The 288358-nt window shown below is 40.2% G+C and overlaps 8 protein-coding genes across 16 annotated transcripts in view; 3 read left to right on the forward strand and 5 right to left on the reverse strand.

Moving 5' to 3' along the window:
* Positions 1-638, reverse strand: part of pvalb3 (parvalbumin 3) — a 2357-nt gene extending 1719 nt beyond the window's left edge. The window contains exons 1-2 of the mRNA XM_022197615.2: positions 498-638; positions 1-7 (exon numbers count right to left, since the gene is read on the reverse strand). The exon at positions 1-7 is cut by the window's left edge and continues 61 nt beyond it. The gene's annotated coding sequence lies outside the window, so the exon portion shown is untranslated. The remainder of the gene's footprint in view (positions 8-497) is intronic.
* Positions 639-6200: 5562 nt separating this feature from the next.
* LOC110953554 (parvalbumin, thymic-like) lies at positions 6201-7933 on the reverse strand. The gene is made up of 4 exons (XM_022197630.2): positions 7768-7933; positions 7508-7640; positions 7300-7409; positions 6201-6292 (listed from the first exon to the last, which is right to left on the reverse strand). Exons 1-4 carry the CDS (start codon positions 7826-7828, stop codon positions 6264-6266), a joined length of 333 nt encoding a protein of 110 aa, XP_022053322.1. The 5' UTR covers positions 7829-7933; the 3' UTR covers positions 6201-6263.
* A 19846-nt stretch (positions 7934-27779) lies between these two features.
* On the forward strand, positions 27780-50028 carry bhlha15 (basic helix-loop-helix family, member a15). Of its 7 annotated transcripts, none has more exons than XM_051939159.1 (7): positions 27780-28121; positions 28263-28362; positions 31402-31751; positions 31932-32104; positions 32499-32589; positions 33609-33780; positions 33928-37318. In XM_051939159.1, exons 1-6 carry the CDS (start codon positions 28097-28099, stop codon positions 33770-33772), a joined length of 903 nt encoding a protein of 300 aa, XP_051795119.1. In that variant the 5' UTR covers positions 27780-28096; the 3' UTR covers positions 33773-33780; positions 33928-37318. The 7 variants fall into 7 exon arrangements, with proteins under 7 accessions (XP_051795119.1, XP_022053317.2, XP_051795118.1 ...); XM_051939161.1 differs by adding an exon at positions 38362-39469 and having other exon boundaries at positions 27805-28121; positions 31402-32104; positions 33928-37716; XM_022197625.2 differs by having other exon boundaries at positions 27784-28121; positions 31402-32104.
* Positions 39670-60248, reverse strand: tecpr1a (tectonin beta-propeller repeat containing 1a). The gene is made up of 24 exons (XM_022197623.2): positions 60074-60248; positions 57488-57727; positions 56680-56862; positions 56451-56573; positions 56230-56349; positions 55126-55300; positions 54933-55033; positions 52813-52914; positions 52521-52669; positions 51752-52353; positions 51343-51488; positions 51089-51244; positions 50254-50403; positions 49381-49538; positions 49047-49277; positions 48490-48586; positions 48214-48293; positions 48028-48084; positions 47363-47537; positions 45867-46002; positions 45601-45693; positions 45340-45446; positions 42017-42136; positions 39670-41461 (listed from the first exon to the last, which is right to left on the reverse strand). The coding sequence occupies exons 2-24, from the start codon at positions 57710-57712 to the stop codon at positions 41327-41329; spliced, it is 3621 nt and encodes a 1206-aa protein (XP_022053315.1). The 5' UTR covers positions 57713-57727; positions 60074-60248; the 3' UTR covers positions 39670-41326.
* Positions 60249-61960: 1712 nt separating this feature from the next.
* baiap2l1a (BAR/IMD domain containing adaptor protein 2 like 1a) lies at positions 61961-101728 on the reverse strand. The gene is made up of 14 exons (XM_022197621.2): positions 101472-101728; positions 99237-99312; positions 98960-99046; positions 85607-85668; positions 83804-83875; positions 83460-83594; positions 77748-77900; positions 77514-77657; positions 76861-76984; positions 75397-75610; positions 70309-70368; positions 70064-70211; positions 65220-65260; positions 61961-63918 (listed from the first exon to the last, which is right to left on the reverse strand). Exons 1-14 carry the CDS (start codon positions 101520-101522, stop codon positions 63846-63848), a joined length of 1440 nt encoding a protein of 479 aa, XP_022053313.1. The 5' UTR covers positions 101523-101728; the 3' UTR covers positions 61961-63845.
* An 8779-nt stretch (positions 101729-110507) lies between these two features.
* On the forward strand, positions 110508-117825 carry tmem130 (transmembrane protein 130). Its single transcript, XM_022204910.2, is given in 9 exon segments — positions 110508-110515; positions 110591-110673; positions 110755-110802; positions 110805-110922; positions 111026-111168; positions 111532-111616; positions 114303-114505; positions 116631-116737; positions 117207-117825. Coding segments are annotated over 9 exon segments (936 nt in total). The 3' UTR covers positions 117348-117825.
* A 10738-nt stretch (positions 117826-128563) lies between these two features.
* On the reverse strand, positions 128564-135664 carry nptx2b (neuronal pentraxin IIb). Its single transcript, XM_022204909.2, has 5 exons — positions 134884-135664; positions 133511-133730; positions 132818-133062; positions 132561-132740; positions 128564-129966 (listed from the first exon to the last, which is right to left on the reverse strand). The coding sequence occupies exons 1-5, from the start codon at positions 135322-135324 to the stop codon at positions 129736-129738; spliced, it is 1317 nt and encodes a 438-aa protein (XP_022060601.1). The 5' UTR covers positions 135325-135664; the 3' UTR covers positions 128564-129735.
* Positions 135665-148782: 13118 nt separating this feature from the next.
* On the forward strand, positions 148783-239499 carry trrap (transformation/transcription domain-associated protein). 3 transcript variants are annotated; one of them, XM_051939411.1, is made up of 73 exons: positions 148783-148822; positions 151100-151251; positions 152023-152072; positions 152345-152455; positions 152768-152872; positions 153175-153258; positions 155731-155787; positions 156114-156239; positions 156891-156968; positions 157327-157415; positions 157982-158078; positions 158755-158893; positions 159687-159765; positions 160364-160598; positions 160705-161041; positions 161602-161699; positions 161895-162089; positions 162219-162410; positions 162503-162668; positions 162781-163037; positions 163512-163712; positions 164914-165065; positions 167191-167390; positions 167640-167857; positions 168175-168372; positions 168618-168878; positions 169343-169504; positions 169770-169866; positions 170092-170213; positions 171801-171971; positions 172618-172686; positions 173831-173851; positions 174386-174505; positions 175149-175268; positions 175572-175736; positions 175925-176106; positions 176740-176938; positions 181860-181988; positions 183468-183734; positions 184824-185030; positions 188107-188265; positions 188588-188725; positions 190041-190151; positions 190977-191123; positions 193029-193242; positions 193473-193601; positions 194435-194584; positions 196755-196954; positions 197358-197479; positions 199024-199237; positions 199428-199607; positions 199875-200021; positions 200398-200517; positions 201974-202261; positions 202648-202785; positions 203091-203203; positions 203939-204074; positions 206829-207020; positions 210108-210303; positions 211028-211146; positions 211299-211445; positions 212069-212169; positions 215097-215298; positions 216601-216762; positions 221112-221202; positions 221597-221802; positions 222766-223027; positions 229357-229582; positions 229892-230109; positions 230775-230959; positions 232228-232431; positions 235330-235524; positions 238347-239499. In XM_051939411.1, the coding sequence occupies exons 2-73, from the start codon at positions 151152-151154 to the stop codon at positions 238629-238631; spliced, it is 11553 nt and encodes a 3850-aa protein (XP_051795371.1). In that variant the 5' UTR covers positions 148783-148822; positions 151100-151151; the 3' UTR covers positions 238632-239499. The 3 variants fall into 3 exon arrangements, with proteins under 3 accessions (XP_051795371.1, XP_022060599.1, XP_022060600.1); XM_022204907.2 differs by lacking the exon at positions 148783-148822 and adding an exon at positions 150082-150486; XM_022204908.2 differs by lacking the exons at positions 148783-148822; positions 173831-173851 and adding an exon at positions 150083-150486.
* Positions 239500-288358: the final 48859 nt, after the last annotated feature.

Genomic DNA, 288358 nt, shown 5'->3' on the forward strand with positions numbered 1-288358 from the left:
TTTTTAACTGAGGGAGGAGAGCAGAGGACAAGACATCAGTTCAGCTGTGGCACAATCAAACAGAATGAAGCAGTTTTAGTCAGACTGTCTTAGCTTATATCTCTTAGCTTCCCTCACTTCACTTTAAAATACATGGTTGAAAGCTACGGAGCTACATGCAATCTTCATTAAGCTCTGCAGTATCAACCAAAGTCCCTCTCTGTGAGTATTCCAAGGCACCAATAATCACAACAGGTAGTCCAATTTTTTTCCCCCAAAACCAAGCCCTCCAGGGCAAAAGATCAAATCTCCTTTTGCAGCTGTGGTTGACAGATATTTTTTTTCTCCCATTTGGTTCCTTTGTAAGTCCAAAGTCAAAATCTGGGCCTCTGATGTTCAGAATCTGGACCTGTGTGGCCCTTTGCTCGAATTATATCCCAGTGCATGAAGTTGGAGCCCTGGAACACTCTGTGAGTCGGGACTTGCCTACAGGTCTGCAGCTCCTCAGTCAAACTCACCTTAGGGTTATCTCTAAGGCGAGAGTGGATTCGCTCAGATGAATCTGCTGACTGCAGTGAAGCCCTCGGTGGCTCTCACAAGCTTATATACCTCCACCAACCCGAAATATGATGCATAGGCTATGTAATAGACACTGTGTGCAGAGCAGTCAAAGCAGTCGGGTCGAAAAATGTGTCCAGTAGACAGAGCTGTTCTATTTATATGTACATAAATGAAGATGCTTAAATGGTAGGCTAAGTGTAGGCCTATGCAAAAGTGCTTGATATTGCATAAGGCTAATAATATACGCTGCTGATTTGGGTGAAACATACTCTGCAGCCTGTTAAACTGTGCAGAGCAGCGGGAGTGAAGAGTGAGGTAAACTTATGTTGTATGTTGCAGGTATTAGAAATTATCAGACGGATCAAACAGGATTGTGCTTAAGGTTGTGCCTTAGAACTGCACCTTATTCTGCTTTGTAGTCTTAGTTTTGCCTTGCTGCTTTGTGATTTCACGTGGACACTGTGTCAAAATGAAGAGAGTTTAAGCAGTTTTCTGAGGTAAAGTTCTGTAGTTCAGTGCCTCTTTTAGACTGTGGAGAGTCTGTGTATTCCAAACGAAGGAATGTAAGCTTTTCTATTAAATTATGTTAATCTAAATAAAGAAATTGTGAATAAAATACAGCGTAAGTTTTTTTGCTGATTATACATGTCTGTGTATTTTCACACTCTGGTCACTGTGCGCAGTTTTGGTGAAAACGTGCCTGTGCGTATTTGGCGTGCGTAAAATGTCTGCAATGACTTGGCTGGCATTCCACTGTCAGAAAAGCCTAGTTGTTGTGATTGATTATCGCAGGCAGCGGCCATTATGGTCGACAGAGAGACACCAAGTAAAGCAAACACAATGAATTTCTCATTATTAACGTATTTACTTGTGCTAAGATTTTGCTATTTTTACGCAATTTATAAGAGGAATTGAATCAAGACGGAACATTTTTGTGATCCAGCTGATCTTAAAAACCTAAAAAACTGCAGCATTGTGGACATGAGACTCTACAGAAGTTATTTGACTAACTAGAATACTGCAAAGAGAAAATAAATTTGGCTAAAGCTGCAAAAAAATGGCGACTTTGGCCAGATTAGGCAAAGTTAAAGGCAAATGAAGATCAGTCACCGATTATCATAGCACTTACAAGGCAAATAAAACATATAGAAGGCCTTTAACTATTTTCTCCTCCTCTGTTCTCATTATTTAAAAAGATTAATAGAAATTTTATCTCTATTGTGAACACTTCTGCAGATTTTGGCTTAATCGTGCGTCATTTTGCATGTAAAATTTCAAGGATTTTTAACATCTCAATGCATTTTCTGCCAGAAAGAGTGAAATATGAAGGTTTAAAAGGGGAAAAAGTGCCAACAGTTTATGGACACAATATGATAATTAGACCACGCTGTGAGCTACATAGCTGCAGATAAAGGAGGCGCTGTTTGGGGAGCCACAGGGATTCACTGCCATGCTTTGATTTAATCAACATCATCATCATCATCATCATCATTTACTTACATCAAGACACTCTGCCCGCTCTTATTTCTGGATCTATTCTGATCATTTCTCCTTATGGCGCTAAAACTATTTGTGGTGCTATTTTGGGAAACACTGACAGCTGATATCATCAGTGTCATCAGCATCATCATCGTGTCCATTATAATAATGATCACCATCATGTTAACAGTGCAGCAGGGCAGCCTGTGGTTGCATGATGAGCTCTCCCTCACCATCCAAACAATGGAGTTAAATGAGGATCTGGTCCAGGGGTCTTTCCTTTGCCATATTTGCTCTAATGCAGCAGGCTGCTATGTGCTTATTAAACATCAGGTGGCAGCATTGACATGATCCCGAAGCCACTGTGATAAGAATTGAATATCGAAACATCAGCAAACTCTCATTAATCACCATTAAACCCACATTAAAACATCCAGTTTTTAACCTGCAGACATATAAATTAATATAAACCAGTTAAAGTGAGATTTCACTTCTGCACAAAATGATTTCTGTTTTGTTAGGTCAGTGGTTTCACTTCACATGGTGTCTCAGCAGCCAGAAATGGTGCTTTTGATATATATTCACATATGAATGTTAGTTAAAATTTGGTTTCTTCTTGACCTTAAATCTCCTTAAGGACTCCATATAGCTAAATCTCTGGCCTTTAACATTTACTGTGGTCAAACGAGGTCTCTCACCTCAAACGACTCGGCCATAGATACTGTAACTATTCCTGCCCTTCTTCAATATCAGGCTTAAATTACAAATATCTCACAGCAGGAATGAAAGCCATCAAGCAAGGCTATGAACATGTGTAATTCGAGAAAGCAAAGGAACATCCCTCATCAAATTCTGAAATTTATATTTGAAATATGGATTTACAATTAATTTGCAAGACATTCAGAAAACCAAACCTCAATTCATAATATTCAATAAGCCGCTGAACTACTAAACCCACAGAAGCTGCATTGAAATTACATTACAAGAGGTCAGCAACCACATCAGAAGTCTTCAGTGGCTGTTTTGCCTTCTGTGTGAGCTAATTTTTAATTTTAAATTCCTGAGAGCAGAAGTTTGTTCCCGGCTGCAGCACAAATAGAAGTGACCCATATTCCCTATCACTGTCCTCCGCCAAGCGGAGGAGTGAAAGTTGCAAATAAATGTGCCTCATTGACAGAAGTCCTGTAAATGTGCTGGCCCAGAAACCCAATCCTGTCCCAGAGCCTCTCTGCCGGGTCACTCGGCCTCCTCGGACCGGAGCTGCTGAATTTCTGCCAGACTTCCAGTCGTCCCACCGCAGGGCTAGAGATCAGCTGCCTGTGATCCAACTGTGTCCTCGTCTGCAATTCATGCTAATAAACATTTCTAGTCTGTAGTGGTTGAGACCAGACTGCCAAAAAGCCGAACGATGGCTGGTATCGATCCAGTGAATCCTGTCCTGATGTCATTTATTTACCACAGGAATAAAGTACAGTAAACAAGAAATGCAATACTGAACATCCTCAAGAAGAACAAATCCATCTGTGCTTACTGTAAGTGCAATTTTGAGATACTTTATTGGATTGCTTCCATTTTATGGTACTTTATACTTCTGCTTAACTACATTTCAGAAAGGGCTGAGATTGCTGCATATATTTAACGGCGCTAGTAAATTACAGCAGTTAAAATCCACTTTAACCGGTGACAGCAAACCACGGATGTATTAATGCATTAATAATAATGATCCAATAATAGAGCAGAGTAACACTGACCATAGGTCTTACACCATTGCACTGTTTTGTAGAATAAACAGCTTTTATTAAATCCTGAAAGTACATTTTTTTGCTAAGAATAAAACAAGATGGGGGGAAAGTAACTAAATTCATTTGCTCATTTTTGATTATTTATATTTGTATATTTATTTCTGTTCAATGCTACCTTACTTTGCTGCTTTACTACATTTTAGAGTGAAATGTTGTTCTTTAAACTCCATTACATTTATCTGGCAGCTTTAGTTAATTTTAAGATGGAAGCAAATTGTTTAAGATTAAACCAGTGGTTTCCAAACTTTATGGCTTCAAATGTCTTACAAAAAGTAATGTGAATTAGGGGTCACATTTTAAATGTCTATGGGTTGTAAAGAGTTCCACCAAACAGTGATATCTTATTGCATCTAAACTTCTGACATGGTTTCATTTCAATAAATGTTAAAATGATCCAACATCTCACCAAAAATCAAAGATTTGAGAAAAAGAGCCAAAAAATTTAAACCAGATTTGATTATCTTAACTTTGTTTTTTCTTCTTTCCTCAGATTTCCCTTCTGTCGATGCATCCAAAAGTGGATGTAAAGTAGTTCAAACTGGCTCCACCTGCAGCAGCTACAACAGGAACCTGCTGCTGACACACTCCAGCTTCACTACTAATAATCTAATCATGACCGATGTGATAATTTCACTTTAATTTGCTGTAATACTTTAACAACATTTTGCTTAAAAAAAAAGTCACATGTACTTTAATTTAACTTACTGGTAATGGAGTGTTGTAACAGTGTTGTAATGGTATGTTTACTGAAATAAACTTCCACCACTGCTTTACCTTAACATGTGAGGCAGTATTTTACACTGATCTATTGGTACTCTTAATGATCTGATCTAAAATCTTCCATCTGCAGTTTCCATCTTTATCAAATGACATGAGTTCTATTCTTTAACAGATGTAACCTACTTATAAAAACATGACACTCATATTTGTGTAACTGGAGCCATTTAATTGGAGGTTGTGACTTTTAAGTTAAGCATATAAGCTAAAAGAATTCACACATATCGTACGTAAAGCACACTGTCCTCACCAGTGAAATAAAAAGTAGCTGTTAATGTTGTTCCCACACACTGAAGGTCATATTGAGCATCAGCTTTGTGTTATATCAGCAGTGTCCAAGCTGTAATTTGAATGTCTGCTGACTTAGAGTCTGAAAAATCTGAATCTGTAATTACTCCACCAAGGAACGCGATGGAGCTATGTGACGACTGGCGTATGTTTGTCCGTCTGTGTACAACATTACTCAACAATGGATTAATGCATTTGGATGAAATTTTCAGGGAAGGTCAGAAATGACACAAGAACCATCTGATTAGATTTTGGCAGTGATGCGGCTTATAGTCTGGATCCATGGATTTGTTAAAGATTTCTGTGTCATTGCGAGATAGCAGCACAGCGTCACTGTAACTATGACAACAAGTGAACGCTACGTCAGCTGCCTGCTGACGATCATGTGATCGTCTTCCCACTACACATCTTCACACTTACTGGGACTTCTCTTTCAGAAACACGACTGAACAGCCTTGGTGGAGTATTGCTCTCTCTCAGTGCTTTTCTTGATGATTATGTTTTATGGCCTTCTATCACACAATGACCAGCTGCAGAATATATTAGGTTTTTCCCTCATGTCTAATAAAATACTGTTTAAATCAACATGTCTTCAGCACCAAGCAATGTGTGTGTACGTGCATGCATGTGTGTCAGCAATGAGTGTTGGTGAGTCATGAGTGTAAGCAGCTTCATTTCCTTCTACCTGATTTGGGTCAATCTACGTTTTTTTTTCATCCTTCAGGCCCTGGGATAGAAGCTTCACTCACTTTTTTCATTCACAGATCAGTACAACTCTTATTTCGCACATAAAAGCAATGTGTAAATCAGTATTAAGCCAGCAGTATGTTTAATAAAAATAAGAGAAACAACAGAACCTAACAATCTGTAAAACTATTTCAGAGAAAATGGGTTAAATGCTTGTACATGTTGTCCCAGCATCAACATATCATTCACACCCCTCAAGTGTCAAACTGATGTTACCAGAATGACAAACACTTCATTTGCACAGTGGAAAATTGCTGCTGCTGTTAATTGGAGAAACCAAAGCCTTCAGCCTCCCGGACAAGCTGGACGCCTCCCAGAGCTCAATATAACATCAAAACAGCAGAGAGGTTCTGCTGGTCTTTACAGGACGGACACGGCAGTAAAAATCACACGTTAATGTTGCAGAGCAAAGGAGATTTATTTATAAACTCTCCTGGCAGGGAAAGACACAGAGCAGAGAGGCAAGTTTAAATCTGTGGTTTACTTTATTATTTTTTTTCCGTTAAAAGTAAAACACATTTAGATTCTAAAGAAATTACATTCCTGGACGAGTCCAAGTTATTTACTGTAGTACAACAATGTAAAGTGGTCCACCCTGACATCATCCCCAGGCCACAGACCAGGCAGCTCCTATGCAGACTTGACCAGCGCAGAAAACTCTGGAAGAATAAAGAAATAGCACCAATTTAGACAAATTACAACAGACAGTCACACAGATTTGATCCTAATTCTTAAGATTTTAACATTTTTTCCACAGTTTACACTGTACCGGTGTTTGTCAAACTACCTAAAAAACTAAAATGCATTTAATTCGGCTTCAAGTGTCTCTTAAGTCAGTTTAGAGTTTATATACTGTAGCTGTAGTGCAAAAACTAAGGTGAGTGCACACTTTCTGAGACATGAGGCATGACTGTTTATTTCACATGCAGTCATGCTGGATAATACGTTAGCGAAAGCCTCCGAAATAAGGTAGTTTTAGTCTGTTGCATCACCTTTCTCGTGCGTAAAAATGTTTCAAACTGACAAGATAAAATTCGAAGTGATCGGAATACTTTTCCATATGTCCTTATTGCCTGCACTCGTCAGTGTTATTCTTCATTCTCCTACTGTATATCTTAAAATTCCACCCTTATTTGTGTTATTATATATTCTAATTACATTTCATTGCTACTAATTTCACAATGATTACAAACTGCTATAACAGATATTAAAGAAAAGAAAACAGAAGCTAAAAATGGCTGCAGCTCTGGTCCTATACGTGATGTTTTGTGTACCATGTCCATTCAAGGTGCCTCGAGTGTCTGATTTTGGCTCTGTCCCATAACATTTAAAGATAAACTGAACCGTTTAAATCTAAGTAGGCTGTATCTTGAAACTAACACAGATACCATGACACTGTCAAAGCCTCAAACTTTCCTGTTTGAGTGGGTATGTCATGCATCATTGATGTCAAACAATTAAGGTTCTTTACGTTTCATATTAAGGATTTTGTTGATGAATTTAACACTTTCAGAAACATGAATCACATATGATGAAATAACCGGCCCTCGCTGCTTCTGGACAATGTTACGCTTGTTTTAATGACAAATGCCTCAGCCAGAATCAAACATACAATCACGATAAAGCGTAAAATAAATTAAGTCTGAATCTACTCGGACCTTCCTACCTTCCCAGCCGATCTTCCCGTCACCATCTGAGTCTCCCTCCAGGAGGAACGCTCTGGTCTCTGCTGCAGTCAGGGTCCTCGCTCCTTTGGAGAAGTTCTGCAGGAACAGTCTGATGGAAGGAGGCAGCAGCGAGACAACATCAAACATCATAAAATCAATGGATGACAGATGATGTGTTCATATGTGAGATATTTGCTGTGACTCAACTGCAACTCGTCCTGCTCTATGAAGCCGCTTTTGTCCTGGTCCAAAATCTTAAAGACCCTCTCGATCTCTGTTGGAGTTTTCTTGGATAAACCCACAGTTTTGAAAAACATCTTTGGCTTAAAGGAATCCTTTGCTGTGAGAAAAACAACCAAGAATAATGAGCGGATGACAGCTTCCAAGTATCACACAGTTCTGGTGCAATCAAAGGCCTTGCTAGACCACTTTTAATGCAAAAGCCTTTCACACGACCATTAACTCACCTTTACAAGCATTAATGGCAGAAGTGATGTCTGAAGCTGCCAGGAAGTCGGTGATCGCCATGGTGGTGCAGGTTGACGTTGCAAGCCTGGGGCAAAACGTGAGCACTGACGGGCAGAAAGAAACAACTGGTGAGTGCGAGGCGACTTCACCCACCAGTGTCAGAAACCACCAGTGTCCTTCTGTCCGCTGTCACCTGCAGCTGACCACTTGAGCCATCGGTGTGCGTTTGTGTGTGAAAGGGAAGAACTTTGCCGTTACACAACTGTGTTTTTGGGAGTGCTTTCTGCAGGGGTCAGAGGTCACCGTGGATTCAAACGCACCCAAACAGAGCCAAAAGGCAGGTAGTGTAAATAAAAACAGCAGTCAGTGAGGTTATATTTGGTGCATCTGGATGGAACCTGGCTGGCCTGCACTTCCTCTTCGCTCGTGTTTCCAGCCGCAGTTGCTGCCTGCTCGTGGCCGTCCCTGGCAGTGTTTCCGCAGGCTGTAAACATCCTGTTATTATGGCCTCTGTCACTTTCAGGCTGCGCTCCACAGAGCTGTCCCCACTCACAGTCACCTTGTTCCCACATGCTACATTTAGCTCTGTTCTCAACCAGACGGAGCTCATTAAAGACACGATAAACATGTTACAGATGACAGTCACTTCAGTCTATTCATGTTAATGTTAGCAAATGCAGATATGACTTTTATTTCACACAGGACTATAGAAATGTGTCTCTCAAAGTTTTCATCCAGGAGTGAAGAATATGTGAAAACCTCTGCTAACCTAACTTTGTAATGGATGCATGGTAATGGTTATTTTATATGTAGAACTGGTGCAGGAGCTTCAGCTAAATGTGATTTTATTGAATTTATTCACTCTCATTATTTTTGTTTTGAAGCTTTGCAGAACAGGAGCTGAAATCAACAACACAAACAAATAAAATGAACAAAATGGAAATATTGCCTGATAGTTTTATGTGTTGTACATACAGTAGCATGCAAACATTTGATCAAAATTGTGTGAGGAGATCGAGCTGATCTCCCAAAGCCGCAAAGTAAAAGATGACACCTACTTTTCTACATTTTAAGCACAATTTGTGCCTTTTTTTTCTACAAATCTAGAGTGAATGCAAGTAGAGAAGCATATTAAAAATGCAAGACTTGAACTCTCAGATCTTAATTAGCTTGTTAGCATGATGTATTGTTCACAGTTAGCTTTACAAGTATTCTAACTCCTCAAACCTTGCCCCAACCATCAGCTTACATGGAATCCACTCAGCAGCAGTCAAGCACTCTGAATAATAAAATGATTGAATCTGGAAATGTCAGTTAACATGATTGGTGGAGGTCAAGTTAAGGTTTGGAAGACCACGAGAACTTTCTGAGAACTGGATTACTACGAAGGAAAATCAAAACACCTGTTTGGCTGCAACAGACCTCAGGAAGATTTATCAGAGTGTTGGTGCACAGTTCTGCTGTACAGAGATACTGTACCTGCACAAATTTGACCTTCGTGGAAGAGTCGTGCCATAAAATACAGCACCAGAAGTTTGCGAAAGAAAATCTAAACAATTTATTACATTTAGAATCAAGTTAAGAGCCAAAAATCAGCTGCAATGAGCAAAAGTATGTGAAAAAGGGTGCAGAATTTCATGAAAAGATTATGTTTCGAACAACACTATGTGGAATATTTCACTTTGGATTAAATAGCAACAAATTCTGGAAGCAAACATCATAGCATCTATTAAGAAGCAGAAGATGAAATGAGGACGTCTTCCACAAAAGGATTAAGATCTTTACACACAACTGAAAATCCAAAATAATCTATATCAGGAGCTGCCAGCTGAGGAGTTTTGCCTTAGTCCTTCGATGTAACGTCACTGAAAGTCTGTGGATGGACTTCACAGGACAGTGCAGGCAAAACAGGACAAGAATCTAGAATCTCCCTTCTGCAGGAAAAGTTTGGGAAAGTCCCTTGAAAAAGAACTGAAAGACTCTGAGCTGCTACAATAAGTGATTACGCACTGTAATACCACGAAACAATCATGCAGGATTTTCAGACTTTTGCTTTGGGACCAATTTTGAAATGGTAAAAAGATAGAAATAACAAAAGTAATGTTTTCTCATCTTGAACTTCTTCTACTCATTTATTCATAATAACAGAAATGTTGACAACGTTTCCATGCCGCTGTATGCACATTTTTTGTTTAACTATAAATCAGCCAGTGAAAGTCTGTGGAAACCCACATGCTGATAAATTCTCACACTTGCAGGTGGCTCTGCAGTTTGCTGTGATTACATACAGGAAATGAAGCGTGGCTGATTGGCAAAATGATAGACTTTTGTTCTGGCGAAGAGCAGACTCTCCTCACTGTGCAGCATCTCTCTGCACCTCATTTGACCTAATATTTTCCTGCTTGTTAGAGCTTTTATGATTTGAAGAGCAGTGTTTGGTTTTCCATGCATGAGGGTCTGCTGCAGCGTTAGAGTTACTGCGTCACAGCGGCCCTACGAGGCAGCACGTGTGGCCCAGAGGCCTGGTCAAAGTGACGTGAGGCCGGCTTCCTCAGGATGGACCACAGTGAGGCCTGCAGCAACCAGAGGGGCAGAGGAATGACAAAAACATCCTCTGCTCCCCCTCACGTACCTGCCCCCCTCGGCCTTGTCCCTTTCCATGCTCGGTGGTTTGTTTTCAGGAAGGCCAGGCTTCCTGTGTGATGGAGCGGTGGATGAGAGGAGGAAGAGGGGGATGGGACAGAGAGGAAAAGACTGACACAGGGAGAGATGGATGGGATGAGGTATCAGTCCAGGGCACGTAGTGGTTTGGGGGAGTTTTTTGCACTGGCTGTTTTCTTCATTGGCACCTGTGAGGGAGCAACGTGAACAAAGTCAGATACAACTTCTGCACAGATAGAAAACTTCCATTTTTTGTTTCTTGCACCTGCAAAAAGTTTTGTCTCCTGTCAGCAGTTTGCCAGGGAGTGGCCTGATGTACAACTGGGATACGTTCAAGACAAACAGTTCTGACAAGTGAGTACATACAAGTCGTTTTTGGACTTGACCTAGACCTGGATCAGTCTACTTTTACATATTTGCAATATTTGCAATTTTCTTCTTCAAGCTGGGCTGGAAAACTCTGAGTAATTGAACAATCATTACATAGCTGGAAGCCAGACTGGGTGAGTATCTCATGAGGAGATGTTAGATTAGATTTTACATGAATAAAAGAGCCAAAACCTGTATTTCCCCCTGTAGCATTAGTCATCATTTATTAATATTTATTATGAATAATAAAATAATTGGGTTTTAGGGGTTAAATACAACTTGTTGCTTCTGAACGGGCATCAGCATGACAGTTGTGTTGTTTTTTAACTGACAAACTTTAATATTCAGTACAGAATATTCAGTTACTTTCTTCGTGATTTACAGACCTGGGGGTCATTAATTGTCACATAATGTGAGTCATTACAGCACATATATTCACCAATTACTAATTAATTAATTGTGGAGTTTGTGGTTTAGATGTGGGCTCCTGTTAATAAACGTAATTCATCCTCGATTCACTTTGTAAGTCATCTCAGGCTTCTTCATTTAATAAGGTGACGCCCTTACAATATTATATTATAAAGAAATTCAACAAATCAAATGATTCCCTTTGAAAAGCATTTTTTAAAGGGACCAAAGCCAAACACTCAGGTGGAAAACTGCCATTCAAGGCCAATTCATTTATCATGGAATTACTTTCCTGAGTAAATCTACCAGGAAAAGTTTAGATCATTTATACTTTTCTGGCAGACCAATTTATATTTACATTTTTTATGTTTCTATATTTACATATACACACAACTAGTCCATCTGTCACACATTTGAATGTGGTAAAATAAATACAAAGAGCAAAAAGTTAATTTATAAACCATCCCATGTCAATGTCATTACTTTAAATTAAAATATTGTGAATACGTAACTTCATTTACAGGTACCAATAAAACGTTTTGGAACTAAAACTATCTGTTACTGCCACATTACTCAACTGCAAAAACAGTAAACTATGCTTTTTTTTGTAAATGCTGAGTACCAACGGAGTACAGTACAAGGAAACAAAGCTGAAGTATTTAATTTCCATGTAATTAAAGGGTAAACAGGAGAGGAAATCCACAAATTATCTTAGAACTAATGCAAAATGTTAAATATACATTCTAGTTTCTCTTAGATATAACAAAATCTGCACTCTGTTAAAATTTTTAACATTTACCGTCATCTGACAGATACGCTATAATTAAAAGTAATTAAAAAGTGATACACTGTTAACACTACTTCTTGTATTGTATTCAGGCTGAAAATAAACAGTAACTGTAACACGCCACAGTTTGTGCAACCCATAAATGATGACAAGGTATTTTCGCAAGTGCTGCTCCTTAAATTGAACTCTGATGTAAGAGCTTAATTCTAACTTCACCCCTTGTTTTCAATTTATCTCTAGTTTATCCAGATGCTGCTTTGCATCCTTCAGATGTTGGTTTTAGTGATGAGTTTGCAGGTAGAGTTTTTTTTCTGATGAATCAATGCAGCCCCATGGAATGATGCACCAACACTCTGTAAATCTTCTTGCGACTCCTTTGCAGTCATATTAGACCTTTTGCTTTGCTTTCCTGTCATTTTAACACAGGCTTTCTTGATCTTCTAGATCTTATCTTGACCTCTACAATTTCCTTTAACCATATTACATTTCTTACTGGCAGTTTGTACAGTGGAAATAACAAACGAGTATGACTTTATAGCTTTCGCTGCTTTGTGGGCATCAATGTAGCTTCATATTCACATTGTAGAGAATTATGACAAGGTTTAAAGAGCCATAGTCTAGTAATAATAAAAGTCTGAAGAAGTCAGTTATAGCATAACATAAACCAGTAAAGCACCCAGAGAGTTCAGGACTCTGCCAGGGCTGAACAGTGGTGTAGTGGTTAGCACTTTCACCTTGCAGCAAGAAGATCCCCGGTTCAAATCCTGGGGTGGGCCTGGGATCTTTCTGCATGGAGTTTGCATGTTCTCCCTGTGCATGCGTGGGTTTTCTTCCTCCCACAGTCCGAAAACATGCTGAGGTTGGTTGATGATTCTGGGATTGCCCGTGGGTGTGGTTGTTTGTCTGTATATGTAGCCCTGCGACGGACTGGCGACCTGTCCAGGGTGTCCCCTGTCTTCACCCGAGTCAGCTGGGATAGGCTCCAGCACCCCCCGCGACCTTAGTGAGGATAAAGAGGTGTATAGAGGATGGATGGGTACTCTGCCAAGGCTGCTCATTCCCTGTATCATGTCCAACGGCTGAAATCTTTAAAAAATCTGTGGATCCAGACTATAAGCCGCATCACAGCCAAAATCTAATCAGCTGGTCCTTGTGTCATTTCTGACCTTCTCTGCAAATTTAATCTAAATTCGTTAACCCATTATTGAGTAATATTGCTAACAGACAGACAAACAGACAACCAGACAAACCAATGGCGATCTTCACATAACTCCACCGAGGCTCTGCCTCTTTTGTGGAGTAATGAGGCTTTGAGACGCTACAGGTAGCAAGTTTACATTATTTTTTTCAAATTTTTGAATTTCATAAAACATAAAGTAATACTTTATCAACATTTGACGAACGGCGCCTTTGAAATGCATGTTTGCTTCAGTGTTTTTTCTTTTCTTATACCTTGACAAAATGTGTAATTTACTCAAATTTAAGTAGCAGTATTGGCCTGATATAGTTACCCATATTTTATATGCAATATGAAACAGAAGAGTCTGCCTCATCTCTTATGATCCTCTATTCATCTTTAATGTTCTAAATTAACATGTATTAAACATGTTTGGAACAACGTGTGTCAGATTTCAGACAGTCACTTTGTGTCTAATGCCTCAGCAATAATTTATCTTGGAGGCTGTTTTATTTCAGATAAATAATAATGTCATCAGGTTAGATTTTATGTCCCTCTGCATGCTCATCTAAATCTTTAAGTCCCTCCTAATGTCTGAGATGTTTGGAGAGAGAGATGGGCAGACAGACAGACAAGAAGAGAAGCAGCCTGTTCATCTCTCTATCCCTCAGGAAAGTGGTGGCTCCTCCTTTATCCTGGGCTCAGTTACTTCCTTGACTATTTCTATCTGACCAGCTGTGCGGTGGGCATGTCAGTGATGCTCTCAAATTCAGCCAAGACGTCCTGTCCAACACACACTCCGAGCTCCGCCCATCACCGCCTGTCCTCTCTAACAGTTTTGTCTCGCTGCTCTGTTTTGGCTCTAGTCTTTCAGGTTCAGATGTGTGGCTGTCTGTGTCATTCAGAGTGTGTGTGTGTGTGTGTGTGTGTGTGTGTGAGTGTGTGTGTGCATGTGTGTGTTTCTGTCTCCTCTCTGCTCTGTTTTCTGTTTCAGCAACCCTTCAAGACGGTGTGAGTTGGTGACTGTACATGCATACAAATTACAAGTAATTCTGAGCAATGCATGCATCTATTTGGTAGATCTACTGCATGTAAAGACATCTTGCTGCCTTTCAGTTAGTTAGAATGATAAAAAAAAAATAAGTGAAAATGCTCACTTTTAATGTAGTATTCACTTTTGCCAGACCACATTCAAACATACAGCAAATGGTCTGCATTTGTACAGTGCTTTCCTACCTTTGTGGTATTTTTTTTTTTTTTTTTTACAATGTCTCTCACCCGGTGTTGGTGGAGCTGCAAAGTGAGGTGTTCATTTACCATCAGGAGCATTTTTGCCTTGCATTTGGACATTTTGCCACGTGGAGGGACCAGGGATTGACCCACTGATCGTGCAATTTCTTTACAACCTGCTTTAATACCTTGAGTCAGAATCAAAAGGTTTCACTCTCATAGAAACATCACTCCCCTCTGTGATAATATTGAACTTTTTGGGTTGAGTGCCTCTCACAAAGTTTTACGCGGCTTCTATATGCCCTTATTTCTCATTGTCAAGGTACAGAACTGAGGTTGGAAGCTTTATTTTTTTTGGGTTGTCCATCTCTACATCCTATTCTCTTCTATTTCTTGAATGCCTTGAGAAAATTCCTTTAAATTTCACTTGGACTTGAGGATGAAGTAATTAGATTCTCATGGTCAAAGGTCACCATAACATCATGTTTGTCCCAAAAGGAATTCCCTTACATCTGGCAACAAGGAGAATCTAGTAGTCACAATATGTTCTCAGACATAACTCTACAAAGGTCAAGTCTGGACAGTCAGGGATGTAAACTTAACTGGTTGGTGGAAGATCCAATTATGAGGTGGTTATTCTAGTTGTAGACTGAAGTTATCCTCCTGTTTTCACATAAATCCTGATTTGTAGTAGGATCACAATCATGTGATCATGTGACGTAGTGTTCAGTTGTTGTCATAGTTACGTCGCTGTCTCGCAATGATACAGAAATCTTTCACAAATCCATAGATCCAGACTATAAACTGTATCTCTGCCAAAATCTAATCACTTGCTCCTTGTATCATTTCTGACCTTCCCTGAAAATTTCATCCAAATCTGGCATTCTGTTTTTGAACAATGTTGTGCACAGACAGACAGACAGACAAACGTATGCCGATCGTCACATAACTCCATCGCCACATAACCTATGTTAGCTCCACAATAACTGATTTCACTGACTGTTGCATGTGGTCAACATGAATCGACCAATGAACGTTCTCATCTACTGTAAATAGCTATGTCCAGCTGGCATCCAGCCAACCCCAGTACGGAGATAATTCAAGAGTGTTTTTACTCAGACTTGAGACGAATGAGGTAAAATGCAATCTGAACTTAAAAGACCTCCTGAGTGGGAAAAAAATGTAGAAATGCCTTGTTTACATTATGTTTACGACTTCTGAGCAAAAGTTCACATATTCGCACAACTGGCCAGTCTGCTTTCTGGTCATTACCTGACCTGTATTAATCAGCAAACACGAACAAAAAAACACAAATGTTAGCTGCATTTCTTTACAAAAAGACTATTGTACTGTGTAGGAGGCAAAATGTTTTCCAGAAAGACTGAAGGCTACTCTGCAGCAGTGAACAAATAATACTGAATGCTAGTTTACTGCAGAGATAAACGTGAAAAAATACTGTTTATTCGCAAATAGCACTAAACGAAACAATTTTTTGAACATTTAATTACCTTTGGCAACAAATTCGCTTACAAAAACAAAAAATGCTTGCAGCCCATTTGTAGCAAACTTGTAGAAGATTGATACGAAGGCTCAAATTAGTCAAAAAATAGTCACACAAATTTGCAAACATTGGCCACTAGTGGGATTCTGTGTGTATAAGAAACACATAAAATATGAATTTGCTGCAAATAGTAAACATAATCTGTAGCAAAAAATAGAAATAAAAATCAACTACTTGAAATTAGTTTTCTATTAAGATAACAAGAGGTTTACTTTAAACTCATTTTCATATGAAAACATGACCTTGCTGCAGATTTACGGCAACATTGCGAAAGGTTAGCCGCAACAGTTTGTCAGACATTTTTGTAGTAGATATGCGACCTGTCAGAAACAAATCATATTTTCCAGTCATAATTATAACGGCAACGTGTGAATTCTGCAAGTAAAAATCGACTATTACAGTAAAAAAAAATAAAAAAAAATAAAACAAACAAGGAATTACTGGTGGCAGCCAGCAAACCCAGCTAGGCATGAAGACTAGCATCGGGGGAAACACCTTGGCTCTGTTCAAATGTAATCGAATCTGCCTTCTAGCACCTCTAAAGCTCACTAATTAAACATTGCATCTTGTTTATTCAGTCCATATTAAAAAGATCAGTTGCCAGACAACAGGGAGAGACTCCTGCAAACTACTGTAGGTGAAGTCTGGTGCATAACCTCTGAATAGCAGTTTACTCAGGTTGGTTTATTAAGATATTCCCCAGCTGCTGGCAGTAGCTTCTAATATAATGGACAAATAGGAGACTGGCATGTATCTGCAAGTAAAAATACACAAAGTTTCAAGCAAAAACGGCGTCTAAGTGGACAGGAGTGTGTGTTTGTGTGTGTGGTGCAGCCTTGGCTCGGTGCGGTGATCTGTCAGGTGTAAAGCGATCCTCCTCAGCTTACTGCAAAGATGAAATACATGTTAAATGCATTAAGATGCAGCCATTTCCATGTCCTTGGTCCTCGCCCCTCTATTTCTCATCTGTTTGAGCCGTAACTAAGGGGAAATCCTGACTCATTAGATTTTGGACTTAAATGTGGTTGCTGCTGTGCAACTGGATCAGGGCCTGATGAATACCAGGCAGCTTAGGATGCAAGTGATAGGATCAGTGCTGAGACAGGAGCAGGGTGAGGAGGGTGATGGGTTTGGGAGGGAGGGGTCAGGGACTCCCTCGGGCGTCAGAGGAGAGGAGGGTGGACAGAACCATAGACACTGAGAGACTAACAAGACCAATCCCAAAATACACATCCTCTGAACAAACTTTTCTTTTTGTTGCTGAGTCCAGAGGACATTTACTGGGATGTACAGGCCAAAACAAGTCTCCATATAAAACATGAAAGCATATTCTATAATGTGAGGTAGTGTGATATACCCTGGGGCATGCAGTGCCTGATCTCCAAATAAAGATGTTTATGTATATTCCAATGCCACAGGCCTCTGTAAACCTCATCACATTTAATGTTAGATGTGTAACAGATCTGATCTTATCTGATCGAGCCTGTACATGTGTATGTGTGTGTGTGTAAATAAGAGCTCTGTCAATGTGCGCTTAAACTCAGTTCCTCCATAAACACAATAATACCCCCATACAAATTCCTCCCTACATACATGTGCGTGACTGTGTGTTAACTTAATGTTGCTGCTGAAATACGATTTCGCCCTGCTTAGCTGCTCCCTGAGCTGTGGCTTGATTACAGAACAGGATGAGGTAAGTGTTTACATCCACAAGTGCAGGAACAGAAATGGGTCCACATAAAGTGACAGACAGGAGCAGGCCTTTCACTAGCGGCTTTAGCTGCTTGCTGATGTGTTGGCTTAGTGTTAAAAGCTGCTGTCCTTCTCGCTCTGCATGCTGCTGCATGTTCAGGAAATGTAATGTTGCATGTGTGCAAAAAAATGATTTTTAACATTTTTAATGTCTTACTCAGAGCTACAACTACAAGAACACCTTCATTTTTTGCTGATATAGTGTGTGAAATCCCATCCTCAGCGTTATTACCCAGACTTTAACAAACCTCTGGACTCTGCTTCCATCCAGTGGCAGGAGGCTGCAATGACACATGTTGCAGAAAAAGTTTTAACTAACAGAATAACACTGGCTCGTCGATACCTTCACGCACTGCAAAAATAACAAACTTGCATTTTAATTCCAGCCATAATTAGGAGCACCAAACTGTTTCCTAAATGCAAGTGCAGCTTTCCAATATGGCACAAGCAATAAATTTGAAAGTGTGCAGATTTTTCTTTTACTGCTGCACAGACATAGAAACTACTTACAGTTAGATCATGCATTCTCTGCTGCAGCTCCCATCCATGTACTGCACATTCATGTTTATTAACGACTGCAATAGTTTCTTCTTTGCATTTTTTTTTTTGCAGATCTTAAAAATTTGTTTCAAATAAATTAATAAACAGGGTCAAGAGGTGGAGAGGAAGTTACATGGAGTGGGTTGTTCTCTAATGCCTGGGTTGGTGGTTCAACCTCCAGATGTTGCACATGTGGAAATGTCCTTTGGTAAGAGAATGAACAAGAATGGTGAAGCTGCCGTTGCTGTGTGTGGTTTGAAAAGTCCTAAAATGGATCATTTACTCAAGGAAAAAAAAAGATTGCAAAAACACAGCAGTAAAAGTCCTACATTCAAAATCTTCCTTGATAGCAAAACTTACTTTAAAGTATCAAAAAATATAATACATCATTGTATTTTGTTGTTACATATTATACTGTTAGTTATCACTAGCGCATTGTGTATTTGACTGCTATAAGGCCAAGGCAAAGCTACTTTTGAGTATTATTGTAAACATTTTGACAGTTTGGTTCAGTGGTTTGCAGCTATCTGTGGGGTTACAAGATAATGACATAGAAAAAAAGAAACGGTCTGCAACTGCCCTTAAATGTAATGGAGAAATGCTTGTGTGCATCAAAACTGCACTCAAATTAAGTACAAATGAAGTGCAGTATTTGAGTGTAATTAGTTACTTTCCACCCCTGGTACAGTTATAACAAAGTCACTCCCACTTCGATGATTCTGCCCCACCCCTCTCTGAGTGGTACGTTCCATCTGCCCACAGTAGTGCATGCATATACAGTCAGTGATGAAGAAGCAGGTCGCAAGGGCAAACGAGAGTTGTGTGTCTATTTTCTGTCTTTGATCATTTCAAATTTGATTCAGAATCCTGTGCATGTCATTCTCATTCACAGAGTTAGCACCATTATTTCTAAATCTGCATCAAAGTCCCCTAACAGAGCTGAGTGCACCTTGGCATTTAAACATTTTCGAACATTTTTAAGCAAGGTCAGACATGTCAAACGTTTTTTTCTTCCTCTGTCAGGGAATGGATTGTATGTGGTAAATGATGGAGTAATAAATAATGTTTGTATAATACCAGGAAATGAGTAAGGATAGATCCTCCCGCTGACATGAACTCGCCCTCCTCACACAGCTCTCTCTGATCCTATATCTGTACTTTTGATTCAAACACACTCTCACACTTCTCCCAATACGGCAGTGCCCTTGGCAGCAGCGGTGCTAGTTCAGACAGGCAGTGTTCCCAGGTCTGGACTGGGGACGAGCAGGTGTGCTGCTGTCAACAGAGGCTCAGAAATACTCAGCCAGTGATCTGAGATGGATTACACATATATGTCATCATATTAAAGGCACTCTGTCAGCAAACACATTAAAGACACTATAATCTTCTGCCTAAAAGAAAAGTCTTTTCTCTCTCTCGAAGGGAGCTCAAGGAATTTCTCCTTGCTGTGGGACAAATTCATCTGCAACAAATTTCAGTTCAAAAACAGATTCAGAGCTGCACATTGACTTCTGCTGGAGAAAAAAAGACAAGTTTTACATGCTAACAACAAGAGGACATAACAGTTTTATTGCTGTTGAAGCTGCACACCTTAAACCAACAAGGTGACATGTTTACCACTCTTTATTTTAGTGTCATGTTTCAGCCCCTCTCCTCTGCAGGCGTGAGACCCTGCTGTGTCCAAATAAAGGCTGCAAGCTGCACTCAAGACCCACAATGCTCTGCTGTGTCCTGTTCCACGGGTGAACATAGAGACCGGGGCTCCATATGTTCCTCTTCAGGCCTTGAGCACGGTGCATTTGGCATGCTCAGAATAAGCCCAATGATCTCCAATTACCCTCCTCTCATGGATTGTTTGGTGTCACTTGCCGTCTGGATGTGATGATTCTGCGCCTACAGTGTAAAAGGATAGTTGCACGGTTCTTTTGGCATGTACTGTGCACGTTACAACTCTATCGAGGCAGTAAGCTATAGCGGGGCCTCGGGCAGTCAATTATGAATTTCGAGCTGTTTCAAGTTACACGTGTTACCTTGATGCTTGTACTTGTTCTCACCCTCTTAATCATGGCAGACACATTCTTTATTCCAGTTCACCTGTTGAGGTGAACTTCATGAGGCGAAGCTACCACGTGGGATGGAGCTATGGAAACCAAATTCCCACACACCTGGCAATGGGAGCAAAGTAGTTTAGCACAGAAATGACTTTTGGTGCTTTACCCTGCTTAAATCAACTACAGGAGAAATGAGGCTTCTTCGTGGTCAGTCAGAAGGCCTGAAACCAAAGCTGTATCACTCATTCATCAGACATTTGGATGCCGAAGTATCAGATTATGAGAAACTCAGGCAGGACACATCCATCATTGCACCAATGTGAAAATAGAATGTGAAGCGGACCGGAACAAGCTCACATTTTGTGCCAGTGAGAAGGCTTTCAGCTCCGCGACTGTATCACATCCTCATATGTACTGCTAAGTCCGGTGAAAAAAATCGTTGACTATACTGAAACACTGTACTGTAAGCATTCAGGTTGCCCCGGCTGACCTGATATGGGCCCATGGGTGCAGGTTGCTGTGTGACATGATGCCAGGGAGGACGGCTGTATAGGGATGGAGTCAGCGGAAGGAGCGAGGTAGTAACAAGGCAGGAAATGGAAACACCATCTGTCCATCTCTTTGTCTCTTTTGCGTTATTCTTTCCTCTTTTACTTGCACCTCTTGAGAAACAGAGATGGACTGAATGGTGACACTGCTGCCTCCTGGGAACAACATCCTGATGCTGTCTGGGTGTGTGATGCAGAACTCCAGCATCAGTGATTTTGTTGCCAAGGGGACGACTAAATCTGCAGGAAAATCCCTAATAAATGTCAGAGCTTGGAAGACGCATGATGATGATGATAAAAAGTGAAATCAGCACCAGCAGTAAGGAAGCATGTACAGTAGCAGTGTTAGCTACAGCAGCAGAATTATTTATAGCTGTAGTAATAACCCAGCAGCAAAAACATCTGAAATATTAGAATTTCTACATGTATTAGTAAAGATTGTTGCAGTTTACGGCAGCAGTAGTAGATATATATGCACATAGCAGGACATGTATTTTATTATCATTGTCACGGGTTCGATTCTGCAGTAAGTAGTGATAGCTCAGACGACCATGCTTCAGTGTCTTTTAGTTTATTCAGCACCCACTGTTCCAAAACAGGAGTGAAAAAGCCGATGAGGGAAAAAAAACAACAACAAATACATCACTGCAGCAAAATGTACACAAATAAAGTATTTACATTTGGAAAGGTGAAAGGGGAAAAAGAAAAAAAAAATCCAAAAATTTTTCCAGCTAATCACCCACAATGTGACTAGCTTATCCAAGCCCCTCCACACAATGAACCACAGCTCCTTTTATACCCCTTGCCCCTCCCCTGGGCAACCACCAATATGCCAACAGAGGGTTCCATGCAAAAACAATACCTCACATAAAGAATTTCACATCATTTCTATACAATCCATTTCAGATATACACATAAGTAAACAAATAAATGATTATTGGCTTCCCCAAACAGCATTTCCAACCAGCTAGACAAACATTCAAAAATCTACTCCCCAATAATGGAAGGTTCCATGTCACCTGATTCAAAAATGCGCGCCATCAATGAAGGTAAATTTGTTTCTTTATTCTTTAATCGAAAAAAAAGTTGCTCCAATCGCAAAACATGTTTTCAATCAGAAAAAACTTCACTTCAATCAAAAAAAACGTTTTCAATCAAAGAAAACTCTTGTTCAAACGCAAAAAAATATTTGAGACCCAAAAAATTGCATATAAACACGTTTTTTCTTTGATAGAATTTTTTTTTGTTGTTGAAAAGACATTTTTTGATTGAAGTCATATTTTTGGATTTGAGCCATATTATGGGTAGGACATTTGTTTCTTTATTACTCGATGAAAACAAAAGCATCCTCAATCTCAAAAATGTTTTCAATAAAAAAAAGGTCACTTCAATAACAATAAAAAAAATCAGTCAAAGAAAAAAACGTTTTCCCAATAGAAAAAATATTTGAGACTAAAAAACAAATGCATTCGAACACGTTTTTTCTTTGATTGAAATGTTTTCATTATTGAATTCAGTTTTTATTTGACTGAAAATATATTTTCTGATTGAAGTCATATTTTTGGTTTTGAGCCATAAAATGAGTAGGACGTTTGTTTCTTTATTACTCAATCACAAAAGATATAGCTTCAATCAAGAAAATTATTTTCAATCAAAGCAAATAAAAAAGTTTTCGGAGTGTTTCGACTTTGTTTTGGCATTCAAACACCTTTTTTTCCGATCGAAGTGAAAAAAGTTTTGAAGCCTGTTTTTTGCGATTGAATCATTTTGACACAAACATCCCACAGTGGGCGGATGCTTCTCCATTGGTCGGGCATGTTTGAGTGACAGGTGTCCACACCAATGACGAATCTCTCTCCAGAAGAAGCTACTTGTGTGCGGGGAAGTCAGTCTTTTCTATAGTCGTATGTTTGTGCAGCTGACACTGCATCTGTGGTTGCAGGCGCAGGCCACTACTTATTCCACCACCAGCTGCAGCTGCATTGTAGTATCCACGATACTGAATTTACTGTGAGTACAATGCCGTCAGCACACTTCATATTATAGGCTATATAAACACTGTTAAGCACGTTATATGGTTTATACCGGCGGATTCATGAGAATCTGAGCTTTCCATTGGCGTATAGTGTTTGTATATTCATATTTGCAGTTTCAGACATTTAGCAAATTGCTTATGCAGATCTCAAAGTGAACCGCGGGCGGGACACTGAAGCGCAACTGAAGTGCAACGGGTTAATATAACGTGTTTAACAGTGTTTATATAGCCTATAATATGAAGTGTGCTGAGGGCATTGTACTCACAGTAAATTCAGTATTGTGGATACTACAATGCAGCTGCAGCTGGTGGTGGAATAAGTAGTGGCCTGCGCCTGCAATAACAGATGCAGTGTCAGCTGCACAAACATACGACTATGGGAGACGCCAGCGTGTCGTCATTTGCTATGGTCACGTGGTACAAGACTGCTACTGGTTGGCAAGAACCGGCAGTAACATAACGGCTTGCTACGAGAACGGTATCGGGTTTGAAACAAATACGTAAAGTTATCGCTTTTCATGAATGAAATTGCTCATGTATTTACCACAGTGGTAATAGCGTGTGTAGTTGTTGGTTGTACGAAGCGTTTTGAGAAGGGATCAGGCTTGAAATTTCACTGAATACCGATGTCAGGAGAGAGAAGATGGCGGTGGCTTCAGCCATCAACAGGAAAAATTGTACCCCAGTAAGCAGCAGAGATCGTGTTTGTGGCTCCCACTTTTCTTCAGGTAAACTATTCAACAGTTTAGCATGTTTAGTATGTCTAACTTTGAGCGTATTTACCAAAAGATATTGATTTAGTGTCGCATCCTTCGCGTGAAGCGATCTCTACACTTTCAGTTTGGTTCAGTGTTGTCATGTGTTACCGATCGCTTTTTAGGCGATGAAAGTATACTAAAGTCGAATGAAGCATGTTCAATAACATCTCCTTAAGCCAGCAGCCTCCTATTTGTAACCATATTTGTTTCTGTATGCGTCCAGCGATCGTTTTTTAGAATTGTCCTATTTTCGATCACCAATGCTGTGCGTCTGTTACTGTTACATAGAAGCCATACTGGAGACAAAAAATACAGCAACTTCCTGACGTTTCTTTGACATCTTGTTGAAGATTAACAGAAGATATATTATTTTTAATTCATAATTATATATTTTTGGGTGGGTGAACTGCCCAGCGGTGTCAATCAATTAAAAATAAATGTCGGTGAAGGAAATGTCCGGCCAGAATGAAGGATCGTCAACCCGCCCAGTCTTCAAATTGTAGGGATCTGGCAAGGTTTTACTGTTTCCCTGATGTCTCAGCTTACTCACGTATATTTGTCGGGCCTCAGGTGATAAGGATTGAGCATAATCGGACAATTTCACGAAAGGATAGTTCGCATTGCTATCATCAGCCATTGTTCCTCTGGTTCCTCTTGCCAACCAGCGCCGTAATCACGTGACTTCGTGACGTCACTATTTGTAAACACTGGGGTCTCCCATAGAAAAGACTGACTTCCCCACACACAAGTAGCTTCTTCTGGAGAGAGATTCGTCATTGGTGTGGACACCTGTCACTCAAACATGCCCGACCAATGGAGAAGCATCCGCCCACTGTGGGATGTTTGTGTCAAAATGATTCAATCGCAAAAAACAGGCTTCAAAACTTTTTTCACTTCGATCGGAAAAAAAGGTGTTTGAATGCCAAAACAAAGTCGAAACACTCCGAAAACTTTTTTATTTGCTTTGATTGAAAATAATTTTCTTGATTGAAGCTATATCTTTTGTGATTGAGTAATAAAGAAACAAACGTCCTACTCATTTTATGGCTCAAAACCAAAAATATGACTTCAATCAGAAAATATATTTTCAGTCAAATAAAAACTGAATTCAATAATGAAAACATTTCAATCAAAGAAAAAACGTGTTCGAATGCATTTGTTTTTTAGTCTCAAATATTTTTTCTATTGGGAAAACGTTTTTTTCTTTGATTGAATTTTTTTTATTATTATTGAAGTGACCTTTTTTTTATTGAAAACATTTTTGAGATTGAGGATGCTTTTGTTTTCATCGAGTAATAAAGAAACAAATGTCCTACCCATAATATGGCTCAAATCCAAAAATATGACTTCAATCAAAAAATGTATTTTCAACAACAACAAAAAAAAATTTCTATCAAAGAAAAAACGTGTTTATATGCAATTTTTTTGGGTCTCAAATATTTTTTTGCGTTTGAACAAGAGTTTTCTTTGATTGAAAACGTTTTTTTTTGATTGAAGTGAAGTTTTTTCTGATTGAAAACATGTTTTGCGATTGGAGCAACTTTTTTCGATTAAAGAATAAAGAAACAAATTTACCTTCATATTCGACTTAGTCTCTGGAGGAGTGAACAGGATGGAGCAACAGCAGGTGAGCGTGCGTGTGTGCGTGTGTGCGTGTGCGCGTGTGCGTGTGTGCGTGTGTGCGTGTGTGTGTGTCGCATCGGCGCCGAGTGTGCACCCTCGGACGCCGACCGCAGCCAGCACAAAAGTCCGGTAGAGGCGAATAGTGCATTAAAATGATAATGTATGTTTTGCACGGTGAAATGGCGGCACACTCTCTGCCCTGGCGCTCACCGGCACGGAGCGAGAGAGAGACACGCGTTGCCAGGAAATGACGGGCGTTCACCGGCGCTCCGTCACAATCATGTTACAATTAAAGTACATTTATTTGTGAAGCCAGTGCATTAGCTCTGCTGCATTTCTGGCAAAAGCTACCTGTTATTCTGCTGTCAAGCTCTAGAGGGAGCTAATGTTCACTGCCTCTGCCACACTCAAAGCACACTGCCAGGGTCTTCCCATGCATTTACTTCAAATAAATACATAGGACACCAACTTTGCTCTCACATTTAGTAGCAGCTGTTTGAAACTGTATGTTAGATTGACTTTAATACCACCAAAGTGAACACGTTCATGTCCACACATGAATGGCTGAACAGCCTCACTACAGTGAAAGAAAGACTCACACATTTGATCTGGTGAAGTTGGACAGATTACATTTATACATGCAGTTATTTTTTACACTTTCATTTCAAAATACTTATCACTTCTACAGTCTACTCCAGTAGCTTTCAGTTCAACTGGCTGTACCAATATTCAGAGAAGGTAAAGAAGGTTTCATTAAGTCAGGCTTTTATTTGGTACTGCCTCTGTATATTATGCATTTTGTTTCATTTAAGTGTAGGAATTGTCAGTTTTTGTTAGAGATGCAACACAGACTCAATGCCACTACAAGTACATGGCATCTGCCCCTGAGTGGCACTACAGCTGCTCATCACACTATCATCATCAAATCCTAAAATGTAATCAATGGTGACCATGCTAGGTAAAATAAATCTGAAGGGCATAATTATGATCCAAAGAATTCACTAGAAACACTGCCGTTAAAAGCTTCCTGCACTTCTCCCTGTGGAGGTCCACTGATCTCTGCCATGGCAATGAAAGATGAAAGTGTTGAACTATTCCTCTGCTCTATGAGACTATGAAACATTATTAAAACAATTAGAAATGTAAAATATAGAGATAATACTTTTCAGATGAGCCTAGACATTGCTTGTGACTCAGTGATGCACCGACACAGCAATCATTAAAGACAGTTGTTACTGAAGAGCGGTTTAAAGCAAGTTTCCAGATGCTGAAGAAAGACTTGGACATTCTAAGAGCTTCTGTAAAAGGCAGCTGGACATTTCTATTTGGTTCTTGAAGACTTTTCAACTCCCAGCTTCGAGGCTTCCTTAGTTTCAACTGATACATATATTATCACTCCCAAATCACATAGCTAATGATTCATTTATGACACAAGACTGACATGCTTCAAGGTATGGATGGTTGTGAAACTGCCAAGTCAGGGATGTTTGTGGTGAAACTGTGAGGTGGGATCTCAAGACTGCATTATAAGTACCTGACAAGTGGCATCATACAACCTGTCTTCTGTTTAGAGATGGCTGTTGCAGTTGAACATAGATGGCTTCCTTCACTGATTTCTTCAGCCACTTAGACCTCATGAGGCCTCTTGGACAAGAGTTGAAACTTCAAATCTTCAAGAACCAAAAAAAAGAAGTCCAGTTAGCTCCTTCTGAGTTCATTAAAATGTCAAGGTCTTTACTACTGCAGGATCTGAAAACTAGCAATAAATCACCCTTTTAGGATTAGGAGCTCGAAAGACTTTCACCACCTGGGTCATTGAGGATCAACACAGAGGTAGATCTGGACAAACTGCATCTTGGACATGTAGACTTTCATATTGTGCTGTGATGTTGTGTTTAAATGGTTAAAGGGAGTCCACCAGTTAAGTATCGCACTTCCATAATCTTCAAGAGACGGGCTCAAAAAAAAGGTCAAAGTCAAAAGAATAGAAGCTGAGGTATCCTTGTCACAATTTGGTTTGGCTTTAAAAAAAACCCACTTGATCCTCATTACCCACAATGCACCTCTGATCACTGCTCACTTTTACAATGATATTTTTCAACATCAGCCTCAGAAACAACAGAGCTTGACTAAAGGGAAGTACGCTGGCACAGGAACTGAGGACAACTTCACTAAATGTTCTTGACATTACAAAACAAAAATTAGTTTTCCATGTATTTCAAGGTGAATGATTATTCTTGATGTATGAGTTAATGGTCACTGGTACATACATACACAAAATTATAAATATGAATGTGCTGTTGTAAAATGGGATCAATTTTGTCACATTTGAAGCATTTAGGGAACATAAACTCTGCTTGTGTTGTCATGTAGTCAACCCAGGATGTGTCTGTGGTAATACTTGAGTTAAAGATTTTGTAGTATGTGTAAATTTATTGCTGCTGCTGTACTGCTATAGCCACACTACTTTTTATACTGCCAGTATGTTATTCAGAGTAATGTCACAGTGACACCCGCACTGTTGTTGTTCTGTATCATCGAGGCAGCTGAGTTACATTAGACCAGACAAATTATTGATCCCCTTCATGGTGCAGGAAGGCCGGAAGCCTCTGGGGAATGCACTGTATACGTGAGCTCTTCGTCCTTTCTCTGTCCTCACATCCTTCCTCATCTCATCTTCTTCATCACCTTCTTCACCCTCCACTCTTCTCTCACCTCCTCTCCCACCCCACCCCCTTTTTTCTGTGCATCTCCCCCTTGTCTCCTCTCTCTCCATATATTTCAGCTTGTCTCTATAAGCTTGCGGTCGCCCGGTAAAAGCAAAGGGAATGACTGGGGCTCACGGGATGCAAGGTAGGACTGAAACACGCCTGTGCTGTGTGTAGCCGATGCTGAGAAATTATGTTGCAACATATTTTGCAGTGTCATGATGCAGCAAGATTTTGAGGCAATGCATATAAGCTGATAAGCATGTTCTTCTCTTTATTTTTGCAGAGTTAAAATACTCCAGGGGTGGAGCTACACTTGTGATTTCAATGGATTGTTTGAATTGGCTTTCTGAAAGAAAATGCAGTGATAAAGGATTAAAGAAAAGGTATCATTTGCATTTTTAATTACAATGACTGAAGGTCTGACAGTGAAGGTGGGATGTGTTGTGTCTTTCCTCCCGTTAGTGGTGGGAGTCCACTGTGTGTGTTTGTGGACGGGCTGCTTGGAAATCTTCTCCTGAGCCCCTCCACCTGTTACACAGTGAGGTGTTAATTTACCCGAAACAGGGCAGATTACAAGCTTTACGGCCTGCTGCATATGTGCGTGTGTGTGTGTGTGCGTGCGTGTGTGAGACGATACAGTAGTGTGTGTGTGTGTGTGTGAGTGTGTGTGTGTGTGTGTGTGTGTGTGTGTGTGTGTGTGTGTGTGTGTGTGTGTGTGTGTGTGTGTCTTTTTACATCCTTTACGTCACAGCTGCTGTGAGTCAGCTCCTCTCTTCCTTTCCTGAGTCACTCATCCAGGGGTTGCTTGGTTACTGCAGAGCGGTGAAAGTTTCCTATTGCGTCTTTGTCTCCGCGGATGGATAGGCTCTCATATTTATTCAGGCTCAGGAGTGAGTGGCCAAATAATGTATGTGTTTGTGTGCATGCGGGCATTTGTGTGCACCATTTCATTAAAACGAACAACGGCTGACAAATCAGTTTTAGTGCATCCTGTTATTAACAGAGACTGAAGTGCTGCAGTTGACCACTGAACATAAATGGAAATCAGACATGGACGAGGAATTATTTTTAGAGGAGACATAAGAGGAGGCAAAGCTTGCATATTGTTTTTGGTCAAAATACTCCATCATGATGTTTATTAGCTTCATGTTGTGACAACATATAACTCACAAGTGACAACCTCCATTATCACCATCATCAAACAACTCCAGGCACTAAACAGTCACTGTAAACATGTAAGAGGTAGTCAATGTTGAGCATTATACCTTGAAAACATTTAGTGGCAAAAGACTTCAGAGTCATATTTTCGTGATGTATCATGATAAATAACTACATGGTTTCAGACCCACACGGCCTGTTTGACGACCATTTTTGACGCATGTACTGTATTTCAAACACAAGATAAAATGATAAAAGTCAAATTCTTCTTTAACTTTGTTCAGTTACACTCAAATGTGTAATTTAGCTGTGAGGAGGTGTAGATACTCTGTATCCATAATTCTGTTTTATGTAGTTCCTATTTTGAGTTGTCATCCAGATAATAAAGGGTTGGTGCAGGATTTTTTTAATGATAATATCATATGTGTTTTGATAATGTTTCCTGTATAAAATATCCTGAATAATGTCAGTGCTGGTATAACTTCTAATTTCTTACAGCCATCCTAGTGTTGACTGTCAATTACCAAATCTATTGATGCCATTTCAAACTATCTCTTGTGAAAACGTTGCTGTTATACCACTGCTACAGATGAACAATTCCTTTAGAGGTCACTGTCTCTTATAATAACAAGAAAAGCACTCAGAGAGTGCAATAATCTGCCAAGGTTGTTCATCCCCCCATTTGGCATTGTCAGAAATGTTTTTTTTTTAGACATGCAGCGTTTGTTTATTAGTTATTGATCAGAAATCACGGCAAGATAAAATGTGGCCATTAAATATAGATGTACCCACAAACAAAATGACCTTGCGTTGAGCAGAGATGTGTGTTGTGCGTGTGTACGTTATGTACGGATACTGAATCGTGTTACCTAAATATTTAGCGAGCAGCAGGAATTGATGGGACTCAGAAACATCACCACAATTTAATCGATTGTTCCTTGTGTCATTTCCAACGGATAAGTCCTGATAAGTCCGCACCAGTGGATTTGTAGTTGGATCTCAATCATGTGATCATCAGCAGGCAGCTGACGTAGTGTTCACTTGTTGTCATAGTTACAGTGATGCCGTGGCGCTATCTTGCAGTGATACAGAAATTCTTTAACAAATCCGTGGATCCAGACTATAAGCTGCATCACTGCCAAAATCTAATCAGGTAGTCGGTGTGTCATTTCTGATCTTCCCTGAAAATTTCATCCAAATCCATTAGTCTGTTTTTTAATAATGTTGCCCACAGACAGAATATCACACAGACAGACAAACATATGCTGATTGTTACATAACTTGGCATTCTTTGGTGGAGTAAAAACTACTATGGGTAACCAAACTAGCCAAACTAGTCGGGCTAAATCACCTTTGCCAGCTAGAGTCAGATTGGATGACCAAATTTAAATGTATACTTTGTGTATAGGATTGCTTCTTGAACTTATTTAATAGCGAATGCTGTGTGACTGATTTGAGCCTTAAGTGGAAATACTAATTGCATCAACAGTTTGCATGCTAGTTGGAAGTTGTGGCTCATTTATTAATTGAACAGTTCTAGGAGATTAGCTACAACATCCTGTAAACAGTATAAACATAAGAGAAGGTTGAAAGTTTAGTTGTAGTTTAATATAATTTGCAACTTAATATGAAAGTTTTGGACCATCATTCTTATCAAGAATGCTAATATTGTAGTCACCAAAGGAAATGCTGATATGTAAAGTGAATCAAGAACTGCAACAATGAATCAATTAGCTATCCATTATTAAATTTATGAAAATAATAACTGTTTGAGTAATTTCTTGAGAAAAAAAGTAAAAAAAAAAAATCTCTGATTCCAGTTTTTCATTCAGAATGTTTTCTGGTTGCATTTCTCCCTTGTGACAATAAATTAAATATCTTTGGGTTGACAATTGACAATGTACACAATCATTAGTTACAGTTGTAGTGTAAAACAGCCAACAATCAAGTCCAATTTTGAATCACTTATAATATAGTCATCACTCATGGAGAATTAAAAACTATGCCAGTGCATATTTAAGGCAAGTATAGGATGTCCAAGTAAAACCAATTTGGCTAATAACTTTCCAGTTCAAATCTTATGTTTTGCTTCCAAAAGAAAGTATCCCACCTGATTATCAAATTGAATTGGATTGGATTGGATTTTCTTTTCGGATCTCACCACTGCTGCTCAAATCAATGATATGAAATGGATCTAAAATAGAAAGAACACCCCAGAGAGTCACCACACATTGTAAGTAAATCATTGTGAATCATTCCAACAGGGATGAAGAGCTCCATTTGTGGATATCCTCAGCTCAGATGACACAGGCTGATGAGGAGCGACATCCGGTTACCTGCTTCTGTATCCTGGAACAAAAAGAAAGTTCAACCCTTAAGTCATGGAGGAACACTGATTGCAAATCATCTTCCCTCTGCCTGTCTCCTCAACACTGTTGCCTCCTGAAGAAGCGTATCCACCAGTCGACATTTACTTCCATGCATCCTTTTGTTACAGATTTTCCGAAGGAGGTCGCTTGGACAAAACTTATTTTAAATATGCGGGACATTGTCGGTTTGATCACAAAGTATTTAAACATGGCAACCCAGCAAGATACTGTCACAGTACACCCCAGTAAGAACTGTGTTATGTTCTATGATGACTTTATACCAGCGCAACTTTTTAGTGATCTATACTTCACTCAGAATTGTAGGATTTTCTTAGGTCACACTGGTTCTCATACCAATGATAACAACAATGTGTCAGCTGATTCAAAATACTCCCCAACTTACCGCCACTTTGGTCCCAACACAGACTCGGAGGATCACAGTGAAACGGACATCAGAGACAATGTAATCCTCAGAAGTCTTTTGAAATCCTGTCAATGCTACAATAATTTAGGAGAATCATCAGGAAGACGTAGAAAAATGAAGCTGAGGAAGAGTGTGTCCTTTGATGATGATGTCATGGTCTACTTGTTTGATAAGGTATTGCTCTCCTGTACTTTTGAAAGACAAGCAGTTTTTTCAATGAAGATAACATAAAATAAATCAGAAATACAGTCTAGACATGGTTAATGTGGTAAATGACTATTCTAGCTGGAATATCTACATAGGGATACAGAGGAACATTTCCAGCAACCATCACTCCTGTGTTCTAATGCTACATTGTGTAAGTTAGTGGTGTTGAAATGCTAACTGATGATTGGAAAATCCTTGTGAAGTTATGCTAGCACATGAATAAAAGTGTGAGTTTTCATGGAAAACATGAATTTGCCTGGGTGACCCCAAACTTCTGAATGGTAGTGTATATATATATAAATGATATAAATGCATAATTTTGTAAATTGTCACATATCATGCATCTGCTAACTATCCTTAGGAAAGTCCCACTCTGAAGCTGCACTCTGAGCCCTGCACATCTTTGCCAAGCAGCAATTCCTGCAACCTGCCAGCTGTCACATTGGACAATGGTAATAGTTTTTTTAAGAATCATGTTACTGATTTTGCATGTTTTGTTCTTATAGCTACAAATTACATTAATTGCCTCATTATTACTGATCATTTTTGCACTAGTTGGATCACAATCATGTGATCGTCAGCAGGCAATTGACATAGTGTTCACTTGTTGCCATAGTTACAGTGACGCTGTGCCACTTTCTTGCAATGACACAGAAATCTTTGACAAATCCATGGATCCAGACTATAAGCACTCAAAATGTAATCACTTGGTCCTTGTGTCATTTCTGATCTTCCCTGAAAATTTCATCCAAATCCATCAGTCTGTTTTTGAGTAATTCTGCTAGCAGACACACACAAATGGAAGGACAAACGTACGCCGATCGTCACATAATTCCACTGCGTTCCTTGGTGGAGTAATGAAAATGGAAAAAGTGGTACAAGTCAAACTCAAAACAGTTTTAACCAGATGATGACTTGAACTAGATTATTTATCATATTATCATACATGTATTGATATGAATATTCATGTTTTTAATACCATAGTTGTCATCAGTATAGGTATATTGTGGCATCCCTAATTTATATTGTTGCATTCCACTTACAAGAAGCCTGTTATTCACTATCAATTACCACTCGGCAAACTCTTTTTGCCATTTAACAGTCACTTATTGCCTTATTTTAATAAGTACTACTTTATTTGTTTACTTCACTGCAAATGAGACAAAAATGATTCACCTTTGCCGGTTTTACTTTACCGGGAAAAAAATCCCATGAAAATATACAATAAACTCATAACTATTTAATGTTAATTGATAGCCAATGAAACCAGTTGACCATGCAACCAGCAATCTTCACGTCACTTTGACGTTATCTACTTAAGACAAAAGCCTATGACAATGTAACAAGGTCAAGGCGGAGCTCTACAAGGATGAGCAAACATCAGTGTTTGCAAGTTCTGCTAAAGCCAGACGCTGCAGGCTATTACCAGATCATTATCAGTAATTGTGTGTGTGGTTGGATTTGCCTGCAGGCTTGGAGTGGGAAGATGACTTCTCGGCTTTGGAGAAGAACTGCCATTTTCAGCAATCCATGCCAAAACAGAGCTGGACCCCTCTGGCCAGGACAGAGCGCTGCAGTCTGTCCCAAAAATGCCTGTTCCTCACATATGTCACTGAGTCAGACCTTGAGCTGTGAGATAAAGGGTGAGTGGCACACACAAACACACATATGAGTTGTACGTGGTAATTTTTATGGCACACAGCCTTTCTATCACAACATCTGCCTTCAGCCTAAGGCCGTCTCACTGTCACCATGGCCTAATGTGACATCCACACTTGTTTTTCTTTCAGCCAGCCTTGGTCTAATGGAAAAAATGACTAACCGTCCAGATCTTCACCTCTAACTCATCTCCCCTACCTCCCTCCTCCCTTTTATGATGAGTCAGGGATTTTAATGGCTTTTTTTCTCCATCCCAGCTCCAAATGGATTCAAAGCACTCGTCGTTCATGACATCACAGCCAAGCAGGAGTGTGTGACAGTGCGTGCAGCTTCCGCAGTCGATGACACGGTCTCTGGCTGTGATGTGGTAAAACAGCCTGTTGCATAACAGTGCTAGTACCTTTTCAGCTGCAAGCCACTTTGGAACCTACTTTTTACGCCAGGCTGTGTCCTTGGAGCAGAGCTGGGGAAATAGAAACATAAGTGTTGTCAACTCAAATTTAGAAGAGTGTAATGAACCAACGTCTGTTTTCTGTTAAGTTGCTGTACCAGAAATTACAGGTTATTCTTGGTAATTAGAAACAAAGAGTATAGGTTGTTTATCCAGTTTGTTGTTGCTCAAATATAGCATGCTTGTGGAGGCCCTGTTTGCCTGCTTCATTACTAAAGTGTGTTCAGCTTAGAATTTATCAGCAGCTGTGACAAAATAAACAGTGTAAGCCTTAGGGCCAATGGAGGCAGTAACTGAGCAAACTAAAAGTAAAAGATAATGTTTCCACAGAGCCAGCACCAGCGAGGTTTGGTTGATTAGATACAATGTACCTGAAGAGGAAAGGAAAGCTGGCAGGACCTGTCTTAGTGTTCACAAGGCCACACACACACACACACACACACACACACACACACACACACACACACACACACACACACACACACACACACACACACACACACACACTAACCTAACCTTAAACCATGCCTTCACCCCAAAATGTAATTATTTGTTTTATGGGAACGATTTTTGTCCCAAAAAAGTGGCGAGTCCCCAAGATGTGACTGTTTAAACAGACTTATGTTCCCACAATGCACTTAATACAAGTATACAAATATACGAGTACACTTACACACACACACACTTACACACACACACACACACACACAGACAAGCTGTTCAAGGACATCAAAACTAAAAGCCACAAGTGTTTGCTTTCTAAGACCTGGGAGCGCCACATCTGTACATTATTGTGTTTGTGATTTCCTAACTCCGTGCTAATGCTGCGCATAGCCAAATTACACTCATGTTGTTTGACTCCAGTCTTAAAATACCTCATGGTAATGTCCTGTTTGCAATTTATACTACCATTAAGGTTATTTTTGTGAGTGTCTGTCTTTTTCTGAGTTTTTTTTTTAAAGTTTACAGATTTGTTCTGTTTCCTTACAGCTAACGTGTCCCTGTGCTTTAAACTTTGCAACAGTGTTTATAGTAGAATATCAATTTTTATTTTTTTGTGATACTGTCTGTTTTGGCAGCAATAGAGCAAGGCAAAAATACTGATTCTCAAACACTGTTTTGCCAATTTAAGAACGCACGTAAATGCTTTTATGGTGTTTTATGTATATTTTTGTAAAGCTGTGCTCCTTTCTGCTAGCTTACTTGTTGCGCCTCCCACGACTGTCAGCATGGCTCCTGAACTTAAAGATTTTAGTATGAAAAAGTTTCAAATGAACTTTAGAGAACAGTTTTGGAACATTTATTGTTAATTACAAAAGTCACAGATTTAGAAATACGTGTAAAAATAATGTAGGCGTTTATGAAATAACCACTGCTTACGCTTTAAACAGACATAACCGTGCATTGTTACTGAGGACCAACAGGGGGCGCTCTTCGGGTTGCAAAAAGAAGTCGCATTGTATGGATATCAATGAGAAAATTTCTTACTGGATTTGTTACCTCAGTTAACATTTTCCTATTTAGTTTAGTCAAAATGATAGCTAAAGGAAGACGAATTATTGGCCAGTAGTCTGATCAACTATAAGACATGCTGTGGCACATAATGTAACTAATGAATGCAAGTATATGTTACTGTCAGCTGACACCCTTCTGTTTACTGTCTAACACAGTAGAAAAGCGTAATAATCCCAACTGCCAACAATTGTATTGGGCCACCAGGTCAAATGGGATTACTGCAGATAACACACCCATGTGGAGAAGAGGCGATTACTCAGAAAGGGTAATTGTTCTATTATATCACTTTTTGTTTGGCATATTTGATTAGTTATAGCTGTGTGGGGATGTTCATCAGATTTATCAATCTCTCATTACACAAGTTATACAGAACAAATATTTAATAATGCTCGGTGGTCTGGTAAAAAGTAAATATCGTGGCATAGTTTAAATGAGACCTGCTTCTGCTTCTGTGCTTTCAGGTGTAGCCTGGAGGACTGTATTCAAATGAAGCAGTGGAAAGTGATAAGCCACAATGGAAATTATGTTAACTGTTCAGAACAACTTCACTGCTTACAGTTGGACAAAAAATTCAGATCACATCCTCTGCTTCACAGTGAAGTAAGATGTTCACCTACATTCAACATTAGCTGACGCTGACACTTCAGAGAGTCATAGGTGTCTTGGTGGCCACCCTGAGTAGTCTCCTTACTGAATAGTTGATCAGTTTTCGAAGGTGGCCTGCTCTAGGTAGATTTATGCATGTCACATTCCTTTCATTTCTTAATTGCACTCTATGGGATATAAAGTGACTTGGAAATGTTCTTGTATCCATCCCCTGACTTAATGCTGGCACAGTCACCACACACTGTCGCTAGAAGGTCCCCGGTCCGTGTCCCGGCCTGGGCCTGGGTACTTTCTGTGTGGAGTTTGCGTGTTCTCCTTGTGCATCATGGATTTTTTTCTGGGTTCTCAGACTTCCTCCCACAGTCCAAAAACATGCTCAGGTTAATTGATCATTCAAAATTGCCTGCAGGTGTGAATGCGACTGCGCTTGTTTGTCTGCATATGTAGCCCTGTGATAAACTGGTGACCTGTCCAGGGTGTCCCCTGCCTTCACCCTGTCAGCCACCGTTACCCTACAGAGGATTAAGTGCTGTATAGATAATGCATGGATGGATGAAGCGTTGTGTTGTCTTCATGTTGTAGTTATTTCCAGGAGTACTTCATCTGTAACTGGATCTTCCAGACACAGGTGTCTCTTTACTACCATAATTAGACACATTTATTGCACTCAGGTGATCTTCATTTTGGTAATTGTGTGACTTCTAACACCAACTGGCTGAACCTGTTTGGAATTCAGTGACTCACTTTATAGGAGGTGAATGCTTACGCAATCAGTCATTTTGTTTTTTTAAAATAATGAATGAATGCTATTATTAATGAATTTACTTTGAATAAGCCTGTTTTCACTTTAACATGAAAGAGTCTTTTTTTTCCCTGTAAATTGCTGTCAAAAGCAAATTAAATTCCCTGTTCCAAAGTTGAAAAGCAATTAAAGGGGAAAACGTCCCCAATAGGATGAATACTTTTTATTGACAAAGGCACTAAACAATTTTTTCTTGGACATAGCGACTTTTTGCACAAAAATAAACAAACAAAGCTGCTGTCATCATGCTGCAGCAGGTATTAGGTCGGTGTGGTTGTTGCAGTGCAGGGTGAAGCAGCAGCAGTCTGAGTGCAGAGCTGCAGGCAGAGGTCTGGCTCTCTGATTGGCTGAGCAGCGCTACGTGGACATCAGTCAGCCGCAGGTAGTTCACATGTGACGCTTATCTGCGTGTGTCCGCTGCACGGCGACGCTGCTGCTCTGTCCGCTGATGTTTAATGGACTTTATGGCGCTTTTAATGAGCGGCTGCACGGTGTGGCTTTTTCCGTAAGCACCCAGAAGGAGCAAATTTAAGTTTAACTTCCAAGGTAAGGCTTTTTATTAAATCCACTCCGCTCTGTTTATTTCACTTTCAAATCATGTGTATCGTCTACTGCTGTGAATGAGTTTGACTTTTGCCTGTTCATCTCGATGGAGTGATTAAACTGAGGCTGGAAACTAAAGAGGGTGTGTGATGGAGAGGTTTTACTGTGCGAACTAATCTATGTAAACCAGCTTTATCTTGCAGTTTTTACTACTAGAATATTAGATAATAGGGTTTATAAACATGCCTACTGTTTGTTAATGCACAACTAAAACTAAAAAGCATATAGTAACCACTTAAGTAAGTTAATGTTCTAATAAATTAGTCTTAATGTACTTTTTGAAAACAGCTTATTTACTGTTTAAAGTGGGAACTCTGGGAGCATATTAGCCACTTGTGGCTGCTGAGAGCTGGCTCTGTTTTTGTGAGTGTAACCTTGAAATGGGCATTATCTCAGACCTGTAGGGATAAGAGAGGCGTAGATTACCAGACCAACATCATGGAGTTTTCACACTGCAAGAGGCCGATTAGATACAACAGGATGCGAAGCTGTTTGAATTGGAGAGAGGCTGAGAGGAAAACAGTTTACAATTTAAAAAGCCACTTCAGTTCAGCTTCTTTTCTTTAACATTTCTTTCTTTTCTTCCAGGATTATTGAAGTTGTAAGCTCTAAACTGTCAGAAGGAGTGAAAGAGTTGAGGGGAAGCAGCAGGATGAAGTCCAAAGGGAAGGCTGTGAAAGCATCCAGGAGGACCTGGTCAGACCCGGATCCAGAACTAGAACCGGACACAGAAGCAGAACCGGGCTCCAGTGAGCAGGAGGGCTCGGAGGCCTCGGTCCGCATCGGTGGCTCCTGGAGGGGCTCGCTGAGGAGCGGCGGTGGGAAACGACAAGGAGGAGGAGGAGGCCGTAGGCGCAGACAGTATGGCTCCAGCACCAAAGAACGCAGCATCCGGAGGCTGGAGAGCAACGAGCGGGAACGCCAGCGCATGCACAAACTCAACAACGCCTTCCAAGCGTTGCGCGAGGCCATCCCACACGTGAAGACTGACAAGAAGCTGTCCAAGATCGAGACACTGACGCTGGCTAAGAATTACATCAAAGCTTTGACCACCATCATCCTGGACGTGTCGGGGGCCTGCCTGCCTGCCGATGGGGTCCCTTCAGAGGCCAGCGCCGCCAAGCTGCTCCAGTGCTACCAGCAGCACCTGGAGGAGGAGGGGGAGGAAGGCCTCACCCAGTACCTCACCCACATGCAGAGCTTAGGTCAGCACAGCTAGCAGTAGGATTCTGAGGTGGTTTGGAGACCAGGAGAGCCACCAGTAGGACAGTCTCCAAGGCAGACAGGTGTGAGGATGGACCTAATCACAAACTATATCTGTTTCCCACACTCGCACTGCTCTGGGATCTGTTCAGCGGAGTAGGAACTGGATGCTGTTCCAGATCAGACATGATAAACTTATGCTTGAATAGAGCAAGAGATGCACTGTCTAGAACTTGCTCTTCAGGACCATTCACAAAGACTGCAGACCAGACAGTGAAACGGTTACAAAAAGTGAAAAGACTCTGTTATTGTACTCAGAAAAAGAAGGGCTCATCTTTTGCCGCTTTCTTTTTATTTCTCATGGTTGAAGCCGGGGAAGGAACTTGTTCTCTTTTGTGTTATCTTGTGATCTTCTCGTGTGTTTTCTGTTGAGAAACCTGCTGAGCGTAGCCTCTAGTCATAACTGTCACAGGAAAAAAAAAAAAAAAGACAAGCAACAGGCCTGAATATTGAAGTGACATTGCAAGAGAGTGCGTTTACTCATGATGATCATCTACAACCAATGTGAGAACACAGTTTACTCTCTTCCCAAAGCTCCAAAGCACAGGCGCTGTTTAAAGTTTATGTCATTTGCTTTTTTTGGTGTGTGTCTCGAGGCAGAAAATTTTTAATGAAAAACATCAGGAGAAGCTGTTATCAATAAAAACATTTATTTATTGACACGGAGTGTTTTTTTTGACCATGCACAAATGGAGCCCACACCACTACAGTACATTTTGTGATTCTCATTATTCACAGATAATACACAGATTTCTGTACATGTCCAACATTTACAAATGCCTCAGCAAATTTCGAAAGTATATAAGCAGCCAGTGAAATAAATTAATGCCTGAAATGATCCCAATTCATTAGTATGATGGAAAACTCTACTTCTTTCAATCAATTGCTCTTAGTCAATACATTTTTCTTTCTTTATATAGTACCATCACCATGACCACAGAACTACCTGTATAATACTAATATCTTACAGCTTCATAACAAAAATAGGGTGTTTTTTTATTTAAATTATTTCTTACTGCTCAGTCATTCTACCACCATCAGGAAGTAGGCAGCATGCAAATGCAAACACACTCCTGAGAAAGAGGAAGGTTCAGTTTTAGCATTTCAACCACAAGACTTTTACAAGTAATCCACACTTTTCCCTTATTTACAACGCACCATTGCACATACTCCATAACAACATAATATATATAGATATATATACATGTATTTTTTTAGAAAATAACAATCTTTATAAAACACAAGTTCAGTGTAAGAGAAAAGAAAGAGAACCACCAAAAGTGAATTTAGTTGGTGCAGGTCTTGTTACAGGTACTACATAGTGGCTCCTTGAAGTGAATGGATAAACCTCTATGCTTATTTAAGAAACACAATCAGTTTTTCCCTACAAAAATGTTTGAGTCTCATAAATTTGGTTCATTAGAACAGATTAAAGCTTTCAGCAAGGTGTGTTTTAGGGTGTATGCCAGGTTTGTACAGTACTAATATCTCAGCCTATCACACTCAGACATGGTGGTTTCCTCTTCCCCGTCCAAACTCAGATTCACATAAGTTTCCACCATACAGGCTGGCAAGATAACTGCATGTAGTAAACCTAAAAGCCCTATTTTGTGAAGTAGTCTTAAGTTATACAGCGGTGAGTCAGATAAGCAGCTAAGGAAACATGGATGAAACGTTGTTCTGACCAGTTTTATCCAGCTTTCATTCTGTTGTGCACTGACCTCTTGTCCTGCAGGCTAAGATAGAACATAATTTTATTTCTGTACAATATCATCCCTGGAGCTCGTAGTTCAGCAGCTATTTAACTATGGTTCAAATACACTTATCTTTCTATTATTTAAAAAAAAAAGTTTTATAAAACATCACACCTTGACCTGATGTAGCGTTCTATACACAGAAAACACAAAAATCAGAAACGTCACATTTTAGTAATAAATAAGAAAAAAGTGCATTAAGACCATCAAGTTCAGTGTCAAAGACAAACAACATGAGTGAAGAATTACACAGAAATGCCCGTACCGAAGAGATGAATGCTCAGCAAACTGAAACTAATTCAGGTCAAGAGACTAAAGTTAGAACTCAGACACCAAGGGACAAAATCTGCTCAGCATCTAAGTTATCGGCTCTGATTGTCAAGAAGTGACTATGGTGTTACACTGGCTCGGGTGATGTGAAGGCTAGAATCTGTCCGCTACTTCAGTGTTAAAATTGGTTTTAAATTAAAAAAAAAAAACTACTACAAAGGTAATCTGGGTTCGGATGGCTACGTATAGTACATGTGCACAAATGTCTAGCTTCCTACACCGTTGACCTCCGTGTTCCTGACAGGGACAGGGCTCCGAGTGGACGGGTCTGTTAGAGAGGGGAGACGGAGGCGAGGCGGCTCAACAGAGTTTCCTCTTACTGTGACGTGGTCCCATCCACCCTAAAAGACAATGGGGAAGAAATGAGTTCCAGGCGCTTCTGTTTAGTTAAGTATAGACGTATTTACTGTTCTGCTTGAAGCACTAAACAAACTCATTTAAGCTCCTCTCCTCATTAGACTGAGACACACCTTTTAGTTGTTTTTACCTGCTCTAATTTGCACATGGAGGTTTACGTTTGAATTAGGACTTACAAAGACTGAGTATAGTTTGTCCTGTTAGCTGGGAACATTCAATTTTACTCCATTTATTTCACTATGGGTTGAATAAATATTTCACCTGCAACTAGAAACTAATTAGAAAACAATACTGCATTAAATTTACTGAAATGTACTGTTAGTATGCTGAAAACATGCACAAGCATTTCTGTGGGATACTGTCGTACTCTAAATATCAGCAATGTCAAGTTCCGTAAAGAAAAAGTGCCTTTATTACGTTGTCAAGTAAAAGTCAAAAGGATGGGTGCTACTTAATAATAAATATGCAGATTATTACTGACACCAAATGAAAGCTAAATTTCATAAAACCAACTTCAATTTAGTTTTTCGGAGCCTTACCCCAATGCCATAATCCCACGACTGTCCTTTGGGCTCCATGGGTTGGACTCCGAGTCGATGGCACACTGTCCCACAGCTCAGACTGTGGCTGCCCTGCACCTTGTCTGCTATGATCCACACCTATAACCCCACATCATCATCATCAGCAACACAAATTTAGAAAAAAATATGTTAAATTATTCCTCAAAGCCTGAATATGAGAGGCAAAATCTTTTAACTACCCACAGCGTACCCATGTATGAATGAAAAAGTGTTTGGATTTATTGGTTTTAGCTGGTAGAGCTTAGGGATGTCCCAAGTTAACCCAAGAATCAGCATGAGGGCGAAACAAGACATTTTTTAGGTGTTCAGTATCAGCACAAACTGTTTGCTCTCACATCGGTGTCGTAAAGGGAGAGCACGTTAGCTGTCAAGGCATAATTAATTAGGGACACAAAATAAGCACAGTGAACATTTATCCTGTGCATGCATCGTTATAGTTGTCACTCAACTCTGTAACATCTGGAAATAGTCTCCCTGTCGAACTCAATCCCAGCTTGTTGCAAACATACACACGTGGACAAAATTGTTGGTACCCCTCAGTTAAAGAAGGAAAAACCCACAATTCTCACTGAAATCACTTGAAACTCACAAAAGTAACAATAAATAAAAAATTATTGAAAATTAAATAATCAAAAACAGCCATCACTTTTGAATTGTTGATTAACATAATTATTTAAAAAAACAAACTAATGAAACAGGGCTGGACAAAAATGATGGTACCTCTATAAAAGATTGAAAACTATTTGACCAGAGTGACATGATTAACTCAGGTGTGTCATTTAATTGACATCACAGGTGTTTCCAAACTCATAATCAGTCAGTCTGCCTATTTAAAGGGAGACAAGTAGTCACCCTGCTGTTTGGTGAAAAGGTGTGTACCACACTGAACATGGACAACAGAAAGCGAAGGAGAGAATTGTCCCAGGACATCTGAAAAAAAATTATAGACAAACATCTTAAAGGTAAAGGCTATAAGACCATCTCTAAACAGCTTGAAGTTCCTGTGACAACAGTGGCTCATATTATTCAGAAGTTCAAGACCCACGGGACAGTAGCCAACCTCCCTGGACGTGGCCGCAAGAGGAAAATTGATGACAAATTGAAGAGACGGATCGTTGGAATTGTATCCAAAGAGCCCAGAGCAACCTCCAAAGAAATTAAAGGTGAACTCCAAGGCCAAGGTACATCAGTGTCAGATCGCACCATTCGTCGTTGTTTGAGCCAAAGCGGACTTCATGGGAGACGACCAAGGAGGACACCACTGCTGAAAAAAACTCATAAAAAAGCGAGACTGGAATTTGCAAAAATGCATGTTGACAAGCCACAAAGCTTCTGGGAGAATGTCCTTTGGACAGATGAGACCAAACTGGAGCTTTTTGGTAAGGCACATCAACTCTATGTTCATAGACTCAAAAAGCAAGCATACGAAGAAAAGAACACTGTCCCTACGGTGAAACATGGAGGAGGCTCAGTAATGTTTTGGGGCTGCTTTGCTGCATCTGGCACAGGGTGTCTTGAAAGTGTGCAAGGTAAGATGAAATCTGAAGACTATCAAGGCATTCTGGAGAGAAATGTGCTGCCTAGTGTCAGAAAGCTTGGTCTCAGTCGCAGGTCATGGGTCTTCCAACAGGACAACGATCCAAAACACACAGCCAAAAACACCCAAGAATGGCTGAGAGAAAAGCGTTGGACTATTCTAAAGTGGCCTTCTATGAGCCCAGATCTGAATCCCATTGAACATATGTGGAAGGAGCTGAAACATGCCATTTGGAGAAGACACCCATCAAACCTGAGACAACTGGAGCTGTTTGCTCATGAGGAGTGGGCCAAAATACCTGTTGACAGCTGCAGAACGCTCATTGACAAATACAGAAATCGTTTAATTGCAGTGATTGCCTCAAAAGGTTGTGCAACAAAATATTAAGTTATGGGTACCATCATTTTTGTCCAGCCCTATTTCATTAGTTTGTTTTTTTTAAAATAATTATGTTAATCAACAATTCAAAAGTGATGGCTGATTTTGATTATTTAATTTTCAATAAATTTTTATTTATTGTTACTTTTGTGAGTTTCAAGTGATTTCAGTGAGAATTGTGGTTTTTTCCTTCTTTAACTGAGGGGTACCAACAATTTTGTCCACGTGTGTACAAGCTTTGGCTAGACGTCCTTAAGTGCCACAGAGAACTTTCTCATTGCTGCCCATTGCTAGGTAATCCCCATAGACTGTATATATAGTGGACGTAGCATCTGGCTCCAGAATTAAAGCCAACCCAGAAGTGCCAAAAACTTGCAATATCACGCCGTCCGCTAGTGTTGGCTCCAAAAAGCTTTTTCTCCATAGACCCCAATTCATTTTTGGAGAAAATAAAATTTGATAGACTGATTTTCTACAGCTCGGGATTTTTTTCCCGTTAGTTTTCATGGTCAAAATGAGAGATCAGGTGGCCGATCTTAAAATAAATCAATACTGAATTTTAAATAAATCGTTAAAGTTGGCGGAGCCAGGGGGCGTGGCTATACTTGATAGACAGCAACAGAAGCCTCTGCGGTAAAATGTGAGCGGGATAAGAGAGTTCTCAGCCAATCCTGCCCCTAGTTGCTGTCTGGTCTAGCCTGTTTGATGACGCTTTTTACGTCACTGGCTCCAAAAAATCCAAAACGGCGACCAGGAAGTAGCAAAATCCGGGCTTCATTTTCTCAGAGTTGAAACCAACGGGTGACATCACGGTTAGTTTACGCCTGGTAATCCCCCACAACACTCTCTGCTTGCTAAAACAACAGCACGGCAATCCGCCTGGTGGTGAGACTAGGTACTACAGCTAATATAAAAATTGCTCTGGGAAGATGGTGTTAGTCATTTCTTAGCATTGATATTCAGTCCATCTATAGTCAGTCAGGCTCAGCCACTGTTATTATTCAGTCTTTATTTTATAACATGTACATGAGGGACTGGGATTGGAAATAGGTCCAGGGCTATTGTCTTCATAGTTTTTTTGTTGGTTTTGTTTCCTCTACAAAACACTTTGTGTTATATTCTATTTGCATAATAGGCTTTACATAAACAGTGTCTGATTAATTGATGACTAACATAGTTCTGATAGTTCATTTTTTGTAGCCCCTTTAACTTCTTGTTTGACATTCTTTTGCAGACACAAACTCATCAAAAAAAGTTTTTTTTTAAATTTAACACTTTAAGGTGTCTGTTTGCCCAAAAAAATAGCACCACTAAAAAGACTTAAATGGTAACCAATATGGTACAATACTGTTTTTCTGGTACCCACCTGGTCCAGAGGCCCTACAGAGACTCTGCGCACATTGTTAGAGATGTGTTCCCATGAGGAGCCCTGAGGGTAGCTGGGGGTCACACCCTGTCGGTACCAAAGGTTACCTAGACAGGAAATAGTCACATGAGACTATTGATAGGAGATATTCTCACAAAATATAAAGTCACTCCAGAGCACTCATGTTTACTTCACAAGTATATATTTAATTACAGTTTTTTTAATAAACTTAAGCTGAGATCACAAATGGAGTCGCTTTACCATTTTCATCAACAGTGTAGACTGACGTCCTCCCAACAGACACCTGCTTCAGCTTCTGCTTGGCTGGAGAGGGGATGTGATACCAACAGTCTCCTGCAGAGGGAGACACAACACACACGTATAACACTGCCGAGGTAAAAATCAAGTCTTATCTGCAGCACCACAGGCTGACAAGTTCTGTTTTCTTAGTCCAAGTAAGTTTCAGTGTTCCTGATTCAGAGTAGACACGGCTGATGATATTGTCCAGAACAGCTTTTCCCACTGACCTGCAGGGCTCTGTGCTGAAACAGATCCCCTGTAGAAGGCTGAGCCATCCCTGGCGATGGCCCAAACTTGGCTGGCAGCCCCGATGGAGATGGACTTGAAAGGTTGGTCAGTTCCCACGTGGAGCCATGAGGATCCCTGAGAGAACAGGAGGATGGCAAAACAGTCAGCTCTCGAGCACTCTCAGCATTTTTGTTCCTTAGAAAGTGAACTGGAAATACTTTTCCATAGTCCATATTTACATATTTAAACTGAACAAAACATAAACCCAGCATGTACCATCTATTACATTGTATTCAGTCTTTCTAACATAGGGGAGGAAGGATCATGCTGTTGGACATGCCCATAAAAAATTACCTAAAATGGTTTCTTTAGATGACAAATGTCAGAGTTGTGGACGTTCAAGTTTACTGCCCTAACTGACCTGGCAGCATTCATCACCAACAGTCTTTCCCTTGTCACCTGTGGCATCGTGTCAGTTAAACAAAGCTGCATTTTAAGGTGGCCTTTTATAGTCACTGGTCTGTGTGCAGGTCACACTATCTGATCGTTGTCCTGTAAAGCCACACCTGACTAGTTTGTAGAGTAACTCAGTGGTCAAGAATCTGTCATCAGCGGAACAGTTCAAACTCTCTGAACGCACAGCTAAACATTTTCTAATCAAAACAAAAGAAATAGGAGTTTTCATTTTTTCTATTAAGTCAGAAAATGAGACAATCGTTTTCCTACTGCTTGTCAAGTCACTTTAAATCACTCAAATTCACCGTGCCTTGAAATGTGTAAATACTGTATATTGGATTTTAATTACATTTAGTATTCTATAGATTTTAAAATTAGAAGAATTTTTTTCATAGTGTAGCATTGTACTGCAAGATTTTCAGAGGATATACTAACCTTTAATGCTAATGTTGCTAACCTGCCTTTTTGTTATTTTACGTTGTTGTATGTAAGCTGCTGAACACTGGAATTTCCTGTGGGATCAAAAAATATCTATCTATCTATCTATCTATCATTTTTTTAAGCTGTGTTTTTATTTTCATTTAGCGTAGCTACGTATCAACAACAGTTAGGAATAAAAAAATGTCCTTCTGTACTTCGGAATCAGAATGAATGTGAACACCTTGCAAAATATAAAAAAAACACACTTTCATAGGCAGCAAGAGACTCAAGAAAGAATATGGATGAAACTGATAATCTCTCTTTTTGACATGAAGATGCCAAAAATTATATCAGCACTGTTACAGATTGAGTTGGGCTGTTCAGATACTGCATCATTAAGTCTTCATGATATGCTCATTGGAATAGCCTACATCAGGACTAAATGTAAAATATCCCACACATCGTTCAAACAAGAAACAGCGGGGTCATGTGCATTGCTGTACTCTATGCACATTTATTCAGCGAGTAGGATACTGTCAGTGAAGTGCTTATGGGTGGCTCACTGAAAGGAGCTAAACCAGTTCATGGGGTGTCTGGCTGCTCATAATTCATGACTCACAGCAGGTGTCACTGCAGTGACTCCCAGTCGGCAAAGCACGTCTCCCTTGTTGCTTATCGCCCACACAGGAACCACGTCCACGCTGCTCTGAGCCGTGCACGGCAGGATGGTCACGTCACTCAGTGGGATGGGTGGGATTTCTTGCCAAGGTCCTGTGGTGGTCAATTTACACTTCCTGGAGGGAAGAACAAATCACAACGCTCACAGGTGTCCTCAATAACAATATCTGAGGTGAAATGACCCAGATACCAATCCAGATCTGCTCATTAAATGATCCAGGTATTACAAAACAACATTATCCACAATGTTAGTTTGTTAATATATTGTGTGAATTATTGCTTTCTGATTAATCCAAAAATACCCAGAGGACAAAAAAGCCCATTTATACACAGGAAATCTGATGTCCTTGAGCTGGGAAGCATCTGATTCAGCTCCATTTTGCTGTAAGATGCACAGAAAACCTTCTTCTACGAATAAAAAAACAGATTTTCCCTCAGTAATTTCAACCACCGTCAGACTATACTTCCCTGTTGACTGAATAATAAACCTGTCCATACACAAATAAATATTACAAATGTCAAGTGCACCATCCTCTTTCAGACCACTGTGTACCTGCTGAACAAATATTGCAGAGGCTAATAAGCCACTGATGCTTTTTATAGTACCTGGCCCATCGCCTACGACGCACAAAGTCCTTCATCGTTTTATAGCCGTGATACGACCTGCATGGAGACACAGAGAAGCAAAAGAATGAATAACAGGAAAAGAAATAAATGAAGGTCATAACTTTGAGAATAGCTTGAATCAAGTGACACGGCAGGTGGGTTTGAGAAACAGCAAATGAAACATACGCAGGAAAATCAGCTGCAAACTGCCATCCTTCTCTGTCCGTCCCTCCGGAGACGCTGTAGTCGATAGTCCAGTCCGACACCTGGAATCAGCAAAGACGGGAAGTGAAAGCAGCTGCATTTTTGGCCACACATTTTGTCTGTGATAAATCAGGAGAACAATATTTGTAGCTTGCAAACTAATGATCAGAATAGAAGGATAGCGGTTAACCAGTGAACCACAGAACTAATTTCAGATCTCCACAAGGCATCTCCCACTGTGTGTGTAGTTCTGCTCACCCATGTCCACTGAGGTGAGGGAGGTTTTGTATTTGTCTTTGTGCACTCATGTAGTCCCGATGCATCGCTCCACATGTAGCGGTCTGTTGGTAGACCTCTAAAACAAAGAAAAAAACAAGTTTAATTAAGTTAAGAATGACTTAACACTTCAAATAAAACACATAAAACAGTTAAACAACATGGGCTCCAGCTAATGTTGCCGGTAATGTGTGTTTACAACGCTGCATTGTGGTGTAATGGTAGAGGTTTAAATGTTTAGAGGAAAAAAATTAAATATATTAATACCGCTTTGCTTATGACAAACAAAGTGGCATTTTCACTGTGTCTGTGATGATTTATTTTATGTGAAATGTGAAAATGTCACACTATAGATTCCACATCATCCACACAGACAACAGACAGAGTCGTGTCATTAGCCTGGATATTTTTGGACACTCACAATTAGGTCACAAAACAAATTATCGCAAACATCTAAGCAATTATTTCTACTGACAAAAACGCGTTTCATAAATGCCAAGTGGGACAAAACAAACGGCGGTGTGAGTCGTGTACAGTACCTGTTGGTATAACCGGTGACGGGGTTCCACCTCTGGTTCTCATAGATGTAGACACTCTTGACATCCGTCTGAGTGTAAATGTTATCTGTGCTGCTGGCCAGTCCCTGAAAGAAGCCCCCTCCGTACCCCCCAGTATAGACCCAGGCTGTGTGGTCATAGCCAATGCCCCACACTATCCCAACGCTGTTACACTCCACTATACGCAGGTGGCCTCCGACCTGCCGCCAGAACCTGCAAAAAAGAAGGAAAACTCATATGTTCACCACCTCATCTATCAGAAGTTTGCCGTCATTTTCTTGCTCTGACAGTCTAGTGATGGGTCTGTTGTTCGTACATTTGGTCACAGGGTGTCGGGTAAGGCATGGCCTCTAGGCCTGGAGACGGCTCACTGATAAATATGTCTCCTTTACAGGTGATGGACCAGATGGCCTGTTTGGAGGGAGGACCGTGGATCCCCCTGGAGTCACAGCACGACACACTCAACAGTGCCAGCTGGAGAGCGGGAGGGAGGCGAAGGCAGACAGAAGAAGCCAGAGAGAGAAAGACAAATGAGAAGCCATTAGAAGCAGCAGAAAGAAGGGAATAAAAGACAAATGGCAGAAACAGTAAAATGTGTATACAAATCCTGTGGGCATTTCACCAGACAGAACAAACAAAAAAATGATACTAAACCATGTTGTTTCTCTCACCATCTAAAATTGATCTTTTTTTATGCTGTTTGATGAATGAGGGAGGTAAACTTCAGCTAGAAGACATATTTATGAAAATAGAGCTATTACAGTTTCAATTCAACATTGGTGATTTCTTCAGATGGTGCTAAAATATTTTTTTATGATGCAGAATCTGTGCAATCCAGGATAAGCAAATAAAAATTGTCTGCTTCTGCAAATCAAATTGTTATAAAGTATTAATCCATCTGATGTTTTATGGTGAAGGTCTGTTAATACAAAGTGTCCTCATAATAAATTCTATTTTGGTGCAAGTGTAGAAAGGCCAGAACACGTTCTGTCTCAGCTGAAACATGTGACATATGAGTGTCAAGAGTTTCTATTGCAAGTCCAGATTGTGAAATCCCAGAAACTACTCATTTTTGCACAATTCACAAAAGTTTCTCACACCACATGAGTCTAGATGCGCTTTGAGAATATGCTGATAATCAACACAAATATACCTCCTGGTGCGATACTATTTTTCTTCCCATACGTACCCAGTCATGCATTTCCAGCTCTGTGGCAGCTGCCAGTCTGATTGGCCACCTCTGTTTGGTCCGCTCAGGAGTGTAGATGGCAAAAGTGTGTTTGGAGTCACTCAGCACAGGAACCAGGATGGTCACCTCATTGATGAAGGCGTGCAGGTACTTAAACAATCAGCACGAGAAGGGAAGAAGAGAAAAAGAAGACAGAAAGCAAAAACAGGTTCAAATATATGTAGATATTCTGATTTGGGACAATCTGGCAGCCAGTAACACAGGAAACACTGCACAGGCAGACAGATTAATTGAATCTACTGAATATCAGCAAACCCTGGAGAATTAAACAAACGCAAGATGAAGTTTTAGAATGGCATGACTGTCCCATGACAAAGACTTGAAATGGTCTTCAAAGATACATTGATGTGAAATTATGTATCAAGAATTGAAATCTGCCTGCAGTCAAAAGAAGATGATCAAGCAGTGTGTTTAAGTTCATAGTATAAAAAGTGACAGTGAATTCACACTTCAACAAAGGCACATTTTTAATGTAAGGTTTGCATTCCTTCCTCATTTCTCCCTCTTCACTCTTCCCAAACTACAACACTGACCATATAAGAACATTTTTAGCACTTTATGCCTTCATCTATATCTTATTTATAATCAGACTACCTGCCAGTATCCCCATTTATCCACTGGCAACTCTTTTCACCACTCATCTCTCTTGACTTTAATATATTATTGTGTTTGGTTGCTAAGATGATCTAATATCCCCCTAGAGACAAATGAAGTTAAACATTTATCTATCTATCTATACTACATGAACATGAAAGCCTGTACAGATCTGTCTCACCTTCTTCTCCTCATAGTAGTTGTAATAGATGAACAAGATGCCGTCCTTGTTGCCATCTGGCCCTGAGAACTGCTCCAAGGCAAAATGAACATCTATCCACTTGTGTGGTTTCCAGTCTCTCCACCACTGCATGGTTCCCTTCTTCACCCACACAGACTGCGATGGAAGCACACGTTCAAGTAAAGACGGGAATGAACATATTACTAGATAGAACAAATGAAAAGGCATGCTGTGTGCTGCTGTGCTGCTTGTACCTGTTCTATGGCTTGTTCATAATGTCTGAAATTATCCATCTCTCTCTTGGTCCTTTCACTGAGCTGCTCAAAGATTTGTCTGCGCCAAGCTGCCGTCTGGGCTGGGCTGACTGACAGACTCATGGACTGGACTGATGAAACCAAAGCTGGATGGAAAGAGGAGGAAAGATCAGTAACAAACATCAATGCAGGGTTTCGTCAGGTGTAAGAGAGAGATTAAATAGAACTAACCCCGACTAAGATGCCACACTGACCATTACTCTAAATTCAGGTGCTGCTGAATAATTTCTCGGGAGTCAGAGCTTTCTTTCACCTCCACAACAGCCAATATTCTTTCAAGTCCTGATTCAGTCAAAAGCTGAAACATATGCAGTCAATCAATAACCGTGAGCTACTTTACTGAACTTACTTGAATTGTTCATAGAGAAGTTAAACCAGTTGAGTTGGGAGTGACTGTCCACAGAGCAGCCTCCCCCACTGACCCACGCCCACAGAGGGTGCTCATCTGCCCCATACGGGTCCTCCATGGCCAGGGTGTAGGTGGCTACTGATGACAGGCTGCATGTGTCGGCTGCGTCCTGCGCTGCGACAGTCTGAGCCTGCTGAGCCTCCTCCAGATCCACATTACTCCACTGCGGATCAAGAGGACCTCCAGACTGACTAGGAGAAAGAGCTGAACCAGCACAGGGAGCTTTGTCCTCTCCTTCTCCAGGGATGCTCTCCTCTTCTGGGACAGCAGGAGGGGCTGATCCGATATCTCTGGAGCTCTTTCCCGGCTCTCGATCAGAGACGAGTTCGGAGATGAAGCTGTCGCTAGTGACCTTGGGGATGCGGGGCTTGGGAGGGTCAGCGGGTGGGTTAGATGAGTCTGTGGGGACGTCAACAAATGACTCCGGGGAAGCGGAGGCAGCATGGCAGCCTGCTCCATCTGCAGATCCTTTCTCCGTATCTGATTCTACGTCGCTGACAACCGACTGAGCACGCACCTCACCACAGAAATAGCATCCAGCGCTGTCAAGAGTGGACAGAAAGAAGAGCTGAATTTATCAGTATTGTGTCAGAAAACATTTTAATAGTGCACAAATGCTGATGAGTAGATGCCTGTATTTTTAGTGGAAGCTAATGTGTGTAATCAACTAATGAGGTGTGTGAGTGTGTGTCCACTGAGGCCTATCCACCTCTGCAGGCTGTTTGCACTGGCGCTGGAGTGGGATCGGTCTCCGTCGCGAGGAACAGTGATAGCCTTCCAAGTTTTCCCACTCAGTTCACTGGAGGTCACACCCTGTCTGAAGTATACAGCTCGATCCTCACAGTTAAGAGCCCACACCTACACACAACAGCAAGACTTTGAGAAAACCCTTACATGACGTCGCAACATGTACTAATGAAACTATGGAATGTTTGGAAGGTTTTGTTGTGTTTATTTCTAACAGCTGTGCCAGTATGTTGTGTTGGGCAGCCAGAAATCACCTGGTCGTTCAGTCCTACGTTGATGGTGATCATTTCTCCAACCATGCTGATCCAGCCGGAGCCGCAGGGGTTGTGAGAGTTCACGCCACGCCTGAACCAAACCTGGTTAAATAGGAGAGTAGGGTGGGAAGAGGTCATGGGTTTTATCCCTGCAATGGCAACACCATTCATCAACAAAATGCTATGGCTAATATCAATATTCTTCTGCTCTTATCAACCACTGGCAGAAGGAGCAGGCTCGCAGTGAACAACCTTGGAGACTGCTAGGTCTAACTTATTTAATGTTTACTAAGCTTTTACTGGGAGTTAACTCCAAAGACCAGGACAAAGAGGTAATCAGTGTGGCTATATTTTGCTAAAACAAAGGCCCAAAAAGTGGAGTGTAATATTTGCAAACAGCAGTTGGTACATCAAGGTAAAAAAAAAACAAAAAAACAAGACATCGAATTTAAAAATGGCATGCTAACTTGGCTGCGTTTAGGGCTGGGTATCAATCTAAAAGTTTCGATACCGGTACCAATACCAATACCTTCACTTCGATACCGGTTCCTAAACGATACTTTTTTTGATACCAGTTTTACAATATATACTCTAACAGAATGAAAATTGCATTACACATTACTTTTCACATCTTGAGTTTAATTTTCCAGTGATTTCCAGTGCAAAAGAACATTTGCAAGCAATGTACAGTGCAGTACATACTGAGCCACCTTCACCCCCGGACCCTTCCTGGCCGACCCGGAGCCGGTCGCGGCGCACCGCCGAGGAGGAAATGCGCCCGGCGGGGGACGGCCCGTACCCGGTGAGAGGTCCCGCGAGGGGATCTTCCCGCACCGAGCGGCCGCCCCTGGCCCGCCGAGTTGAATCCCCCGGGCGGACTGCGCAGACTCCACCTGTTTACCTCTTAACGGTTTCACGCCCTCTTGAACTCTCTCTTCAAAGTTCTTTTCAACTTTCCCTTAAGGTACTTGCCGACTATCGGTCTCGTGCCGGTATTTAGCCTTAGATGGAGTTTACCACCCGCTTTGGCATATACTGCACCGCGCACTATTGGCGTACATTTTACAAAAGTAGAGTCACGTTTTAGACCTCAGAGGCATCTTTTCCCACTTCGACGGAGAGGGACCTCCTGCTGCAGCCAGGTACTCTTGCTTCGACGACACGCTACACAACTGCAGTAAATTCAATGTACCTAATGTGAAACCTGTCTGTGAATGGGCAGCATGTTTTTTTCCGGCTTGCCGCAATCACGTGTAATGTTACAGCCAATCACAGGTTTGCTTTATCATAATCACGTGATAAGTACCGGAACATGGAACCGAAAGACAAGGCTTATTTCGATACTCATTAGTACCGAAACATTTCGATCGGTGCCATTAAAGAATCGAAGTTCGGTACTCAGCCCTAGCTGCGTTATATTCTTGATTAGGTCTTGGGTTGGGCTCAAATGTTGATGTTATTCCATTCGGAAATCATGTGATAACGGGCAGGTACACACTGGTCAGATCAGACTTTTAATACTATTTAAGTATAAAATTACGAATTCAAGACAAGCTAACATGCAGCAAATACTATTTTTTTATGTTCTCAAATAAGCTAAAAAGGTTTGCAGGTACAGTGCATCAGTGCACTATGGCCAGTTCTGTTTTCCTAGAGAAAACATGCAGACTTTTTTTCTTAAGAGCTACAAATTGGTTCAAGAGAAGGTCTAATTTAATTCAACCAATATCTTCTGCCTTAATACCAATTTAGCCATAGCGTACCACAGAAGTCCGTTTTTCTTTGCTAAGGCAGTTTTCTATATTTAGTAAATGGTGTCAGTGAATTGAGTCAATCCCATGAGACCAATCCAATTCTCTGCGAAGAGTATAACACGTAAAACTATACCATTCATTATTTTCTTAGCCACAGGGCTATAGCACTTGTGTATCTTTTAAGATTTCCTTTTTTGTCCATAATCTGTATGAAAGCTGTGTGTGTATGTGTATGTACAGCTCTGTTGGACTCATGTGTTCCGCTTAAATTTTGGTTTATCTGTTGAATTTTCAATAGAGGAAAAGATACATTTAATTTGCAGCTGTGTAGTCATTATTAGTTCCAAGCATTTGGCATTTTCTTACTTTGTTGTCCTTGGTCACAGCCCAGACAACGTTGATTCCCACGGCTACATGTATCGCTCCCACATCAGGGCTCGGAGACTCCACCACAGCCCAGGAGCTACCTGCAGTGTAAGAAACATTGTTCTCAACAGAGAAAATAAACACCATCGCACACACCACATCCTTCTAATGCCAACAGCGAGCCTTTGTGTACCTTTGGGGCAATCTCTGCTGATTCCCTCCCTGACAATGAGCTGTCCCTCCCACAGCACGGCCCACACCAGGTCACCTGGGCCACAACTGATCTGAACCACCTCCCCTGGGAGAAGCACCTCCTCCCATGAGGAGCCCTCAGGATTGTGGTGATAGATTCCCTCCCTGAACCACACCTGAATGAGAGAAAAGAGAGTAGAGAATCAAATGATAGCAAAACACAGGGTTTCTGCAGAAATCAGCCAGTCAGATTCAATGCTTTTTGGTGTCATTTTAATGCTGGACTGTAAAAATTTTCATGCCACGACCGTGAACACAACAAATTGCACAGGTTTGTTTTTTTGTAAAAGATGCTTTTTATATGAAAACTGTCTCTACATTTCACTATTTCTGAATCTGGAAACCACCCCTGACCACCCACAGGCTGTAGTCATTCTCTGAATTCCACGCTTTCTAACCATTTTTGCTGGAATATGCATTTCCCCATTTCACTGATATCCTCCACTTGGTCCAGCCTGCCGGCCACTTTGAAAACATGCAGTTTTTGGCAACTGTACCCGACTGGCCGGAACAATTATGCAATGCTTCGGCGTGTTGACACAGATGCACATATCTGACCAACCGCAGTCTATAATTACTTATTATGATATTATTATGATCAAATTTAATGATTTTTAATGCCATTTAAGGCCTTAATTTTCAAGAAATCAATTTAATGACTATTAATGCTCTTTAATGCCCTGCAGAAACCCTGAAAACAGCAAGTGGAGTAAAAGAATTTGCATCAAGCTATAATAATATAGTTGTTTATCTGCTGTAGAAAGATTGTGTGCGATCTTACTGCAGACAAGATCACACACTTTGAAAGGTCAAAAACTCATGTATGCTTGGATCATCACATAATGAGGTAAAAATAAGAAGAAGTGTAACAGTGTAACGCTGTGCAAATAACAGTAAAGTACAGCTCTTTTCACACAGCCACTGACTTAATTTATGCAAATTATGAGCTAACAAAGATGTCAACTACATTGGCATGGCTACCTGGATAAAAGTGGGTGTTGCATTTGTGTGTGTGTGTGTGTGTGTGTGTGTGTGAAAGCTGCACCTTGCCCTGCAGAGACACTGCCCACAGCGACAACCGGCCTCTGGGCTCCTCACTGATCTCCCATCCTCCACAGCTGATGTCGCTGAAAGGGTCTGGTAGAGTCGTCTGCTGAGAGGGAATCTGTCAGACCACAAAGGAGGAGAGACACAGGTGAGCAAAGTAAAAACCTGCATTGAGACATGAACACACCACACATGGATACAGTAGAGTATATTACCAACCTTAGCCCAGGTGTCCATGGCTTTGTATCTCCTGTAGCGGAGCCATCGCCTGCGACGGACACAGGAGTTCCATTTCTTGTCTTTGGTGTAGGTGGCGGGGAAATCAATGGCGTAGCTCCATCCCTGCAAACACAAGCATCTGAATAATCAACACAAAGAAGAAAATAAAAGGACAGAAACTGAAGTTGGAGTAGGGGGATGCAAGGAGCAACAACCATCAAAGTCTCACCCCTTTCTCTGTGGGCTCTCCCTCAAAGTTTTCATCCACGTACCAGTCGCCCTCCCACTCCCAGCTGCTGGAGGGGAGCTGGAAGCTGTCCAGAGGTTGGTGTTGCAGCCCTGTGACGTCACTCCACTGCCAGCGGTCGCTCGGCAGCAAACGCTCTGAGAAACCATCAACGGGATTCCACCTCTGACAGAAAGACAGACAGACCAGGAGTGTTTTAACACAGACAGGGTCATCGTTTTGTTTCATCTTGCCGAAGGGACACCAGTCTAATTTCTCCCAAATTTACTTAAATAATTTACAGCACTTTAGGTGGAATGTTCACTTGGGAAGAAGTCACAAGATCGGCCTCTGCAGAGCACTAAGCTAATGCACAAAACCTGACACGACTGTGTGACAAAGTCCTTGAAGGTCCTAACAGCTGCACTCATGCAGGAGGAGAGTAATGAAGCGTGTGTTTTTCTGCCATTTCAGTTCCACATGCAGTTACTTTCACTGTATTTGGGTTGGGTTTTTTTGCCTGAAACTACATTCACATGATTCTACTCTCCGAATGTCACGTCACACAGCTGACCAGGAGCTTAAGTTAGCATCAGAGGAAGTGGACACTGTTGTATGAGGATGTTACTAGTCGCTCAGTGGGGAACTTGAACTTTCAATTCTACTACTGTAGGGAAAAAAAGAAAACCAAATCTACTGTTTCTTCCTTTGGTATCCTTCATCCACAAAAATGACTATACAAGGAATATTTTTCTATCAAAGCAGTAAAGAAGTGTGAACAGTGACTCGCTGATAGGAGAAAGAGGCCCACTTGATTCTCGTAGGTCTCCTCCTGGTAGCGGACAGGAAGGTCAGACGCGTGGACGTTCAGGTAGATGTTGTTGTCGCAGGCGATGCCCCAGCAGCACTGCTGAGCCGCTGTCACCCGCTTGAACTCCATCTGGGCATCGCGGCACTGTTCCCACTGCTGCCCCGCCGTAGACAGGCTGTAGACCCGCCCATAAACATCCACCGCCCACAGCAGGGAGACAGGCATGGCTGCACCTGGACCCTGAGGAAGAGGAGGAAGGCAGTGGGCGAATGCTGGTCACGTCGCTTTGAGATCTCAGCGTCTTTTTCACAATGCAGGAGAACAACAAGTACCACCCACATCACCTCATTCTAGTACATGACTGACGCAGAACCGACCTTGTAGTCAAGGTTACAAACACACAAACATTTATTACACAAACCAGCGTTTTCTGCTAAAATGAACAAATCACTGTCACTCGAAAAAGCATGAACACAACGCTCCAATGTGAATTATGTAATTTAATGTGAACTGTGACTTTGTTCGCAGCAGCTTTGGGAACATAACTGACCTCATCCATCACAAATGACCTCGGAGCTGGTTTGTTAAAAGCAAACGGCAAAAGAAAGTGCAGTGGGCTCCGACAAAAGGCCAAACATAGCTTGTTTGCATGCTTTTTGTCTGATCAGCAAAAAATCTCATTCTTTCATCCCACACGGTTTGTCACAAGGATAAAAAAGGAGGAGTTGTGATAAGAATAGAAGGTGCAGAAAGACAGCGACAAACAGCTCGGTAGATACAGCCGAGTTGACAAATTATTATAAACAGAATCAATGTATTTGGATACGGAGGAGAATGATATAAAACCATGTATCTGTTCAAATAATATGGCAGCAAGGATTAAAGCTGCAAAACAACATGTATAGAAATATTTTGGAGATTTGTGTTATTCAAGTCCAAATTCAACCTACATGGATCAGATGGTAGAAAATCTGTGTAGCGAAAGCCAGAGGGAAAAAAATAGAGATGGGTGATTTCTTTTTAAATGATCAGGAGCCTTCTGCTTGACTGTCTCTGATGTTTTTGAAATTTTCTTATCATAAACTAAGGATTAGTCGAAAATGGCATTCATGAAATTCTCGTCTCGACTCGTACTTTTAGTGTGTGTGTCTACAAAGGTCTAGGTCTAAGAATGAAACCATGAAAATTTATTTGAAAACAATCATCTTAGTTATATTTTGAGAATCTATCTGAGTGCCTCTGACTCCATTGTTTTCAATACTATCAGCACTGTTGGCAGCACATGTAGCAGAGCAGATGATGGTGCGGAGTCAAGCCCTAACCCTAACCCTAAGCATAAATTCTTACCTTCAGGCCCACCACACAATGTATCTCTTTCAATGTTCAAACAGAAACTATACTTATGAACAGTATAAATCCATGCAACCTCCAGTTCAGCAGTAAGCAGCTACTTATATCTGTATATCTACATGCAGCCAAAAAACTAGAGCTGAACGATTTGAACAAAATACTACTTTTTAGTGACAGATAATGAAATTTCATTCAATATTTACTGTGTAAATAAAGATTAATACGAAATACCACAAAAACATTCACTGATTTAGGTTTTAATGCAAGGATGAGAAGTGTAGAGTAGAACATAGAACAATCTAACATAAGTGCTGTAACTGTGTTAGATTAAATCAATAAATTATAAGAAAAAATAAAATTATCATAATAAGGAAATAAGAAGGCCTTTCTGTAGGAAAACTGAAATCGGAAGGTGATTTAGTTATGGTTTAGGAGGAGCAATCAAATTTAATAAAGTAATAATAATAACTAAAACACACCCAGAGTTCAGTACTACATAATGTATATCCTAAATAGTAGCCTGTTGATAACTGCATTGTCTTAATTTGTGATTTTGATTTATAATTGACTAATCGTTCAGCCCTAGAAAATAAGAAAATAAGGGGTAAAAATTCACCTTACAGCAGAGCAGAGCTGTAAATTTTACTCAGAATCACATGTTGAAATGACAGTTTGTTTACACCACTTTTTGTTCCATTTCTCTGTTCAGCATCAACTTACTGACCCACATTCTACTTCCTGTACCTTTAGTCTTCTTGATGTTAAAGCCTGCTGTGTGTGAACATGTGAAAGGACTGTAAACACATCTGACTCACTGCTTGTTGCAAGTGGTCTCCATTTCACAGCACCTATGTAGTAACCAGCAGGGACTGTGATGCTGCTAAAAGGCGTTTCCTGTCACTCACATGCACTATACTGTACATTTTAATAACAAAGAAAATAGGCATCATAAAGCCCAACATATAGCTTCAAAGACGACGCTACTATTAAATACACAACAATATTGGTTTATACGTGATGTTTGTGTAATAAGACACGTAGCTGCATATTAGCATTGTCAAATTAGCATTAATGGACAGTATACAGTAGGAGGAATGACAGGGGAGAGAAATATTCAGTAACATGGGTTGTCCAGTAAAACCAGCTTTAGCTTTAACGACAACACTCGGCTTGGTTTTGGTGCAGCTTACAGGCTTAGCTCTCTACAAATAGCAAATTAACAGAGTTCAAACAAACCTCGAGCTTCCTCTCATAAAGCTTCAGCCGGCGCTGGAGGGACGACAACAGTGTTCATTGAGCAGCTGGAGATGAATGGAAGCAACCTAAACCATAATGTGGACCGTGGCTGCTGACATTCACATCATAATCTGAGAGCTGTAGCAACCAGGAAGTGATGCGGCTCATGCTGCGCTCCTATTGGCTGATCCAGAGACACCAGGTGTTAGTACCGTCAACGTCCAGCAGAGGGAGCGGCTGTACCAGGAACTGATCAACAGGAGGCAGACAAACAAACAAACAAACACAGTCATGCTCAGTGGGGACAGGAAGAACTGATTCAAGTACAGTTTATGCTGCATTTAAATAAGGCGACCAGTACGCTTATTAGTGATTAAGGTGTAAGTTATCTTGCAACAAATAAGGACAGAATATTTCTTTAGCCATGTTGCTATTTCATAATAATAGAAAAACAACAATAATAAATATTTATTTTATAATTCTAAATTAATTATATGCTGCGATATATAATATTAACGTACAACAACAACAACAATAATGATAATAATAACAATATTTTTTAAAAATCTATCACAAAAATAAGCTTTTAGAAGTAAGGAGGACTAATTCATAGAAATGTTTACATTTATTTTAAATAATTATTCAATTTAATTATTTTTTAACTGCATATTACCCCCATTTTAACATTTTTCAAAGTGGATTTTTTTAGGTTGGTTACTTGCATTTTTGTTAATACACTTGCTCAGGGTGAAGCTGTGTTGGAATTTTTATGAGGTCACCAATAAGAATGACACTTTTTGTGACAACTGAATTTATGTTCATTGCAAAATAGCAACTTGTGCACATAAGATTTGGGGAAAAAAAGACAAAAAAAAATGTTTGGAGGAGTAATTCAGGATTACTGCAACATTTTGAAAGAATGTAGAATTTCAATTCCTGTGATATTTTTTCATTGTGACTATTAATAGTAAATATTAGAAAATTCGAAAGGACAAATAGAAAAGTAAAACTCAGTTGTCTTGTAAAAATACATTGAAATATATCATCTAAAGCTGAGTCTGTCGTACTGTTGTGCAGGTTCAGTGGAATAAAGCTGCAGAGGTTGTTTTCCAAAGAGCAACAGCAGACAGGAGCAGATGAGCAATTACATTCAACTCCATCAACTTCCTCTCTAACTCTTTGTGCTTCATGGTTAGAAACATATTTTGTTGTCGGGTGTCCATCAGAGGGTTGTGTTGCACAGTTGGAGGCATCTTGTCGTACAAATGTATCTGTCTTTTTTGTAGTTCTGTCTCACTATGATTTTCTCCGTTGCTTAAATCTTTTATTGTCTCATTTTTATTCAAAATTTATTCTTACAGAAGTATAAGTTGCTCTTGGATCTTTCATGTGTGTGATCGGAGAAGCCAAAAAACTAAGACTAATGTTAAATCAAGATCAAAGCTACCTTCCCCACCTCAGCTGAGTGAAACATCCATCCGTCCATCCATTCTCTATACACCGCTTTATCCTCACAAGGGTCGCGGGGGGTGCTGGAGTCTATCCCAGCTGACTCGGGCGAAGGCAGGGGACACCCTGGACAGGTCGCCAGTCTGTCTCAGGGCTACATACACAGACAAACAATCACACTCACATTCACACCTACGGGCAATTTAGAGTAACCAATTAACCTCAGCATATTTTTGGACTGTGGGAGGAAGCCGGAGTGCCCGGAGAAAACCCACGCATGCACAGGGAGAACATGCAAACTCCATGCAGAAAGATCCCAGGAAAGCCAGGACACGAACCAGGGATCTTCTTGCAAAATTGCTAACCACTACGTCACTGTGCAGCCCTGAGCGAAACATAAAAAAGTCAAATAAAGAAGTCAGTGACAGACAAGGAAAATGAGTTATCTTTTCAGACTTTATCATGTTTTATTGAGAAAAAAAGACTACATGGTTCAACACAGTGGCAAGGTACTCTGAAGAAAGCATGTAATAACTATGTCAGTGTGACGGCTTCACTTACATCAGTGGGTCTATGCGGATCAATACACCGTGTCATTAGTCTCATCATACAGGTGCATTTGGTAAAGCAAAAAAAAAACAAAAAACAACATGTCAAAAAAGTCCTTTTCCTCACAAAATAGTTAATACTTTTTACAATGAGTCACTTTATTCGCATACAATTCAAATGTCCACTAGTGAGCACGTTTTCATTTTGCATAAACTGTGTATTGGGCACAGAATCTACATGAAACAACAGTGAAACCATTAGGAGTGAAAAAAAAGTCCCTTCATCAAAAGGTCATTTTTACCCATTTAAAATACATACCAGCAGGAAAATCTGAACCACAGTGGGATCCGTGGCTCAGATCGAGCACAGCGGCTGTCGTGTTCAAAGGGGAACCTACATAGCATAGACTTCGGCATACATATTTATTTAAATACATCTCATACAAACTTACTGCATATAAATAGCCTCCTCATTAAAAACGGGGACATGCTGCTCTGCCTTCACTCTAAAGACAAACCCTTCTCCCAGCTCATCACTCTCCCTTCATTCTCACAATTCTCTGTATGTCACAAAACCTCTTCAAAAGACAAAAATAATTAGAATAATAAAAATAGAACTAATTTTTTTTTTTTGGCAAGTCAGGAAGACAACCTGGGTGCCGGTCTGCTTCACCGCTAGCAGGTCACGATCGTTTACATCTGCAGCTCTTTCTATCAAAATACAAACCAGACCTCATGACACTGTGTGAGCATCTCTTCAAGGGACAGTCCACCCAAAATGAAGGTGCAGGCTTTATCTCCTCATCATTACATCAGTGGAGTCGTTTATGCCTGATTAGACCACTGAAGGGAACTTAGCTCTTCAAATATAGTCGATGCAAACATACAAGTGACTCAAATTTATCCCAAAACATCAAACAATATCATGCATGTGATTTGTAGCGGCATTGTTGTCTTTTTGTTGCAACTGTTTTGCAATTGCTAGCATGGAAAATGCTTGAGTATGGTGGAAAAGTGAAACTGGAGAATCCAAACTGCTTTTTTTCTTGTGCTTTCATTTTCAGTTTGCATGCAAAACAGCCCTGTAACTTTTGGTTGCTTTTTAAAATAGCTCAGCTCTTTCAGGTTTTATATATCTCAGTACAGTTTTAAGTCATAATTCTTACGATTTTATGAAATCAAACCCCATCTTTGATGCTTCGGTCATGAAACACATCTACATTTAGTATGTTTATACGCTTGCATAGTAGTTTTTACTGGTCGTGACACTGTGATATTCAGAGGAGATTTTATCTTTATGACAGCTCACTGGTTACAGCTTTCCGTCATTACTCTGCCGTGTTATTTTCCAGGTAAGCTAAATACTTCCGCATGCCACTGCTTCACAACAAAAGCAATTTGCAAACCACATGGCAGCTAAACTTGAGAAGCAGCAACTGCAAATGCACCAAACTACTTCCAGTAACATGTTGGAGGTTAGACAAAGCCTTAAGTTTCATTTTGGAGTGACTTATTAACAAACTCAAACCAGATGCAAACATCCTCTTTGTGCACGAATCTTTTCTCCCTTTTTTGGCTGATGTCAAACACACACTGGCAGTAACACACACTTGTGCCATGAAACGATGGATCTGTTTAATAGAGCAGACTCAGACAGACTAGCATGCAGGCTGGTGAGATGTCGGGTTGGGGTGATGTTGAGTGTCGCAGGGGTCCCATTGTTGTATGATTCCCCTGAAGGCATAACAGCGGTGAGAAATTTGTCGTGTTTCGTGTTAGATGATTGGAGCTGATCTGTCATTCGTGACAGTTGGCCTCAGCTTCACCGTCGCAAATGGATTCCCTCCTCTACAGGAAGAAAAAGGAATTTGGTTTAACATCAAATTCAAAGTCATCATTTTCATTAATTCGTTGTCGTTTTCATCATCTTCCATGAATCGACCATGACTGACCCTCTCCGGTGTAAATAAAGTGCTTAACCATGTTGACATGTACTTACAATATTTTTTTTCTATTCGAACGTGAGCAAAATAATCAAGGCTGAGCATCTCCATCCTGAAACTGCAGGGCATCAATTACATCTTGACAACATGGACTGCGACTGGGACTTTACACTTCATTTTTTCCTTCTTCTGAATCAGTTTCTAGTTCTGACATGTTCACTGTAAATCTTTTAAAGTTCTTTCAGCTTGTAAATGTAAGTCTTCTTATGAGTTATGAAAACATAAAACTGGCTGAGTTACATTAACTGAACTTGAAAAAAGAAGTTTAAGAAACTCGAGAGGTTATGTAGAATCTACTAGTCACATCAAGAACAGTTATTGACAGATCTGCTTTGTGTTTAAGTTCAGGGAATTTATTTGTTATTTAATATTGAAGCCATTTTGGATCAGACGAACTGTGAGGCTGCTTTCAGTTACAGTGAGATAAATTAAAAGTCTGTAGGTGTCAGGTCTAAATTCAGAACTACTCTTTGTCTTGGGAAGAACTGCTTCAACCATTATGATAAGAAACAACTTAATTTAACATGCAGTAAAGATGCATAGCAAGTTTTCACCATGTCTATGTACTTAAACTCCAAAAAACAAGGGTCCCCGGAGAGTATTTACTCTCTAACAATGCAGCCTGGGAAGCCTGCTAATATGCTGGTTTTGTTTCTCATTAACACTTTATAAGAAATGGCTCAAGTTATTTATTTTGAAAATGATCTAAACTATCTAAATTAGACATTCTAATTTCAACTAACTAGAAATGAGCAAATACTATATATTTACATAAGCTAAATTAGAAAATGTGAGTTGATTTGACTAAATTTCTTGATGATGTGTGTTTGATGAAATCACTCCAATATCACAACTTAGTGCCATAGTGTAGCACAAAATAATTCAACAGTGTTGTAGATGAGCTGGTGTGCTTGAACTGCAGCGAGCAGTAGGAGTCTATGGGTCATAACCCTCCACATTCTAAACAAAGCATCTGTTTCATGTAATATTTAAGGGATTGCTTTACTGGGAAAACAAACCTCTGACTATGTGACTTTGATACACAGAGATGAGTTTGTAATGGTTTAAACATTAACCGGAGAGGGACTTAAATACACACACATCTGTTGACATCTGTGAGTCTGTTAGTTGTGTTAGGTCACTCACCCTAGAAAAGGAGCCTTTGCAGTCCCATTGACTAAAGAAACCTGTTGTCAAAAACACAGAAGAACAGACCCTTGAAGACCCAGTGGACAAAGAGAAATAACATTCAACACACACCACGACAGGCACCACAAAAACTCAGCCTCCCTCCAGCTGTGTAGAGAGTCGGAGCCGCCAGACTGGTTTGATAGGATTTCTCTTCAACAGTTGCACCCCCCACCTTCCCTTCTTCCTTGATGTGTCATTATGCAACAACCTCAGACCTCAGCTAGTCTGGAATCCAGACAATCTAGAAAGGCAGGTGAGAGACACATGCTCCTTTTTATTTCTCTCACCTGAAGACAATGATAATCTTATCGGCAGCATAGAGCCAAGTGAGCGTGGGGACGATAAACAAATACCTGAGCTGTGCCCTGAAGGCTACTGACACCAAATATATGCTAATAAAATACTGTGAAGTTGTAAAGAAAATGTATGGGTGCAACAGTATTTAATAAATATGTCAGAGAAACTCTTGTTAACAAGTGAGTTTTCTTAGTTTGCGAGTGTGTTGGTTTCTTCAGAGATCAGATGAGATCATGGACTTAAACGAAGATTTTATCATTTATCTGTTCAATGTGTATCACTGACAAACAGTAACTGATTTGATTGTGTTGTGAGGTTCATATATTTATACTGTATCTTTTGTACAAAACTTTAAAGGACTATTGATTTTAATAGTTGCAGGAAACAAGCATTAACTTGCTCCTCCACTAGAGAGCAGTCAACATTCAGATGTTGCCCACAGTTGGGCTGCACATTTAAGAGCAGACACTGTTCTCAACAATCGTACATTTTTCAATAAATGGTCCTCAAATCCTAAACAGTATTTCACACAAAATCAGATTTCACTATATGGTAATTACGGCAAGAAAGTAGTGAAAGTCTGTAACTATAACCCTGATAAATTAATTTATATATGATATTTGGTCCCCATATTACAGGATCAACCATACAGTTACTGCTGCTAGATTAGTTATTATATTATTATATGTGTTCTATTAACATCATCAGCATAATAATAACATTTCATACTTAAACTATCACAGTTGTCATCAATACTGATGTATCGTTGCACTCAAAATTTCAAGTTAAGCTAGTGTTGATTTACTGACCAATGATCACTTCAGGTCGAATTGCCAGGAAGATATCAGTGTAAAACTAGTATTAGCTATGGTTTCATTGCATGCAGACGTACAATATGGAATTATAAATGTATATATTACAGCTGAGTGTTAGCAGAAAGCCATATACAGCAACAGCAGCCCAAAACTCAGTAACTAACTTGGTTTATTGACAGATGTTGCAATAGAAATGTGGAATTTGAAAACATTCTAACAAAAATACATTGATCTTGTTAAAAGCTATCTAGCCTTTGATAAAAGCCATGTTTTTGCCTAAAATGACATACAATTTCAAATTTAATGTCAGTAATTGTTTGGATCCATTGGGATTCTCTCTGTCATTTAATATTGTAAGGTTTTCCATACTATGTAAAGTGTCCTGAGATGTTTTATGTTGTAAATTGGGACTGAATTGAATGATTGTTACACTTTGGCTAAGAAGGGTTCAAATTTCAACCCTTAAAATCATCCAACTTAAACACAGACTATGAAATTATTGATCTTCCAGGGACTCCAGAATGATCATATTTCACTTTAACTGTAACGTACATGGACCAAAGGTCAGTGCTGCTGTTCACATAACATCCATAGGTTGAGAGGTTTATTTATCAATTATTTTTTGTACAAACAGGTTAAATAATTGCACACGTACGTTAATTATAAACCTGAAAAAACCTGTGCTATAGCTGCTGTCTGTCTGTGTTGTCCACTGAGACTGCTTCAGGGCCTCCAGCCTCTCAATGTCTGCCTCACAAAACAGAAAACCCTCTTAGTGCAGCGGAGGAAGGATTTGAAAACTGCCTGAGAGTCTAAACTCAGCAAACTGAAGTCCCCAGAGGGATGATGACAAGGCCCACCTTTACCCCGTCGTCACCATAACAAACCTGCAGGCTCAGTCAGACACCTGCCTTCACCTGAACAAATGGTTAAAGGGGATTAAAGGACTTTTCATATGTGGCATTATTAAAGCTTTTCCTCGCTGCTGGGCTGCTTTCGTTTTACAAAAGGGCTGTAAAATTGTGTGAATCTTAAAGTGAGAGGTATGTTGGGAAGGTATATTCCTCGCTGTAGTTTATTATGTGGTGAAACCCTGAGGCAGCAGATACAGAGGACAGTACAGAGAGTACAGCTCAGGCAGAGCAGCAGTGATGAGGGGGAAAGAAGCGTGCCTGGGCTTGTCTGCCGGCTGGACAGATACTAGTTCATTTTCAATCAACCGACGCAAAATGAAATTGTGTCTGTCCCCTCTTGTCCTCTGTAGCTCCCTCTGTAACGCTCTCCTTTTCCTCTGGCATTGTCATTTTTGAACAAAACCTGGTAGAACCTGGCTGGGGACATTTTTCACATGTCTTTTTGTTTCAGCTTTTGTGTTTTCTTCTTGGTCTTGACACAGCATTTGAGTCCATATCAGTCAAATTGGACCCGTAGAATGCAAACATTCCACATTTAAGCCCCACATATTGCTTGAGGAAATAATCATGCATCTAAATATTTTTTTAAACTGGTTACAGGAATTGAGGTGTGTTTCTGGCACTGCTCTGCTTTTAAGGTGTGGAGGCAATGACTGTGCATCAAGGAGACGTTGATAAGACATGATGAGTCAGACTAAAAGTTCAGCCTTTAATGGCATTTTGCAGTTTGGGTGTGGAACGTGTGACGACTGAGCCAGGAAGGAAACACGAGACCTTTTCTAGAACGTGTAATGCATGGAAATTTTCACAGACATCAAAAGAGCTACAGTTTGCAGACATTAAGGACTTGGTCAAGAAGCGCAGCAAAAAGGCAAACTCCAAAATCTTAGCTTTTAATAATTTGGCTCTACATTGTTTGGTCCTGACTTGAATATTTAAACATCTGTTGGATGGACCGCCATGAAATTATGGTTCAGACATTCGCTGCTCTCCAGATGATGAATCCAAACGACTTCGCTGTTCCTCTAAATTAAATCTGTGGTTCAAAGTGAAACGGAGAGCCGAAGTTGAGTAGGAACTTTTGTTATGGAAATAAGAAAATCTCATTGTCAGTCCCACTGACATTTCCAACAATGCTGAAAATACACACCTGGGATAGAGCCTTTCTGAGCTGTTTGTCATGAGGTTGTTTATGTGATTTGTATGTATTTTGAAAGCCGTGGATGTTCACAGGCTAAATGTCAACAAAACAGTCGAGGTCATGATTGGGTTGAGTGGTTTTGATTCATCGACATCAATGGGACAAAGAGGGCCGGATAAGTTTCAAGACAGTAAATGATCAAATAACTTGAGGGTTACTGACTGCCATGCTTGTTATTCTTTAATAGGGGCTGTAGTTTTTATGTACTCATAATATAAAGCTTGACATCAGAGAGAGAGAGAGTTCTGCCTTGGTGTCTGGGATTAGTGCAGTATGTGCTACAGAGAGAATGATTTTGGTGATTTTTTGAAATCTAAAATCATTACCTGATCAACTTTCTGATACATTTCCTATGTTGGCTTATAATGAAATTCTGCAAAACTAATAAGCTGTACTTTGTGAGTGTTGAGTAGCATTATCGGCTAACAGGCTAAGCTAACAACCTGGTTAATATTACTTGCATGGACAATATGTAAGCATTGTTACTGTGAGCATGTTAGCACACTGATTTAGCATTTACTTCCAAGCACCACTGTGCAAAAGACAAGCAGGATGTGAAAATATAATTTGCAAAATCTTAGGATGTCTCTAAAATACTGATATTGGATCATTTGCTAAATTATTTATGAGTGTTTGATCCATGTATGAGGGTGATTTATGACAAATTCACTTCAGATATCACCATGCATGCTGCTCTTGAGAACACCACTGAAGCATGGCGGTGCAATTTCATAAACGTCACGAACTTGAACTCACTGATCAGATTAAAGCAAATTTTCTTGATAAACAAAAGAATAAATCTAACTGTCTATGATCTGGAAAGCAGGCAGCAATAGTTTTCTTGGTCTTACTACTTATATTCTTATAATAAATGCTAGAAAAAGCTAAATCAAGCTTTATAAATGTACATGACAACCAAAAGTTCTAGTGGAAGATGGCTGTTTTTGTAGAAAACAACGCACTCCTAATACATAAATCATATTGGATAATGTAAATATTTCATGACCAGCATGTTTCTTTGATAGGATGATAAAGTATTAGTGTTTGAAAGAGTGACAAATCAGATTAATAAAAAAAAACATTGCGGTAACCACATTCACAGAACAGCCTCTTTAAGTCACAACCAGCAACCATCTTGAAGAACAACAAAGAAGTTTAAAACAGTCATTTGTACAAAACAATTTGTTAGTATGTTGCTGGTAAACACCCCCAACCTAAAGCCTGTGTTTTAGTTGGTTTTCTTCATTTTGTGATTTCCGTAAAGCGCACGATTCGTACAATTCCTGCAAAATGGCATCACTGAGCTGCACACAGGTCACTAAAAGCAGTTCTACCAGTCATAGATGTTTGACATAAAAGCAAACCATCAAATTAAGACGAGGTGAAGGCACAGAGATGGCAGGCTGTGCTATTAGAGGGAGACTGAATCTTTCTGCCATCAGAGAGCTATTTTATAAATCTATAGACAGTCAATGATGGGATGACACATTCTAAAACAATTAATTTAGTGCTGATTTAACCACTGCAGCAAACAACATGTTGTTCAATGAGGACTTAGGTCCTGCTACTGACCGTGTTTTGTGGTGAAGGCGTTGAGAGAATCATGGGCCTGGAGTCGATGTCGTCGCTGTAGTCTGGTGGAGGCAGCAGCACCGGCTCCTCCTCCTCCTGCTCAGGCAGACTGACCACACTCAGACTGCGCACCGGCGTGCCCAGATTGCTGCATAGATACATGATATGAATCTTCAGCTACCAAACATCAACTGCAAAACAACTCATCGATTCACTTCCTGGTGTTCTGTTTGTTGTTCTCTTACCTATTTGATATCACTGGCTCAGTATAAGGTCTGCAGTAGGAAGAGGGAAACCAGCCCCGCCTGATAACAGAGAACACAAACACCACAACATCAAAAACATCATAAAAGATCTGTACACAGGGAGCCACACGGTTTCTTTATTTTTCAATGATTACTATTAACCAGCACCCCAACATGTGCTGGTTTGAAGGGCATATCTTTGCAGAAAATCACCAAGTTTGTACAATCAATCCGAGCCAAAAAACTGTACAGACAGAGAGAATTCAATTTCAATTTCAATTTCAATTTCAATTTCAATTTTATTTATATAGCGTCAATTACAGTCAAATTGTCTCAAGACGCTTTACAGAACCCATATGCCTGACCCCCAGAGCAAGCCCAAAGGCGACAGTGGCAAGGAAAACACCCTTTTAACAGGGAAGAAACCTCGAGCAGAACTCGGCTCTATATAGGGGGGACCCATCTGCTTGCTGGCCAGGCGGGTTGAGAGGGACAGAGGAGGGCAAGGGGGAGGGATGGGAGAAGAGGGAGTGGTGGGAAAGCAAGGAAAATAATAGGGTCAGAATAGGGTCAATATATAATTGAGGGACTTTTGAAGTTTACAGGACATATCTTGCATACATTTTTATTAAAAGTAACAAAAATTAATGTTTTCTGATCACGTTTTTACAAATTCCATAATTATTTATTATGGAAACAATCACTTATTAATAAAAATGACTGGGTGTCACTAAATAGACTAAATAACCGTCCGAATTTAATAACAACCACCTTCTAATTAGCTAAACAATAATAAAATGAGCTCATTCAAATGTTGTTTTGATTGTGTTCTTCTTATTAAGTTGAGATAATCATGACAAATATTTCTTTTATGGCTAAATACCACATTTTATATGGAAAATAACTAACTGTATCTGTGTCCAAGAAATCACTTTCAAGTAAGTTACTATTACAAAAACACCTCTCAAGGAAGTGTGTTTATTCCAGATCACATGACCTGCTCCACATGATGTCATTTCCTCCAGAAAAAAAGACTGGCGAGAATCCAAGGTATGCTCTTTCTCCTCTTTCTTAGTTATTTACTATAAAGTAGCGTATGAGTCAAGTGTGGATTTACCACGTCAACAGTGTTAATACAATTTGTAAATTATTTTAAATTTCATTTTTACTCAATTGTATATATATTATTTAGAAGAATCTGTCTCTAAAAATGCTATGTGGTGTTTGGGCACAAGCGGTCATGTTGATTTTAGGCCTGAAAACAGCAAAAATGTCAACTATGATACAAAAAATCCCACAATTAAAATATTGACCCAATTGTTGGATTTTTCAATTTTCTGAGAGCTAAGCGACCAAGCATGTGTGACATGCAGTTCCACCAGGAAACTTAGCCAAATGCCTCATTTCAAAATGTGCCAAAAATACATTGTGTATTCTAACAAGATTCTGTGAAAAAGTAAAAATTCTGCACTACTCTGCACTACTGTGAAGCCATTAGTAACTAACAGTCATGTGACAAAAATTCTGTAACTTTTCAGGTGCGCTGGGCTGAACTGTGTTTACTGTACACAGAGCAGACAGGAGAAAAGTATAGGAACTAAACTATTTTTCCATTGTTAGTAACATCTGTTGGCAGTTGGAAAAATGTTTTGATGTTTTCTCCAATTTTGTACAAAAAAAGTTACACCAAGAGGGTTTTGCCTCTCTGCTTCTAGGCATGTTTGTACTGTTTCCATCAAGGTGCTGGATTTATAGTCCTGTGAAAAATGAGCTTACAGTGAGTCAAATACGACAGGAGCAAAAAAACAAGCAAAAACTACTTCAGGAGGTTAATTGTTACTGCAGCAATCACTACTCTTCCTTAGTTCCATGTCAAACACAATGCTTTAGGACTAAATAAGAAGTAATTAAATATGAAAAAAGAAGAAGTTGAACCAACAAAACACTGCAAAAATACATTACAGATAATACTTTTGCCAGTTGTTCAATTACCTAAAGAAATAAATCTCTCCATCCGTATTAGATGATGTACATCAGTGAGTCTCAGCCTGCCTGAGTTGCATGACAAAATATTACAAATATTCACAGATGATTCTGTATGCATATCAGACACTGCATGTGATCTGTTTTTCAGGGTTTGGGAGTAAATATAATTGTGAATCAGTGCTGCAGACAAAACACTTGAATCAGATGCACGAATCGGAGATGAAATATATGAAAGAAAGAGAGATTTTGTGCGCTAAGACTCAGAAGTTGTCTCCAAGTCACGTCTACAGAAAAAGATGGCTTATCAGCCCAGTGCACTGGATTTGTTGCTAAGAAACAGAATGTACGGTGAGGCATCCCAACATGTCCAACCAACCAACCACTGACTGCTGTAAAACCACTTCAATTTGAAATGCCACTTAATGACACACACACAGCGAGCACAGAGGGCTCCTGTTCGTTTCTTTCAGACGGAGAGTGAAGAAACAAGTGACACAGACCGTAAGCGCTCCATAATCCTGCATTATGGGCTTTAATCGATCTGCATGACTGTAATTACACAAGTCAGAGGCAACTTAGCTACATATACAAACACAACTTGGTGTGTGTAAACATTTTCAAACCAAGTAATCTGAGCAACGAGACACACAAAGCTAACAACTGCAGTGCTTGTGTGGAGGAATATTAAGGGGGAAGGGATTTTAACAAGCACCTGAGAACATTTTTCTCTTTCTCTGGAGTCGCAGCTGCTACAAAGATGGGATTCCATCTTACCTGCTCTTTTAAAAACACTGGCTACCATATTTATTTCTCTCACTTTTCTTCGGGTATCTGCAGCTGGATTATTTGCATGTGTGTTCAGTGTTGTTAGGCAGGGCAGCAGCAGCAGAAACAGGGAGAGATCAAGCTTTACAACTGTCATGTCGAACATACCTGACATACTCAGTGTTTCGAGGCCACCTGAGCTATGTAAAAAACGCCTGTGTGTCACTGCTGCTGCTTATTTGCTGGAATGAAAGTACACTTCCTCTCGTGGGTGTGCCAGCAGTTGTATTTAGATTGCATTTAAATAAAAAATATGAGGGACGGAATCCACAATAAGGCTGTATTCTGGCAGGTTGAGATATGGTTATTTGAGCCTTAATAAACTCTGAATATCCTACCCAGCTGTAAGGGTAACGGATAACACAGGCGTACTTTCACATTTTTTCATTTGTTTGTTATATTTCTGCCAACAAATCCCATAAAAAAAACAAAACTAACAATGTATTTGCTGGTCTCTCAATACTTTGTCTACTCTGTGCAAATTAGTTCTTTCTGACGAGGATTTAAAAACTAAAATTCAACCCTCTGAAGCCCAAAACCTGTCAGTGGGTTCGAAAAGCATGTCAACTTTTAGAAAGAATCGTTGTATTTTTAGTTTTCTGACATTTCATTAACTACTCATCTGTTACTTGATATTTTATTATGAAACTTAACCAAATCTAATCTTAAAATTCTAATATTTCATCAAAATTCCTTCATTCTACATGTCTGCATTAACAATATGCTAAAAACTAGGGCTGGGATTTTAACAAGTTAATTTAGTTTTTTAATTAGTTAATTACAGAAAAAATAACACGTTTAAAAAAATAACGCATTCAATCGCACCTTTCTCAGTTTCCCAATTTCTGGTACGCTGGTAACACTGGTGCACCCTCCAGCCCAGTAGGTGGCAGTAATGAAGCTAAAGTCTGTTTGCCAACCGCGAAGAAGATTCAGCAAAAAGTATCTTCGCAAGCATTCGAGGAAAGAAATAAGCTGCTGAATCTGTTCTCGTTTTAGTTCAATGATGGCTAGTTTAGACGTTTAACACATATTTCGCGATACGTCGGACCTCCGCTGCCCGCACCGAATTTGCATTTAAAGTAGAAGTCAGGTCTACTTTATGCAAATGAGCTCTGGGGGGACGCAGCTTGAAATATGCTGCAACACAACAAGCGTGCAATGCGGTGCGTTTCACATAGACAATGAATGGGCGATCCTGTGGACACATTAGCTACGACAGTTCTGGTACCAGTAAAAGGTGTAGCCAGCCCATAATAGACCACTTTTCAAGACAATGAAAGTGCCTGAGTTTACAAAAAGTCTTAAAATGTTGAATATAATCACTATAATTGCACTTTGAGTTTGCAGTAATAGCTGAATGTAGTAGACAGATGAAAAATGAAGATAAATATAAATGAAACATACATTTTTTTTAAGGTTCATGTATATGTCTAGTCATTGATTCAGCCATCAACCAAAATTTATTTGATTTGAAAAACTTTGCTTATTGTGTCAGATATTGCTATTTGGCAAATCGCAATTAATTACAAAGCCTCTAATTATTTTTTAAACTGCGTCCCACCACTACTAAAGACACATGGTATTTACGCTAACTAAACTGTAAAATAAATAAATAAATAAATAAATCCTGCTCTACTCAGCACAAGAAGCCATTACTCACTCACGTGGACTTTTTGAGTGTATGTCGTATGGTGAGTGTGTTCATGGAAATAAAGGAACACATCACTGAATCCACAACAACGCAGCTCATTCATGTGTATGAGTAGTTTTGAGACAACAGTGGAGGTTTATGGCACAGAAGGAGAAGATTCACCCAGCTGTTGCTACAGAGACAGTACTTATGTAAGATTAGATTTGTTTTTGAGAAGATTTGTTGTGAAGATTATCTTACTGTGGAACTAGTTTGACGTGAATTCATTCATGGTTATTGATTTCATAATTACAGATATATTCTGCAGATTACACCCTGCACTGTTGGATCTAGTTGAGATTGGGCGGAGTGATACACGGTAAAATGAACTGATCTTTAAACTTGGGTTTCGCTGTTTGGGAGCCATGGTTTGGTATGGACTTTGAAAAGTACACACGATTCCAGACAAAGCTGTCCCCGTGCTGTTGTTTACACACAACTCAAAATAGACTGAGTAAATTATTAGGTAATGTTAACATGTGCCAGCGCTACACCTATAAGGAAGATCAGTTCATGGTGGGTTTGGGATGTGTGGACAGTAAGAAAAGGTCATCAACATGAATACTGAGTATACAAGGACTCACTGCCGTGTCTTCTCCAGCTCTCCATACAGCCAGCCGTCCTTCTCCTCCTGGATGAGCAGCGCGATGATGTCGCCGTCATCGAAGCTGAGCAGTGTGTCGTTGTTGCCCGCTGTGTGAGGAAAAATGGTCCTGACCCTGGACTTCCTGGCTATGTTGAGACCAGACGACTGGGATGTGGACCGGGACAGACTGCCTTCACCGAGACTGCCCTGGTCTGGAGGCAGAAAAGATTCAAAACAACAGAGATTAGAATCATCACAATCATGTCAGTTAGCTGTCAAAATCTGTGAAAGAAGAGCAGTTTGCTATTTATGAAACTTTACTGGTTTACTTTGTAGACTAGAGGTAAATAAGACGATCCTGCTCTCCTTTTTTTCAGTTCTCTTTTGCAGAAATGTCGCAAATATGATCACACAAGAATGTCATTTATTACATCTTTTCTCCCGTAAAATTCTAACACAAAGGGCATCCCTGTAGCTCAACAGGTTGAGCAGGCGACCCATAAACAGGTGCTATAGTCCCCGAAGCAGCGGTCATGGACTCCAGATCGACCTACCATTTGCTGCATGTCTTTCCCTCTATCTTCTCCATTGTCCTCTATATTTAAGGCTCAAAGGCCCAAAAATAACTTTAAAAAAAATCCAACACGATAAGTGAGACAACAATGCTCCCAAATTATTGAAATCTGAGTGTACACCAACAAGGCTTGAAAAAAATATTCTATAACTCTATTTTATGGGAATGTACTGCCTGGAGATCTCTAATAATTTGTAAAGATTGTGGAGGTCATCTGCGATTAAAATTTTGTATGTATCCATCATGTCTATAATGTGTGAAGCAAAAATTCTGACACATTTCAGCAACACAGAGGTCTTATGATAAGATCAGCCCCAAATCAGTATCTCTGTGATTTGAGATGTTAATTTAAATGTATTTATTAATTTTTAAAAAAAACTTTTTTGCAGATTTTTTTTGTTTTCTTTGCAATTTTGTTTTACTTTGTTCTAATTCTGAGAATTATGGAGGCTGTGTTTGTGAATACAAATAAAAGTTTGGGCAACATTTTGTCACTACCCAGCATGAACACCCGTTTGCAGAGAGAGTGAACTCGAATCCATCAGAAGAGAGAAATCTTCAAGGATGTTGTGATGGAAAATGTGCATATTAGGATGCAGTAGGAACATTTAATTGCCATTTTGTGGCAGTCTATCATATCATATCCAGGTAAAATGTCAGTAAATTCAAGTAAAACACAGACTTTGCTTATCTTGTCTGAAAAACAGATGTGAGAGTTTATTTTTAAATGCCATGACGCCCCTAGGTAATTGTGTGTGGGATTGCTAAAATTTAATTCTGAAAAGAGATATCTGCTGAGTTTTGATGAATCATGGCAAACACAGAGTTCTCAGTCAGTTGTGGGAGACAAGTATGTTTATTTAGGTATTTAAAAGCAGCCATTATTACCTGAGTTGTGGTCTGAAGAGGAGGTTAGTGGAGATCTGGGCTCTGGGTTGAACATATTGGCGAGTGGACTGATGTGAGCCTTTTGTGGCGGTGCTGGAGGAGGCACCATAGGCGCTCCATTATTCTGAAGAGATGGCAAAGGAAATGATTAGAAGATTCACTAATATGACAGTATAATCTGGCCATATTTGCATCCAAACAGGAATGATTTTGAATCAATGCAATTGTATTTAACAGCCTTAACTGTAACTTATTGTTTTCCTCCTACGCAGCAATAAACAGCTGTGGCCAAAAACACTCGGTGGACTTTAACACAGAGAAGCAACAACAGCACATGCAGGACTTCCTGTGGCTGACAGCCAGCGTACAAACCCTTGGCACTTCACACAAAGGCATCCATCTGATACAAGACCACAAGCGAGATAAAGTACAAGCAGCAACAAGACAAGATAAGCCGCCACAGGGCCACTTTTTCCACATTTCCAGTTTGGGTTGTGTAGTGTTTTGGAAAGCTTTATTCACAGCTTTTATCTGAAGCACCTCGCAGTAAGATAACAAAGTAAGAATAGCCAGTGAGCGAATAAAACATTCGAGATTTATGCCTTGAGAGCACACAATGTTTGGTTAGTTCACATCAGATAACACTAACTCACCCTGCTGTAGTGCTCCACCTGCGGTGACTGTTCTGGGGTGGAGGACAACCCTTCTATCATGCTCACCACCGTGTCCGGCACCTTGGTGATGTCGCTGCACTTTTCCTGCCAGCTGGGGATCTTCACAGCCAGCATCTCTTTGGCCTGGAAACGCCGAATTAGACAGAGCTGGTGTTAAATAGCCCCTAATGGGAAAGTGGGATCCGACAGTGCGGGATGTCGGTCTTTGCTTACTTTCTCATGGAAGTTGCTCATCTGATAGGAGAACATGCAGTGTTTGTCCGCCAAGAAACAGAAGCGCCTCTTTTCTTCCAGTAAGGCCTCTTTGCAGCCGTCGGCAATGAACTTCTGCATGTCCATCTGACGCGACGAGATGGTCTCCATGTACTGCAGATGGAATCACACGGAGGCCACAGAAGGGGATTAATAACAATGAGAAAAACATGAGTCATACATTGCATTTTATGCATTTAGAAGATCTCCCATATGGAAACAAGAAGTGCACCAAATGTACACCACATGGCTTTGTAGTCTGAAAAGAGCAAGGTGATTTGCTTCATCACGTTTATTACAAGGTGTAGCAGGCCTAAATAAATGTAATGAATAAAAAAATAAAAATATCATTGCTGTCTTTTATTGTTACTATTACTACTACTACTATTAGTAATAATAATAGTGACAACAACAACAACAATAATAATATAGTTAAATACTATTTTGCAACTACAAGATTGTAGAAAGAAAAAGGAATTTTTGGAAAAGAATAAATAAAATATTTAAAATGATTGCTTTTCTTTGCTCATATATTTGTTTTTCTTCTTTTGTTTTGATCATTTATTATATTAATTTTTCATTTTTAATTTAATTTTACCACTATCTGTATCTGTTTAATTTTCATTAACATTTTAAAATGTATTTTTTATTATTTTATTAATAGTTTTTTGGGGTTTTTTTTTCACTTCATGTGTTCGTTGTTTTCAGTTCATTTGAGTTGATAACTGATCATCTGAAGTCCAGCCTGCTGCAGACACTGTCTCTCATAAATACATTAACTGGTGATGTTTACGTGTGTGTCGATGACAACAGGAAACTTGGAGTTTGGAGCTTGGAAGACCAAAAATGAGGTCATTTCAAGTTCTGACTTCCGCCTTTTATCGAATGCAGCACGAGACTCTGACCTGTGGAAACGTGCTGATCTTATCAGTGACAATCACAAAAACATGAACAACCTCAATCATGTTTTTGAGGGCAAAGATTGAGGTCCATAAACACTTCTGGCATATTTTCTTAGACCACATGTTCATCTTGTAGTTTAAGGCACCTCAGATTGTTCTGCTTCGACGCTGACCTGACTCTGACCCTCTGACTAAACGCTACCTTTTTGGCCGCAGCCTACTGTTTGTGTATTCGGAAGAGATTCACAAATGAAGTCCGTAAAGAGCTTTGTAATCAAAGTCTCTGTACTCAGCGACAAGTTTATTTGGGTCTCTTGTATCAATCTGGCTTGGCAGGAGACCAAATCAGTGTATAAGGTGAATGAGTGGACCTGACAAAAGGAAAAAAAAAAAACTCTTTAAAATGACTTAGCAACCTTCCATCCATGCCTTTATTCTACACCCACTACTGCCGTTTTCCCCAGGTTGTCATGGTGACAGTAAAACAGCCTGTCTCTAAGGGCTCTGTCAAAGACCCTCCACGATTGTCTGGTCTCATTCTCTCTGTCTGTCTCTCTCTATCTCTTCATTTTCCATTTTCACCACAAACAACTGCCCAGACTCTCAGCAAGAGGTGAAAGAGGAGACAGACAGGACCGAACTCATCGCTGGCAGCTTATTCAAGCCCTGAACATGATTATTAGAAAGCTGCCCGGCTGGCCTCGTAGTGCACTGGTGTCATTTTAATCAGATAATGAGAACTCAGCGGATGAAGAGGCCCCTTCTTTCTGCTCAGCTTGAGAAATAGGATCAACCTCCAACCAGATAAGACAACTTATTGTACGCATCTTTAAAAATGTGATCCTGAGCGTAGCAGCAGAGGAAAAAACACACAGGATTCCTAGAGAGAAGTCTAAACATCTCTTCCACAAGCTGCAATCACTTCTTGACTGTTCAATTAGAGGCTCTGTGTAATTCTCTCAAAACAAGCCAGGCTGACACGCAATCCATCATCAAACTGAGGCAATGAAAACAGTCAATAAAGCAAAAAAAAAGAAAAGAAAAAAGAGACAGACAGGAGTTATTACTCAGGCTCTGCAGTCTCATCAAATTGATTTACAAAGCAAATCCCTATTTGAGATGTTAAGACTGCTTATTGATAGCAGACAGCAGGATTTAAACAGCCAATAATGTGCAACATTTGGGAGCGAACACGTCAACCAATAAACCGAGGGCCACTGAACAGCGTAAAACAAAACTGCTCAAGCAAGGCGATGTCAACACGGACCAGTAAAACTTCAGAGTCACGTTTGTTCCCTCTGCAGTGACACAGCTGTGTTTTCAGTGAGTTTTATGAGACCGCATTGCTGTTTATCCACATCTGCTTGTAAAAAAGCTGCTATGCATGTCCTTTGGCTCTTTGTGAAAATGTGCATTACTACAACAGTGAATACTCAAATATCAAACAAAGTGGACTGAAGTGGAAGCTTTTACCATTAAATTAGAGAAAATGCATTTTGAAGTTAAGTCAGCTAAAAAATTCTAGCTTTGAGTAATTATAAAACCTGATTACAATCAGCATAGAAGTCTGTTTCCCAGGGAGTGAAGGTTAAAAAAAACTCTTAGTTTGAAGAAAACATAATTACATAACTGCCTTGCTTTAGGGTCTTTTCAGTGCACATAGTTAAACAGTAAATGAAAGTAATCACTCATAGGCTTCCTGACTGCAATGAAAAGAATGCTAATAGTGCACAGTGAAGGTTAATATACGCTTCACATCTGACTCCCACAGACTTCAATGCATTCAGAGTCCATCAAAAGTAAAACAGCACACAATTCACAGATTAAAAAAAAATCACAGATTAACCCGCCGAGCTCCAAAACACACCAGCGGCCTTGTAAGGCGTGTTATCCTTTACAAAGTTGCCAAAACTACTTCATTTATCACAGGCAGAAACCATAAAACAGAAAGAATTGTTGGATTTTGAACTTCCTGATGGTCAGTGAATTACTCATCTGTGCCATAATGTCAGGAAACGAAACCAAATCTAAGCCTACTATAGCAATATTTCATTCTACATATCTTACCGAAAGAGTCAGAAAAAAAATCTAAAAAGCATGTTGCACTAATAGAAAAAAACTAAAACACAATCAGAAGGCATTAGTGACTCTGGTGTAACCAACACTAATGTGACAAAAAAAAAATCAGAAACTTCTTGGCTGAACTGGGTTTTAACTGCAGGGAGCAGAAGCATAGACACAATAAAAAAAAATGCCATCAGTAAAATATGTATTTTAAATTACATGCTCTGTGTTTGTTGGTGCTATGGCTTGTTTGTTTTTACTTTTTATGTGTATTTTTTTTTTTTAATACGAGAGTATCAAACTGAATTTTATTGTAAAATGTGCAAGGACAATAACAGTGATTTGATTTTAATCATATGTAGAGTGAGTATCCAGTGTTGATAACACCTGTGGGCACTTGGAAAAGTGTTGTAAATGTTCATACAAGAACTCTCTTTTATTGCCTTTTATGATTTATGGCATTATAACTGTGTCAAGCTGCACAGAAGACATTTCGGAGTTCTCTCTACGTTTAGTTGTGCTGTTTCCATAAAAGTTCAAGGTTTCCTATTGCAGTGAAAAATGAGCCGACAGTGAGTTAAAATGTGATGCTCAGAAACAGCATTTTTCACCGGATTAATCATCAAACGTTTAGGGTTGTAAATAAGAGTTCAATTAGGGACTATACTGAAAGAAATTATGTTACTCTCAAAAAACTTTTCCATTTTTTTGAAACATGGGGAATTAGTCAAGGTATGGATGCCAAGATATTTATTCATCTATTTTTAAATATGGTAGAGATTTGGTTGTGGTGTGTTTTGAAATAAACAATTGTTTGAACAAGGATGTTTTTTTTATTGAAAAATGACAAACCAAACTTTTTACTTACTGATGAGTTAAGATCAGGCGTGAACTAACCGTGACGTCACCCGTTGGTTTCAACGCCGAGAAAATGAAGCCCGGATTTTGCTACTTCCTGGTCGCCGTTTTGGATTTTTTGGAGCCAGTGACGTAAAAAGCGTCATCAAACAGGCTGGACCGGAGAGCAACTAGGGGCAGGATTGGCTGAAGACTCTCTTATCCTGCCCACATTTTACCGCAGAGGCTTCTGTTGCTGTCTATCAAGTATAGCCACGCCCCCTGGCTCCGCCAACTTTAACGATTTATTTAAAATTCAGTATTGATTTATTTTAAGATCGGCCACCTGATCTCTCATTTTGACCATGAAAACTAACGGGAAAAAAATCCTGAGCTGAAGAACATCAGTCTATCAAATTTTATTTTTTCCAAAAATGAATTGGGGTCTATGGAGCAAAAGCTTTTTGGAGCCAACCCATGATATTGCAAGTTTTTGACACTTCCGGGTGGGCTTCAATTTTGGAGCCAGATGCTATCTCCACTTTATATACAGTCTATGGTTAAGATAGGAGTTGACTTGTCTTTCTTCATCCACTACAAATAGATGTAGCATTTTGTAAAATTGTTGTTTTGGATATTGGTATTGCTACAAGTCACGAGTCATGAACTGTGAATAAGAAAAGCACTATGAACATCTCACACAAACTTAATGAAGGAATTATTTTAACATTTGGTGAATATAAACATGTTGTATTCTGGAGATTACTTATGCAACATGTCAACTTTAAACTGTGTGTCTCTAAATGGAGAACTTACTTGCTACGCTTAAATGGTATCATTATTCTAACTTTCGCCTCCTCTCTTCTCCTGTGACCCGGAAACCATTTACCCTCATGGAGGACTTTCCATTTATGTAAATGCACCTCGAGGAGATGAGGAGGAAGGAGACAGGAAGCTTTGGGAAAAGCTACGCGTAAAGAAACACAGGTATATCTTAGGTGGAAGCTTTCAATCAACTGGTACGATGTATAAATGCTGCACATTCCTGACAGGTCTTACAGCTGTGCAGCACGTCATAAGTAATCACTACTGTTCAAGAATGGAATGAAAGATTTCTTATTGGACAGCTTCAACACCTGCATCCTTGCATCTCTTTCTTTTGTCCTCACCGGAGAAGCTAACAGCTAAGGTAGAGGAAAGAGAGAGTGGCAGAACAAAAACCACCCAGTGTTGTGCACAAGGACAAGTCAGCATGTTAAGTCAACAACCAGCTGCTTTCTACCAGCTTTGGACATATCATCAATCAGCTGAGACATTTTTGATTTCCAGTAATGAAACCTGTTTAGTAAAAGCTAATCTGACTGTCTGCAGCCAAAACAACCTTATGAGTGTGTGACAGTGTGTGTGTCTGCTTGCGTGCCTATGTTTATTCAAATCTGGGTGTGTTTGACTTCAATGAAAACAAGGTCTGCTGCTGAACACACTGAGCTGTCGTATAAAGGTCATATTGTACTGCAAAGACACACAATCTGCAAACAGCTTTAGACATGATAGCACCTTTTGATCATTTTATTCCAAAATTTAAAATCAGAAGTGTCTCCTATCACAAATGTCTGCTATCGCTAATTATTAACACATGACTGGAAAGCAAAACCCGGAGTTTCAGTGCCATAAGGCGTCTTCTTTACACTGGTATCCTGAGAACCATCTCTCCGCCATGTCACAAATTGCAAACCTGTCATACTCTCTTCAGAGGCATCAGAGCGTACACATTCGAAAGCGTCTTGCTTGAAAAGTCACGGAAAACATCAGTGCATGCTCTGTTTTGAAAGCACAGAAAAGGTGGAGTGGGTTTGGTTTCAGCTCTCACCTCGTTCTCTTTGATCTCATACTTCGATGAATGCTTTCCTTGGCTTTTCCTTCTGAGCTTCTTCAGGTCTGTCTGAGAGCGCTCCAGGGAGTCCTGCTTCAGCTTGTGCTCTGACTGGTAGCGCTTGAAAGTGGCCTTCAGACAGACATTTGGAAAGACAGGAAAGGTGAGCAGATTGCCGCTTTTATCACACAAACACTCCACAGATTAAAAATGCTGAAGTTGTGTAGGCATTATGTTTTCTCCCTTTACTTCCTTTTAATATGTATACAAAAATCCTTCTACGTATAGGGAGGAGGTAGGTGTATGGCAGATTGAAGCATGCCGTACATGACGACACTTACATTCATGTATTTAACATCCATCTCTGTCTTCTTCTCCAGCTCCACAATAATCTCTCGGTGGAATCTCTTGAACTGCAGGGAGAAAACACACACCTCAAATTCATTGCAACATACATCATCGTGGATGCAATTTGTTCTAAACGCAATGTACAATTCAGTCACATAACAGTGGAGTGACCTGTTGGAATGTATGATAATGGGTTTCAGAGAGGATGAGATCCCATCAGCGGCGGCTTATCAGCTCATTATGGTTAAAGATTTACAACTTTTGCCGCTCGCTGATAAAGCGCAGCCCAGCCAGGAGAGTTGGCATGGATATTCTACATTTCTTCCCAACTTTTCTTACATGAACCTAAGTGCTAGCGGCTGCCATATTTAAACTGGTCACACTTGACTTCAGTTTACTTGTTGTCACCAGGCATCTGAAGCATTTCACCCCGAGGCAGCAGAGGCAAGAGTGATTCTGTGGCTTCTCCACTCTTGTCAAACTTTCCTTCACCTTTTGTTACAGTGAATTCAAACTCTCTCAAATGAAAGGAATGAGCTGAAAAGGTTGCAGAGGTTACATTTCCAGAGAGGACAGCGTGATAAATGGCCAATCTCTGTCTATTAACTGGAGATGAGCTGACAGTTTGTGGCCACAGAGTAGTACTAGGAATGACAATTGTTCGCTCCAAGAGGCTCAGAGGGCGAACTGTCAATGTGCAATTTTTTAATGGCATAATTGCAGCACAGGAAAGACTTTTTCTTACAGCACATCCAATTTATTGCTTTCATTCCTTTGATTCAGGAGCAGAAAGAAAGAAGCACAGACAAAGTGAACAACCTATAATGATGTGGATGTAGCTGCTAGGAGTCAGGATGTCCAATCAAAAGCCAGGTAAAGAAGAACGCTGATGATATTTCGTGTTTTTTTTTTGTGCCAACAAATTCTATGATCAAAAGCAACAATGTCTCATGATTTCATGATCCTGTCACACATGACCCTCAAATCAGATCACCTGGATATTTTAACGCTTTAAAGATGCTTGGTTGCATACACCGATCTGCCACAAAATTAAAACCGCTGACGGGTAAAGTCAGTGTTCCCTCTAAGGCACAGCAGGGTAGGTTGCTACACAAAAAAATGCTCAGGAACAGCTTGAGAAACACAACAAAGAAGCCAAGGTGTTGACTCAGCTGTCAAACTCCACCTATCCTAATCCGATTGAGCATCCACGTAATGCACCAGAACCTGGCCAATCCATAGAAGCTCCGACCCAAAACGCAAAAAGATCTGCTGCCTACATCCCAGTGCCAAACACCACAGGAAACCCTTAACATACCCCAATGGCCAGAGCTGTGGCACATTAGGGACCTACACAATACTAGGTAGGTGGTCTTATTGTGCCCCTTTTCAGCAAATGAATCAAGTCTCACATGTCCCCACATTGTGTCTCTTAGTTTTTGAGCTCAAAGATGATTCTCTTCACCATGACTGTAATACTCCTTGAGCTGTTCTAAAAGAAGTTTTGTTCTGAAAATCAGTGAGTTGCAGCTCATCCCACTTCCCTTTAGGACAAGTACATCGTCTGCATCTGTGATTGACACCCAAAGCTGTCATTGCTACTGGCCGAGACTCTTACTAGTTGTGTGGGCCTTGAAGAACGGCAGAAGTAAAGATCTTCATATGCTACAAGCTTTTATTTTACAACTTCAAGTTTATAACAACCACACAATGCGCAAAAAATAAATGAATCAATGTATATATCATGAGCTACTGAGCAGTTTCCAGCAGTAGAACCAGATTTTAAAGCGACTCACGTTCTCTTCCAGTTCAATTTGGACCTTCCTGTTGGTTTCTGCAATCTCCATCAGAACCACACCTAGAAAAGACATAGGGAACAACTTTTAGCATTTGAGAAATTGTTGACATGACATAGTACTTTTACTGTTTTTTTGAGTTGCTGGTAGACAGTTATCTTTGGTCCTACATAATTGTCCAACGGCATTTCTAAGATGGTCGGTGAGTGGCAAGATGTAAGGACTTTCACACTAGAGATACATGAGTGGTGTCAACATTCCCATCAAACTCTGAGCAAGAAACCCAATAACTGTATTTACCACAATATTCAACTGTTCCTTTCTGAGATGTTGGGGACAGAAAGCATTTCAAAATTGCCAAGCACAGACCCAAAAGCGACAAAAGCTCTGCATAACGAGATGCAGATTCAGAAGGAGATGTGATATATTTTGTGTAAGAGAACTGCTAGCCTTCTTGTATAACCAGTTTTTCATCAACCCTCGCATTCGTCTTTACAGTCCATATTTTACCGATGACTTATCTCCTTTCAATATTTGAGCAGCTGTCAATAAGTAATCTCTACGAAACGTTCTGGTATTGTGCGGTCAGATACAGAACAGTCTCCATTCACAGACAGGCTACAGTATACGCAGAGCAGCATATGACATGAAACAATGGAAGTGAGTCAATACTGTAAACACAAGTGGACAGTCAGAGCTAAGCAGTTTATAGTGCTACCTCTGTCACAATGGGGTGAAATCTAGACTCAAGGTTTACTATAGGACATGGAGTTCTGGTGAAACCTGCAAAAGCACATACAGGCTGTTGCTTTTTTTTATTTTTTTTTATTTTTACTAGAAAGCATATCTGGACATGTGACAGTGTCCGTGTGAAAGAAAAGAGCAAAAATGAAAGACCCACATGGATTTCAACACCTTCAGGGGAGAGCAAAGAAAGCACAGCTGTACATTACTTTGTTTTCTTTGACTGAAAAATACTCAAAAATTGCCCGCGTCAGCACACTGCACCTAAACACCTCACACACATAGGACCCAACACCTGACATTCCTCCAGTCAGAGCAAACAAACGTAATGACCCGCTGATACAGAGCTGCACTCCTGTGATCCAGCAGGCGCCGTCCAGCTACAACAACATTGCCCTCTGAAGGTCACCAGAACGTACTGGTAAATGCTGCCTTTGTGTTTTGACGTGGGAGGGTGGAGGGGGAGGACCGGGTGGGGGGTGGCAGTGGATGTTGAGCTGTTTGTACAGCCTCAACAACAGACTGCAACGGGGGCGGAAGAGGGGGAGGCTGAGAAAGGCCGGGAGAGAGGAGAGGAGAGGAGAGGAGGGGGGGAGGTGGGGTTCAAAGAGGCCTTTTGTACACCTGCGGGTTTCACCTTTGGGGTGAGCAAGGTGTGAAAGGTACCTGAGGGAAGGTAAAGGCCACTGAAAGTCATAGTGGAGGTGCATGAACCTGTCACATGCACAACTCAAGCACGGACTGGAGTTGTGAAAGACCTACAAAGTAGTAAAAAAATGTCAAGAACTGGCACTTTTCTTCACGAAGGAGTTCAGGTGTATAAAATACAACCCTACTCTGCATTTTCTTTAACATCTACTGGACTACTACTCAAGTTCATCACCTTTAAAGATCAACAACAGCACAAGGCAGCTTTTTCTTACTTTATCTTATCTCCTATCTCTGTCTCTTGCTAGTGATTTGCTCTCTTTTGAAGATTTGAAGTACCAAGATAATCTAATCTCCTCTAAACTATTTCAAATAACAGTGTTTTTCTTACACAGGCTGATACAAGGTTGATTAAAGATCCTTGTGGAAAACTACAGTATCCATGATTCATGCAATAGACCTATGATTCACAATTAGGAACACATTGTCTATTCTCTCCTTCACTTGATTCAACACCCACCTAGCTCACCTAAAATGTATCCCAGAGTGTATATTACAGACACTGCATCCTACAACTAGTTAAAATTAACTTTGACATTTTCATCAAACACACTCTGCTTGCTGGTGTGAGCACACAGCTTGGTGGATGTGAAGATAAACTGGATAAAAATCATACCAACAATTTAATGTGGAAATTAAAAAGTAAAAATTAATTGTCTTGGTGTAATGTTGTAATATCCAAGTAGGAAATTTAAAAACTGGCTCTGTTGAGATCATTAATTCTTATGTGTGCTTTGTTACGAATGCCTCTTTTACAAGGTGGCGTCCACATTCTCAGCAGGTGAAGTTTTTATGAGATGGAAATGTCCTGTGTGCCAACAAAAACCCTGCCTATTTGGTGATAGATAAGAAAGCAATATGCGGTGACGCTGGTAGGGTAAACACAGGAGACTGACCTGTTGGCATGGTTCCTCTTTATTTCACTGCTTTGCCTAACTGACAATGTGCCCTCTATTCTGCAAGCGCACACATGATCTCTTGTATGAACTAGCCCTGGACTCGTTACTAGTTATCGTCTTGTAACACAGTTTCATCACTGAGACACATCACTGGGCTTGTCTACGCAGGCTGATAGGGTCTGTGATAAAACACATCCACCTCCTGTGTGAGTCAGAATTGAATTATCTCTTAATTTGTACACATCCCAGATGGAAAGACACTGTGTTTGGAGGTTGCCATAGATAAGCTACACCCTTAATGTTATCATCATGATGTCAGCGTTGTTAATGCTAAATCCATTGTGCTGTTAACACATCGAGTGGTAACTGTGATTAATCCACTGTACCTGTGGACTTCCTGATGACAGACTGTGCTTAATAAGGACTCAGATGTTAGTAAGTCCTCTGTCATCCAGAATGGGGAAAGAATATCCTGTCATCTGGTCTGAAGATTTTTAATGTTGCTGATGAACCAAACAACTCCATGACAACTCTTAAGACATTTTTGACAACCGCTCCATAAATCATAATATTAATGAAAGTTCTAAAATAACCCTAAGGTGAGCACTGTTTGTATTCTCCTAAAAATAAAAATATACTTGATAATTGAGAAATTGTTTTCGTTAGTAATTTACCAGCAATAACATTGGCCAAATTTGGCCTATCACAGATATATCAATATACATGCCAGTATATGTTGTCCGATTTGTGCCTATATGAAAACTTTGTGGAACATAATTCAGAAACACATGCTTAGGTTAATTTTAGAAAGTTGCGTCATCACATAGTTTATCAGGGAGTGCCTCAGATTGTTTTCAATACTACCAGCACTGTTGGCAGCACATGCAGCAGAGCAGATGGCAGTGCGGAGTCAAGCAGTGTTGTTAAGCTGCCACCTACTTTGTGAAATACATTGCTGAAAAGTTAACAACTACCCCATAATTTTCCCATTTCAATATAATACTAGCAAACTGTTCCAGTATGTATATATAATCAGTATACTCGATATTAGCTTGGGCCGCAAAACTCCAGCATCAGTCGGGCTATAATCAAAAGCTCCAGAAGAAATAATAAATGAACCTCGAGTTGGGATTTTTTTTTTGTCAACAACCATTGCCTGAACTGCAGTCATGCAGTCTAAATTTGATATGTGAGATACTGGAACCATCACATGTATACTGAAAACATTCAGTTCACACACAAACACTACTAGCAGTGTATGTGCTTGGAGTGCTTTGGGTGGCACACTGCGGTCATTATTACCAATTAAATATGCCACTATTGAGTACCAATCATTAATCTATTTCACTAATGATGAGCAAAAGTGAACCTTATTGGCTTTGTATTAATGTAATGTAGCTTAATGGTTTAAGCGTCCCCGGTCATCCAGAATGTCTGCAGCGGATCAATAGCTGTGAAAGCAGCCATAACACAGAGCAATGACCTGCCATCAAACACAGCACATGACATCATTTAACACTACAGCACATAAAACTAAATGCAGGCCTAAACATTACCAATAAATCTCAATACACGCAACACAACAAACTGAAGTGAGCTTTAAAAAGCTGATATATGAGGCACCGGCTGTCACCTCAGATGAGGAAACTGTGAACAACTCAGTTAAAAAGTTCGTATAGATGGCATTTCCAGTGAAAACTGGCTGAATTCTATAATATCTGATAAATGACTTGTGGTGCTGTGAGAGCACAACAGAGGACTAAAAGAATCAGCTGGTATTTTTGTGCCACAGTGTTCAAAACGCTTGAGTGTCATGGTTTAGTGAGTGATCAGTGAGCCTCTGGTCTCTATAGAGGTCCCTCTGAGGAAACTGATGGTCTGCTGGAGGGCCTTTAGTTTAATGGTGGATGCAGAAAGAGGGTCTCAAGTTGAGGATCATTATAGAGAGCAGCCATAACTCACTGAACAATAAGTCGATATGAAAACAGCCTCTTGTGTTTTACTTGTTTTCAACAATCACTGCTTGGTTTTGGAAAACAATTTGTGTCTGTGTAACTGAACCTCATATTTTAGTGGCTAAAATCTTTTAAAAGATATGTTTAGGCATCATGTTTCAGTTAATTATCCTCAACAACTTCTATCATGAACAGTAAAGCTGAAAATTCTTACTTGCTCACATTCCTAGCGAGAGTTAGAAAGATATCCGATTTTCATGTATTTCTGTATGCCAAATATGAAGCCAATGTTATGCTAGCTTAGCCTAGCATACTGGAAGAAAGAACACAGCTAGCATGGCTCTGAGAGTGAAAAGAAAAAGTTTCTGAAATTAGAAATACAACGTAACGTGTTTTATCAAGTAATTAATATACTTTCTTCTTCTTTTTTCGTTTTTACCTTAAATGCTAGGCTAGCTCTCCTGTAAAAAAAAAAAAGCAAACTGTCTTCTGAATGTCACAGCTTTGATCATGAAAAGATAGAAGAGGAGTAACACTTCTCATTAAACTCTTCAACAACAACAAAACAAAACAAATGTATTAAATGTCAAACCTTGGCTTTAATGAAATGGGAGATGCTGCCTCCCTTGCAAAGATAAAATTTAGCTAGCTTGTGGCTGATCTGGAGCAAAGAAATTAGTTTTCCAGTAAATGCTGTCACGAGTTTACCAATGTTAGCCACAACTGGTTACCAGGTTAATTGTTGTAAAGGTTAATGCTTGGAGGGAGTTCATCGCTCTGATTTTCCTAAGCACTGCTAACATCATGCACTGTCATACAGCCATGTCAAATAATCATTTTAGATGACTATAATGAGACTTTGAAGACATACAACAATAATGCATGCTTGAGTTTTAAGAAAATAACTTTACACAACTTTAAATACAATTGGCACAAGGAGACCATAAAGAAAAGGGAAATGTAACAGGCTTTTTCTACCGCAAACAGTGTGGCTGCTGGCTCACCAGCAGGATGCTTTAGGACCCTTAATAGAACTGAGTCATCATTAATGAAATTACCATCACATCTGCTGCTTCTGCAATGGAAAAATCAGAATGTGCATCATGATAAACATCACCTGGCTCAAACACAAACTGCATTATTTGTGATGGAGATATTCTCATTATTGTGAACTGACTTTCGCATCCATCATTCTCGCTGAGGCATTAAAGAAAGTGAACTACCAACAGCAAAATGGACCACCAGAGTGTTTCTGAGACAGAGTTTGCATTACAAAGTGGTTGTTCTTTTGCCAATTTAAAGCAGGGAGAAAAACGAGAGAAGCTGCATTTTGACTTTTGGAAGGCAGTAATGGCTTTGTGGCCCTTCTGCTGATGCTGTCTTGTCTGCTAAAAAAGATAAATCCCTCATCATGTACTGTGTGTGGTGTCTCGAGAGTAAAGCAATGCAGTCAAATAGCTGTAAACCAGAAGCCTGAAATGTCACCAAGTCTTATTAACCATGACGTCAGCTGGTCTTTGGAGGAAATGGCTGTCTTCAATAGCCAAAAGCTCTTACAAAAGCTATCGGCGGGAAACACTCAGCAGTCTCTCCGTTCTGAATCCTCATTCTCAGGAGGGGGAAAAAATCTGTCTGGCAGACATTACCATTTTTCTCATGCTGACAGTGTACTTCAATATTTCAAAAAGCAATTTCGACAGAGGCTTGACAAACAGTGCAGAGAAAAGGTGGAAGGGGTGGGGTTCATGCTATTCATTCTTCAGTAACATTTTCAGTCCTTCAATACCTGCTGCTTTTCAGAGTGGAACACCAACTCCCTGTGGAGTTTAGTCATTTCTGCTTTATGCATAGGAAATTTATAAATGTCTGCCCAGTGAAAACCACATGGCATTTAAACATATATACTTAAACATGGCATATAGCAATTTTATTATATTGTATCGCTTCTATGAAAAGATGAAACCTAACTGTGACTGTTGTGTAAAGGCAGCTTTCTTACGTGAGCTGTCCACAGCAGCTGCAAGATTGTAACTGCAAGTGAGTTCTTAATATGACTTAAAGTGCATTTTGCAAATTAATAAACTTTGTGTAAACTAAAATTTCCATTTTTTAACATTTCAAATATTAAATCAATATCTTTGAAATCAGCAGCAGCAGTCATGTATTAAATGGTTACAGATGGAAGGAGATATCTAATAAAATAGTTATATGGCATAAAATCTCATGAATCATACAGAGGCCAGCAATTATTATAATTTACTGATGTAACTAGTTGATAAAGTTAATTACCTATGAACTACAGAGGTGTTTTTTTTTTTAAAGAAATCTGTTTATTTATTCTATTTAACAGAAAAACTGCGGTCAAAGAAAAAACGATTACAAAACACCAACATTTAAAAAACACTGTGAACCAAGTCAGTTCCACAGGGGGAGCAGAAGACAGTCCTTATGTATTATAATAGTTGGAATCGCAGGGCACAAAGGAAAACAATTCTAAAGCAAACATGCCTCACTCAAATCTGACAGTTGGATTAAACGCATATTTAGAAACAGAAGAATTTGTTTGTTGTTGACACTGTTTCCATTGTTCTGAAATCTTTTTAAACTCTCCAGGTTTTTCCCTCATGTTATAGGATGAGTATTGTTAAAATGCAACCCTTTCTGACCATTTAAGGCATCATACCAGTGCCTCAGCTCCCAACATGATACAAATCTATAAACACTAACCACCCTTACTACAATAGGCAGAAGAAAAAGTAAGTAATTACAAGAATTCATGCTTTTTTCAGTGTATATGTTGTCTAATATGTGCCAAAAAGATATATATATATTTTTACATCTTATTTTTAACAGAGCAAAATGCAGAAAAGGATGTTTGGGTGAAGTTTAAACATGGTGTCAGAGAATGCCTCTGACTCCATTGTTTTCAATACTATCAGCACTGTCGGCAGCACATGTAGCTGAGTAGATGGTGGGGCGGAGTCAAGCGGTGTTTTTGTGTTAAGTTAGCAACTAGTTTATGAAATATATTGCTGGAAAGCTAACAAACTTTTCAATGAAAGCTGTTTTTTGTGGTATATATACACCTTAAATTTTTTGTATTAGTATGGTTTTAATCAAAAGCGATAAATTAATAATCAAAAGAATCAATATTTTGAAATCTGAAATACTTATGTGAACCACATATTTAGCATTTCTTTTTGCCTGTCTTTTTAAAAAAAAAATCAAACAGAGCATTCAAATCTTCATTGATTACAGCCACCACAGAGGCCGACTTATTGATTTACCTAAAATATTTTTACGTTTAATATCTGTTTGAATTGTTATATACATATCAGGAGAAGGGCTGCACAGTGGAGTAGTGGTTAGCACTTTCGCCTTGCAGCAAGAAGATCCCCAGTTTAAATCCCGGCCTGGCCTGGGATCTTTTCTCCCGTTTTCTCCGGGTACTCCGGCTTCCTCCCACAGTCCAAAAATATGCTGAGGTTAATTGATTACTCTAAATTGCCCGTAGGTGTGAATGTGAGTGTGATTGTTCGTCTGTATATGTAGTCCTGCGACAGACTGGCGACCTGTCCAGGGTGTCCCCTGCCTTCGCCCGAGTCAGCTGGGATAGGCTCCAGCGCCCCCCGCGACCCTAGTGAGGATAAAGCGGTGTATAGAGAATGGATGGATGGATGGATGGATATCAGGAGAAGATGCAAAATACCTACGCTCCATTATATTTACAGCTGATGGGACTGATTGTAATTCATTTGCTTATCTAACAAGCATAGCTGGTTTATTTTTACCTGCATAGCAATACATATTTTCATTGTGACAAGATCAATTCTAAGAAATTTGAATTTGTTATTATAAGATTTATGGTAGAAGTCTCTCCCAGCAGAGTTACTCTGATTCTGTGAGGGTGATTATTCCTTTAATGTTTTTAAACACTTCTAATATAGAAATCCAGTGTGACATGGACAGATCTGGAACATGCATATTAGTGTTTCTATTCCAATTCAACATCTTTTGCAGCCTGACTAAAGTACAGCATGTTCTTTGTGTAATTTTACGTCTGGTATTAAAAGAAAGAAGTACTCCCTAGCAATGCATAGTTGTACTAAATCCTAGTCCTCTTTTTTCACTGGTAACACTTCTTCTGATGACCAGAGACATTTCTAAGTAGAAGACTTAAACCCTCTTTCTCCCTGTTTGCTGTGTCAAGTTTATCAATCTTAAGTTTCTATAGAGGCAACTCTCCTTGCGATTGTATATGGCAATCTTGTTCTGAGATGATAAAGTGGCAACTCTGGAGGTATTTTAATAAGTGAGTGAAGGGTTCAAGGTACCAGAAATCTAGAGGCTTCCCTCTTTGAACAGTTTCCCAAAAGTTTTGATACTTTTCGGGAAAATCTGTTCTGAGATTCTACCTAGAAGTGCTTTAGTGCTGCTTTTTCCATAAAAATAAATTAAAGAGCAGAGGAACACTGATGGAGGTTAAAGGCTTTCACTCTTGTGCAGGCAGGTTTCCTTCTGGCAGCTGACTAAAAAAAGTCTATCCTTGATAATAATACACTTTCACGTCCAACAGTCTCAAAGAGAAATGTAGACAAACTGTAGTTGTGGAAAAATAGCAGCGCCAAAGTAAAAGCCTCAGGTAGCTTTCTGCAAATACCTGCCAGCCTCTGTGACGCAAGTGTTTTTACACCACACCATTCACAGCGAGAGGGAAAGAAAAGAATCTATTACTTCAGAGAAAACAATCTTTAGGTGTCTGCAGCAGAGCAGTGATATATCTGATCTGTCACTCTTGACAGTTCCGCAGTTTAAAGTAAATTATACTGAATTGTGCAACTTCTCCGCCTAAATCAAGTGTCAGAGATGGAGTGAATGATTAAAGATTCTCTGGAGGACATGATAAACAGCCATAAATCCTGCAAGAGTCTCCCGCTTTCATACAGATGGAGGAACCGGTGGATGAGGAGGATCAGCAGTGGGAAGATGGTCTCCTCTGTCTGTCTGTCTGTTTGTTCAGTCTGTTTGCTGCTCTGCTCGCTGCAGCGGGTGAGAGAATTCACACTGTCCTGTCGTCTATTCCAGGCAGTCAAGGAATGACTACAGAGCCTGGAATCTAAGACTTCGGATGCATTTCTATGTGAAGCCATTCTGGTGACGTGATATGGGAAAGGTTTTTGGGTAAAAAAAAAAAAAAAGACTTCTCTACTAATTCAATTGCATCTGAAAGTATTGGCTTCAGGCACGATGTTCACTTTTCCATTAAAGTCATGACAACAATCTTGTTGGATGGTTGGATGTGGAACAGTTGGGTATCACTTTCAACACTACACAAGTCTGAATGTGAGCATTAATAGCACAAGATTACAACATACTGGTGTAGAATGTTGCTATATATAGTGGGTCCAATGCTAAATGTGATGTGTGTACTGTGGTTCTGTGGTGTGTACGTCTGAATGAAGTCATGAGGAACTTTAACCCTATGAGCCCTCTGCTATTTTCAAGATAATTTTACTACCTTTACTTTAAAGCTCTTATCTTTAACATTAACCATACTTTGGCATTTTTAGTACAGTCTATTCTATCCAGACCTCCCATCATTTCATATGATAAAAACGCCAAATTTGCATTCTGGGCTTAATCGCTAGGGGAAAAAAATGCATTTTTTGGAAATTTTCACCTGCATCTCACCATAATATACTATCAGCAGGGATGTCTTTTCAGAATGGTGTAGAGAAGATTGTTTGGAATCTGGTAATGTCAGAACCACAATGTTGGGACACTGTGTGATTTAGAAATTGAGAAAGATACATGCTCAGTGCCTAAAGGAAATAAAAGTCATTATTTTATTTACTGAAGTGTTTGTCGCAGAGGATACAAACGTTCTTTTCCTTTTTGTGATGGCATCATTGCATATAACTGCATACATAATAACATGTCTGTGCATTGACTGCATTGTACAGTTAATATCTAAATAGTATCCAGATATGTGCAGGCTGTAACTATGACCACATTTCATGTAGTCAGAATTTCATTGTATTGCTTTCATGAGCTTCAACAATAAAGCTCCTGATTGACTGGCTGACTGATGTAAATTCTAAGTTATTTTTCTTCCTGACACTTTGTTGCAGAGACAAGCAACTGGCATTGTTTGAAAGGTCAATTCATGTGGTTTCATTTGTTTTGCGCTACACCTTCCGTAACAAATATTTAGAAAGCAGCTCAGCTTTGAAGAAGGGATGTGAATTTGGATGCAAAGTGCGTCTGTCAGGCTCTGAGGGTTTATGTAAAATTGATCTATGTCTAAATGACAGAATGCAGTCACTTTAACAGACTGAAGAAGCCAGGAAAGTCGCATATCTCATGTCTGAAAAGGGATATAACATCTGCATTCACTTATTTATAGCCTCTTTTTTCTCCTGATAATTAGAAAAGAGTCCATATTGGATGAACATTGAATGGTTGCAGTTAAAACGGCCATCTGTGACTTCCCACATGTTCAAAACAGCAACAGCAGCATCTCTTGAGATGCTAGTAGAGTTGTTTCTCCTCCGTGGTTACGTCATGTAGCGACAATGTCACCGGGCAACCATGTAACATGAACATATCATTTAATGGAGCGATGAAGTGCTGCCATTGTTCCCTGACAGGTGTGGCCAAACAAACTTGATCAGCATTTCGTAACAGTATGGAATGTTTCAGAGCCAGACAGAAACGCTCAAGTCAAAACACAGATTTACTTTCAGTTTGGTGCTCTCTTGTGTACTGGATTTCACACATTTTACCAATAATCCGGGGTGTCATATTGGGTAAGAAGAGAGGTTTTTAATATCACTGAGGTCGAACCTGTTTCGACATCAAAAGCTGCTCAGTTTCACATTTTATCCAAGTGAATTTCAGAGGAATGAAGAAGAAAAGGCAGAAAATCTTGTTTGGGAGTCTGGATTTTTTGGCAAGCTTAGTGAAATGTATTCTTCGTGGTTTCATTTTCAGACACTGCACTAACGGCGTAGTGTTCTTCAACTTCCTCCTCACGTTGCTTCCATTTTCACCAAATCAAACAGTCAAACGGAACTATTTTGAGACGGCTTTAAAAAGAATCCACTCATCAAGTCTGACATTTCACCAAAATTTGTTTACAGCTTGAAGCAATGCAAATGCCATGTAAAAGAAGAGAGCGTGTTCTGAAATAGCAGTAGAAATAACATGAAATGCTTACAGTCTTCCTTTAAAAGTCCAGGTGCAGAGACAGACCATTATCTTTCCATTTTACCACCTCTTCCCTGATTTCCTGCATGTCACATCAACCTGAGCTTGCATCAGACCAATTTGCAAATCCCAGCACTAAGGAGTGATGCAGCATCTTGATGAGTTGTAATAGCGCCAAATTACGGTCCTCGGACAAAGTAGGTCAGCTCTGAATTTTAGCACTAATAGAATAATTGGAGATGACTCACAGCATGGATGAAAAACAACCTGTGCTGGCTTGATGGAAGAGACAAAGAAGAGGAAGCACTTCAATCAGATGGCACATAATAATGAATTTCTGCTGTCTTGAGGGTTCGATCATTGTTATTTCCAGATGTTTGCATAATTGACTGGTGTTTGGGCTGATGGTGACATGCAGGCAAAACGTGTCACCATGACGAAGTTGGACAGGAAGACTATAATGATTCATTATCTGACAGGATGTTTGGGTAAAGCATGGGTGCTGATTTCAACATTCAGGAGTTGGTTTGCCATTTTCGAAGATTAACTACTTCAGTTTCCTGCCAAAAGTTTAAATAGAAGCTTGATGACACTCATGACTGTGTGAGTCATTTAGTCTATAGCTGACCAAAGAAAAACAAAAGTAGTCTGAAAAAGTTTCTCTAAACCTCAATAATTAACTAACTATACTGCCTCTGTTTAATTCACAAATAGCAGCAGGTTGTGGTTCTAAAGGGTTTCCTATTTTGGCCACAGGAGCTGACTTCTGGGAGTCTTGTTGTCACTGGTAGGTTGCATTTATAACTTCTGGATATCTTGAGCTCTCAGACAAGAAAGAGTTGGGCACACAACCCGACTGTAAAACCACAAAAGAACTTTTTTCTGCTTTAATTTTTGCACAGAATAGATGTCAGCGCTCTCAACCCCAAGTTTTATGGATTTGAAAAGTAAGCCAATTCTTTTAAAATATTGACCAAATCACATTATTTATCATAGAAATACAGAAATAGAAATAATCATCACATTGCTAACAGTTCTTAATGACAGTTCTTAATGTTATCATGTATGACTTTTGGTTTTGTAGAGAAAATGAACCAAATCTAAGCGTAAAATTGTGATTTTAAAAAAAATCACTGATTACATTTTGGTGGCTTATAGTCTGGATCCATGGATTTGTTCAAGATTTCTGTATCATTGCGAGATAGCGGCACAGCGTCACTGTAACTATGACAAGTAAACACTACGTCAGCTGTCTGCTGATGATCACATGATTGCAGTCCTAGAACAAATCGACTGCTTTGAACTTATCGGGACTTATCCATGGGAAATTACACAACGACTTGGTGGAATACTGCGCTCTCTGAGTGGTTTTCTTATTTCTATTTTGTGAAACAAAAATCAAAGAAATATAACTTTCTTTGAGGTTTTTTTGTCATGATTTATGATACTATAAATGTGTCATACTTCATTAAAGTCATTGTTGGGTTCTGTTTACTTCTAGCATGGTTGTACTGCTTACAATGAGGTGTAAGACTTAATCTTAGAGGTGATTTTATTATCTTCGGGGAGAAACAGATTTGTCAATTCTCAGTTTCCAAGAGCTTCGTTAAGCTAAGCTAAGCTAAGCAAAGCTAGCAGTATCCTTATATTTATACACAGACGGAAGCATGGATAAGCTGAATAAGTTAATTTCTCTTAACAGTCCCTTTAAGTACATGTAAATATATGTGGAAGATAGAAGTCATTATCTTGTTTAGGCTCCAGACAGCAGAAACATTCAACCATGGATATCAGACCCCAGTGAGCCTTTGCTCACTGCAGGTAGATTAGGAACTCACCGAGCTCTCTGGAGACTGGAGACACGATAGCATTCTCTCCCACCTTTGCTACAGCATCAAAATAGGCTTTTCCAGCGAGAGCCATGGCTGAGTGGGGAGACAGACAAGCAATATCGAGTTACAGGCTATTACAAGACTTACAGGGTCACAGAGTTCTGGTAAAAAGTAATGTTTTGACCATTCAAAGCAGGGTCACTTTAAAAACAGAGGTAAAGGGAGCAACTATGAAGCACTAGGGAGTCCACTGAGGGGCTTATGGATCATTAGGTACATTTACCTGTGACGGATTTCTCATAGCTCTTCCCCAGGTTGACCAGGTTCCTCAGGCCTGGGTTGAACTGCTCCATCACATTCTGGGGGGCAAAGAGCAGAAGAAACACATGGTTGTTGTGAATTAAAGCAGCCTCACTTTTTTTTTATTTGCAACTTTCACAGACTAATTTCTCGGGCCTTGCCATGAACAATAAAACTCTGGAGGCTATTTTTGCAGGAGTGGGTGGAGGAGAGAAAAAAACACATGAAAACAAGTGCAAGTGTTGGGTGCTCTATAAATATCACCATGTGAGAACAATAAAAACTTTCAATCTTTAACTTGACCCCTCACGTATGCCACGCAACTCCCTCAAAAGAGCGAAGTCCCACACAAAGTGGCAGCTATTTGCGGCACCAACCTCATCACCCTCCCTCCCCTCCATCCCCTCCCTCCCCCGGCTCCCGTCTCTCTCTATTGAAATGTCTCAACAATCAAGCTGCCGCTCACCTCCCTGTCTCTATTCCCCAGGCACGCCCTCAATAGAACAATGAAAGGGGGCAGGTATGACTTTACATGGAGAAGAAGAAGAGGAGAGAGAGAAAAAACAGGGAGGTTCCTTGATTTCTCGCCCTCCCAGGTGAAACTGTGGCACTTTGAAAACTACAGCTACGACCCTCCTCTCTGTAACAGCTTTCTGCATTTACAAGACTGAGGACACACACACCCACATTCACGGCTTATCTCCAGATGTTTATCACATGTGGGAGGCAGATGAGTGAACCGAGTGACTAAGCAAGATGAAACTCATGATCCAATCACTGATCAAATCACAGCTGATCAGCAGGTTGATTAGTTCCTGATCACACAGACAGAAGGGCTTCGACTGTATTCAAGCATATTTTAAATATTTTAACATCGGGGTGTGTGCCTCCTGTGATTTTGTTTGACTTTCTGTCATTGTTCACAAGAGAAACAATGAAAAAGCAAAATACTGGGTCCTCTAAGTAGAATACACTTACAAAATAAAAGCATCAGGAAGTGAAAATCACAGGTACACTGTAACTCTCATCATTTCATAGTATTTATCTGAATGATATGTTCTTCACACATTGATGCATTTTGTAATCATTCAATATCGGGTTCTGATGCTGGTTTTGTTGGACTTTTTGTCACTTTTAACAACAGAAACTTTCTCTATCACACATTTTTCTTACAGTGTGAAAGCAAACTGTATGTCACTTATAGAAAACACAATCACAATATAAAAGTTTCCAGAAAACACAATCACATGCACATTTAGACTCTCTCTGATGATTTTATAGTGATTTTTACCATCATGATTTCCTAAAATGCAACAAACCAGACTCATTTGACTCTGAAATGCAGAACAGAAACCTTTTATATCACACTTTTATACATATTTGAATCATTCTCTGTCTGCGTGTGGTGTTGGCTTTTATGGACTTTCTGTTGCTCGTAAACAACAGAAACTCTCTCAATCACATATTTTACTTTACAATATAAAAGCAAAAGGATGGGCCATTCATACAACATTGAATTACAAAATAAAAAAGTCTCTATTTTATAGTATATGTACCGCTATGATTTTCAAAAATGCAATAAACCAGACTCATCCGATTATTAAATGCAGAACACAAACTTTCTATAACACATATTTTTCTTTACAATGCAGTCCTTTACACGAAATACGATTACAAAATAAAAGAAACGTTCTCCATCACATATTTGTCCATATTTTAATCATACAGCATGGGTGTGGTGCCAGTTGTGTTGGACCTTCTATCACTTCTTAACGACACCAACCCTCTCCATTGTGTATTTTTCTTTACATTATAGAAGCAAAGGAATGGGTCCTTTAAACAAAATACAATTACAAAGTAAAAGTCTTAATAAATGAAAATCTCATTTTAATTCTCTCCAATCATTAAATATTATTTTCGCCACTGCAAGTTGTAAAAATGCAACAAACGAGACTCACTTGACTATTAAATGCAGAACAGAAACTTTCTCCATCACATTATTTTTAAAGAATGGGTCCTTTAAACGTAATACAATTACAAAATAAAAGTCCCAATAAAGGAATATTAGTCACGTTTGATTCTGCCTAATCATTTAAAAACAATATTTTTTCCTTTGGATTTCCTAAAATGACAACAAATTAGCCTCACCTGACTGTAAAGGGCTGATTTCTGCGCTCAGTGTTAATCATAAAAACAAACCAGCTGCGGGCTCACTCACCTTGTAGGTACTTTCTGTCAGCTTGCTCACACCATCCGGACCCCGAGACATGACTGCAGGTTGTTTCTTCAGCCCAGAAATAATAAAAAAAAGCTTCAACAATTCAAAAAAGAATAATAAAAAACAAAACAAAAAGAGAAATAAAAAAATCTGGTGTGTGGTGTTAATCCAGATGCTCCCTCAGTAAATCCCAGAGCCGCTGCTGCTCCCACACTCCGCTCATGTGGCCACAGAGACGCTCAGGAGCACGGAGGACGGACGCACCGATCACCGGGACACCGAGAGACTCCCCCCTCCGGTTAGGGGAGGAGGGAGGAGGAGGGGCCGTGACGTCACGAGAGGCGTTAAACGAATTAAAGTTTCAACCAGTGAAACCAAATAAAAGCAAAGATCAGTGGCGACTCTCCGGCTTGTTAGGAAAGAAACTCAGAGAGCCGTGACGCATGATTGGTGATGGCTCAAGCTGCCTGTGATTAGATGGAAATACCGTGACTGACCCACAGAGGGCGGTGTAGTACTACAGTTAGTACAGAGAGTGGTGGGAGTCCTACAGTGTACAATTATATATATATATATATGTATGGCATGCCATATATATATATATATATATATATTATGGCATGCCGTTTAGGAAATTATATATATAATGAAACTTGATATATATATAATGAAACTTGATATATATATAATGAAAGTCGATATATATATAACGAAACTTGATATATATATAATGAAACTTGATATATATATAATGAAAGTCGATATATATATAATGAAACTTGATATATATATAATGAAACTTGATATATATATATAATGAAAGTCAATATATATATAATGAAACTTGATATATATATAATGAAACTTGATATATATATATATATATATATATATATATATATATATATATATATATATATATATATATATCGACTTTCATTATATCAACTTTCATTATATATATATCAACTTTCATTATATATATATCAAGTTTCATTATATATATATATCGACTTTCATTATATATATATATATATATCAACTTTCATTATATATATATCAAATCTTTTTTCCTACCGAGCCCCGGAAGGGACATGTCCGTATGGCGAAGCGACAATGAAGGACACTCACCCGGACGAGAATTTTATTGAGTTTTATTTTGAAATCGGCCTGAAATACACAGACATTCAAGCAGTGCGATGCGCTAAGAGTCTGCCATGCAGACCAGCGATCCTGATAATGGTAAGTTTTATTTCTCCAACATCCTGCTGTTATCCTACTATGAATACGCTAGCTACAACAGTCCCACATCAGTATTATGAACGTTCCGCCAGCTAACGCGGTCCGGACACCGGATCACTGATTAGAGGTTGGCGTTGAACTATTGTTTGCCAGCCAGTTAGCCGCTGGTAAGCTAACAAGCTATGAAACAACTCCTTATAAAACCGGAGGAAAGCAGCAGCAATATTTCAGTCCAAGACCTGTATTCAGAACCTCCCACGCTGTTACACAATGACCCATTAATCATATTACTGAACTATATGGTTATCATTGAAATTTTCCTTGAAGAACCAGTGAACTCTTTGCGAACACATTTTAATTTATGTGTTGATTATGTTTTGTATCAGTAATACAAGTCTAAAAAACTGATTCAAATGATCAAGTTAACACAATGAAGTAAAGAGTACTGGTAATCTGCAGCTATTTTCATAATTTCAAGGTAAAATTCTGATGTGTGATTTTCTAGCTTTGCAGATGTGGAAATCCAATGCACTGATTTCTTATACACAGATGCTTTTGGTGTTTTTTGTTGTAAAATAAAACAAGGCATTTATCACTGTTGGAAATTATTACAGGTATTATTTGTAACACTTTCTAACATTGTATGGACAAAGCAATAAATCAGTTAATGAATAAAATCATTTGTATTACAGATGCTATCAACAGCATGTCTTGTTCATTTTATTTAGTTGTCGGCCTTGGATGATGAGGTCCAGTTACCAGGAGCACTAGTCTGCAGCTTACTGGTTCCGTCCTGCAGCTCCTCCACGCCGTCCTCCTCTCTACAGACCAAATCAAGTAAGATCTGTTTAGACTATGCAGACATCAACATGATCAGTATGTTATCTTTTGACCCATCCTAAAATCACAAAATAGAACATTTACTTTAAGTTAACTGTGTTTATGAAAATAGAAAATAATTACTGACAACTAGTACTTTTTGGTGCTTTTATGCAGGAAAAGGGAACCAGGAAGCTGCTTTGGATCCTCTGCAGTATCTGGAGAGGTCAGAGGAACGGTTCTTGGAACAGATCGGAAGACACCAAGACGTGACCTCTGCCATTCTCCAGAACATCCAGAAGATGAATGAAAACCTTGGTTGCACTGATGGGACGCATGGCGTCGGTGCTGGAGCAACTGTCCCAGAATTAAACTGCATTGTTGACTATTGGCTTTTCTAGAAAATAAATCTTTTTTAGTACTTCACCTGTTTTGTATTTTACTCATGCACTTTGGGTGAATAAACAGAAATTTGTGATGAGAGATGCAAATTTTGTCTATAATCTACAGAGACTTTATTCAGTGTTCAGTGCACACTTTTGTTACACACATTTTGACAGGTAAGCAGTTGTGCTTTTCAAGCAGATTTTAGTCAGAAACATCAGTAGCATATGTTTTTTTTACTGTTACACCAATCTAGGTAGATAAACTGCACTACTGCAGCAGACATATTATTGAAATGTGCTTCTATTATGTGTCTACATACACTGCTCACAAATAGTTATTCAACTTTTGGGTGAAATTGATGGAAAATATAAAAAGTGCATGCTTTAGTGATATATCATAAAAATAGGGTATTTAACTAGAAACATGCAATAGTGATTTCCTCATCTCAAAAAAATTTATTGAATCAAAAGCTAACAACAGTGGAGGGTATGTCACAATAAAAATGTCTCAGTTTGGACAGAACAGCAGCCTTCAGCTGAAATCCAGTACAATTGTGTCCCACCAGTGGCGTGATCATGGATGTGTCCAGGCAGCAGCTGACCTCTGCCTCGTAATTAGCCTTAAGACCAGCTATAAAGATAAACATAGATATTATCATTATCATCAACATATGGTGCATGTGTTTAACCTTTAAGCTATGTAGGGATGCAAATGTAGTCGAAGCTAAGTAGCTAAGCTAATGCTAACACGTTCAGTGTTCAGAATCAAAACATCTCTAAAAATTACCTGTTTTCTCAAACGTAGTCGCCGTTCCCTGTGACAACCATGAAGACAGATAATCACAGAAGAGCTCATCTGAAGAGCAAATGTCCAATAAGGTTCCTGTTTTTGTTTGCCATGTCCTTCCAGGGCTCAGTAGGAAAAAGTCTGAATATATGGAATGAAACTTTGAATAGATGGAATGAAAATCTGAACATTCTATATTCCGACTTTCATTATATATATATCTCAACTTTCATTATATATATATCAACTTTCATTATATATATATCAAGTTTCATTATATATATATATATCAAGTTTCATTATATATATATCGACTTTCATTATATATATATCAAGTTTCATTATATATATATATATCAAGTTTCATTATATATATATCAAGTTTCATTATATATATATCAAGTTTCATTATATATATATCGACTTTCATTATATATATATCAAGTTTCATTATATATATATATCAAGTTTCATTATATATATATCGACTTTCATTATATATATATCAACTTTCATTATATATATATCAAGTTTCATTATATATATATCGACTTTCATTATATATATATCAAGTTTCATTATATATATATCGACTTTCATTATATATATATCAAGTTTCATTATATATATATCGACTTTCATTATATATATATCAACTTTCATTATATATATATCAAGTTTCATTATATATATATCGACTTTCATTATATATATAATTTCCTAAACGGCATGCCATAATATATATATATATATATATATATATATATATATATGAAGAGTTCATTTGCAAAAACAAATGAAAATAGATAACTCCGTTTTGATACATTTTCAGAAAACTTTTTTTATTGTTTATGTGAGACAATATCAAACTGAAGTTGAGTGGATTTGAGTCAGTAGAAATATACATGACAAAATAGAGAAAAAATAATTTATTAGTGTTATTTTTTTATCTCAAGTAAACAATAAAAAAATAAGTCTTCTGAAAACGGAGTTACCTATTTTTGCAAATGAACTCTTCATATATATATATATATATATATATACATACACACACACACACACACTCAACAAAAATATAAACGCAACACTTTTGTTTTTGCTCCCATTTTTTATGAGATGAACTCAAAGATCTAAAACTTTTTCCACATACACAATATCACCATTTCTCTCAAATATTGTTCACAAATCTGTCTAAATCTGTGATAGTGAGCACTTCTCCTTTGCTGAGATAATCCATCCCACCTCACAGGTGTGCCATATCAAGATGCTGATTAGACACCATGATTAGTGCACAGGTGTGCCTTAGACTGCCCACAATAAAAGGCTACTCTGAAAGGTGCAGTTTTGTTTTATTGGGGGAGGGGGGGGGGGGTCCCACTCCTCTTCAGTGGGTGAGCAAAGTTGCTGGATATTGGCGGGAACTGGTACACGCTGTTGTATACGCCGATCCAGAGCATCTCAAACATGCTCAATGGGTGACATATCCAGTGAGTATGCTGGCCATGCAAGAACTGGGACGTTTTCAGCTTCCAAGAAATGTGTACAGATCCTTGCAACATGGGGCCGTGCATTATCCTGCAGCAACATGAGGTGATGTTCTTGGATGTATGGCACAACAATGGGCCTCAGGATCTTGTCACGGTATCTCTGTGCATTCAAAATCCCATCAATAAAACGCACCTGTGTTTTTTGTCCATAACAGACACCTGCCCATATCATAACCCCACCGCCACCATGGGGCACTCCATCCACAACACTGACATCAGAAAACATCTCACCCACATGACGCCACACACGCTGTCTGCCATCTGCCATGAACAAGAACACCTCTCCAACGTGCCAGACCCATCCAATGTGAGCATTTGCCCACTCAAGTCGGTTACGACCACGAACTGGAGTCAGGCCGAGACCCCGATGAGGATGACGAGCATGCAGATGAGCTTCCCTGAGACAGTCTCTGACAGTTTGTGCAGAAATTCTTTGGTTATGCAAACCCATTGTTTCAGCAGCTGTCCCAGTGGCTGGTCTCAGACCATCTTGGAGGTGAACATGCTGGATGTGGAGGTCCTGGGCTGGTGTGGTTACACGTGGTCTGCGGTTGTGAGGCTGGTTGGATGTACTGCCAAATTCTCTGAAACACCTTTGGAGACGGCTTATGGTAGAGAAATGAACATTCAATACACCAGCAACAGCTCTGGTTGACATTCCTGCTGTCAGCATGCCAATTGCACGCTCCCTCAAATCTTGCCACATCTGTGGCATTGTGCTGTGTGATAAAACTGCACCTTTCAGAGTGGCCTTTTATTGTGGGCAGTCTAAGGCACACCTGTGCACTAATCATGGTGTCTAATCAGCATCTTGATATGGCACACCTGTGAGGTGGGAGGGATTATCTCAGCAAAGGAGAAGTGCTCACTATCACCGATTTTAGATCTTTGAGTTCATCTGATAAAAAATGGGAGCAAAAACAAAAGTGTTGTGTTTATATTTTTGTTGAGTGTGTGTGTATATATATACACTGAAAAAAACAACAACTTGCACACAAGTAACACAACAAAACAAACACAGACAAAAAAACTGTTCCAGCATATTTCATAGAATTGAAGCAATTTTTCCACATTTAAAATACATTTTGTTTTAGCATTACTATTACTTTCGAGCATGTGTTTTGAGTTTTTTTTTTTTTTTTTTGGTTTTGTTTCCAGGCTTGGGAATGTTAAATGAGTTTCATTCACAATAAAATGACCTACAATGTTTTATGATAAATGAAAAAATAAAAGATTGCTTCGAAGCTAGTTCGAATAAAAGATATATATAAAATAATTGGCACTGTCTCCTCCAAAACTCAGCTTGCAAACACTAGATAGAAATTCTCATCTTGGCTCCCCACAGTGGAGAACTCTTGGTGTTTTAGATGACAGCAACCTGCCTTTCAACAGCCGAACCAAATCTATCATGCCTCTTCTGTCAATCTATTTGATTTGGCTAAAATGAGAGTGATTTCTTTCTACCAAAGTACGTGAAACAGTCATCAATGCTTTTATTTCATCACAGCTAGATTACTGAAACTCCATTTTCTCTGTCTGCAGCAAAAAGTCTTTCTTCTCTCACCATTTTTTTAACTATCACACATTACGCCTGTCCTTTCTTCGCTGGCTTCGTGCTAGTTTTAGAACTGATTTAAAAATTTTTACTTTTAAAGCTCTGAATACTTTTCCCTCAAAAAATCCAAAGTGCTAAGCAGTTCAGACAGGTGTCATGAAGGTGTTCTCTGTTAGGGGACTGAACAGTTCAAAAAGAAAAAAGATCCAAGGTGCTGTTGTGGCATGAAAAAGTAAAAATGCTCTTATTCACATTGCTATTTCATGATGTAATTCTGAAAACTTAGACAGTACTTGTACACGGTAAAACAGAGCTGAGTTACCACCCATGGGTGCCGCCACAAACCACCTTCTTTAGGGCGTAATCCACAGTATCCAACTTAAGTAGATGCAGAGTGATTGGAAACACCAAGGCAGGTAATAAATACATGAGATAAAGGCTAGATAAGTAAACTAGGATGTAAAAAACACCTAAAAACTTTGCAATTTATAACTACTTACAACAACAGTGCCAGGAAACATGCATCAGAATATCTAGAAAGAAGGATTTGATGTATTTGAAGCTTTGTTTCAGCATAAATACATTTCAGATGATCACAGCCTCAGATATTCTTTTGAGAGTTTCTAAACTTTCAGACATAAAGCTGTCTGGGCTGTTGTTTTGCATTTTATAAAAGTGTTTTTCATATGTAAATGTCCTTTTCTGATTGCACCCTCATGCGCAGAGACTGTTTCTTTTAGTTGACACCTTGTCTGTCTGGTTCAGAGGTGTCAAACTCATTTTAATTCAGGGGCCACATGTAGCTCAATCAAATCTCAAGTGGGCCAGACCAGTAAAATCATAGCATAGCAACCTATAAATAACAACTCCCCTTTGTTTAAGTCCAAAAAAGTACATTCTGAAAATGTTCACATTCAATGAACTATCTTTTTGCAAATTTCTATGAACAAACTAATTAAATGCAATGCCAACAATATCATGCCTCGTTTTATCATTTACATTATGTGCATTACAACTTACAGCTCATAGTGTGTCTACAAAGGCACAAAACGTTTAGTCACGGTTGTCTGGGAATGAATGATACAGTATTTTATTTAATAATCAAAACAACTTGTCATAATCTAGAGATCATTTTAAATTTACATTCATGTTCACATCTGTGTAGTAACACCATACAAACTAAAGTGTGAATTATTAAGGAAGAAGTTGAAGTTTTCCCCCTGCCTTGTAAATGCATAAAAATATTTTTAAATTGTGTCAGAACAGTGAGCAAATTCAAAATAGGAGGTACTTTTATTGAAAAATTTGCAATGTCATCCTGCGGGCCGGATTGGACTCTCTGGTGGGCCAGTTTTGGCCTGCGGGCCATATGTTTGACACCCCTGATCTAACATAAAAACAAGTAAAGGAGAAAGTTTTTTTTTTTTTTAAAAATCCCACATATTAAGCCATGTGGTTGTGTTGGACTATAAGTCTGTAAGTAGCAGACCAAACTGGTGTCCAGAGTTCCTCCTGCACTGTACGTAGCCGAGTTTTAGATCATGGCTTAAGGTCCTACAAGGCTGTCAAGAAAATGATCTGAGTTACATATCACCACTACATATGTAATTACTCAAATACAAGTGAAAGACTTGCATTCAAAGTTACATATAATTGAGTTTCCCTATTCATAAAATGTATTCAAGTATACAAATGAACAGAATAGTGTCCATCAGAGTCTTGGCAAAAGGTTTAAGATGATATACCAGCATCTATCTATCTATCTATCTATCTATCTATCTATCTATCTATCTATCTATCTATCTATCTATCTATCTATCTATCTATCTATCTATCTATCTATCTATCTATCTATCTATCTATCTATCTATCTATCTATCTATCTATCTATCTATCTGTCTATAGGTCAGTAAAGGGACAGTAAAGCATAATGTAAATATATTTCTATCAGACAAGACAAAGTCAAGAGCATGGATGTGTAATGTAAATAAGTCTTAATTGCTTACATTTTTAAGAATATACTTATTTTAAGTAAGAGATGGAGAAACCTGAGAGCGTAAACTGATTTTCATGATTAAAAAAACTGCATGTTATGCTGCCACAATCTGCAATGTGCAATTTCAAATGTCTTGTATGTGTGTTACATTTATTTTCTTTTTGGAACCTTTTCTTCTGTTTTTAAGGTAATCTATTTAGAGTTAGCTTAGAAGAATTTTTCTTTTATTTATTATTTTTTTCATTTATTTTTATTTTCTTCTTTTATCTTCCTTGCACATTAGTATTTGACTTGATGATGTCTTTGCCCTAGGAACCTGATCTTAACCGCTATCTGAAATAGTTAAGTCAAATCAAATGACATGCTTGTTGTGGAACTCTTAGATTGTTGCTGTCAAATGAGCATTTTGAGAAAAGGAAATAAAAGCTGTCACATCCGAGGTGGACGTCCCACACCACTGACAGCAGTGTGACCCAGACCAGAGCCGTCTACTCAAAAAGCTAATTGTTCTTCCTCAGCCACATGATTGAAACGCATGGTGACGATTTCAAGGTGTTACGGCTCACATTTGCATGCTCTGAAAAGCAGAGGGCAGAAGGAACCACATGTCCCCCGTCCTTCCCCCGATGTCCATCCACTCTGCTCTCAGGATTGACTGTATTTCTACTTGAGGTCCTCCAGTCATCTACAGAGGACCAGCAGATATGGGCAGGTAAATCCAACATCTACATTTAAGACGTTTGACATTTAACGATGGATTTTGAAATGTTCGCGTGTGTCCTTACAGAAAACATGTTGCGTGTATCTTGGTGTTTCTCCTCCTGATTCTGCCGGGTGTGGCAGTGACTACAGACCCTCTGACAGACTTAGGTAAGTCAAACAGCATCTCTTTTATGCTTTTCTTACAGGAATCTTGCCTTCATAACTATGAGTATGATCTCTTTTAACCAGAAAACATCGCTGGAAAGCTGGTTTTCTACCAAATGGATGGTAATGCCACCTGAGAGACTCAGGAGAGCTAGCATCACATATTCCCACAGAGACCATGTTTGAACTCCTCGATCCCCAAAAGAATTACAGCTCAGCAAAGCTTACCTACACCTGGGACTTAGGGAATGGGTAAAAGGATTTCTCACACTTGAAATATTGACAGAGGTCTGCTCTGGTTTTTTTTTTTTTTTTTTTTTAAATCTTTCATTCCTTTTCTTGATCTTTGATGCAGGGAAGTGATCCAAGGCACTGAGCCGGTTGTCCGTTATCATTATTCAACATCAGGAAACTACACATTGAGGCTCAAAGTAGCGGATGTGACCAAATATGCACCTGCAATCACTGGGGTCTACTCCATGGATGTCCAAGTGCTTGGTTTGTAATTTAACGTTGTTATGTAGATTAGCAAGCTGTCAAAATGAGATAAAGTGATAGTGAGTGTTTATATAAAGTTTACCAAGTTTCACATTTCACGTAAAAGTGATGAGATGATGAGATTTTAGTAATATCGCTGGTATCAAGTGCAGTTTCGACTATTGTAAATAGAAAAAAGACACTTAATATGTCGGAAATGGATTTCGAAAATCTTCCCCAAAACTAAATTTGGATTGTTGAATGATCTGATGTATCTGTCATGAGATGTTCAGCACCAAATGAACCATGAAAATGGATGAATACAAAAAATGTGTCTTCAGTTCTAATGGGCTGAAATGACTAATACACTCAATTATTTTTCAGATGCCATCAAACACATCGAACTGAGGGGGCCGTCAGATTATGAGGTGTCTCAGAACGCCAGTCTGGCTGTTCATGTCGATGGAAGGTGAGCTGCATTTGGTTCATGTAGTTTGTTTTATTGCAAATAGTAACTGATAAGAAGATAAAGTGTCAATCAATCACATGATTGACATTGCGTTATTTACACAAGGAGAATGTAGCGCTCTACACACACACAAAAATACCATACCTTCCCGCCCAATCCTCATATAAAGCAATAAATGATTATGTTACAAATGAAACTGCAGGACGGACAAAACGAGGAAACACTATCAATAATAAATCTTCATGAATCTCATCTCAGTCTGATACCGGAGGCAAGATTAGTCAGAAATTCAGTAGTACTTCCTGACTGCCAGGAGGCAGAGGTTTACTAGGAAATCTGATATATTTGATCAATATGAGTTAAAATTTTAGACGTCTAAACAAATTCCGTCCTCTTATTTTTTTTTCGTTTGAAATGAATTTTGACATGCTTTTCCAATAGAGGAGAGAAACTAATAGAGAGAAGTTTACACACGCATCCAAGCCAAAAAATCAGTTGCTCGAACAGCTCAGTATTGCCCTGAAAATGTGGAATTTCTCTACTGCACTGATCAATCTTACACCAAAAAACATTAATCATATGAGGAAGTCACATGGACACTGTCTCTGATTAGACATGATGAATCTACAATTTCGCTGTTTACATAGACATGCAATAAGATAAACATGCAAACATGTTTACGTGGCTCAGATGATAGAGCATTAATTGCAGGGTTGACAGTTTGATTTGGTGTGTATGTCTAGATATGGGCCATTTACCAGATATATGATGGTGTACGTTGCTCTACATGAGTCAAGTGCAGTTAAAGAGTTTAAATACTATGAGGTGACAAACGAAAGACTCCCTGGAAACAACTATTTGACAGAAAATGTAAATCACATGAACAATTCAGCAGTGTCCTTACCATTGCTAGACCTGGAGGCCATACCAAATATAAAAATACTAAAGAGGCACTGCTTTTTGTCTAATAAAAAAAGTGCAATATGATCAGTCATACACGAATAAAATAAAATTGATAGCACAGATGACTAGAATACACAGAGGATATACCCAGCAGGTACTACTGTAAAATGAACAATTCAATTGGATTCAATTCAATTTTATTTATATAGCGCCGATTACAGTCAAATTGTCTCAAGACGCTTTACAGAACCCATATGACTGACCCCCAGAGCAAGCCTCAATGTGACAGTTGCAAGGAAAATACCCTTTTAACAGGGGGGTAAAAAAACAAAACAAAACAAAACAACGACAACAAAAAACACTTTTACAAATTTTAATCTGTGATTTTAACAATTTACTGCTATTTTCTCTGTTTTGTTAAATTGCTGATAATAACTAGTAAAATTATAGAAAGAAAGTTTTGATTGATGTTAACTGTAAAATAACATGAGCAACCTATGTATTTACAAATGGAAATTTGTTCTTTTACAAACTTTTGACTGTAAAATTACACTTAAAAAACAATTTCAAACTTTAAAAAAGTCATCTTCTTACAGATGGCGGATTTTCTTTAAAATAAAAAAAAGATTACAGCCTATAAAATACGGAATTAAGAAGTAATTTTGTTATCATGCATACTGCTCCTGTCACATTTGAGATAACGTCTAGTAAAATTACAGGAAAAAAGTACTAATTTACACGTTGACTGTAAAAATACACCAAAACTGTGACTAAAGTCTGCATCAACTATATGTATTTTTACAAAATGTGATTTCTTCTTTTATAATGTGTGACCTTAAAATGCAACTGTTTTACTAAAACAACAAACAATATCATTACTTTACAGATATCTGCCTTTAATTTCACTGCTTTCAAATTGTTTTTAATGCTACGGTATTCCACTGTTTTATTGTTTTTTCTTCCAGCACCCTTGTTGCCAGATTTTTACCATTTCGTATGGATTTCTTATACAGTGTAATTAGCAGAGTCAAAACAGGGCAAATGTCCATTTTCCATTTTAACCACAAGTGGCATATTGTCTAAAGTGTATATTTGAAATATCCATCCATCCATCCATCCATCCAGCCATCCAGCCATCCATCCATCCGTTAGCTACACACTGCTTCATCCTCATTAGGGTCGCAGCCCTAAATTTGGAATAGTTTTGTTTTAATAGTAGAGTATTTATGTCTCCTACACCATTTCATCAAAGTTAAACCCATTCAAATCCAACATAGCTGTGAGAGGCCACAGTTTGGTTCATTTCATTAAAGTAGTTGTCATAATCTGCACAGTGACTCGGTGGTTAGCACTTTCGCCTTGCAGCTAGATCCCCGGTGTTGGAGTTTACATGTTCTCCCTGTGCAGGCATGGATTTTTACTGGGTGCTCCAGCTTCCTGCCACAGTCCAAAAACATGCTGTGTTTAACTGGCGATTATAAATTGTTCGTAGGTGTGAATGTGAGTGTGATTGTTTGTCTCTATGTTACAGTCCTGTGACAGACTGGTGATCTATCCAGGGTGTCCTTGCCTTCACTCTAAGTCAGCTTGGATAGACTCCATCCCGCCTGTGACCCTAATGAGGATTAAGCGATGTATAGATAATGGATGGATAGATGAATAGTTGCCACAATGTTCCTCTGGTCTCTGATGCTTTCTGATGGCACCTTTATGTTCTGACACTCGGAGAAGAACACTGACTATCATGAAGGAGAATACTTTTCTCTTGTGTTTGTGTCTTTAGTCCTCCTATGTGGGTTTGCTGCCGTTTCCTCCCCAACTGTGCGCCGGACCCAATGGGTGGCTGCACCCTGACCATGCTCTATGAAAACACCTTGAGACTGAACCACACCTTCACCTCCACTGGCGTCCACTGTCTGGACATCAGCGTCCGCAACGACATCAGCAAGCTACAGTCGTCCTTCAGCATCTATGTCAGGAGAAGCAGTGAGTGAGCCCCTATATATGTATAGAAATGCCTGCAGGCCAATGGGTTACTTTCCATGAGAAATAGGGATGCTAATTCGTATTCAGAGAAAGAGTGAAAGGAATTAGATAAGCTGTTGTCAGAACGAAAACTTTTGTTTTTACAGCTTTACGTGGTTTCCAGAAACGTTTGGAAATACTTTTCGTGATATAAAGCCTTTTTAAACCCTCATGATGGTGCACAAAATGCAAAGTCACAGTGACATTACAAAACAAATCTGAGGAACTACACTTGTGTGGAGTCACTCCATCTATCCACATTACTGCTGGCCTGGAGTGGAAAGAGCTTCATTAGTTTTACTGAGCAATGAGAGGGGACTCCCATGACTTTGTCTGGAAACTTTAAAGTGACAAAACCAAGCAAGCTGCTGGTAAACAGCAGGAGTTCAGGTATCAGCAGTGTATAAATCTACTCAGACAGGACGGATGGTGTTTAATGAATTGTAAAAATACAAGAAAAAAACACCAACACCAGTCTAGAGAAGCAATCGGTCAGCAGCCAAAGGGATTCTAAAACCATTTGATTGCTGTAGGATGAAGTTAACACCCAGTCTGAAAGCTGTGTGTTGGTATCCAAGACATTCAAAGCACCTCACTTTTGCTGCCTCCTAAATAAAAGGGGTTAGTTGTGAGTTTTCTTTTACTTATTCTGCTACTGTGATCCTCCTCATCATCCCTCAACCACTGCCAAGATGGCTGTCAGTGCACTTTACACGACATTTAAACTCTGTTTTTTTAACAACAAAAAATTCACATGGTTATAATGTGGCACATTTTACTGTTTTTTGCAACCTTTAGACCCAGAAAACATGCAAAATCTAACATTTTTCATTTATTCTTACTCTTAATTTATCTCTTTCTTTTCAACCGAGCAGCTTGTTCATAAATTGTTGAGGACTCTTATTATGCTGTGATCAGTTACTGAGCCTTTACCAAATAAATGTCTGCATTTTTATGAATAGATATATCCATTTGTAAACTCTTTAATTAATCCCATTATCACAAGCTTCTCTTAGCTCTCTGTAGTAACTCCATATTATTCTGTGTGCAGATTTTGCTTTTGTAGAATATAAAATCCGCTGGAATGAATCAATAAGAAACCAAATCAGTGACTCTCAAGAATTAGAGCGCATGGCTAATTATCTTTAATTCTCTGCAATCGCAGCCCTCTCTCTTGGCCAGGCACATTCTGCAGGGCATAATGCAATCAGAGAGGAAATCAAAGAGTTCTGGAACAATGACAGGCTGTGCTGTGTCATGAGGTGCTTCAGATAAAAAAGTGACCATGGGCTAATTAGCTGCGTTAGTTCCACAGACAGAGAAGGACGAGGGAAAATGGAGGAATCCAGGCATGTCAGAGGAGAGAAATGTGACTGGGCCGCTCTGTCTGCTGCGATCAGTTGATTTACTGTTTCTGAAGTTGAACTGAAAATCAAAATAACCAACTCTCAGAGTGTTTCTTACTTGCTGAGGATTTGGGGATAATTTAGAACTGTGGGCTTTGTATTGAAGAATCTGAGTACGATTTAGTGTTGATGAGAGCTCAACAGGCTGCCAGGCTGCCTGATTTGATTACATACCAAAGAATCTTAAAACTCTAAAGAAAAGCAGCTAAACCACAAAACAAACATTTTCACCTCCCATACATGCACAAGCTGTTTGCATGCCAACCACACACTGCATGACTTTAACATGGTTGTTTTTACATGATCCATTTTATTTCAGATTCAGAGAATGGAGATAAAATCTTTAGCTGAGGTTCAGGAGCAGGACCACACCTCAATCACTCCCCTTCCTGTCGTACATCATAGATCTGCCCTTTGACACTTGTTCATTCTTGCTTCTCGTGCCCCACCCACCCTTCCGATACTTCTGCCTCCTTTTCCTGTCTTCTCTTTTTCCTAGGGGGTCCTTTGCATCCAATAAACGATCAAGCTTCAAATCCATCGTGTGGTCCTTGCTAGTGAAATACAGTAATAATACATTTGACTTTTTAGAAATCTCGTTTCAGTTTATTATTATGCCCTTAGCAACAGAACCACACACACACACTCAGTAACACATTGTTTTTCTGTGTGAACTGCAGATAACCCCCACAAGTTCTTCATCCTGTCATGTGCTGCCATCCTTGTCGCCACTTTCTCCTTCATCACAGTGATCGCCTGCCGTCCTCTACGTCACAGCAGATCACAGGTACATAAAGGACTTCATGCATTCTAAACCACGTGCTACATATTCTTTGAAACTTGAGATAATGACCTTCCATTACCTTGGGTTTCAGTGGTTATAAACTTACAGATTTCCCAGGCCATGAATGCATACAGTCACATATTGCATATACATACATTTTCATGTTAAACTTCATCAGTGTTATACGTCGTATTGGTTAGGATTTCATAATTCCTTTTATTTGCTTTCAGTAGCTCTCTAGAAAGGCGGCAGTGTTGCAGTTAAATGCAGTAAATGACCACAAGGAGGCTGCCTGTCCCAGGAAATAAATTATACCTGAGCAGCAAATCGTGTGGCAATTTTTCTTTTAAGGAAATCCAGATATAGGTCTCATTTTCACTGTCTATGAAGCTGCATTTCATCTGAAAACCCACTTTGAAACCAGTGCATGTTTCATTGCCAGGCTGACAGTGTTGTGAATGTCATTTTGCAGATTGCTGCTTCCACTAACGCTGTATTTCTGAAGAACCAGGACTCTGATGGTCAAAGACCGATCTATTTGAACTTCTCCAATGTGGAAAAGGGAGAGAAAGAGCCACTGCTCTCGCAACATGGGACCCAATACTGCTCTTAACCATCACACTGCTCCTCTGTCTGCTCGACTTCTGTGGTTACATGTACGTATGTGAAGGAGGGAAAGTTGTCACCTTGCATTTCTTTCGCATCCTGTTATGGATATATGTATTTAGCTGTTCTGTGTATGATCAGTATATCACCTGTATGTATCTGGGAGTATGTTCTAAGTTGGATTAAATAGTGGTTTTGTCGCTAATGTTCAGTAAGCTAATAGGTCAAACAACATATTTGTCATAAAATAATGATGGCGATCAATTAATGAGCCACAGAGCTTCGACTGATATTCACATGAACTCATAATAAATTAATATGCTCAAGTGCAGGTTATGTTTAAACAATGAGTGTTAATTTAAGCATGCTGTGAATGGACCGGACCGTTCATTTATTTATGTTTTTTTCATATTTATGTTATGAATTTGGGTCTTGCTTTGCTGTTGCTTTCCAGAACCAGAATAAAACATGTTTCCTTTTTACAACCTCTAACATGTCGTGCTAAATATATAAGAATTTAATAGCCATGTCTGACCTGATTTATGCAGCGAGTGAAGATTTGAACTCCAGATTCCACATGACTGAATTCTTGAATGGTTGACGCAGGCATGTTGGTTAGTGCAACAAATGTGAAACACGCGCACAAACACACCACAACTGTTGCTCTCACTTGTACTACAAGACTACTGCACAGAGTATTAAAATGAGAGAGGGGTTGTTGGACAGCTGGGATGTCTGAAGGAAAGATGGATGTGTGCTGGAGGAGGTCGATGATGATCAGCCTGTTAAACTGCAGCACAGCAGTTAGTATAAGAAAGAAGAAAAACTGGATCAACTTTCAAGCATAAGTGAACAAAGAGCAGGGAAAGGTGGTATTTTCAGGCATTCATCATATACACACGTGGACAAAATTGTTGGTACCCCTCAGTTAAAGAAGGAAAAACCCACAATTCTCACTGAAATCACTTGAAACTCACAAAAGTAACAATAAATAAAAATTTATTGAAAATTAAATAATCAAAATCAGCCATCACTTTTGAATTGTTGATTAACATAATTATTTAAAAAAACAAACTAATGAAATAGGGCTGGACAAAAATGATGGTACCCATAACTTAATATTTTGTCGCACAACCTTTTGAGGCAATCACTGCAATTAAACGATTTCTGTATTTGTCAATGAGCGTTCTGCAGCTGTCAACAGGTATTTTGGCCCACTCCTCATGAGCAAACAGCTCCAGTTGTCTCAGGTTTGATGGGTGTCTTCTCCAAATGGCATGTTTCAGCTCCTTCCACATATGTTCAATGGGATTCAGATCTGGGCTCATAGAAGGCCACTTTAGAATAGTCCAACGCTTTTCTCTCAGCCATTCTTGGGTGTTTTTGGCTGTGTGTTTTGGATGGTTGTCCTGTTGGAAGACCCATGACCTGCGACTGAGACCAAGCTTTCTGACACTAGGCAGCACATTTCTCTCCAGAATGCCTTGATAGTCTTCAGATTTCATCGTACCTTGCACACTTTCAAGACACCCTGTGCCAGATGCAGCAAAGCAGCCCCAAAACATTACTGAGCCTCCTCCATGTTTCACCGTAGGGACAGTGTTCTTTTCTTCGTATGCTTGCTTTTTGAGTCTATGAACATAGAGTTGATGTGCCTTACCAAAAAGCTCCAGTTTGGTCTCATCTGTCCAAAGGACATTCTCCCAGAAGCTTTGTGGCTTGTCAACATGCATTTTTGCAAATTCCAGTCTCTCTTTTTTATGAGTTTTTTTCAGCAGTGGTGTCCTCCTTGGTCGTCTCCCATGAAGTCCACTTTGGCTCAAACAACGACGAATGGTGCGATCTGACACTGATGTACCTTGGCCTTGGAGTTCACCTTTAATTTCTTTGGAGGTTGCTCTGGGCTCTTTGGATACAATTCCAACGATCCGTCTCTTCAATTTGTCATCAATTTTCCTCTTGCGGCCACGTCCAGGGAGGTTGGCTACTGTCCCGTGGGTCTTGAACTTCTGAATAATATGAGCCACTGTTGTCACAGGAACTTCAAGCTGTTTAGAGATGGTCTTATAGCCTTTACCTTTAAGATGTTTGTCTATCATTTTTTTTCGGATGTCCTGGGACAATTCTCTCCTTCGCTTTCTGTTGTCCATGTTCAGTGTGGTACACACCTTTTCACCAAACAGCAGGGTGACGACTTGTCTCCCTTTAAATAGGCAGACTGACTGATTATGAGTTTGGAAACACCTGTGATGTCAATTAAATGACACACCTGAGTTAATCATGTCACTCTGGTCAAATAGTTTTCAATCTTTTATAGAGGTACCATCATTTTTGTCCAGCCCTGTTTCATTAGTTTGTTTTTTTAAATAATTATGTTAATCAACAATTCAAAAGTAATGGCTGTTTTTGATTATATAATTTTCAATAAATTTTTATTTATTGTTACTTTTGTGAGTTTCAAGTGATTTCAGTGAGAATTGTGGGTTTTTCCTTCTTTAACTGAGGGGTACCAACAATTTTGTCCACGTGTGTATAACATCTCAGATTTGAATCAGTTATAAATTACATAAAACTGCAAAGAAATCTTAATTTTCCTTCTTTGTATTTAGTTGTTGTCTATTCCAGTGGCTCTGAGGCTACACAGCTGTGTTTATAACTAAAAGCTAAAGCTAGCATGCTACCATGCTCAAATCATGTCAGATTGATTTATTAAAAGCCGAACATCACAAATTATAAATTTGCCTCAGGGTTTGTTTGTTTTTTTCAATCTTTACAGCAGAGATGCTCTGTTTTTGCAGAGGGGCTACTTTTGTAAAATGACAATCAGCCAAGGGCCATTTGACAAACAAATAATAAAACTTATCAGACAAAATGAGTAAACAAAAAAAAGAACCCATAACTCATCTTTTTTGAAATAATTTATTTTCAAATGAACAGCTAAAGGCCATTACAGAGCATTTACTTCATAAACAACGATTAAATTAAAGGCCTGTTTGACTTAATTGATTTTAAATGTAACCCAGCACCCTATTACAGAAATGAATCTCACTGCTTTTTAGCATTCAGCACCATCTGTCCTGACACCTTTTATTTATGTAAGGAAAAACCTCACCTCTTTAACAGGTGAAGACCTTGAGAAAAACAGAGGAAGGATCCCTTTTCAACGACAGGGATATATTCAGTCGCACTTCTGTAACGTAACTGGATCGTTTCTCTTGTAACAGATTGTGTTTGCGGTCCTGTTGTTCGGCAGTGAGGCTCACTAACAAGGCTTAGTGAGGTACCGCAATGGAATGAAGCTACTGTTAATGCCATTAGTAAGATCAATGCTTTCACGTGGAGTTTGTGATGTATTCAAGATGCAGTTTTTGATATATTTCTCAAAAGCCTCTTTGCATTCCAATAACCATTAAAAAAGCAAGTGCTCCGACAATAAAAAGAGAAAAGATCTGTCGTCTGTGACTGTAAAGAGCCCTTTCAATTAGTCCGTTCAGTGTGTGGTTTAACTGACCGTTTAACTACTCACTCACCCACTTGCATGTACTCTGCCTATGCACTCAATCTGACTTGAGTCTTCCACAAAGTTATAGGTCGACACATTGCTGGAACTAGTAATCTGAGAGCAGAAGAACTGCACACAAAGAGCAGCTGTATTTTATAGTTCTACCTAAAACTGCAGCAAAAACATTATTAGAACATCATGGCAGTTGATTACATCTATTTGTCTATTTACGTGGTTTTTAGTGCTGTTAGTAGCTTTCCTTCAGTTTCATTTGGATGAGTTTACATGTATCTGTGTTCAGTAGATGTTCACTACTTGTCTGCTTTGTAGCCTGGTTATGACCAAGTGTCATTTGATGGTATTTATTAGTACATACTGGCTCTGGAATAGGGGTTTTGCAAATGTGGTGATGTCGTCTATTTGTGTCTTTTTAGACAAGCAGTCATAATGTGCTGCTCTTCACTCCCCACCCGCGACTTTCTTATGGATTCAGACCAATCTACTTTGTGTGAAAGCACCATAAGGGTGCATATAAAGTTGATCATCCACCCAAGTCTGTGAGGGTCTGCATGGAGCCCTCTGTCCACGTGCAGCCCAAAATGCGTGATCATCTATCCAAACAAACAGCTGTCACAGGAGAGACTGTGCAAAGTGTGTCGACGCTTTAACAATTCATCATTTTAAGTACCTGTAGTTGTCCTTGTTGGACTTTGGAGGTGCTTTGATTTGTACAGGCCAAAACACACTGGGACATTCCAAATTCTCCAGAAATCTTGTGCTGCTTGAAATAGTCACATAACCACAGAGCTACAGCCTAATTTGTAACTACTCCTGTGAAATATCTTAAAGTAAAAAAAGGCAAAACTTTTCAAAAACATTCACAGGAGGCCTATGCTTTTTCTACATTTAATATGGTAGCCAATGTGAACGGAGCAGATTAAAGCATACTTACAGTAGCTGGACCATGTGCGTGTCCGCTATTCTCTTTTACAGAATGCATTGGCCTGTGCACAAGTCCACCAGCTGTACAAAAGCTGTGTGCTTTTACGGTATGTGTTTTGGAGAATCAGCTTTAGAAAGAGATCTAATCATATGAGATGAGACTTTTTTTCTGTTGTATGCTTTCAAAATTCAGTATGCTGTCAAGATGTTTGCCTTGAAAACAGTCTGTAGAGCAACAGGCAATCTGGACCACAAACTTATACATATATTGTAAACTTAATCGAGGAGCATTATCTAGGAGGACTTTAAAGAACTCAAAGATGCTGTCCGACAGACTGAGGTCACAGCTTGCGATGACGATACTAACACGATGTTTAGCAGGTAAAATGCTCCACATGATCACAGATTTAACCAACATATCAGCATACTAACAAATTTTATTTAGAACTCAAGAACTCAAATGACAGACGAGGCTGATGACAATACTATTTGCTCTAAAACAATTAAATTTAAATCTCAGCGAGTCACAGAGACCTGACAATTCATCGTATGGCTATAATGAATTTCTATACCACATTATGTTTAGCAATCCATCCAAGGTTGACAAATTGAATGTAAAATAACAAATGTGAAGTTTTTGGTGGCACTAGAAGAAATGAGAGCCTCACTACATTTATTATGATTCACAATAAATGTTCATGCAAACTTTTTTTGTCTACTCAACTAGATTGCAGCGGCACAATTTAATTTTCAGACCCCCTCCATTGAAAATCCATTGTTTTCTATGTTGTTAAGATGTCCATGTGGTGTTTTTATATGCTGGCAGACACATCATAAGTAAGGTTTTCGCATCATTATTATTCTTCAGAAGTGGTTTGTAGTTCAATCATGTATGGCTGAAATACTCCAACAGCACAATTTGTCGTTGTGTAGTGTGGAGTAGTTTTACAGTGCTTAAGAGATGTGGGTGAGCTGGTGTGCTTGAGTGAGGAGGGATGGTTGGAGAAAGAGGCATGATGTCATAGATTTGCATATTCTAGAGGGGGTAAGCAAGTGGAGTTACAGTATGTACACTCAACAAAAATATAAACGCAACACTTTTGCTTTTGCTCCCATTTTTTTATGAGATGAGCTCAAAGATCTAAAACTTTTTCCACATACACAATATCACCATTTCTCTCAAATATTGTTCACAAATCTGTCTAAATCTCTGACAGTTGAGCACTTCTCCTTTGCTGAGATAATCCATCCCATCTCACAGGTGTGCCATATCAAGATGCTGATTAGACACCATGATTAGTGCACAAGTGTGCCTTAGACTGACCAACAATAAAAGGCCACTCTGAAAGGTGCAGTTTCATCACACAGCACAATGCCACAGATGTGGCAAGATTTGAGGGAGCGTGCAATTGGCATGCTGACAACAGGAATGTCAACCAGAGCTGTTGCTGGTGTATTGAATGTTCATTTCTCTACCATAAGTCGTCTCCAAAGGTGTTTCAGAGAATTTGGCAGCACATCCAACCAGCCTCACAACCGCAGACCACGTGTAACCACACCAGCCCAGGACCTCCACATCCAGCATGTTCACCTCCAAGATGGTCTGAGACCAGCCACTTGGACAGCTGCTGAAACAATGGGTTTGCATAACCAAAGAATTTCTGCACAAACTGTCAGAAACCGTCTCAGGGAAGCTCATCTGCATGCTCGTGGTCCTCATCGGGGTCTCCACCTGACTCCATTTCGTGGTCGTAACCTTGAGTGGACAAATGCTCACATTGGATGGCGTCTGGCACGTTGGAGAGGTGTTCTCTTCACGGATGAATCCCGGTTTACACTGTTCAGGGCAGATGGCAGACAGCATGTGTGGTGTCGTGTGGGTGAGCGGTTTTCTAATGTCAATGTTGTGGATGGAGTGGCCCATGGTGGCGGTGGGGTTATGGTATGGGCAGGGGTCTGTTATGGACGAAGAACACAGGTGCATTTTCTTGATGGCATTTTGAATGCACAGAGATACGTGACGAGATCCTGAGGCCCATTGTTGTGCCATACATCCAAGAACATCACCTCATGTTGCAGCAGGATAATGCACGGCCCCATGTTGCAAGGATCTGTACACAATTGTTGGAAGCTGAAAACGTCCCAGTTCTTGCATGGCCAGCATACTCACCGGATATGTCACCCATTGAGCATGTTTGGGGTGCTCTGGATCGGCGTATATGACGGCGTGTACCAGTTCCTGCCAATATCCAGGAACTTCGCACAGCCATTGAAGAGGAGTGGACCCAACCAGTCTGAAAGTAGTAGAGCTATGTCACTGGTGTGGCTAAAAAGTTTGCAAAACCAAGACAAACTTCACTTGAATTACGTCAATTGAGCCTGCAAATGATGAAAGATGCAGATTATAATCGAAGTATTGTCATTTGGCACAAAGCAAAATACACTTAATGTTAAAAAAGAAAACATCAGGGTGTCATAAAAGAAAGGGCAGAATAAAATGTAGCTAAACATTTGAGCTGACTTACATAACACAAAACAATATCCTTGAATCTTTTCCAAATGTGCTGACGTCAATCAGATTATTTTTATGCTATTTAGTACCTTGCTGGTGTTTTATGACAGCTCGTCCTCTGTTAGAAACGTCGCACTGTTATTAATTGCGAGTCTCTTGATGAATACCAGCTGCCATAGACACTGTTGGAGGCTGCAGGTGCTAAGAGGAATGTCACTTCCGTCAGAGGATCGACCTTGAGCTGAAACATTGCTGTGGATAAAGTGTGCAGCTGTTCACAGTTTTTAGGAGAAAAAAAAACGGCTCATGAAGTTCGCTTTTAACTCTGTTGTATTCCCTAAATCTGCTGAAGCTTTGTGAACGTTTGGAGGTGAATTAGTGGTTGGGGACTCTCTCTGTTCTATGAATGAAAATGAAAATAAATGAATCATAGTAGGCAGGTGTTAAAATCAAACACGTGGGATCTTTGATGTGCTGCTGTTGTGTCCATTTGTATTTTTCTGGGTTTCTGTTTCAGTAAAAACATGATCTTTGGTGTAAAAGTCAAAAAAAGTGATCCCATCTATAAATACGTTTAAACACAGCTCATGTCAAGCATGCAACCAAAAATGTATTTTAGGACCGTTATGTTTCTTTTGCTGTACCAAAGACTTCTCAGCTGTGTAGCTAAAACAATATCTGTTGGCTTTCTGATGGAAATGTGTTACCTTGAATGATTAGCCATAACCATGTTGTTTAAAGAACTAATAACGTTTCCCCCCCCCCCCAAAACAAGCTGTGAACAGCTCTATTATCGCCTTGTGAGGCTTATAATAGCATGAATGTGTAACCAACAAACAGTTGCCTATTTATAAATCCAGCAGATGTAGAGCAATATGTGCCTTGTTTGAAGCTGTATCTGGTCACCTAATTAACTGAAGTCCAGTATTCACTTTCCTTGTAGCTTTTCTCTCGTTTTTCAGCATCTTTCTTTTGGTTCTTTTGCTGCGACGTGTGTTCATCAGCTTGCCTCTGATGTTTTTGTGCCTGTTGTTTGCTGCCGACACACCATGAGAGCAGTGAAAGTGAATCCAGTCATTATGTTGCAGGAAAGAATATTGTGAGCAGAAAGATGCTAAAATGCTGCATGAAGCTGATGAGAAATACAGAGGTGGAGGATAAATCTCTTAGGTTTGTCACATAGATTATATAAAAAAAAGATATAGCATCTGAAATGTGAAGTCAAAACGGAAGGAACTTAAACCTGCATTTTTTCTAACAGCCAGCAGGGGGCGACTCCTTTGGTTGCAAAAAGAGGTCTGATTGTATAGAAGTCTATGAGAAAATTACCCTATTTCTCACTTGATTTGTAACCTCATTAAATATTTTCCTGCTGTGCTTATGGTTTCAATCACTAGTTTTGAGTCTCCTTCAAGAGAGCATGATGCTAATTTTTTATGATAGGGTCCCGTTTAGAGCAAAATAGATGATAAAACACAGGATGTTCTAGGATGGGACTACCTTGTGATTGGTAGATTGCTACTTTATTGGTATGCCTAAAAATTCATTCACATCCGTCACTCATGTCCATCTGTCAACTTGCCAAAGCAGCGGAGGCAACCAGTAAAGAAACCAGAGAATCAGACAAGGTTCAAATCCGTATTTTCTTTTTATTGTTGTTTGTACACCATAATACCAGACTATATACCAGCATGTTCCTCCAACCAAGTGAAAAGAACTCCATGGCACCGCCCATCAGGCACTACCGAATGAGAGGTAAAACCCCAAACACACCCACTTAAATAGATGGAAAATATTTACATAAAAGCCATTATCGACTACAAATATACACTAAATAAGCATAAACAACCTAAACTTTCAATAATTTATTTATACAACTGGAAATCCAAGCTCCCTTCTACCTATTTCCCACATGGTGCCTACCTAACTAATAGAACTAATAGAAGGCATTCGAGCTTCGAGGAATGCTTTTGCCTTGATACCCTGGGAGGAAGAGGACAGGCAGAAGTACATTTCTGTTACAAGTACGTCAATAAGGGCGTAAAGGAGGGGCTGGAGTCTATCCCAGCTGACTTACAGCGAAGACATGGGACACCCAGGACAGGTCATCAGTCTATCACAGAGAGACAAACTGGCCCTCTGACATTCACACCTGTGGACAATTTAGAACAACCAGTAAACCGCAGCAGGTCTTTGGACTGTGGGAGGAAGCCGGAGTACCTAGAGAAAACTCACGCATGCTCTTCTAGCTGCAAGGCGATGATGCTAACCACCAAGTCACTGTACAGCCGATCACTCATGTCTTATTTTAAAAAAGCAAAATGGTTTTATATACAGATTGTTTGTCAGTATTATATTACACAAGGTCATTTAAAGAACTGTTGTGTAGGACTTAATGGCATTCAGTGGTGCAGTTATAACCAACCCTTTCCAAGTGTGCCAGAGAACCTACAGCAGCAGTCAGTTTAGCATAAAAAAGCCCCTCTCTTGAGCCCACACTTGATTTGTCCATTCTGGACTCCAGTAGAAACATGTCAGCTGTAGAAATGATGGGCTCATTTGAAGCTAACAAAAATAGAATGATGTAGTTGCAGGTGATTATATACTAATGAAAACATGATTATTCCCTGCTAACAGAGTCTGTTTTTCGGTTCGTAGGGTTACGCTAAAGCTATCTGGCAACTTATCATGATGGAGAGGTGGAGCATGGGTAAAGGGAGAACAGATTCAATTTTGATTTCTCTGCTTGCAGCACTGTAGCACCAAGTAGTTAATTGGAGGCCGAGTTCAACACATCCTATGGTGTCAATTATGTTTTAATAAAAAAGCATTTTTTCCAATCTCTATGAATATCAGCACAGATGATCTTTAGACATAACCTCACAAAAGTTAGCTCATGAATTATTGCTTCTGAGAAAACCATTTGTGCCTCACAGCCAACCAAATTTGGCTGTCAAACAGAAAATCTGTTCCAAGGCAACACTGACATCCATCAAAACTAACCTTGGAACATGTAGCCCATTGTGAGGAAACACACAAGATTTAAAACATCCATCTGTGATGTTGATATCGTTGCTCAAATACTGCTGTACCTTACTTTAAAAATAAAATAAAAGCCTTGCTCACCATCTTCTTGTGTCTTATTTAAGTTTTGACTGTTCATCACTTAAAAATATTGGCACAGCAGCACAAACAAAGCAACTGTTTACCAACCAACCTTGGTTTTATTCATTTACCCAGCTTGAAGAATGAGACACAGGCTAATAAAATAATGAACAGATGTGGACTGGCCTTGGACGTCTTCATGTCCATTTCCATGACCATTATTGATTGTCTCTGTCTGGCTATTCAGCTCTGAGTAGCTAGATGGGACTTTTATGCTATTACTTTTTTTCTCTTTTAGTGTAGATAAAAGGCAAAAACACACCAAACATCCCTGTGTTAAATGAAAATGAAATGAAAAAATATGCGCCTTGCACTGTGGCATGAGCATTATTGCTGCATACAATCCTCTGGCACTTGAGAAACAGCCTGTGTGAAATATACTAATCAATTTTCAGCTGAGAGGACAGGAGGACTGCAAACACGAAGATCCTTACACAAAACTCAAACATAGGGTCAGCATTTCTGAAAAGATAATGTCAAAGATTAAAGAGGTCAAATTGTATCTGTAAACTGGCTCTGCTTCTATTACTAGCTGATAGAGCTCAAATTATCGATTCTTGCGTTCAAAAACGTATCTTTTCGTTAGGGCCTTTAAAAAATATGTAGTTTTAGCCCCACTTGAGACGTTTTCAGAGCAGTGGGTGGTTTAAAAGGAGCTGCTTTGTCTCAGGGAGGATGTCTGTGACGTCACCCCCGACCTTTCAGCCTCCCTCATCTGCTAAGTGTCGCTAATACCATCCAGGACACCTGTTGTTGTCTTGGCCCAAGCCTTCTGAGTCTCAGTATCCTCCTCATCCTGTGTTAACTACTCATGTCACTCCTACGCCAACTTAACGACATTGACAGAACACATTTACAAGACAAAGTGATTTCAAACCGGTGGAGAGACGCCACGTGCTTAGAACAAGCTGACCAGAGATTAACTAAAGGTTCCCGGATGAACCGGATTTTTTCCACGAGACTCTTAATCACCAAATAAACATAGTAGGAAATGAACTACGATAACATCTAAGACAACCTAAGGTGCACAAATTCAGGCATATGTGTAGGTATAACCAGGTATTTAACAATGTTTCAAACAGACAAAAGAGACATTTCAACATTAATTTTGCCGCAGATGTTTTATTTATTTTTCACATTTCCATTTTGTTGGCAAAGCACATGATTTTCAACACTTAGAAAACATTCAATGGCACTTAAGCATTTCGAAGAAGGCCACAGGACAGCGTGGACAACATATGTGCTTTACAGACTGGCCACATAAAAAAAAAACTACATTTCTTCATCATGGAGACGCTAAATCATGAAAAAATACACTTACAAATTCTGAACGTGCAAGCACAGTCAAATCTACTAACAATGTTACAAATCGCGAGTAAAAATAATTCACAACATTGATGCTATGAATATATTTTCAACATGATTCTTCAAATGGAAAAGGCTCAGGGAGAAAGCACTGTGATCGATTCACTGGCGTCAGATATGCATGCAAATGTTGCTCCCTAACGAGGTTTTCACTATGCAAGCTGCAAAACCAAATCACCAGTATTTCTAACAGAGAATTAGATCTATTGCACACATGCCTCATCTATCAGCCACATAACAGACAGGGGGACCAGCTTTTTTCCCCCTTAAATGACTGAACATGTCGGGATCACAGGTTTGATTGATGTTGGCTCTAAGCCCATTGCTTGGCTAAGGAAAAGACAAAACATTAGCCAGACCTTTAATCTATCCTGTTGCTCACTCTCACGCAGCACGAAACACCACCTCACATGTCAGCAACAGAGTCAGTATCGCCCTCGGAGTGGTGGTGGTGCATTGCGCGCGTCTGTGCAGGACTACAGTGGGATTTTCTTTACTTTAGAGTCTTTGAGAGTGGAGGGAGGGGTGTGTGGGAGGCTGTGGGGAAGGTGGTCTTAGCTCTAATACCTGTGGGGGATATTATTATAGGTAGTGGACTGAAGGAATTAAGTACCTTAATTGTGGTACAGAAGGAAATGTCAGGGCTGAGCTCTCTAGAAATGCGCCTGTGCTCACATGGACCCACATAACAATTTGCACTTGGGTGTGTTTCCTGCATTCAATGCTACATATCTAACTGTCATAAAGTTACAGCTGCGACGTCCGTTTAAGCTTTGGAGCTTTTACAGAAACCCCGCCTCCTGTGCAAAGCAGATGAAACTACATTATTACACATCCATCTATACAATAAAGTCCATGAACTGCCTTACAGCAAGAGCAGATGATTTGAGTGGATGGAAACATTGGGCTTTAAGCGTTGGGCAGCCGCTCCTGACACACCTCCAAGGGCCGTTTGAACGCTCCCCTCCCGAAGACTTCAACACTGCTTGCTAGCCAGGAGATTACGTTCCCGGGGATGTAAGACGTGCAGTTCGCCATCGACTGGATCTCCACCGGCTTCAGAACACGGTCCCAAATGTTCACCTGACTCAGCTCGCCCACGAAAGCCTGTCCGGCGTCAAAGCGCCCACCAACCACGTCCTGCAAGGGCCATAAAGAGCAGGATGTAAATTTAAACGGCATCAACAACAACATTATCAGAGGTAATTATCTCTCCGAAGCACGGAGGAGGCAGTCAGGAATATGGCAGGACTAGTCATTAAACTTTTGAACTTTCCTTTGAAGTGTTATTGCCTTGCTTTAATTCCTGCTGTACGTGAGCATCATTGAGGACACAGAAGTCAAGTCCTTGGTAATTTTTTCTGAAAAGTTTGTCTTGCTCAGAGTTTGTGTTGCATATTTTAAAAACCTGACACGTGATTAGGAATAAGTTGATTCCAGGCAGACTGCTTTGAGGCCAATAAACACCCAAATCAAGACACAAGAGTCTGAATTTCTAGACCAAATTTTTATTTCTGGCAGGAACAAGAGTGATTTGATAGACCGCTTTGGCTATTTTTCTTGGAGACAAAACTTAGAGGAACTATAATCAAATGCTTAACTGAATGAATAAAATATGAAAATTCTAAATTGAACAGTCTGTGGGTGATAGCGGCAAGATTGTACCACACAGTTGCCTGTCTGTAGACTCTAAATACCAGATAGATGCAGCCACCATGATGTCACCAATTGATTTGTGGATTACTTTTTCCTTGAGTTTGGCATTTGGCCATCCATATCTTGGCCTTTTGAAACTAGTCGTGATGATATGATTTCCATTCAGTGTTGTTTGTCTCATCCATCAAAATATGAACTTTAATGGTTTCTGCTATACATCAGCACCCTTTCGAAAGGTCTGGAGCATGATTTAAATTTGGCTTGATGCTTATGATATTGAGGAGGACTTTTAAGGGACTTTCAGCTTTGTGTTTTACATTCAAATTTACTTTTCAGTTTTATTTCACACTGTTTTTCTTTATATTTGATTTTTACCAAATTGTTTAAAACATTTTTTGAAATTGTGTTCTGTGATATGTTAACTCCTGCGGCAAGCCTGTAGTTTTCTTTAGGGCATCAATGAAATATTCTATCTGTCTGTCTCATTATGGACCAACTATTGTTTATTTCCTACGATGACGTACACATTTGGTAAAGAAAAAAAATTAAAATGGAAGAGCTTAAGCAAAATCTTAAGTAAATAGGTAAAAATTAAAACACCAAAGTGTGGTCTACATTTTTCATTATCTTGTCATTCCCTAGTAATACAATCATTTCGATTGTAATTGTAATTTTTAAAATAAAGGCTGGATTTGACTGAGAGCTTGAAGACATTATGAACATCCATATGATCAATCTCAGTGTAACCAACCCTGAAAGCATGCCCTGCTTTATTGTCCATTTTCCTCTAAATAGGACCATGACTGATGAAATAAATATCATGCTGCATTGTAGTATACTTCAAACAACAGATTGAGGCCATACACTTATCAGGAAAATGTTTACTGATGTAATAAATCAAGTGAAAAATTGGGTCATTTTTCACCTGTACAGAAATAATGCAGGTATAAGGCACTTCCACTTTGGCTTCACTTTTCAGACCTGGAAGCGACATCCATCATTCATAAACAATCTATGATCTGAATTGGGATTACATTCTGTGTTGTGTGTTTTAAATACAATTGTGAGGCTCACTATCAATACATCGGATGCAGTGTACGTCATTTACAGCTGGATTTTCAAACAGATAATCTTCTAAAGAAATTCTACTTCAGCTCTTCTGCAATCAACCAGGAATCTGCAGTCATGCTAGGCGCTCTGTGAGGTTTTGCTTTGAGTGAAACATTAGTCTGCTAACATGCTTGCAGGGACATGGTGATGGTTAGCAAAAATTATGTTTACATTTACAAATTACAATGAAACAGTACAGCTGAAGCTGATGAGAGTGAAAGATATTTGGTTGAACATCAAGGATGAGACAAAAATATCGACCTTTTGATGACAGCTAAAGGACAATTCATCCTTGGGGGCAGAATAAGCCTCTATTTAAAACGTCATTGCAGTCAGATCAGTAGTTGCTGAGCCATTTCATTCAGGACCAACTGACCAACTAACATGCCAGCAGACTGGCATTGCCATCATTGGAGCCAGGCTGCTAGTGAAGCCAAAGACACATTACAATATTCAAAATTTGCCGTATGTTGCTGTGCACAGTTTGTTTCCAGTGAAAGATTTACTAGAACAACAGCAGACTCTGTTGATTGGATGTACAGGAAACTAAACAGACACCAGTTATCACTCTGTTGTGAAATTTTAAACATTAAACTGACTGTCAAAGAGATCGACCTCAGCGACAAGTTTGCTGTTGTTTTGATTATTGTTGTGTCACGACAACCTGAAACCTTCTCATTTCTGCTGCCTGATTTTTCTTATTTCCATCTGCACTTTGCAAAGGTGCCTTATAAATAGCACTTTTATTTGTAGAACTACTCAACATTAGACCTTGAAGCGTTTGGCTTCTGTTATGTGAACATGTTGCACTTAGAGACATTGCTACTGTTCTGTCACTTTATATAGAACAGAAGGCAGTGGCAAAGTCATCTGTTGTAAAGCAACTTGCCGTCTCTTATCATAACAAAAGAGGCAGGCTGAATCTAAAAGTACAGACATATATCTAGCTTTCTGTTGCACATCTTTACCTGCTCCTGCCCCAGAATGATGACTCCTCCGGGTTTGATGGGATGCCAGGCCGCCAGGTTGTCACCGGTTCCCAGCTTGTCCCCGTCTTGGTAAGCTTCCCACTGGCCGTCCCTTGTGGTCCAGGAGATGCAGATGTGGTGCCACCTGCCGTCACGCACCTCCAGGGGCAGCTGGGCAACCTGTGAACAAAAGTCATTGTACTTTTAGATTGTATTGGGCGAATGTTCATTTCACCAAAGCCAGCCCAATGACTTGCCTTGTCATTGATGAGCAGTTCAATCGGGTTGTTGCCCCATTCAATCAGCACAATCTCATTCGCCTGCCCTGGAACGCCGTAAGAGAAAGGCGTCCCAATGCCAGGACTGGCGCTGGACTTGATCCACATGCAGAGTGTGAAGGCGTACATCTCTGGGAGGCTCTTGGTGATGCGGCCGTATAAGTAGTTGGTCCGCTGGGGGAGAGAGATTTTAAACTGTTCTGGGGATTTAAAATCTCCTCCACCTGTAATAAGACCGACAGGAGACAGAGACAGATGATTCTTCTTAAACTTGTATCTGGGAATCAAAGCAAGGAAACAACAGCATCATCCCCTTTATGTTTAATGCACTGAGTCTTGAAACAAATCCAGCACAAAGTCCCTTTTGTGTCATAAATGTCATTGTCTGTTCGGGTTATATCACCTTCTCTGATTCATCTCAACTCTTCTGAGTGGTGTACTCATCTTCCTATTCATTGGAGTACAATATGTAGCATACTTTATACACTCTTGTATGCATTTATACATGCTGCACTATCCTCTGATCACTCATCCTCTCCACTTGCTACATCCTGTACTTTTCCCACCTCACAGTGAATTACCTAATCATCACATGAACAATATTTCATCTCTACAGCTCTAATGATGCACATCTGATTGGGTTTACGCATGAATGGGCGACTATTTCTGTACCTTTCTCCAGCTCACTGATCCTCTCCACCAGGGCATTCAGAGTGCTCTCAGTTTTCAACCTGTAGGCGGCTGTAGCGTTAGACAGCATGCTCTTCTCTTGCTCCAAGTTGCTGACTTTGTTCAGGAGCTGTTTCTCCAGCTCCCCGAGGCGACGTTGCAGCAGGTCGCGGAGCTCACTGGGGAACGAGGCGCCAGATATGTTGGCCCTCATTTGCTGTTGCTAAGGAAGCACAGACAGGGGATCATGAGCAGGAAATGCACAAACATGAACAGCCACTCAGAGGCCACAGAGAGCTGTAAGTGATGCTTTAAATCATTGTTATACAAGTTTCTGACTCATAATCATATCTACGAATACAGTTTAAATAAAGTTTTTGGTCACTTTTCCTAATCCTGAGAGGATCATCCTGGTATTTCTTTAACCCCCCTGTGATCCTCATTCATAGGCACCAAAAAATATTGTTCCCTTGTCTGAAAAAAATCCAAAAATCTAGCAGAAAAAAAATCCAAAAATTTCTGAAAATTTGCAAAACCTTCAGGAATAAAATTCTAACAATTCCTTAGAAATGTCCCTTAAAATTTTTATTTGAAACAAATCACCCAAATTTGGCAGGAAAATTCCTGTAAATATTTTTAAAAAAGGAATAAAAATCTTCAAAAAAATTAGAAAAATATCTAAAGTGATTACATATATATCAGTAAAACTTCTAATATTTTCTTTAAGAACATTCACAAAAAAATCAGTTGATTTTTTTAGTGAATGTTCTTAAGAAACATTTTTAACCATTTCTTTTTTCCACCAAAAAAACGTTCAAAAATTTCCCAAATATGTTGAAAATGTGGACATTAGAAGCTCCACTGTGAAAAGATTGTTCCCCCCCACACACATTTTCAAACTTTAAAACGGGTCAATTTGACCGGCAGGACAACACAAGGGTTAACAATTATGTTAATTCATCAGAGGGAATAAACCATCTCCATTTGCTTCTTTCATGTTTCATGCTAGTACCCCAGAGACACAAATTGCAGCTTGAATCAGCAAATCTAGCAATTTGCTTCGTAAAACAGTCACCAAAGACTAGGAAGAAGACACTATTAAATCTTTTAAGCGCGCAAGCAAAATAAACACATGCCACATAGCTAATCAGCCCTGCGTAAGAGGTAGTTTCAGGTCGGCCAATTAATCTCTTTCCTCTGTTTGATCTGCACAACACATCCTTTAATGATTCTCAGAAGTGCCCGTGTGCGGCTGAGCAGTGAATCGACAGTTTGTCCTAATCCTCCTAATAGGTTCTCACCAAGAATCAAACTATAGTTTTTCGCACGACCTGTGGCACACTGCTTCTGCTTGTGCGCAATTGATGGCACCTCACCTCCAAGTTCTCCAGCCGGTCTTTGAGCCCCTGCATGGTTTTTCCAAGACTGTCGATTGTGTCGTTTGGATCTCTAGGAACATCCCCCATTGTGTTTTGTTTTTCTTTACCCCATGAACCCCCTTTGTTGTACTCCCTGTCGTCGCTGGCTGAGGCGCAGAGGGACAACTTGGTGGTCAGCTCGTTGATGGTGCCGATCTGCTTAGAAATCGTTTCTTTCTGTTGTAAAATCGTCTCCCGTAGCTGCATGACAGTATTTCTGAGCTCCTCTTCCTGGCCCCCGGTGCTTAGATCAGGTAACAATGTCACAGGGCAGCTGGCATCTCCGCTGAGGGGTACTGCCCGGCAGATGTACCGCTTTCCATCATCCGGCTGGGCGCTCGTTAGCTGACCACAACCCAGTGCGCAAAAACATAACAATCCATACAAGAATGAAAACATACCCGCGCCGTGTATCCCTAAGGGAAGCCAAGGAACGAGATGAAAACCCTCAACACTCTCAGATAAAGTCCACTTTTCAAGTTTCGTGCGTAAACGTGTGTTCCAAACAGGTTCACATAATCACACATCACGTATAACTAAATCTACAAAGTAGCACCATGACCTGGTAGCAAAAAATGAAGAAAACTCAGAGTGGAAAATCCGATCAGGTGAGAGTCTGTCGCTGTAAGTCCGTTAATGTGGCTTGTGTTAGCGGGACTATTCCTGGCGCAAGCAGAGCGCGCAGTGTGGTGCTGATCAGACAGCTCCTGTCAGGAAAGAGGATTACCAAAAAAGGTGTCTGTGAAAGCTGCTGGGTGAGCGCTGTGGCTGTAGTAGACTGACGTCACCAACCACAGAAGTCAAATATGAGTTTTTAAAATATATATATATATAATTACACACTTATGACACACAAACCAAATAAAAGGACACTCAGTTAGTCTATATTACAACAGAAAGCCAGTCAGGCCAAACAAAGGACAAGAGACCAGAGAAGCAAAGAGAGGAGAAAGAGTTAAACACACTATATGATACAAAATAGATCATTTCAGTCTATTTGAGATAACAGACAAGATTCCATCTGATAGAAATACAATAATAAAAGCACCAACTATGCCATAGCGCACAGTAAAAGAGAGCAAAGGAGCAATATCATATAAAAACATATCTATAAAAACGTGTTTTAAGAGGTGATTTAAAAGAAGTTATCGATTCGATAGCTTTAGATGAGTCATTCCAAAGCAGAGGCGCCCCGATAGAGCCATTCTTTGATTTCAATCTTAACTTTTCAACAGACAGAAGAAACTCTCCACCTGAGGATCGAATGCTGAAAACTGTCTCATATGGATCACTAAAATCTTTTAAGTGGATTATAAAATGACAGGGAGCCAATTCAGGGAAATTAAGATTGGCGAGATGTGAAGTTACCAAATATGACTAGGAGGAAGCTTGTCAAGATGCATGGAATTATGTAACAAACAAACAAGTGTGAAATAACTCAAAACATTTTTTATATGTTTAATTCCTCAATGTAGCCACCCTTTGCTTTGACAACAGCTTTGCAAACCCTTGACCTTCTCTCAGTGAGCTTCATGAGGTCATCACCTGAAATGATTTTCACTTCACAGCTGTGCCTCGTCAAGGTTCATTTGTGGAATTTCTTGCCTTCTTAATGGGGTTGGGACCATCAGTTGTGTTGTGCAGAAGTCAGATTGGCACACAGTTGACAGCCCTATTTGACAACTGCTAGAATCCATATTATGGCAAAAATCAATCAGCTAAGTAAAGAGAAACAACAGTCCATCATTACTTTAAGAACTGAAGGTCAGTCAGTCCAGAAAATTGCAAAAACTTTGAATGTATCCCCAAGTTCAGTTGCAAAAACCTTCAAGAACTATGATGAAACTGGCTCAAATGAGGACCGACCCTAGGAAAAGAAGACCAGCAGTCACTTCTGCTGCTGAGGATAGGTTCATCCGATTCACTAGCCTCAGAAATCACAAGTTAACAGCAGCTCAGATTAGAGCCCAGATAAATGCCACACAGACTTCTAGTAGCAGACACATCTCTACATCAACTGTTCAGAGGAGACTGCACCAATCAAACCTTTATGGTCAAATAGCTGCTAAGAAACCACTACTAAGGAAAAGCAACAAGCAGAAGAGATTTGTTTGGTCCAAGGAACACCAGGAATGCACATTAGACCAGGAGAAATCTGTGCTTTAGTCTGACGAGTCCAAATTTGAGATCTTTGGTTCCACCCACCTGTCATTGTGTGATGCAGAAAAGGTGAACGGATGGTCTCTACATGCATGATTCCCACCGTGAAGCATGGAGGAGGTGTGATGATGATGGGGTGCTTTGCTGGTGACACTGTTAGGAATTTATTCAAAATTGAAGGCTACCACAGCATCCTGCAGCGACATGCCATCCAACCCGGTTTGCGTTATTTGGACCATCATTTATTCTTCAACAGGACAATGACCCCTAACACACCTCCAGGCTGTGTAAGGGCTATTGGACCAAGAAGGAGAGTGATGGAGTGCTGCGTCAGATGACCTGGCCTCCACAGTCACATGACCTAAACCCAGTCGAGATGGTTTGGGATGAGATGGACCACAGAGTGAAGGCAAAAGAATCTCTGGGAACTCCTTCAAGACTGTTGGAAAACCATCTCAGGTGATGACCTCGTGAAGCTCAGGGAGAGAATGCCAAGAGTGTGAAAAGCAGTAATCAAAGCAAAGAGTGGCTATTTTGAAGAATCTAAAGCATAAAACATGTTTTGACTTATTTCACACGTTTTTGTTTGCTACATAATTCCATATGTGTTCATTCAGTTTTGATGCCTACAGTGAGAATCTGCAATGTAAATAGTCATAAAACTTGAAAAAATCTTAAATGAAAAGGTATGTCCAAAGCTTTGACTGGTCGTATGTACGGTATATATACTGTTTTTAATATAGGGGAATAAGTATTTGTTGTTCAAACAGATGACATCTCTATAATAGAATGAATGTCATAAAACAGCCAGAATTGTTTGTGTAATGTTGCCTCACTTTTCCTGAAAGATTCCGCAACGTTGGCAATCATTTTGGAGGACAGAGTCAAGTTGACAGACACGTCCATCCAGAGCGTCACATAGATGGTTGGTTAGTGACATGTCCCAAGAGCCTGCAGGTCATTTTCAGCTGTTAGAATAGAGAGGCCGTGCATTTTCTTGGAGGTATGTGAACAATAGAAACATGGGTGTGAGGATTTCACTTTGATATTGTTGGCACTTGAGATCGCCATAGAGGAAAGTAAAAAGTGTTCTTTGTTCTTTGTTCCTGCCTATACCATCACTCCCCCACCACTCTCCATGCAATGTCTCGAACTCCGTATCATTCCCCTGTACAACACCAAGTGCAGTGCCTGCTATCTGCTGTGTATGGCTTGAAAATGCCACTCATCAGTGAAAAGGACCGTGCTCCATCTTGCTGTATCTAATGAACATGAGAGGCTGCCCGCTTTAGCAGAGTACGATGGTGTTCTGCTGTTAGATCAAGGTCTTGGTGTGGGCAACAAGGTCGCAAACCACCTTCTCTCAAGCAATTTGTCACAGACTGAACAAATAATCTCAGTTGTGAACACCAACAATTCTGTCAGCGGTCTCTGCGGCTGACCACAAATGATTTTGCAGATGGACAAGTCGGATGTTACGATCCTACGTTCAGGTGGCAGCATGGCAGATTTTCTGTTCTGTCTAAACTCATTTCTTACATGACAAATGGTTGAGTTGTGGACATTTAGGTTCTTGGTCTTTTACTTGTATCGTCATTTCAATAAAGCTGCATTTAAATGTGGTCTTTTACAGTTGCTGATTAAAGGAATATCTGTGCTGGTAACTATCTGATCATCTGCCTTTAAAGCCACATCTGACGAGTGTGTTCAATGATTGGGAATTTATCACTAGACTCTAAAACTTTTAGTGCACACTGAGCTAAATTCAAAACCTTCACAATTAAATTTTAACTACATCTCTAAGTAAAAAGAATACACATGAAACACCTAGTTAAGGAGGCTTCGAGGTCTTGTAGGGTCAGAATTACAACTGCCAATAAAGTGGAAAAAATCATTCCAAATGTGCGTGAAGTGAGTCTTCTCAGTAAAACCAGCAGTGAAGGAACAGGATGTGGTGGTAAACAATTAGCACAGTTGCCTGCTTGGCTGGAAAAGGTCAATAAAGCCTGGTGTGCAGACTGGAAGACATACCACTGTGCTTTGAATCATGCTCCAAATCACAAGTCAATCAGGGCTTTCTCTTAATGACAGAAGCATTTGAGCACTGACTGAACAGTGCTCAGTGCTGAGATTTAAAACAGCAAGGAACTCAGTTGTGTGAATCCCGAATTGCTTGAAATAACAAATCAATCAATACGCTGTTATTTGAGTGATTAAATGCACAAGTCTTTCTTTTTCTCAAGACTGCACAACTTTCACATATGACTGACTGAATGCAATGCATCACAGCGTTACTGATTCATGCTGATGAAATATCTGCAAAATTCTCACTGTAAAAATCATCTGCAGTTATACAGAAATTTTCCATTCTACTTTCCCATATTGGTGACATATACAAAAATATTAAAAAATGGAAAAATATACCATTAATTTGCATGTAAAATAACACAAAACACCCGCAACTGTGAATAACCATAAAATTTCCACTTTTTAAAGACATTTCTTTTTACTTTGTTAAGATACATTCACAATTATCATAATTTTCAAATGTTTTATTTTCATTTTATAGACAAAAGTATTATATCCAAGTTTACTAGTCTAATATTTTTCTAGCATTTTACACAATTAATGACAGTTAACAGAAAAGAATTATTGTTTCTGTATTTTACACAGACTTGTTGGTTAAATAACAGCAAGCTTCCTCATTTACAGAGGTTTTCACATCAAAACATTTTGAATGAACATGATTTATGAAGACATAACATCTACAAGCATCAGTAATCTGTCAAAATACAGTTTGTCATTTCTATCTATCTATCTATCTATCTATCTATCTATCTATCTATCTATCTATCTATCTATCTATCTATCTATCTATCTATCTATCTATCCATCCATCCATCCATCCATCCATCCATCCATCCATCCATCTATGTTTAATTTGAATTAATTCTATAGTAAATGTAATCATTTTTACAAATGCAAATATCCTTTATTAAAAATAAAACTACTGTATATAGTATAATAAAGTAACAAAAAAACATGAATAAAAAAGAAAAGAAAGCATTACAGTGTTTTCATAAAATGGCCATTCTCTAATATTTTCCATTATTTTTTAGTGCCCTACATGATGTTTTATTTTCTCCTTATATACATCAGAAGAACTGCGGTTTTCTGCCAAACAGTGTGACACATATTTGAAAAGTGAAATTATTATATCCTGAAAATAACTTGCGTATGACAATATCACAAGTAATCGACTATTAGGTTGCACTTCAACATGGGACATAAAAATCATACAGAACAGCTGGTTACAGACTCTCTCTACCTTCATACTCTCAAGCTAAAGATGTTTGTATTCCTTACATTTTCTCGGGATATTTTATTTTGCAATGATAATGTATACATGACACAAAACAAGATCTCATGTGTTCAAGATTATGAATGAAGCCTCTTATGTGTTTATGGTCAATTAGCATAAATTCAAAGTATGTTTAAAGTTTTTACCAACATATTTCCACTTACATATGCCATGGACACAGATCCTGACAGCCCACATACTCTATCACTAAAGGATACCAATATCCTCGACAGCTACTGTATGACCTGCCATGAAAACTAGAGAAACATTCAGTAAATCCTAATACAGTGATACTTCAAAGTTCCCAAACACCTCAGATTTTTTCATTTCATGATTTTTTTTCTTTTCTATTTTTATCCTTTATAATCGCATTGGGAATAATCTAAAATCATGACAGCCCTAACAGCCCAATTCAATAAAAGCCCATTTATAAAAACAAAAGAACACATAATTAAGAATAACATTGCATGAGAAGCTTTTCCCCTCTGTAACTGCTCAAGGTCTAACTAATGACTGCGCTAAATATTTCATTTCAGAAGTCATTAAATAACACTGCTGGAGGGTGAATGGGTCACGGGTTGTTAACTGGTAGGAAGAAATAAAACAATAAACAAGGTTTGTTACATAAATATATATTCAGTTTTTCATTTTGAACTTCTATGTGGTCTATTTAATATTTGTACCTCTTTGAATCTTGAACACATTTTGAAGCCTCTGACAATTTAGAAAGAAAAAGTGTTTCCTTGGTGAAAATACTAACAACTCTCAGACAGTTTAACTTTAACACATGGCCTCAACTAAATCTAGACAGATTATTTTTATGAAGAAGGCCACACATGGCAGAAAATATTCATTTAATATTTATCTGTTACATTTTATGTCTTCTTTATAAGGTAAAATCTTGCATCTTAACACACTTAAAGACAGTTTACATGATCTGATTTATCATTTATGAGATTCCTGAAAACATTTTATATACGACTAATTACAACTCATCCTGTGATACACCTACAAGTGGAGGTGAATACAGCAAACACGTGTAAGGGCTGCACCTTGGCTCGGAGGTTAGCACTGATGCCTTGCAGTTATATCTAGATCTAAATCTCTAGCCCCCCTGTGACCCTAATGAGGATGAAGCAGACGGCGTATAGATACACACGTGGACAAAATTGTTGGTACCCCTCAGTTAAAGAAGGAAAAACCCACAATTCTCACTGAAATCACTTGAAACTCACAAAAGTAACAATAAATAAAAATTTATTGAGAATTAAATAATCAAAATCAGCCATCACTTTTGAATTGTTGATTAACATAATTATTTAAAAAAACAAACTAATGAAATAGGGCTGGACAAAAATGATGGTACCCATAACTTAATATTTTGTTGCACAACCTTTTGAGGCAATCACTGCAATTAAACGATTTCTGTATTTGTCAATGAGCGTTCTGCAGCTGTCAACAGGTATTTTGGCCCACTCCTCATGAGCAAACAGCTCCAGTTGTCTCAGGTTTGATGGGTGTCTTCTCCAAATGGCATGTTTCAGCTCCTTCCACATACTGTATGTTCAATGGGATTCAGATCTGGGCTCATAGAAGGCCACTTTAGAATAGTCCAACGCTTTTCTCTCAGCCATTCTTGGGTGTTTTTGGCTGTGTGTTTTGGATGGTTGTCCTGTTGGAAGACCCATGACCTGCGACTGAGACCAAGCTTTCTGACACTAGGCAGCACATTTCTCTCCAGAATGCCTTGATAGTCTTCAGATTTCATCGTACCTTGCACACTTTCAAGACATCCTGTGCCAGATGCAGCAAAGCAGCCCCAAAACATTACTGAGCCTCCTCCATGTTTCACCGTAGGGACAGTGTTCTTTTCTTCGTATGCTTGGTTTTTGAGTCTATGAACATAGAGTTGATGTGCCTTACCAAAAAGCTCCAGTTTGGTCTCATCTGTCCAAAGGACATTCTCCCAGAAGCTTTGTGACTTGTCAACATGCATTTTTGCAAATTCCAGTCTCGCTTTTTTATGAGTTTTTTTCAGCAGTGGTGTCCTCCTTGGTCGTCTCCCATGAAGTCCACTTTGGCTCAAACAACGACGAATGGTGCGATCTGACACTGATGTACCTTGGCCTTGGAGTTCACCTTTAATTTCTTTGGAGGTTGCTCTGGGCTCTTTGGATACAATTCCAACGATCCGTCTCTTCAATTTGTCATCAATTTTCCTCTTGCGGCCACGTCCAGGGAGGTTGGCTACTGTCCCGTGGGTCTTGAACTTCTGAATAATATGAGCCACTGTTGTCACAGGAACTTCAAGCTGTTTAGAGATGGTCTTATAGCCTTTACCTTTAAGATGTTTGTCTATCGTTTTTTTTCGGATGTCCTGGGACAATTCTCTCCTTCGCTTTCTGTTGTCCATGTTCAGTGTGGTACACACCTTTTCACCAAACAGCAGGGTGACTACTTGTCTCCCTTTAAATAGGCAGACTGACTGATTATGAGTTTGGAAACACCTGTGATGTCAATTAAATGACACACCTGAGTTAATCATGTCACTCTGGTCAAATAGTTTTCAATCTTTTATAGAGGTACCATCATTTTTGTCCAGGCCTGTTTCATTAGTTTGTTTTTTTAAATAATTATGTTAATCAACAATTCAAAAGTAATGGCTGTTTTTGATTATTTAATTTTCAATAAATTTTTATTTATTGTTACTTTTGTGAGTTTCAAGTGATTTCAGTGAGAATTGTGGGTTTTTCCTTCTTTAACTGAGGGGTACCAACAATTTTGTCCACGTGTGTAATGGATGGATCTTCACAGGACATCGTGGTTTATGAACCGTTCATCAAATGTTTGTATACAGCTTAGAAATCCAACATTAAAGTGTCCCTTCAGTCTTGATTAAACCTCTTAAAACTCATCTGTTTGGATCAGAGTTACATATTTAGAAGTCGTTTCAATTAATAATACCTGCCATATTTATGTAACTCTACATTTTTTGCATTGTCTGGATTGCGCAGATCTATGAAGTCCCTGCCTCTCTCCGTCTACCATTCTCACTGCAGATTGAGCACACCAGCTCACCTATGATTCTGTTCTGACATTACAGATGCGTGACACTACACAATGGCGAGTTGAAATACTCTCGTAATTTTGTGTTCAAACCAGAAACCAGTTCTGAAGAAAAATAATAATACAGAAAGTCCCACTGTTCAAGCGTCCAGGATTGTTCCTTTAGGTTTGCTATATGTGAAACCTTGGAAATCTGAATCTGTGTATTTGAGACTATCAGCAGGACTCTGACAGCCTAGCCGCGCTAGACAACGAATTTAATTCTCTGCCAGGGTGGGTCTAGTTACCCTCCATAAGGCTCGAGGTTGGATGCTCCTAAAACTGGCCGGACCAATCACCATGAAGTGTAGAGTCAGAAGGCGGGCGCAACTAAGTGACGACAGAGGGGCGACGATTCTGACAGAAACAACCGGAAACAACTAGCCTAGCAGCGCTAGACAACCCACGGCAATGAATTTAATTCTCTGCCAGGGTCGACAACAAAAACGACAACAGTCGTTGAGCTCCATTAGCACCGACTCTGAATAATCTTTCTGTTAACATGTCTGTAATATACTTGAGCTTCACCCATTGACTGTATAAATAAGGCTTCACCGAACTTCCTCTGATTTCCGACGCTCTAGGAGCCTATTCGTTGCGCTGATTGGTTGTATACCTACCCAATTGCTGCAGAGTGATTTGATAGACAACCTTTTAGCTTGCCTCCCTCCCTGTCGAGCGTGCCTAGACCCTTGTGTCTTCAGAGCATGGGTCTAGCGCGGCTAGGCTAGGACTCTGAAGCTTCAAGGTTGAACTGCTCGGCCCTGGTGTAGGGGAGTATTCAGCAAATAATATCTTCTCTAGAATGTTTAAAAAAATATTATATGGACAAGTTAAGGTAAAAAATGAGATCCCAAAGGGGTCTTTTGAGGAAAGTGTTACCTAAATGGTTACTCTCATAATATTTAATTACTATGTTAAAAAATGTTTTTAACAGATTAGTTCTCCCTGATTTTAAAATAAAGAAAAACATCAATAAAATTACAAAAAACAATGCAAAGTTTTTTTTAATGAAAACTATTAAGCTTTACATTTTCATAGAAAATTTACACATTTAGCAGAATTTTAGAGATATTCTCTTTTTTAATAGATGAAACGGTTAAAGTCAAGTTTAACTCTCTAAATATATATTGTAACATTAGATGAACAATTAATAAAAATGATTTGAAAATAAGTTGATTCTGTAATGTTACATGAATGTTTGGAAATGAGAGATATCCCGTACAATTACAGAGGGTTGTGTGTCAAAAAATCAATTTTATCGGTCGTTATTACATATTATTGCTTTTATGCGTGTAAATATCCTTCCTTAAACATAAAAAAATACACAGCGCATTGTAGAATTAAGGCTGGAAAATGTACATTAAATATAAAAAATATTTTGCAATTATTTCAAAAATGCTAGATATGATAATAAATATATACAATTTTAATTTATGCTACATATAATAATAATAAATATATTACTCATAAAAATATTTTTGAAGCAGTTATTTTACAGTATTTTCTTTTTTAATATGACCTAGTAAATAGTATAAAAATAAAATAATAACTACAGCAAAGCGTACAATATTTGTTGTCTTGAAGTGTCGAAGATAAAACTAAAAGGCAATATTAAAGCAGAAGTATTTCATAACTGTCCATATTATAAGTACGGTACTTAAGTAAATACATATTTAATTTGCACCTCTCTTAGTTTTTACTGCATGTTAATGTGAAGCTCACTTTCTAAGATGCTCAATGATGAAAAGAAGGAAAGAGACATTGAAAGAACAGTATGTGACCATCACCTTCAGTAAACAGGGTTTGGTATCTTTTCAAAAGCCTGTGTAAACCATTTACTGTCACTGGTGACAGCCTCTGCCTCTCCTGATTAAACACAGAATATTTTAGATCCTGACATCACACCTACTTTCTGCTTACCAGGACAGAGACAAAAGCTACCAGCCAGCAACTGCTCCTGGAAATGGAAAATTCAACACTGATTACAGTAGAGACAACATCACAGCATTTCGATTTTTCAGGAGTGTCTGCTCTGAGTCGTCTCCATATTGTTTTCTTGGGTCACACTGAACACATTCTGCAGACTTCAGGACTGAGTAAAAAGGCTGAATGTCCACGCGAGCTTTAAATGCGTGAATAGATTTTGGGGCATTGTTGATGATTCAGACGAGGTCTCAAGGAAAGTGCACTCCCTTCTATAGAAGGAATAATGCAGCGGTGAGCCGGCGTCATCATAAGGGCATCGGCAGCCGCAGCAGTGCACAGAGAAAACAGAAATCTAATGGACAGATGAGTGGTTTTGGAAAGCCACAGAACCAGTGTGTCATCCACTCTCCCCTCTCAGGATAAAGCCCCTGTCAGAAAAAAAAACCCCACACTAATGAAACAAGCAGGACAGCGCAATAAGCCCGAGACAAACATCTTTTAGCAGATCATTATTACTTAGGGAACAGAGAGTGCAAAAGAGAATGAGAAAGTCATATTATATGTCAAATTAACTCTTACATCATATGGGACAGTCACTGAAAGGAATATCTCATTTCTGCCGTCCTTTTTTTTGGTCAGTGGATTCAGTGTATGGAAGGAGGAGGCTTTGAAGGAGAGAATTATGAATTAAAACCCATTAGCTAAGCTTGGTGGTAAGAGGCAGGCTTGATAGATCAAGCGAGATAAATAATGACCATCTTTACAGCAGACTTCATTATTTCCAAAGCTATTAAAACAAGCATTATGAAAAAAAGTATCAAGCCTTGTTGTCATATACTTTCATTTGTGAATCAGAGCAGCAAGCATGACAGCAACTTAATATGGTCCTAATGAAGCTCGGGGGAAATTTGAAATATAACCATGTCAGGTAATGGATCCTGATAGGAGATAAAAACTGTCTGGCTTATGTGACTGACCAGCTCAGTGCAAAAGGGAAAAACACAGACAAGAGGATCAGTGAAGGAGCTGTTGCAACATTTGCTTTTGGGATTCATGGTTCCAAATATTACTACTGGAGAACTAACACATAAAAACAAACAGACAAGAAAGTTTTAAAAAGCCATGACAATGAATTTTAACAATGTTGAACTGACTCATTAATTAAGTCTAATATTTTGCTCCTGCAGAAAGAATGGATTTATGGAAATTATTTCCAAAACAGCAGATTTTGCAGTCATTTAACAAGGAAATTATTCCAAAGCGCGCGCACACACACACACACACACACACACACACACACACACACACACACACACACACACACACACACACACACACACACACACACACTACCTGTTCATCTGTACTAAATGTTACACATCTCATCTCCTAACTTCATGAAAGCCTCAATTATTTTCAAACATCAAAACACATAATGAATATTAAAATCCGGGAGGAGAATGAAGTAGAAGTGAAACATTTGCACCAATTCAGGCATTTTTTTTTTTTTTTTGGTTTGTTTCATTAAAAGTGGTGTCCTTGCCCATGCTGACACAGTTCAACAACTAAAGTACAGTCCCTCATGTATTTTCATTTGGAAAAGGTTGGCATCCTATTTGCTTTGCTTTCAGCATGATTAACTTTGGAACAGAGTTTGCAGACTCAGTCAGCTTCAGCTGGCTGCCATCTGCTGGTTAAAAGTGACCACATCACATGATGCAACAGTAAAAAGACATTTATGTTAATAATTAGAAAAGAAACTTAGTTTTACTCAAATATCGCTCATCTTATGGTCTATCTAATCTGATTCTTTATAATCAATTAATGTTAGAATCTTTCTGTGATGGAAATGCTGTGTTTATTGATTTTATTATACTTCACTGCATATATTAACTCTGTGCTCTCTTGTGTGAAGGTTTGTCTCTCATCTGCTCTTGTTTGTATCAGGAGGCCCACTTGACCCTGATACTTAAGACTTATCTTGTCTCCTCAATGGCCACACAAATAGATGTGTGGAGCCTTTAGAGTGCTTCATTACTCAAACACTGTTACACAAAACTGTGACAGACTGAAAATCACTTCTCTGCCCTCTGCTGGAAGAGCTATGAGAGATGAACTTCTACCTCTTGTCTTAGAGAGGCATGAATACTGTTTGCACATGTATGGTTCTTGGCACTAAATACCTCTGAAGACCATCTATTTTTTGTGAATTTACTTTTTGTGTAGTCTTCACAACGCTTTTACAAGAAATATTTATTCACCTCCAGCAGTCCTGCATCTGTGTCAAATTAATTTAACAACTTTTAAGCAATTACAAATTTGTTGGATTGCTTGTTGTGAAACCATTTCCTTACCTAACATTTAAAGCCTTTTTCAGAAAGTGCAAAACACATAACTAACCAATAATCAATGACTGTGTTGATTTTATTATTCAGTGCATCAGCAAAAGTCTCCTGAATATATAAAAATCCATTTCATTTTCATGCGCTTTATCACTTGCTAGTATCATATCTTAGTTTTCCATTCTAGACTTACACTTTAATGATACTTATTTGAATTCTAGTAATGTATCACTCTTACCTCTTAGTGCTTTACTATTATACACTGCATTTATTGTCATACTATTGTGTTTCTTTCTGAGTAATATCTGGCCCAAGAATTTCCTTTAATTATTGAAGTTGTATCTTATCTTATTATGCTACTTTTAATTGATCCACACAATGTAAAATGAAAATTTCATTTAATAAAGTAGTCTGTTTGAGTTTTGCCCAGAAATACTTTATAAAACATATAATACAACAAACCTGAATAACTAGTCTACACAGGATAAATGGAAAAGAGATGGAAAATTTCCTGTGTAAACTCCTTGCCTGAAATGCTGTTCTCTTAATGATTTTGTAGAAATATTTAAGCACTATTTGTATTGTCTACACATTACTGAACACTTCCAGGCGTGTTTTACATTCTCTATCGCACAGATACTGAGCAGCTATGTCAGAATACCCATACCGCCATCGAGCAGTCTTCCCTCCCTCCACTGACAGCCAGAAGACCATCGAAAACGATGGCCATACATCCACCATTTTATCTAAGTATCCTTCCGCTGGTACTAGGACAGTATCTTCTGATCAATAGAGTCTGTTTTTAGACGATAAACGTCCATCGAATCTCTTTTCTGTTGTAATTAAGACCAATAGCACATCATTACAATGTATTTGTACTTCAGTACGGAGGTATGATTCGCAACACGCGGACTGATATCACAAATCCTTGCTTGTGAGCAGACAGCAACTCGAGCGCGGCGGATACAGAGAAGCGACAGTGTCCTGTCGGTGTCGCTAGGTGAGTGCAGGGGGTTGGCTTTGTTTTTGAAACTTTGCAGAAATTTTAGGTGTTTTTAGAGCTTCTTGTAAATAAGTAGCGCTTGAACATTGTTTTATCGGAGTTAAGCTGCTTTCTCTTTTTGGCCTGTGTTTGTTTTCTCTTCAGCAGAATTAATTGATTTTATTATACTTCACTGCATATATTAACTCTGTGCTCTCTTGTGTGAAGGTTTGTCTCTCATCTGCTCTTGTTTGTATCAGGAGGCCCACTTGACCCTGATACTTAAGACTTATCTTGTCTCCTCAATGGCCACACAAATAGATGTGTGGAGCCTTTAGAGTGCTTCATTACTGAAACACTGTTACACAAAACTATGACAGACTGAGAATCACTTCTCTGCCCTCTGCTGGAAGAGCTATGAGAGATTAACTTTCCTATATGATGGAACATGAACTTCTACCTCTTGTCTTAGACAAGAGCATGAATACTGTATGCACATGTATGGTTCGTGCCACTAAATACCTCTGACGACCATCTATTTTTTTGTGAATTTACTTTTTGTGTAGTCTTCACAATGCTTTTACAAGAAATATTTATTCACCTTCAGCAGTCCTGCATCTGTGCCAAATTAATTTAACAACTTTTAAGCAATTACAAATTTGTTGGATTGCTTGTTGTGAAACCATTTCCTTACCTAACATTTAAAGCCTTTTTCAGAAAGTGCAAAACACATAACTAACCAATAATCAATGACTGTGTTGATTTTATTATTCAGTGCATCAGCAAAAGTCTCCTGAATATATAAAAATCCATTTCGTTTTCATGCGCTTTATCACTTGCTAGTATCATATCTTAGTTTTCCATTCTAGACTTACACTTTAATGATACTTATTTGAATTCTAGTAATGTATCACTCTTACATCTTAGTGCTTTACTATTATACACTGTATTTATTGTCATATTATTGTGTTTCTTTCTGAGTAATATCTGGCCCAAGAATTTCCCTTAATTATTGAAGTTGTATCTTATCTTATTATGCTACTTTTAATTGATCCACACAATGTAAAATGAAAATTTCATTTAATAAAGTAGTCTGTTTGAGTTTTTCCCAGAAATACTTTATAAAACATATAATACAACAAACCTGAATAACTCGTCTACACAGGATAAATGGAAAAGAGATGGAAAATTTCCTGTGTAAACTCCTTGCCTGAAATGCTGTTCTCTTAATGATTTTGTAGAAATATTTAAGCACTATTTGTATTGTCTACACATTACTGAACACTTCCAGGCGTGTTTTACATTCTCCATCGCACAGATACTGAGCAGCTATGTCAGAATACCCATACCGCCATGGAGCAGTCTTCCCTCCCTCCACTGACAGCCAGAAGACCATCGAAAACGATGGTCTTACATCCACCATTTTATCTAAGTATCCTTCCGCTGGTACTAGGACAGTATCTTCTGATCAATAGAGTCTGTTTTTAGACGATAAACGTCCATCAAATCTCTTTTCTGTTGTAATTAAGACCAATAGCACATCATTACAATGTATTTGTACTTCAGTACGGAGGTATGATTCGCAACACGCGGACTGATATCCCAAATCCTTGCTTGTGAGCAGACAGCAACTCGAGCGCGGCGGATACAGAGAAGCGACGGTTTCCTGTCGGTGTCGCTAGGTGAGTGCAGCGGGTTGGCTTTGTTTTTGAAACTTTGCAGAAATTTTAGGTGTTTTTAGAGCTTCTTGTAAATAAGTAGCGCTTGAACATTGTTTTATCGGAGTTAAGCTGCTTTCTCTTTTTGGCCTGTGTTTGTTTTCTCTTCAGCAGAATTAATCTTAGGTGATGCGCGAGCGCTTTCTTTCTTTGGGGAAGCTAGCTCACAGTTAGCTAACGGTTGCCAATGTGCTCTGCAGAATCAATTTATTGTAACTTTTGTCGGTGTATTGAGCGGATAATTAAATATTTAAGGTATTAAACAGGAGCATAGTTCACATTTCGCGCTGAAACCCCAGTTTTTAATTGTCAAATACTATCGGAGTGCACGAACAGTGTGCTAACTGACGCATGTTGTGATGTCATTATTGTGCGACACATAATCGGCATGTTTGGAAGTGTTTTACTGGTTTGTTTGGAAACAGTGAATTTTCACCCTACAGCTAAGTTTTAACCAAAATGTGCAGTAAATATCGCCTGTGTTTCTTAATTTAGATTAACAGGTAGGCGTGGCTTCCATTACCTGTGTGCTAAGTGTTGTATCTCGTCTGATTTATTCGGTGTACATGAAATTAAGGTGATCAACAAGATCTGTGCAGACTGCAGCCCAGTCTGTCCCTGCTGCCACCATGGCCTTTGTGCCTGCGCCCAGCCCCACTGTGGTGGACCAGACCACACTTATGAAGAAGTACCTGCAGTTTGTGGCAGCACTCACAGATACGAATACACGTAAGTTAATAGACTTCAATGTATATCATGAGTAGTCTCAAAAGTCTAAAAATGGGATAAAACCGCCCTAAAATTGTGCTGGTCTTGAAAAAATCTATTTATATTTAGTCAAATGTATAATATCAAATGCAGGTTGTGTAAGTTAATTGTTTATTTATTTTGTGAGACAGTAAACACACACCGTATGAGTTTGGTGATGTTTGTAAAAAGCTTCATCCAACAGTAATCCAACAAACACAGGTGATGTAATTTATGTATTATTTGTCAGTTATTAGGAGTACTGCAAAGTTGTACGTGCAATAAGAGGTAATAAAGATGAATGAAAAGATTCATATTCAGATATAAAGGAAAGTTATTGTAATATTTACTGGTTGAAATTGTATAGTTAAAGTTGCAAATCCAAAGCAGTGCCTGTCTCATACACCGCAGTTACTAGACTTATGTTATTGCACTGGATATTCTGTTTTACTAATTGTCAACAACAACAAAAAAATAAGATTGTTCAGTTGAGGTACCTGTGCTTCGTATGGGCGATGTGATGAGAGCGATATGCTTTAGTCCAGTCAAGGGTACGAGTGTGTGGGAGAGTGCTTGTTTGTGTGGGTGTGTGTGAGTCTGTTTCTTCATGTACCCTTTGATGCATCTGGACGCTGAAAGTAAAACTGATAAGATCTGAGAGCCCCTGCTGAGCACACGGAGACAGCCGTGAAAAGTGGAACTATATCATTAGCAAGCTTGATTAATGGTGACACTCTGTCCTTCAACTTCCAGCTGATGAAACTAAGCTGAAGATGATGCAGGAGGTCAGCGAGAACTTTGAGGTAAGTTTGATGAATGCTTTTAGTTTGTGATGGAGTGGATTCATTTCCTTTGTCTCTGAAGATGGATTATAATGGATTTTTAAAGGGTTTTATGGATCTCATTAAAGTGTAATTTTGTAAGATTTTTATTGACCAGTGAATGAAACTTTAGAGACATACCTCATGTTTCTGGTGTATTAAAGTAAGCATGCAGAAACAAATACAAAGTTGCACAGCAGTGACACATTCATATTGACCTGAGCCTTAATATATCTTGAACTTGTCAATTTCAGAATGTGACATCTTCACCTCAATACTCCACCTTCCTGGAACACATCATTCCTCGCTTTCTCACATTTCTTCAGGATGGAGAGGTGCAGTTTCTTCAAGAAAAACCTACACAGGTACGTGGCTAAAGACAAGTACACGGGCTTCTTCCTGCACTCGCCAATGTTATTCTATTTTTAGTCTACTATCCTTAGAGGAATTCTGTTTATAAAATAATAACTAAGAAATAACTCTTTATAGCCATGTTTGAATTAAAATAGTAATTTAATGTTTTTTCCATCAGTTGTAGAAAATGATTCTGGTACACAAATGATGCAAATTCATTTAAGCACTGCCCTGAAATGAATGAATGTGACTAGATTGCATCAAATTATTTGAGTGTATACATGACTGGATTATTAATTTTAAAATGTTATTCACTTGTTCAGCAATTAAGGAAGCTAGTGCTGGAAATCATCCACCGCATTCCAACAAATGAACACCTTCGTCCACACACCAAAAACATCCTGTCTGTGATGTTCCGCTTTCTGGAGGTATGAGTTCTGTTTTTTTTCACAACATTGTACATTGCATGTTTAATGTAGTTTCCGATTTATTGAGATACTTTAAAACTACAGTGTGAATTTTTTTACTGCCAGTAGTTTTAATAGCCTGATTTTCTAGTAGCTGTTTCCTTCCAAAGCTACGCAAATTCACATAATTTGATGGTAACTTCATATAAAACACCTGCTTAATGCTGCAGAATTAGTTTCTTTTTATGACTAATTATCCCATATAGATAGGAGCTATTTCTTGGCCATTTCACGTTCACATTTTTGCTTTTTTTCCCCCCCAGATTGAAAGTGAAGAAAATGTGCTGATATGCCTTCGCATCATTATTGAACTCCACAAACAGTTCCGCCCCCCAATCTCTCAGGAGGTGAGCCTATATTTATTAACCTTTATTTCTGGAGTTATGAAAGAATTTTACAAAGTGATATTGATATAGCTGTCTTCAACATGAATTCTATTAATTTAATTCAAACTAATTGCCTATTTAAATCTGTCATATTGTTTCCCTGACCTTTTGTACATGTGATTATAGCAGATGAATCATTTTGTAAACATTCAGACAGTCATAACTACCGTAATTTCCGGACTATAAGCCGCTACTTTTTTCTCACGCTTTGGACCCTGCGGCTTATACACACGTGGACAAAATTGTTGGTACCCCTCAGTTAAAGAAGGAAAAACCCACAATTCTCACTGAAATCACTTGAAACTCACAAAAGTAACAATAAATAAAAATTTATTGAAAATTAAATAATCAAAATCAGCCATCACTTTTGAATTGTTGATTAACATAATTATTTAAAAAAAACAAACTAATGAAATAGGGCTGGACAAAAATGATGGTACCCATAACTTAATATTTTGTTGCACAACCTTTTGAGGCAATCACTGCAATTAAACGATTTCTGTATTTGTCAATGAGCGTTCTGCAGCTGTCAACAGGTATTCTGGCCCACTCCTCATGAGCAAACAGCTCCAGTTGTCTCAGGTTTGATGGGTGTCTTCTCCAAATGGCATGTTTCAGCTCCTTCCACATATGTTCAATGGGATTCAGATCTGGGCTCATAGAAGGCCACTTTAGAATAGTCCAACGCTTTTCTCTCAGCCATTCTTGGGTGTTTTTGGCTGTGTGTTTTGGATCGTTGTCCTGTTGGAAGACCCATGACCTGCGACTGAGACCAAGCTTTCTGACACTAGGCAGCACATTTCTCTCCAGAATGCCTTGATAGTCTTCAGATTTCATCGTACCTTGCACACTTTCAAGACACCCTGTGCCAGATGCAGCAAAGCAGCCCCAAAACATTACTGAGCCTCCTCCATGTTTCACCGTAGGGACAGTGTTCTTTTCTTCGTATGCTTGGTTTTTGAGTCTATGAACATAGAGTTGATGTGCCTTACCAAAAAGCTCCAGTTTGGTCTCATCTGTCCAAAGGACATTCTCCCAGAAGCTTTGTGGCTTGTCAACATGCATTTTTGCAAATTCCAGTCTGGCTTTTTTATGAGTTTTTTTCAGCAGTGGTGTCCTCCTTGGTCGTCTCCCATGAAGTCCACTTTGGCTCAAACAACGACGAATGGTGCGATCTGACACTGATGTACCTTGGCCTTGGAGTTCACCTTTAATTTCTTTGGAGGTTGCTCTGGGCTCTTTGGATACAATTCGAACGATCCGTCTCTTCAATTTGTCATCAATTTTCCTCTTGCGGCCACGTCCAGGGAGGTTGGCTACTGTCCCGTGGGTCTTGAACTTCTGAATAATATGAGCCACTGTTGTCACAGGAACTTCAAGCTGTTTAGAGATGGTCTTATAGCCTTTACCTTTAAGATGTTTGTCTGTAATTTTTTTTCGGATGTCCTGGGACAATTCTCTCCTTCGCTTTCTGTTGTCCATGTTCAGTGTGGTACACACCTTTTCACCAAACAGCAGGGTGACTACTTGTCTCCCTTTAAATAGGCAGACTGACTGATTATGAGTTTGGAAACACCTGTGATGTCAATTAAATGACACACCTGAGTTAATCATGTCACTCTGGTCAAATAGTTTTCAATCTTTTATAGAGGTACCATCATTTTTGTCCAGGCCTGTTTCATTAGTTTGTTTTTTTAAATAATTATGTTAATCAACAATTCAAAAGTAATGGCTGTTTTTGATTATTTAATTTTCAATAAATTTTTATTTATTGTTACTTTTGTGAGTTTCAAGTGATTTCAGTGAGAATTGTGGGTTTTTCCTTCTTTAACTGAGGGGTACCAACAATTTTGTCCACGTGTGTACAACGATGCGGCTAAGCTAAGCACGCTAGCGCTACCCGAGGCTGCCCAACCACGGTTCGGTGGCCGGCAGAATCGGGTCGGTAACACAGCTTTTAAGTTAAAGGCAATTGATCTGCCTGTCGTAGAATGAAATAGAACTGCTGCCCGTTAGCTTGGCATCAATGAATCAATGGTGAGACGTTGGAGTTGGCAGCGTGAACTGACTCGATGCGTTTCACTGCCATGTTGCAGGCATTGTTTGGAAAAAAGTATATATTTAATTACAAGTTAAATATCTCATGTTACAACATGGACACTTGCGGCTTATATATGTACAAAACTTTTTTTCTTTTTAAATTTAGTGGGTGCAGCTTATATTCAGGTGCGCTCCATAGTCCGGAAATTACGGTACTATCTAATCCCCTAGTGTAAACAGTGACCATTTACAAATATGATCAATGACAAATGATAGGGTAAGCAGCACATATGTTATGCCTAATAAACAGTTGGTCTCCTCTGATGCTTTATGCAAATAGGAACATTTGAACATTTTTGGATCAACATGTTTTCTTTAATCCTCTTTTCTCAGATCCACCACTTTTTGGACTTTGTTAAGCAAATATACAAAGACCTTCCTAAAGTTGTCGTAAGTACAGCCTCCACAGCAGATGGCTTTATTTACACTGAAGAAGTGTTCTGGTGTGTGTGTGTGTGTGTGTGTGTGTGTGTGTGTGTGTGTGTGTGTGTGTGTGTGTGTGTGTGTGTGTGTGTGTGTGTGTGTGTGTGTGTGTGTGTGTGTGTGTGTGTGTGTGTGTGTGTGTGTGTGTGTTTTTCCTTACTGGAAGCACTTCATAACTTGCCACTGTCTTGTTTTCTTTACTGTCTGTCATCCTTTCCATCTGTCTTTCTTTCTTCTTACCTCGCTGACATTCCTAATTTTCTTCTCTTTTCTTTGAATGTTGCTCCCTCCAGGCCAGGTACTTTGAGAATCCGCAGGTAATAGCAGAAAACACAGTTCCCTCTCCAGAAATGGTGGGAATGATCACATCAGTGTTGGTTAAGACTGCACCAGAGAGGGAAGACAGCGAGACACGAACAGTAAGATAACAGCTTTTAGACGTTTACATCTCCATTCTGTTGTTGTAGTTAATACTGCGTACTCTTTACAGTACTGAATGTAACCAGTGGATGGTAGTGGTGCGCTGTTTGGAGACAATAACAGGAGAGAGTGTGAAACTGCGGTAGTGCTCAAAGATAAAACACATTCTGCTCCTTTTTAGCAGTGACCTGTTTCACATTTGTAGCCAGAAAACTGCTATAAATGAAACTATTCTAATTATTTTAACAATAATAAACAACCCTGTGTTTAAGGAACACTACATTCTTCTAAACCATGCAATTATTATTTTTTGAATGTGACACTGCAGTTAATGTCTGTCTTACCGAGAAACACAGTCCTGAATTGAATGTCAATTAGATGTCGATTCTTTCTCCTAAAATGAGTGGACTTTTCTTTAAATGAGAAACAGTCCCGGATTTGTGTTGTTGTGGGGAAAAAAAATCTTGAAAATGTGCAAGAACTGTAAATAGAGCAGGGTTGTTGGAAAATCTCTTTTAAAACTTGAATAGTTCTCCAGTTCTTTAGATGGCAATTTTGTAGTTGCCGGAATCAGTTTTTGTATCCAACAGTTACGCCACTCGCGCCTCACAGTCTTCTCGTCCCGTTTCTCCTTTTGTTTCTGCCTCAAGCACACCATCATCCCACGAGGGTCCTTGTCTCTGAAGGTGCTGGCAGAGCTGCCAATCATAGTGGTGCTGATGTATCAAGTGAGTGAAATACTCCCGGACTTCTCTAAATACAACTGTCTTTTTACACAGCATCTGCTAACGTTGTTCAGTGAAAAGGAAAACAAATCAGTAAAAGAGTTACGACTAAATGTGACATCTGCTTCTTATGTTAAATTGAATGTGTGAAACATCAGGTGCAAACACCAAGGAAACATATACAGAACTGAATTAGAAGGTTTGGTTTAAAATACTGGAGGTGAAAGTTAACTTGCCATTTTTTTTACATATTACTCATCTGCAGTTTTTGGTAATTGGAGTAGAAATGTTTATATATATTATGCGTATCAGAATTAGTTTTCTTATTAACTGAAGGTTTGTGTTTGCTCTTCCCCTACAGCTGTATAAGCTGAACATTCACAATGTGGTGTCAGAGTTTGTACCCCTCATCATGAACACCATCATGCTGCAGGTGTCTCCACAGGCAAGGTAAAAGGCATGTGTGTGTCAGTGCACGCTTCTATGCATATGAGCTGTGCAAGTTTCTCTCAGATAGGAGTTTGAGTTTGCCTTAAACAAATTTCCTTTTTACTTTACAGCCTTTTAAAGGGATTTGGGCGTGTTTAAGAGTTACTTCTTTTTTTTTTCTTTTTTTTTGCACTAAGTTTGTTGATAGTGTTGCTCAGCACTTTGCCTGCTAAAGCCAGGGTTGAAATCCATTTGGGAAATTTAAAATTGTAGAAATTGGCATAGCAGGAGGTGAAACCTCTCAGGGGGGGAGGGGGGAGGAGTTGTGTTTAGCATTCCAAACAGCAGGGAAATGGAGCAAAGTTAATTTAGAAAAAATACCTCAGTAGTCTCTGGCAGGTGTAGAGAGTTTCTTCTGCATTCATTAACAGCTGTTACGCAAGCAAAAAAGTCACCCATACAGTACGACTCCAACATGTACATCCACAGTTTCAACCTCTGTAACTGCCTCTACTGCAGGTAAACAGCATCATTAATGGTTTTGATGGGACTAAATCTTTTTTGTATGTGAATTGGTTCCTTCGTAGGCAACACAAGCTGTATAACAAGGAGTTGTATGCAGACTTCATCGCTGCCCAGATCAAGACTCTGTCATTTCTGGCCTACATCATCCGAATCTACCAGGTATGCTGATAGTGAGGTGTTGTATCAGCCCCGACCAGTGAATGGCTGAAATGAGTCATCCTGCCTTAAAGAAGAAATAGTCGTCATTTGAAACTGACAGCATTTCATTTGCATCTTTGTGTGCTCATAAAGTGATTCAAGCAGACGTATTTTGAAGTTTTGTTTTTTTTTTTTCTGGCTATCATTTGTGTTTGTGGGTGTCAGGTGATTGGCAGGAAGCAGTGTAATATAATTTGAATATAAAAACACTAAAATTCGGAAGAATACTGATAAAAATGACTTTGAAAATTAAATTACGACTTTAAGTTTTTCACACTGAACAAGACTTAACGGTTCAAATAGCTTCCTCTGAAACAGTCTCCTGGTATGCCGACTGTGTAAATGAACGTTATCGCGAATAGCGTAAAAGACCATAAAAACTCCGCCAATTGGTGCAGACATGAAAAAACACTGATAAAACCGCATAACTTTTAACCCACCAAGAAAAATTCTATTAGTTATAGTAGTGCGCTGTTGTTTTTTCTGCTACATACACACTGTCTGATTCAATTAAAATGAAAGATGTAAATATATAAATGTGTGGGTTTTTTAAGGTGCAAAACAAGCCTTGGAATACTGTAATTAAAAAAAAAAATCATAATCAGTTGTCATATTTTGTGTTTTTCCTCCCTGTTAGGACCTGGTAGGGAAGTACTCTCAACAGATGGTAAAGGGCATGCTGCAGCTGCTGTCCAACTGCCCCTCTGAGACTGCTCACCTCCGCAAGGAACTGCTCATTGCAGCCAAACACATCCTCACAACTGACCTACGCAGCCGTATGTATACGCACAAATACTAATGCATTCGCACACAGATGCATCTAAACTAATGCTACATGCTATAATGAGGAGGGTGATTGCATTTTTTTTGTACCAGCTCAAAGTTTTTAATCCACAATGCATATCAGCTTTTTATTTCTTAGCACCAGAAGCTTAAGAAACTTTGAGTCTAATTGAAGTTTAATGTGTCTTTTTTTCCTCATCAAAACATTAGCAGTTTGGATTCTTTCTAAGACACACTTCACTTTTGACATTTCACGCTTCTGAAATAACGTTTTTATTAGCTGTCAAACTGTAGCTGTAGAACCTCCTTTTGATTTGGTGACTGAGAGGTGAAAGTGAGACTGAATGAAATGGAATAAAAGCTCACCCATCCATCAGTGAAATCTTTAGACAACGTCACACTTTGGGTGATTTTTCTCAGTTATACTGCGAATTACTTCTGCCTCTGCAGCTCAGAACATTTTCAGTGATTTAGCTTATTTTCTGAAAGAGATTTGACACTGTATAGTTGCAGGAAAGTGAAGAAATGATCTAACCACAATTAGGTGTTCTTTTCTTTATTCTGTGGGTGTCACTGTGTAAGAGGTTCACTGTGCTATGGTTATGTCACAAACCAAGCAGATTTAGTTTTTTATTCATATAGAATGTATAAATCTAACCTATCTTATTTCTAATGAAAGGTTCAAATTTCAGACTATTTTTTTTCACCCATCAACTATGCTCTGAGGCACACCTAACATATTTGAATCCTTTATGTTAACATATGTATTTCTTTTTTGTGTTCTAGAGTTCATCCCGTGTATGGACAAACTTTTTGATGAATCCATCCTGATTGGTTCTGGCTACACCGCTCGAGAGACTCTTAGGTAAGTTCTTTGTAAGTGTACTCACGATCATTAGAAATCCTTGGTGTCAGTGCCGTCTCTTTCTCTCATGGATGATTTCTCAGCCAGGTGCAGGTTAGGCGTCCTAGCATATTAATCAGGCAGTTCTCAGTGCTGCAGAAATTCTCTGGGAAGCTGACTGCAACACTGCAGCACAGATCACACTGTCAAGTTGTCATGTACCCCCACATCTCCAGAGGGCATGCTGCCTGCACATCCTCCCTCCGTTTGATTTTAAAACATCCTTGACCCTCCTCAGTTGCCAAACTAGCTCGCCTCATCAACAAAATAGCTGTCATTTCACATTAGTATTACATAGGAAACAGGGCAGTTGGATGAAATCTGGCAGGACTATCAGTGTCACTCATCAGCTCACCTTCTCTCTCCCTTTCTCTATTATCCCAAAGCTCCTTTTCATCTCTGTGAAGCTTGTCCTGTCTTCAGATTCCCTGATTTCTGCCTTTTAGAAAATGTTGGTTCACTGAAACACAGTCTTTTCAGTTTTTACTCATATTCAGAAATGATATATGAGTATAATTCTACGCGAAATGTCACAGCTACATATCTGTCTTTTTTCCAGACCTTTGGCTTACAGCACACTAGCCGACTTGGTACACCATGTTCGTCAGAACTTGCCCCTGACAGATTTATCCCTAGCTGTGCAGCTCTTCGCCAAGAACATAGATGACGAGTCGCTTCCCAGCAACATTCAGACCATGTCCTGTAAGCTGCTACTCAACCTGGTGGACTGTATCCGCTCCAAGTCAGAACAGGAGAACGGCAATGGACGGGACATCCTGATGAGGATGCTGGAGGTTGGCAGCACAGATCGAGGATTAGTAGAAAAGACATTTATGTATTTTTAGATGTAAATGGAAAGGTGTTGACTTTTCCCCCCATTGTCCTCGTCTTATTACCCAGGTCTTTGTGCTGAAGTTTCACACCATCGCTCGCTACCAACTTGTCTCCATATTCAAGAAGTGCAAACCTCAGTCAGAGATGGGTGTAGTCGACTCGGGGGCATTACCTGGGGTACCAGCCACACCCACTCCATCCACCACTCCTGCCCTTCCACCACCTGCTCCTCCTACTCCTGTCACAGCAGCACCTGCACCACCAGCAACGCCCTTTGACCGGCCTGGTGAAAAGGAAGACAAGCAGACGTTTCAGGTGTCGGACTGCCGCAGCTTAGTCAAGACTTTGGTTTGTGGAGTGAAGACAATTACTTGGGGCATTACATCTTGCAAAGCCCCTGGAGGTGAGAGGACACAGAAATACATTTCGTTTATAGGTCTGAATTTATTTGTACAGCTGTTTTAAAAAAAAAAGCATTTTGCACAAAGTCCACAAGAGAACACTGACACAAATTTATTAACATAACTAATATATTATAGATGAAGCACCGATAAAAATAGGCATTAGGGAACTGAGGAAATGCTATCATATATATATATATACATGGAATGTGGAAGCACTAATTATGTAGTGTTTGAGTGCCCAGAAAAGTGCTATATAAATCTAATTCAATATTATTATTATTATTATTACTAAAGGCAGAATAAATCAGAATTTCTGAAATCTATTTTGTTATTTGTTGAATGCACAAATGACACCTCTTAAAACCAAATACACTTTAACTAGGATCACCCACATTTAACCTTGTTGTACTGTCAGACACTTAAAAAACATCTAGAAATGTGACCGGTGTAAAAATGCAGCTCTACTTGTTTCTACTTATTTGATGAGGGAAGTCAAGACTTCATCAAAATCTGGGCTTACCCGCATGCAATGTTTCATTTTTGTGTTGTTTGCTTTCAGAGGCTCAATTTATCCCCAACAAGCAGCTCCAGCCAAAGGAGACCCAAATCTACATTAAGCTGGTTAAATATGCTATGCAGGCCTTGGACATCTACCAGGTACAACCCAAGAGCAAACAAAAACTGTACCACTAGGGTTTTTGCAGTAGAGTTTTTGATATACTCTGGTAGGCATAGATTTTAGAAAGCTTGTGAAACAAAAAATAAATAATAAAAGATAAGTAAGAAATGACTGAGATAGCATAGAATCTGTAAACAAAACACTGTATCAGCTCCCATGTCTCTCCTGTCCAGGTGCAGGTTGCCAATAACCAACAGACGTATATCAGAGTGGCCAACTGCCAGACTGTGCGCATGAAGGAGGAGAAAGAGGTTCTGGAGCATTTTGCCGGCGTCTTCACCATGATGAACCCGCTCACCTTCAAGGAGATTTTCCAGACCACTGTACCATACATGGTGGAGAGGATCTCCAAGAACTATGCATTGCAGGTACATGCTAATTCTGTAAACAATAAATGTATCAATGTTTGGTTTGTATCGGGGCGATAGAGTGCGTACATAGAAGTTCAAATTGTAAGATTTTTGTGTTGATTCTCCGTTTCTGTTGCTGTTTTCTAGATTGTGGCCAATTCTTTCCTGGCCAACCTGTCAACATCTGCTCTATTTGCCACCATCCTAGTAGAGTATCTTCTTGAAAGACTGCCAGAGATGGGCTCCAATGTTGAGCTCTCGAACCTCTACCTCAAGCTCTTCAAGCTGGTCTTTGGCTCAGTGTCACTGTTTGCTGCTGAGAATGAGCAGATGCTCAAGGTAAATGTTTTTCTGTTATTCTTTTGTAACATCGTGTCTTTTTTTCCCACCTTCGCCTTTCTTTACAGTTTTGACTATCCTCCTTTCCTCAGCCACACCTCCACAAGATAGTGAACAGTTCTATGGAGCTGGCCCAGTCAGCTAAGGAGCCATACAACTACTTCCTGCTTCTCAGGGCTCTTTTCCGCTCTATTGGTGGAGGCAGCCATGACCTTCTTTACCAGGAGTTCCTACCTCTTCTACCCAACTTGCTGCAAGGTGAAAATTCCCAAATCCTTACTCTGAAATGGACATAAGTCAAGTACGGAAAAGTAGACCCCCCTGTAGTTCTTCCATTCACACCAAATTTCCAATCTCCTCTTCCCATTAGGCCTGAACATGCTGCAGAGTGGTCTACACAAGCAGCACATGAAGGACCTGTTTGTGGAGTTGTGTTTGACCGTGCCAGTGCGTCTGAGCTCCTTGCTGCCCTACCTGCCGATGCTAATGGATCCTCTCGTGTCTGCCCTCAACGGCTCTCAGACTCTGGTCAGTCAGGGCCTTCGTACCCTGGAGCTGTGTGTGGATAACCTGCAGCCTGATTTCCTCTACGACCACATTCAGCCTGTGAGGGCTGAGCTCATGCAGGTGGGGGCTTGTTTTTGTAATAATGGTCAATTAATATGCAGCCCATTGAAGTTTTTATTGTGATGACAAAAATAAAAAAATGCTATTATGTAAGTTTGTTTTTTTTTACATGGAAAGTATGCAATAAATCAATTAATCATTCTCAATCAGTTAGCTTCTCTGCCCTCTAGTGGTGATGGAAGGCATAGCAATAATTGCAGACAACACACAAGATGACTCACCAGCCTCTGTATGAAAAACACTGTTCACACCTGCAGCTTAGCTTGATTTATAACTGCAATTCTGTTCAGGTTGCTACTAATTTTAAGTTATTCTTTCAGCTAACTTTTTGCTGATATCTGACAGGTAGTGACTTTAGACATCACAGTTTTGACAGAGATGAGCTGTTCTTGTAGAGATTTGCGGTGATCGATGTAACGGCCTTCCCTTTTCAAGACTAACACTTACTTATCTCCTTCTTACACTGTGCCCCAGGCCTTGTGGCGCACCCTCCGTAATCCTGCCGAAAGCATCTCCCACGTAGCTTACCGGGTGTTGGGAAAATTCGGAGGCAGCAATAGGAAGATGCTGAAAGAGTCTCAGAGACTACATTATGTGGTGACAGAGGTCCAAGGGCCCAGCATCAAGGCCGAATTCACTGACTGCAAAGCGTCCATACAACTACCGATGGAGAAGGTAAGATATGGTGATGTGCATAACATCCTCTATTGTGTCCAAGTTTTGGAATGAAACACTGGCGAAAACCAGTTTAACTTTTCTCTCTTCCCCTTTTTACCTTTGCATTTTACTTTCGAAAGAGAGAATTAAACATAAAAGAGCTTGATATTCCTCATTATTGTTCTCCACTGAGAGCAATATATCTTTGTCACAGGCTTGTGTGTGTGAGAGAGAAAGTGAGTGAGGAGATGTGTGTGTCCTCCAGGTAATTAAATTCATCTCTTGTTTCTCCTCCTCATCCCCAGTCAGTAATCATCAATCTAGTGTGGGCCACCTTGACGGCATTATTTACTCTCACTAATGGCTGCTGCTTCTTCTTGGCTATCAGTCTGTGTGTTTGCCATCATCATGGGCGCGGGCAACACACAGACAAACCCACACATGCACAGGCTAAAGGCACGAATCTGTAGCAGCAGCCATACGGTTCGTTGGTACATTAGGGAAAGGCAGCTTGAAGTGCTGTAAGGTAGACGAAGAGATCAAGTAACAGTGATGTGAATAACTTGGAGGTAGTACATCATGTAAAAACACACATGGGATTTGAGCTGCGTATCTTCTCTATTCTCCTTTTGCCTTTGAAGCTGTTCCAATTCCCTTTTACCTCCTGTATCTTGCTTTTTTTACTGACCTTTTCAGAAATGTTCCCCTTTAAGTCCATACTCTTTAATGACCTATAGATAAAGTTCTTTCTTTCAACTTTTCTGTCCAAAATATTTTTGAACACTTTAAATGTATCTCTAACTCCAAGTATTACAGTACTTGAGCTCTGATACTGAAATATTCTGATGTCCTAATATACTGGCAGGTCTACAATTCAATTATGCGGTACCATCATCTCCTCTCACCCACCCTCAATTGTTGCATTCCTCCTCATCTTCCACTCTCTGTTCTGAGTGGCATTAATTAGTTCATTTTCTCCCTTTTAAGCGCCTGGCTGCTGTGGCTTGTCAGCCCGTAATGTAGAGATGATAATGACCTTTGCTCGACCAGATGGCACTTTGCGTTACTTCTGGCAATTAATCACACATATAGCATATGCAATTTAATTCCCATATTAATAATGTGAGAGTATTGGCATTTTTCTTTATAGTTTTTTTTGTTTAAAGAAAAAAAAAAGCAATGGTTAAGATTTTGAAGTCCGTGCTGTGTTTCCTCTAAGGCAATCGAGACAGCCCTGGATTGTCTGAAGAGTGCTAACACTGAGCCGTACTACAGACGACAGGCCTGGGAGGTCATTAAGTGTTTCCTGGTGGCAATGACCAGTCTGGATGACAACAAGCACGCTCTCTACCAGCTTCTGTCTCATCCTAAGTGAGTAAGCATTCTGGGTTTGAGTTTGGTGTGTTATGTGTTGTTCTTTTACATTGAGGAAGTATTATCTTTTTTCAGTGGATAATTAAATCTCTGGAATTAATGTAGCTACTATGACCTGACAGATTTTACTGTTTTGCGTTACGTGCTACTGGGGATTACGTTTTAATACTAGATTTTTACTTCTGCATTATATCTACACATAGCCCATGGATGATGCCTGTGCTGTTGTGACAATTTATACTTGTGCTTTGTAGAGCTGTGAAAGTTCTGAAATGTCAAATTAATTGCCAACTATAAGTTAATAATTACTAATAGAGTAATTGTTTTGACTCTTTGTAAAGAAAAAATTTTAAAATTGCTTTTACTCTGGGTTCTTAAATTTGAATGCTTTCTGGTCTCTGTCCTCCTCTATGACAGTAAAATGATTATCTTCAGGTTGTGGGCAAAATAAGACAGTTGTCATGTTCAGCTATCAACTTTGACATTTTTAAAAATCTTTTCCAGACATGTTACAGACCAAACTAATTACACAATTATTACATGAAAAAAGAGGACAGTTCAATCATCAGTGAAAGTAATTATGAGTTACAGCCATAATGTGCTGGTATGTCATTCTGCAGTTACACTGCCAAAATGATAATTATCTGTGCGTTTTCTTAGCCACAGTGTTGTATTTCTTTGTGTTCTTCAAACAATGGAGTCTGAATTGGCCATAAGTGAAACTTTAGTGTTCCCAATTGATAGGAGTTGATAAAGATGTATCTCACGTGTTTGCGTTTGAGTCCTGACACAGTTAAGCCTCTGATCGATCACTCCCCTGGTTCTATCTTTACTTGACTCAACTTGACCTTGGCCTCTACTCTTGCCACACCTTTTCTGTCTTGCCCTCTCCTAATCCGCCCTCCCCACCAGGTCCACATACACATCGTTCCCTATCCCCGTCACATCTTCCTGCCTTGCTACCTGCTTACATGTCCTGCTTTCTAACTTCTACATCACATCTTTGCTACACACTGCTTCATCAATTCCCTCTCAAGAGCGAGTATTGCTAATTACACGTTTGCGGGCCACCCACCTCCTGGCAGGCTTCACCGAAAGGCAGAAAGGCATACATGAACAGACGAACGGGAATGGGGGTGGTTGTCGGGTGGGTTAGTCACATTACCATCATTGATCCCCGGGCAGGGGCTAATTGACTTTCCCCTGTCTGTTTATACTACACCATGCCCCGTACACTCTCCCGTCATTATGTGCTAACATTCAAATGCACACAAATACATTGTTGTGCACATGGGGATAATGAAGTGTGTCAGTTATGATCAAGGGGGCTGTGCCTGCCGCCTCTTCAGACGTCTCGGATTTGCAGTGTTCTTTTTCTCTTGAAAGAGTTTGTCTGCTTTTTTTCCTGCCTCTCTGCCTCCCTTCATCATCCTCCAACTATATCTCTCTCTGCCTCAGTACCTCGTCAATGTTAAAACAGAAGAAGAAAAAAGACACATAGAGCAATGCATGAAATGTCAAATTGGCAGCATGGAGCAGCTCGGAGTGGCATGCTCCTGAACGAGCGAAGGGCAATTGATCTGACATTCTGTTGACCATGCCACCCACCACTTTCTCCACCCCTGCATGCCCCCCTGCTGCACCTCCTACCCCTCCCTCCACCCCTCCCCCTCCAAAGAGCAGTTTTTTAAAATGGCAATAATAAAATGAAGCGATCCATCAGGTCCGCCCCTGGCGTGTGGCATTATAAAACACAAGCTCAAGCATGGAGAAAACAGCTGCTCAATCACACCACAGCCTAGTTGCCTTCAGCGGCCGTAAATAACAAAAATACCAACAGGGGACAAAAATGAAGGAAGAAGAATAGAAAGGCGGAATGAACAAAGAGGAGGCAGAATATTTAAGGACAAAGAATTAAAAGTATGGGCTTGACAGAAAAGCAATAGACATGGATCCCTATTTTCAAATATTGTGTGAATGGACTGAGCACACACCGTTGCATGATTTTTGGCCTTCCATCTTCATTAACATTTCACTGCCACTGCCACTACCACATGTTCATTTGTTGTCCTAGTTAACATGTAGTGATCTCATTCATCGTGCGGTTTTCTCCCCCTGTTAGTTTTGCCGAGAAGTGGATCCCCAATGTCATCATCTCTCACCGATATAAAGCGCAAGACACGCCTGCCCGCAGAACATTTGAACAGGCCCTGACTGGGGCATTCATGTCTGCTGTGATAAAGGACCTGAGGCCCAGCGCACTGCCCTTTGTAGCCAGCCTGATTCGCCATTATACCATGGTCGCTGTGGCCCAGCAGTGTGGTAAGGGACTGGTGCTCTTCCTACTCGCTACATCTAATATTAGCTGGCATTTTTTCCCAGCTGCTCAAGAAAATTATTCTCTTTCCAATTTTTGTCTTTCTCTGATTTCATTACAAGTCTGTCTTTTTAATTCTCTACGTGACCCAACATATAACAGAAATTTATAGGTTACATCTCAGGGTCTATAGTAAGATTTGTGATTAACATTACATGCAATTCTTTTCCACTTGTCCTGCTCCTTCAACCCAGGTCCTTTTCTGCTGCCGTGCTACCAGCTGGGCAGCCAGCCAAGCACAGCCATGTTCCACAGTGAGGAGAACGGCTCAAAGGGCATGGATCCGCTGGTTCTGATTGATGCCATAGCTATCTGTATGGCCTACGAGGAGAAGGAGCTGTGTAAGATTGGAGAAGTGGCCCTGGCTGTCATCTTTGATGTGGCCAGCATCATCCTTGGCTCCAAGGAGAGGGTAAGTCAGTGGGAGGAGGGTGTTGGAGGGTTCACTTATTTGTCAGTCTGACATTGTTGCTGCATTTCTTCTGCAAATCTGTTGAAAACTGCCATTAAGACTATTAAGAGAGTTTTTCTTGCCGTATTTTGTGCAAAATCAACCTTCTGGAAACAAATATTCTGACACTGATCATTCCTAATTTGAGCTGACCGTCTGCCACACTTGTGATAAAGTTCTGTACATTTTTGTCATTTCATAATTATCCTGTTTTTAGTTTATGGCTTCATATGTGTATGACTTTCAAATGGGAATCACCCTGTCATCTACAACCCCAGGCATGCCAGCTGCCCTTGTTCTCCTACATCGTGGAGCGTCTTTGTGCCTGCTGCTATGAGCAGGCCTGGTATGCCAAGCTCGGTGGCGTCGTGTCCATAAAGTTCTTGATGGAGAGACTGCCTCTGATCTGGGTGCTCCAGAACCAGCTCACCTTTCTCAAAGCCCTGCTCTTTGTCATGATGGACCTCACAGGAGAGGTGGGAGCAAATGTGTGCACAATCTATTACTTGGCAAATAATTTCAGAAGGAGTAAATGTAACGTTGACACACTTCTGTCGATTACCATAATTATTTGTGCAAAACTTTCCCTGCTTTTCATCTTTAGTTGACTTCTGCTGACATTCTTGCTGCAGGTGTGCTGTAACAATTCCTCTGTCCTGTCATAGCACTGCTCCTGTCCTGCTAAGGCATTACACTCATTATCTTCTTGATTTTCACACAGGTGTCAAATGGAGCAGTAGCCATGGCGAAGACCACCCTGGAGCAGTTGCTGGTTCGCTGTGCCACTCCACTGAAAGATGAAGAAAAGACCGAAGAGCTCCTGGCCGCCCAGGACAAGTCTTTCCACATGGTTACCCATGATCTGGTCCGCGAGGTCACCTCCCCCAATTCCACTGTTAGAAAGCAGGCCATGCACTCGTTGCAGGTGCTTGCCCAGGTCACTGGCAAGAGTGTTACTGTCATCATGGAGCCGCACAAAGAGGTGAAAGATGAAAAGTTGTCTTTAAATGGATGTGATGATGTATTGTTGTGCTAGACACTTAAAATGCACTTGTTTTATGAGCTTGAACACAATTTGGTTATCTTAGTAAGTGTTCTATGTTTTTCTTTTTCATTTTTTTATTATACCATCTCGGTTCTTTAGCAATATTATTAATATGATATTCACACCAATAAAGCATATTAAATTGTGAATACTGAAAATTGTGTCCCATTACCCCAGTTTGAATCCTTGTCAGTATCTCAGTTTTATATTCAAAGCTGCAATATTTCTTTTTATCAGTAAGTGATTTCTTCATCCAGAAGAGGGTGGACACAGTTGGTGAATAATAATTTCATCTTTGCACTCTAAGTGCGCTGGAGAAGAGTGCCAGCTTAAAGGCAAAAATATAAATGTAACGTGACGAAATGAGGCCCCTGTTTCAATATTTTTTTTTCTCTCTTCAGGTTTTGCAAGACATGGTTCCCCCCAAGAAACACCTGCTTCGTCACCAGCCTGCCAACGCCCAGATCGGGCTGATGGAGGGCAACACCTTCTGCACCACCCTGCAGCCACGACTCTTCACAATGGACCTCAATGTCATGGAGCACAAGGTCTTTTACACAGAGGTATGCAAGATGTAGAGTTGATCATCACTGAGAATATTGACTTTCCTTATTGGTGGTTTTAAAAAAAAAGAAGAAAAAAAGTAGTTTGTTTTTATGTTGTGTATGAGCACACATTTCGCCATGCCACATCTTTGTATTAAACAAGCATTTAAGAGAAATCGCAGTAAGTGTGACAAGTGCTTTGACCTAGTTTCAGGTTATTGATCTATTGATCTCTGCCCGTTTTTTTTTTCATTGACCTTCGTTATTTTTTCCTTCTGTCTAGCTGTTGAACCTGTGCGAGGCCGAGGATGCGGCTCTGATGAAGCTGCCGTGTTATAAGAGCCTTCCCTCCCTGGTTCCTCTACGCATTGCTGCCCTCAGTAAGTTGGCCTCACAGTGCACCATTATTTTTTTCTTGTAATGTAGTTGGCTAGTAATGCTTTTCCTTTGACATCATTACTTGGTGCTCTGGATGCAGCCATTAGCTAAATACCTTCAAGTATAGTCCTCCACCTTATCTCTGGGGAAGATCTGACTTATTGTTCTTTTTTTCTTTTATCAGAAAGGAAGTGATGAATGTTGTTCATATTCTTTATCCTACTTAGATGCCCTTGCAGCCTGTAACTACTTGCCACAGTCCAGAGAGAAGATCATTGCTGCTCTGTTCAAAGCCCTCAACTCCACCAACAATGAACTGCAGGAAGCGGGCGAGGCGTGCATGAGGAAGGTCAGTGTGAATGTTCTCGTCCTTTTGGGTAGGCTTTGTTATTGGTTGAAATATGATGGTAACACATTGAATCTTTCAGGTAAATTATACAATTTAAATAGTTTTTGCCCCTTAAATCAATCAACTTTATCAATCATCTCTGGCCTGTTTTTGTTATTGAGCAGACATTTCTAAGACGTGAACATTTTCTTGTGTTTCTATAATTATTAAGTCGGATTGCAATATCATAATGTTATCTTATGGAAAGGCCTGGAGGACTATTTACTGCTTGTTTCTGTTCAAGACAATGCTGTGGATATTTTCAGGGACACTCCATTTTTAAATGCTCATTTTCACATTGCAAAATCTCTGCCCCCTTGTCACTTTGTAATACTCAATTTTTGTTAAACTGCTTTTATGTTAGTAGCTTTGCATTAACAGTCGCTTTGTGTTTTTTCATTGATTTGGTATTCATTTGTTTATATTACTTTATCATTTAGAAAGCGCATATATTTCTTATGTCACTTGCTTCCACTCCCCTGGAGCAAAATCTAAGCCCGAGACCTGCAGACATAGCCTTTCTAAATCTGGATTAGTCTGTTCACTACAAGATTCGACAAGTAAATTTGGTCTCACCCTTTAAATCTTTTCCAAAATCACATTTTCTACACCTTTGAAATGGCTTAGATCAGCCCTACCGCACCTTTTGATTTTTCTATTTGTTTAAGTATAGTTTTTCATTATCTTGTTTTCCATTGTCCTCTCCTTTGCTGTGTTTTATCTGTGTCACTCGTGTCATTTGCCATCTTAGAAGTTCTTTGTTAATCCTCCCCTCATACCATTTCCCCTCCCACTTATCTTCATGTGGACCTCCCTCTGCTTTATCACACTCTCCCTGAACCAGCCCTGCCTCTATTCATCAAAGTATCCATACCATCTTAGCCTCTATCAATCTACTCAAAGCTCTTTATTACTTTATTTTCCTTTCCATTTCCGCGTCCTTAATTTTCTTCCCTTTTTTCACCACTGTCACTCCTTTTCACGATCCTGATTTTTTTTTCTTCGCTTACCATTTTCTGTTCTCTCCGTTCCTTCATCTCTGCCCTGCTAGCACTAATGAGCGTTGCCATGGCCAGATCGATACAGGATGGAGTGTTTGTTCTCAGCGCTGAGAGGAAAATGAATGTGGCTGCCATGCATCATCCCCCTCCCCGTCTGTGTGAGGCTGTGGGTGTGCGTCATCGGTGTTTGGCGGGCATGTGTGCTTGTTTATAGCTCACCATGCCCTCATTTGAGTGGCCTTAGTTCTTTAATGGAGACACAAGGGGTAGTGAGACGTTACCGGTGCAAGAAAACCAGACAAGGCCGGGTCTTGTGTTTGGGACAAAAAAAAAATGTGGAGGGGAAATTAAAATGTTGTTGTTTCACGCTTTGGAGAGAAACAGTTTTAATTACATCCGAACAAACTAGTTTCGACAACTTTGCTACACCACTATCAAAACTTTTTTTTGTTCTATGAACAGTTTTAATTTCGGGGATTTTAACAACACTGAAGAAATTTTAATATCGGATTGTACTTGCTAATGTTTCCTCTTTATGCTGTCACAGTTCCTGGAAGGTGCCACTATCGAGGTGGACCAGATCCACACTCACATGAGGCCTTTGCTGATGATGCTGGGTGACTACCGCAGCCTGACGCTCAACGTGGTGAACCGTCTAACCTCCGTCACACGACTTTTCCCAAACTCCTTCAATGACAAGTTCTGTGACCAGATGATGGTGAGAAACTTCAGACTCTGTTGTTATTCTCCATCTCATCTTGAAACATTTGCTGATCTTTTATTCAGCACCTGACAGCTCAGCATTTATTAAGGCATCGGCATGACAACCACAGCTTAAAACTGGCAGCTTAGTGCCAGAGATTCAGCTGAAACTTTTTCTGAGCTGAGTTTTTGAATATTTTTTAACTTTAAAAATTGCTTGTAATTCTGCAGATTAATATGGTTCAAAATACTTCTGTTGAAGTTTTCTGTTTGCAGTCTAATAAGATCTGCTTACACTGGTCAGTTAGTGTTTTTTCTTATACTTCAACATCAAATATTTAAAAAGAAATGGTGTCAAAGTGAAATACAAGCCAAGACACAACGACAAACCTCTAGCAGCTGTGTAGTAGGCTGACACTTTTTTTTGGCAGTGAGAAGCACGTTATTATCTGTGGACTTGTCTGCCTTATGATAGTTTTCTAATTAAGCAAAGCTTTTCAGCAGAGAGCTGAAATATTAGTTGAGGATTTGCTTATTTATTACTTGTATCTCTTGAGTGAATATCTGCCGTGTTCTACCTGTAGAATTAAACAGCCGTGCACCCACATGCGCTACATTTACACGTGGCCTCAGTCTTATTTCTCTGCCTCTCTGATTCGCAGCAACACCTGCGGAAGTGGATGGAGGTGGTTGTTATAACGCACAAAGGTGGCCAGCGCAGTGATGGCAGTGTAAGTAGACACATTTCACACATAACACCTTCCACACTGAAAGATTTAATACAAATGTGAGTCATTCTTGTCATTTCCAGCATGTAGATGTGTCCTCTTTCTTTTGTGTGCTTTTCTTGAAATCCTGCTTGAATGCAGCGTAAAAGCGTTCATGGCCAGGTCAATATGACTGTCTGCTCTCACCGTTTTTGTTCAGTTGATGCGGGCTACCTGAACCAAATAGCATTCACTGAAGGGGGAGAGAAATTGCTCCTTATACTCACAAAGCCATAGTCACATGTAGTCAACACCTTCTCTGTGTGGCCTCCTCCCAGATGAGTTGTGAGTGCCCATATTACAATCAATGATTAATTAGGCGCCAGGCAGGCGGTGGTGGGCCCAGCACTGCGTCTCCTCATTATCTCCTCGACAGATAACCTTGTAAAGGCAGAGAAAAGGTGAGAGAGGGGAAAAAGCAGCTGCCTCTCCCTCACAGAAATAAAGCAATTTTTTTTTGCTCCCCTCTCTTCATGCGAGTTCATCCTGACCCATCTCAAAATGGTGTGTTTAATTAGATGCAAATTGGGCCTTTGTCTTTCCCGCCCTCCAAATTGTGGTCTTTGTGCCTGTTGACAGCAAGGCTGGCAGTGACAGTAGAGCCAGGGTCATGGAGTCAATTAGCTCAGCCTGATAAAGACAAAAACTGGGGACGGAGGGATGAGGCAGGGCCGAGGAAGACGGTCTGAAGACATGTTGACATGAGAGCGTTTTGACAGATCGGAGGAGAACGCTGAGTGGAATACTGAGTGAAGAGGAGAAAGAAGTAGTTCGTGTGACAGATAAATGAAAACTAATCTGACTGGAATGGTGTAACTACAATGCCAAAAAATGTCTGTCTGACTTGGTATCAGTGTTTTCCTCCGAATGCCATTGATTCTGTGTTACTCAGTTTACATTCCAATTCAGCCCCGGCCTTTTGATTCATTGAATCCTGAGAAAAGTTGTTCCTGAGGTCACTTGTAGAGGTTGCCGTCTGCCTGTCCATTATCACCCTGTCTTATCTGCTCACCTTCCATGTGGAACAAAGACAGACAACACACAGCCACACAAAAATGCACACATACTGTTCTGCTGACTCTGATCATTGTCTCCCGTTCTGGTACAGCCTGCGTTGGAGGGCGTTGAGGTGAGATGTGACCTGGTGTTGCGCCCTCTGTTGGTAACTCTGTCAGTGATTGAAACTTAGTTTGAACCAATGTCGTGCTGGTGAACTGAACCAATGTCGTGGTAGTGGTGGAGTTGCCCTGTATTTCTGTCTCCATGTGTCTGTGGTCATCTTCAGAAGTATTACTGTCATCTCAGTCGCTTTGCTCTAACCTCACATTTTGACTGTTTACAAGTGTCCAGTTCTCCTGTTTTGCCTCTGACTTTTGCTCCTCCAAGATGTTGATAACCCAGTGTTTATGAAAAATGACCATGCTTTCTGTCCTTTATTTGTTTTGACCCTGTGCAAATGTAATCCAAGAGCTCATGTGAGTGTTGTTATCTGCACCTAACTACCTAATAATTGCAGTCGTTTGACCAAGATTCATCCTCGTCTTTCCACAGTGGCTGTCCATCAAGGCTGTCTGTTAGAAATTGTCTGTGTCTAAGTCATCTGTCCATGAATTTCATCCACTCCTTTGTTCCCTCTGTTGTCTTTCTCTGAATCTTTCTGTAGGAGATGAAGATCTGTTCTGCCATCATTAACCTTTTCCACCTGATCCCCGCCGCACCTCAGACTCTAGTCAAACCTCTGCTGGAGGTAGTCATGAAGACGGAGAGAGCCATGCTCATAGAGGTAAGACACTCAATTTCACTCTTTAGATAGACTGTCTTGCATTATAAGTAGTGTTCAGAATCCATCATAGTCATGCAGACAATTAAAGCTGCAGGAGGATTAGCAATGAAATCCTAAAGCACTGCCCAAACAGTGATTCACGAAAATAGAGGCTTTAGTTGTTTTTTATTAACATAAAGGGTTAGATGTGTCAGAAATTAGATTTGTGCTTTTCTGGTGACTTAATGTTGTGTTAGTTGAGCAGTTGTAAGTAGTGTGTAGTAGGGAGACTGAGGCAAGAAAAGTAGATGTTGGTTTTAATTAGTTGTTACAATGGTAGAGATGAGGAAATGACCATTGTTGTGTTTTAAACAACGTTACAGCTTGATAGAACAGCCATTGACATTTTATAGGTGAAGTCGACAATAGTTACATTAAATGCTAAACACTTCATCTCAAGATATTACTAATCTGAATCTGGGATAAATTTATTACATCTGTATGGTATAAAGTACAGTGTCAACGGCTCGGAGCGTCTGAATTTTCACAAGAAAGTGATACAGTCTAAGTCTGCGTTTGCTTTCGTAAAGTCATTCTCAACTTAGATTTTTTCTGACTGCTTCCTTTGCTTTTCCTTCTCTGCTCTTATTTTGTCTCACACCAGGCCGGCAGTCCATTCAGGGAGCCTTTGATCAAGTTCCTGACACGGCACCCATCTCAGACGGTGGAGCTGTTTATGATGGAGGCTACGCTCAACGACCCCCAGTGGAGCCGCATGTTCATGGTCAGACAATCGCAGCTCTGAGTAGCAGCCCCTTCAGTCTTTTCATGGACATATTTGCCATTAAAAAAGCATTTTGCTTTTTTGCTGCTTCTGTAATAGGCCATAATCAGGGATATATTGGGTGTTTCGAGGCTCAGTAGTCCTGTTAATACCAAATTGAGATGGATCACTCCCAGTAAAATTTCCTAATTTTTTTTAATCATTCCACATCATATTTCTTAAAATGTGTTATGTGCAGTTGTTGGTTCAGTGGCGTGAACACAGATTTCTCCAGTTTTACTGTATGTATGTGTTCATCTGCAGAGTTTTTTGAAACACAAAGATGCCAAGCCACTAAGAGACGTACTGGCCTCTAATCCCAACCGCTTCGTCCCCCTGCTTGTTCCTGCTGGTACTGCAGCAACCGTTCGACCTGGATCTCCCTCAACCACCACAGCTAGACTGGATTTGCAGTTTCAGGCTATCAAGGTTTGCACATTTCCATTGGGTGCCATAAGATGTACACCTACACCCACACATTTACATGTCTTTGCCAGTCAGATGTGTGCATGTCTAATGTGGTCCTTCATCCAAATCTTAGTACTGCTTAACTGTTATTAACTCCATCATTTGTCCTAACCTAACGTAACCTTTTTTTCTTCTTCCCATCTGTTCAGATTATTAGCATCATCGTTAAGAATGATGAGGGTTGGCTGGCAGGACAGCACTCCTTGGTCAGTCAGCTGAGGCGAGTCTGGGTCAGTGAAGCGTTCCAGGAGAGACATCGCAAAGACAACATGGCTGCCACGAACTGGAAGGAGCCCAAACTGCTGGCCTATTGCTTGCTAAGCTACTGCAAGTATGTAGACTTACTCAACATGTAATGAGGAGAAAATCTGAGTGACTAGTGGATAAGCTGTACCTGAAAATAGATATTTGATATGAATTTGTTGTTTGGGGACTAATAAGAAACCGCATACTCTTCCAAACGACTGTGGTAGATGAACTTATGGGCCAGTCATTAATCTGAACAGTGCTACCATCAGTGTGAAACTTGATGACTTAAGTGACCCTTTGAGGACCATTTTGAGTTATTAAGTAGTATAAGCACTACAAGATAATAATGCAAATTTTTGAAGTTAGTGCAGTTTCTAAGTTTAACAACATTCCAATCATGAATGACCTTCTCACCCCACCTCTCTGTCTGAACACTGAGAATGTGCTAACACACTTGGTGCACTAGACACTCAGCAGATGTTTATTTCAGACCTTGCAATTAACCCCAACCACTCCAGCCAGTAATTTTAGAATGTATGTGTTCCGTCAATCTTCTTTTGATAAAGTTCTCTTTCAAAAATGTATGAAACTGGCTAGTTATCAGATTTAGATTAGTTGGTACTACAAATTCTGTTGCGCATGGCACACTGATTGTTGTTGGCGTATCTCTTTCCGTCTGTGCACTGAACTGATTGACCCTCTGTCTTCCCAAAAGGCGAAACTACTCCGAGATCGAGCTGCTGTTCCAGCTGCTGCGCGCCTTTACAGGTCGCTTCTTGTGCAACATGACCTTCCTGAAGGAGTATATGGAGGAGGATATTCCCAAGAACTACTCCATTGCCCAGAAACGTGCCCTGTTCTTCCGCTTCGTTGAGTTCAATGACCCCCACTTCAACGATGAGCTGAAAGCAAAGGTATGCACACAGACAAGCAGAGCAGGAAAGCCACTTAATGATTCCATGCCACACAGACTTGAAATTTCGCTGTAACTTTTAGAGTTTTGCCAAACATCTTTTAGAACTGACATCCAAGTGATGTCTGGAGGTCGAATACAGTTTTACCATTTAAACTTTGAAGAAACAGTGTGGCTTAGAGCACTCATATGATTGATAAATATATAGCATGGTCATGACTTTTGTCTGTGGATTGGTTATGTTTGTGCGCCTATGTGTAAATGCGTGTTTTGGTATCAGTTGTCAATGGTCAGACTACAACTCTGCACCAGCCAATGCAGTATTGGTTAACTGAAATGCAGATGTTAATGTATAGTAAGAATCTACATCTACCCTGCTGCTACCTCATAAAGCCAAGAGCACTATTCACAAGGCTGGATACAGTAACTGACATTTGGGATGGTGGTGCCCTTGAATATGCATTCAGGTCAACACTTCTGTCTCAGTGATGAGTACAAGTGCACAGTGTCAACCTGTAGAAGACCTGCCACCAACTCCTGACCACATACTGTACCTTATGAGACTATATACTTGTGTCTACATGTATGTAGCAAGCTGTATAACATAAAACGCATAGTTCTGTTTGCAAAGTGTTCACTGCTATCAGTCACTCCGAGTTCACTTGCATAAAACAGGTTAGTGATATTTAGATATTCAGGGCCTTACAGCTGAGTCACAAACTACTAAATACAGAAGAATGAAAAATAAGACAGTTAAAGAGTGAACACAAAAATATATACCATCATTTCAGCAATAAAACAGTCCCCCTCCATCTCTGACCAGAAACTGAGCCCTTCTTGAATGTTGTCATGTTTTCCAACACATTTTACATGAAGTTTATAGTCTAGACCAAAGCATATTTACTTTGTAACTCTGTTAAAAATTGCCTCTAGATTTGAGATTACCTCTGTCAGCACTGTGACAGACCAGTGGCCTGTTCAGGTGTGCTCAGCCGTGTTGCAGTGGGACAGGCTCCAGCTCCCACTTCGACCCTACTCAGACTAAGCGATAAAATGATGGATGTACGGTACTTCGACAGTACGGTTCTGTGTCTGTGGAGAGGTGATTGTGATGGTGGATCTGCAGTGCCATTCTTGTCATACAACATCACCTGTGACTTGGTATGCCAACACCTATACTGAACCACACATGGTGTTTACACATAGGTGCACAGACAAAATGAAAGCAATCCACAGCCATAACAGAAGCATCCTGCAGCATGTTAAATGTTTATCAGCCATGTGGTATTATAATTGCTCTATGTTACAGTGTCTCTGCAGGCAGTGATGGACTTAATTTAGTTTTAAACACCATGTGGGAGTGCCTTGGCTGGTATGCTGTCACAAGTTGGCAGGGTGTTATCACAATATACCAACTTGGGTTATAGAGAAAAGTTAGTTTTATGAGATACCTTGGCTGTAGGAAATAACGAGCATTTTGTAATGTAACAACAAAGTGATGCAAGAAAATGTTCTGGGAACAGGATGAAGTGGTGGCTCCTAGTAATGAGGAAGTATGTCAGATTTACATGAAATGTGCAAAAACAAGAGCTTTATTGTTAAAAATGAGAGGCCAAGGACATTTTTGTCATTGAAGCTGCAATCCAAAACTCTGCATTTTCAAATATATAAATATATTATAAAGCCTCATATATTAAAAAAACGCATTTAGATAAATATGCTAATATGAAACTGTAGCATACATAGACTTTAATTGACAATAACACTTTTGATTTATATTCTGGACTTGTTGCATTGTGGAAAAATAGATTTTAAATCTTCGATAATCCATAAGCTTACCCAACCCTAAACTGAGTGATGCATTATTTATGATTTGGCATCTCCTCGCCTTACTTACTTTGCTTCCTCAGTGTGGGGATATACAACCTTCAGGGATCTGATCTGAGTGACTTTTATGGTTGGCGTGTTTTGTACCAGAAGTTCTTTGATAGAGTCAGGAAGGTCATTTTGTCTGGTTCTAGACCCTCAGAGGCTCACAGATGAATGCTTCTGTCCTCTCCACCTGACCTGCTGCTGCAAGCATTACAGTCATTGGGGCTGCTTTTTAATTAAGCTCCCTCTCCCGCATGCAGGCACTCACGCAAACTCGCGCGCGCGCACACACACACACACACACACACACATTTTTGCACAGCTGTAGCAGGCACATAACCTGGCACAGAGGAGCGACAGCACTGCTGTTAAGTACAAACGGGTCAGTGGGGAAGGCCTGTCCTGGCACCCAATAGCACATAGCCAAATGACTGTGTAGCAAGAACACACAACTACACACATGCAGAGGAACCTGACAAGTGTACACAGACCTCCAAAGCCAAGGACATAGTTGTGTTTTTGACGCTGCTCACTCCACCTTTCCTTTTTGCCTTGCCTTCCGTTTAGCACTGCTTTCATGTTGTATGGACTGAAAATGGGACGCAAAGTAAAGGCATAAGAGAGAGTCCAGGCAACTCATTGTTCTGTATCTTTCTTGGTGGAATTGCTGCATTTGAATGTTTAGCAGAGTAGAGTTTAGTCTTTGAGCTACCAAAGCTGCAGCATCCCCACTGCCCTGCCCCCTTCAGAGTTTTGCTCCTATTGTTGTTTTTCCCTTAATTGTCCTCCTCTGGTGTGCAGCAGATGCTAGCTGTGAGGCAGAGACGCAGGCCGACAGACACAGGATGCGTTTCTGTATGAATATGTTTGTGTTGATTGGTATATGAGTCGTGAGCAAGCGGATGAGTGTGGGTGTTACCTCCACTGACATTTAAATAATTGCCTGTAGCATTTTCCCGGAAGCGCAATATCAGAGGCAAGTGTGTGCGCGTCTTCTTAGTCATGCCTGGGAGTTAGATAGAAAACCTGATTCTTTTACTACATCTCAAGAGTCTAGGAGAGTAGTTTGAGCGAGCAGAGAGGAGTGTTTAAGAAAGAGAAGGACAGAGACAGGAGCAATGAATCATCGATGGTAGCACAGACTGACCTCATGCTGCTGCTGTTGTGTTCCTTCTTTTCTTTTATCCTAACACTTCTTACAGAAAACCGCTTTTGTGCTGCTCTTCTGTTCTAAAGCGTTTGACTATTCGCGGTGGAGATCTCGCGCAGACAAGCAAACAAACAAATGTATGAAATTTATGAAGCACAGTGCATCTGTTTCACATTCTGCTGTTTCTCTTTATGTTTCCATCACGACAAACAATGCAACAGACTTTTCTGCAACATCAGAATATGTCTGCATGCTGTGTTACTACCGTCTACTCAGCAGAGACCGAAATCAAACTGAACTTTTCAGGTGACGCAACAAATACATGTTTTGTTTGTACCTGTAAATTTTGTGCACCCCTTCTATTATATTAAAGGAGCAGTTTGAACAGTTTTAATGATTTGTTTTTACATTTCACATTTGGAATATTATCATTGCAAAACTGTATTATAAACACAGATTTACTGTCTTGTTAGTAGCTGGTCCGAACAGTCAAATATAGACAATTAACTAATCATCCCAGTGTAATCGCATTATTGAAGCAGAGTTCTTAAAATCAGCAGCAATTCAGCAGCACATACGCCTAATAATGTGTAAAACCGATTACATTATTCTCGCAATTGTTCTTCAAGATTAGAGTCATACATTTTTTGGTGCATTGCTGAAGTATATGGAAGCATAATGCATTATCTCCCTCCCTCATTACTATATACCTCCCGTTGAGGTCAGAGAACTCCTCTAGCAGCACTGCAACACACTCAGTCACACACACACACGCTCATTTGCAAATGGAAATAGGATTTAACAAAATTAAGACACCTGCAGAACAAGATTTAGGCCACTTGCTCGGAAGTATTACATCACACACATGAACTATCACACAGATGTAGCGCTTGTGTAAGAGCACATCATGAGCAGCATTACAAAAAAATGCTGTTATTTTACAGTGATTGATGTCAGAGAGGGTTGGAATTAATAGGAACAGATGAGACGGAAGATCAGAGTGGTACTCGATGCGTTTTCTTTGTATTTTCATTTGGGAGTGTGTGTGTGGGTCTATCAACATGCATGTACGTTGTGCAGAGTGCGCGTGAATAATGTGCTAATGGAGGAGTTGGAACATATGCTACCACAGCTCATTCTCCACTGAGCGATGCCCTGTCCTCCCCAATGATGGATTGAATAGGGGTGTTCATTAATAGATAGCAGCTTCTTTAATAAATGCAGTCGTTAGCCCTATTGTGCTTGGGTTATTTTGTATTTTACTGGCTAATCACGCCTTCATTCGCAATCCCTGCAGGTTTCAACATATTAGTAAATGACATTTTAATTCTTCCCTCTTTGGATTTTGGATTTTTATGGATTTTTGTTTTTGCTTTAAATGCGCATAGATTGATTAAGAGAATGTTATTTTTCTTCCGTGTTGTTTCAGAATATGCATTGTTTTTTTTCTTTCTTAAATGTCACGCTATTTATTACCATTATTATGGGTCACATTTGACATTGCCATGCCTCAAGCCTGTCTTTGTGCACTGATGTCTTTTTTCCTGTTTATTGAATCAAAGTTTCTTCCCCTGTTATTATCAGTCTAAAAAAGACTTCTGCCCCGTTGATTTTAGAATAGATTTTAGTGCAGATTGCTCTTTCATCGCTTAATTATGTGCGATGGAGAGCTGAGAGTGTGCAAGTTTTTTCTTTTATGTAGCTTTTGAAAGACCACACCAAGTGATTTCACTGATTAGTTTCTCCTTTCTTGAAGGTGTGCTATGAGTGAAATTATCCATTATAATCTTGGCAAAGTCGGGTGAAGGCTGTAAATTCACCTACGGAAAAATGTAAATGTAAAAATGGAGTTTCTTATCAGTGAAATCATTTTTACATGAGTTTTTTTCTTGTTTAATAGGTACTGCAGCATATCTTGAATCCAGCCTTCCTGTACAGCTTTGAGAAAGGGGAAGGCGAGCAGCTGCTTGGACCGCCCAACCCTGAAGGAGACAATCCTGAAAGCATCACCAGCGTCTTCATCACCAAGGTACACATGCACACTTCAACACAACTTGATCAACTTCTCTCTGATTTATTTACCTTGTGCATTCCATCTGTCCATTCTCACTCACTATCAGCTACATTCCACGTACTGATTCTTCGTCTCTAATGACTTTCACATATTACTGTGCAGAGCAGGACAAAAAATTCTGACTACAGAAAATGTGTTCTTACCCATGAAAATGGGTTTGAATGATTGTGAAAAAATGGCCACGTTTATTAAGTAAAATTCAAAATTGTAAAAAAAAAAAAAAAAAAGGCAAAACAGGAATGTTCTCTGCTCTGAAACAGATGCTACCAGTCTGTCATGAGGTCTCTGACTAACCGCTTTATCTGAAGCAGAAAAAACTGTGCTAATTGTGCAAACTGATCGGAGTTTGTTTGAACTGAATTAAATAGTTGAGATGTGAAATCACAAATGCGCACTGAAGATATAGAATATTTTCATAACTTTGCAGCTGCAACTACTACTACCTGCTACAGTAAAGTAAACACACAATGCCACTTACACTAGTTAACCAGCAAACTGTAGGCTGTAGTAGTAACTCATGTTAAATCATCGAGCCAGGATTTAGGCATGGCCTAAAACTTCTCAACACAAAAGTAATGAACAACAGTTCAATTTATTATTCAGTACTACATAGTAGACAGTCTTATCATGTGCTCAGAAATTATTTTCTGACATATATAATGTGTTTAGAAGCAAATCTTACAAATTCACTTACATTTCCTTTAATTGCTGTCATGTTATATTACTCCTTTTAGTCTCTTCCGTGTGTTTTTGTTTTTCTCTCTTCCTCCCACCGTCCCACTGGTGCCTCTTTCCATCACGTTTCATTCATCAGACCACACTATAACTCTTGGTGTAAATGTCACAGTGTGACCATGCTAAAGGTCACTGTGTTTGTTTGTGCTGTGGCAGGTCTCATCACTGACTAACACTAGTTCTAATGGCTGCTAATGGCTCCTCTACGGTCTGGTTAAAACTCATTTCCTCCCTTATCCCTACTCTCTCAATGAGTTGTCCCCTCTTATGTGCCCCTTCTAAAAGGAATTTAAATGGTGATTGGGATTTGATTGGAGAGGTGTAAGAGATTTTCATTATGTGTAAAAATGCATTGAGTTGTGGTGCATTATCATTTAGAGGCAATGCACTTCAGTAATAATGTATTACACTTCGACAATTCTAACAGACAGTATATTCAGTAGACTGTACTACTCTGTCTTATTTGTGTACTTAAGTGCAGTAAATAATTTAAGACTTCAGTCTACAGCTGATAAGAATTACAGTAGCACCAACAGTTTTCAGGCATTTTATTTGACACAAATACACCTGGAAAAAAACAACTGATTCATTGTTAATCATTAACAACCCTGTCAAATCCCTGCATCAAATCCCCAGCTGTTTCCATTTCTGCTTCACCCAACAATTTTTAACACGTCATCCTTCCCTTCCCTCTCCTAGGTTCTGGACCCAGAGAAGCAAGCTGACCTGTTGGATTCTCTGCGAATCTGCCTGCTGCAGTTCTCTACCCTGCTAGTGGAGCATGCACCCCACCACATTCATGACAACAACAAGTCACGCAATAGCAAACTGCGTCGCCTTATGACCTTCGCCTGGCCATGCCTGCTACCCAAAGCCTGCGTGGACCCTGCCTGCAAATACAGTGGTCACTTACTTCTGGCACACATCATTGCAAAGTTTGCAATCCACAAGAAGATTGTCCTGCAGGTGAGGAGTAATGAAAAGAGAGAAGAGAAACTCAGAGGATCTGGGGTTTAATGTACCATGGAGCTAAAAACTGAGAGAAAACATGGGAAATCTGAGCAGCAGATGAAAAAAAAAAACACACACACAGTGAGTTCAGAAAATAACTGCATGCAGAAACAGACAAAACAAGCAAAACATCAAAATGACAAGGATTTGGAATTATCTTGAAATAAAATGACAACAGATGAATTAACCATGGAAAACAGGGTACTTATAACAAGGACCCTTACTGTGTGAGTAGTACTTATGAAGAAAGTGATGCCATAGAGTTGTGAAGTGGAAAGAATGATTTTAGACACCCATGGTTCCAAAACTAAAAATCCATTGCATTTTTCCAAAAGTAATTTCTAGGTACCTCATAGCATTTTTACAGTTGGACTGTTTGACTTCTTGTTTAAATGACTCTTATATCACCCCTTCATTTGTAACTGTGTCACAGATATATGGGCCTTCGATTAAAAAGTCAATGATACAAGGTTGTTTACGTGACATTTTCTGGGGAGAGGGTAACAACTCCCATGGTGCGTTTTTACAAGAAACACCAAGTCTCTAAGCTTGAAATTCTCTAATATGAGCTGCTGATGGTGTGTAAAAAGCAACTAAAAACACAATCCGCTCCATGAGTCAGTTCAGTTTTGGTTTTTGTGCCCAGTTTGATTAGCAGCCACGGTGCCTCATTTTGTTCCCAACTACAGTAATGAAGCAAAATGGTTTTCATATAGTTCCGATTAATGCCTGTGTCTGACTTATTTTCCATAGGAATAGTCATGGAATAACAACAATATAAGCCACGTTTGTATGTTCAGTACCGTTTATTATGTATGTGCAAAGAATAAAACTTAAATAGGCATAAAGATAAAAAGACTTCTAGAGCCAGGGGCCCCAACCAGCTTACGACTCCATAGGGGATTTAAGAATGTGAGGTGAGTGTATGTCAGAGTATATGCTTTCCTGTGCTCTATATGTAGGGAGGGAAACACTTAAAAGGGTTATAAAAGGAAAAAACTCGGTATGTTGCCAACTAAATTATGATGTCTGTGTTCCATGCAGGTTTTCCACAGCCTGTTGAAGGCCCACACAATGGAGGCCCGAGCCATTGTTCGCCAGGCCATGGCGATCCTTACCCCAGCTGTCCCTGCGCGCATGGAGGACGGCCACCAGATGTTGACACACTGGACTCGCAAAATCATTGTGGAGGAGGGACACACGGTTCCACAGCTGGTTCACATACTGCATCTCATTGTGCAGCACTTCAGGGTGAGAACACGCAAACAAACAAACACGCACATACAGGATCATACAGACATAAAACTCTATCAGTAAATACACGTCCACCTGTCAGACCTTTGCTATTGAATGTATGAAATCCCAGGATATCCATCTGCACTGGGTGAAGTAGACAAAAGAGTCAAACATATCCACTTTTAGTCCCTGCACCTTGCAGCAATCATGACCGATCTCTCTAAACACTTTGGTCAAGTTTACACTGCGTGGTTTTCATTCCAGTTTCAATCATTTCCCATAATATGTTTCTCAGAATGACTTATCAATCAGTCTGTAGATCAGATTTTATCTGTGTAACACTTTTCATACAAACGAAAATTCAACACAAAGTGCTTTACAGATAATTGAAATCGAAAAAACTGCAATAAACCAGCACAAAAATAATTACTGAATATTAAAATCTTGAATCTAACATTGTATGATACTTCAAGGTAAGCTGCCATCACAAGCAGTGAGTACAACTGCTGCTTACAGGTGTTTGATGCTCCTGCCTGCTCACTGCAGGGAGCCACAGGGAGAAAAACAGTTGAGGAGCCAATTTTGTTGATTATCTGAGTACCTCGAATTGCATGACACCTCTTAACAGATCCTAATTGGAAATGAGTGTCCTCATCAAAGATTGTATTGTCTTATGTGGGCCTATTAATAATATTTCTGTAAGTTAATTTAACTTTTATATTTGCTGTAGCTGCTGTGCTTCGTTGTCTACTAGTCTAAAGCTGTATTCTTAGCATTGCTGGCCATAGAATCCAATGCTGAAGGCCTGCTTTTGCCTTAATGCAGCTACGTTTTTAGACACATCCTTCACAGTGGCAATCAGTGGAGTCAAAGAGCATCTCAACTGTGGACATGTGAACAATAGCAAAAGATCATTGGTCTTTATGCTCGCCTTCCCTCTTAAACTTGAGAGACGCTTTTGCCCTCTCGCTTCTTGAGCTGATGTTCTGCGCCTTACCAGTCAGAGAGCGACAGTCTTTTAGCAGAAGACTGACATTTTCCTCAACTCCCCTCTCTATCTCACTGACAGGCTCCTCTCACTGGGCCAGATGACTAATCTAATGTAATCACATCAGCATAATTACACTGGGGAGGAGATGATGACAGACAGATGAGAGACTTTGTGCGTGTGTATTTGATAAAGAAATGGAGAGATTGTGTGCGTGTTTGTCTGTGTGTGCACACGTGATGGACAGGGCTTAGCCACTCCGTCATTCAGGGGCTGTGAAGTCCTGCTCTATTGACTATAATTACTCTCAAAGTGAGAAGCTTTAATATTCTTTGACACTGACAAAAGCCCTCAGATAGACATCTCATCTCTCGCTCTTTTGTCTGCATGTGTGTTTAAGAGTCCCAGTTCAGTTTTGGGAAGCTAAGTGACTCTTGAGCGTGACACTTGAGCGTGTGAATGCTTGGGGCTAAGTGTGTGTCATCATGTCCTTGAGACTAAGTAAGAATACGAGATCAGAGTTTGCCTATTCTGACTCAGAGTGATTGAGCACCTCATTTTAACTTTGCCTGTGTGATCACCCCAAAAATCTAGAGCTAAGCATCAGCACTTTAAGGAAAAGATAACTCCTGTAAATCACAGCGCTTGCCTTTTCAGTTTTTATTTTTGGCAGCCTTCACCGTATTGATGCCCTGTGAGGCTGACCGGACTTCCTGCAGCAAGATGACACGAGACAGCATTGTGATCAGCTGACTGGAGACATTTCAGTTTTAGGCACTCCTTGGTTTTGTTATGGCTACATTCACCCTTTTTATTTTAAAACTTTTAAACTATGCTGTTGTTACACCCAGTGTCCAGGTTACCCCCTGTGTTTTAGGAACCATAAAATGGAGACGGAGACTTGCTTGAAATGCTGCTCACCCTGTTTCAGTGTGAAAGCTCCAGTGCTGCATTTCACTATGGACAGGCAGAAACGGAGACTTTTGAAAACAATGATGCAGACACCCATGTTTGCTTCAGTATTGGGTCCTTGAACCAGCATTCAGCGACACCTTGTAGCAATTCCAAGCCAAGAAATCTTAGGTCTTGCTTTTTACCTTTGCTGCTCTTTATTTATGCAGTGTTTAAAAACTAAGCCGCCAACCTTCTGCTTTTTTGTTTACGCTGGCGTGCACATGCCCATTGTGCATGAATAGCCATGTAACATGCATGCTGTTCAGGTCAAAATTGTCTCTGAAGTGATTCTAAAATGCTCCTCTGAACAGAGATTATTTTTCTTTAAAACACCATCATAGAAGAAAAAATGTATTAGTCTGGCCGTACTCAGAGCGTTCTAGCAGAAGATCCAGTAGCTATTGAGCTACATAGGCAATTGCTTTAGATGGTTGCTAAATCTGATGAAATCCATCTCATGTGTGATAACAACTGAGAAGACAGCCCATTTAAAATTAAATCGGGAAGAGAGAGATTTTCCTCTTCTGAACAGAATCATCTAAGAACAAGTTAACCAAATCATTAACAGAGTCTCGCATATCTAAATCAATGTTAAATTTAAAGCAAGCAAGACATACAAGTTTCACTTCATAGTTCTCGTGTTTTGTTGTCTCACTGAAACTTATGTAGCAGTGTCTTGAGTCTGTGTTTAAGTTGCAGCAATACAGGATTGTTTGTAAAACTTTTATCTTCCAATCCTCTCTTTCCATTCTTCCATGTTTGGATTCTGCATCATTTTTTTCTGCACAGAGCAGAGGTTGTAGTTGTGAGATATCCAGATAAAGTAGAGAGTAAAAGGCATGCCTGAAGCCACAGTGACATTTTAGATTGATTTTCTGTTCTCTTCATGCCACTCTGTCAGCTGTTTATCCTTACTGGCTTTACTTACTCAGTTACACTTCTGGTTTTTCTAAGCTGTGCTACTGATGCTTTAGCAAAAGAACATGGGTTGTGTTCAGAATACCAAATGGGTAGATATTTTGAATATCTTTTAGAAATATGTTAAATCTCTCTTTAGTTGGTGGAAGATATATTTGCTTGTAATTGCTTTATTTATTTATTTTTGTTTTAATACTCCATTTCTAAATTTTACCTGGTTACTTTTCATAGGTGTACTACCCTGTTCGCCATCACCTGGTGCAGCACATGATCAGTGCAATGCAGCGTCTGGGCTTCACCCCCAGTGTGACCATAGAGCAAAGGAAGCTGGCTGTGGACCTCGCTGAGGTGGTCATCAAGTGGGAGTTACAGAGGATCAAAGACCAGCAGGTGAACATAGTTTTTATTGACTGAGCAGCAAGGGCAGTGTTGTGCTTTGGTGCTCTGCTGACATACACACTACACACTGTCACCAAATCATGTCCTTTACTTCTCACACCATTTTGCTTTTACTGCAAACTTACCCTGTATATTATTTTACAAGACAGAGCTCTTATTATAGTGATTACAACATTTTCTTGGTCACATTTCAAAGATACCCATGACTCCGGTTCCTATAGGAACTAATAACAAACCTCAACAAGATATAATGACATGGTAATTATCGCTGGTGACCACACCTCACCGTGTGTCCCTGTGTTTGGTGCGACAGCCGGAGTCTGAGGCTGAAGTAGGGGCTGGTGGTGAAGGAACCAGTGGGGGAGCTGTGAAAAGAGGACTGTCCCTGGAAGCTGCTGGTGCTGGACAGGATGTCAAGAGATTCCGTACGGCAGCTGGTGCTGCCTCCACGGTGAGCTTGGTAATCGAATGTGACTGACTGGCTTCCACGATGACACTGTTGTATTCTCTTACCTTTAAAATTCATACTAGCTGTCCGTGTGTTATGGGCTTCTCTGAATGATTGCAGAGCAGTTTGAAAAATACTCACCATTTTTCTGATAGTTATTTATGTAATGTATCTCATAAAAATATGCCAACAGGAGATGGCAGCAGGGTTATTGTTGTTGCTTTAATCTAGCTTGCCTAACAACAGTTTTGCAGCCCCTCACCTACTTCAGCTCACATGTCTCTGTCATCTTTTGTTTTTGAGCTCTCAAACGCTAGATAAGATTCCCGTGTTCCAAGAAGCACCGGTGTAAAATTTCTTGTTGTTAAATGATGCCATGGTCAAACTCTGGTACATGCAAAAACTTACCTCTCATAAGACAATTTTTACTTAGAGTACGGTCTTTGAAATTGTTTGTTGGCTCAGTTAGTTCTCCATCACAGCCCTCAAGTTTTGCCTGATGATATTTCCTGACTGCATATGGAGTCTCATCACAATCAACTTGTGTCTGTGTGTCATAGATTAGAGACCATGATTGGGCAGCGACAACACGGTTTGATTAAAATTAGTTTATTCTCACCACACATTTCTGCAAAGATATTTCTCTTCATGAATTTGGCATTTATAATTAATTCCAAAATCTTATCACCATCATTTGGAATATTTATATCTGCTACAATTTAGGGAAAAATTCTGTGTTTTTTTTTCCCCTCTAGAAGTTATATTTGTATCATTGCTAATATAGTTAATCACCAAAACTGATCGAATTAGTACTTCTGGGGGAAAGCTTATTTTTTGTTTTCATTTGGGCACAAACAGCTGTACCTCACATCCCAGCTGCATATGGACTTCTGTAGTTTCTGAAATTACATATTGTGCATATTAAGATTACATGTTTTTAAAATAAATGACTTGGCAGTTGCAGTCTTCATGATGATGTAAACTTCAGCTTCTTTCACCTGACGCCAGAAGAAAAACACAATTGCAGCATTTGTTTCTGTCTGAGCTGAGGAAATGTTAATTGGTCAGAAATTTGCCAGGATAATTATCAGAAAAGCTTGTAGCCTGTGTTTTGCTACAAGCAGTGCAGGGAGAAGCCTGACTTTGTGCGGAGTCTTTGATATTCTCTTCTAACTAAAGACTCAGTGCAGCATTTGCACTGTTGTCATAGAGGTTTCCTATCAATTCTGTCCGTTTTTTGACCTCTTAGAATCTTTTCTGAAGCAACGAAAGTCTTACATATTTGACATGTGAATAATTATAGTTTTTATGTTTTTAGGTGTTTGGACGCACACAGTCCATGCCAGGTACAGAGACCATGCTCACCAAGCCTGTCGAGAAGCAACACACTGACACTGTAGTCAACTTTCTGATCAGGATTGCGTGCCAGGTAAGGCCTCCACCATTACTGAGTGCACAAAGACAGAGACACACAAACTTAACTCCACCTCTCACACACACACTCATTGTCCACGTACACCAATTCTGCCATCCATAGCGCCTGCCAGGTAGGACACAACTGTTCTAAACACTCAGTTGGGTGAGGATAGGACACACTAAACACATCTCCACACCCACAGTCCTTTATTTGTCTCCTCATACAGCTGTCCCTTGGTCTAGTGGCGATGATGACCTTGGTCACAAGCCTGAAATAGACTGCTGAGATTTCACTCACCTTGACTTTTCCTACTTTCTTTTTTGGGCCAAGCTTCATTCTCACTGTTCATCCAACCATTTCTGTTGAATATAACCTTCTGTATTAACCGCTGGGGATCACTCACTGCTCACTGAACAGTCTATAGAAACATAATCTCTTCTTTGTATTCCATTTGATAACGGAATATTGTGATACTACATTGATCGCTGGAGAAAAATTATGTTTTTGCTGGCCCGAGGGATTACCATCAGCCAAAGGACACCACACCTAGAGCTGATAAGGATTCATTGTCTTGGTCAAGGATGCCGCTGCAGAGTGGATGCTTGTCACTGTGAAGTGTGGTACAGAGGCTCCTGATTGAAGGATGATCTCCTTCCTGGCTGTGCCGCTTTTGAACTCTTGCTGCATGAATGAAATTACAATATGCGCTGACAGTCCTTGCCTCTTCTCGCCCTGTGTGATTTCTTACCTCTTTAGGACACTATTGTGATACTGAAGATGAAGACCCATTGTCATTGATAATGATAATGATACCAGCCTTCCTGCTCTTCTGTCTAGGTGAACGACAGCACCAATGTGGCCGGGTCTCCCGGGGAGCTGCTGTCCCGCCGCTGCGTTAGCCTGATGAAGACTGCCCTCAGGCCGGACATGTGGCCTCGTGCTGAGCTCAAGCTACAGTGGTTTGACAAGCTGCTCATGACCGTGGTAAGATGAGATTTGCCTCCACAATGATCGTCATATTGTCTCTTATTGGGCCGCTTTTATGTTTTATATGGCCACATTCATGCTTGTATTCTTGGCCTTTTGTGATGCAAAGCCTGTCATTACTGCTATTCTGCACTGCATTTCCCTGCAATCACTGTGTTTACACCTGCGAAGGCTATTCCCTGGATTTTTCTTCTATCAATATTAACTTTCTGAAGTAGTCTGACTTATCTTTACTGTGTTGTTGAGGAGACTGTTGTTGTTTTTGGGTAAATCCAAAAAACCCCGAATGTTTATATGTGCCCACATCACGGATTATTCGAAGCTACTAATACAAGTGTTTGTCATCAACAGTATTTTAGGCAAACAAGTTTGAATAAAATTCAAAATATTTATGCTCGCTGCTGTTGTTACAGCTCCGAGCAATAAGCAGCAGACAGTAAAGGATAACTAATGCCTTCCCAGAGAAGTTTCCCTGTCGCTGCTTAAGCTCTGTCTTAGTGTTTGCTCTAACACCTCACAGTCCTTTGTGTGTTATCAGTAATACATGAAGTGAGGCGCCAACCGCCATAATGACAAAATAATGACAGTGGTGAGATAACAGGAGTCTATCCGGGTTGGCCTCTGCCTTCTCATTCAACCCTCAACCTCTCTTCATCCTAAAGTCCTCATCCCGACTTTCTCTATCAGCCCACTGTGCCTTTCTGCATCCTTCCACGCCTTTCCCTCTGCCTCTAACCACTTCCTCCTCTCATCTCTTCATTTCTATCCAGCCTCTTATCTCAAGCTTTCTTCTCTCTCTCTCTCTACTCATCTCTCTGGTCTGACTTGGCGTCACTGTTCAGACAAGGTTATCACCATACGCAGGCAATTGTCACGTACTTCCCTTGTTCTCTTTTGGGGATCACTGCGTCGGCCGCGCCTTTTTCCTCAGCCTACGCACACACACACACACACACACACACACACACACACACACACACACACACACACACACACACACACACACACACACACACACACACACACACACACACACTCAGCCCTTCCAGATCCCATTGGGGATGGTCTGACAAACAAGCCTTTCTATAGGTCTTATGCAGATGCACATACACAGACCCTTCCCTCTTGGGAACATGCTCTACCTGCCCAGCCGTCTTACGCAGACTAATGAACAATGCTCTAAATCGGATTACGTTTTATCATCTCTTTGTACTGGCATGGCAGTGATTAAGAGTCAGGGGGAGTGGCATGAGAGGGCAAATGAGGAGTTTAAGGGGAGACAGACACACAAAGCAACCACATGGTCTGACGCTAGCGCACATGCATGCATATTCACTATCTGCATAGCTCCAGAGACAAGTTTCCATCCTGTTAATACAGTGCCAGATCAATACTACCCTAATATCTACCAGGAGCCTTATCACAAGAGTCACCTTGTTCATTAGCCAAGATTAGTACTGTGGATCTGCCCCAGATTATCCTCTTGGCCCTGCCATTGTAAACCTTGATTGCAATTTAGACAAAATTAGGATCCGACGTTGGCCATTGATCTTTGGTTTAGCAGCCATCACAATGCCTTGTTTTTTTTGTGCGCGAAATACCTCTGGGTGTGGAATATTGATTTCTGCGTTGTCCAGAATTTGTATGGAATAAAAACTGGATTGGTTAATGTATCCACAGATAACTTTGCACTATATTTTGGCTCACTTTGTTTTGCAATTGTATACTTCAGACTAAACAGAAACCTTGATTTTTACAAGATAGAAAGATCAGGTTTTCTAAAGACAAAAGTAGGCGCTAAATATTTTTGTCTATCAACAATAAAATTATACACAATCCATGTGGACACTCTTTTACTCAGCTGACATTTTGGTTTCTCTGCTCTCTTCTTTGACCTCTCAGGAGCAGCCAGCACAAGCTAACATCTCCAACATCTGCACTGGGCTGGAGATTCTCTGCTTCCTGTTGACAGTGCTGCAGTCTCCAGCCATCCTGGCCCACTTCAAGCCTCTCCAGCGAGGCATTGCTGCATGCATGACCTGCGGCAACACCAAAGTCCTGCGGGCTGTCCACTCCCTCCTTTCTCGCCTCATGAGCATCTTCCCCACTGAGCCTAGTAAGTTGGCAATGCTATATCCTTAATTCAGTCTGGAACTTAAACCAGGTAGACTCTGGAAAACACTGAGAGTTCTCAGCGAAATTGTCCACTCCCTGCTGTGTTCATTAAAGAAACGCCACCTCATCTGTGCCTTTGACCTGTTGATTGATGCGTTCATTTTTGTGTTTGTCACGTACTAAAAGCAAAGGATTGGTTTAGATGTTCTGTTCATTACTTTATTTCCCTAGGCACGTCAACTGTGGCCTCTAAGTATGAGGAGTTGGAGTGTCTGTATGCTGCTGTGGGCAAGGTCATCTATGAGGGACTTACCAACTATGAAAAAGCCACAAGCAACACAAACCCCACACAGCTCTTTGGTAAGAACAACTCTTATTTATTTGTTTCTAACCCCTTGTTTTCTGTTTTCCTCACTTTGTTGCTTATAAACCCTGCCATTCATTACAAAAAAAATAAAAAAATAGTCGCACTCCCTCTCTTTTCCCTACAAAGCCAAGCGGCCTTTCAGTCACTTTTAGCAATTAAGCCAGTGAGTGGGTCGTTAAAATGCAAGCCGATGGGCCCTGCTGCTCAAGCTAACATCTGGTCTGTTTAAACGGAGGCCACAGTCCAGCGGTTTGGGAAAGATTGTCTTGGGAAGGATTTCTGCTTTCGGCCACTCTCCCTGTACAAACATTACTGTTATCCAGCCAGATGTCAGAGAGTATTTATGGCAAATGCTTAGATCAAAGCTTATTTCAAGGAGACTGTTACTTGATTTTTTTTCTCTTTCTTTTATTTGAGATATACAGTTGATATACAGTCAAATGTAGGGAGTCCAAGTTGACAAATGGCTATTGAAAAGCAGTCTAAAGGTAACGTGACTTTATCCAGTTTTCCAAAATTACACTTGTGGTCAATAAAAAGCTTTTGGTACCCTGGTGTTCCAGTGAGGTAGTGCTGATGTGATGCATCCGTCTGGCCAAGGGGGTGACATTTTAACATTTGTCTCCCCTCCGGAGAGCTGCAACAGAGAGGGACATTACTCATTCTTATTCCTGCCTCTGTGATGCTCAAAGAAAGACTTTTCATGCTATGTGAATGAACACAAGCGAACTGCAAGTGTGTGTCCTCTACATCATAGAGGCTGAGGTTTTTGTTAGGTTATTTTCCTCCTGTCATCCTCCTCTACTTCTCTTTATTTGTCTTGCAGGAACACTGATGATCCTGAAATCAGCCTGCAGCTACAATGCCAGCTACATTGACCGCCTCATCTCAGTGTTCATGCGTTCACTACAGAAGATGGTGCGGGAACACCTGAGCCCCCAGCAGGCGAACCCAGGGGTCACTGAAACCAGCACAGGTACAGACATGGACATGTAGAGAGTGGGAACCAGTCTCAGTTATGAGCATTTTAACCGATATGGTAATAAAACAGAGTGATCACATATAAACACACATGGAAACAGGCTATGATAAAGGATGTGTAGTATACTGTACATATTCATTGGCTTTTAAAGGGTCAACTGTAAATGTCCACTGCATATGCAAAATGCGAGACTTTATGAGACTGTTACACTTAAATTTCCTTCAGTAAACACAGCTTGCAAGGCAGATTGTGTATTAGAGACCAACATATTTGAACATGCTCCCAAACCAAGAACAGGATTTCATTAAAGTAGCATTAATTTAACATGAAAATATCCAGCTGAGACACAGAAAAACTTTGGATAAAGTTTAGTTTAGATGGCTATGGGTGCTTCAGCTTGAGCAGCCATGGTTTGCTTTTTGGGGTTTTGCCTTTCCTTCAGTGTGTTATAGAGCTACTTTTCTTTGTTAATGTGGATGATATTTTCTTACAAAACACTGCCAAGCAGGTAAGGAGCATGCTTCATTTGAAGTTCAAGCTTTTCTTCCATTTCTTATTTACGTCAGTAGGTAAGACGGTTGTGTAATGCCTGCCAAACAGCTATTTTGGCATACCTTCAAACAAAAAAAATGACCAGCTTCCTCGCAGTACACCATTATTCCCTAACAAGACCCTCCATTACTACATCTACATGCTTATCCTTATACATCAGGGGCTACAGTAATAAACCAATGTTGAGGAATTAACATTTTCTGAACATTAAAATATGTAAAAATATTGTTGTAGACCCTAAAACGACAATTTTATACCTGTAAATGTGCATAACATGGATGTCTTTGCACAATATATTTGACAATTAGAGGAGCAAATATTGGCTGGACATTTACACAACAGACCTAATGCCACTGTCAGCAGCTAACTGATTCCACAGCCAAGCCCGGTCCACAATCCCTCCCCCTTTCCCTATCTGTTCCTGCATGACTCAAAATTGAACCCAGATCTTGAGTTCACAGCACCTCAGTTGTCATTGGAGCTCAAAGACCAGTCGACTATGCACCAGACATCAACTACTGTTTCAGCTGAACTTATTCTCCCGGGCGACAGTTGGGTCTGGCTGACATTATCAGGAGGGCTAGTGTCCATAATTCCCCCAGCCCTTACCTCAACAAGGGGTTGACTGTATGTGAGGTGGACACAGCACACACACATACACACTCACATGGTGACCTTCCTCAGACTCAGTTAGAGCTCAGATATCCCATGTATCTCAACAGTACCTTGCTCCATACAAAGGCTGTATCAAAAGTTCAATATCAATGGCCTCAGCTGTGTTCTCAATAGCTGCCGTGGTCAGGGTAGATCCACTTTGTCGATAGTCTAGTTTCACAGGGAATGTTTCTCAGCTCTGGTTCCCAGTCTGTGTTGTCTCCTGTTCTCTCTGTGTATAAACAGATGGTCACCTTGTGCTGTTTTGCTGTGGGTTTGAAAGTATAGTCACCGTTTGACATAGAACCTTCTGATAACTTGTTCATCGGTTAGTGTAAAGAGGAGAGTACAACAAATTTAGCATTGTTTGTTTATGTACATTAGGTTGTTTAGTTTTCCCATAATTGTTCTAACATTTTCATGATTTTCTGTTCGTTTTCTTCTTTGAGCTTGACTTCACCAGGTTTAGAGAAGTCAGGCAGTACATAATTCCTGTTACGACTCTTTAGAGGGGAGGTAATGGCTGTAAGATGCTATCAGAGCTTTAAATGGGCCCCTAATGACTGTATCGGGAAGTACAGACATTAACCCTCCACCATGAACAGCTATAGTCACTAAGACCAAAGGCTATCTGACCAGTGAGGCCTATGCCTCTAAAGATTATTCATGTTTTAGTAACCCAATAAGCTTAACTCAAGTAGTTCCTTCCTGATTGTATTGAAACCGTTTAGTTTCATGTTGGCTGCTGGCACTATTAAGAAAAATGGATGCAGCTCTTTGATTTTAGAATGTGATATTTCTTAGCTCAGATGGCAGATTCATTTTTTCAAAAATAGAAACAATAATTTATCTACAGATATCACCAGCAATCTTAAAATTGCCAATTTTGTTTGCTATGTTTGTGGTCACTAGTTTGTCTCTGCTCCGTTTTTGACTCTGGTCCTGTCTGTACTCACAGTGACCAGTGAGCTGGTGATGCTCAGTCTTGACCTGGTGAAGACGCGATTGTCCGTCATGAGCATGGAAATGAGGAAGAACTTCATCCAGGTCATCCTCACTTCCCTGATTGAGAAGTCGCCTGACCCCAAAATCCTTCGCGCTGTCGTCAAGATTGTGGAGGAGTGGGTGAAGAACAACTCCCCCATGGCTGCCAACCAGGTAAGATGGGGGATTTTCTCTACGAGTCAGTTCGTCTCTGAAACTGTATAAAGAAATACAAAAAAATGTGTACAAACAAATGGCAATGCATGATTCAGCAGATTATAGTGTTATTTCTTTGACAGCAGCAGGTGTGAATTGAGAACTGACTCAGCAAAGTTTTAAAAGGTATAAAACCTTTGGACAAACAAGCAAGCGAAGCACATTTTCTAAATCCAGCGAGGTTAACATTAGCATAATACGCACAAAAGTGTCTTTGGTCTTCATTTTCTGCTAAGCTCTAGGTGGACAGTGAAGTGCAGTTACAAGGAAAACACTGATTGTTTTTTGTTCTGTTTTCTTCCGGACGGTCTTTGTCATTATTACAGCACCTTTTCCGGTAACTTATCCCTTTTCCTCCCAGATGCCAAACCTGCGTGAGAAGTCCATCTTGCTGGTGAAGATGATGACCTACATAGAAAAGCGTTTCCCTGATGAACTTGAGTTAAACGCCCAGTTCCTGGACCTCGTTAATTACGTCTACAGGTAATTACCGCAATTCGTCACATGGCCAAATGACCATGCCGCCCTTGCATCCATCTTAACAGGGAGGGATGAAGGTCGGGAGGTTGAGGCGGGGAAAGACACGGGAGGTTGGGTCAGAAAGCAAAGGAAAATAAAGATGAAGAGGAGGAGATTTGAAGCATTAGCAGTGTATCGTTCATCTTTTCTTTTTTTTCTTTTTTTTAAAGATGGAAGCAAAGGTATGGGAAGATAGATCATTAAAGATCGAGATGATTAGAATCAGTTGGTGGTACACAGGAGCTGAGGAACTAATTAGTAGTTATTGTAGCTGTAGATTGAAGGAGGGTGGCAATCCAAAGAAGGGGTCAGAGAGACAGCAGGTAGTGATAGAGATGGATAATGTGCCAGGGCCTTTCGCAGGGCTACAGCATTATCAGGATTCAGTCCGCTCATGACAGGACACCCAGCAGGTGGGGGTCAGAGGGGAGAGACTGTCTTTCTGCCTCCTATTCATCAAACCCTGGCTCTCATTGTTTTTCCATCTTCCACACGTACACATTTAATCAGCCAAATGCACACCGTATCCCCAGCCCGCCCCACCCAATCGTCTCTTCATGTCAGAAGATTTAAGACGAGCAGTAAAGCCGTGATGGACAGCAAGTAATGATAATGGAGTGATAAAGCAGCTGTGCCAGCGCAAAACGTGATTAGGGGGACGGCGCAAATACAGGCAATATACAGCTGTGGTAGCCCTGCCTTTGTTGTCCCTTTTATTCCACCTTCCCTGTCTCCTTCTGTCTGGTGACTGGTTCCCATGAAGCCCATTCAGTTCAGCAGGATGATGTAGAATTAATGGTATTTGTTATTAAAATGTTGCGTTGTTTTGTTGGAGCGTTAACTACTCCAGCCGTGTGACCTGCTCTCTCCACAAGTCATGGCGCAGCTCTTTAAACATGCATGGAGTTCCTTTTGTGCTTTAAATACATCTGGAATCTTACCTGTCTCCTGTATTTCTTAATAACATCTTAACCTTAAGCAATATTGATCAATTGTGTTTTGCTAGTTAATCGTAAGTATAAATTTCGTCGACAGTTACACAGCAATACCAGAACCATTTGAACTGTCAGTACTGATGATGACTGTCATACTCTTTAATTTTGCAGTATTTCTTTTAGATTTTTTGACAGTTACTGTAATAATCAAGTGATTCCTTCAGATATTTTCTAAATATTTCATGTCCTTGCTCTTCAAAATTTAATTTCCTTGTTCAAGGAAAAATAAATATCAAAATGATATTTACTAATTTAGCTAATTCACACATAGCCTTGCACTGCCAGACCTTTCTGCAGAACTGACTGGTCCGATTGCACCTGTATCGTTCTGCTGTAGGGGAAAATTACTTTGGCTCGATTGTGTGGAACAAAGTTGCATGGATGCTTTACTGCTCGGTGTAAACCCTTGGCAAAAGTTTCAGTGTGGTTTAATATCCTTTCTTCTGATGTTGTTTTGGAACTGAAATGGACGTGAGCTCTATCTAAGAAAAGTTATGTGAATCACATATTCAGGGATGAGAGCCTTTCAGGAAGTGACATCACGTCCAAGTTGGAGCCAGCCTTCCTGTCCGGACTTCGCTGCACTCAACCACTGATCAGAGCCAAGTTTTTCGAGGTGTTTGATGCATCCATGAAGCGTCGTGTCTATGAGAGGCTACTCTACATCTGCTGTTCTCAGAACTGGGAGGCCATGGGCAGCCACTTCTGGATCAAACAGTGCATAGAGGTAAAGAGTGCTGCCTCTGATCTTACAATAAACTTTTTAAGCCTTTTTTCCTGCATTGTTGACATAGAACAAGGCTTTCCTTTGTTCAGATCTTTTTAGCTTCATTTATTGTCTTGTCATGCCAGTTGCTTGTCACTTACCTTTAGCAATCTTCTGTTTTGCATTTCGCACCTGGTGGTGTGGTTGGTAGTTGTTGCTGGCAGTTTGCGAACGAAACACCATTATCGGCACCAGCTGCCAGGGATCCATGCTGCCGTCCATCACGAACGTCATCAACCTGGCTGACAGCCATGACCGCGCCGCCTTTGCCATGGCAACGCACGTCAAGCAGGAACCGCGTGAGAGGGAAAACAGTGAGACCAAGGAGGAGGTGGGACACAGACAGACACACAGACACCTCATAATGTGTTTCACATGAATTTAGCCCATGGAGAGTGTGTTACATGCTTTGGATCTAAGAAAGATCAAAACGCTGCTTTTTGACTGGTTTGTCTGAATGAATTTGTCTGTTCCTGTCTCTCAACCATTACCTGAAAGCTTTTGTTTTTTAATTTCATAAGAAGCACCGTTTTGTCCAACGTAAATGCTAAATATTAAAGCTCTGCCAAAAGACAAATATTCCCTTTTGCACTGACAGGATGTGGAGATTGACATAGAATTAGCACCTGGTGACCAAACAGCCATTCCCAAGACTAAGGAGCAGGCTGAGAGAGACACAGGCAACCAGCTGCACATGCTCACCAACCGCCATGACAAGTTCCTTGACTCATTACGGGAGGTCAAGGTAAGGTTGTTCCCTTTGGAGCCAGCATGTGCTCTGTTCTTCATTTTGAGGGGCTGGTGAAACTGATTAGATTTTGACAAAGCTTGGGGGAAATTACTCTGACCCAGGAGTAACTACCGGCGGTACAAAGGCAATATTTTATGTATTGAATTCATTATATTTTTTTAAAACATTTTCAGAACCCAATGCGCTGTTCAGTTTTATTCTAGTTATAAAAATTAAGAACAAATTTTGGCATTGGCATAATTCAATTAGAATTAACCACCCAGTAGGATTGTAAATCAGCGGTACTCTTGAGTCCTGAAGACAAGCATTAAGAACCACTGCCCTGCTGAGTCAGCAGCCAGTAACTGTAATTTTCTCTACTCGGTGTTAGACGGGGGCACTACTGAATGCCCTGGTCCAGCTCTGTCACATCTCCACACCGCTGGCTGAAAGGACCTGGGTTCAGCTCTTTCCACGTCTCTGGAAGATCCTTTCCGACAGACAGCAGCACGTAAGTATAATTTGCTGTCGTTTATCTTATATCCTCCAGCATAGAAAAACACAATGATAGTTGCGGTTATCTGTGTGACCAAGTCATTATATTTTTAAATACACTGAATATTCAACAAGAGAAGAAATGCATGCTCCTTGCCTAAGGATTTTTAAGGCAAGTGCATGCACCTTTTAGGGGAAATATGTGATGTGATTTATGTATGGTTCTTCTCACTATTTTAAAATCTAAAATGACAGACAGACATGCACCTGTTTCTACTCGCCGTACCCAGTATTTTTCTTTTGTTTTCTTTTAGTCATATCATTTTCTGTATCTTATCGAATAATGAAAGCAAGCAGGCTGTGTTTCTGGCCATCATCATTTCTGTCTCAAAACATGCAGTTCTGCTTAATGAGGACTGATTCATTTATGCTAAATATGGAAATAAGAAAGCTGAGGGGGGAAAGCTGTAATGAGTTTAACGAACCAGATGCATATAGAGTACTTTGAGACTCGTTCAAAGGTCCCGATTTAATGTGATTGAACTCTTAAACATCTGAAAGATGCAGTCACTGTAAGATTCAAACTAATATTTTCTTCCTGTGACAGGCGTAAAGTCACAAATATGTCACATGTGCTTATTCCGATGCCTGTATTAGCTCTGCATTTCATGCCACCATTGCATCAATTTGTGGTGAAAATAGAGTGATTACTGCAATTCAAGCCTTATGTATATCTCTGGCTTGACTGTAACATGGAAATGATAGAAAACCATATTCTCCTTTAGAAGGAATTTGATTACATATTGGCTTTCTCCACCACCAGTCTAATTAAAGTGACCATCAAGGCATAAATTACTTCATGCTGTCAACGAGCAGTGAAAATTATATTCATTACCAAAACATCAGTGTGTGTCAGTCATGATATTCTCTGCAAATGTGGGTGTTCTGAGAGGCTCCTTGTAACCATGGGCAGTTCAAACTAACTTATAATACATTTTCACAGATTTTGTATTGCCTTGAATTCCAGCAAATATGCTAAAAAAACTTGATTGATTTTTAAATATAACAAAGACAAAACTTCCAAGTAGAACTGTCTATAATAATTAATGTTAGTATTGCAATATTAATATTTTCCAGTGTTGACTATTTATAGTGTATGTCAAATCACAACTCTGCACTTGTTTCTAAATTTTTTTAAAGGAAGGTGGACCACAAATAACTTGTTGATCATGTTTCTTGTGGTTGGAATACCCAGGAGGACTGTATACAGTTCGTCTTCGTCCTCTCTCAATTCTCTTACCTGTTATTTCTACCTCTCTTTTCCGGTTTCTTAACAGCTCTCTCTTACTGGAAAATGACATCATGTTGCATCCCGTATGTGCAACAGAATGCCTTTATCAATATGCCATATGAGGCCACTGCTGCTGAAGCAAAATTGTGTGGTTGAAGATCCCTCTTTCTCTCCCCTCCAGGCTTTGTCTGGAGAAATGAGTCCTTTTCTGTGCAGTGGCAGCCACCAGGCCCAAAGGGACTGTCAGCCCAGTGCCCTGAACTGTTTTGTGGAAGCCATGTCCCAGTGTGTGCCTCCTATTCCCATCCGCCCCTGCGTGCTGAAGTACTTGGGAAAGACACATAACCTCTGGCTACGTTCGACTCTCATGCTGGAGCAGCAGGCCTTTGAAAAAGGTCTCAGCCTGCACAGTAAACCTAAACAGAGCACAGAGTTCTACGAACAGGAGAGCATCACACCACCTCAACAGGTAGTGTATTTTGATTTAAGATTGAAGTTGGTGGGACTTGTTTTTTTATAGTTTCCAGTAATATTTAATATCTTGACAGCTGATTGTGTTCATACAAGCTAGGAATTTGTCAGGAAACAAAAACACGATAGATCACTATGTGACTAAAGATCTTTCATAGTTATCTACTAATGCTACTGTTCCTTTTATTCATCATTCGTCCCCATTGTGGAGAGTCGAGAGTTTTATATGTTTCGTGTCCTGCAGCCTCATGTTTAAAGTTGGAAAATCTACCTTTTATCCTGCTTGAACTAGACTCATTAACAAATCTACTCGCTTTAAATTTACAGTTAAATTGCTGTATATTTTCCAAACTGCCATCCACATTTCGTTCTACTTCAACATAGGAGATTTTGGACTCCCTCGCGGAGCTCTACTCTCTACTTCAAGAGGAGGATATGTGGGCAGGCTTGTGGCAGAAGAGGTGCAAGTTCCCAGAGACCGCTACAGCCATTGCCTACGAACAGCATGGCTTCTTTGAGCAGGTTAGAGACGGCTTCAAGTAGACCCACTGGACACTTTAAAATTTATGCATGTTAGTATATACCCAATTATCAATTTACTAGGTTCCCCCGTTAAAGCTAATGCAGTGTAATGCAACAGTCCTGTAAATAAACCCCACTTTCACAAAGATGTTTATACAACTTTATGGTCAATTTGGAGGCAGTAGTTTGTGGTGTTGTTATAATATATTGCATTTTATAGAAAGATGTTTGTAATGTTTTGACATACTAATATATTGTTTCCCCCAAAGAGCCTGTTGTAAAAATCTAACCCCTTGTCTTTTCAGGCCCAGGAAAGCTATGAAAAAGCAATGGAGAAGGCTAGAAAAGAGCATGAGAGGAGCAACGTCTCCCCAGCCATTTTCCCTGAGTACCAGCTCTGGGAGGATCACTGGATACGGTAAGATTTGCAGAGCATAAGCGTGTAGATATCTATTCCTTTATCGTACACACATTTCATTTCATTTATCACACCAATAATAGAGCAGGGCATTCAGGAGTCAACCACATGGGTTTCTGTACATGCTGCAGAATTGCACTTTGCTTCTATCAATCTGCACATGCAAACCTTCATACTATGTAGAGTGTGGACAACAAAGAATGCTTTCTTCATCATATATCTGAAGTAAACAGTCTCGGATGACCACCACGCCTCACTGTAGAGCCAAATGAGACATCTATTTTTTAATTTGAATATTTCAACGTTTAACTACCTGCACTTCACTGTAATACTCTTAAGCACTTTGAATTATCTTGGACATGAAGGGTGCTGTACAAATGAACTTGCCTTGCCTTTTAAAAATATTATATTACATACAGTTCAACATTAAGTGTATTTTGCCTCCAATATTTGATGTAGTGACACAATCCATAGGAATGAGATGAAAAAGCATATATGCAAATGTTTAGAAAATGTAAAATGTTTTTTAATGGACAAAACAATAATCAGCAGATGTTTGACCAGATAAAGCTAATACTTTGTCCGCCCACAGTGGTACTTCTGACAATAACACGCTGTCAGTTGGACTAATGAAAAGGTTACATTTATCGCTAAAGTCTTAACTACAATGGCTGCACCTTTAAAAGCATAAGCTATTGAAGCGTTCCTAAGCTTCTCATCTCCTTCTGTCCCCAGCTGTTCCAAGGAATTGAACCAGTGGGAACCATTGACCGAATATGGCCAGTCTAAAGGCCACTCGAATCCTTACCTGGTGCTGGAATGTGCTTGGAGGGTTTCCAACTGGGCCGCCATGAAGGAGGCTCTGGTACAGGTGAGAAGTGCACAATCACCATGTAAAAAAAATGCATGCATGTACATGTACTGTATCTGCACGCATTCAAACACTTTCTTTTTTTTTTTTTTTGCGGTATCCCAAAGTTCCTGTAAACCCCAACAGCTTGAGAGAAAATGGAAATTAGAACCACAAGTGCTCACTAACACAATCACAGACACAGCAGAGCCTTAAGGCGGGCACCCAGGGAGCCAGAGAGACTCGACTAAACTTTCTTTATTGTATTCCTGCTTTCCTGTACAATGCTGTATATTAAGCCCAGGCCTTGTGTTAGTGCAAAGTATAGTAACTTGATATTGTGCTGTCCGTCCCCTCCATAACCCCCACACCTTTGAGGAGAATGAGAGAGTCGGCCGTAAAGCTGTAGAAATGCATTTCAGCTGCTTGGTCCATGAATTTATTGCCCTCATGTTTCCTAAAACAAAGTGTAGATGGGTGGCGAGCGTGTGATAGCACGTGACGTATAACAAATACTCCTACTTTGCTCTTTCAAGGAGACTTGGAACCAATCCATTGAGCCGCTCTGTCCTAAGGTGACATCTAATTAAATTGTCTGGATGGCAACACCAACTCCACTATATCCCTTCCTCCTTGTTTCATTCCTTTCTTCCTCCGTGTACTCATTTCTCTTTCTTTTGTCTTTTACTTTCCCAGCTTCTCTCCTTTACTTGGGCTTCTTTCTGGTATTGCTGCCACCTCCGCTTTCACTTCCACCTCCATCTTTTCGTCCCCTCGCTCCGTAGCAGCTAATATTTACGACAGCTGCACGCGTGAATAATTACCTCAGCATCTGCTGCAGGGTGATTTGTTTTATGGTAGAGGAGAGGAGCAAGGCGCTCAGTTGCCTGCCTGCCTGCCCACTGCTCACCAGCTCAGAGGCAAAGTCCAAATGTCCCTGCTTTCAATTAAAGCTGGCTCTTGATAAGGGCGGCCCTGTCTCCGGGATATTCATCAAGCGTCACCTCTGATAAGTGCGCTTTGACCGATCACTGTAATTTTCTCCAGCATTGGAAGAGCCTACACAAATACACACCTATGCTTTCTCACTCTCAAACTCTTTTCGCTCCCTTTTGGCCTTCTCTTTTTCCGTGTTACTCCCTCTCACTTACTTTCAGACACACAAGAGCAAACCACAGGTGTGACGTAGGAAGCTCCCCACGGCTATTATTTGTTTAGTTTCAGTGCACTCAGCGTTTTAATCAATAGCAGGGCCTTTTCCGCTCCTCTACCTCCATGTCAGACTCGTCAGGTTTATTAGTCATTAGTACAAAAGTCCTGCTGAAACCATTCAGAAAATGAATCGGAAACAAGATTGTTGTGTATTTGTCTAAGTACTAAATTATGCAAGGAAAATGTCATGGGCCCTTTCCCCTCGGATGTTTTCATTTAATTAAAACTGCACACTCAGAGCACTGTGAAGAGTGTGCGTTATTCTGCTCGACACCATTGGGACAAACACATGCGGAAAAACAACACAGCACATACATCAGCAGTGTCAGTTTCAGGAGAGTCTGCCACCAGTTCCAAACTTATTGAAGTGTTGTGTATATCTGCTTCACGTTCAAAACACAGATGTAAAACTTGGTGAGCACGATTGCTGCGTCATTAAAGCTGGAGTAGGCAGTAATTTCTTTGTCGTTGGTAAAAATTCCAAACTAACCTGGCAGCACATTGCACTCCAAGTGGTAAGAGAGGAAAATAGACTTCCATGCCCCCTTCTGTCTCTGTTTTCGGGCTTTAGAAAATCTAGCTAGTGATGGGAGATTTCAGCCAATCACAGGGCTTTTTACTGAGCAGAGGAGACTGTGTACCCAGATAGATGGATAGATATTCATCCTTGTGGCGCAGCAAGTTAGACTGGGGACTTTGCCCAGGGCAGTGATGCTTGAATCCTGTCAAGAAACAAGTTAATCTCTTTTTTTTTTTAATTCCAGCATTTTCATTTTTCTAATTTTATGTTGTTTCCCTTTGCCTTTTGTCATTTCTGCTGACTGCAGCTTTAAGTCAGGCCAAGCAAGTTATTTATGATAGCCTGTGAATTATGTATGTATTGAGTTAGAGTTATTTTACATGCAACAGTGCATGCTGTGCATGAAAAGGCAGTCAGGCTTAACACTGACTGATCATTCCATTTTCTCCATAGTAGCATTGTCGGTAAATGCAATTGGGAAAAAAAGATATCTGTATGCTTGCCTTATATATAATATGTTGGGGAGACCGTTTTCAATTCATTTAGCATTTTATCTAGTCGTGCTGCTGGTATGGATTTTGCAGGAAAAGTGGTTGATTGCCCCACGACATAAAAAAAGGAACATGAAGATGTTTGATGGAGTGTAAACACAAGTAAAGCTCGGGTTTTAAGAAGACAGCAGATGGTAGAATGTTGCATTTACACTCCTCAGGTGAACGACGAGGAAAACAAAGCGAGGCTCCCCTTTTTACCAGCAGCAGCGTTTTATCTTAATATCAATCACAAGCATTAAGTCTACTGCTGCTGAGACTGAACAGTTGTCTCATCTGTTGATTATAAGTGAACCACAGGATGACAGTTAATTTGAAAGAAAAATAAAGAAATAATTGCTTAATAAGTATTCTTTAAAAAAAAAAAAAAGTTAACCAAAAGACATGTCACTTTTCAAAAATTACTAGTAACTAAATTTGGCAGCCAGTGTTCTGTTGCTACTATGGACATGTGCTTAACAATAAAAATGGATTCACCATGTGTATTTCAAGGTGGAGCTGAGCTGTCCCAAGGAGATGGCTTGGAAGGTGAACATGCACCGTGGCTACCTGGCCATCTGCAACCCAGAGGAGCAGCAGCTCAACTTTATCGAGCGGCTGGTGGAGATGGCGTCCAGCCTGGCCATCCGTGAGTGGAGGAGGTTGCCTCACATCGTTTCCCACGTGCACACGCCACTGCTGCAGGTCAGTATCCAAAATGCATGAGGAGTTTTTCTATTAAAGGGCTGCTTTTCGACTGACGCATCAAGCAGGAGTTAGTGAAGGGAAGTCAGTTTATTGTGATAAGCACTTGAAGAGATGCATGTCACGAGATCATCAGTAGCCCTGAGACATTGTGCTGTTGAGTAACGCTGATAACAGCTTCTATCTCCCTCTCTCGCTCCATTTTGTAAAATTGAGATAGATGATTAAAAAAAACCCGAAACCCTTTAAGCCTCTTTGATTTCACCACAAGAGATTACAATAGACGGGGCAAAGATGAAAAAAGGAGAATAAAGAAAGGCGGCGGACTTTGGCGATAAAAATTGAAAAAGGTGGAGAGTGAACAGAATGGGGGGGGGACACGGAAAAGAAAGAGAGAGAGAAGAAGAAGGGCGAAGAAAGAGTTAGTTCAGAATGACTGTAATTACTTCCCTGCCATCAGATACTATTTGATTAAATACCTGCAGTAGAATTACATTTACATGATGAATGGGATGGTCTGGATGAAGGTTAGAAATGGGCCATCAGCTGATATTAACAGATAATTGTGAAAAATATTGTACTGCCTAATTTATTTTGTTTTGGGAGATTTCATTTCAGAGTGGGGGGGGGGGTCTTCAGCACAGCTCTGATTCACTACATTTATCTTTTCAAAATGGGTATTTTAATTGTCTGACTATGTTCTTTGTTATTGCGTGAATGTGTGTGTGTGTGTGTGTGTGTGTGTGTGTGTGTGTGTGTGTGTGTGTGTGTGTGTGTGTGTGCACGTGCGCGTGCGTGTGCGCGCGCATATGTGCAGTCCAATTATTTACCCTAGCTGAGGGAAAACAAGCTATTTATTCCTCTACTCAGCCAAGCAGCCTGTTGTAAATCTCCATTCCAAACTCTATATCTCAAATTCACGACTCCGTGAGCCTTGCAGACTGAGAAGCCCAGACTCTGCAAATACAGCAGGGTTCAAATACCATTTGAATCAAGTTATCATCAAATCCCCGCTCTCAGCAGTGACTGACGATCAATGGATTATCACCCACACTATCGATTATGAGGGTTGGCATTAATATTGATTGATGAGTAGTTATAATGGAATGATTGATTATATGTTCACAAAGCTGCTTTGGGCCAATCAATGAGGCTTCTTTTCAGAGAATGAGATAGAAGCCCTCGCTTATCATTCTCACATTTTCCCATCTACTTGTCTTTTTTTTTTGTGCCGCGTCGGAGTAGATTAGCTATTGAAGTAATGTAGGAAGACATAATGATTTTCCCGGCAAAATTATTTTGGTGGCATAAAAAACCATACACTGTGTCTGATGTAAAAATTGTATGTTTTTGTTCCTGTAGCACATTTGCTATATTCAGGATCACAAATTTCAAATGCAAATGAAATAGTATTAAAAATTGATGATAATGTTTTGCCACATAATAGGCATTACATATTTTTTAAAGCATCACTGTTCTTCTGAGCTGTATTAGAAATCGGCAGGCCTTGCTGTACTCAGAGGTAAATGTATTTGATCACTTTGATCTGTCTTGTCTGGGGGCACTTTCAGCCCCTGGGATTGTTGAATACGAGTCTTAGAGGAGAGGAGCTTCAACATTGTCTTTTGTCTTCTGTCGCAAAAAGTAGAAGTCCTCTTTTTCTTGCTCTTTCAGTCAGTGCCTTTTACCTTGTCCTTATGTCTTTTTACTCTCCTGCTTTTATCTTGTAGACTCAGTCTTTTTGACATTAATGCAGCAGTCTCATGTTCTGTCACTTTCTTGCCATCACCTTTCTTCTTGTTCCTTCCATCGACAGATTAAGGGGTGACTGTTATGCTGTGTGTGTGTGTGTGTGGGGGGGGGGGGGGAGGATTCCCTTAGAGGGAGTGATCGATACAAAGATGCTGTGATTAATCACCTTTATACACTGATGATACATTTCTATCATGATGACAGTGGAGCTGTCTAGGATCACATTGCCCCCCTTCACATATGCAAGAGGGGTCACTAAATGGTTCGATGGGTATAAAAATAATGGGATTCTTGTGCTGTGGCCTTCACAGCCACCAGATAACTTTAATCATATGAAAATATTAGTGCTTTCCACAACTAATGAGGGAATGTATTTTGGGAGAATGGTTTCATGTCACCAGTGGAGTTCCAGAGATTCAGTGCCAAGGTGCATTGAAGTTGGTCTGGCAGAATATGATGGCCCAACGCTTTGCCAAGACTCTTTATGTTGGTTCTTCCTTAAATTTGCTTCCCGTCTGTATATGCTGATACACATGTCCCCTGCCATCTTTCTAAAAAATTATCTACAACCTTATGTTCAAACAATCTGTTTTTACTTTGACAATTTAATAATGTATTCTACGTTTTTCTGATCCTCATTTATCTTTCTTTTCATTACTTTTACTGAAACATTTAGATATGTTCTACTTCACTGTGCTATACACCAAATGCAGAAGAAAACAATTAAACACAGAAAAGCAATGAGGCAGAAATGCACAAGGCCTTTATTAATGGCTCACTGCACACTAAAAAAGACTTCAAATTGCATGTCAAAACGCCCTAAAGCAGGCAACGCTTAAAAATGTGCTTGGATCTGGAGCATCAACAGAACGTGAAAAGGAAGGGAAAAAAAACTATTTATATGAGATTTCTTAAACTTTAAATAAGTCACCAAACAATGGTGGACGGCAGATGGACACAATGTGTGTTATGCAAAACAAACTGTGCAGGAAATGTGGACTGCAGCTTACATTTGTTTAGATATGTAGACAAAATATTAACAAGATTAAGTTCAGCTGGTATGCTGTCTGGACTAAATCTTTAGTGCAGACTGTTTAGCAGGCCTTGCTATACAAAATTGCAACTCAATTAAACAAGCTGGTCACTGCAAACAGCATTTTGGTTTTGTGTTCTGCCTCAGACTGGCTAAGTTCCATGCACAACAAAATTGAATTAATTAATTTAAACTTAAAGAGGAAAGTTAGTATGGCAAATATAGTTGTAAATGCTAAATGAAAGATTTTTTTTTAAAAAAGGGGGGGAGAGCAGATTTTCAATTATCATATGTTTTCCCAGGCGGCCCAGCAGATCATTGAGTTGCAAGAAGCGGCTCAAATTAATGCAGGGCTTCAGCCAGCCAACCTGGGCCGCAACACCAGCCTCCATGACATGAAGACTGTGGTGAAAACCTGGAGGAATCGACTGCCCATTGTTTCTGATGACCTGTCCCACTGGAGCAGCATATTCATGTGGCGCCAACACCACTACCAAGGTATGACATACACTCCGACAGCGCTGCCTCTAAATTTGACACCAGTTATGTTGAAATGTACTATATTTTTAGCCATTGTGTTACAAGATCTCATAGTCAGGCCGCCACACTCTCAGATTGCTGCTTTGGTATCCGCTAGTTCCAGGAACGGGTCTTCTTTAAAAGGCCACGATGTGCAGAACCCCCTCAGGGTCTCTGTACATTTCCAAATGTCAGCTCGCCAAAGCACTCTCTCTCTCACTGCAGGACATAACACACACACACACACACACACACACACACACACACACACACATGTTTACCTTGCTCAGTGCTCAGCTCTCTCCCGCGGTGACTTTGAAACCATTCAGAGAGGCAGCCACTGCAAAATGTGATGTCTCAAGCAACTTGAGCTCCAACTTTGACTGTGAGACGCTGAAATAATGATAGCGCTGGTTCTGCAGCACCATGCCAATAAAATCCACTTCATTTATACATGACAGCCTTCAAACTTAAAGTGAAATGGAATTTTCTTGATGAAATTCATCGCCATGGCTCATTTACTGTTCAATACGTTTAGTGTCCCCAGTGCCCTCCTGCGTTATGACAGCAGAGCTTGCAGAGTGCTAGAAGATCCCCACTTTTCAAACTGCTCTAAGCTCCCCTATTTTTGCTTACTTTGCCATCTGTAGCTCCTATATATGGAGTAATGCCATGTTCATGACTGTTTTATCTCTGTCCACAGCCATAGTGACAGCGTACGAGACGAACACACAGCATGATCCAAACAACAACAATGCCATGTTGGGAGTTCATGCCTCAGCTTCTGCTATAATTCAGTATGGAAAGATCGCCCGCAAACAGGTACTGGTTCAGGCTCATAAAGTGCTTTTTCCCCTCTTTTTTTATTCTGATGAATGTAAATTAATAAACAACATTAAGTTCAGCGTCTGTCGTTCTCAAACTTCTTTAAATTACTCACGTTCTATAACCACATTATGCTCTTGTTTGCCCAGGGGTTGGTGAATGTGGCTCTGGATATTCTGAGTCGTATTCACACCATCCCTACAGTGCCCATTGTTGACTGCTTCCAGAAGATCAGACAGCAGGTCAAGTGTTACCTCCAACTTGCTGGTGTTATGGGCAAGAATGAATGCATGCAGGTGAGATGGAAGATATGACATGTATCACACCGCAGAATCTTTTTATGTATTTGTTCTTTCTCTTTAATATAAACACATTATGTGCGCCTAGTGTGATTTAAGTACTTGAGTTGATTTCTGTCAGCCGTGGCTGTAGGCATAGTTAAGGGTACTTTGTGTGGGAAAAGTAGTCAGAGCAAGAAGTGTTTGGGGTGGCTCTAGGTGACAAGTTATAGCGGTGAGACTTATAAGGGAGTGTAACTCAGGAGCTTGCTCTGAAGCCCGTGGAGTGCTCTGATTAATAGAAGCAGTTCAACACACCACAAGTCATTAAAAGTGCCAGTAGACACTCTTCTCTCCCCTTCTTTCTCTCTTCTATCTCATCTCTGGTTCTCTCCGTCTCTTTCTCCTGCTACACATCGTTTGTCACAGCAGTACATAGGGGACACCTAATCAGAGGCTCACCATAATGGAAGTTTAGTTCCCTTAACACCTCTTTTCTTACTTCGTAACGAACAGTGAGCAGTTTGTTTTTCACCTTTGATTATAGTCCTGTTTTAAACAGAATACCATTCTTTTCGATTCACCCCTCCTGCGCTTTTGTTTTAAGTTAAACTTCTGTTGTCTTCATCTCTATTCGTTAGGGCTTGGAGGTGATAGAGTCAACCAACCTGAAGTACTTCACCAAGGAGATGACGGCTGAGTTCTACGCTCTAAAGGGAATGTTCCTCGCTCAAATCAACAAGTACGTCTAGCAGCTGTTCTCTCTTACAACCTTTGAACTTTACACATGCATTGTCCCTCTCTATCCAACTTTACATTTGCTGTTTTCACCTTTTCCAGCTTTCTGTATTGTTTTAGCGCCTAAATATATCTTTCCTTTATTCATTATCACATTGTTCTGAAACTGTGTCAGTGGTCCCTTAACTCTGTGTGGGTGTTTCATTCTGCCAATACATAGCAGTCATGTTTACTTCTCGCCTCGAGATAACGCACCTCTAAGGTTATGTTGCGTGCTAAACCATGGGACATGGCTTCGATGTGATGTGCGTCTTCAGGTTGTGACAGTGTCAGTAATTTGTTTCGAGCTGCAGGGTTTGCCTGTGGAGCATATGCCTGCTGTTTTCATGCTTTGCCGATCCTTGCATACCCTGAGCCACACTCTGAAACACCTCTTCCCCTTCAGCTCCCCCTTTTCGCCCATCATCTATGACGTGACATGGCGTCCTGAGGGGTGAAAGACAAATTGAGGAAGGCTTATTAAATGTATATGCAGCTCAATAATTAACTCAGGGCAATTTGCAGGAATCTCTGGGATCAGCAGAACTTGCCTCCACCTCAGCAGGGTTTATTACAATCATTAAGTTTCCCCTACACCGGGGAGAATTAACAGTGGAGCGGGGGTTTTGGGGTTCAGAGATTCTTGTGTATGTGTATGTGTGTGTGTGTGCATGTGCAACCACATGTGCTAAGGATTTTTGGGATCATTCAATTAAACGGGTGTCAGAGATTTGACAGCCTGTTGGGTGCCTGTGCTCCTGTTGAGCTGGGTAGTAGAAACTGTTAATGTACTTTAACACTCGCAAAGTGACTAAGGAAACCCCATTAAGTATTACTGGAGGGTCTTTGGCTCTGACTCCCATAGCAATCAAGCTCCCATTTTTTAATCACATGCCAAAATGCCTTTTATAATAACACATTTTAATTGATTGGCTTGGGAGACATTACACTGTGAGTAAGTGGGAGAGTAGTTTGGAAGCAGTCCTAAAATGGTGGTCCATTTACTAACTGCAGCTCAGTAAGAGTTTTCCATTGACAGGCCCGTCTCCTTGTTTTGACTGCAGGGTAGTGCGTCTTAGGGTGCCTCTTGCATCTTATTTATTAATCAGAGGCTGAAAGGTGTGTAAAAATTATGCAGACTGCGTGCCAACGAGTGGTTAGAAGCCGCTTGGCGTGGAGAAAATAGCTGATGATTTAGAATATATTTCCCTGTCAGCATAAATGGTGCAGTCAAAACTTGGGTCTCCTGCCAGATTTCACCTGTCTATTTCTTCGCCTGCTATTTAGCAATTTCTAAATCGAATACGTGTGTGTATGTGACTGCTAGGTTTCCGGGGGTTGCTAGGGGATAAAAGCTCGGAGGCATTCTCACGTTTATTAGCACAGATTAGCTGTAGCGAAGCCGTTTGTGCTCAGCGCCTCATCAAGACGCCCCCCCACCCCCAGTTCATGCCATTGATTTTTTTTTCGTGAAAACATTAATGTTAAAACTTCTATGAAGTTCCTGAGACCTTGCAAAGACCTAAAGCTCTACTCCATATACTTTTTAGTTATGAATTTTTGAAGTTTGGCCTTCCTTGCTAAGTTTCATCATTTGGGGGATTTTTTGTGTGTGTGTGTGTGTTCCAAGCCTCTTCATTTTCTTCTTTTTTGCTGGATTGTGCTGAAGTTTGTACTGAACTCCCAAGAAATCCCCAGAATAGTTTGAAACTAAAATAAATAAAGCAGTTGCTGTATTGTTTTTTAATGCTACAGGTTGATGGTGGCAGAAAATAGAACAGAAAAGCTTGATGCTGCAAAATAAGGTGCAGTCAGCTAACGTATTATGATATATATTTGGTCCAGACACATGGAACAAGATGACTTCCCCTTTTGCACAACAAGCTAAGTCATTACAAGCTGCAATTTCCAAATTTTCGGAACTCCTTGAAAAACAGGCTCAAATGGAATTACACAGAGATAGACTACCTTAAAGCCAATATTGTGCAAATACCTGCTTATGAAAAGGAACAGCTCAATGTAATGTCACAGCCAGTGAAAAGTAACACCTTGCTATTTTTCAAAAAATGATTCAATGTTTCAGGAGTAATGTAACATTGTTTGCATTTTTTTTATACATCTGCAATGAATAGTGACATTTTTCCATAAAAATGTTTCTAGGAAATTAATTTTACTTGGGAAAATATGCAATCAAGATGGCTTAAGAAAAGTGGAATAGAATGACAGGATCACAAAAAGGATGTAGTTTGGCTCTGAGGGCCACATTTCAAAAGTTCCTATCTAAAATATCTATTTTGAGTAGAACTTCAGGATTTGAATTCCATAGATGTTTTCACATTTTATCTTCTACTTAAATCCTTGATAAGAAATGGGAGGTCTGCGTGAGTTTGTGTGGAATAACCCACACGTCATCTAGTATTAAATGGGCTTATCTGCTCACTCTGGTAGGGTGGGGTCTAACTCGTATTGCATTACAACTCAGTGAAACCTTGGTGACTTTAATTCATGCTGGCTTAATTGCTTACTCAATAATGCCAAGGGGAAAGACCTTGAAGATTACATGGTGTTTATCAATGTGTAGTCCATAATTCAGGATATGATCACATAATCTGTTTCTTCCATGCGTCACCTTTATTCTTTTTTTTTTGTTCTATTACCCTTCATCCTGTCTCCAAACAGGTGTTTCATCCATCTCTTTGTAGCCCTCCTTCCTGTCTTCGGTATTTTCCCCATTTTGTATCTTTTTTTACCCTTCTGATTTCCCTTTCAGTTAATCCTTTTTCCCTTGCTTTCCCCCAGCTATGTTCCTTCACTAACCTGCCCTTGACACTTGTGTTACACATAGTCTTGCCTTACTCTGTAACATTCTTGACTCATTTTTCTTTGTTCTAGGTCAGAGGAGGCCAACAAGGCCTTTTCAGCAGCAGTACAGATGCATGATGTCCTGGTGAAAGCTTGGGCCATGTGGGGGGACTACCTGGAGAACATCTTTGTCAAAGACAGGCAGCTCCACTTGGGAGTCTCTGCCATTACCTGCTACCTCCACGCCTGCCGCCACCAAAATGAGAGCAAGTCTCGCAAGTACCTAGCAAAGGTGAGAAGGGAACCGGGTGATTTGTGTGATCATGCAGGTTCAAGTGTGATGGGCAAGATCTGAAGTTTCCCTGTTAAATATTGTCCTCTGTTGTTGATCAGTCGTGTGAAAATGTTTTGTTTGTTTTGAAACCAGCAACCTCCCTGGTCCTGTCACACGTTTCTAGAAAACCAATAGCCTCAATCGGGCCTTTTTGCAGAGAGGGTCACTTTTAATTCCCTAGTTTCCTGACCTCATCTAGCCCATATATTATTGGTTCTGATGAGAGGAAAGGCATTCTTTTTCCCCCTCTCAGACTCTGCTACAGTTACAAGCAGAGAGTAGTAATTTGATCGATTACAGTCTAGCGGTAGACAGTGTGGATGGGTTCCCGCAGTAGATCGATGGTGAAGTGAAGGCCATCCTCTGGCACTGGGGGTTAACAGGCTAATGGCTTCCCCCGACACTCCAATCTCATGACCCTCTACATGGGCCGACCTTTCTGTAACAGCCAGACCATTTCTACCACACTTACCAGCTTAGTAAGCCCTGTGTGAGAGATAAAGAGAAGGATTCCTTACTAACAAGCATCCCATCTTCTTACATACACAACTGTTTCAATGCTGCCCCTCCAGAAGTTAACACAGAATCCAGATACCTCTGTGTCAGACTGGATGAATAATATATGGTCTTGCCTTGTCTGGTGTTAGCATCGGGCATTACTGTCATCAGTTTTAATAAAGGCTTTTACCAGCTTCACATCCATATTAGATGTTTTTCTAGTGACCCACCCCCAAGTATTGTGCTGCCAAACTGGGTTGGCAGTGCTTAGTCCTGATGGATGAAGTGAGATGACCAGTCATTATCAGTAATTATACACAATCTGTGTACTCGGTTTGGCTTGCTAAAGAGAGCCTGGGGGGTTGAGTGGGGTTAATGTCTTCATCATAATGTAGATGCACACACAGACACACCGGGGGAGGAGAGATCACCTCCGCATTGGCTCGGCTTTGATCATAGCAAACATTGCCAAGATGTACTCGTATTTTGCTCTGCAACCCGCCTCAAGCTGTGAACAGAGCCAGGGAAGCAGCAACGGTCTGATCAGTGATAGAGACCTTACCCCCTTGCTACTTGGTGTCTTACAGTAGTTACATTATTGTGAAATATATGGAGTATTTTAATATGAGCGCATTGGCAGAAAAAAGGAGTGATACTTTAAATTTGTTGTTTGTTTCTTTGTTTGTTCCTGTTTTGCATCTCCACCTTTCTTCAACCTCCTCCCTCCCTTCTTACATGCTTTGTGTTGTTTTTCATCCACAGGTGCTGTGGCTGCTCAGCTTTGATGACAAGAACACTCTGGCGGATGCTGTGGACAAGTACTGTATTGGAGTCCCGCCTATCCAGTGGTTGGCATGGATACCTCAGCTCCTGACCTGCCTGGTTGGGTCAGAAGGAAAACCTCTACTTAACCTAATCAGCCAGGTGAGGCATTTCCAAAATTTCCATTGCCATATCTACATTCGTGTTTGTGGTTTAAGCAAATTTTCGTGGTTTGCTATCAAATTTATATGAATGAAAACATCTTTCAAACAGCTTTGTTAAATAATCTCAAAGGTGGAGGCTGTGATTCTGGAGAAAGATTATTGTTTTCTAGCCTATTTTATCTTATCTAGCTTATTTTACCATCCTTCTTACTCCTACTGCCCTCTTTGCCACCACCTCCCCTCCCTTTCTCCCTGTTTTGTGCACCTGCAGCACACACTAAGGCTATGTGCGAAAATTGGAATTTGCACAGAGAGCAGACAGCTAGCAGACTGTATGGAGATAATTGCTGAATTTGACAACAAAGTGTGTTGGATCACAAATGCACACTCCACCTTTAACATCATCTTCCGTGTCATGCCTGGATGTCTGCTGCACCCATCAATCATATTTTTCCTTGGCTTCTTTCATCCATTTGGAGCCGCACATCTGGCTGGTGTGTTAGCATCAGGCCTCACGCACATCCTTGTAATCAAGATAAATGAACTGCGTTCATGCCAAAGTGGACTCTCCCCTGCTTTCTATTTACCAAATTAGGCATTCAGATTTTTTCACTGTCCCTTTTTACAGCAATTTATTGGCTTTCACCAGTCTCTGGTGAATTGGTTTTTAAATTATTTGTTCAAGAAATGATTATAAAGTTAATATTGTACGCATCCGCACTGCGGGAACAGAGCTAGTAATTAAACCGAGGACTAATTTGCTTTGCTTAATGGAGTATTATTTCCGCACAATTTGAAGAGGGTGATCTTCAAAGAGTAGTGTGCTATAACAAACAGCCATTCTCTCAGCAGAGCAGGAATATTGTATAGAGGATATGACAGAACATGTGAAGGAAGATAAAGAGAAGAGAGTAAAGAAACAAGCTTTTAAAATATAAGTTGGTAGTGTATAAGATAGATGTATTATCATGAAAAGAAAAAACAACAGAAGTGAAATCTTTCTACTTGTTAGCATGCACAGAAAGAGGAAACATGTCACCGATGGTTGGCTGGTTGGTCCATTAAAAAGGTGACTTGATGCAAGTTAGCTGTTAAATATGAGCACAGCAGGAGACACATACTAGATCATTTGCAATTATGTTTTTGATGTGGTATTGATTTTTTTTTATCTGTCTTAAAGGCATTAGAACACAACACATAGTTCTTACAAGGTCCCAACATGTGAGCTTTTAGTTGCAGTCGAGTCATTTAAACAAGTCTTTGCTCTTTGTGTACTTAAGACAGGCTGTCAGTGTGTGACCATATAGATTTTCATTCTGTGAAGATCCAGACCTTTCCTTTGGTCTGCCTTGTCTTCCTTTAAATGACTAAAGGGTGAAAGGTTGACACCCTTTTCTTCGCTGCCCTTTTTATGTTAAAAAAACACATTTTAATGCATGGCATTCTTTATCTTTCTCACTCGCCTGAATTATTTAGAGTTTCTCTGCGGCGGCGGGATGTTTAAAAAAACGTATGTTGAAATATTGATGAAGGTGAGGAGAAGAGCGCCTGGGGGCAGGCGGGAAGATGAATCAGAAGTTAGCAGAGAATCTCAGCACCCCTTCCCACACACACTCCCACCCTCCCTCGTTGCCTCTGCCTTGTCTGTCGTGTACCCTCTTCCCCTCAGCCCACCCCAGCTTCGCCAAAATATGACATTCCTTATCTTCCCATTAGCGTGGTGATCTCTGGTTCCTCCTCTTCCTCTCTGCCTTCCTTCCTCTTTCATCTTTAATGCAGCTGTTAGCTGCCACTTAGATCTCCCTCTTCTAGTTACTCCTGACTTCTCCTCACTTCTCATCTTCATTGTGTATTTTTCATTTTAAATCTCTCTCTTCTTTGTTTTAAGCACTGCGAAAAGAAGAATAAAAATTACACTGGATGTGGAATGTGTCAAATTTGGAAATATTAGACATCTCTTTGGCTGTGTATTAAGAGTTGGTGAATGCTGTATATGTCCATGTTGTCCAGATGTGTACATGGCTTCCATACATGTGTTTACTTGAGGACGAGGATAACAGCTGCTTATTAAGATTTTTTTTTGTTGTGTCTTTTTGTGCCAGAGGCATTGTTTGGATGGATGTACTTGGTCACAAAAGAGCAGTTGAAGTCGTTGATGATGACTGAATGTGCTTAGATCACCATTGAGAAATGGAATGTGTCTTCCTAGATAGTAGTTCAGTTTAGTCATCGTTGTCATTCTTCCCTTTAGTAGTTCATCCAGGCTGCCTATGCGTAGACCTAGAACAGAAGCAGTCTTTCACCAGTTAGTTAATCCTGTCTCTCGCCTGCCTTGCTGCTGTCTTTACAGCACACCACTGCTGCCTGACTGATGATGTAGAGTTGTGAGTTACATGCCTTTAGGGAGTTGAGATTCTTGAAGAATTTGAGACCTGCCCAGATCTGGAACAGCTCTTTTAGTATTCTGCATAGTCTAAGGAGAGCGACAGTATGCTCGAGTTAGCCATGGACCGATCCATTCTAAACCTGAGATGGGATTTTGTGTAATCTTGATTTGGACAATTTTAAGAATCCCTCTGAATTCTTGGGCTAGATGTCATAGGAATGTGGATCAAACCAGTAGAAGCTTAGAGTTTCCAAAATCCATTTAGCCTTAGGCTAAGGTGTGAAGAAAAAAAGCTTCTTCCTTTTCTTCCTCTGTCTCACTCCTGTATCCCTCTCCAACACCATCCATCCTCATCCCACCTTTAATCACATTGAGCTGAGTTTTGGTGTTGAGATGTGCAGGTATCCCTTCTCTGCCTTGCAGGCACATAGCGGGTCTAGAAGAGATCAAGTAGCTATGTAATTGCAGCTTATAAAATTGTGCTCTGAGACCTGAGAGCACCTCATGGTTTGGTCCAGTAGACCTCAAGCCAGGCTCAAGACTCACCCCCATCCAAACCCCTTAAGAATTTCAAGAAAAAATTAGTTGTTTTCCTATTTTTCTAGCATGGTTATTATTTGTTTAAATTGAGTCTGTTTCAGCAGGCTATACCATGAGTGGTCAGTCTGTCTCACATATAACGAACAAACCTCCAAGTTCCCCATATTTTAAGTTTTTGAAAAATAAGAAAAGCTTTGACCAGGTTTGTTTTAGCTCAGCTTATACTTTTAAATAATGGGAGATCTCTATTCTTGCCTCGGTAAACTTTTAGGCAGCTTTGTCACAGCTCATGTTCTACCTTGAGGCACTCACTTTGTGCAGTCACAGTGATGTGTCACACGCACAAATATATCGTTGTCGAGTGTGATTCCTTTACACCGTCTGCGTGCAAGTTGTTGCCGTGTTGCCCTCTTATGTATTCCAATGTCATTTGGAGACAAGTGTAGAATTGAAACCATAGCAGCTGAAAGAGGGGGTGTTTGGATATTTGGTCAGAGATTTAACTGCACATTCGACACTTTAAGCTGTTAAACAGAATGCATCTAGACAAACACTTTCCATATTGCTGTTTGAGCTTTTAGGGCAAAATGAATGAATGTTGAATTAAAGGAACCTACAGTCAGTGAATTTGCCTTCACTAATCGAGTGTGTTGGTTTGTGCATCTCTCTCAAACAATCTTGCATATGTAGGGACATTTTAAATAAAACTGTATGAACAGTCTGTCAGATCATACTATTATTAGCAGAAGAAAAATAAAACAGCAGGAAAAATGTCTCACAAATATCCTTGTATGGTTGCTTGCCAACTTTTTTCCCCAAACATCGATTTTCGCTTCATGGTTCGTGGTTTAGTAGCTGATATTTTTAGTGAACACAGAGTTTAGATTGCAGAAAATGGGGCTAAGTTATCATACCTTCACATTGAACTGTGACCTGAGACACATGAATAAATTATACTCCAGAGGTAGACACTGCGTTCACCTGCTGCATTACTTATCAAAGGAATCCTCCTCCACCAAGTTTGAGGTGAATTTGCTGTGTGTTTAAAACTTGAAACCTCTTATGTCCCGACTTCAACCATTAAGCCTTCCAGTGTTGTCAGTGACTTTTCTTCAAGTCTTGAAGGCAATTTCATCATCAGTCACATTCAGTTTTGTAATTCAGCCATGACGTGTTTTTAACTTCCCTAACTCCCCTGACTCAAAGCTTCAAACACTCCCTCTGTTACAGCAGAGGTCTTTGGCTGTATCAGTATGATCTCTCTCTCACTCTGACACACACATGTACACAGTATCTCTCTGTCCCTCTCTCTCTCCCCCTCGCCTCCTTCTCTACCTCTGTCTTCCTCTTCTCTCTCTCTCCTTTGCGGTCCTGAGGGGGAGTCTTTGAAATGTAATCTGTGACCCTCTTTTATCTGCTAGGTGGGACGAGTGTACCCCCAGGCTGTCTACTTCCCAATCCGCACCCTTTACCTGACTCTCAAGATCGAGCAGAGGGAGCGCTACAAAAGTGGTAAGTAAACATAGCTGGCTGTAGTGTGTTGCCTCTTTACCACACTTTGAACATTAAAAGCTTTTTTCTACTGCCATCATGCTGACTTATTACATTTAAAAGTTTGTATAGGTGAAGATAGTGTCGAATATGAAGCATGCTGTATAACATCCATCTGTGTTACTCTGGCCTGCATGCGTTTGTCTGTTCTTTTAAACAACTTGCATGTCAAGACACTGTCAGATTTGCTGCTGTTAGTGTTTTTTCCTCTTGTTTGCTTTTTAATTCTAACTACAAGCTTCCTTTTAGCCATTCTTTCTCCTGTTTCCTGTCGCCTCTTTTTTTCTTATGAATTTGTCGCTTTTCCATTTCTACCACTCATCCTGCCCTCTTCTTTTCTACTGTTCTCCCTTAGATGCATCTGGTCAGCAGCAGCCCAGTTCAGTGGGGGCCCAGCCTCACTCGGGTGCCTCTGACCCAGGGCCTATCCGAGCCACCGCCCCAATGTGGCGCTGCAGTCGAATCATGCACATGCAGCGGGAGCTACACCCCACCCTGCTTTCCTCCCTGGAGGGCATTGTAGACCAGATGGTGTGGTTCAGAGAGAACTGGCACGAAGAGGTGAGAACAGAGGTGCTGGTTTTTGTGTATGTCTGAATTTGTTGCTACATGTGAGTTTTTAGTGGATCAGATGGTGAGAAAGTAATACAGCTGGTGAGAGTTTTCATGTATGAAAGCAAGATGGAGTGAACATCTTGTGCATATGTGTTATTTTAAACAGTAAATGTGGGGAGAGACAGCTGACAGATCTTGCTACCATGATAACAGATTGTATTGAAGACAGAATAGCCAGGAGACCCATGTATATTCTCAGATAGCAGATCCCCCCCTTAATTTCATTATATCTTCACTGGTATATTCTTTAATCCCTTTTGTTGAAGCACATGTCGACTTAAATCACATATTCGGCAGCATTTTTTCTCCTAGCTAACTATGTGGATGTCAGTCCAGAAGCGAGGCTTGACAATTGTCCAAACTGAAGTTGCTGCTGCAAATTGTGTTAGGCCTTAGCTGTGCAAGGCACCATCTACACACAGTAGCTGATCTGTGCTTTGCAAAGTCTGGAGGAGTGAGAGGCAGGAGTAGGAGAGACGACTGAGACAAGTGATGGATGGGTGCGGTGAGCGTGTAGGATGGGTCAAGGGATTTAGGGCTGGAAGTTTGTTGGAGTGTGTGTGTGTATCTCTGTGATTACCTGTGATGATTTGGGGCACTCAGCAGCAGCTGCAGGCTCTATGCCTCATTCCACTGGGCAAGCAGGGGCAAAGGTATGCTACACCGTCATCACCTTCCTTCTCTGCCTTCACAATCCTGCATCATTTTTCCTTAACAAACGTGTGTCTCTGTTACTTAGATGTATGTTCATCAAGCGTACTGAGGGGAAGTAAGCCAATTTGATGGGGATAAGATTTCACTGATACCCTAAAATAAAATTCCAAGAGATCGAAGAAAGTTTTGTGTACGTGTAAATAATTTGAATATGATCCCAGCATTTCTGTTTTTGCATCCCTGCTCTCTCTGCAGGTCTTGAGGCAGCTCCAGCAGGGCCTGGCTAAATGCTACTCCGTGGCCTTTGAGAAGAGTGGTGCGGTGTCTGATGCCAAGATCACACCGCACACACTTAACTTTGTCAAGAAGCTGGTTAGCACCTTTGGTGTTGGCTTGGAGAATGTCTCCAATGTTTCCACCATGTTCTCCAGCGCTGCATCTGAGTCGCTAGCCCGCCGGGCGCAGGCCACAGCCCAGGACCCTGTTTTCCAGAAGATGAAGGGACAGTTCACAACAGGTTGGTTGGCTTTTGAAATACTCAGTACACAGTTTTGAATGTGAACTAGAAAATCATACAGGAAAGAAAAACGGGCATTGGAGTGTCCTTTAATTTTGAGGTTGTTTTTAAGCTTAACCATTGATCGTAGAGCTTTAGTCAAAGACCTCTCAGTTTTTGCACACTGATTGGCAGTCCCAGCTCCATGTATTCTCACCCTCAAACTACATGGCGAAGGGTCTATTAGAAACCAAGACCAATGGTGGGGAAACTGTCTGAGGAAAGATTTCAAGACTGCATTATAAGTATCTGATTAAATTATTTGTAGACCCCCTTGCCTGTTGAGAATTGCCTTTTCCATTTGAAGAAACATGTCTTCGTTCACTTCCTTCTCTTAGATCATCTGTCCATTATATAAACATTGCTGCAAAGGAGTTTCCTTCATCTTATAGATTCCGGTTCACTGCTGAGTCTTGTCCTGAGGTGCTGGCTCTTCCGTGTTCCCACTTTTTGCTCATTTTGTGTTTTTAATGTTTTGAGTGAAGCAGTTTTTGTCTCAGAATATTGTTTAGTGTGTGAGCAGTGGGATGTGGTTTGGAGAAAGTCCTTTTAAAGTTCTCAGATGTACCAGCTACATGGATTATGACGGTGTTGTTTCACCTGGTCTTTTTTTTCTTCCCTGTTTGATGTAGTGCACTTTTCTCTGGATCCTATTGCTGGTTTAATGAAGGTCCAGTTGGGAAAGCCACAGGTTTTAAGTGCTTTTTTAAAAATGTGAGTCTTGGGTCATTAATGGGCCATTAGCCATGTGGTTTAGGGCTGTATATAATATATACCTGGGACTTACCATCAGTCGGTAAGAACTGAAGAAGCCTCTTGCATGAGAGATTAATGTCCAGTTGTCTCCTACTGAAGGATTCTCTTAGGATTGTAATGACTTGAGTTGCGTTTTATAAACTTTCTTGTTACCTCTCAAGTTCATTGTAGCACTTGGGAATGTGAAGAGACAAAAAGTGAGAAGCATATGTGTTCAAGCAACCAAAAAAAATGTTTTTCAGAGTATGCATCAAGGTGTGACAATGGGTGAGGTCGCAAAAGCATCAACACCTCCGAGTGATTCTCCCTAAAGCCTCTCGCCAGATATCAGCCACCTTTCAACAAAACAAAATAAGCATTTGTGTTACTGTCTGTCTGGACTAGTTTAAATGATGAGCCATGTGCCTGGCTGGCCTTTGTAGCAATATATTGAACTGGATACGTAATATCTGCACAGACACTACTCATATCAGTAACAGCAAGCTGCACTGTCGCTTGGAGCAGCTGGAACACCGGTGTTCTGCAATGTAATTAAGGTTTCCGACAAGATTATTGGATTTTAGGGAGGGACCGGGCCTGGCTACTGGTTAGAAATAGGTGTTTGTTTGTGTGCCCACACGCCCACACTGGTTTTGATTATACACAAGTCAACAGCAGTTCTATGATCAAACTCTGATGGTGCAGTACTGCAGTGATGATCTCAACAACCTGTCCAAGTTTGATGTAGTAAAGCAGAAGACCGTCTTATTTTGCCCCTGCCCACGTGGATCTATAAAGCTGTCATATCTAGTTTACAAGTTCAGTTTTCAGTCTTAGTAGAGCTTTCAAAAGTGTGTAACGCGCTACGTTCCCCTGCTGAAAGTCACTGGAATGAAATTACTTTGTTTCTTGGCAGGTTTTGAATCAGGGTGAAATGGATTCTCAATGCAGGTTTTATAGAGTTAAAGTCAAGCAGAAGCTGAGTAAAACAATTTCGCTCGAATGGCACTGGGTAACTGGGTCATTTTGCTGAAATATAAATGCATTGTAACCCCAGTTAGACAAAGTACCACCAGCTACCCAGTCGAGGGCTGTGTGTTTGTAGCTCGTATCTACTGTAAGCCTCTGTGTCAGGAAAACAAGCAGTGTTTACTGTACCAAAATTAAATATAGCCTGTAAAATATTGGAACAAGTAGCTGAATTCCATAGTTTACCTTTACTTCAGCTTCTGTGGCATGGAGATAAAACACTTCATTTGCTTCTCCTGCTACACATTAGTCTACGACAACAATGGGGTAGCTATTTTGTTCTCATTACAGAGAAATTATTTGTTGGAATAAATAGGTGGCAATGAATTACCAACATAAACAACCCTTACCTGTGTTTGTTGACTAAAGTCATGAAAGTAGGATGATATAGGAGTACCAAAAACAAAGTCTGCTGAATTTGTACAAAAGATTTGATTTATTATTAGGTCTGTTATATGGAAACAACCACTGCATTTTGCTTTAGTTGAGGATGAGCCTCTAATGCTATACTAGAAATTGCACACTAATGTCAGGTATGAAGCCAGAAGTGAGAACACCCATTGACAGTGTGACTTCTGAATGTGTGTGACTTGCATCTTCAAATGGCCTACCTTTCTCCGAAAATTCTTCCTACCATTTCTACATCCCTAATCTATCCTCTGTAGTGTCATATGTTGATATGACATTGAAGATCAGTAGTAGAAAGACACTCTGCAATGAGAGGTAGTTCCAGTTTTGGATTAACACACTTCAAAGCAAAAATTCTGTGATATTCATGTGTCTGCTTGTAAAGCAGTGATGAAGCCTCCAGTTATTTTGGCCTGCATGTTCAGATTCATGTGCACGCTGTGGAATCCAACAGGACAGGTGCAGTTTTAGTTTAGCCAAGGCCCCCTCTGAGACATTTTTTTTTCTCAAAACAATCATTCTCCTGTTTTTTGGAAGCCACGTGTCTGTTTTCCTACATTACATAAGGGAGTTGAACCACAGTTCACTGGACCCGGTTTCAACAAGGACCGTCTGCAGCTCCCTCCAGCCTTCAGTGTTCAAATAAACCTTTTTGCTGACTCCCTTTCACTTCTGCAGACAGACTACATGTTAGCTGAATTATATTCACAGTCAGTGGTCTAGTCTTTCTGCCCTTTTTTTTTTTTTTTTTTACATGTTCAACTCCTCTTATTTGTGTCCTCACCTCTCTGTGCTTTAGACTCATGTGCTATTCCCCTTTTACTAGCCCTCAGAGTGGCCAGTAGGGCTTCTGTATTTGGCCCTGAGGTATAGGATAAGGAGAGCAAGTGAATGAAAAGTTTTGGAAAAGCTGTCATCTCGCTGAAAGAGAAAGAATTGGTAATAAGTGTAAGACAGAACTGATTAGCATAAAAAATTACAGAGGAGCAGAAGAGATGGAAGGGAAGAAATGAGCAAATGGAAAAGCAATAAGAATGAGCCTGAGAGGAAACAAGAAGACAGGTGTGATGGCATTAGTGGTGGAAAAACTTGGGAAGTGCACATAGACTGAGTGAATGAACAACACAAACAAGAGTGAGCGAGACTCGAAGTGAGCGCTTTGCTGATGAATCTTACCAGATGTTGCAGTGCCAGCTGTGCTCACGCAGCCAGGCGTCACCTGGGCTTCTGCCTCGCAGGGTGCCTGCCGACCATCACTACACAGCTGTCCCCACGGCGACGCAGGAGCAGGGTCGACAGAGACCGAAACCACACAAGCCTTCCAGAGCGGAACAAACAGGGTTTACAGAGCTGCAGAGCAGCCAAGCTCCCGTTTCCTGCACCACGTTAGTGGCTCACTCGCTTTCACAGGGTTTGTGGGCCGGAAAATATGGGTTTATGTGTGCACATATAACATTTGGCAGCAGGGAGGCATTCAAATCCAATTACGGAGAATGCTATTTGCATGAGTTACTGTTTTAGCAGTGGATCTGTTCCACACACTTTTGTCAGAAGAGCTTTTTATGAAAAATGGACACGTTTCCTGGCTTTTTAGTCTTGTGCCTATTGAATAGTCATTTGTCATGCGAAAATTACATTTAACATAGTTAAATGTAACTGTATAATTCTGTACAGCAATTTGGCTTAGCATGTATGTACCTTCAGATTAGCATTTAGTCAGAAGCTTTAAATGTGAACTTTTATTCCCAGAAGCCCCACTACCTCCATTATAGTGACCTCTGAAACACAGCTTCAGCTCACCAGTCAGACATAATAAAGTTGAATAGACTCCACCACACACATACATAGAATCCCACACTGAGACAGGACCAGGGCAGTGCACATGGGAACTATGGTTCTATATACAGAGGTGGCCCACCTCCTGAGTCTGGATCTATAATTTGGTGCAGCAGTGCAGATCCTCTGCTGTGGTCTGTCAGGTAGGGCACAATGCCCTGGTTTCTACACACAGGTCAGAGAGCAACCTGGCTACTTTCCACACTGCACTCTTTCTCTCAGCATCCTTTGCCTCCCAAGCTAGGGTCAAACATAAGTTCAGGGGAACTGAAAATAACTCTCTTTTGGTCTCACTAGCTGTATTGCACTCATTACAAAGCACCCTTGCAGTTTTTCTCAGCAATCTCAATGTTCTCTCAATCTGCAGGTTTGGTGTTGGCACATATTTAAGGATCAAGGTACAAAGCAGCAAAAAATGAATGCGTTAAAACACTGAATTCAAAATGCAGTCTAATTATTAAGTTACACTAATTAGTCCAAAGGTTTGATAGGTGCTACATCATTTGTTCACACCTTGGTGTGTTGTGTGTTCTTTCTCTAAACTAGAAAAACCAAAAGTTCTAAAGTATTGTTGCTTCCTTCTGAACTGAAGCACCTAAATTTCACTATAGTTAAGCCTCGAAGATGAAATATTGGTGGCTAATTTTTTCTCTGCAAGGTCTTTGTTGCCCATGTTTTACAACATGTTTAATTATTTTCAACGCCCAGGGATTTTTATGAGGTGCGGTAACAAAATGCCAGAGTCACATGTGCAGCTGTTTCCAAATTTAAACAGGTACAATGTTTATATCTGATAAAGATGGAGTGATATTACAGTTTTGCTTCATGGCTTCGGAAGAGTGGAGCATGTCTCGCTTTTTCTATTTGTAAGCATTATACACCTTTATAGTGCTGAATTGTTGTCAGGCTGCAGTTTCTCAGGACTGTTTCAATTTTACCTCTGCTATCGAGGCAGGTGAATTGCAGGCGGACGGATAGCGAAATAGGGCCACTCCGAAAAGAACATTGGCTGTTTTAAAGGGCTTATTTAAAGTATTAGGAGGTCTCACTCTGGGAGAGATTGAACAGTTTTGAAATGGCAAGGCCTTGCAGTTTCATGGATTCATTATAACAGGCGGCACAACAGGGCGTACTGAAATAGGAGAGGTAGGTGTGTGTATGTGTGCATTCATGTTACAGAAATGTCCTGGGGGCTTTACTCTAAAATGGAAAACCTGCTTGGCTCACTTCCCCTCCTTCCGTTGTTATTGCTGCAGCTCATCACAATATGTTATGTGCAATATGAGTTGTGACTTGAAACAGGAATTTAATACTTTAAGACTCTCATTTTTATAGCTCTAATTTAATCAGCTCCCAGCCTCCGCTAGGGAGTTTTAAGTCGATAGAGCAAACACTTCTCCTTGTGCTGCCAGCCCACCGTGAATAACTTACCCGTGAAGTTCCCTTAAGCAAGGCACTACACCGCACTGCTGGAGCGGAGTGGCCAGCAGTGCTACACAATATTTATAATGGACATTTCCCAGATGTAAATTTGTGTAACCACTGCCATCCCGTAGGCCATCACTGAGGAAAACTAGGTGTTTTTTGTTCACATAATTAGATGAATAACAGTAAATACTCAGATCTCTCTAATAGTACATAGTTTCAGGCTTTGCTATCTTCACGCTGAAATATCATTTGACAAATTAACTTTTAAGCTTTATTTTCATTGATTATTTTATTCTATTTGCTTAGTTATATTTGACTGCACTTTGGGTATTATCACTGATATGGATGCTGCTCACATTTATTTTATCCCCTTACAATTTTTTTAGGTAACAAAGTTACCTAGAGAGGAATTTGTACATGTATTAGGGAGGTTAAAGGTCACACATAAACACATCTGGGATCAGCCCACGTCAGTCTTTCAGTTTTGTTCTGTTGATGACTGAGAGCAGGTCCACTGGAACAGCTGGAGGATTAGTGTCCCACTGAAGGACATTTTGAGGATAGTTGATTAGGGAGGGACAAATGTGTAACACACGGACTCCACCATTCAGGTTTTCTCTGCCAGTCTGAGTATTTTATCTGATCACATGTAAAGCTTGCATCTTGTTTTCTCCTGTTGTTTTAATGTCACACAGATCTCAGGCATTGACACTAAGTCAATAAATCCACAAGATCCTTGTTGTTTTTAAAAACAGGGAGGATGGCAGACACTCCAGAGTTGGAGAAATACGCAAATGAAAAGCTCAGTGGTGTGAGATTCTTGCTGTAACAGCATCTTCTCTTCTCCACAACAGACTTCGACTTCAGTGTACCAGGCTCCATGAAGCTTCACAATCTGATCTCCAAGCTGAAGAAGTGGATCAAGATCCTGGAGGCCAAGACCAAACAGCTGCCCAAGTTCTTCCTCATTGAGGAGAAGTGTCGCTTCCTTAGCAACTTCTCTGCACAAACAGCTGAAGTGGAGATCCCCGGTGAATTCCTAATGCCCAAACCTACGCACTATTACATCAAGATTGCAAGGTAACGGTCTCTTCTACATCAGGGCAGCTGGGTTAGTTAGCACAATGTGGTGTTTAAGCTCGCCATGGTAGAAATTAAATTATTTTAAAGGGTTTTTAAAGAATGTAAGAGAATTTCCTGCATATACCACATTTAATTAAAACATTTATATTTTCCTGAGTCTATGAGACCTTGGGGAGCCCAACATTTTAAGCCATTTGAGTGAAAACCTTAGTTTTCACTCAAATGTCTTTCTTGTGTAATAGCATAGAATCATGCTCATTCCTCCCAAATTGTTTGCTACTTATGTTTCTCTGCACTGCTTCCCAGGTTTATGCCCAGAGTGGAAATTGTTCAGAAACACAATACAGCGGCGCGTCGTCTCTACATACGTGGCCACAACGGTAAGATCTACCCCTACCTGGTGATGAACGATGCCTGCTTGACTGAGTCACGCCGAGAGGAGAGAGTCCTGCAGCTCCTCCGTCTCCTCAACCCCTGTCTGGAGAAGAGGAAGGAGACCACCAAGAGGCACCTCTTCTTCACTGGTACGACCATGCTGGGGCCTGTGTGTTTGAGTTTCAAAAAATATATCAGCAATTGGGATGAAATGTCACCAGATTTGTGTTCGGAGAAAGAAAGACAAAAATAACAAAAAGCCCCCTTTATCACACAAGTCTGTTCATGACAAATCCGACTTGACCCAAACTGTGATAACACTGAAACGGTTTCCTTTTGCTTTCAAGCATCATTTCCTCTCTTTTCATCCCCCTGTGGTTAGTCTCTAGCCAGATGTTTTCTCGCTTATAGACTTTATAGTATAATTAAAGATTAAATGGCTGGTATTGATTTGATTTGGGGTGCCAGTGTATGTAAATGTTTAGACTGCTTTCACTGTGCAGCCGACGCACGGCAATTTACCTTTGTTGACCCTGCTTGGTGTTGATCCATGGCACGCCTTCACTGCAACCCTTTTCCAACAGTGGAGTATTTTCGTTGTAGGTTTATATCTGTGGTTTACGCTGCGGTAAAACACAGTTTGTTTGCTAGCAAGTGCTGCCAAGTGTTTACAATTTCTGTATCACTGATGTGGTTGTTTAGTCACCACTCTCTCTTCTTCTTTTCTCTCTTGGGCTTCTTTCTGTTTTATTTCCTTTGCTTTTCTCTTTTCTGCCTTCTTCCCTTTCTCTCCCTCCTCACTCCATCTCTCCAGTGCCCCGAGTGGTGGCAGTGTCGCCTCAGATGCGACTAGTAGAGGACAACCCTTCGTCTCTGTCGCTGGTGGAAATCTACAAACAGCGCTGTGCCAAGAAGGGCATCGAGCATGACAACCCTATCTCCAGATATTACGATCGTCTGGCCACAGTGCAGGCTAGAGGGACCCAGGCCAGTCACCAGGTATGGAGACCGTCATAAAACAGACCTGCATTCAGCACATACCTAAAGTAGATGGCTTAAAGTATAAATGTGCAGCCTGCTGTGGTGGTGCAGAAGAGTTCTTCTGCAATATGTGTCTAAAGTGACCGATTTGTAATGCAGCAATAAGCTAGTACAACATTTTGTACTTTTGTACTAGCTTAAAAATTTAGATTTGTGTTGAGCTTTGCCTTTTTAGATAGTCCAATTAATTGTAAATGATCCATTTAGTGTAAGACAAAGGAATGTTTCGCAATCCATAAAGAAACCCTCACACCTTAATTTGGAAAATTCCAAACTGCCAAATTTAGAGATGCTGTTTTCACTCAAGAGGGATGATTTGTTCTCAGAAGTGAAGTGAAAAGTGAAAACTGATTTTGCAAGCTATTACATCAGCTAATTTCCAAAAGAATAGATGTTCAGTTCTTCATTAAAAACCATCAGCATGAATCCCTCCTGCACCTTACTGGCTGAATACTCTGCTAACTGTGCTGTCTCTTGGTTTGCTCCAAGGTCGTACACTGCATAGTTGTGGTGGCTGCTTCTAGAAACTGATTAGCGCTTAAACTGAAATCACAAAGAAGAAATGGGTCAGCCAGTCCTGTTGCTTGATTTTCATGTTTTTGTACTCGCCTTGCATTTACTTCTATGAAGACTCTATGGCTCATTTATGATGAATTTCCCTGTTTAAGACTATTAGATACGCAGCAGTATAAGACTAATAGAGAGCCTTTGCACAGTGATTCTGAAACACTGAAGCCGTGCATTTAGAGATGATGTTTTAGATAGCTGGAAAAGTAATTGCTCTCAGGTTTCGGCCTTTGAAAAAGGAAACTCCACGAACATCTGTGGTGAACAGTAGTTACAGAGCCATATTTAACATTTGATATGAGCAGCTGTGTGCTTAGGTGACCCTCTGAACACCAAACAATTTGTAATAATTTCGTTGCTCCAGTCACAATTTTCACTCACTGTGGGCTCAGTTTTATCTGCAATATAAGGTCCTGCAGCCTGGTAGAAACAGCACAACAATGGCTAGAAGGAGAGAGAACTCAAAAATATCTTTTATGTCAAAAAAAGTTGTAGGAATAACAGCATACAGATGATTAATTTAGCAAAAAATGAATAACCCAATCGCCTGCACGCGTTACCAGTCAGAGGGTTAAAACAGGAAGGCTAATGTGTTGACTCAAGTACGGCCTGAATGAGGACCACCACCTAACCTCTGTTCCCTCGTCCTTTGCTACCAGGTCCTGAGGGACATCCTGAAAGAAGTGCAGGGCAACATGGTTCCTCGCAGCATGCTGAAGGAGTGGGCTCTCCATACGTTCCCCAACGCAACGGACTACTGGACCTTCAGGAAGATGTTCACCATTCAGCTGGCCCTCATCGGTCTGGCTGAGTTCATGCTCCATCTCAACAGGCTCAACCCTGAGATGCTGCAGATAGCACAGGTAGGAGACACATACAAACACACACGCAAATTGATAAATGTTGGACTTCCTGTCAAGGGCAAGTGGGATCCATTCGACGGGGGCTAATTCAACTGATACACACACTTGTAGATGCATTATGAGATCACTATTACCTCTCCATATCGGCCTCTATGAATTACCATTCTCCCTCTTGACATTCACGCTCGTTCTGTCAGTCAGCCAGCTGCTGTCAATGCAAAGGGTGTTTTGACAGAGCGCAATATTCAGTCCCTCTGCTCAGCTATCAAAGACGTTTCAATTTGAAGAGGCCGTGTTTGTGTGTACGTGTGTCTGCCTCTCAGTTCGCACACATCTGTCTGCTGCTCGGGGTCTGCAGACAGCTTTCTCAAAGTCATTATTAAAGATGACTGTTGGCCACCCCTCCCCTCTGATCCTAATCGGCCTTTGCTGACAGGCGTTCCTCCGGGCAGCTAAGCGCTGGTATTAAGCCCCCTCTCTGCCTGTTCCACTCCACAGATCCCATTAGACACAGGAGGATTACGGTGCGGAGAGTGTACGCACATACAAACACACACACAAACAGAGAGAGTGCAAGGACAGGACATCACAGCCACAACATTGTGCCTCACCCTGCCTAAATACAGACCTTATGTTCCTTCAGCTTGGCCCTTATAGAGCTCAGTGTTGTTGTGAGACATCAACAGAGAAGGCACTGCTTTGTGGCGTTCAGGGGGCTTTAATTCAGTTGTAGTTTTAACTGCACAGCGACAAGTGCAAAGCATTAGTTCTAGGGTACACAGGCTGTGGGGCGTCTCCACTGCTGATCAGTACAAACCAGAAGTACTGGTGTTAAATAGATTCACTTTTGGTCAGGCTGGTGTCATTGCTTTGAAACAGCGCTGCCAATCACAGCGACACGTGACGTCAGCAGCTCAATAAATGCAAAGAAGTTTCTCTAGTAAATGATATTATTGTCTGGATTGTGCAGAGAGGCACAACGTGAACAAAGAGCTACAAATCTGCAGCCAGTGGCAGATGGTGTGGGTTTTTATTGAACGTGTACAGCTATGATAGAAATAAATGTTGATGAACTTGTTTTTATCCAACATCTCCCACATACACAGCAGAACACTGAACTGTAACACACCAGTCTGGTGTGTGTGGAGCAATGATTGGAATAGGTTTTTATCAGCCCAGTGTCATTTGCGTGTGATTTAACCCTCTGAAGCTCAAAGCCAGCTGACAGATTGGAATGCATGTTGTCTTTACAAAATTGGACAAATTACGCCATCTTTCAGAGCCACAAATTGCAAAAACATCAAAGATGATCAGATTTTGAACTTTCTATTGATCCCTGAACCATTCAATTGTGAAGTACCACAGTTTGGAGTTCTCTCTGCTTCTAGCTGTGGTCGTGCTTTTTCCGTAGAGGTTCAGGACTTTATGTTACAATGAAAAGTGAACCCACAGTAGGTTAAAATTGGAGATGAGCAAATACAAGCAGAACCTGCTAGAGGTCCAGAGGGTTAATACAGGTAAACATAGTGGATGGTGCTGTGTAATGACACTGTGCTCTGGCACCGCACTTCTCAAATCAGAGGCTGCAGTTTTTTGTGTGCCGCATCCCACAGATGGACAGGAGGACGAGCTTTTCAACCGCTACAAAGCAACTGGCCTCAGTTAGCAAACATTTCAGTAAATTTATTGATCAATTCATTACCAGCTGCTTCTGCTTCAAGCACAATAAACTTTTTCCACCAAATTACCAACAGTTTGCATCATTTGAATGGCTACTAAATTATTACCTACCAGTTTGTGCATCCTATCCCCTGTACTGTACACACAGCACCCAAATACCACACATCTCTGAAGCAAACTTCAAAGTCAGGAAATTGCCAAACATTCAAAGTGATGCTTGTGCTTATCGTTTCACCGGCAAGAAAATAGGGCACATAGAATTAATTCTTTCAGCACCTGTCTTCATAAGGCATCACATCATCTCTTCAGAGCCCGTTTAATTTCCTTATATCTCTCTGTCACTTATATCTTTGACATGTGTGGAAATTACCCACTATCTGTCAGTTCTCACAGTCAAGTTCACAGCCCCGAGTCACTCGGTGTGACACACTAATGTTGGCGTCATCCCATTCACACCAGCCTCCAAATGAAGCCATCGCTGGCCACTCGTCTGGTGATTTAGCATTCCGAGTGCTGCCTCCACAGCCAACTGTCTGCAAGCTTATCTGAGCCTCCTGGGGGTTGCTGGTGTCTCAGCCCACTGCCTTTAGGCCCTCTGCTGGGGCCTGGAGGAGCAAATGACAGTAGGAGAGAGAGAGGGGGGAGTTAAGGAGAAGTGGGAGGAAGGGAAGGAGGGAGGGAGGAGAGCAGGCACGAGCTGGAATGAAATGCTCCACTATAAAGCTGTCAGTGCTACTCACTTTTTCATATAAGGGAGCTTATCTTCCCTGGAATGGCTGCTCGTGTTGCGACCCTCTCGCACATAAATGCGGGCTTAAAAGATGAAAACTTGGCTGTATATATTTAAGTCAGCGGGGAGCAACAGAAGAGAGGGGAGAGGGTAGCGGGAGTGAATTGAGGATTATAGATGCTGTGCTGCAGATAGTTTGACATGTTATTGTGTCTGGGAGACAAAGATCAATAATGGCAGCCATTTTGCTGGTGTGAGCTTGTTTTGTAACGGCCCTCATCTCACTGAAGAAGAGCTGTTTTCTGCTACTGCTTATGCAATCGAAGGACTGTGGAGAAAACTGTAGAAATTGGCTATTTATAGATCATTTTTCTTTTTTTATCGGCTGTGCTTGAAACAATGCTTTGCTTAAATGTGCTCGTTTTTTGAATGTAAACACACATCTCACATTTACCTTAAATTTCACGCTTTTGTTTTTTTTTTTTAAGGACACTGGAAAGCTGAACGTGTCTTACTTCCGCTTTGACATCAACGACGCCACCGGTGACCTGGATGCTAATCGTCCCGTTCCGTTCCGCCTTACTCCGAACATCTCCGAGTTCCTGACCACCATCGGCGTCTCTGGGCCGCTCACTGCCTCCATGATCGCCGTGGCACGATGCTTCGCACAGCCAAACTTTAAGGTAAAGAAGTTGCTCTGATTATCCAGTGTTTTCAAATTAACTTCAGCTCTGAACAAGAATAGAATCTAAAAATGAAGTTAATAAAGAGTTCGAATATGTGGTCATATGCTTAGTTGTTGAAATATTTCACTTTTGATACCAAGTAATGTTTTTTTTTTAACTTTATTAGGCATGTACACGCAAGTTAGAAATTGGAAAATCTGTAAAAAGGCAACAATGGATAACACTCCACAAAACAATTTCACCCAACTGCAACTCATTGTTTTAGTGTTACAGTCTTTAAAGTTGTTAAAACATTCAGTAAAATGTCTTAAAATGTTGAATTTTACATTTAAATGTCAAGTGTACTTGCCCAACTCGACACAAATGACTCGTTGACATGAGTGTAGAGTTTTAGGAGCGGGGCACGCAGCTGGCAGTGTCACTGAGGATACACTTCACTCTGTCAGTCACAAGGGCGCAGTGGCTTGCCAGCAAATTTAAGCTGCTGCTGAGTTCTCCAGATAATGTTTTGCGCCTAAACTTGAACCCAGAGGAAGTTCACTGAGGCCCAACTAAAAACAATGCAATGATAAAAGGAGCAGTCAGCGAGTTGCATAATATATGTACAGCAGGACAGTAATGATAGGCCTGTGGTGTCTATGTATAGGTCTGGCTCATGCTTAAAGTCTGAGCGATGCGGCGGATGCAGCAGTGCTTAAGATGCAGATAGACACAACACTCGACGACGTGAACTAGTTCTGCCAAATGCCTCTTGAGGTTAAAGAAAAAAGACGGAACTCGAAAACACAGAACTCGCGTAACAATCATCCACTCAAATATAGTGAAGCCTTAAACCATAAAAACAATCCAGTGCTGCCTGAAACCATATAAACACTTTAGGTAAGGCTAAAGGACAGCGTGTGCCCGCTTAGGTGACGATTGCCAGAGTTGCGGCCCCGTCTTGGTTTAGACGGTTTTGTATTTCAGTTCTGTGTCACCATAATGAGCTGCTAACAACACAGAGAGATTTCCCTGAGGATGATTGACGCGCCCTAAATTGGAGTTAACAGCTTTGTTTTATGTGTATGTTGGAGACTGGTAAAGACTTGATATAAACTGAGGTTTTATCACGTTTCATTCCCGTGACGGACAAATGAACACATGGATTAAGAAAGCGCTCCCTGGAGACCGTCCTATTCGATATGTATTTACAGCATAACGTAGACACATAATTGGGAACTTATGCTAGACTTTCTAGTCATAGTGATACCACAGTAATGAAGAAAATGTTTATACACTACCTGAGTTTGCATAATTTGTTGTGATTCAAGAAAGAGAAAGAGGTCAGGGAGGGCTTTTTTAACAGTATGAACAGTGAATTAGAAAAGACTAACATGATTTTTCTGGCTATTTTAAATACATTTTGTATTCTTCCTCACTGAATGGAATTTACCATGCAAGTAGAAATGGGTCTACACTTTCATAATGCCTTTTAACCTTTAAAAGCACGTCACATGTTTGTTATAGTGCTTAGCTGCCATCGTGAGGAACTTTGGCTTCAATGTGTCACCCAGGGGAAGTTGGAGTGGTCGGGGATCGAACCGTCAGCCGTTCCATTAGTTCCAACCTGCTCGACCACCTGAGCCTCGGCCGCCCAGTGATCTTAGTCCAAGTCTGTGTTCAAAGATGCTTTTTGATCCACCGGTGGATGGAGGAAGATCCATCTCACTGATGGATCAAAGAGCATCACAAGATGTGGTTGAAAGCTCTGAAAAAAGCCAATAAATGGATATAGAATTTCCAGACTCAAGAATGGCTTCATGCACTCAAAATGGAAAATATCATGAAAATATTAAATTAATTAAGCAAATTACAGTTAAATTTAATCAGGGAAATATTTGAAATTAGGATGTTGATGCATGAAACAAAAAATCTAATTTTTTGTGATGTGAAGAATAATCCGTGTATGGTTTGTTCTTTAGTTTTTCCGTTTATTTTTTCAAAATAAAATGAGAAGAAACAAATTATCGTTTTGTTTTTCATTTAAAAATTAAATTTGAAAAACAAGAAGTAGAGAAAGGAAAAAATGCTGCATTTTACCCATTTTAAGGTTTAAAAAAGAAAGCCTTTTCCCTTCAGGGGGCCGTTTGGAAGCTACCGGCGGAACCAGAAATCTAATTTTTCAAATTAAATTGTTCTCCATGCAGAACCTCCTGACACTAGTTCAATGTGGAGCTCCATGGTGGCGCAAAGTGCCACTGATTTCTGCGTGGGTTTTGCCACTCTCAAAGAGCTTCATGAATGAAATTGGAAAAGGGCTGGAGTACAGCTATTTTTGATATGTGTTCGTGGTCCGATCAGCTCAGAACTGTTCTTCCTCGGTGATTTCCGGCACTTCCGATGTTGCAGCAAATTATAACAACGGGCGTATTTTGTATTTCAAGTTTAAAAAGCTGGAGCAAAAATCCAGCACTGTGTTTTTTTCATTAGGTTTTAAAAACTGAAAAACACAAAAACAGTGTGGTTTATTGTTTTGTTTTGTTTTTTATTTTATTTTATTTTGACACGGAAAAACCAAAGAATGAACCATACACGGATTTGAGAAGTATTGTCTGTTTTGATTTTGACCTTTTGCCCGGAGTCAAAACAAAGACAGAAAGTTTATTTCATGCTCACTGAGCTACAATGGTAAATCTGGGTGTTTGCTTACCAAAAACTGACCACATGTTAATCTGAAAAATGTCATGTCTGGTCCAGCAACTGGAAGAATGTCAAACACTTTATTGTACATGTTTTTCCACCACTCAGTATGCTCATCTTGGTGTCCTTTTCTCTGATAGGTGGATGGCATCTTGAAAGCAGTCCTTCGCGATGAGATTATTGCATGGCACAAGAAGACCCAGGAGGACACGTCCATTCCTCTGTCCCCAGCCGGCCAGCCAGAGAACATGGACTCCCAGCAGCTGGTGTCTCTGGTCCAGAAGGCCGTCACAGCCATCATGACACGACTCCACAACCTGGCTCAGTTCGAGGGAGGGGAGAGTAAGGTGAACACCCTGGTGGCTGCAGCGAACAGCCTGGACAATCTGTGTCGCATGGACCCAGCCTGGCACCCCTGGCTCTGAGACACCAGAGGACAGAGAGATGACACAGTGGAGGTCATGAGATCCAGAGCAAATGTGTGCTTTTTTTTTATTTTTTAACTTTCATCTGACAAAACACAGACAAGGGTAGTTACATGTATGTTGCTCTTCACTGTAACTGAAGCCTGATGGACACGTTTGACTAAACAAAGGCTCTGATTGTAACACTGTCAGTTTGAACAGAGCTTGCCAATATACATAAGATTCACATCTGGACAGATTCTTTTTTTATGAAAACTCAATTTCTCCTTCAACTTCTATTTATTTTTATAACAGAATGACAGGGACCATGTGTGTGATGCCAGTCGCCCTGTCTTTAATATAAAATAATTTGTGTAGGCATCACAATGAGTCAATCACTCAAGTTTTTTTTATTTAAGAGATGGGAAATTCCTCTGTTGGTTGCTTTAGCTGTATCCGTCTTCCATGTGCATCAAGAGTTAATTTGTTTTAACTTTTTTCCCGCTGAATGTGTCCTTTCAAATTTGTATTTTTACTTCAACTGAAAAATCTGTAGCTTCTTGGCTAGCAGAGCCCAATGAAGAATGTTGTTGTCCTGTGAATAACAGATATTTCCTTTTTATTTTACCTTCTGCTTGAACTGTGCTAAGATATCTGAGTATTCAGAAAAGCGATTTTGCTTTGCATTTGTTCGGTCTTTCTATCAAACTTGTCAAACAGACGCTGTAATAAGCTACGACAGCTGCGATGCACACGTCATTCCTAAGCTGGCTGCATATTCCTCCCCTTTTTGTAAAGGTATTGCGCCTTTTCCAACAGAAGTATTGTCTCTTGCCTTGTAAATAAGCATTTTGTTGTAATAAAATGCTCCTTTTTTTTAAGCGCCAAAGCTGTGTTTGCAGTTTTTCTTGTAATCTCCTGTGGTCTTTCTTTACACTGGAAAGAAACCAATGAATCTCAAAAATGAGATTCAACTGTGTTCACAATTACCATAAAGCAAAACTCACAATTAGTTTTCTTCCTGCATTGTGTGGTTTTTTTTTTAGCAGTTGTTAAACAGCAGTAATAGCCAGTAATCCCCATCTGCAACTCACATCTACTGCATCACTGTCACAGCCATAATCACCCTGAAGGACGCACTCTTGGATATTATTGCGGTAATAACTCACGCTGTGAAATGACTCCAGACGAACCATTCTCTGCCGTTAAAAAGTCTATTGCCGTCATCCTTGTGGTTCACAGTTAGTAGACGTTTATGGAGAGGCATTTCAGCGCAGCAGTGTTGAAGCAAAGTGCGCCTCTGTCTCGTGGAGGTACAATAACCTTGTGGTCATCCCCTCCCTCTGCTTAGAAAGCCCTGTAGAGGGCTGTTGAAGCCCCCGGTGCTTGATTAATGCGTGCCAGTAGATCTCCGAGTGGGCTGGCCTCGCTTGACTTATACATACTGTCAACCAGCCCGCCTGCACTCATAAACAAAGGTTATATCTCTGTTTGCCTCCGTACAATCCACACACAGTGTCTGCTTCTCAACATGTTTACACACTGCCTCCAACATTTCTCTTCCTCTCTGATCCACACAAGAAAGGAAACGCTGTTTGGGTCGTGAGTCTCAGCAGCTGCTACTTTCCAACGTTTGTCATGAATTTCCTCTTTAATATTTACCATTCCGCTAAGCATCTTTGCTTGTGTTTCCAAGAGGCGCTTACCTGTGCACACAGAGAGTACCTGTGATAGTTTGTACAAATGCTTGACAGATTTTTTTTTTTTCGTTTGGCTTTGCTCTGAATTCCAAAATGCTGAATGATTTGTTTGCCAAAAAGGCTCATTTCATGTTGTTTGGTCTCCAGATGAAGTGAATCGTGTCATTTACAACATCTGTGACTGTTTTTCATGTTTGTAAATCTTCGTTCTAAGACTCATGGCTCAAAAGAAAGATGTGGAACATGTCCCCATGGAATAGAGCTCCCAAACAAAGACCGTATTTATTGAGTGTTCATCAGTTTAATGGCCAACATGACAAACAACTGTGTATATAGATGCACAGGAATGATTTTACCCCGTTGCAAAACACTGGTCAGCCACACAATTAAAAGCACTTGCAGGTGAAGTGAACAACATTGATTATCTATGGATGTCACTTTGACATTTACTACCCATCCCAATACAGACCAAGCAGATCCCTTAATTGCAGTAGTCTCTCTCTTAGCAGGACAAAGAACCTCACCACACCACAAAAACGGCTAAAGAATGGCTCGAGGAACATGACCAAGAGCTCAAGGCATGACCTAGCTTTCAAACTCCCCAGATCCCAATCCAATTGAGCATTACCGGATGTGCCAGAACAAGCAAAATCCAGAGAGGCCCCACGCTACAAATCCTAGACCTAAAGAATCTGATGCCAACGACATGGTCCATGCTGCGATGGTTCAAAGCTATTTTGGTGGCATCAGGGGAAGCTACACAATATTAGACAGAGGGGCTTTAACCATTTAGAATAGTAAACAATGACTAGTAGAACACTTTTATACTCAAAAATACTACACAAAGGGGATTTAAATCACAAAAATGTTTGATTATTCAATATAAATGCAATGCAATTATCTTGAAAAATCTACATTCATTCTTGAAGTTCTATGTGGCTGATCATATGCTTTGGATTAAACAGAGACATGTTCACAATACCAAGGCTAGCATTCTGATCATGAACCACAAAAGTCTGTCTGAAATGTTGGACTACTCTAACTGGTTCACTGGATATGTGACAACCTCTTTGTAGGTGGAAGTAGAGGAAAAGACCTAGGGTTGTTAAAGAACACATGATTTATCCTCTGGGGGATTACGGATTTTTGAAAATTTTACAGCACTACATGAGGTGTTTCCGTCTGGCTGAAAGTGGTGGATGGACAGATGGAAGTTAAAGGGTTAGGGTTGGCTTCTCTGAGGCTGAGGTACTAAAGGAAAAAATAAGTTCTGCATAAGGTTTGGGTATTTTGTTATCTCATGTGCAGATGCCTTCTATTTCTGTTACTCTGTCTCAGCTGGCTTTAAATCATCCAGGATGTGGACCTAACTTCCTTTCTGCATCTATAAATTGTGTGTTCACAACAGTTGAAGATAACTAGTTTGTCATGCTAGTGGTCAATACACCGAAGTGGTACCCTGCTGCCAAAGACTCCAACGTCTATCCTTGTGGGTGGGGTGTTCACTGGGTGACTCTGTGTTGTATTTTAGGGCTAGAACAGGCCAAACCCCATGGGTCAAGTCTCGGCCACCAGACGTTCACCATCGAGCTCCCCTCCCAAGGGGCCTGGCTTTTCCTTTTCCAGGTGATGTGCTGCAGCTCCTTTTGGCCAAATCATCCGAGTCCGTGAATTGCTCTTTGTCTGGCCCTTCCCATAGGAGCAATTTGTCCTACCAGGGACTGTTACCCATGAAACATGGCTCCCACAGGGACATGCAAACCCCTCCACCATGTTACGGTGGCAAATCTCCAAGGGATTTGAAAGGAGCCAACTGAGGTGGTTCAGTTATCTGATTAGGAAGGCCTCTTGGTATCCTGGGTTTGCCCAACTAGTAAGAGACCCCATGGTAGACCCTGAACTCGTAAAGAGAGCTTACCTGCATCATCTGATCTAAAAATGCCTTGGAATACTCCAGCAAGAATATGATAGGATAGATGGATGTAAGATGTGAAGAAGTTTTGTCTGAATAAAACCTAGCTGAATAGTTTCTAATGGATTGTGACATTTGGAAGGTGCGCAACATTTTACTAACCAGCTTGTGTCACAGTCACAAAGCTGACTCCATGATTTTAAACCGATGCCTCCCCAGAAAGAAAAAAATATCCTCCTTAAGTCTTGGGTCCTAAACTTGATGGGGAGATTTAGTTACTCGGTGAACGGAGCAGAGACAGACTCACATTCAGTCTGTTTTGTTCAGAGTCCTACTGAACAATGGTGTTTGAAGTTCTGGGTGCCTTCTGTTGGGACAGGCATCTATTTCACGCCTCAGGTGTCTGTTCCGATTTGGAGGAGATTAGGTGAAATATGAAATCCACAACTGCAGAGCACAAACACCCACCCACACATGTCATCTCCCACAGATGTGCCACAACCTGCCTTCTGGGGTCTACTCTTGGCATCCTGTGACTGCAGACAGACATCACAGGGGCAAGAGGTTACGGTTGCAGTTACCACACCTCCGTCTCTGCCTTTATTTCCCTTTTTTCCACTGCCTCATATGAGTGGAGTTTAGGCGAAGACTTCAGTGCCACCTCCCCCACCTCAACACTTCCCTCCCTGCGCCGGGAGTGTGAGAGGAGTGGAGGTGATTGATGTGCTCCTGTGGGAGTGGAGGTGTAGAGCCTGGATCATCATCAGCGCTGGCACAGAGCAGAGATCTCAGAGGACACACCAAAGCAGAAATAGATCCTGGCAGGACCAGATGATGAAATCTTCCCCCTCCAATGATCCCCATCCCCGTGGAGGATGGCTGAGGGGGCAGGGGAGGAGGAAGAGCTTAAGGGAGGAGCAGAAGAGGGGAGAATTTTTCAACAACGTGGCACCTAAACTGTCATAATATTTCTCAGGAGGCACATTTAGATATAGTGTAATGAAAATGTACAGTAGACGTTGAGTCTCGGCGAAGCTGTTGTGAGTGTAAAGAGGACAGAGGTGAAAAAGTACTTTAATCCACTTCCCTCCTCTCTTCACAATTCATCATTCCAAGATCGAGATGGCACCAACACTTCTTTTCACAGCCAGCATTCAATTATATATCACATTGTATCAGGCTTTGTAGCGCAGTAGGGGGAGAAACTTCTTTGTATCTTCATGTAAACAAACAGTATTAATCAAAAAACGATTGTGTGTTGATCTCTAGCCAGGGAAGCAGCGCAGCTCATATCTAACAGCTGAGGATTTGTTTTGTTACTCAGAGAATGAGCCCCATTAGGACTTCTAATGGCATTTCCACTCAGAGGAGTTGAGCTCATTAGTTGTGTGTCTAAAATCTGCCATTATGATTTTAATTGCCCAAGCTGTATACACAGCAGCGTGGTATGCAATCAAAGTCACTGTCTTTGTTTGGGTGACAGTGATGCAGCAGCCCATCAACAACTCACTTGCTGAATTAAACTTGTTCTGATATACTTAGTGCAGAAGGACAGCAAAGGGCTTTAGAGTGAAGGGCCTTAAGTGACACAACCATTTTTACTGAACAAAGAAAATGTGTGTTGCTTTCTGGCAGGGAGTCTGCAGTTACAGCCAGCTGGTTGGCTTAGCTAGCATAAACAGCTAGTCTGGCTGGCTCTGCCTCAAAGTACCAAAATTGTCTATTAACACATCTGAAGCTTAAATGTTCTTTGTTTGCATGTGACAATGGATTGAAGGTTCCACATCTTGTTTGGCCTGAGAGAAATACCAAAAAAGATGTGTACTGAGTGTTCATTATAGCCTAATGGCAACATGACTAAGGAAACACTGTACATAGAAGCTCATCAATGATTCCATCCTGTTCCTGTAGACCAATCAGTCACAACATCAAACCCGCTGACAGGGGAAGTAAATAACATTGATCATCTTGGTACAATGCAATGTTCTGCTGGGAAACCTTGGCATTCCTGTGGATGTGATTTGACATTTACCACCCATCTACACGTTGTTGCACACCAGGTACACTCCTCAAGGCAACAGCACCGTCGACTGTAGCCTCCCATAGCAGGACAAGGCTAGAGGAACATGACAAAGAGCCCAAAGTGTCTGTTGACCAAGCCTTAAAACTCATCAGATCCAATCAACTGGTTGTGCTGGAACAAGCACAATCAAGGAAGGCCCCACAAAGACCCAAAGAAACCACTGCAAGTTTGTGTCCGGATGATTCAGAGCTCTTGTGGCAGCTCACACAATAAGGTAGGTGGTTTTAACACTGTGACTCAGCGTTTGGAAAAGTGTTCAGCAACAATTAGAATCCCTTTGATGTTCTTGATACAGCATTCAAAATCGAAATACTTTCCCATTAAGGATTGATGTGACAAAAGTGTTTCATTATGTAATATATAGCAATTATTTTGAAAGAGCTGCAGCCATTCTAGCAGTTAAATTGTGACGAATTCAGTAGTCTCGCATCCAATCTAATTTTTTTGGTGTGTAAGACAATTTTAGCTTTATCCTATCAGCTGCAGCCCTGGGGATGTTCAGCGGGTTGGGAAGCAAGTAAAAAACAAATATAAAAAAGTAATTCAAACCAATAAGTAGGCTTACTGCAAATCTTATAAGGTGAACAAACAGGCTATAAGGCTTTAGTGTTTTAATCAGATTCTGTTTTAGGGCTATATCCCTCTACAAGGGGATATAGAATAATGAAATGGCTTGCAGAGCTAAAAACCCTCACCTTCACCTCTCATTCTTTACCCACTGATCTCCGTGGGATTTTCCAGGAATGGTGACACTATTTTCCAGCAGAACTGACTGATCATGATGTCAGTTTTTTTTACGCATGTGAATTTGTACACTAGAAAATAACCTGAAGTGAACCACTGCTGTAGTCCAGCTAAACCTGCAATTACATCACTAATCTCAAATGTGCTTTGTAGTGCAGACCCCTGGTGACCGTATTATGAAGCCTGAAGATTGTTACATTTCACAAGGGACTCGCATAATTAATTTTAAGTTACTTTTAGAATATTGTGGAAAGAAAAATAACACATGGGAACACAGAATGAGCAAAAACTCAAAGATCCTGATTTATTTCCACTGATGTTGGCAGCATCACCTGCACTGTCGTGTAGAGCAGGAGAGCGTAATGAATTGTGGAGTACACTTGGCACTGAATACCACACTGAAGGGGTCTAAGCCTAAGTGTGCATGGAGGGTTGGTTTTAAGGATATTTCACACTGACCTGCTCAGTGTATGTGCATGGTTTAAAAAGTACTGCATGTGTTTTGTTGGTCACATAAAAGTACAAGCCTCAAAAATATTTCCTGTGCAGTCTCTGCTGTGATACTTTATTTAGGTAATGTGAGGCCTGTGACAAAATCATTTGCTTTGGCTCTCTTACAGTGCAACATATGGTTAAGTAGGTTGCAGGTGGACAGAGCTTTGGAAGAGAGCAACATTAAAGTGATTTAACAGACCAGCAAAACTGCATAAAATCTGAATGACCTTGATTCTGTTTTACTGGCTGACTTGTTACACCACTACACAGTTCCATGTTTGAACTTCATCATTTCAATATACTTTATGTCTTCCACTGGTGCCATACCACTCTTTAGTTTCTTTTAACAAGCGTTCCTTTAACCTTTAAAAGACCCCCTCTAGTGAAAATCAAGTTAAATACCTTGTTAATGTGCCCATATGGTGTTTTATATGGCTGAAGACATACTGAGTAAACATCATGACTGAGAATTTCCGGCTCAAAACTGCAGCGTACCGATGAAATCACAGATTCAGGAACCAATCCTATTAACAATTTCTGGTTCGAACATGTATGGTCGATTTCCTCCAATAACACTACTTGTCATTGTGTTGCATAAAGTAATTTTACGATGTGAGCTGTTGTGCTGAGCTGCAGCGAGTGGGGCAGGGGTGGATGAGAATTTTGAATATGAAACTTTAATAAACAGAGATGAGTTTTTGGAGATTTAATAAAGGACCGCAGAGTGACTCACCAATCTCTTTACAGCGTGGCTAAAAATTCTGCTGTTGCATTCTAAAAGGCATCGACCTGTTCTGAATCATCATTTAAAAGCACAAAGCCTCATGATTCATACAGCGTAAACCATTTTAAGGTACCAATTCCAAGGCAATAGAAGCAGCAGCTGCAGCAGTTCTTCAGCTAGTTCAGGTTTATTGTTCCTCAGGGGAAATTCTTTTTCATATCACTGTGCATTCCATCATCACACATCATCACACAAAAATGCCAGACAGCTATTTAACAAAAGTATACACTGACAAGCAGAACAACATGAAAACAAGACATGTCTGTATCTCTGTTGGTCACCCTGATAAAGACTGCTAGGACTACTGGTACCCAGCTTTTGCCAAAGTGAGCCTGTCTGCAGCGTGTAGTGAAGTGGAAGTATGATGCCCTGTGCCTTGATACGTGCAGCAGAGTGTACATAAAGAATGGGCATAGCAACTATGATGTCACCCATTAGTTAGTTGACCACCATTTCCAAACCTCTTGTATGTAATGAGTGAGGGGTGGGTCTAACTGAGAACCTGAAAACACTGTCTTGTTGTTTTAGTGACTTGTTAACCATAAGGTAGCCTCAGCCTAAAATACACCCTGCTTTATTGTCTATTTCACTCTAAACTGGACCATAATTTACTAAATGGATATGATGATGTATTTAAGGAGATTTGAAATGAATGACTAAGACCATAAAGTAATTTGAGAAATGTTTACAGAAAGGTCATTTTCTCATAGACTTCTATACAATGTGACTTCTTTTTGCAACCAGAGGAGTCGCCTCCTGCTGGATGTTAAAGAGATTGTAACTTTCAGTCCATCCTTTTTTTTTTTCCTGCATATCCAGGGTCAGGTTGCAACAGCAGCAGACTAAACAGGCTGTTCCAAGTGTTCACCTCCCCAGCAACACTCTAGTTCCTCCTGTAGATTCCAAGGCATTCCTAGGCCTGATGAGATATGTAATCTTCCCAGTGAGTTCTGGGTCTACCCTGGGGTCTCCTCCCAGCTGAAACCTCCAAACCACTTCAGCTGAGATGGTGCAGGAACTCTGAGCTCCCTCTAGGTGTTTGAACTCGTCACTCTATCACTAAGTCTGAGCTCAGTAACCCTACAGAGGAAACTCATTTTACCTGCTTTTGTCTGTGCCCTCATTTCGGTGGACGCTACCCAAAGATCATGACTGTAGGTGACGGTTGGAACGCAGACCAACTGATAAATTCAGAGCTGTGAAATGAAAGAATTCAAGTTAAGGGCATTTCCTCATCAGCTTCACATTCATCTTTAACAAACAATCTATTATGAGTCACTCGAGCTCTGAAAGGTTGGGGATGGGGACACCTGCTATTTTGGCATCACTCATACTTGTGTACTTGGCCCAGTTAATGACAGACAGCATGCTGATGAAACAGGCGGAGCAGTAATACAGGATGATTTGAGCAATACTTTGGTCCAACAGTAGGAGGAAACCGGTCGTAACTTTGTTGTAAGAGTGCTTACAGAGCAAAACTTTAGTTTCTTGCCTTTTGTGTCACTTAGGGACACACACTTTCAGAAACACCAGGTGCTGCACCCACAGCGGGGTGTAAGTTGAGGGGTTAATTTCCATGATTAGAAAGCCTATTTCCTGCTTATATCAAACACAGTTCTAATCACACGAGTGGCCGGCTGAGTGGTGTTCACACGATTCCCGATGTCGAACACTATTTGGCACATCACACTGCCTCAGAAATCAATTGGCGTGAGGCAGGACTCGGTGCTCTGCTCCTGCTGCTCACATTGATTCAGTGCTACAAAGCTAGAAATGTGCTGGTCACTGCCAGGCCTGCATAAAGGGCAGAAGGAGGCTCTACAACCAGCAGCTCAGGCACCAGCTGATGGAATTACTGATGGAATGAACGCGACGTCTCTGATGGTATTTCAGACCCAACTGCCTCCAGAGAACATTATAAAGACACATGGTTTTGCAAGTGCTCAGAAATGGTCCAGCTACAATTAAAATAATTTAGACTGTATACACTTTAGCACCACAATGTACTCATTTGGTTTTACTACATGATTATTTTCACAGTTATTGCACAAAGAAATCACAATGCTGTGAATGAGGACAATTACACTCAGGTTGTGCAAATAAAGATAAGATAAAGCAATTGTATTACCCAATGACTTCTACAAACTCTCTTTGGGCTCCATGCAATCCCACATTAGCATTAGATTATTCACAAAGGGCTAAGAGTCTACAGCTTCTTGTTATCTTTTATGGCAATGAGCCGTGTTGTAATAAAATTTAAACTTTACTCAGTGAGTCCTTCACAGATTCTCCAGTACCAACTTTAAAAATTAGTCAGGTACCCCCGGTGATGAGATAAATTTCATAGCTTTTTGAGATAAGTAAAAAAGTAATACAGCGAATATATAATATATGCCAGCAGGAATAAGTCAGCGAACCACTTTTATTTGAAGAAAATTCCACCCCCTGATACTCTCTGTTATGATCAATCCATTTGAGGAGTTATTTTGTGATGAAGTGTTGTAATATACTTTTCCCTCAGCCTGTCTTATCTGCCTCCAGTTAGAGATTTGCCACCTTCTCCGGAATCACTTTCAACAACAACCCCACCTTACCCGAGGTTGTTCCATTCAGCAGTTTTATATGTCCTATATGAGACGGCGAAAGCAATACCTAATGCTGGCAGGTAGTCAGAGCAAAAGAACAAATCTGTCACTTGAGAAAAAGTAAGTTGAACTTGTTATTGAAAATGCGGCCTGCTTTAGCTATCACTGCGTGTTTTCCAGCTTCAGCCCTTTAACAATTTACTGCATTCGCCTGGTGTCCCTGGTCTAAATCGTTCCTTATTAGACGTGTCAAATGAAAAGCAGCAGGACAGGAGTCAGGAAGCCCTGCTCCAGTCGATTGAGGCTGTTGGCGGGGAAATTGACAGCTCTGTTTCTAAATGGATTTCTTGGAGGATGTGAGTATAGGGCTGTGATGCAAAAACTTGTCTTGTGCCATTGATAGATTTAATGCACAGATGGGTGACAAAGTAAAGGAAAAAGCAATATAAAGTGTTAATAAGATATGGGGATGCCACGTGCCGATAGAACAGTGTTTATACAGTTTGTCATTCATTGAGTGTCTGGAATTCTACTGGAGGGATGGACACTGTTATTTTAAAAGATATTCCCTCATTCTGTGTTCCATAATCTCCAATAGATGTTTAGTTAGGGTAAGGCCTAGATCTGGTTACTGTTAAGACCATAGTGTTCGATCCATTTTATTTTCATACCCATCAAAGCATTCAGTGAATTCTTATGTCCCGTTAATGGAGGCACTGGTCCACTCCCATCAGGATAGAAATGTTTCATGAAAAGATGAAGGTGATCACTCAGAACTAGTTTGGATTGATTTGTAGTGACTCTTCCCAATCTGCTCCCCACAGCACAAGAACCACTGAATCTCCTTACTGCAGGGGTCAAAGGTTCAGGTTTTCTATGTACATTAGTTGCTCATTTTCAACGTTGCTATTGCCTTATAGGATGGCATGTCACCCTTCATTCCAGACTGAAGAATCTCAAGAACCTTTAAAGGATTGTCAATAGATTTCCATGCTCATGCTCCTCAGCAGATGAATCCTACCAACGCTGGTGATGCCCTGACTTTTCCTCTGGTGTCTTCCTCTGTCCATTCCAATTGCTTACCTATTATATGGGGACGACTTTCTTGGCTTTTTCTTAGAAGTCTAGACAAATTTTAGATACACTGCCGTACATTTAGAAGGAGAAATGTTCATGTCCAGCATATGATGAATTTCTAAGAACTTTCGGTTCCTTCTGTAGGACTGGTTGTCAGAACTGGACGAGTGAGATGTCTGATCTTTTGCCATCATCATTACATCTAACTTTCCATTTGTCTTGTTACCTTTGATCAAATACCTTTGAAAGCTAAGCTGTACTTGGTGCTTAAGTCAAAGTAACAAATATTAGTGTGCCAACGCACAAAACTATGATGATGAGCCTCAAAAGATCACACCTAACTCCAGGTTTAACTCTGGGTTTGCAGCCATAATAAGTTATGCAAACACAGTGTCCAAGATGTGAGACCAACACATATAAACACGCCCTAATGACCACATCACTTATCTTAGAAAATGGCATCATCATTCCTAGAGGATCACACTAGGCTGATTGTACAGACTGTAAAAGGGGAAGATGAGAGATGTTAGAACTACAAGTGATGTCAAAGCCATTTCATTGTTTTATATGCCCTTGTCTAGCAATATGATCCTAAAATAGAACCTGATTAAAGCACTAAAACCTGAGCAGAAACCATTTAACACCATCAGGACTGAATCTATAAGAATACAGCTAAAACTCTCTTAGACGCTGTAAGATAGTAAAGAAATGTGAGCCTAATAAATTAATCTTCTATATTCACCATGAAAAAAAGGTTTATTGCCATTTCTTTATTATTTATCCTTCAAACATTTCGCTTGTGTAACTCTCTCATGCTTTTGTTTTTTTTTTAATGATCTGGTGTAGGTCGCTTCGTTATTGCTGCAAGCAACATCTTAACCCTCCTGTTGTCCTCATTTACGGGCACCAAAAAAATTGTTTCCTTGTCTAAAAAAAAAATTCAAAAATTCAACAAAAAATCCCCCAAATTTCTTTTAAAAATTGCAAAATCTTCAGGAAGAAAATTCCAAAAAAAATCCTTAAAAGTTTTATTTTAAAAAAAATCCTAAAATTTGGCAAGAAATAAAATTTAAAAAATAAACAAAAAAATTATAAATATTTTCAAAAAATGAATAAAAATCTTCCAAAAAAAATCCTAAAAATATCTAATGTAATTACATATATATCAGTAAAATTCTATTATTTTCTTTAAGAACAATGAGAAAAAAATCAACCAAAATCCAGCAAATCCAGCATTTTTTTTCTCATTGTTCTTAAAGAAATATTTTTTTAACATTTATTTTTTTTCCACCAAAAAAATTTCTAAAATGTCTCAAAATGTTGAAAATGTGGAAGATTTCACAGTGACTATATATATATATATATATATATATATATATATATATATACACATATAATTTTTTCCCCACATTTTCAAACTTAAACAGGTCTGTTTGACTCGCAGGACGACACGAGGGTTAAAGAGTTGTTTCATACGTCAGGTAAGAATGAACCAGTGAAGAAGAATAAGTATCATTCTAAACCACTGTGTTTGACACAGCTGCTACCAGAGAGCCAGAGTTGCACCAATAAAGCTTAATAATTACCATGCACTCATAAGAAAAAAATACATTTTAACTTCAACAAACTCAACAAAGTGGTTGCATTTTGGTCACATTGTAAAGCACTGTGTTAATATAACACCTACAATCTAATCCATGGAAAAAAGAAATTATTAAATACCAAATTATGCCCAGAAATTCAAAGTTCCAGGATCTAAATCAGGTGGATGTTTTTCTTTCGGCGTGACTGGCCGGGTTCTTAGTTCACCTGCACCTCCTGCAGCCGCTTCATCTCTGATAAGGCCTTTAATTGTCGTCCGCTGAGGTTCTGTCAGAGACAAGGCCAGCAGCAACCACGCAGAGTCCCACCGGTTCTCCCCCTCCATCCTCAGCCAATTAGTGATCCCTCTCCCAGGATGTCCTGATCAGACCAGGCAGAGAGCAGCCCAGCCTGGCTGACAACTGCCCCCCCGACTCCCTCCCTGCCCTCCCCTCTTCATCCCAGCATCCTCAGCAACTCTCCCTTCTCCTCTGCGCCCAGCCGCGTGATTTAATTTGTTTGGTAATATCAGGATTGGCATGTTCAGCCCAGCTTCACTCTAAAGTGAAATTGGACAAGGGCATTGGAGCCTCACCATGTAAAACCGCCTCACCTTGACAGCTGCTTGAGTGGGCAGCGGATTGCAGGAGAGTGGAGGAGGAAGAGGAGGAGGGGGGGGGGGGGGGTGAAGGATGTACCTGAGAGGGAGGCAGACACCAATTCACTTCTTTCTTTTCCACAGGGGAGTTTTGTGTCAGGAAGGGAGCCAGCTACGAAGACGGAAGCTGTTTAAAGTGGAGACAAAGCACCAGGTGCTGCTGGGGACCAATCTGCTCCACAACAACACGCTGGAGCTCGTCCAATCTGTCCAATCAGCTTCCAAGGAGACTCTGGCAAGACAGCTCCTCCTGCAGCGTGTGATGGATCCTGTTGTAGTTTGTCACTTTTATTCAGTCGTGATTTCAAAGTCTGCATTTGATTGTAGAGATCACAGATACGTGGACAAGAGAGGTTTTATTTTAGATGTTCCTAATGCTAAAAAAAAAAATCCAATTTGTAATTTATTAGCAAATGTCAATCCTAGTGGTGCTCTCTTTGTAGTGGCAAGTATCTTTTGTAGTCTCATTCCCTGTGAGTGAGGAAAGTTCATCATAAGTGCTTTAATGACCAATAATTGAGTAATTACAATGAAAACCATGTTGGGAAACACGCTGCTTTATTGGAGATGGATGATTCCCTTCCTGTGTCCTGTGTGAAAAACCAGGAGGTGATTAGTGGAGCTTAGCATAAACACTTAAAGCATAAGGAAACAGGTAGCCTGGTTCTTCCCAAACTTAAAAAAAAAGTCTCTACTGGCTGCTTGGAAACCCCCCAAAAGGCAAAAACTGATCTATTTTTATTTAGATATTTCAGGATGTCACTGCAACCAGTTGCTGTTTGCAAGATACAAACACACAAAACTTTGTTGTGGACAGTATCTAAGTACATTTACTCAAGTGTTGTACTTATGTATAATTCTAAAACATTTGTATTTTACTGGAATATTTTCATTTATTGCTACTTTATACTTTCACTGCACAGTATTTCAGAGGGAATACTGAATATCTTACAGCTTTAGTTTCCTTTGAGATGAAAATTTTAAACAATGAATAATACAAAACGCTTTTAAAATACAACACATTGTTAAGGATGAAACCTGTGATTTCTGAAAAATTTGGCCTCCAAAATTTGTACCAAAAGCAATCTGTAGTCTTTTCACATTTCAGATGACTGAGTTGTTAAGAGCTCCATCACATGGCGATTTTTCTGTCTAAATGTCTCGCATTGTTTCATTTCAATAAATGATAAAATAATCCAAAATCAAACTCAAAAATGAAAATTCTTTTCTTCTTTCTCTTCCATTAAAGATCAACGATATATTTAAGCTTGACAGCTAACTCGCCTGTATCCAATATTTGGAATTATGATGAATTTAGCACCGGAAAACGCACCCAAACTTTACACATCATGATGACATTTTGAGAACTCGAGCATTTTCACACAGATGACGCATCAACAACCTACTTTAGGTATGTCTTGCATGCACTTGCACTGTTTCATTCATCAACAGCATTTAGCAACTGAGCCAGAACAGTGCGAGCCCCATCCAAATGAACACTGTTGTTTTGTTACATGTAGCTTTTCCTTTTGGCATTTTGTCAACATGTAAACACAGTTTTAGGTCACAAAAATCGAAGCTTTGTGCCTCGTGACAGTCAAAGTGTGCAACATTTTATCTTTTGTTTACATTTTGTGCATTGGCAGACATGGCCAAACATTGCTAATGCTAACGTTGTAAACAGGTCTTTTGTGTTCAGTCATAGGTGTGTAGTTACTCTTGCGCTGTACTGACGACCAGAGGCGTCACAATCACTCCACATGTAAGAATCCCTTCACCGTAATGCACAATTCTTGGTACTGGAACTGGTAATACCCTTGTTTTTGGGGCTCTGATTAGCTGACGTGGCGTTTGGTTTAGGATTATATTGCCACATGTTGATTTGGCAGGCTCTTGTGTTTTTGAGATTATTTTTTTCAAAACAAATGAGTAAAACTCCATCTTCACGAATACCTGTGTTGGTATGGTCAAGGCCTGAGCCTCCACTTTTGGATTTATGACAAATGGAGTCACATGGTACGTAATATCCTGTTACATTTAGAATAATATCTCCTAATAACATCTCCTGACTCAAGCTACAGATTACAACAACCAGCTGATCACAGATGATCCCATATGTCATATCAAAGCCGCTCCAGCATATTTACAGTAGAAAGTGGTAGCACTAAAGCAGTAACAAACCACTATTTCTTCTGTTTAACTAGGATTGTATAGAAGAAGCCAGAAACAGACTAACTAACTGAATGTAAATATGCATTTGACTGGCAGTAACAAGTTCTTGTCTATTCTCTGTGTAATTCTAAGTTTGGCCCGCTTGTTTCAGATCCTGGGTTTGTTCACTGCTTTGACATCTGCATCATTGTGAGACATGCCCACCGAGTTGACTTAACATTATTATCCTCACACAGCAGTCCTCCTGCAAAAGGTTTAATAAGAGTGCTGAGGCTGAGAGGCGAAGCTGTGTATATGTCTGGAGTGACGGCTTTAACAACCCAGCAGACAGACAAGGCAACCAGGGAACCTTATTACATGTATATATGGAAAGTCCAGATCCATGTCTCCACTTCTTCTATTGTAACTCAAAGAGGTAAAAGCTCCTGGAACAGAAACGTGCTGAGGCAGCGAGGAGAGATGGTAATAAGATTAGTTTTTCTCCAAACTTTCATGCAAGGCAGATCATGGCCATCATTTGTGACGATGTCACTCTGTCAAGGCCTCTGTTGTTCCTGATAAGTCACGGCGGCGTGATGGACAGTGATGAAGAGCAGGAAAAATGCGAGTCCTTGGGTGTTTAGCTGACTCTGCTGCTTCAAGAGCATCAGATCAGCCAGAGAAAGAATTGAAGGTAATTGGATTCAATAAAATGCAGTTGATCATTCTGTAGTTGTGGAAAGTTGTGGATGCGACTCACAGGTTTACACACCAGCACACACACTTTGGCTGTTTGCACCCATCACGTCAAACAAAGTGAGATGGCCTAGATAGGTAGACGGGGAGACAAGCAGGGTGTTAGAGGGAGCAGAAAAGAGTGGGGATCTGAGGCCATATTCATTTCCACCTCCAGTGGAGGGAGACCACCTATTTAGCCTGTCTGTGAGAGGCCAGGCCACCGGGACGATAACAGATCACAGCCCATCAGCCACCGGAGCTCAGATCTAACTGATGGCCTTGAGAAGAGAACTCATGACTGCATTTCACGAACTTACGACTTCAATTTCCATATCATTAAGCTTGTCTGCGTCGGAGCATTTTGGTGCTGGTTTCCATAAATCCACAGCAATACACAACAAATAGCTGTTGTCACAAACTCGACAGTGTCAGTGCTTGTGTTGTTTATAGGTTTGTGTCCAAAACTGTGCGTCTTTCACTCACTCCAGCTCACTTTGCGTGTCATATTACCTGTGTGTAACCTTGCTGCACGTTAAGGGACGCTTGGAAATGTTTTGATGTGTTGCCGGAACACAGTGAAAGATCTTTTTCTGTTGTTAAGTGAGTGAAAGAGTGGAGGAGGAGCCCCATTCTCCTGTCTTCCCACCTCATTACCCACACCTGGATAGGACTGCGGGGGATCCTAATTTAAGTCACTCGTTAGCAACGTCCTAATGCATTCTGACAGCAACAAGAGAATGGGATGGAGGGAAGGTGAAGGAGGATCGGGGGAGAAAGAGGCTGAGGAAGGTGCAGCAATGTCTTGACAGAGACGACTGCGAGACAGAAAATTAGAAGGAGAGGAGGCGTCTGTGTGTTACAAGGGCTGTTCTTATTTTTTGCTTTGATTTCCATAAAACCAGCATCATCCTAAATCATCCGAGCCCTCCGCTGTTGGCCTCGTATGCATAAACCATTAGATTCCTTTGCTAATGCACATAAACTAATGAACACAATATCGTTCCCCCACTACTGTATGCTGCAGCGCGCAACAGGAAATCAAATAAAACCCTGTTTACTAAATAAATTCTTCTGTGTCTGTTAGGTCTGCCTCCGGTTGATTGTATGTTTTGCAGCAGACACAGCTGCACGGTAGCTACAAACAGCACAGCACATCGGCATGCTGGGTAATGGATCGGAAGAAATTATCAGGGGAGTTGGGGTAAATTTGACTTCAGAGAGGGAAGCGTGGTGAATTTACACCTCCAAATGGGTTTGGAACAAGGTAGGAAAGATTTTCAGTGAAAGCAAATCCCTTTGTCTGCCTGAGATGTGGAAGGATATATCCTCCATTACCTTACAATTGCGCGAACCAATGTTCACATCGAGCACAAATCCCATTTAGCTGCCCCCAGTGAAACGTTTGACAAGATTTCCATATTAGGCCACTTACCTCCCATATTTAGTAAGTGAAAGTCAATGATGTCTCCTCTGCAAGATCGCTGGTAAGAGACAATCGTGCGACTCGTTTGATGGGAAACAGGGGGTTTGTAGGTCTTCACTAAGTGGGGCAGAGAGGAAATTTGGGAACACATCTAAAAGCAGGCAGAGAAGCTTGAAATTGATATTATATTTTTTATCACTTGGCAGAATTCCTTTCTAAACTCTTACTATATTGCAGTAGGAAAGAATTATTGTTGTAACAGCGGCAAAAGAAGAGTGAAGACTGAACTCAGGATGTATTAGGTGTCTTTGGTCAGTTGTATTTCCTGGATGCCAATTGCTTCTACATATAACCTTCTAAAATTTCCCGTGAGATTAAAAGTCCAAGCTTTTGGTCGGAGCGAGAGCAAGCATCCCTCTACAAACTCGAGACAACAAAGTGAATAAGAGAGAAGGCTGAGGAAGCAGGAGATCAGCAGGTTCATCTTGATAAATATGAGGAAATGTTCCAAACGCGCTCATTAGTGCTGACCTGGTGTATAATTCTGGCTCGGCTGCCTGTCGGAATGAGAGGCAGAGAGAGAGAGAGATGTGAAAAGGAAAAGCATATCGGGAAAGAACGGCTGGTGACAATGCACTTCATGGCTGCATTTGCAGATGAAAAGAAACCTTCTAACTCCGATGGCACCAAAAAATGAGTGCGAGATAGACAGTGCGAGAAATAATTATAAAGTGTCAGAATTAATTTGAAGCAGCACATATCCTTCTCAGTTTTAGACTGGCATTGCCACCTGTTATTGCTGATACAAAAAGTTCTCTGTAGCTGGTCGTTGGTTAAAAACAGTGTCATTATAGTCATGATCTCTCATGGTGTACGGTTATGAAACTGTAAATATCAGGGGAGAATTCTTTTTGGTTGTTATGTCGGGTTTGAGCTCCATACTTGACCAGTGCACTGAATATGGGCCATCAACATACACTGTATTTACAGAATGAACAAAGCCTCCTTGTAAGATGTGCCTTAAACCTGCATTCTTTCTAACAGCCAGCAGGGGGCGACTCCTCTGTCTGCAAAAGTAAGATCAATTGCTCTGTCAAGGAATGGTGGAGTTATGTGACAGTCGGTGTTTGTCTGTCTGTCTGTCTGTCTGTGCGCAACATTACTCAAAAACGGACTAACAGATTTGGATGAAATTTTCAGGGAAGGTCAGAAATGAAACAAGAACCAAGTGATTAGACTTTGGCACTGATGCAGCTTACAGTCTGGATCCATGGATTTGTTAAAGATTTCTGTATCATTGCGAGATAGCGGCACAGCGTCACTGTAACTATGACAACAAGTGAACACTACATAAGCTGCCTACTAACGATCACATGATTGCGATCCTACTACAAATCGCTCGCTGCGTCCCATCAATTCCAGTCACCCGCTACATATTTAGGTCGCAATCATATTATTGTAGAATTTATAGTCTTAATCCCTAGTTTCAAGTCTCTTTTAATACAGCAAAATGTTCATTTTTTGTAAATTATGGCTTAATTTTGAGTAAAATAGGTAATAAAGCAGGGTATAGTTTTCAGTGTGTGATTACTTTGTGTGCTTGACAAGTTGCTAGCATATGGGGGTACATTGTGTCCTCAAGTTCTCCATCAGAGCCACCCCTCCTTTGTTGCATCTGGTTTCAAAACGTGTAAAACAGTGATAAACAAATTCAAAACTCGAGGCTTCAGAACAGTAGTTCACAAACCCATAATACATTTGCTCCGTCCATGCTTTCTTTATCTTTGTGGTCATCAAGTGATTACGTTACATATATCGCACAAATGGTAAGTTGTTGAAAATACAAAATCCAATCCCTGGAGCAGAATGAAAGAATTTAATGGACACACAATAGGACAGTCTGACGTACACTTTTGTTTACACTTAAGAGCACACTAGATGTCTAAGCAACTTAAAATTTCTCTGTTAAAGACTGAAATGACATTTACACATTTAGGTAACTTGGAAGGAACAAAGAAAGAGAGAATCCTAATCGGACTCTGCAGTACCTCTCAGCTTTCTGGAGCACTTTAGCATCTTGTAGCTTATTCCCTCATGCACACTCATAGACGACTTGCTGATGTACGTGGACGTGTTTGTGTAACATAGCATGAAGAGAAGGTCTTGGGTGGGAAGCTGTAATGGAGATTTTGGATTGTTGATGTTCTTCTGCCATATTGGCAACTTCCCACCGCTCTCCATGCAGTTTTTATCAGCCATAGCTGACCTTTCTCCTCTCTCATACCAACATTTTTAGAGAAAAATACAGTAGAATCTACAATATGCCTACCCAAGCACGATCCTAATTCTGCTTCTATTCTTCACTTTGCATCCATGGTCATAATGGATGAAAAATGAGGTCAACACGTTTAAAAAATGTAAAAGTAACATTGAAACAATACATAAATTCTTTGAGTTAAAATGCTAAAGTAGAACATGGCTTTCAAATGGGTACTGATTACAGACGACTTCTACTCAGACTGAAACCATGGTTTTGGTTTTACAGATGGCAGCTTTACAGTTTTAATTCAGTCTCACTAGAATCTTTGTAACGCTACTTTACCAGCGCCAAACACCGAACAGACAAAGTTAGCATCTAGTACATTTAGCAGCATTCAGTAGCTAAGGAGTCAGGAGTTAAACAATGAGCAATAAACAGAATCAGTGATGTAGTTGTTGAATGTTTGTTTAATGTATAAATAAGCAACTTTGAGAGGACTTTATTAAAAAGAGCAGCTATGTACCACCACTGTAAGAGGATAATACATTGATATTGAATTTGCAGCTTATTTTCCTGCCCCTCAGCCAAAAAAACCCCAAAAACCTGTTAATGCAGGATTAAAGGAGCAGCTACATTTCTGTTATTTGCTATCGCCAATTATTACCTCCCGCCGCCACGAAGTGGAAAAGGGGGATATAGGTTTGGCCTCCGTCCGTCCGTCCGTCCGTCCGTCCGTGCGTCCGAGATGAAGGGGACAGCTTTTCTCGGAAACTATTACAGCTAGGATTACGAAATTTAGTGTGTAGCTTCACACCATGGACACCTTGATCAAGTTTGAAAATGAGACCTGTGCGATAATATTTAACAGAGTTATGGCCCTTGATCACTATTTTGGATATAGACTCATAGACATCACATGTGACGGGGGACATTGATGACCATGTCGTCTTGTTCTTCCATAAATCTGATTACTGAATAATCTGCAGTGAGTGAAATAGACCTAGGACGCAAGGATTTTAAAATACCATGAGCTTCAGTAGAAAATGTTTTGACATTTTATTAGCTCATTTACCTTTGTAGTTATTTTTTTAGGGTAAATTTCATGATATTTGCCAGCCTGATGACAGGATATCATGGGATTGTGTATAAACAGACAAACTATTGCAGGAACAATTCACGTGTCATGTCTATGCATTTTAGAATCTAATCTTAAAATGCATTTTATTGGGTTAAAGTGACATGCAAAGGGGTCAAGGTAATATATGGTCGGCGAAAAAGGAGTTCGACTGTATGGTGTGAAATGACACATGATTAAGTAACAGGAGAAGTGACTTTTTGAAAGATTTCATGATATTTTGCTGTACAAAACCAAAAATTCTGTAACTTTTAATGAGATTAAGATCATGTGTAATATGTGAAAGTATTAGAACTATGTCACGAATCATAAGAAGCTGTGACAAAATCACCTAAAGGTAACCACAAAGACGTAATTCTGACTTTGCTCTAAATTCCCAGAATGTTCAAAGCTTCTCTGTAATCAGAGCCAATACAGAAAAATGTAAATGACGAATTGAAATTAGATTAGCACCCATTTCAAGGTGATCTGTCACTGAAAACATATTCAACACATGCAGCCGGCAGCTCTCAGCTTCTCACCTGCTCCTTTCAAATCCTGTATGAATGATAACATCAGAAGCTGCAGCATAATGTAGCTTCTAATGCTCACTTCTAAGATAACTGTAAAACTTTAATAAACTTTATAAAAATGATTATCTGCTCTCACTGCAAAATATTCTTCTCACTGACATTTTTATTGCACTAAAATATGTGCTCTTGCCAAGCACAGACTGCAGGTGAGATATATATGAATATGCAATATAAATAGCTACACAATTAATAGTTAATCTTGTCCTGACTGTCCCCTCATCATGCTAGTAAATCAGCCTCACCGATTAGAAATAACAGATCGCTAGTCGCACATTGCTGAATAATTCCCCCGCTGATTGGCAATAATATTGGGAAGCCTGGAGCACAAAGATATGAGTTTTAATTTGGTTTGCTGATGCATTCTGAGGGATAAACAAATAGATAGCGGCGTGATCTTAGACAGGCACAGATGGATTTCCTGGTTACTTTTTCACGGTTCACTTTGTTTGTGTAGCATGTAGCAACACGCTCCTAATGAGATTTCTAAGCTGGAATAACATTCAAACACGGGAACTGCACATATCTAGATGAGGTGAGGAAAGTTAATGTGAAGGAAATATTTATAAATTTGCTGGACTTAGTTGCAGTTCTGTATGTTGAAATTGTGCGGCTTGCGGAGGATTAGAAGAGTTTATCCACTGGAAATTAGCTAAAGTCCCGCCTCCTCCAAGATATTGCCCAATCATAGTTGAGCAACCAAGGAAGCTGCACTGTCATGTTTTGGATTTCTTCACATGTTGGAGCAGCAGTGTGGGTGTCGGGCTTCAAAAAGAGCTACCAGGTGCGTGAAAAGTTTGTGGAGTGTTGGACTTTTAGGGCAGAAGTGTAAAGCAGTGATGCTCAATTTATGGCAAGTGGGCCAGATGAGGCCCATGAGAAGGTGCCAGATGGCCACCTGACCATTTTCTAATTCATTATGAAAAGCAATAAATTGATATTGGGATTTTTGTTGCTGTTGGTTTGTTATATATACATGTATATGCTAAATGTTTGATAATGTCACAATGAGTTTTAAGAGAGAGGACCCACACGCAGGACACCAGACACTGAGGCTGCATACATAAACAAAAGTAATAAAAACTACTGCAGGAGAACAAATGTTGCCATGGAAGCAAACAAAAAGCACCTACAGAGTCCAGGGAGAGACCAACAAAAGTCCATAAAACTAAGTCCTTAAGAGAAAACAAAGAAAAAGCCAAAACAGGAGAACAGAGACTGAGAGGACAAGACAGAGACATGAGACAAGGAAAGATGGAGGTAAACAGACTGACAAAGGAGAGAGGCCACAAATACATGAGAAGGAAAGGTAAGGCCAGTGTTATATGTTCCTTGTCTCCATCTTCTATGACTATGTGATGTCCACATGATGGATATTGTGTGATCTGCCTAAATTTGCAAGAGTTTGTGGTTTGTATCTGTGTACTGTAAAGTCTGCATTATACTACAATTCTACAGTATCATTAAGCAGAGGCTTTTATCCAAAGCAAAGTACACTACCTTTTCAAGTATGGGGTCTCTTAGAAATGTCCTTATTTTTGAAAGAAAAGCTTGCTTTTTTTCAATGAAGATAACATTAAATGAATCAGAAATACAGTGTAGACATTGTTCATGTGGTAAATGACTATTCCAGCTGGAAACGGATGATTTTTAATAGAATATCTCCATAGGGGTACAGAGGAACATTTCCAGCAACCATCACTCCTGTGTTCTAATGCTACATTGTGCTAGATAATGGTGTTGAAAGACTAATTGATGATTAGAAAACCCTTGTGCAGTTATGTTAGCACATGAAAATAAGTGTGAGTTTTCATGGAAAACATGAAACTGCCTGGGCGACCCCAAACTTTTGAACAGTAGTGTCAATCTGAGAGTAGATACAACACAAGCACGGATCTTGTCAAGAGAAAACAACCTGGATAAGCGCCATAAAATGAGTTAAAGCATGATAATAGGACCATGGTGTCTACAGGGAGTGTAGACTTAATAGGAAATTATTAGGGCTGGGCAAGTTAACACCTTATTAACGTTAATTTATTAATGCATAAAATTATTTTATTGCACGCTAATGCAATTTTTAAAAAAATTATATTTATTGTGGCGTCATCACGTCTCCCATAAACTAATAGTAGAGGGAGACTTCAGCAGACTGGTTGGACGCAGTGTGTGGGATAAACAGAGATAAACTAAAACAAGACAAGCTAACAAATGCCGCAGCAAAGTAGTTAGCTATAGACTGCATTCAGATCAGTATTATGGAAGATGTTAGTCTGAGGAACGTTCTTAGGATCGCAATGAATGACGGCACACATGAGCCTCAACCTGCATCACTGGAAGGTTTTGCGTGACGATATAAACTGAGAATATAGTCCTGATGAGTTTGAATCGATCACACGGTCATTTGCTCTTCTCTCCACTGTCATATATATTAAAGGCTAAAAAGGCAAAAACAAGAAGTACAACCATTGACTTCATAGACTGAAAGTCTTCTGCACTGTCAGTCCCAGCTGCGTACTTTTTGTGTTTGATCACTTCACCTCACTTTAACAGGGACAGCTGCTACTGTTTCTGCTGCTCTCCGATAAAAGAAAAATGTTTCTGCTGGAACCTGTTTACAAGAAATGCTTTAACTGCGCCTGTATAAAAGGAAGACTGCTGTGAAAAAGCACTTGCAGACCAAAGGAGACTGCATTTTTGTTCATGTATCAATATTTTTAAAATAAAAGTGCAGGATACACTATTTTTAAATTCATTGTTTAATTTCATGCATAACAATATGATTAATCGTGATTAATTGCAGAAACAGTCGTGATTAATCATGTTTAAAAATCTGAATTGTTGCCCAGCACTAGAATTTTTTTTTTTTTAACTTTTGCTTTCTGTCAACTACAAATATGTTAAGTGAAGAACTCGGTATTTGATATTTTCTTAAAGACTGAGAGAGACTTTGCAGATCGAACACGATTCGTTCCAACACAGAAGAGAAGAGTCTTGCAATTGAGCAGCCCTGTCGAGGTGGTTGTGTGTATCAGGCGTCTTTTGTTGTCCGAGCGTAGTGAGAAGGAGGAACCTGAATGAGGGAGTTAAGATAGGAGGGAGCTGTTTATTGTAGTTTTGAAGGCAAGTCTCAGAATTTTATGCAGGCAGCAACTAGAAACCAGAGAAGCAATCCGAACAGCGGAGTGCCATGTGCTGTTTTTGGCTGGTTGAAAACCAGACATGCTGCTGCATTCTGGATCACTACATTGTGGACATGCACAGATGGCTGCAGACAACACAGAACAATAATAGTTGCTATTATTCTGCATTCTCGTCCACTGGATTCTGCTGGGAGGACACCATTCTATACCCTGTCAATGTATTCCATGCATACTGCCTTACCGGTGGAGTGATGGGCAGGAATTTTGGAGGGCATGGACTTGGGGAGATGATGAAATTTACGTCACAGAGACTACAGTGGACTCACAGATGTGGAAAGAATAACGCTGACATAATAGCAACTACGTGACCATGACGCCCACAGCTGTCCGTGTGCATCCGTAAGGGAGCATATATACAGCTTAATGAGGTAGAGCTGAAACACATCTGGACAGACAGGCAGCGAAGCAACTAAATACTCACAAAAAAGAGAATATCCAGAATTGTGAATCTTCACCAAATGCCCCCTTGCCTCTTTCTTTGTTTGTCATATTTGAAAACACATAATTTCAGACGCTTACGGATCTTTTAATATGTATTCATTTTTCAGATAACCATGATTGCTTGTTTATCAGCGGGTTCCTGGCCTGCTGTCAGTTCACAAAAGTGGCCTTCCTTGTGTTTTCCATCTCTGGCATGAGAATGAAATGTTGTCTAGTGTCTTCAGCGATCTTACTAGGCAAAGCAAGTTTATTTGTATAGCCCAATTCATACACAAGGCAATTCAAGGTGCTTTACAATGGCAAAGAATTACACACAGTTAATTCTAAAAATGATGTGAAGGTAGACATTAAGATCGTACATTAAAATCATAGAAATAAGATATAATAAAGCAATAAAAGTGGATTAAAAGTCAAGAAAATAAATTGTCGAAGAACAAGTTGCAGTAAAAAATACGACTTTCAGGTCTGATTTTAAAGAGCCAACAGCTTGAGCAGACCTCAGGTCTTCAGGAAGTTTGTTTTACAGGTGAGAAGCCTGAAAGCTGTTTATCTCAGAGCAGTTTTTTAAAAAGGAGCTTCTCTGTGATGCTTGTTTCTACACAAAATATAGGATTTATCGAAAACTGCCAAAATGCAAGTAAAGCACCAGATTTAAAGGATAATTGTGGTTTATTTTAGTGTGTTGTGCTTTTTTTTGCGAACTTTGTATTCTGCACCTCCGTTGTAGAGATTCAGACCAATAAAACGGCATCAATTTATGAGATTCAAGTTACATGACTTGTCCAAAATAACCCCAAAATGGTATAAAACGAGTTCATAACTGTCCGCACTGACCCAAAATGTGTGTATATTGAGAAAAAATTGCCTGAAATGTCAAAAATTAGATTTTAATTGCCTACAAACATCAAAAAACTGTCAGAAATGACAAAAATATGTTGTAAAAGACAATGAAGGATGTCCAGAATGGCCCAAAAGTTGCCCCAAAATGTGTTGTAATTGTTTAGTATTATGCAAAGCCTGTTTTGTCATGAAAGCAAAAGTAACAATCGATTAGATTTTGGAGGTGATCCGGATCACCGTCTGGATCCAGGAATTTTTTGAAGGTCGAAGGACAAGATGGCCGCTCAATTGGATTGTTACTTTTGCTCTTCTGGACATCCTGTAAAAATTTGGTGAAAATCCGTCCATGACTTTTTGAGTTATGCTGTTAACAGACAAACAGACAGACAGACAGACACACACACACACACACACACACACACAGACGAACAGACAGACAGACAAACGGCATGGCGGAGGTATGCGCTCTCCGAGTGCTTTTCTAGTTATAAATGTTATTGGTGTGAGTCAAGGGTGCTTCTGTTTCAAAGCTAAGGAAAAGCTGTCAAACTTTCAAACTAAAAGCCATTTTTTCCAGAAAGTTAAAATTCAAAACTTACTTTTTGAAATTATAGCTTATCTTAGATTTTTCTTTTTGCACTCATCAGACTAACTACCTTCATGGATCATCAGCTGGTGGGAATGTTGCCCAGCTTTAGCTCACTTTCGTGCTGTAACCATTACTGGATTCTTGAAGACGGTTTTATCAACCAGCAGCAGCAAATGTTAACCAATTAGCCAGCCACCTTTGACACCATCTGATAAAATAAAATCTGCTAATGACAGCCGCTATTTCAGTCGATGAGAAATGTCACACCTGCTTTGTCTGTTGATATCTCAACTCAAGGACCTGTTGTTTTCTGATGCTAAGGATTTGATTGTAATTCAGCTGCATTATAATTTTAAACCTGCACATGCGGAGCCACAATAATAAGGGATTTAATTTGATTTAATTTGAACTTCAAATTCAAATCTGCGGGCAGAGTTTATGGCACTTTGATGTTATGCTGACCAGCCTCTCATTTGCATCTGTCCACCATGCAGAAACACCTTTCAGGCACATCCAAAGGCAGTGACACGAGGAGCCATATTCGTCCTTGTCCAGCATGGCTTCCAGCTAGTTGACCTCTGCCGCTGCTTCCAAGGCACTTTCCAGCTATTAGACTAATTTGTTCTGGGCTCCTGCAGTCCTGCAAAAAGGTGCAGTGAGAGGGTTTTTCGCCGCACAGTTCGTCTTCGCAGGAGGGCTGTAATTAGCTCAGACTGCCTCACCTACACCTGTGCAGCCTGACAGATGCCTTGAATGCTAAACACAGTGTGCGCCCTCTCGAAATTTACAGGTAAAATGTGAATAAACAAGAATTACTTGACATTGACGCTCGGTTTTACCGGATATTACAGTGTGAGTGGGATCACTTAACCTTCTCGTTTAGCCTCTTAATGTGTTTTTTCTTGTTCGGTCCAACTGAGGTGCAATTTAAAAGGGGTCACCTGCTGACCTTCAGTGGCGGTAACAGTGTCACTATCTCAATAAGAGGACTTGCAATGCTGGCTGGGAGATTAAATCGGTTTAAACGTGTGGGGGCTTGCGTTTGTGAATCGGTGCATGTGCCTGTGTGTGTATGTGTGTGTGTGAGTACCTTCCTGTAGGGCAGGTCAATGTCACCGGATCACCGAGAATAGCCTCCTTATCTGCGTGCCGGTGCTGTTCCACTTGACACAAGGGACGGTAGTCAAATGAATCAAAGCATAAGAGCCTCCGCCACAACAAATAACCCTATTACCTTTGTGGGAGGATTGAGAGATGACTCCTGTGGACTCTTCCCTATTAATAATTAAAAACACTGATGCTGTTGTCACTTTTCATAAATCAAATTTTAACAGTGCAGTGATGGAGGGTTTGTGCGTGGCGAGCATGTTGGTGTGTGTGCGTGGCGAGGTGAAATGACTTACAGCGTGACCTTAGCTGTTCCATGATGGATGTTGTCTAACATCCGTAGCTGGATTTTTTTTCCCTTTTTCTTTTTTTGATGAGCTTCTGACAATCGATGGCGTTTCTGTGGAAATAATCACACCACAGTGAACTCACTGAACAAATGCACATTTGCAAAATTAATCAATGGGCAAAACATAATTTGTTTAATCGCTTTTTTTTTTGGTATGTTAATGTTGCATAGCGCCAAGAAGTTGAGAGGTTTGTTTACCTGCGAAATGAAAACTAATAGAATAAAAAGATATTTATGGAAACCAATTTGCCGCCCAGTCCATAAACAGCTCAGTAAATGAATAGCTGCTGCTGCTTCTCGGCGTCTGTGAGTCACTAAAAGAGCCATAGAAAACCTTCCTCAAGGCACTCAGCGTTATCACGAAGGACAGAGAGGTAATGTAGTGTCACACTGACAACTGTGTGTCTTGGAAGCTCATTGCATGTGCCGTGCATTTGTGTGCCGTCTGATAGGCTGCATTTGTGCACGTTTTATTTGTGTGTGTGTGTGTGTGTGTGTGTGTGTGTGTGTGTGTGTGTGTGTGTGTGTGTGTGTGTGCCATCAGGCCGTCCAGCCTTTGTGCAGGAGCCCAAGGGACCTCTGTGATAAATTGTTGACAACCTGCAGTAATTACTGATCTGTGCTCTGATAGCTTCAGCCACCAAGTCCGAGCAGGAGAGATAAAGCAGCAGATAGTTTTCAACCTCCCACTTCGTCATATATAATAAAGAGATCGCCCCGCTTGATCACCAGAGAAATCTGCTCAAAAAAATTAATATTAGGCTCTGTTTGTTCCGTTTCTTGTTTTAGAGTGGTGGAATAAAAAAAAAAAAGAAATAAAAAACTGGAGTCTTTCCTTGGCTGTGACTTTTAACTTTGCTTTTCAATTTCTCTCTTTCTGTGAGTCACATTCCTTTGACAGAGCTATAATGGCGCCGAGATGAAAATAGATGAAAATAATGAATTCACTGCGCACATTCTCACATAAGGCTCTGCAGCTACAGTGCGCCTGATGACATTTAGATTGTATTTGTGTTTCTCTGTGGGTGACACGTGTCAAAGAGCAAATCTTCGCTTTTCATCTCACTGAATCTCTAATTACAGTGCAGTGAATCATGTTATTTCCTCCTATTGATATCCTCTCACCGGCTCGTTCGCAAAATCATTCACTCGCAGGAAATCAAGTAAATTGTGTATAACTGGTGTTTGGAATGTGACGCCTTTCTTGTCGCATCTGTTTGTATTATCAGACTTGCATGCTTTCAAGCTTGTTTGTTGCGTGGCTATTTTGCCAAGGGCATCTTAGCCACCATGCTAGCAGGCTAAAAAAATGGGAAATTATCCCCCTGAAAGGCGAAAAAAGCACTTTGGATCAAACACTTTAATGAAGCAGTTGTAGTGTGGCTCAGACATGAATGGGTTAATTGTGATAATTTCCAACTGTGCGTTCACACGTCTCATCTAATGTGTTGCTATAATGCACAGTAATGGGAGGTGTGAGAGGCTCTGATTACATCTCTGTGGTCTGCAAGCTACCAAGTTTGGAACTTTGATTCATTGCTGCCTTTTTCTTTCGTGACTTCATTTTAATGTGTTCACATCTACTGCCGGTGATGCATTCCCCGAGTGTAATTTTGACTCGACTATTTAGCTTTTAGCTCAGTTTGAAGTGAAGTGGGAAGTGGTGAATTGGCTGTAATCGTCTTCTCATCCACTTTCCAGCTGGAACTGGTATTCGTAAGAGAAACTGCAGCAATACAGGGGATGAAGGCATCTCATTGGCTTTTTTTGGGTGTTCTCTGTGGCCTGTGAGAGGTGAAACCAAAACAAGATTTTAATTTTCACTTATTGCATATCTTTCATCTAAAATTTTGAGTGGGTTTGATGATAAACTGGAGGACACTTGATCCAAGCCAAGAGACGCTTCAAATTTGGACCCTGCATTAACAGAGAAACCTCGACACCCATCTGCAAGTTTATTAAGGCCTGCTATCTTCAAAAAATCATCAAATAACAAAATTATTAAGGACAAAAGCTGTAAAAACTGTGACCTGATTGATATTTTTGCTTTCCAACAGTCCATTAACTACCACCACTGATGTGCCATTCACTCGGGGAAATTAATTAAATCTAAACTTAAAATTGTGTTTTCTGTCCATCAAATTACGTTAATTTGCCAAAAATAAAACCTTTGCACTCAACAGATTCTGTCAAAAACTAAATAGCATGTGCTTCTCCTTGCACCTGAGAAACCCTTAATGACTGAACAACAACTAACAATGTGACAAAAGCTCAATTCAATTTCAGTTCAAATCAAACTCTGAGTTTTTGTTTGAATTGAAGGCAGCAAGCATCAGATTGAAGACAAATGACAAGTTGGAGAGATTGATAGCAAAATAAAACAGGCTTGATCTCTAAATCAAAACTGACCAAAGCAGTACACAAGGGACCAAGTTGCGAGCCAATTTGTTGGACAATACACTCAGCGTAGTAAATATCTTTCTCAAGCTGAAGTGGCAGAGTGGTGTGAAAGTGTCCAGTTTGGTAGTTGACAAAATCTAAGTATTGAAATATCAGTAGAGTCTCCTTTTTTCCGGCGTTAAGTAGCACCTGTTGTAACATGTTGTATCCCAAGGTCATTTTTCATAAGTTATTTAATATCTGAATAATAATTATCAAAGAATTCAACTTTTTGTTTTTCTTTTTTGTATTGATTTGTTATGGCCATGATTTATGGGTAATCAATAAATGAACACAAGCTTCCCCAAAATAACTTACTAGTATCAGCTAAACTGCATTTTAAATATTTAAGTGGTCTGCGTGTAATTTTGGTAATTGGATTTTCCATTTCTGAAAGGGGTATTGAAAAACAAAAAATGAGTGGTTAATTTGATTTCATTTTTAAAATACAAAAAAATTAAAATTGAAATAGAAGGCATTTTTCCTTTTCATGATCAAAAGGGATATACGAAATTTTTAAAATGCTTTGATTTTCATTTTATATTTAGAATAACAAAAAAGTAATATCAGTAAGAGACACAAACGATAAACGGTCCGGAAGTGGTCATCAGCAAGTGTGGAGCCAAACAGAGTACGGTGCATAGACTGTATATAATTTTTTTCTTTAATTTTCATGGTCATAATGAGAGGTCAAGTGGCCGATCTTAAAATAAATTAATATTGAATTTTTATAGCTTAGCCAAGGGCGGGGTTACTTGATTGACAGTCTGGTCTGGTCTATCTATTGAAGACTAGATAGGCTAGTGCGCTCTCTTCTCTATATATCTATGGTCTGACCAATCACTGCTGTCTGGCTACGCACTTTCTGATGATCACTTCCGGTCTCAGAAAATGAAAAAACTGACCTTTTGTCGTCTTCTTACTGATTTTACTTTTTTGTCATTCTAAATATAAAATGAAAATCAAAGCATTTTAAAAATTTCGTATATCCCTTTTGATCATGTTCCTTGTATTTCAATTTTAATTTTTGTATTTTAAAATGAAAATCAGGGCTGCACAGTGGAGCAGTGGTTAGCACTTTCGCCTTGCAGCAAGAAGATCCCTGGTTCAAATCCCAGGGTGGGCCTGGGATCTTTCTGCATGGAGTTTGCATGTTCTCCCTGTGCATGCGTGGGTTTTCTCCGGGTACTCCGGGTTCCTCCCACGGTCCAAAAATATGCTGAGGTTAATTGATTACTTTAACTTGCCTGTAGGTGTGAATGCAAGAGTGATTGTTTGTCCGTATATGTAGCCCTGCGACAGACTGGTAACCTGTCCAGAGTGTCCCCTGCCTTCATCCGAGTCAGCTGAGATAGGCTCCAGCACCCCCCGTGACCCCAGTGAGGATAAAGCGGTGTATAGAGAATGGATGGATGAAAATGAAAATCAAATAACCACTCGTTTCAGATTGGAAAATCCAATTGTCAAAATATACACTGACCTTAAGGGAACCCAGATTGCTTTTTGTGGTCTGAGCACCAACAGTGCAAAGAACTTCTTGAAGCCCACGGGTTTATAATATATTATTTTTCATCATTTATCTGTCACATTCAAAATTGCAATTTGATGGCCAAAAATACTCGAAATGCGTGAAAATTTGCGCACATATCAGAACTGACAAAAAAATTTGTATTTTAAGGGAATTGCACATGTGTGTGTGAAAACAGTTCAATATTGCCACTTGGAAAATTTCAAACAGGAATCATTACATGTCATCAGTGTAACTCGTCAAGACAAACAAACATGTAATTGACAAGTATACCTAAAACACAACAGGAAGCCAGCCACTTTGAATTATGTATTTTGGATGATTTTGGACCAATTTTTGTACATCTTCAAACCATAAACTTAAACAGAGCAACAGAGCTCAAATTTGGTCAGGATGTACACCAGGCATGGGTGATCAAAAGTTATCAAAATGCTCCACAAAAATCTGAGGGCGTGGAAATGGCGAATGGTGAAGTTTCGACTACCCACCGTGACACAGAAAACTAGCCTGTGCACACTCCAGTCTGCCTGAAACTTTATGTATGATCAGAGTCCAGCCCTCATCACAACCATAGGCCAATGTAAAGTCACAGTGATAGCGCCACCTGATGGACAATTTTGATGGATCACCATCAACAAGGCCATAAGCTGAAATCCAGTTGCAGCGCCACCTGGTGGGCATGTTTAGGTTCGCTGACCAGCAAGAATGTGAGGACCCAATCAATGCTGCTTGCAGCTTTAGCCAACATATGTCTTTCCCATTTATTTTGCTGCTTTACTGTCGCTATTTTGCAGCCAACTAATCATATATGAGATATAATGGAACTTGTCACCGTGATAATCCAGAAATGTAATGTAATCTAACCTTAAGTCTGATATTTTCCTGAACCTAAATGACCAGCAAAGTAAAACAAAACCAAAGTCTTGTGGTGGACCCACCAAAGAGGACTTATGCCTTTATGAGGGGAGTGAATTGGGTTTTTTTTTCCGGTTCCGGAGTTTGCCGGTGAGTTAGTGTTTTCACGCTCGAACTACAGGCAAGTCGTTGAGTTTGGATGTACTGTTAAGTCGATAGAAACAAGTAAACTACCTCGACTCTCCTACGTCTGCTGTCTCGTTGTTTCAGCTCCACAGTCTAAATATAAAATTACCACATGGGACACAAATCCCACATTTCTGGATGAAAATCCTCAGACTTGTGCTACCACTCTTCAACCTTCTGACATGGACTTTGTGGCTTTTTGAATGTTATGTTATCAGGACAAAAACTATTTCTTTGAAAGCATAATCACGAATGCCGTTCAGTTGTATAAGAACAAACATTTCTGTGAGATGGGGTTGAATAAATGGGTGGAATCTAACATTGTTGAATCAACGTCACGTCTCACAATAAATAATCACACCAGTGAAAACAGTTAAAGAGAGGGAGCATAGCAGTGATATGAGATAACAATGTTTTCCAAATTAATTTGTTTTTTTTAATCAAACGCTGTATCTTCCTTTTCCAAATAAAGTGTCTTTTAATCAGCCATTCACGCCTTTATCAAAACTTTTTCGACTTTAGGAGCAAATTTATCAGTTGTTTTTATCACTTTACTTTGTCGAGTTGCTTCCCCCACTGGGGCCATCTATCTCTGGCCAACAAATCTGTTGCTTGTCATCATGTGCAGCCCTGAGGAGGACGTGAGAGGAGCTGAAGAGGTTAATAATGTTAAACAGAAACTAACAACACATTTATTCAGTTGGCTTTTACGAAGTGTTTTATTAATTTATGGCTTTATACTTACTTCATTGCCATTATTATTTATTTTATGTTATTCTATAACATACTACAACCAGTTTATTCAGTATGATATTATACAACTGTACATTATTTTTATTATTAATTTAATTGCATGTTATCTTAAAAAAAAATCCTTTATGATCTTAACTCCACGTCTTCTATTTAATTATTTTGGTGCACATAAGTCTCCAAATCTATTTTTTCCAGTCCTTTTGAAAACACTTTGATTAGTTGGAAAAGTGCTCTTCACTCAGATCTGGAGTTAATGAATCAATCTTGAGTTCAAACTTATGCTAACATGATAAAAAAAAAAACATGTTGGATCACGTAACAGAATTCACAAAGGTCACTGTGCTTTGCTGTTGGACACAACAATGATGTGTTAACAGACTAATACTCGGCAGAACTGTAATACCGAATACTTGGGGAGTTCAGACTGAAATAGTTTTTGACCCAACCAAACAACATCTATGGCTTTGACTGTGCGAGCCAGAAACTTTTAGGTTAAAGTTTGTAATGTAACCTCTCCACCTTTCATTAATGTTGCATCTCGCCTCCACTTGACACTGTTGACATTTCTCTGCACTCCACTCACTTCCTTTCCTCCTTTTCCTCTCTCAAACTGCTTACAAGTCCCTGCGCTGCTGATGTGGACTCTAACAGACCCTCTCGAAATGTCCTCTCTGGTGAATATCACGTCCAAGAATGCCAGGCAGAGAAATAAGTTCTGGTAGCGAACCCTCCTGTGATGTTGTGAGGAAAACAAACTCCTCAAGAAAATAAGAAAGGAGAGTATGTCCTCACTGTTTTTAAATGTGACAGCATCAGAATGGACAGAGCTGCTCCTTTCTCCTGCAGATGGAACTGGCTCTGCCCAAACACTCCACTGGTGTTTGAATGTATTAAATCTCAGGGTTTTCTGTTCCTCACTTTTCATCTCCAAACAAACATTCAGGATCTTTATCCTCTGTCCATCTGTTATTGTTTGCCTCTGTGCTTGAACTGTTGGAAATTACATCAATGAATCACTGGGGGCATCTATTAAGACAGAGCTGAGATGATTAGTCAATGGTTCAATTAGTCATTTAACAGATTATCTGTGGCTGTTTTTTATAATTGTAAGTAGTTTCAAACAGAGATTGTTTTCAAGCAAAGTCAGTAAAAGATAGCTGAACATTCCCTTCTTTTTAGCTTCTCAAAGGAAAAGAGTTACAGCTTTTCATTGGTGTTAATCGCTGTAAAGAGTAGTGGTGGATCAGCAGTTAAGGCTAAGACTTTGGGTTACTGGTGGGAAGGTCAGGAGTTCAAGCCCGAGCACTACCACGGTTGAGTTGCCTTTGAGCAATGTCTTTAACTCTGTGGGGGCGTCATAGAGTGGTTGACCTTGCGCTTTGAGCCCAACTTCCTAACAAGCTGGGCTATGCAAAGACAGCATTTTGTTGGACCTACTGCGATTAGAATCAAACTGAATCTTAAACTAAACATGATACATATGCTATACTTTTAAGTTTGTTGTTTTAAGGATTTTTGTAGACTATGATTATTTAATTGAGAAAATGATGAATTCTAGATCAAAGCCAAAGGTCCTGTCCAACAGACGAGCACACGCATATGTACTAACTCTGTAATGTTACTCCACACAGTAACCTGTACAAGCAGACCTACTAGTCATTCATTTGACTCACCCCAATAATGATTGTGATCCCACCGTTGCTGAGTTTCTATAAGCAATTCTATCAGAAAAACTCAGTTGGTGGAAAAATGAAGGCAATCTAAAATGGCAAAACCTCTAGTTCCTTAAATGTCCACTTGGGGCTAACTCCAAAAGCGAGTCGATCCCCATAGACCTCCATATTAAAATATCCAACTTTATAGTAGGGCTGGCCCGAATAGTGGTTTCTGGCGAATATTCGGATACCAAAATTAATATCCGGATTCCGCTGTAGCGAACGAATATTCTGATATTCGGGATATTCGGGTCCAGCCCTACTTTATAGCAGATATAAACATGTTTGGGTCTGGTACAAAAGACGATTTTGGTCTCTATAGGTTATTTTCCCACTCAGGACAACTTTACAGGGGGGATTTTTTAGACAGCTCACACTTTTAAATTGTATTAAAGGTTTAAATTAGAAATAAATAGGAGGGTGACTGCTTTTAATAACAACTGGGTGCTGTTATAGGACAGGCCATGGCCCTTCTCAGCTCCACTCACGTTCCACTCCGATGAGTGATGTATCACAGAATTATTGAATTCTTTGCAAAACTGAGGGTTTGTAAAGCCCTTTAGGGTGACACCAGCCCACCTGTCCAGGATAAGAGCAGCAAACTTGGAATTGCACTTGAGATTGATGCCATCTTAAAGTTTTCTCCATGTCTGAAATGCTCCACAGTCAATATTAACATGTGCTTTATTGAATTATTCTCTGACTCTTTCTATCTTTTTCACAAGTCCACATAAATTTGTGTCAGCAGTTGTTGCCAGTGCTGGAACAGCAACTTTTGCTTCAGGATTTTGTGTGCTTTCTTGACAACCACTTTCTGAAAACACCTGTGATGGGCCAAAGGCTCTCGTCACAGGTTTTTATTTTCTAAAGCCTGAAAACAGAGCCAAGAGGACAAGCAGAAGTCTAGTTTCCTCTCAGTTTACTTGAATTACAACATACTGAAAGGTCCTTGGAGCTTCAGCAAAAAGCAACTAAACTTTACTTTCACTTGTTTTTTACTGAAGCGCCTACCAGCACCATGACCTGGATGTCTGAAAATCTACAGACGTGCTAAAAGATCATTATCAGCACAACACAACCCACTCGAGCTTTATTTAAGCATTCAGATAATTTGTTGCATCAGTATGATAAAATAAAGTGGAACAATACTAAACACAACACTGACAAACCGCCCAACAACAAACAACACGGAGTCAGTGTAAACAAAGACATAACAGGCATATTATTTATTTTTTATCTGCATTATTGATCATTTTGTCTGTGAGAGAGAAGCAAGTTTTACTATCATTTCAAATGTGAGAGCTCCACAATGCCGGTCTTCATACTTTAATTTAATTGCAAACGCACAGTGTTGAAACTCATTGACTTACTTGATCACAAATCATATCAGGATTGTTGGTAATACTTCTCATATCTGCTATTTATTCATAAGACAATTACACTGACTTGCTCAAGACTGAATCTTCCATCTTAGTTGGTTCATCCTGCCCTCATTTTCATTATTTGTGCACTGGAGTGATAATCAGTGTGAACAAATTAACATAGGCCCGCCGGTTAAAAATGCTATTTAAATCAAATGTTTTATTTAGCTCCTGCAGCAAGTGTCTTGAGTTCCCCTCACATGCTCTAATTAGTTATCTTTGCTTGATTGCATTGGTTTTATTGATTTTTTAAAAAATTCATTTAGTCTTAGAAAAAGTCAATACCTCGACTGCAGGTATAATCTCAGAGGAATGAGCTGAATTGGGAATCTATTATCGATGCATGCCTCAGCAGGGATTATTGAGCTGATTTCCAGGCAAAACCATACATAGAAGATGCAGGTTTCTCTGCGCTGTCACCGTTCCCTGTCCCTGCTGATGTCGGGCCTGGCCAGGATGCGTTTCAGATGGCAGACAGAGCAAAGGAATTTCAATGCTTCCAGTGTATCCTCCATCTTTCTGAGGCTACAGCAGCTGTGAACTGAGCCGTGATACAATCCCTAATTAGACGCGATGGTTTAATCAGCCTAACAAGGCACAGTCAGTCAGTCAGTCAGTTTGACAGACTCCTAATGAACCAACAAGTGTTTGTAGCAAGAAGAAACCTCACGCTGTGTGTGTGGATGAATGGAAAGCTGTAGTATTCTTATAGCATGTTGCCAAAAATTGATAAAAAAGCGGCAGATTCTTGGTCAGCAGCAGTTGTAAAGATTATACGGACCATCGGAGAATCACCTACAAGACTCCCTATAATAACTGCAGATGTCATAGAGAATGTCCTTCGCTTTAAGAAGGGCTATTTAAATAAATCCCATTATCAATATGCTGAGGCAGTTTTTAACATCACAGGGAAAAAAAGATGTGGCAGAAAAGGGAATAGAGTGAATGACAAAGAGGAGATAGATAGACAAGGAGAGTGAGCGAGATGTAAAATGGTGTCTAACAGAGATGAGAAACAAAGAATGAAGGGTGGATGGGGGTGAGGAGATATGATAATAGATTCACTAAAGAGCCAAACCAATTTCCATTCTTAACCTCATCCAGACCAGCTGATGATTAAGAACACAGCTGGGGTCACCTTGCTGGCAGCTCTCCTTCCTCCATCCAAATTAGAGACACTTATGGATTCATGAATGCACTAGAGTGGATAGAGTCACTCTGAATTATATGCCAATAATTAAAGCAGGACGCTTAAAGTTAATAAGTCAGACTTGCCAAGAAGCATATGTATGAGAGGATGTTAAGGAAGCAAGTGATCTATTTTTGCACTGCATGTGGGAGGTTAGAAACAGGAGACTTAAGTTGCGTTCCGGAGGTTCTGAACTTCATCCGCTTGTGAACTTTAAAACTTTTAGCTATTTTTGTCACAGATTTTAATGAGGTGCTCTAGTCATTAATGTTCCACTCTCCAAAAAGTTGAGAGTATTGCAAGACATGTTTTTAAAATAGCACTTAGGTTCGGAAAGAAGTGATTATTAGGATTTCATTTCTGTTTGCCAATTATGAAGGGCTGGTTAGCTGAGGTTAGCAGAGTGACAGTGGACATAAAGTGGCTTTGTCCAAAACACTGATTATGTATAAAGATACAGGCTCTCACCCACTGTTTTTGTTGCTGGTTTTAAAACCTCTAGTTCAGAACTACGCTGTCCCATCTTGCTCTGTTAAAACCAGATGTACAAGTGAAGGGTGGATCTCATTGAGATTAGAAAGAAGTTATGTACCCCCAAAATGGAACCAATCTGTCAATAAACAAAGCTTCCCCATCTCAAATAACATACCCTGCTTTATCCTGTGTTTTTCTAAATGGGACCATAATTTTGCACAATGAACATTCATGCTGTATTGAAGGAGACTTGAACTAGCACTGTGACCATACATTTTTTAGGAAAAGGGTTTATTGAGGTAGCACATCAAGTTCGAAATCGGGATATTTTCTCAGTGATTTCTATAAAAATCAGGCTTTATTTTGCAACCAGGAGTTGCCCCTGTTGGTTGATCTGATGCACTTCTGCATTGGCTTCACTTAAAAAAAAAAAAGTATTATTTTTGAGGCATTTTTGCCTTTATTGATAGGACAGAGTGAGAGACACAGGGAAACATGGTAGAAAAGTAGGGGAATGACATGCAGTAAATTACCTATGAGCTGGACTCATAGGTCGCCTGCCAGCCAGCTGAGTTAGCTGAGCACCGCCATTTGCATCACTTTTCAGAATCAAATATACATCCATCTTTTATATTGTTAGCAAAGCAACAAAATCCACTGTTAGCAAAGCAACAAGATCCACTGAGCCGCCCTCTAAAGGCACTAAATAAACATGTCATGTCACATTTGTTAATTCTGTGAAGGGTTTTCTTGCATACAACTGTCTTAAGTAGTGGTGCCTGCCATGGACTATTCCTGAAGAAAAGTGCTGAAGCGGCCTGCACAGTGGATCAACGGTTAGCAATGTACCTGCAGCTTGAAGATCCCCGTTCACGTCGTGGCCTGGGAACTTTGCCGCATGGAGTTGCATGTCTCTCTGTCCATGTGTGTACTCCAGCTTCCTCCCACAGTCCAAAGACACGCTGAGGTTAACTGGTGATTGATTGTAAATTGTCTGTAGGTGTGATTGTTTGTATATGTAGTGATAGACTGGTGACCTGTCCAAGGTGAACACTGTCTTCACCCTAAGCCAGCTGGGATAGACTCCAGCCCCTCACGACCCTCATGAGGATTAAGCAATGTATAGATAATGGATGGATGGAAGTTTTAAAGTGTTTTGAAATGTTCCAGATTTTTGCCATCTTGACAGCATGTCATCGCCAATCCAAAAATGAGCAAAGCGATGGAGTGTGCCTGGAGCTGTGTGGACAATGAACTGTCCTGCGATGACAGATGTATATAGAAGATGAGCGTAGCTGCGGAGCTGACAAGGAAGTAACTCAAAATTTCATTCTTTCTATTAGCTGGAAAGGGCTCCTCTAGTTGCAGAAAGAAGCCAGATTGTATAGAAGTCTATGAGAAAATGACCCTACTTCTTACTTGATGTTAGTTATTGTCACAATTGCTAGATTCAAGAGTTTTCAAATGGACCATTATGCTCATTTTGTAAAGTATGATGATATAGGGTGGGGCTACCATGTGACTACTGCATCCAAGTCCATAATGTCCTTGGTTTTGTCATCAGATGAACAACTGGCTCATTATCTCTGGTTTCAACTTAACAAGATGGTGATGGCCAAATATCATACTCAAGGTGTTAAAATGACAAAACAAAGGTCAATCTTCTCTATACAGTCTAAGCCTAAGACAACCGCCTGTCACGCAACACAGCCACACCCATAATTGCACATAATTTTAAGCCTTAGTACATGTGAAACGGCTGAGCAAAGAAAAAGTTACTCCTAATACAGCTGTTTTGAAGAGACACCAAAATCATTTTTTGTACCAGGCAGTGCAGTTTATTTCTTGCCTGGGGACCAGACAGCCTTTATATTGTGTATTACAAATACACATAAAGTCAGTCTGGAACTGCTCCATTGAACCAAATCTAGCCCAGAGGCGGGACTACCGATCACAGCTTGAATTGGAGAGAGCCAATCTGCGTAACGCATGTGTGACACAATCACTAAGCGACCTAACAACTGCCTTTCCGCCATGATATTTTGTAGTTTTAACAGCTTCCTTCGCTGTACAGGGGTCCTGAGGAAAATCTAAGCTCTCCCTTTCAACAGTGGAGGGCAGCATTACGCATTCTATCGTACAGTCTGCCGGAATTAAAAGAAGAAGAAGAAGAAGAAGTCGTCCAAACAGTTATAGCGACCAGTTTTAAAGACAAATTCAGCCCGTGCAAAACAGAGGAAAGCGCACGAGAGAAACCTCGCTCTGTTGCGGTCGCCATTTCATTTGTATGCCGGAGGTGCACAGGTGTTAGATGGGTAATCTCGGCCCTGAAGATGACGCATCGTTAACTCCCGCCTCTGGTGCTCTGATTGGTTCGGTCTGATCTGCTCGGAGCTTGACAACTTGTCAAAATGTGTCAATGGAGGAGGGGTAGACCGTATTCCCGTTTATCCCTTATAACGGGAATACAAAGTCTAGCTAAGCTAGGCTAGTTTATTTCTGCAGCAAAGTTGGACAGTTTGAACATGAGGGTCTACAAAGACTGAGTTGCTTTTGAAGCCTCACGTGGCCATTTCAAAGAACTGCAGTTCTGAGACTTTCACATTCATTACATTTCTCTAATTTCCGCTTGCCAAGAAATACTAATCAGTAATCCATCACTAAACCAACAGAGCTTTTACACACATTGTTGGTAAGTTTTTGTATGGGTTAAACATCCCAGATATAAGACATTAACTGGTCAGTGTTTTATATTAATTTCAAAATGAGCCAGGTTAGCTGTTTCTTTTTCCGAAGCAAAGCTAACAGAAGACATTATGTAACTCTTTTCACAGACTAGTAGTTGTGGTAAATTAATTGTACTCCTCAGGACAAGCAAAGATTTGTATTATATTAGCAGAATGACACTTTAACAGTTTATGGTTTACATTTGCATCATCTGGTTAGAGTTTCTGTGGGCGGTTCTGTTTGTCTTTGTCTCACTGAGCATCAGAAAAACCTTCAGTTCTTTCTCTTGTCCCTCCAAACAAGTCAGTTTTGCTGTTTTGAAAATTTCATATGCACCGCAAGATTTGAAACACCTGGAGCAGCTGTTTTTTTTTTCTGGCATCACACCAGGACCTTGTCAGCAGTGGGATTTTCTTTTGCAAAACATAAACGTTCAAAACTGATCTGGTATTCAGTGAAACCTCACCCGGCGCTGATCTGACGACAGTCTACTGTATGCAACTACAACCACCAGATCCTCCCCTTCTTTTATCCACTGCTCTACTCCTTTTCTTCTCTGGGCTCATTTATCCCTTTCAAGTGTAGCTCAGTGTAATTGACTCCAAGTGCAAAGTAGAGCTGAAATTGTTCACAGTAGCTCTACAATTTCTAGCATTACAGCAATAGAAAGCAAGGAAAGTCATTTTCTCTTCCTCTTTTGCCTCCTTTTTTGCATTATTGCGGTCATTTTCATAACAGTAGGCTTGAATCCCTGATGTGAGCTCTTTCTTACTCTGTGCAGGAATATTCTATTAACCGTTCATATATAATGTTTGATCTTAAAACCAAGAGTTAAACTGAGATGCGTCATTTAGAAGAAGCTATGTGTTTGCAGAAACAATGATGGCCAGAAAGACCTACATTTGAATCAAAAACTATTTAAGGAGTTGGCCTGTGACTGATATCATTTGACAGACTGTACATAACAAGGCCTGATAATGACCTGCTACGCTAAAGGTAGCAGTGTGCAAAGCAATAATCTAAGGATAATAAATGCTTTCTGTAAGAGCACTCTCCTGTATATTAGTAAAAAAAATAGAGGAATTATGGTGTCAGGCTACCCGTAAAGGAAGAGAGAATATTAATATGAATGATTTAATATGCACACAGTAGTCTTTTTTAATAATTACATTAAAAAGATATTCATTTGCACTCTATTTTATTAAAACATCCACAGACATTAAATATGCTTGAGCTGAGAAATGATCAAACTAGCTTGCATTACCTCGCCCATGGTGCAATTTGAGTCGCTCTGATATTCTGCTCAAACAACGCTCAATAGCTCGACAGTGAAACTTGAAAATGAGCTTGCCAGCTGGGTTAATGTGGTTAGCTCACTTATCTCAACAAGGCCTACTGGGACTTGTCTCATAGCAGAGGGAGTTTTAGCTTTGTTGCAGGTGGGAGCAGGTGGTCAAAGAGTAAAGTATTTTTTGTGTTAGCTAATGCTAACCAGAAGCATGGCGTCAACAACAAGCCAGTTAAAGCCGGTTTTAAAATCTCACATTTGGTCTCATTTCCCAGTTGTTGCTGACAGAAGATGGAAAAGAATTAGAGAAAGCTGCAACAAATGTGAAAAGTATTGATTGGTTATGCAACAGATCTTCAGGCGACATATCTGCTCCCTTCTTAAGATACATGCATGCTTTTTTCCTGCACAAGATAGCATCAAGACATGTATGAAATGTGTGCTTTTTGTCCTACACTGACATCTTCTGAATGAGAAGACACAAAATCACTGCAATACTAAGGGTGGCTTTTCATTGCAGGAAATTGGAGCAGTCAAGAGGTAAGACAAATGTTTAAAGAAAGAGCCCTGTAATCAACCCAGGTTTCAGCTGTGGTGTAGGATCTGACAGCTTAGACTGCACCATGCACCATAGCAACCACAAATAGCAGTTACTGGACATTTTATCCTTTGAATATGACCCTAAAAAGAGGTTCTACAGGTTGATTCTCGGGGTCAAGAGACACACAAAGCATCCGGCAGTTTACTTTCTGTTGTGTTTCCATGAATAATCAGAGTGTTTATGGGTGAAAGTGGAAGACAAAGATTGCGAGAACAGTCGCTAACATTCAGAAAGCCAGTAGGAGTGTATGGAAGCAGGATTAAGAAAACAGTTCTGTGCTTAGCTCTAGCCTAAATTTTGTCAAGTAGCACCATCTATCCCTGAAATCTGCATTGTTTGGACTGACAAAAAGAGGTTTCTTTCCAAGGCAGCATCCAATGTTGACATTATTCTACAGCTACAATTAGACTGGAGTTATTAGGCCTCATAGTATGAGAGTGGGATTTTGTAAAAATATATGCATTCTTGAATTTGGATGTAGCGAGACTAAGCATCACCCAATTTAACCCGTCTATGAGCATGTAAGCAACTGCCTGCCTTTCCTGTAGGATTCACACATAACACAAGTCTCCCCTTGACAGCAATAATAACCACACTATCATTGTAAACTCATTAAGGAATGTTACCTTTATCTTTAATTTCATAATTAGCTGGGAACACTCAAACAATCCTCCAAACATGTAAAAGAAAGTGAAAGCACAGCAGTCCACGGGAGAAAAAACAATTAATGGCATAATCAGTGGGGCGTACGAGCTGTTCTCTTAATTGGTGCCTGTTCTGACCTTGTTATCACACACACACACACACCACACACACACACACACACACAACACACACACACACACACACACACACACACACACACACACACAAGCAACACCTTTCAACACACACACTTTCACACACAAGGATGTAAACTCCAGGGCCGTATACTGATTCATGTTGATGATATTTCCATGTAACTTCGTGTGTTTCCCATTATCTCACGCTGTACAAGACCATGACCTAATGAGTGTGGAATGGTAAGAACAAAAAGAGAGAAGAAAATAACACATTATCTGTAAGACAGGCATCTGTGCAGAAAACTAAGTGTGAAGACATGAGAGGGAAAAGAGAGGCATTTGAAATCGGTGACAGTAAAGTGTTGGATTGTGTTCCACATGCAACAGACCAACCCTCGGTCTTATTTTGCTCCACCTGAAGGGCACACATTACACATGATTTCTATTAGAAAACGCCACATTACATCCTTCCTCCAGCATCCAATTTCCTCGCGGTGGCTGTGCAGGCTAACAGGTTAATAGGTTCAGTGGTAACCCTGTGGGTAAATTGTTGCTCTGCAGTGGTTAAGGGAGTATCAAAGCGGCTTGATTGCGGACCATTCACCCTGTCCGATGCCCAGAGGTCGCACCATCAAACCGGCCGTCAGCTGCTGCTGATGCTGTCGGCCAGGCGAGCAGATGGCTATTTGAACGGGCCGGAGCTTTCAGAAGGGAGATAGTGAGATGAAAAAGGTGACTAAGAGGCACAAAGGACAGAGGAGAGTGCAAGGAATGAGGGAGGGAGCGGAATAAAGGTTAGGATTTTTACTGGAAGGTCAGCAGCAGAATTAAAGTCTCTCTCCAGTCTGGATTTAACCCATAGAAATTGATTCTCGTGTACCAAAGTTACTTATTCAGAGATTTTCATGAAAATAATGCTTTCTTGTGTAAAATGGCTTAGAGATGTAGCTCTACACCGTCTGTCCTCCTTTAGAATGTGCAATTTATGAAGTTCTGCTCTCTCTGCTGTTCACTGCGGCTCAAGCACACCAGCTCATTTATTATTCTGTTCAAATACTGAAAAACTACTAATGGCAGGTTGGAATATTGGAGTAATTCAGCCATGCATATTTAAACCAGAATGAAAAAGAAAACTAATTGTAAGTACCTGAAAATTAAAATAAAAAAATAGTGTACAATTCTGAAAAATAATCATCGCATAAAAAGTCCACTAATTTTTACACTTTTAATAAATTTCTAGCCTTAATTTTTAAATAAGTCATGTGTATTTTTGGCTATTTATTGTGTAATGCAGGAAAAATTGAAATTTAATATATTTATAATTGTATTATATAATAGAATGGACATACTGATATCGATCAAGACGACTTTGACAGTTTCTGGTGCTTACACTAATTATAAATCGAGGAAAACAGTCCATTGAACATTTTCAATTAAGTAGTTATAACAATATATATTCTTTTAACCAATAAATCTATGTGAAATTAAACAACCAATACTTTCTGTAAATGGTCACTATTGCATTTAATTTTACAAATATATTTACAGTATTAAACTTGAATAATTTAACAGTTCATTCTGTAAACATAACTTCAATATTTGTAAATTAGGATATCAATCAATCAAAGTTTATTTCTTGTAGCCCTTTACAACAACCCAAAGGGTGACCGAAATGCTTCACAGTGAAAACAAGAGCATAACTAAAAACAGTACAGTGACTTAATAACAGGACAAACAATCACACTCGCACCAACCAGCAAATTTAGAATAATCAATTAACCTCAGTGTAGCCTGTACATGCTGCATATCCTTAAATTAAGTGATAGAAGGCTAGATATCAGAAGATTAAGATACGGCTCTAGGAGAGAGAGAGTCACAGACGGAGAGTTTGTTTAGTTTAACACCTGTTATTATAAGTATTTTAGTTAGTGGACAACACAACAACCCAACAATAATAATTAGACAGTGAAAGAGAAATATGAATGGCCATTCAGTTTAAATATATAAAATAGAAAAGTTCTTAGTCACCATATGTAACAGTTTGCAAGTTTCAATATTCCAATACTCAAGAGAGAAGAACAATGCAGAATGTACAATTCATACACTAATGTTCAATGGTTTAGTTCAACAGTTCATAGGAGAAACGGACTGAAAAGTTCCTTTTAGATTCCAAAGAGTTCATATATGAAGGGATTCAGTTTGCACAGTTCAGTTCATTCGCACAGTTGGAATAACAGTTATGCGACCCACAATGATTTTTAATCTCCAGAGGGAAGCGTGAGAGTGAGTAGGGGGATGCGTGGATTGAGGTAGGGTCGCAGACTAAAGGTGCGTGTGCAAAGGGGTGGCTATGAGAGCCTCCTACCAGCCCAGACAGAGCAGGTTGGGGGTTCCTGGCAGGAATCTCCAGTAGAGTTGAGTTGAGATGATTCTTCCTTGGGCTAGAAGGCCTTTCCTTAGCTCGCCATCAAACAAAACCTGGCCGGTTCCGGTTTCAATCAACAACGCTCTGTCGACCGCAGTCCGGGCACTGGTAGTGGCTCTCGAGCAGCAAACAACCTGTCCTTCCTCCGCATACACAGGTGACTGATTGCCACCGGCACATAGAAACTACCGCTTTATTGGTCACATGACCAGAGCCAAACTTCCCACAGAAGCACGTAACGTAACAAGATCAGTACAGAGGCAAGAGCATTCACTTCTACAACAGGCGGTGTTGACACCTGTGTTACATCAGCACATTTGCATTAATGTGCAAATGTATTTAAATATCATGTTTCTATGAAAAAAAAATTCGGGGGGGGGGGGGAAATGGTGTTTTATGGTGAGTCACAGTTTAAAATTATAAAATTATCTTACACCAGACATCTAAATTGTCCGGAATTTTGTTCATATTTTCATGTTTTTCAAAAATATGAACACAATTCAGCAAGATGAATATTTTTATATTTCATTTCATTTTACAAAATACACAGGATTGATAAATTATGGTTGTGAATTTTGAATCAGGCTGCACAGTAGTGGCTGTTACTTTGTCGCACTGGTTGTTTATTTTGTGGCACTGGTTGTTTACTTCATCGCACTGGTTGTTTACTTCGTCGCACTGGTTGTTTACGTCGTCGCACCGGTTGATTATGTTGTCGCACTGGTTGTTTACTTCGTTGCACTGGTTGTTTACTTTGTCACACTGGTTGTTTATTTCGTTGCACTGGTTGTTATTTCGTTGCACTGGTTGTTTACTTTGTCGCACTGGTTGTTTATTTCGTTGCACTGGTTGTTTATTTTGTCGCATTGGTTGTTTATTTTGTGGCACTGGTTGTTTATTTTGTCACTGACTGTTTATTTTGTTGTTTACTTTGTGGCACTGGTTGTTTATTTTTGTCATACTGGTTGTTTACTTTGTCGCACTGGTTGTTTATTTCGTTGCACTGGTTGTTTATTTCGTTGCACTGGTTGTTTACTTTGTCGCATTAGCTGTTTATTTTGTGGCACTGGTTGTTTATTTCGTCGCACTGGTTGTTTATTTCGTCACATCGGTTGTTTATTTTGTGGCACTGGTTGTTTATTTCGTTGCACTGGTTGTTTATTTCGTGGCACTGGTTGTTTATTTCGTTGCACTGGTTGTTTATTTCGTTGCACTGGTTGTTTATTCGTGGCACTGGTTGTTTATTTCGTGGCACTGGTTGTTTATTTTGTGGCACTGGTTGTTTATTTCGTGGCACTGGTTGTTTATTTTGTGGCACTGGTTGTTTACTTTGTGGCACTGGTTGTTTACTTTGTCGCACTGGTTGTTTATTTCGTGGCACTGGTTGTTTGCTTTGTCGCACTGGTTGTTTATTTTGTGGCACTGGTTGTTTACTTTGTCGCACTGGTTGTTTATTTCGTGGCACTGGTTGTTTGCTTTGTCGCACTGGTTGTTTATTTTGTGGCACTGGTTGTTTATTTTGTTGCACTGGTTGTTTATTTCGTGGCACTGGTTGTTTACTTTGTCGCACTGGTTGTTTATTTCGTTGCACTGGTTGTTTATTTTGTTGCACTGGTTGTTTTTTTCGTCGCACTGGTTGTTTATTCGTTGCACTGGTTGTTTACTTTGTTGCATTGGTTGTTTATTTTGTGGCACTGGTTGTTTATTTCGTTGCACTGGTTGTTTACTTTGTCGCATTGGTTGTTTATTTTGTGGCACTGGTTGTTTATTTCGTTGCAGTGGTTGTTTATTTCGTCACATCAGTTGTTTATTTTGTGGCACTGGTTGTTTATTTCGTTGCACTGGTTGTTTACTTTGTCGCATTAGTTGTTTATTTTGTGGCACTGGTTGTTTATTTCGTTGCACTGGTTGTTTATTTCGTTGCACTGGTTGTTTACTTTGTCGCATTAGTTGTTTATTTTGTGGCACTGGTTGTTTATTTCGTTGCACTGGTTGTTTATTTCGTCACATCAGTTGTTTATTTTGTGGCACTGGTTGTTTATTTCGTGGCACTGGTTGTTTATTTCGTGGCACTGGTTGTTTACTTTGTTGCATTGGTTGTTTATTTCGTTGCACTGGTTGTTTATTTCGTTGCACTGGTTGTTTACTTTGTCGCATTAGTTGTTTATTTGTGGCACTGGTTGTTTATTTCGTTGCAGTGGTTGTTTATTTCGTCACATCAGTTGTTATTTTGTGGCACTGGTTGTTTATTTCGTTGCACTGGTTGTTTATTTTCGTGGCACTGGTTGTTTATTTCGTCGCACTGGTTGTTTATTTCGTCGCACTGGTTGTTTATTTCGTCGCACTGGTTGTTTATTTCGTTGCACTGGTTGTTTACTTTGTCGCACTGGTTGTTTATTTCGTCGCACTGGTTGTTTATTTCGTCGCACTGGTTGTTTATTTCGTCGCACTGGTTGTTTATTTCGTTGCACTGGTTGTTTACTTTGTTGCATTGGTTGTTATTTCGTTGCACTGGTTGTTTATTTCGTGGCACTGGTTGTTTATTTCGTCACAGCGGTTGTTTATTTCGTCACAGCGGTTGTTTATTTCGTTGCACTGGTTGTTTACTTTGTCGCACTGGTTGTTTATTTCGTGCACTGATTGTTTATTTCGTGGCACTGGTTGTTTACTTCGTGGCACTGGTTGTTTACTTTGTCGCACTGGTTGTTTATTTCGTTGCACTGGTCTTTATTTCGTTGCACTGGTTGTTTACTTTGTCGCATTAGTTGTTTATTTTGTGGCACTGGTTGTTTATTTCGTTGCAGTGGTTGTTTATTTCGTCACATCAGTTGTTTATTTTGTGGCACTGGTTGTTTATTTCGTTGCACTGGTTGTTTATTTCGTTGCACTGGTTGTTTATTTCGTTGCACTGGTTGTTTATTTTGTGGCACTGGTTGTTTATTTT

Source organism: Acanthochromis polyacanthus, chromosome 19 (genome assembly GCF_021347895.1).
Source record: "Acanthochromis polyacanthus isolate Apoly-LR-REF ecotype Palm Island chromosome 19, KAUST_Apoly_ChrSc, whole genome shotgun sequence".
Taxonomy (NCBI): Eukaryota; Metazoa; Chordata; class Actinopteri; family Pomacentridae; genus Acanthochromis; species Acanthochromis polyacanthus.

What these genes read in the sequence shown, in the direction of transcription:
- LOC110953554 (XM_022197630.2), bottom strand. Translation starts at nt 7,828, where the DNA reads ATGGCGATCACCGACTTCCTGGCAGCTTCAGACATCACTTCTGCCATT. An exon ending in TGCCATTAATGCTTGTAAAG is followed by an intron (nt 7,641 to 7,767) that starts GTGAGTTAATGG and finishes TTTTTCTCACAG; the next exon opens with CAAAGGATTCCTTTAAGCCA. An exon ending in CGGGAAGATCGGCTGGGAAG is followed by an intron (nt 6,293 to 7,299) that starts GTAGGAAGGTCC and finishes TTATTCTTCCAG; the next exon opens with AGTTTTCTGCGCTGGTCAAG.
- bhlha15 (XM_022197625.2), top strand. Translation starts at nt 28,097, where the DNA reads ATGACTGGGGCTCACGGGATGCAAG. An exon ending in TGGTCTACTTGTTTGATAAG is followed by an intron (nt 32,105 to 32,498) that starts GTATTGCTCTCC and finishes AACTATCCTTAG; the next exon opens with GAAAGTCCCACTCTGAAGCT. An exon ending in AGCTGTCACATTGGACAATG is followed by an intron (nt 32,590 to 33,608) that starts GTAATAGTTTTT and finishes ATTTGCCTGCAG; the next exon opens with GCTTGGAGTGGGAAGATGAC.
- tecpr1a (XM_022197623.2), bottom strand. Translation starts at nt 57,712, where the DNA reads ATGCCTGTCTCCCTGCTGTGGGCGGTGGATGTTTATGGGCGGGTCTAC. An exon ending in CAGTGTCTCTGCAGGGCAAG is followed by an intron (nt 55,301 to 56,229) that starts GTGCAGCTTTCA and finishes TCTCTCATTCAG; the next exon opens with GTGTGGTTCAGGGAGGGAAT. An exon ending in TCACTGCAGTGACACCTGCT is followed by an intron (nt 46,003 to 47,362) that starts GTGAGTCATGAA and finishes CTGTTCTCTCAG; the next exon opens with GGATCCTCATGGCTCCACGT.
- baiap2l1a (XM_022197621.2), bottom strand. Translation starts at nt 101,522, where the DNA reads ATGTCTCGGGGTCCGGATGGTGTGAGCAAGCTGACAGAAAGTACCTAC. An exon ending in CTATGAGAAATCCGTCACAG is followed by an intron (nt 99,047 to 99,236) that starts GTAAATGTACCT and finishes CTCCCCACTCAG; the next exon opens with CCATGGCTCTCGCTGGAAAA. An exon ending in AAATTGAACTGGAAGAGAAC is followed by an intron (nt 83,876 to 85,606) that starts GTGAGTCGCTTT and finishes TTCTCCCTGCAG; the next exon opens with TTCAAGAGATTCCACCGAGA.
- nptx2b (XM_022204909.2), bottom strand. Translation starts at nt 135,324, where the DNA reads ATGTTTTCATTCTTGTATGGATTGTTATGTTTTTGCGCACTGGGTTGT. An exon ending in GATCAGTGAGCTGGAGAAAG is followed by an intron (nt 133,063 to 133,510) that starts GTACAGAAATAG and finishes GTCTTATTACAG; the next exon opens with GTGGAGGAGATTTTAAATCC. An exon ending in TCATTCTGGGGCAGGAGCAG is followed by an intron (nt 129,967 to 132,560) that starts GTAAAGATGTGC and finishes TGGCCCTTGCAG; the next exon opens with GACGTGGTTGGTGGGCGCTT.
- trrap (XM_051939411.1), top strand. Translation starts at nt 151,152, where the DNA reads ATGGCCTTTGTGCCTGCGCCCAGCCCCACTGTGGTGGACCAGACCACA. An exon ending in ACTCACAGATACGAATACAC is followed by an intron (nt 151,252 to 152,022) that starts GTAAGTTAATAG and finishes TTCAACTTCCAG; the next exon opens with CTGATGAAACTAAGCTGAAG. An exon ending in AGTTCTGTGACCAGATGATG is followed by an intron (nt 171,972 to 172,617) that starts GTGAGAAACTTC and finishes TCTGATTCGCAG; the next exon opens with CAACACCTGCGGAAGTGGAT.